Genomic DNA, 271,587 nt, shown 5'->3' on the forward strand with positions numbered 1-271,587 from the left:
CCTCGTGGCATGAAATTGAAATTATCAGACCTTAGGCTGGTGAAGTGGGAGCTGGGTGCATGACAAGTCCCGGCCTCATGTGGCTAGAGTGTGATGACGAAGGCATTGACGCCATTGACTGGCCCTCCCGTTCCCCTGACCTTAATCCAATTGAACACCTATAGGATGTTATGTATTGGTGTATCCGACGCCGGCAAGTATCGCCAAAGACCGTGCAGGAACTCACTGATGCCCTGATCCAGGTCTGGGAGGAGATCCCCCATTACACAATCCGCCAACTCATCAGGAGCAGACCTAGACGTTCTCTGGAGTGCATACAGGAACGAGGAGGCCATACACAATACTGAGTTACAATATGAGATGTTGTGAGGAAATTCACGCTGGTTGGATCAGCCTGTGACTTTAATTCTTCGGTGTTGTTTTGAATCCAGGTCTCAATGGGTTGAAGATCTCTGTTTCCATTGACCGTCTTTTGTGTCATTTTGCTCTCATCAAATTATGCAATGTACATCAGTACAGATTTTCAACTTGAATAATTCGCTCATCAAGATCTGATGTGTGATTTAAGTATTCCCCAATATTTTAGGGCGGCTGTGGCTGAGGGGTCGTCCTCAAACCTAAAGGTCGGCAGTTCGATCCCCAGTCTGACCCATCTGCAAGCCGAAGTGTCCTTGGGCAAGATGCTGAACCCTGAACTGCCCCCCATAAAATCACAAAGTGCTGCAAATAGATGCACTGTATGTGTGTGTGAATGGGTGACTGTAAAACTGTACTGTAAAGCGCTTTGAGTGGTCATCAAGACTAGAAAAGCGCTATACAAAACCAAAACCATTTACCATTTTTGGGATAGTGTAGGTTGGATAGGGGAAGCCAACAGCACGCAATTAACCATAACTATCTTGTCAATATAATTATCAACCTTTTTCTATGATAACTCGTTTCCTCCCCATTTACTCTAATGGATATAAAAAGCCTGGGGTGTCTCCTTGGAGTATCCTGACATTTCATGATTGCTCCAATTCTGACAACGATAAAGGAACACTATTATCCACTACATGGCTAATGTTAATGGAAGTGAAATTAGAAACAAAAAAGTGACTTGTTGTGACCCAGCACCATCTGCTGGTACCAAGGACAAGGTTATCACACTGATGGTTTAATTTTATCATTAATGATCAAATGATGATGTATAGTAACTGGACCGTTTACAATCATTTACGATTGATTCAATCCGACAAAGGGCCATCTTTTTTTTAGACAATCTGGTTTAAGGTTTTTATCAGCAGTAATGAGTGAGTTATTTTTCCAATTCAGACACAAACTGTAGAAAATGGCAAGCAGAGCAATAACAAACCACATTTTTCGGTTTTTAATGTAAATCTAAAAAACAGCTTCTCCGGAAAAATACCATACTTCTTCTACCACATGAGGTTTTAATCATGTTCACTACATATAAGTTACGAACCACAAATATAATAACATGACATTGTTTTAAAGCTTTGCCTACAATTTGTCATCATTGCAATTTAAATTGGGGAAAAGCATCTGAACTTAACAGAATTTTCTCTAAATTCACATTACTCTCATCATCAGTCAGCACGAGTTTTACACAAACTACCAGTGGCAGGACCAAGGAATGTAACAGGACTGGGAAATGTTGGGTTTCTCTATAACTTTTAATGTCTTGACCTTATTGTGGCCCTGAAATTGAACTGAATACCTTTTATGTTTGTTCATTCATCTTTTGCCATGGATTTTGCTGTGTGAAACATTTGTAATATTGTTTAGATAAGGTCTATACAAATAAAGCTATTATATTATTATTCAGTCACTGACACTCGATAATACCAGAGCTTAAGAAAAGGAACACATTTCATTTCCTATTAATTAAAGTCTCAGTGTGTCCTTAGATGCTGGCGAGACACAGTGAAGCGTTGGTGCCACCAAATCCAAATGAGTTTGTAAGCGCAACCCGTCGGCCCTGAGTCCGCCATGACTGCGCTGTGCAGGGAACATAATTCAGGTCAAACTCTGGCTCAGTGCGATCCAGGTTGAGTGTCGGGGGCAGGACCCCATGGTAGCAGGCCAGAGCGGTGAAGGCTGCCTCCACGGCTCCTGCAGCCCCAAGCAGATGTCCAGTAGCCCCTTTGGTGGAGGAGACGGCCAGGCTCTCGACACTTTGCTGGAAGAGCCTTTTGAGGGCTGCATTTTCAGCCGCGTCACCCAAGGGCGTGGACGTGGCATGAGCATTTACGTATGTCACATCTGCCGGGGAGACGCCAGCATCTCTGAGTGCTGCAGACATGCACCTATGGAGACAGTGGTCAGACAGTTAGGAGAACAATTCTATACTTTTTTTTATACTATATTTATCAGTAATAAAAGCAAAATAACTTCTCCAAAAAAGCCTATTAGGATCAATCAATCAGAGGGGTTGCACGGCCAGATGTCTTCATCTTTATTTGGAGGAGAAAATAAAATCCTAAGCACAGTTCCTACTACAGGCGATGTCCTCAAAACTACAGTTCATCAAAGTTGAGGTGGGAAGTCAGTCTGTGAACTGTGATGGATGCTCACAAACGACAGGGAACTACTACGGAATTTTTTTACTATTCCTCTTTTTGTTCCTTTTCCTCAGCAAATGAAGACACACTGTGTTTCGCTTACCATTCTGTTAATCGTCTCATGACCCCTCAGATTTACCCCTCTTGTTAGGGGGGTGCTGACCCCCACTTTAGAACAACTTAACTTTTGTGTGATAATTAAGTAGTTTTTTCTCAATATTTAGAATAACCCTAAAATCAGTCACCTGAATGCCCCATCCCCATCTGCAGTGGGTGCAGTGATGTGGCTGGCGTCCCCTGAGAGTCCATAGCCCAGGACCTCTGCGTAGATCCTGGCTCCCCTCTTCATTGCATGGTCCAGCTCCTCCAGCAGGAGCACAGCAGCTCCTTCACCCATCACAAAGCCCTCTCTCTCTGGGTGGAAGGGTCTCGATGCCAGCACAGGGTTGTCATTCCATTTGGTGGCGAGGGCACGTGCCCTAGCGAACCCAGCTATTGACAAAGGCCCTATGCAGGATTCTGTTCCTCCTGTAACCATAGCATCCGCATCCCCATGTGCAATGAACCTGGCGGCATCACCTATGGCATGTGCACCTGTGGCGCATGCTGTGGACACAGCATGATTGGGACCCTTTAATCGGTGTTTGATACTTATGTGCCCAGCAGCCATGTTGACAAGGATGCGGGGCACAAAGAAGGGGCTCACTCTGTTGTAGCCCTTTTCCTGGAAGGCAGCAGAGGTGCGAGCAATCTCCTCCAGTGCCACCATGCCCATTCCGACAGCCACCCCAGTGCTGAGCTGTTCCTCTGGGGACTTGGGGTACCAGCCAGAGTCCTCCAGAGCGAGCTGAGCAGCCCCCAGGGCCATCACAGTAGCTGGTGACATGCTGTTGATCTCCCCACGAGAGGCAAACCTTTCCATGTTAAACTGACCCTCTTCAGTCCCTCTGGTAACCAGAGCGGCCACTTTACAGGGAACTGTCTTGTACTCCTCAGAGTCCAGAGCAACAATCCCACTGTGGCCTTTAATCAGATGGTCCCAGGGCAGAGCAGTCCCTGTGCCCAGGGGACACACCAACCCTACACCGGTGATCACAACCCTCCTCCTCGGCTGTCCCGAGCTGTGTCGTCTGGACAGTTGGTTGGGAAAAACAGAGGAGCTCTTGTGAAGAAGTGCCCTCATGTAGTGTGCTCTCAGCTGTAGTACGGTCCAGCAGGACAGAGTCAGAGCGGACATGTTGTTATCTCTGTCAGGACAGTTAGTCTTTGGATCTGCCTATAATCTGAGAGAAACACATTTACAAAACTAAAGCTGAAATTTGTGAGTCAACACAACTCACGTCTGTTGGTGACCCGCTTCATCCACTGTGGAAATATTCATATAACAGGACAACCAGGACAGCCTTAAATTTGCCTGTGACTTTGAATCGTCGGCAACTCTCTTTAACTTGTACTTTTTTATAAATATAAATTAAAATAAGATACAAAAGGATTAAATTGAACTCAACTATAGATATAAATGATATAACACACAGTAACAAACAATAGTTTCAGAGCTACAGACATTCAGGCGCTGATGGGGCAGCTTCACGCAGGACCCAAAAAACATCAAGTTAGCAGCAGTGTTAGCATTAGCTGTCACTCTCAAAACTGGAAGGACAGGTGTTTTAAAGAGGAAAAAGCAGCATGGGTGTGTCACCAGCAGTCACCACATTGTGTGACAATTCGGACGAGGTCTTCCTAGACGTGGCCAAGTTGTTACTCACATATGCGGACAACATTCTAAGGTAAAGTTGTGAACTTGCCAGCGGGTCAGTGTAGACGTGTTATGCTAAGCTGAGGTTGTGATAGAGGGGCTCTGTACATTTCACACATATTAGATGGCAGATAACGTCATGCCCTGACAGTCATTCTAAATGCCGTGTAAGGCCAGGTGTACGTGAGCCCTGCTGCCTGCTGTTGTTCCTGCTGTTCCACCAAACTCTATGAAACAAATGAGCACTTGCACTTTGTCCCTTTGCTTTGACTCTGCCAATGGATAGACGCCCTTACTCGTCATCCCTCCTCACATAACTTTATATTTTCTGGTTAATTCAGCAGAGGGATAACTCACGATAAGGGCTATTTAAGATGGGTAACATCTCAATAATCATTACCCTAAAACCTATGTTGATATAAAAGTAAATGTCTTAAGTTAAAATTGTCGCGCTTCCTTTTTTTGAGTAGAGTCTATGTTTTCAGCAAAATGTGATATTTTGTGCAGTGGTAATTAAAGCAAATAAGTGAAGCAGGATATTGCTGACAATATCAGACCCACGTTTTAATGTAAACACTCGTAGCTATAACGTATGCATGTATTGTCTATAAAGGATTGAATCACTTGCTGGTTTGTAAATATGCATTTCTCTAAAGCCAAAGAGGAACAAAAGGTGTTTCCTGAAAAGCCTTGAAAACAAATGATGCCACCTCCCCACAGGCATCCAAATGAGGAAAAGTACAGGTCGATCCGCATAGGAAATCCTACATTCTCCACCAAGCTGCTGCCCGTCAAAGGAGCTGTGGAATGTCTCTTTGAGATGGGATTTGAGGAGGTAAGAACCTGCCTGCTTGCTACTACAGAAGTTAAATTACAGATCTCCTGTTATATTGCTTTGATTCCTAGGGATCTAAATGATCACCCATGGCATAACGCTGAATAACTTAGACCCTGTTCAGACCTGGGATTGCACCCATCCTGACTGAACCACTGACAAGTGGTCAGTGCTAAGTACAAATATGAACACAACTTGATGTGTTCAAAGATCCAATTACTCAAATCACTGCTGGACTTGTTCTGGGACACATGTGGCCACATTCTTTTCGCTGTGTGAATGCAAATGCACCCTGGACCACATATGAAGGTCCGCCTACTCAGCTGGCATCCTCTGATCCGCTGCAGTTTCATAAGGGACCAAATGTATTTTTATGTTTCTCTGTTGCATTCAGTGGTTACCACTACAATATCAGAATCAGAATCAGAAGTATTTTATTGCCAAGTAGGTTTACACCTACAAGGAATTTGCTCTGGTAATTGGTGCTTACAATTAACATAGAAACATAAAAACGCAATAAATACAACATACATAGGAAAGCAATGAAAAATAGAAAACCAGTATATATTTACTCACTGTTTACTTCTTATTTACTCACTTTTTTCCAATATCTATACAAAGTAACATTTATTTCGACATAAACATTTCTGAATAAAAATATATAAAAGATAAAAGATGTAAAAAGTGATATGCAAAATGCAAAACAGTAAACAGTGTCCGATTGCAATATGCAATGTAATGCAGTATAGTATAATATGATGTAATGTGTTAATTTAACACATCCTAAAGGTGTGGGGGCGGAATAAAAGTCTGAGTCAGGTGGGGGTCCCGGGCCTTGTTTATGAGGCCAACTGCAGCCGGGAAGAAGCTGGTCTTGTGGCGGGAGGTTTTGGTCCTGATGGCCCGCAGCCTCCTGCCCGAGGGAAGAACCTCAAATAGTTTGTGACCCGGGTGGGAGGGATCCGCCACAATCTTACCTGCCCGCCTCAGGGTCCTAGAGGCAAACAGGTCCTGAAGAGATGGCAGATTGCAGCCGATCACCTTCTCAGCAGAACGGATGATCCGCTGCAGCCTCCTTTTGTCGTTGGCAGTGGCAGCAGCGAACCAGATGGAGATGGAGGAGGTGAGGATGGACTCGATGATGCAGGTGTAGAAGTGCACCATCATTGTCTTTGGCAGGTTGAATTTCTTCAGCTGCCGCAGGAAGTACATCCTCTGCTGACCTCTTTTGGTGAGGTCAGCATTTGAGGTCCTGGGAGATGATGGTGCCCAGGAAGCGGAAGGACTCCGCAGTGACGACTGGGGCGTCTCTCAGGGTGATGGGGGTGGGTGCGGCTGGGTTCCTTATGAAATCCACAACCATGTCCACTGTTTTCAGAGCGTTGAGCTCCAGGTTGTTCCGGTCACACCAGGTCACCAGATGGTCAATCTCCCACCTGTACGCGGACTCATCCCCATCAGAGATGAGCCCAATGAGGGTGGTGTCATCCGCGAACTTAAGGAGTTTGACGGACTGGTGACTGGAGGTGCAGCTGTTGGTGTACAGGGAGAAGAGAAGAGGGGAAAGAACACAGCCTTGAGGGGAACCGGTGCTGATGGATCTGAGTTCAGAGAGATGCTTCCCCAGCCTCACGCGTTGCCTCCTGTCAGACAGGAAGTCTGTGATCCACCTGCAGGTGGAGTCAGGCACACTCAGCTGGGAGAGCTTCTCCTGTAGCAGTGTTGAAGGCAGAGCTGAAGTCCACAAACAGGATCCTGGCGTAGGTTCCTGAGGAGTCCAGGTGCTGGAGGATGAAGTGGAGGGCCAGGTTGACTGCATCGTCTACAGACCTGTTGGCTCTGTAGGCAAACTGCAGGGGGTCCAGGAGAGGGTCAGTGATGGCTTTGAGGTGACAAAGCACGAGGCGCTCAAATGCCTTCATCACCACAGAGGTCAGGGCCACGGGTCTGTAATCGTTGAGTCCAGCGATCTTGTTTTTTTGGGGACAGGGATGATGGTGGAGGTCTTGAAGCAGGCTGGTACGTGACATGTCTCCAGTGAGGTGTTAAAAATGTCAGTAAACACCGGAGACAGCTGATCAGCACAGTGCTTCAGGATTGATGGAGAGACAGAGTGACCAGCACATAATGATTGATAATTTTGTTAAATTGATAAAAATCTTTCTTAAAAGCTTAGCTGCACGAGATTCAGTCAGCCACTCATGACCCATTTCTGTCTCAACCTCTCTCCCACTCACTTGCATGTGCAGACACATGCCGTCAAAAACACTTTGACACATCCGTATTCTCAGACTGGGTTTTCTTGGCAAGCATAAATGACGGTCGTGATTATTTGCATATAGAGTGGGGAGGTGAGATCCATTCACAAGTACTCCCAGGAGACACATTAAGGACACATTTTAATTCCAAGTGTGAATAGGACCGTTCTAAGGACGGATGTTATTAACAGGTCTGGACAGCGCCTAATACACCCACTTGCACCTCTTTTTAGGCAGAGACCCACCTGGTGTTACCCAAGTCTGCATCAGTGGAACAGCTGAAGCTCATCAGGGAATCCATAGCAGCAGAGAGGGATCGGAGGCTACAAGGAGGACAGCCTGTCCAACCAAGAGTTCAGGTTACTGCAGCCTCACTACCAGAGAGCCTCGCTCCTGCTCCTGCTGCTCCTGCTGCTCCTGCTCCTGCTGCTCCTGCTCCTGCTGCTGTCAGTCAGCCAATTCCACCACCTCCATCACAGCCATCATCCCTGGTAAAGATGTTACTTTAAAAAGCGGAGGCTGTGACTGCATATATTTGTAGCTTTCAGCTGTAGTATCATCACAACAGAGGCTAAACATACCTTAACTCTCATAGATCCATTTTTGATAAGAAATGAGAATAAACAAGTCTACGATGGACATTTTTGTTAGAAGCTCCACTGAATGCCATGCAAGAAAAATACGGTGAAATTACCTTACAGCATGTCAAACCACTGATCCGTGTGCATTGGTGAATGGATCAGTCAATGAAAAATATTTAATTGTCTGGTATTTGGATAAATCACTATTGTTACATGAATGTGTTATAGAGAGCAGCTAAAAAAACTTACTGTATAAATGTGAAAATCATGATAGAGTATATTTCAGTTTACCAGTCATTCATTTTGTAGCTCTTTTTAACAAAGTATATAGTAACTAGGATATTTGACATTCATATGCCATAAATCTTATTACTTATTATATTCCATTATTAAATTACTGCTTTAATTCTTTGTGCTTTGTTGCTTTTCCGTCTTAATTATAAATATTTTTTACTTAATAATATTGGAAGGGCCTTTTTTTTTTAAAATAACTTTCATGCAGTACCTTACATCTCTCAAGAACAACTACTGTAAATATTCATGCAAGTCCCTCAGTGATTTAGATTTTTCATCTTGGTTGGTGAATGATGATTCCTTGTCTTGTGTCAGGAAAACAGTATGAGCTTCTTCGTGACTCTCCAGTCAAACTTCCAGCATGTGATGATGTATGAAAACCCTGAGCTGCAGCAGAAAGCCTTGAGTCACATCCCTCACCAGCAGCTGTCCTCTGCTGCTCAACACAAGCTGAAGGAGGCTAAAGCTGCTGACCCAGGTAAAGTCCCTTCATTCAGTTATTTAGAGCAATCAGTTGTACTCTACATCTTTATTTTACTGTTAACACATTGAGACGAAAGAGGCAAATTAAATGCTTTCCTGTTTGTAGATTGTAAACTTGGAATAGAAGACTTCCTGGTGCTGGAGCTACTTAGGTGGTTCAAGCAGGATTTCTTCTCCTGGGTGAACAGTTTACCCTGCAGCCGCTGTGGGGGTCCCACAGAGAACGCCAGCTCCCTCAGTCCCAGCTCTGATGATGTGCGCTGGGGAGCTCAGCGAGTGGAGAACCATTACTGTCAGCTCTGTAGGTTCTCCACAAGATTCCCAAGGTAAAAGTATGCGCGCTTGCTTGTCTTTTTGTATGTTATTTCGTATGCCGCTGGTGTTTAGGTTGCCTTTCTAAGGTTATATTTAAGATTCAAATTAATATAAGTCTGCAGAATGACTTTTGGTACGGTTACGATTTATTTTACAATTCCTTTTGTATTATTCACTGTCAATACATTTTGAAATGGAAACACTGTAGACATGTTTCCTGTAAACAGGAATAGAGTATGAATGGATTTGAACACAAAGCAGAATATAATGGATTGCTTGCACTTTTTCTCTACCAGGTACAACAATCCCGAGAAGCTGCTGGAAACCAGGAGGGGGCGCTGTGGGGAGTGGGCGAACTGTTTCACCCTGTGCTGCAGAGCCATTGGCTTGGAAGCCAGGTATATCTGGGATAGCACAGGTATGTACATGATTGACTGATGTGCCTCTTGTATCGCTTCTTAAATTAAACCCAAAGTTAATTTATAAAGAGAAATTCGTCACCCTCACAGAATTTGTTGATTAAGAGTCCTCCCTGCAACATCTTTACTCTTTACATATTTTATGAAGCACAAAGATGAGTGTGTGTTGTTAGTACTGTACTTGAAACTATCCCAAAAACTGAACCAGTATCAAATATTTTGCCATTTGACTCATTTGGAACATGTCATTGCATTTTTAACATCGCAGAATGTCAAACTTGGCTTTTGAAAGCTATTAAATTCCCACTTAGTTTGATATCAGAACTGTTTATGTAGCATGTAAATTAACTAAAGGTTCTGTGTTATTTCAGACCACGTGTGGACAGAGATTTACTCGCTTTCTCAGCGTCGTTGGCTGCACTGTGACTCGTGTGAGAATGTCTGTGACAAGCCTCTTCTTTATGAGGTTGGCTGGGGGAAGAAACTAGCCTATGTCCTGGCTTTCTCTAAGGACCAGGTCAGAGAAATTGATGCATACTGCTATTACTCCATTATTACAACACCATCGGGCTTGCCCTGACTGGAACTCAATATATATATTGATTAAACCTCCTTATTTACTTCCTCTCAGCCTTCTTCGCTGCCTTTATTGGTGCATTGCTTAACATGTTGATCTGGTTTGTAGATCAGTGTGTGACAGCATTGGCAGGAATGTGTAATTGTGTCTGCATGTGCATCTTCATGCATGTGCACAAGTGTAAATGGAACAAGGAAGAACACTTAAAAACATTATAAAATGGTCACTGGGTTAGATGGCAGATGTTTTGAGTATAGAATAACTATTTATGTATGGAGATACAATACTGTGAATATGTTGATAGTAATCACTAAATATTACATGTGTGTGTTTGCAATATAGGTGGTGGATGTGACGTGGAGATATTCCTGCAAACATCCAGAGGTTTTGTCTAGAAGGACCCGTGTTCAAGAGGCCTGGCTGCTTCACACCATTAATGGGCTCAACGACTCAGTAAGTCATAACCAGCTTGATCATGTACATAATACTATCCTTTGGTGAGTCTACTGTAAGCCACCTTCCGTCTGCTAGAGGCAACAGGGCGTGAGTCCAGGCAGGAAGAAGGACCTGACGGAGAGGCTGCTTGTTGAGCTGGTGGAGTTTATTTCCCCAAAGAAGCCGAAACCAGGAGAGCTGGGGGGACGCAACTCAGGCTCTATGGCCTGGAGGACGGCAAGGGGGGAGACTAGAGCAGCTGAGTCTTCAACACAGGTTTAGTATATCGTGCAAATTATGTTGCTATGGATCTTATACATCTCAGATGTATGTATCAATATCAATAGACCTCCTCCCAACTGTAATTTAAACATGCCATATATACAAAAAATACAATTGATTGAATCATTATTGGATCACAATATTTTTTCACAATATATATTTGGTTTGAGTGGGGATTTTAGGAGTTTCAACTCAAACTAAACACAAAACCGAATAATATTGAATCAAAATTCTTTATGAAACACTACATACAAGCAGATTGTGTTCGACACCACCCAGTCACATGTAGTGTTCTATTTAATAGTGTAATGTGTCCAAGGTTGATGATTGAATTGCTTGATGACAGTCAGTGCAGCTGCGTGTGTTTTTCTCAGGCTGAAGGTTACGTGTTTACTCCTACTGAGAAAGAGAAGAGTGACCGGTTACTGCACGTGTGCTACAGTGCCACCAAAGACCAGTACTGTCGACTGTCCAACAGCTCTGAGGTGGTTCAGGGTTGGGATCAGTGCGTGTGGAGGAAGGAGTCGGTCTTCAGAATGTTGGAAAAGGACTGGCAGATGGTAAGAGCATTAACAAAGCAATAGTTTTCATTTCAGATAATATTTATTTCCAATATTCTATGATTGTTTATAATAAATGTGTTCCTTATTATTTCAAGGTGTATCCATTTGAAAACAGTGCTGGCTTCAAATGTAGCCACTTTGAATGCAAATTGTGTTTGAATTAAATATTTTGAATATTAGGAAAAATGTCAGTCACAGTTTCTTCTTTTTCTACAGTGAAAAAATATAGTATAATTGTTAAAGTTAAAGATCAATTCAATTTTGAAGTGTTAATATTTGTTTGTTTATTTTGTGTTAAAAGAGATATTTCTACATTAAGTACACATAGTCACAAGACAAGACCTGAAAGCTGTAACTCAGCTCATCAAGGCTAATCTATTACTGTTTAAGAATACTCTGCTATTTAAGAATCACCTCAGCAAAACAATGGATCTCATTCCAACCCAAATGGTATCATCTGGGTCAGCATCATGGAGCACAGCCTTTATCAGCTTGTCAAACACAAAGTTGGCCATAACAAAAAAAAACATAAAATTCGGCCACAAATAATGATTATTGTTTTTTATGGATTCATCTACCTTTTATAGGTAGTGAAATGTGAAAAGTGGAAGACAACTTTTCCCAGAGCCTAAATGAATCGATAAGCTTGTTTTATCATTGCTCAAGTCCAAAACCAAAATGATACTAAAGTTACTTCTATATAATAAAATATATTAAAGAGCAGCAGCTCAAAAGGTTGAATTAAAAAATGTTGGATTTTGCTTGAAAACGACCATCAAAATAGTTGCAGATTATTGTTCTTGTGAAGCAGTGATCAACAAGTTGATTAATAGTTCTTTATACCCCCCACCACACTCACTCACACACACACACGCACACACACACACACACACACACACACACACACACACACACACACACACACACACACACAGTGACACAGTAAATAAAATAAACTATACAAAACAGCAATTTAGTCTGATTAACAGGAAAGTTAAAGCGAATGCCTCTGGCTGCTGTTGTTTTAAAACATAAATAGTAGTGCTGTCAGTTAAACGCGTTATTAACGGCGTTAAGGCATACCCATTTTAACACCGTTAATTTTTTTATCACGAGATTAACGCAGAGCTGCCAACTCTCACACGTGTGTGTGTGTGTGTGTGTCCGCCCAGATAGCGCACCGGTCCGGCGGCTCCGCCCACCGCCATCGTGCACTCGCTCAGAGAGACACAGTGAGATGAGAGCTCGTTCACGTGAAGTCGGTCACGCTCAGTGACTGACTGCCTCTTAACTATGGAAACAGTGAAAACACAGAGTTTCTCTGGTCTCAACTGATCAGAGATCAGCGCCTCAGCGTCTTGATCAGAGCAGAAGCTGCAGTTGGTTTCTACCGATCTTCAGTATCTGTGTTCGCCTCCAGTCTGACCTGCTCTCGCTTTTTGTTTTAATATTTCGCCAACTAAAATATATATTTTAAGCTATTAGGCTGCAGCTATATGTTTTTATTTATTTAAAAATAGGGTACTTCTTATTTCATACATTTTCCACAAATATGGGGAGGACTCTAATAGCCCTACAAAGTTCTGTGTTTAATTTATTTCAAAGTAGGCCGACACTTGCCTGTGTATTTTGTTTGTTTGTTATTTTGTTGCTTGTCTGTTTGAGTAGCTGGCTGAAAGCAAAGAAGTAGTAGGCTTACCTTTTATTGGTAACCTAACTGTTACGGTTCATTGTTTCTGAAATAAGAGGCCTGAATGCTATGTTCACAGCAAACTTGAAAAAAAGAAAATATTAAGCCATGGTTTACCTGAAATGTGCACTTTATAATTTTATTTTGCATCGCCCTGTTTGGCAATGTTGTTTTTCAATAAAATAAAACATTTGCATAAAGCAAGCCAATTCACTTTTCCATGTTCATAAGAGCATTATGAACAATGAAGGGATATTTAGAATAGATAAAAATTTGCGATTAATCGCGATTAAATATTTTAATCGTTTGAAAGCACTAATGAATATATATTATTTTGACTATGATTAAGATTACGAACAAATTTTAAATAAGATAAGCATACTACTGTAAACTTCTAAGGGAATACTGAGGATGAGAATAAACTGTGTACTGATGTATCTTCATGCAGCTCTATGTAACCAAGTTGTATTTCTTTGTTAAGGTGTACATCTCTCGAACAGAGGGCTCCTCTACAGGACGAATGAGCTGGAAGTTTGATTTTGCTGCAGTGGGGATGAAGATGAAGTCTGTCTCGATCAGGACCAGTAGCCAGACCTTCCACACGGGGAAAGTCAGCTGGTCCTTGCAGGCAGGCCTAGCTACTACAGAATTCTGCGGAGGTACAGTCATGCAGTAAATCCTCTGATATCAAAGTTTAGTTTATTGTCACATGCACCAATGACAGCGTCATCGGAGCAGTGGAATTCTTGTGACATGGCAGGCAACATCTACGCAGTAGACGACTTTACAAAAATGAAAAATAACATACTATATAACATATAACATATAACATCGTAACATATAAGTGCTCACAATGTGCTTGTATGACAACATCACCTCCTCTTGATTTCCTCTCCTGTGTTTGAACCGTCAGATGGGAAAATGCAGTCGTTCCCCAGTTTGTCCGGCTCGTCGGACATCGTGGTCGTAGCAGAACTCAGCGGGGGAGAAGGGGAGGCATCGTGGCAGCACTCTCAGCTGTTCAGAGAGAGCCTGAAGGAGACAGAGGAGTCTTCGTTTGAAATCCTCATCCACCTAGAAGATGCCTAACGGTTGCTACACTCAACAAAACTTGATCCATAATACTTTTTAACTTTTTTCTGCTCTAATGTGTTCAGTGGTAACCGATTGAATTTTGTTGTTGAATCAGTACAATAGGTGTCAGTGTATAGGGTGATGAAATATGCACAATCTAATGATTGAAAGCAACAGCTTGTTCTATCACAGATAGTGCACATTTTAATCTTTGATAGGCCAAAACTCTATAGCATGCACTCTGTAGAATGTTTGCACAATTAGGTCTGGACCATCTCTGTAGTTTGCTTTTCACAAACAAGAACACAGCAGCACACAGGACATTGACACCGGCACTGTCCCCTATAACCAAAAGTGCTCTTGATATCTTCGTTGGTGTCTTCTACATGTATGGCACCTCTTTTTCATCCTGAGACTATGTGTATGCTTTGTTTTCAATTCAGAGTCTTTTGCATGTTAGAAACGTCATCAACCCACACACTCACTTGTGTTGAATCCTGCGGAACATCTCTTGCTGTGTTCACACATTGCCTCATTTAGACTGGGTTTTTACTTGTCAGGGAAACAAATCTGGGGAAAGTCTAGATACTCATACTTGCACATTTGCGTTCTCACCCTCAGCCTCTCCGGAGAATGTTCTGAGATTCTTCTGAGTTCAGTGCGTGTCTGAAAGCAGCTAATGAGACATGGAGTCTGAGATAGACCTGTAAGCCATTGAGTTTTTGTAACCTATACTTCTTTGTAATGTGGGGACAGATGTCACACAGCAAACCATGTGTGAAAACCCTCATCAGCTCAGGTATCTCCAGTTCCATGTATTGTTAAGTGTGTTGCTTTTGACACAATATGTGTGTTACTGTCTTTACAGTGGGCTCACGCTCCACAGTTACAATCATGTAAGTCAAACCAAGTCAGATATACGTGTATAGCACGTTAACCACATCAGGAGTTGGGAAGGGGGAAGGAAGAACAGCACCCGTATGGATAATTGTGTGTGTAATGATAAATGAATCAGTTTAATTTTAGCATTAGTGTTATGGAAATACTCTGTGTGATTCTGCTGGTATAATAAAGATATTTTTTTAAGTCTGGTGTTTAAATCCACTATAAGCTGTGACACGGTTTACTTCGCATCACACTGTCTGGGCTTCTTTGGGGTTTTGCCGCCACCTTGCGTTGAGAATAAAGAGACGGTGTCTTTAAAGGTCCACTTCTCCCATTGGCCGAAGTACCGGCGTCTTTGAAAAGCAGCCGCCTGATTGGTCTGTTTATCCTCGATACGATTCGCTGTCTGTCTTGTGGATGGCGGATCTAGCTGCTAGCTGACAGTCGTTTTCATATCTAAATGAAAACTATTTAAGTCGGACGTTTCCGCAGCATTTCAGTGAAACTCCTGTTCAATTCCGTGGAGCGCTCCCGGTGAATCGCGAGCCCGCCCATGCGCGCTTTCTGTACAGTATTTATTTAGCAGCTGCCAGCCGCGTTAGCATCTTTGTTGAAGTTCGGGCCTGCTGTGCCACCGCTCGTCGATTTTAACAATAGCCGCGACACTCTCCCGTCCTCTGCTTGTTCTGAGACATTCGAAAGGACTATCCTCGCCGCAGACCAGGGGAGAACATGGGAGACGAGCAGCTTCGTGCAGCTTCCAGCCACTGAGACGTTTGTTATGCGGATGGACTTTTAACTTCGGGGGAATTGAGAACACAGTGCGAGCAGCATCACTACAGACAAGAGGACCACAAAGGAAGATGTCCAACGGCGCAGCAGGAAGCGGGGCTATGGCTTGGCTGGTGAGTTGGTGTGATGCACAACTTCCTAACTCACTTATATAGGGTGTATAACACAAGGAGTAGGTATACAGTACATGTACACAAGTGCTGTGTTCATGTCAGCGCGGTGCCGCGGGTAGCTACAAGCTGGGAGCTAGCATTTAAATCCCCCGTGTGTCCGGTCCAGTGAAGAGGAGACAGCTGCGGTCTCCATTGATATTCATGCCGGGATACAAAGGGCCACAGACGAACAGCTGATCGGTGCAGTGTCCTCAAGTTTCTACAACACACTTCAACTCAGCTGCCGCTTCACGGAGCCATAGTTTACATTTTCAAAATAAAGTTTGTTTTGAAGAAAAATGTAGCGTCTAGTACAGACTTACCGTGATCTGTGGTAATTAAACACTCGTAGACGGAAGAACCCTGCGTTACTACTTATAATGTTAGGGACACTGTTTACGGTAGTACACGCATAATGTATGGAGCAACACACCTCTATGAAGCTTCTGTGTATTTATTGTTTCCCGTTGACTCCTATACGCATCACGTCGGCCGTCAGGAGCGCAGAGTTAGTTTGTAAATTACTCTGATTCACGTCAACCACAAATATACTACGGAGATGATTAATCTCAGTCAAACTGTGCCCCTCTTATGTAGACTGGCTGTGAATACCATCTGTCTGTTAGTAATTACTCAGTATTAGCTCATACATATCATTAACAGCACTCTTTTTAATATGGAAAGTAAGAGTATGGACATATGATGAGTGATTGTTTATATATTATTTAGATTATCTGCTGTAAAGTGTGGCAAATGAATTTGTACAGCACATGTAAACTTTAAGGCAAAGTCCTTTATATAAGATATAGAAGGCATCATGAGGAAATGTGTAAGCATTAGGCAATTTAAAAAGAAAGCATCCTGAAATAAGGCGAACTTGGAAGGGAAATGAGCACATTAAATAAGAAATTCAAAGGCAGACGTTACAGTGCAGTGTAATTGAATAGCAATTACTTGATTTATTAAAAGGCTGTGGCAAACAGTGAAGTCCTCAGCATTGATTTAAAGGAACAGAGAGTTGCAGACCTACAGCTCTCTAGGAGTTTGTTCCTCAGATGTAGAGTATAAAAACTGAACGTTGCCTCTCCATGTATGGTTTTTAATTGTGGGCACAGAAAGCAGACCTCAGAGATCTGAGGCCTATTAACACAACCAATGTAGACAAGTGGAAATATAAAAAGACATGGATACGTTTTCCAAGTTATTTAATCCTCTACATATTCTCATTTTGATAAGAGGCAGACTTTGTAATTGTGTAAACATGGCTATTGAAGTTCATATTTGAGTCTGTGACGATATCAAGATTTCTGTCTTGGTTTTTAATTCTACGGACTGAAGCTGAGCACTGATTTTAAATTGTCCTGTCATGTCTCAAAAAACAATGATCTCAGTTTTATCATTGTTTAACTGAAGAAACATCTTAACACGTTTCAGGATTGTAGTTGTGAGACTGTCACAGGTTTTATTTTGGATTGTTTAGTAGAGGAAAACAACCCTCAAGCTCACATGTGGTTCTCGTATATCTTGTCGGAAGGACTTTTATTACATTCTAGAAATTGCACTTGCCTGATATTGTTCAAAGAGCCGCATCATGCATGAAGATAAACTGTTTAATGCACATGGTCTGCAGGTTTTTTCTGCTATTTGCGTAAATCCTTAAAAACCTCTTGCAATTAAATCCTTCTTCTTGTCATCAATAATTTAAAACAAATTTGGAAATCTTGCTTCTAAAATTCACCAGGACTCGGAAGATATTTAATTTGCTAAAATATAACTGAGGTTAGAGGGAGAGTGCCAGAGCACTTCACTATGAAACTGATAATCCTCCACCGTCCATATACATTCTAGTGTCCAGTACTCTGCTTCTTCTATCTGTCACCAGTGTCACTGTGAAGCCAATGGGAGGACAAGGCCTCCTCCCTGTGGTGGTAAACACTGATAATCTGGTGTCAACAGCACAGTGTTTTCTCACAGGGCTCGGAGCTTAACCAGAGTCATGCATCCATTAATAACTAAAACAACTCTGTTAAACAGGAGGCAGCGAACGGCAGAGGGGATGCCAGCAAGATGGAAGGGACCAAGAAAGATAAGGCGGCCTCCAAGTTGTCTGTGGAGCGAGTGTATCAGAAGAAGACCCAGCTGGAGCACATTCTTCTCCGTCCAGACACATATATCGGCTCCGTGGAGCCCACCACACAGGTGAGTCCCGAGCGAACTGCTGTCCACTGTAGACATTCTGACATTCAGGCTGCGGTTCAGCCGTGGAAGCAGGACTGCTCTTTTAGAGATTTGAGGTCTTGCGGATTATTTTTTCACAGTGCAGTTCACTGCAGAATAGACTGAAAAATTATCTTTCAGCGCTGTTTCAATGTTTATTTTTTGAATTTATTAAGAATTTATATATTTACAATATTTGCATTTCCTGTAGCCTACCTGTTTCAAAATAAAAGAACTTCAGCGTTGCTGTGGACTGAATTCATTAATTTGTTTTTAAGGTTTTTATTGTGAAGAGAATGGAAAATGCATGGCTTCATACTGGATAGTATGGTATTTATTTGAGTACCTAGGACTAGTTGGACTACAAGGAAAAAAAGCAGTTATACCAGAAAGGGTGTAGTTATAGTAAAAATTAGCAGAAAGGACTTCAGATGATGGGCAGTAGTCACAACAGGAAAGCAGCTAAAGTATCATTGAACAGAAAAAGAAAATGTGACTTTTTAACAAATTTGATTAAAGGGCCCCTGGCTCCAATGCATGGACTGCAGTGTAAATGATGAATATTAGTAGCGTGTTTTATTACAAAAACTTATCATTTTGGATGCAGCCGGAGTCTCACAGTCTGTCTGTGGCAACATTGCACAACTAAACATCTTAAGGTTGGACCGAGCAATCAGCTGGGAGAATTTTCAGGTGCATGACAAACTAATGCTCTTGATATTCCTCCTGATGGTTCACCGTGGACCACAGCTTTCTTTAGCCAGTTGGCCAAGATACACCAGAAGCATATATTGTCATGTGGGATTAGCTGCTATCTGACCTGCGAAGTGTGGCATTACACCAGCAGAGCCAGTAGAGAAACAAGGCAGACAAAATATTCCCTCATCCATATGTGTTGTGTTTCTGCACATAACCATTCCTGAGATGCCACAGTTCTCCGTAACCAAGGAGATGCCTCATTATCACATAGATCTTTTGGAAGTCACAAGTATTGTAAAGACATTTGAATATTGGATTAACACATAAGAGATGTGTGCTCTCTCCTCGCTGAGGAGGAGCAAACCAGCCAGTGAAGCAGCATGTTGCAGTCAAAAACTTTTCTCTAATGTAATATTTCCAGCATTCTCTAATTTCACATGCTGGACATTGTAGGTCAAAATGTAATGTGTAGGGTTCCTACGGTCATGGAAAACCTGGAAAAGTCATGGAATTTTAAAATGTGTTTCTCCAGGCCAGGAAAAGTCATGTAAAAAAATAAAATCCCAAAAGTTTTGGAAAAGTCATGGAAATTTGTTATATTCATATTTTCATGTCGTTCATTTACGCTGAGTTTTAAATAATTCATATACTTTTAAAGAAATACAGTCAAAATAGAAGCAGGCATACTTGGGTATACTGTATGCCTCGGAATTCTCATTGTTAGTTTAACTACATTTTGTCACTTTTTCGCTTATTCACAGAGATTTCACAAAATGTTCGGTCATGGAAATTTGGTGTACTGTAAAGTTATTGAAAAGTCATGGAAATCCATTGGTCAAAATGTGTATGAACCCTGAATGTCCTTGGGTGCGGTAACAACAGCTTTGTTTAAATTCAGTTGAAAAAAGTAGTCAATTAAGTTTTGACAGAAAATAATTGGTTGCAGGTTTTAGGACAGCAACTAACAGTTCATTTCCTTATTGAGTAATATGACAATTGATTTTTCCTGAGTGTAGGTTGAGGAGGTGTCCAGCCATTAATTCTGAATAAAAAATATGCTTACACTTGATCTCTTATCCTGTTTTTATTTTCTACCTTTCAGCAAATGTGGGTTTTTGATGAAGATATCGGCATGAACCAGAGGGAAATCACCTACGTTCCCGGGCTGTACAAAATCTTTGATGAAATTCTTGGTAAGCGAACGCTTACTGCTCATCATCCTCTGACACTATCATCTACACAGTTAATATAATGGTTCATTTGTCATTTGAGATTGTCCCCCTCTAACTGGAATATTGAAGTCCATAAAAATGTCAACATCGCTCACAGTGTGGTGTTAGCTGCGCTCAGTAGCACTGATCTAGGACTGTACAGAGAGATTAGTTTCCCTGTGTGAGCGTGTCTATGTGTGCTCTGTTTGCAGCATGAATAGAGATCTCTGTGGAAAAAGTCTCATTTATTTTTACTGTGGAAATGCAAGCATGCACAGTCAGCTTTTACTGGATGAATAAAGGCTAATAAAGCCGTTGTACAATCTGTATTACATATTCCTTTTAATGACTCAGTAAAATGTAGGCGTAATGCTGCACTGCTGATGTGCCCCGGTTCTTGCCATGTGCGAGTATTGTCAAGGATCTGCATACTCGGCCCTCTCAGCCTGTGTTTGACACGTTCCATTGTCTGAAAATGATCACTGTCCAAGTAATGACACGAGAGACTTGGAGCCAGAGTAGTTACTTTCATGGCAGAATCCCTCTCAGCTAATATAAAAGGTACACTGACCTTAAGCCTGTGTGAAATTACAATTTCTTTCTTTGTTTGGTTTACTAAACTTATCTAAGTTGGGCCGTACGTACATGATTTATGATCAGTTGTCGTAATGTCCACATTGTAGTTACTCTTATCAATATGTTTATTATTTCTCACATTTTCAGAGCGAGGCATCAATCTGCTGTTAAGTCTGTTTAATTTAATGGTGTTCTACTGAAAAAAAGGCCCATCACAACAACCCAGATCCCTCTGTGATATTTTCAGATATAGTTCCTTGTCTGCCATCCGTTCTAGACCCAAACAGAGTCAGTTTACTGTATGACGCTTACATTTGATATAATGGAACACCTTCTTGGGTTCCACTCACTTATTTTACCTGATGGGGGATGGAACTGTTTGCAGACAGAATTATTTGCAGGGCAGGGAAACGCGGACAGATGCGACCAGATTTTTAAATGTGAATAAATGTCTATTGAATTATAATCAAATCAAATGTGACGTGTGAAATGAGATCCACTTCTTATTCCAAGTGATGAGCCAGAACATTTTTGTGGCCATTTTCGGAAGGTCAGCATCAAAGAAATAATTGGAATAGGTGTTAATTGTTTATTCTGCTCCTTAGATGAACTCTCTCAGATTTGGTCATATGGTGTTACTGTCAGTGGCAGTGTCTGATATCACCCTGCAAATGAAAAAGCGCTTCCAGACACCAGTCTGTGCATTTTCTTTGCGCCGGCCCGGTAGTTGAATTATTAAAGACGTACAACAACGTTGGTCGGTGGAAAATCCCATAATACATTTTAAATGTTTATATTATGCTTAATATTTATACTCGTAGGTAAAAAACACGTTGATTGACCATGTATGAATGTAGAAATAAACTTAATTGCTGCAATTAAGTTTATTTGTGAATACTTGTGAATGTTAAAATCTTTTTCTGTTTTCTTCCCCTTGCCAGTGAATGCATCAGACAACAAACAAAGGGACAAGAACATGACATCCATTAAGATCACCGTCGACCCGTGAGTGCACTGCTTCATGATAAAATTATCAGACTCTATATGTTCTTCTGTCAGAATGAAGTACTATCAGCTCCAGGCCTCCAGGGTTTGGTGAAAACATGCAGTAGATGGAGGGGGTTTGAGTCATGGATGCAGGCAGTATACAGTATAATGAGCCTGTTCTGAATCGCACTGAGCGTTTGTTTTATATGCGGTTCACCTCCAGCCTGTCAAATGTTTCCACATCTGACTGCTTAAACAGCAGCATGTCCTTCAGCTGAGCCGCCGCTCTCTCTAATGTCCCCCCGCTGTATAAACGATACCATTAGCCCTCTGGTCTCTGCTGCTAATGTGGTTTTATAGAGAAGTTAATGCTCCTCTCCACTGGGCGAGCTTATAAACCACTCAAATATCTTGGTTTTTTAGTAACCGCAAACCAAACCTTACCTGGGAGGGAGTGCAATGATAGATATTGAATATATTTGTTAAAGAGCAACATTATCCCCTTTTTACTTCTGTTGATAAACCTCCTGATTAATCTCTTTTTAATTTCAGGTTTTAATGCCACCACCACTTTGTCCCCATCGCGATACAGCTAAATGAATATCCTAATTTAAGTCTTTACCATCACATACTGCAGGATTCCAGCCTCACTTTATCATCCATTACATTCAGTCTGCTAAATAATAGAATGGATGACACTTCACTGGGTGCTTCCAGATTTGCAGATAAATACAGAGCTAAAATTTCCTGTGTGAGTAAAACATTCATGCACAAGAAAGGATATAGTGTTTATGACTTTTCTTCACTCTAACACTAGGTCTTCACTGCTGTTACTCTTTCTTTTAGTCATGCATTCTTATTTCAATCTTCATTCATTTTTCTTTGGTGAATGGCAGCGTGGGAGCTGTGTCGATGACGGATTTCTTTCATTAACCGCCCACATATTAAACTCAGCATGAACGTACTTCTTATTTTACTGAAATTATCAGCGAATGTAACTGAAGACTCTTGGGATTTCCATTTTAAGGTTTGTCAGCTCACAGTTGGGTTCAGATGAGTTTGATGTGTCCTTTATTTATGTGTTCTCATATAAGGTTAAATGTTTCACCTATCTGAAGCTGTTTTAAAACCGTAACTGGAGTCTACTTGTCATTTCAAGTCCAGGTCTGACAAGTGCTAGGCTTCTGCCCCGTAACATTCAGTGTGCTTTGCTCCTCTGTGACACACGCCAACTCTCACTGCTCCTCTCAATACTACTTAGTCACTCTCACACACCTTCACCGCAAGTGACATTACTTGCTCTAATCTTCTCCACAGTCTCCCCTGGCATATATAACACCGCTCGCTGCATGCTGTCGCTTGCTATTGTTCTTTCTCACACACAAACACACTGACCATCTGTCACAGTCAGACTCTCTATCGGCAGCACTAAACGAAATCTAGCCGGCGCCAGTGTCCAGTTAAACAAAGTATTTCCGTCTTCGCCAGGCAGTTACAATTCAACATAAACTCAGTAGATCTTGCTCTCACCGTGAGTGTTGACGCGTTCAGTATACAGTCAGACAGACCTCTGCTTAACACTGTCTCCACTCTGTAACAGCGTTTGTAAGTGATCAGGACTAAGAATCTGACATGATATTTGGCCAAACGATTGAGGTCTAATAGCAGGTCTTAAATATGAATGTACAGTATTTTAGATTTGATCACCTCTGTAACTTATCTATTTCCCTGTGCCCTGCCTCCACCAGTGAGTCCAACACCATCTCCATATGGAACAATGGAAAAGGAATTCCTGTGGTGGAGCATAAGGATGAGAAGATGTATGTTCCAGCTCTCATTTTTGGCCACCTCCTCACCTCCAGCAACTATGATGATAACGAGAAAAAGGTCACAGGTGAGAGGAGCCCTCTTGAAATATTGTATTAGTGGTCGTTAAAGTCAGTTCAGAGAGGTGAACTTTAACCTCTGTGATGCTAACTGTTTATCTGCCTCCAGGTGGGAGAAATGGTTACGGTGCTAAACTCTGCAACATCTTCAGTACCAAGTTCACGGTGGAAACGGCCTGCAAGGAATACAGACATAGCTTCAAACAGGTGAGGGGGACTCTACACTTCTCTTTATTTAGAGTTGAGGGAAACTGAGGTGACTTGAGCTCAGTCTGTCACTGTGGTAATTCTGTGAAGCTAACCTACTCACTGGCAGTTTTTCTGCAACAAACCCAGAGTTTGTCTCCTGCTGAGCCTGAAGATCCTGTCTGATACAGAACTTCTCTCCCCCATTCTTCATTCAAGTAGTCCAGATCAAAGTGGGCCTTTTTGCCTTCTATATTTTTGACTTAGTAACAGGAAACGGGATGAGAGAGAAGGGGAGAAAAAGTATACCATCCTTTTTCTGAAGGTACCCCGAACAGGAACTTAGATTTAACTGTAGGGACTTGGATCTTAATTAGGGGAAAACATTTCTACCCCCCAAAAAGTCTCTGCTCTTGGGGTAGTTCTTCCCTGAAGTACAGACATCCTTGGGGGGGAGCTTTCAGAGGTGAAGCTAAGATTTTACATTCTCACAGTTCTCCAGCCTGTACAGCCCCTTTTAATTTCTGCCTATGATCTGCTTAATTTTTATAACACTGGCTTGTTGTCACCATCAGTTGTTCTTACATCATTATACTCATTTTTGCACATATGTGAACAATACTCTGCAGGAACCTTTTGTTTCTTCGAAAACAGTTCCTATACCCTTTTGTTGAAATTCAGCTTATGAAAGTAAATCATTCGGCTTTTGAGTGGGCCCTCGTCTGGAAGAGTTGACATTGTTAAGAGGTTAAGATTCAGACTGGATAAGAATTTGATACCATGACCTTGTATTTACTAACATCACTTCCTCTGATCTATGATCAATCAGTCGTTGGAAAGACACATGGCCTCATGTTGCCATGATGAATGACAATATTGTAGCCCCAATGTTGACCAAAAGAGATCAGCTGTTCTGCAGCTGAACTCATCTCCGGGTTCAGCAACTATGTTACACAAGGGCCCTGGATCAATCGGTCATTAGCAGTATTGCTATGAATTAAGATTAAATCTATTGTTTTATTTTACAGATTCTGTTTGTATCCGTTATAAATGTTCAGCTTTTTCTCTTTTCAAATATTAAATACCTGGCGTTAATATTGCTGTATCAATATCATTTTTGTGGTTTGTCCACTTCAAAATTTTCTCTGTATTAGCGTTGGCTTGTTTTTTTATTGGTAATTTTAGCAGGTGTCCTGTACTGTCTTTCCCCATTATTTTAATTACACGAATAATGAATGAAAGCATTACTGTTTTATAGGGTTTTGACATCTGGTCATATCTGAGGTAAGGTTGTGTGTAATACCATCGTTTCGAGCTTCAGCCCCTGTGGGTTATTTGAGCAGAGCTGGGAAGACACAGGGTGTTTGTCTGTCACCGATGTTTGGTGTGAATGCACTGGACATAGTAAGGGTGTTCTGAGTTCACAAGGGTCCTGCACAAAATCTAAGAATTATGAACTCAAGTGGAAGCAAAACATTTTCAGTCAAGAGTTTGTGTGCGATAACCTGTGTTTGGTTTTCCTCAGACGTGGCAGAACAACATGACCAAGACTTCTGACCCCAAGGTCAAGTTCTTTGATGGGGAGGATTTCACCAGCGTCACATTTCAGCCAGACCTGTCCAAGTTCAAGATGGAGAAGCTGGACAAGGATATTGTAGCACTTCTTACCCGCAGAGCTTATGATATAGCAGGCTCCTGCAAAGGAGTCAAAGTTACACTGAATGGCAAAAAGTTACCCGTAAGTGTCAATCTCATTATACACTTCTTCCCTGCTAGACTGCTTAGCTTTAATGTTAATGTTGAGGTTTAAAAAAAAATGTCTTAACTGTGACAGACAGGAATGTGGCAGATGATTAATGATGAAGAAAGATGTTTATATTTTTGTTATTTTCTTGTGTCTTCCAGCTATGTGACATTGTGTCATAGACCATACTCTTTTTTTTTCTGTTTTCTGTAATTAATGACTCTTGACGGTTGGTAGTGAAGGATGTTTAATTCAAATATCTTCCCTGCTGCTGTTGTTATTATTGTTGTTGTTGTTGTTGTCTACCTTAACATTAATGAGGTCATAACAAATAGCAGTCCTCCTAACAGTTGTCAAATGGTCTTATTCAGCTTACTTGTGTAACTCACTTAACCTGAACCTGTCCTGCATCCAAAGATCACTGGGTTCCGTAGCTATGTGGATCTGTATGTGAAGGACAAAATGGATGAGACGGGCGTGCCCCTGAAGGTGGTCAATGAAACTGTGAATGATCGCTGGGAGGTTTGCCTCACCATGAGTGAAAAAGGATTTCAGCAAATCAGCTTTGTGAACAGCATTGCCACGACCAAGGTATGAAGCAGTGAACTAGCAGAGAGTAAAAAGTGGTTGAAGTGGAATGAGTAGAAAAAAAAAGAAAGAAATGTTTTTAACATGAGTATATGTCTTTTTCAGGGTGGCAGACACATCGACTATGTGGTGGACCAGATTGTGGCCAAACTTATAGAAGTGGTGAAGAAGAAGAATAAGGCAGGAGTGTCTGTGAAACCCTTCCAGGTAGCTCAACTGATTATTTGCGCAACATTTCTTATCAAAGTAAATGAGGCGGTGGACTAGTGGCAGAAACTTGGACTATGGTCAGAAAAGGTCTCTGGTTCGACTCCACGGAGAAACAACAAAAGACAAACCTGGATTGATCTGTCCAAAAATCCAAGAGGATTCTCCCTACCCTGTCTAGTGCCCCTGAGCAAGGCACCTTACTCCTCTAACATCTGCTCCCTGTGCGCCGTACATGGCTGCTCACTGCTCTGTGTGTCCTGCACCAGATGGGTTGAAAGCAGAGGTTAAATTTCCCTACATTGCATGAGTGTGCCTGTGCATGTCTGTGCATGTGTTTGGGACAAATAAATGTATCTTGTAGTTGTGTGCTGATGAACCTTTTTCTCGTCTGTGCCTCAGGTGAAGAACCATGTCTGGGTGTTTGTGAACGCTCTGATTGAGAATCCCTCCTTTGACTCCCAGACCAAGGAGAACATGACACTCCAAACCAAAAGTTTTGGGTCCAAGTGTCCTCTGTCAGATAAGTTTGTCCGCGCTGTAAGAACACTTCCCTCATTTAAACTTCTAAATCTGTTTTGAGCTGCTCTTGTAACGTAGTTGGGCATCCGTCACTCAAAAGTGTCTTTTGTCACCCACAGGCCACCAACTGTGGGATTGTGGAGAGTATTCTCAACTGGGTGAAGTTCAAAGCTCAGACACAGCTAAATAAAAAGTGCTCATCAGTGAAGTACAGCAAGATCAAAGGCATCCCCAAGCTTGACGACGCCAACGACGCTGGTGTGTAAACATTAATTGACATATGAAAGGAATATTCTATTAGCATTTTTGGATGAATCCCATCCTTTGAATTGATATACAGATTATTCAGTGCTAAAGACTGCTCTATTTCATATTTGTGTCCTAGGTGGCAAACACTCCGGTGAGTGCACACTCATCCTCACTGAGGGAGACTCAGCTAAGTCTCTGGCTGTCTCTGGACTGGGAGTCATTGGCCGTGACCGCTATGGAGTGTTTCCACTAAGAGGAAAGATCCTAAACGTGCGAGAGGCAACACACAAGCAGGTGGGATACTGGACAATTTTCATAACCACTTGGTGAACAAAAATAACAGTCAGTCAATGAATTAACTCAATCATTAGTGGGGAAACAGCTGTAGAGGTGAGTTATGGGCTGTGTGGTTTCTAACCCTAACCCTAACCCGTACACCTGGCAGCAAGGGTCTGAGGAAAGACACTGACATTTCATTATGGGAAGAGTGAGATCCAGGATTTTTGGAGCTTGTTTTTTAAGTCCTTCAGCTTTGTGGTAGTGTGATATAATATTGCTTGAGTACACTTTCAGTAGAAAATACAAGGTTTATGGTGTAATGGATCAGACCTCACCCGTTGACTTCATCTAGATCAATACACCACACAGTCTTTAGCCAAAATATTACACTTGTTGTCAACATAGTGGTGGATGTGACCTTGCAATGTTGGTTTAAGGGATGTCACGAGAACTGATACTTGGGTACCTAGTCGATACCAAAATTGCCACAGTGCTCTCTTTTTACAATACTGGCGCTACCGAACAATACAAACCCGGTGCTGCAGGATGGTTGCCGGCTCACATTGCATGTTCGGTGTCCTTGTACCGTGCCGTATAACCCTCCCTCCTTACTCCCCCGCTGACCTGCGCTCAATTTGCTCGTTGACTGGGGACAACGTCACTGGTCAGAGGTTCTTGGGACCTGAGCTGCACTTGGGGTTTACGTACTTCTCCCACATTCCCAGTGCCGAATTATCCTTGGGCAAGATACGGCACGGTACAAGAACACCGAACATGCAATGTGAGCCGGCAACCATCCTGTCACTCGAGTACATAGTGTTTGTGTGTGTCAGTACATTGCATGTGCAGCCTCTGCTGTTATCTTACATTCTTTGAGCTTTGCTTGATACCTGAAATCTCATTATTTACCTACGTACCACTTTTTCTGTTTATAATCTTAAGTCTTTTCTTTTTAGTTACTTCTTGAAGGCTACATAGACGCTGTTTTTGTTTTATGTTCAAACATGTCTTATAAAGGAGTGTGTGTGGTGTTTATCGTTTGTTTGTGTAGCACAAGACACATTGTGCAGTTAAGAAAGTAGAACTATAAAGAGGCTTATTTCTAAATGATCTAAAGCATAACTCAAAATTAAAAGTAGGAGCTTTTGGAATAACTTCTTCAGTCCCCAGACCTGAACATCACTAAAAATCTTAGATAGATCTTAAACACACAAAGATTCTTCACTGCTACAAAAAATGATTAACGGCTGTGATATCTTTCTGACAGAAAGTTACTAAGCACTGAATTAGTGAAGTGCTGAAACTTCTGTATATGCAGCAATAACCATTTATTATTTATCCTACTTTTAAAGTCTATGAAATAAACATCTGATGAAAAGCTAAGGGCTTTTGCTGCAGGGGTTGTGTATATACGTTCACTTCAAAAACTAGTGGGGAATCTTTGCATGCCTTTGCAGCTTTATGATCCAGCAAATTGTTTTGGTTTTGTCAAATCTATGAGCTCAAAGCAACTTTTCTTTTACATAATTAAGTGATTAAATATTATCATTAGAAATCTTTCCTTTTGAAGCTCTATTATGACCCATCAACCTTTTTGACAACAGATCATGGAAAATGCTGAGATAAATAACATCATCAAAATCGTTGGCCTTCAATACAAGAAGAGTTACGAGGACCCAGAGTCACTGAGGACCCTACGCTACGGCAGGATCATGATCATGACTGATCAGGTAATCTGCTTCATGCACAGTCCCTCAGATTTAATACAACTTAAAGCCCATCCTCCTGTTGTATGCTTCTAACACCTATACGCTTGTCCTAGGATCAAGATGGGTCCCATATCAAAGGTCTGCTCATCAACTTCTTCCATCACAACTGGCCCTCGCTGCTGAAACACACCTTCCTGGAGGAGTTTATCACACCCATCGTCAAAGTAAGAGACACATAAAGCATTTTCAGTACAGATGGTAGCTACAGTACAGAATAGACTAGTGATTTTCACTAGACACAGATCATTCGGTTCATCTTTAATGCACAGCAACCTGCACCTTTAGCATGTGACGGAAGGGATATTGTTTGCCTGGACTGCTCTTTTTATATGATTCTGTGTGATTAACTATTTGCACAACATATAGATATGCATTGTAAATCTGTAGCTCAGCCATTTTTATTTGTTGTCTGCAGGTGACCAAGAACAAGCAGGAACAGTGCTTCTACAGTATTCCAGAGTTTGATGAGTGGAAGAAACAGACAGAGAACTTTAAAACCTGGCATATAAAGTACTACAAAGGTTTGATACTCATGTCTTTAAACATATCATTGTAAACTTTGTAAATTAACAGATTTATTACAAAAAAAATTATTTTCTGTGGTTGTGTGAAAAACTATTCAATTTAACCATGTTACATTTATCTTCCAGGTTTGGGAACAAGTACAAGTAAAGAGGCAAAGGAATACTTTTCTGAAATGGAGAAAAACCGCATCACATTCAGATACACTGGTGTAGAGGACGATGCTGCCATCACTCTGGTGAGTTTAACAACACAACTCCATAATGGTCTGCAGGAAAACTAAATTCTGAAAAACAATATCCAGTGTAAAACAGAATGAAATATCACCATTAATTAAAACATAAACACTTACAATTTTATAAAACTGAAGGAAATCCTCTGAGATTATCAGCCATGCTTTCAAATGTTATGGCTTTTGAATGTTTGTTGATCTTTAAAGGATAACAGTTAGTCCTCCATTGAAAATTGGAATATATTTTGAATGTATGTATTCTCAATAACAATTATTTAAATTTCATTGACACCTTTTTTTGGAAAGCAATAATATTGAATGCAGGGATAATTTTAAGATGTTGTATTGTATCGCTGCAAATAAGCATTTATCACACTTGTAATGTAGTTGACAAAGTCAAGATAAACCTGCAATATCATCTTTGTTTAGTAATTCAAGGATGACCCTCATAATTGTCATTGTTTTGTTTCAGGCTTTCAGTAAGAAGAAGACAGATGACAGGAAGGAGTGGCTGACTAACTTCATGGAAGACAGACGACAGAGGAGGCTGCACGGCCTACCAGAGGTTTGATGCTTTTCTTACAGGCATGATGAAAGGAACAAACATCGTCTTTGATTGAAGATGTTTTAGTTTAATATCTGTGCTGCTTCCTCTGTGGGGATTATTTTGGATCATTTAGATCCTCACATCCATTTGAAGCAGTGTTCTCAATCTGTAAAATATAATGTAAAATCACACTGGTATCACATTATACCACAGATTTAAGTACATTTATTGATGTTTATTTAATTTATTTTCAGCAATACCTATATGGAACTCAGGCCAGACACCTCTCCTACAATGACTTCATCAACAAAGAGTTGATTTTGTTCTCCAACTCTGACAATGAGAGATCAATCCCATCTTTGGTTGATGGTTTGTATATTTACTCCATTTTCTCAGTTTGTGTTCTGACTTTAGAAAAGAGCTGTTGTGTAGTGTACAGATTGTTTTCATTCAGCCATTCTGGTACAGTCTCCCTTTGACGGTGTTTGTGGCATTTTTCTAGGCTTGAAGCCAGGTCAGAGAAAAGTGCTGTTCACCTGCATGAAGAGGAACGACAAGAGGGAAGTGAAGGTAGCACAGCTGGCTGGTTCAGTGGCAGAGATGTCAGCCTACCATCATGGAGAGGTACGGTCAAATCACTGTCTTTCAGACATATGGCATATTTACTGAATTATAACAATGGGATAGGTGAGTAGTTTTTAGGCTAGCTTGAGATTTCTATTGAATGTTCAATCCTAAATATCCAAAGTCCCCACTTGGTTTAAATACTGCGTACTAGGTCTTAAATAGGTTCAGGAAGACTATTTCTGTCACGCTTTAAGATTAGTTTTATTAAGATAAATGTCTTTGTTTGTCTGTTTTCTGTTCACTATTACTGATCACCCACTTTATTTTGTCTGTGTAGCAAGCTCTCATGATGACCATTGTGAACTTGGCCCAGAACTTTGTGGGCAGCAACAACGTGAACATCCTGCAGCCTCTCGGTCAGTTTGGTACTCGCATCAATGGAGGCAAAGATGCTGCCAGCCCTCGTTACATTTTTACAATGCTCAGGTAAAGCGATGATGAATAGACTGGTTAGATTTTTTTAATTTATGTCAAGTGGCTTAGCTGATACTTGTTACCTAGCGTTTCAGGATTTCCAAATGTCCCGAAAAACCTAGACAAATGGACAATCCCTTTGGAGGTGGCCAGTCTCCTCATGTTGTCATGTCATTTTCCACAGTCCTCTTGCCAAGCTGTTGTACCCTGGAGTGGACTCCAACCTGCTCAAGTTCCTGTACGATGACAACCAGAAGGTGGAGCCCGAGTGGTACATTCCCATTATTCCATTGGTGCTGGTGAATGGTGCTGAGGGCATCGGGACAGGCTGGGCGTGTAAGATCCCAAACTATGACGTCCGAGAGATCGTCAACAACATCAACCGCATGCTCAACCACCAGGATCCTCTGCCAATGGTAAACTGTTATTACACTCCTGATTGAGTTGGTGTTTACACCACAAGCAACTTGGTGGATGACTTTGTCTGAGTTTTCTGGTTCTGACATTGAGTAGGCGTAGGTGATATGATGATGCACTGTTTAAAAGTTACAATATAAATGTGTCAGATGTCAGAGATTTGTCCCTAACTTAAATGCTGTGGTAGTTTCCCTTTTATTGTATCTGTACATTTTATCCAGACTACCCATCCCTCATCATGCCTTTTAGAGACATTGGAAGTGTTAAATAGCCTTTTTAATTCACTTATGGAAAGGAAAGACTTGTTTATATCCAATGTGGCATCACATTTCATAAAACCAGAAAAACCAAAAAGTATGAGAGCCTAAAATGAAATAAAAAAATTTGTGGCATTTGTTTAAATATTTTTGTCTCCTTGTTTGTCCTCATTTAGCTTCCCAGCTACAAAAACTTCAAAGGGGTGATCCATGAGCTGGGTCAGAACCAGTACCTGGTTAGTGGAGAGGTGTCGGTCATAGATAAAAACACCATTGAGATCATAGAGCTTCCTGTCAGGACATGGACACAGGTACACTTCAGCTCCATTACTTGCGCCTCCTGTAATCCATGATATTGCACCTTTTCTTTTCAAGTAGTCTTTAATTTAACTTCTTCTACAGGAGAAAATTAAATGTGTTATGATCTAAAACGGTTACTATGATATTAAAACCTTTGTGTTCATATATTTGCCTTAGTGTAAATAATTTTGTTTGCGCTTGTGTGCAGGCCTATAAGGAGTCTGTGCTGGAGCCCATGCTGCAGGGCACTGACAAAACACCAGCTCTCATCAACGATTATAAGGAGTACCACACAGACACCACAGTCAAGTTTGTGGTCCGCATGTCTGAGGAGAAACTGGCCCAGGCTGAGGCGGCTGGTCTTCACAAAGTCTTCAAGCTGCAGTCCAGCCTCACCTGCAACTCCATGGTAAAGTGTTTACCAACCATTTCCTGCTGGGTCTACTTCTTTTCTGAGATACCTGAACTGATTTTTAAAAATGACTTTATCCTCAGGTTCTGTTCGACCACATGGGATGTATGAAGAGGTACGATTCAGTCCAAGACATCCTCAAAGAGTTCTTTGATCTCCGCCTGAACTACTACAAACTGAGGAAAGACTGGTTACTGGGCAACCTGGGAGCCGAGGCCTCCAAGTTGTCCAACCAGGCTCGCTTTGTCCTGGAGAAAATTGAAGGGAAAGTTTCAATCGGTAAAAAACACTTCCTATCAGCTGTTAATAGAATAGTGTTTGTTTGATTGTGTTACCAGTTTTTTTTACCCTCAATTTGAATGCTTACAGAAAACAAATCGAAGCGTGAACTGATTCGCATGCTGGTCCAGAAAGGTTATGAATCTGATCCAGTAGCAGCCTGGGGCAAAGCTCAGGAGAAGGTACTGTTGAAATACCTCACACTTGCATCTACATACAGTTATCATATTCACTTAATAAGGATCACTATAGGTAGTGTAAATAGTTATAAATTGCAATGAAAAAGATGACACCTAATAGTTACCTTTGCAACAATTTCTTACACGTGGAAGGTTCTCTCACATGAAACAAAGTGCCATAAATGACAGTATGTCAGTAAATTAACAGGGTAGTGGAGTAAGCAGCAGGGTATAATGTTTGTGTTCTTCTCTGTCAGGCTCAGGAAGAAGATTACCGTGACGGTAATGATAGCGACAGCTCAGTGGACTCTGGCTCCTCGTCGGGACCAAACTACAACTACATCCTTAACATGCCTCTTTGGTGCCTGACTAAAGAGAAGGTGGAGGAGCTGCTCAAACAGAGGGACCAGAAGGTATGACTCCTTTGTTATATTTCATGTTTGCTTTCATTTTTATCTCACAAGACACCCACATCTTAGACACTTGATGATTGTAATTATAGAGTGAATGTTTGTATTTATTTGTTTATCAGTGGATCGCCAAATAGTAATCAGCCCCCAGCTCAATAGGTGTTAAGTGTTTTGTTCAGTGGGTTTGATGTCGATGAACAAAGAGAATGTGTTTGTTGATGTGCAGAGAGGAGAACTCAGCGATATCCAGAAGAAATCCTCTGATGATTTGTGGAAGGAGGACTTGGCAGTCTTCATAGAGGAACTGGATGTAAGTTTGTTTTTGCCTCTTATTGTCGTCTCAGCAAACATTTCCACTTCACTCTGCTGTTAGAAGTCAATGGTTGTAAAGTTGTTAATTCAGATTTTAAGATGGTCATAAAACTAACCGAAAGTCAATATCATGTACATTTTCACGGCAAACGATCCATCAGTAAAACATAATTTTATACTCTAGCAGTTTTTTTTTTAATTTCACCCTTTTATAACAGGCGTTGATGAATAAGCAATACAATTCTCCCTCTATCACCTTCAGAGCTCACTGATCAACGAATCTGTAAAAAATTAAAGAAGACATTTAGAGAAAGAAGTGGTTTTGTTACCGTTGGACAGAGCCATGCTAGTTGTGGCTAATGTGACCGGCTTGTGGTTGTAGCGTCCTATTTAACTGATGAGATGTCAGTGTTTTCATTGAACTTCCCACCAGAAGCAAATAATGAAATTCCCCCAAATGTAAAAAAGTTTTGTTTTACCCTGCTGTCAATCCAACATACTCAAAGCAAATTCAAAATTCAACGTCCACTAGGGTCTGCTATGGACCTTGTGATATAAATGTCATCCACCAATGTTCACTAGGGTATGCATGAAGCCTGCTGCAGTCATCCGCATGCAGCCAAAAAATGTTGACCTTGCTAACTGGTGGCACAATTTTGTACATGGGATTTTCACAAATATTGGTTGCAGTTCTTTAAAAATACATGTCAATCAATGCGAAGGGTTTATGTTTCAAGTGCATCTCCTTAATCACAAATCGTATATCTCAGGAGAGACCTGGCTGAAACCCGTAATATAAATACTAAAGTCAACCTGTCTCATTATACGTCGACTGCACATGCTACAGTTACAAGTATATTCACCTACTGGAATAGAACATGGGTTTGGGTACACAACGCCAGACCACTACAGACCTTCATTTTAGTATGAACAGTGAGGCATTTTCGTTTGTCTATAACAAGTATGCAACTCCAAGGGGACACGGAATGCGTAAAGTATGGCCAACCCTACTGAACCAGTGTTTCACACTGTTTTTAAAAGGCTTCCAGCAGTTCAGAGGAATAAATTCCTCTCAGGTTATGTTGTTAAGATATATTTTAAAAGTCTTCTTCTAAATATTGCTTTGTGATATCTTTCAGAAAGTGGAGGCTCAAGAGCGAGAGGACCAGAATTTAGGAAAGGCCGTCAAACTGGTGAAGGGTAAAGTTGGCAAACCTAAAGCGAAGAAGCTGAACCTGGAGGAGACCATGCCGTCACCGTATGGCCGCAGAGTGGCGCCTCCGACCACACCACTCAAATCTGACGCTGCCAAGAAATTGACCAAAAAGAAGAAGGTAACATCTGCTCATGTAATTCACAACTGAAGAGAGTAATGTCAGGATGTTTTTTTACAAGTTGTTTTTCTGTCTCAGGGTGACGCAGATCTGACGATGAAGTCGGAGTTTGATGATGAGGGTTTGGCTGCAGAGGGAGCAACGGGAGCAACAGGAGCAATGGGAGCAACAGGAGCAACGGGAGCAACGGGAGTTAATTCTGGTCCCAAACCAAAGGCTCCACGTGTCAAGAAAGAGAAAAAAGAGCCTGGTCAGCACCTTCCTCATCTGTTACATCTAACATGTTGACATTATTCTCTTTTTGCTCGACCTGAATTTATCTTGTTTGTTTCCATCCAAATATGTTTATTTAAAAGGCAAAATATGGAAATGGATACATTTTTCTCACTTACAATGTTCTTGAGGTGAAACTTACTCAAGGTTGAGAACTTTAACTTTCACCTTTACACAGGGGCCCTCATTACAAGTCACGCCACTTCTCATACAAACGTTGGGATATATAAAAACTAAATTGATGGGAAAATGTGTGTATTTCCATCCAAACTCTGACCCATGCATACGGATGTTTTGGAGACGGGAAAGGGGCGATGCAAACTTGAGGTGGTGAACTGAAGCCAGATTATTGATCCCCTTCGTCATTTACATTACGAAGGGGCTTACGACCAACAGCTTTAGTAATTATGTTCAGATTCCATTAAACAGCGGAGTTACAGAGCCGAGTCATTAATACGTTTTAATAATATCTTCTAACACTGCATGTGTTAAATCGCTGAAGTGAACTGGACTGTGCCATCAGGCACACTGGAGATCATTTCCAAGAAATTATAAATAATATCCCAGAGTGGAGGTTAGGATCCACTGATGTGAGGTAATCGGTCCGATGCTCTGAATAAATAAATATTGCCGTGACACTGGTGCTTGATTCTGCGTGATGAATGCACGCGAATGGAAGAATGAGGAGGAAACAAGGATTCAGCGATGTCTGATGAGGCCCCAGATCAGTACATGAAGTAACTTAGTGTTTGTTTGACTCGCTCCAGAGTTTAGGAGGCTGCATTTAAACATGTTGTGCTCCGTACAACACGAGATGTGACGCTCAGAGTCAGGACTCAGTGTTAAAGTGACCGAGAATCCCCATTCATGATCCGACTCCAATCGATTAATAACTAAATAAATGATCGTAAGTTTGTCACCTAAATCATAACCATTCCAATGAAAAACAAAACAAAAGAATGTGAACCAGTTCATTTTCATCTCTTTCAACTTTTTACTAGGTCTTTGTAAGTCTGAACTGGCTCAACACTGGTTATACGTTGTTTTGGATTTGTTGTATCAGTAGATAAATAATGAATCAGTGTAGACTGATATTTGTGAACCACAACTTTCCAGACATGATTCAGCGTTGGCTCTTTGTCTGTCTGCTTTGAGAATAGTTTGTGCCCAAAGCCTCTTTGATGCTTTGCAGTGCAATGAGAGAACTAATCCAATATTGAGCAGGGAGCGCCTCAGTGACAAAACTGACAGTTAACAGTCTGGTTCTGTTGTGCACCCTGTTGCAGCAGCTCCTAGGGCAAGAAAACCGCCAACACCCAAAGGAACCCCCGCCAAGAAGGTGAAGAAGAGAAACCCCTGGTCTGAGGATGAGTCCAACTCTGAAAGTGACCTGGAGAACAGCGAGCCGCTCATCCCCAGAGAGACCAAGTCCTTCAGGGCATCAGGTAAGATGGGGCCCTCAGGAGCACCAACTATCGTTAAATCTGGTGCTGAACTGTGACAGTTATTTGATATTAACAGAACGTTTATCAGAAACTATATTGATAATCAAATCACCAAAGGATTCTTCTGAGTTTTTCTGCCTGAGGGAATTTGATCTTTTCCTGGTTACATTCAGAAAGTTAACTAAGCGTGTTGGGTGTTTGGGCTGTTGGTCTAAGTCGATATATCCTGAGACAAATCTTTGGACTCCGGCAAACATGTTTTTCTGCTGTTTCTAAAAACACACACTTGTCTCTCTTGCGAGGAGACTCATTGACATAATGTATTCCCTAACCCCTTACCCTAACCTTAACCATCACAACTAAATGCCTAAGCCTAACATTAACCTTAAGCTAATTGGTTAAAACCAAGTCTTAACCCTGATTCAGCCCTTTGAATTGGTCCGCATAACTATACAAAGACATGCTCATGCACAAACACACACACACACACACACACACACACACACACACACACACACACACACTCACTACACCACCAAATGTGGATGAATCCATGACTGAAAATAATCCCCAACAAATGCAGTGTTCCTCCCTGTTAGAATACGAAGTCAGTCAGCTCTGGTTACCTCAGGCTGATTATCCTCTGCCGGCTTCAAGTGTCTGAGTGTCGTCTGATGCAACCCAGCTGAAACAGAGCTAATGCTTGTACGAGGCAGTGGAACCCGCTGCAGTAACACTGTGGTGTGACGCACTCTCTGCTGTTTGTCTTTCAGCCTCCAAGCCAAAATACACATTTGACTTCTCGGAGGAGGAAGAGGCCGAGGACGAGGAGACGAGAGACGACAATGTGGCTTCTTCTCCGGTGAGGTCGTTTAAAGATACCTTCCCTTCGTCTGACACCAAGGGACGCTTCGACGACAATGAGGAAGAGGAGGATGAGGATGAAGACTCGTACCCTCCTCCCGTAAAAAAGCCCACGTAAGAACAAAACCATGGTTCAGGCGCTTATTCAAATATGAGGGCAAAATAATTTACAAGTGAGCCGGGACTGGAGACATTGTGTTGACATGGAGACTGGCAGTTGGATTGCACTGTCACATGTTAAACCTTTCGTGGTGCTTCACTAATCTCTATGACGCTGGTTACATCCAGCCTGACATCTTTGTTGTATGTCGGCCTCCCTCTCTCCCCTCACATCCTGTCCCCTCCCCACTGTCTGCTCATCATTAAGGCTGCTTTTGGTTTGTTTGTTTTTGAAGGTCTGCGCCTGTATCTAAAGAGAAGGAGACAACCAGCATCTTCTCCTCCAAGTCGACCTCTGAAAAAAGCAATGACAGTGGTGAGTAGAGGCTCCGTTTCTGTGTGCAGTCGTACTCACCTTCTGTGGAAAATGCAGAGTGAATCCAATCATTTCAAACCGTTTCGTTATTAGGAAGAACAGGATAATAAACTAATCTTCAACTTATTTTGGCTTTAAATTAATGTTAATTCATTTTTAATTCATTTTTCAAATCAACTTTTTTTTATACAGACATTTAAACAGTGTGGACCTTTTTTTGGTACTTAAGCTTGGCACTGTCTGAGGGACTCGCTAGAAACTGACTTGAAAACACGCAAGCCTAGCTACATCAATGTTACAAACAACCCATAATGCAATACTAGAAATTAAGTTACACTGGTTTTGAAAAATGGCTCAATGTGGCTTCTATGCCGCCACTCTACTATAAAGGCCCTGGTTGATGAAGTTCTGCTGGGATGTCCTTTTTCTGGCAGGTTCTTTGATCTCTACAGAACAAACTCTGACACGTTTACCGTCAGTTTCTTGGTCTCTTTGACACCAAGGTCCTTCTTTTTCCTGCTTAGTGAGTTTGACTGGACAGTTAACTCTCTGGAGAATGCAGAATCACAGACACAGGAGTAATATCACATTATAAACATTCCCTTAGCAGAAAAATAGCCAGTTGTTAGTGGATGTTACTTTGTTTTTTGACCAGTGGGAAAGAGACCTATGTGGGTTAAAGACAAGTTAATTTTCTGGTAGCACTTACAGGATTAGATATTAGAAACATATTTCAATATGACACAAACGTAAAAATGTTCAATTCCGTTTGAAATAAAAACATTTTTATGCAGTGACATATTCTAACTTGTAGTAAAGTGTTAAATTAAAACAGTGGCTGCATCTTCTGGCACTGAACCATTCAGCCATTTAAGAAACCTGTTACGCAATAAGTTGTGAGTGTTTCAGGACAACAGCAGCATCTGTAATGAAGCCACAGTTACGTAAATGTTATGTAATAATTCCAAGTCAAAGCAGATGTCAGGGGAAGCATCATGTTTACATCAAGCCTACAGAGCATAACTGGCCATGATAAGAAAGTGTCATTAATGAATGGCTTCATTACGTTGTCTTGTGTCTGCGATTTGTAGATCGGTCCAAGTCAGACAGTGAAGATGACAACGGCCCTGTGTTCTCAACCTACTCCAGCAGCTCTGCCTTTGACAAACTACTGCCGTCAAAGAAAGGTAATGTTGACTGACGTCCAGCAGAGGGAGCTCTAATGCAGCATCACAGCTGCTGCACAGTGACACCAGAAAGAGATTACTGACATATGCCCTATGCGACAAATTATGATCTGTGAATATGGGTTATACAAATAAAATTTGATTGAATTTGATTGATTGATTGACAATGTTCATCAGTTCACTCGTAGTGGAAATAGAAAATCCATTTTTATGTACATAGTGATATTAATATAACAAACAAAACAGAAATGGAGAAGAAACAATCCGCCAGCATATAGGTTCTTAGTGAAGGGGTCAAGGCCTGTGTCAATCAATCAATCAACCAATCAATCAATCAATCAAATTTTATTTGTATAGCCCATATTCACAAATCACAATTCGTCTGATAGGGCTTTAACATGGTGTGACATCCTCTGTCCTTAACACTCAACAAGAGTAAGGAAAAACTACTAAAAACCCTTTTAACAGGGTAAAAATACGTTGAAACCTCAGAGAGACACATGTGAGGGATCCCTCTCCCAGGACGGACAGAAGTGCAATAGATGCCAGGTGTAGGAAAACATCATCAAGATAAAGGTTTTAGCAGCATTGATGAGGGTAAACATTTTGAAGGATAACTTCAATAGTATATATCAAGTAGTCCTGCTGCAATCATAGTCTATGGTCAGAATCCAGAAAAATGATGATCCACCATCAAGATCGGATGCCACTATAGTCCACAGTCATTTTCCACTGCCGCCAGTTAGGATCCTTGCAATGATTTAATGAGCAGCTTGTTATTTGTGATCTACAGCAACTAAGAAACCTTCCGATGCAGCTCCCAAACCTAAGAAGACACCAGCACCAAAAGCAAAGAAGCCAGATAAATCCATATGGGACTCTGACTCGGACACCGGGTCCAAAAAGCCATCACCAGCTCTCAAAGGTACACTGAATATTCGACCAGTATCACAGTAAAGAGATGTTTATCCTTGTGAGTTTTTGGTCACGTTTTGTCCTGGTTGGTTGACTCTTTGCAGGTAAAGGTCGAGGGAGGAAGAGGAAGGGCTCTGCCGCTGAAGACGATTACAGTCCAATGAAGAAAATGAACGCACCTGCCAGCAGAGTGAGTCTCTCCCTGTGTTCTTTTAAATACTATGGTTCCTGTGTATCCATGTGTACAGGAAACAATGACATTAGACGGCTCACTTCATGCATGTCCACTGTTTTTTTTTTTGTTTTTTTTACATTGTCGGCTATTTATCAGTTTTACGTTTGATAAACACTGCTAGGTATAATTACAAGTTAACAGTTGAATTCAGTGTAACTGCTCCACATAAGCGACGTTCTCAGACGTTTGCCTCACTGAACATTAGACCACAATGTTCCTCTCTGGTATGCGATGGATTGTTTATATAGACTTTTTTGTGCATCAGTTGGACTGGATTGCATGTTTAAGGATTTGAGGTCATTTTTGTGTTCTCAGTTGGACAGAGATTTATATTTTTTTTGACCAGAGGGGGAAATATCTGTACAACAATAATCTGCATTAGTGTAGACAAGGCCTAAGACCATTGGTTCACCTTGGAAAACTGCAGCTAATCTGAAAAAGCAGTATAAGGCTTTCTGAGATTTACATCTATTGAATCAATAATTATATGATTAACACACACACAAGCTAAATAACCAATCTGATCAATCTTGTAAATGAAATGCAGTTTATATTTTCAATGGTAAATCTAATAACTCCTCAGTCTTCGCAGAAACCCCAGAAACCTCCATCTGATGATGAGGAGGACGAGGACGACAACGACAACAGCCTGAGTGCGATGAGTGCGAAATCCCGTGATCGGCCGGGTCGGGCCAAGAAAGAAGTGAAGTACTTTCACGAGTCGGACATCGAGGAAGATGACGACGACGACAACATGTTCGATTAAAGCAAACTTCAGTTACGTTCAAAACCCACTCCTCCTTCTGTGCTACCACAGACTTTTGTACATTTCCTGTTTCATTTTATTTACATTAATGGTGATGTTTAATGATTTTTATTGTGTCTGTGTTTTACACTTTTTATTATACATATACAGGTTTCTTTTTTATGCTCATTGAAATGTTCTGTATTTGTCCCAAGTGGCTTTTAGATGTGTAGGACGCTGTGCTTCAGCACATTTTAATTGTTAAAATACTATGTAACTTTTTGAACATGAAGTTGAAATTAAACAATGAAATGTCATGTTTGTTCTGGCTTGATTCTTTTATTCATCACCTGTTGCAAATAGAAAAGCTCACTTTCATTCTAACATACACGTTGTGCTTGTTGCTCAAGTGATTAAGTGGGGAAAACACTGCTGCTAGGCGATGCTAACATGGATGCTAATATTAACATTACAAATATGTGTCTGGAAAACCAGCTAGAAGGTGGATAAAATCATGCCAGAGAGAAATAATGGTAGAGGTAAAAGATGAGGCCATTAGGAATATCAAAAATGTTCAACTGTATATAATTCAGAAGGGAAACTACACAACTAAAAATACAACATATAAACCTCTCATTGAAGCGGCTTTTGAAGATAATAACCCAAATTCATGATAGATTGAGTTACCATGGAAACTCATGTTTCCAGCACATTTCCAACTTTGGTTATACAAGGTCTCTTTATTTTTTGAAGGAAAAAGGCAACTGTCTGTGATAGCTTTGGTCTTTAATATATTACTTCTCCATTCTGGGCTGCTAAACAAATTAAAATGCCCTCTGTGTATTGTGAAAGTTTTGAAAGTTTGAAACTTAAACCTCCTGAAATCATCACATTTTGTTGCTGCAATGATTGAATGAAGCAGCAGACATGTTATTGTATCTCTGGATCGGCTGATATTGCCTATGATTGGCTGTTTGTCAGCCCACCTCTCACCCATGCTCATGGTGGGAAACACAGAGTTAATTTATTGAACTAGGGAAGCTCCAAACCTCAAACTGCCCAAGTGAACCAAATATGAACGTATGTATTGTGTAACTGGTGAAATCTAACACACATATTTATAGAAGTGAGGGGATGAAGTGAACCTGTGTTATTGTCAGCGAGGTGTCAAGACATTTACAGGCTACATCAATTCAACTTAAAGCAGCATTTTATTCACTCAATACTTTTGAAAAACATCTTATGTGGTGCAAGTCAAGTTTTATTCTAAGACATCCAATTTCTGATCTATTTAAGCTGTCGAATGTCTGAAACGAAAAAAGGCCGCAGTGACCAAATACAACTACAGAGTTTGTCAAGAACATAAGGTAATGAGGGTTGTCCACTCGTGTTAAAACTCGTGCTGAAGTGTCCTTAGGCAAAGTCTTTTAATGTTCAAATCCAAACCATTTTCCCTCTCATTACGCTGAACATGACAACAAATCGTGTGTTTATACTCGCGTTCAATCATTAGAACTTTCACTTTCCACTCACAATTCTTACGTCTTCCAATCAGCTGACCGTAATCCAATCAGAACTTGCCATTGTCTCAATCAGACAATCACGCCGTCGCCGCCAAATTTATATCTGTTCTCCTCTCTGTTGCTTCCAGCCGTCACTCCCTGCGACCCTCCTCCTCCCGCACAACCTGCAGTCTCCAATTCCAACGTCCTGACTGAGTCCACTCATCAGCCCATCCATTCTACACATCCTTTAACCCCCATCTGTGTCTAGACCCCTGAAATAAATCTCAGATTCAAGGGAACAAAGTAACAAGCTATGCTGACCTACAATCAGATTATACATTTCTCAAGGTTAACATGTAAGTAAACGCTGATATTACATATCCACCAAACACAGAAAAAGCTTATTAGTCCTGTTGCTGTGTAGCTTGTTAACTGTTCTGCTTGCTGATGCAGGTCTATGTGGGGTTTCACAACCTTTTCACTGTATATAGCAGCTCAATTGCTATCCTTGAGAACAAGGCTGTTGGTCCTTAAACATGCTCCACAGAGCTGTAGCAAATTAATAAAGCATATCCATGATCCAATAGCAAATGGATGCCTTTGATTTGCACTTTTAATGGGTTTATTGTGCCACTAAGACCAAGCTCTGGTGTGGATGAATAGCAACAGCTAATTAGTTCATCTGTATAAACCATTCTATTTTGTAGCATCGCACAATGTATTCATTCAGCTGCAGGAGCTACTGCGTATTCCAATGAACACTAGACATTCACTGTTTGTCAGGATTCATAACCTGCATGCTTTAAAGAACACACACATGTATTTTTAAAATAAATATATTTTATTACTTTGCCAGGACAGTTCATGGTAAAGTTAAACAGTATATGAACATAAAAAGCATATGTTAATGTACAAACAGAGACAATATTTTAAATGGAGAAACAGATCGGAGCGCAAACCTCAGAGCAGCTACTGAGGTCAAGTTCACCCTGTGGAGCCGGCAGCAGGGGCTGATGGGATCGATCCTCATCCGTCCCTGCCCCTGCCCCCCTCTCGCGCTCAGTGGGATGTGATCATTATGTCTCATATTAACACGACTATACAACACTGCATATGACTGGTGGGGAGGTCCTCTGTAACAGATGGAAAAAAGGCGACGATGGACAGTTTATGATGTCGACCAAATACACCTTCGAGATGGACAACAACAGAGCTACTGTTAATGACTGATACTGGTTCACAGTCTAGTGTTCTGGCTCCTGGTTTTGTCTAGGGTTGGACTGGTATGTGAGACTGAGATACAGGGTCTTTGTAACACAACTGCCATGTGTTTGTGTTAATGTAAAACTGGTCGGACCAGTGGGAAAAACTTCACAACAGCCTTCTGCCTGTAATTTGACTCAAATGTTGAGGATATCGGATACTTGGCGACGTCAAGTCACAACAAACTGCCGGCTCAATGGTTGCAAAGCATTTACTTGTTACATTGAAACAAAATATGAAATATAATTCAGTCAGTGACACAAAAAATCGCTCACTGAGGTTTGGTATTACTACAAGGCTGACAATAGGGCAGCCATCTTGAAATGATGTGGGAAAGCTGCAAAGACAGAAAAACTGGAAGTTGTCCTGGTTTTCCAAGGTCCCACCTTCCTCATACTGTAGCATACAAGGGAGCAAAGTATCTGTAATTTGCAGGTATTCAAAACCTCCTATTTAAAGGGACAAGTCAACCTTCAGCTCAAGAGGACATCTAGCTGTTGTCAAACATGAACTCCAGGTAAAAGGTGGAGAATTTTGGATTTCCCCCAGAGTTTGCCTTTTCTGCAGAGATGCGTTTACAACAAGAGGTCAGTAGAAACCACGGAACGTCTCACTTGGACATTTGCGTTCACACATGCACCTCCTTCGGAGAAAATACGGAGGAGCTGTGGAGTCCAGTGCATGTCTGAAAGCAGCTGTAGAGGGACATTCATTTGGAGTCATGTTTCTGTTTCTCTCTTCTTCCTGTTGTGTTGTCAGATTGGTGCCTGATGCAAGGTGGGGGATGTCCAGTTAGCGGAAGTTCCACCTGCAGATGCAAGTGAGGACATTGACAGCAGTGAGACTGAAGGTCAACTGTTAAGTTGCAAGACAATAAACCAAAGCAAAGTGTTTAGAGAGGCTGTGAAGCTTCATAGAACTGTAGAGTCGGGTGATTATTCGTATTGGGGTTTTCAGAAAAAGTGACACCTTTGACACACTACACACATTACACCATGAGAATGTTCTATCATAGTATAAAGATATGTAGTAGTGCAGCGTTGATATATTCCTGGTGGAGGGCAGTTGTTTGCTGTGTGACACTCTGAAGGGTGATTTAGGCTGATTTAGTCAAATCCTGTTGGTTTTTCAAAGCACTTATTCACATACCCCGTCAAGCCCTAGTTCATTTGTTGACCTGTCAACCAAATAGCTGTCGACTGATTGGGTTTGATTGATTGACGACAGCTGATTGGCTTCCTGGCAGAGGGTGGGGAGTGGAGCAGCTCTGTTGTTAGACATGGAACAGGAACAGAGCATATCAATGACATCAGGTGCTGAGGTGACTTGGTTGTCCATTTCCTCCACTCACGGGTTTCTCTCTCTTATTTGTCGCAAATTGTACACGTGTGTGTTGTGGCGACCGGATGCCCAGGTCAGCCCACCAAGTTCCAGTTACTCCTCCTTTTGAATTGTTTTACATTATTCAGATGCGATTCCAGGATCCCAAGGACAAATGAAGGAGCGTCTTTTCCACAGAGCTGCCAAATGAAATGCAAAGCACACACCATTTATGTAACATCTCTGCAGTGAGCTAGATAGTAAAGTATTACAGTTACGTCGGTACAACATTCAACAGAAACAAACAAGATGTAATTCAGCATTGTGAAGTTGTTTCCTAAGGGAACAGATAACGGCTCCTGCTGTGTCCGGGTGCCCGAGGGCACGCCAGACGCGCCAGGAGTGGATGTGGACATTCTTCGGCTGTGAAGGTTTTCCAGCTTCGTAAAAGGAAAACAATTTTAAATAAAATAAGAACACCTTGACGCCCTACCTACATCTCTCACCAGGAGAGGAAGACAGAAAATCAAGGGAGAACATTTCCTATGTCACATTGAGATAGAAGTAATTATTCCTTAACACTGCATATCATTCATCTGACAGACTCCATGACATAATTCACATTCAAACACGCGAAAACAAAACAAAACCAAACCTAAAACAGCTCTGGTTTCCCTTATGATATGTATTTCTGGGCAGGGATGGAACGCAGATGGGTTTTTGTTGTGCGCTGTTGAGACCCAGAACTCCTCACTGCCCCGGGGTCTCACTTTTCAGAATGACTCATCTACAACAGTTCCGTGAGGTGCTTATCTCAGCAAATATTCATCCCAGCAAATATTTTGAGACTTCTAGGACATTAGGTATGGGAGTATGTTTGTGCCAACGTAAAATTTGCTTTTGACCCAGATTTTGAATTTGCATTTGTATTTAAGGAGCCGACTGTCATCAAACTTAATAATTCATCTCATCAAGTCCTACAAAGCTCAGTCATAAAAAACCTTTAAACATCACAGTGTCACACTGACACATATCATAGGTGTCCAGAATCAGTTTGTCATGTACTTTCACTTTGCCTCACTGACACTGTAAATGTCACACAACTGTAAATTTTGCTTTAACGCAAAGCATTGCACTAAGGGACAGTTGGCAAAATTTCTTGGACGTGCCATGGAGACACGTTGAGATTTTGGAAGGTTCTATATATAGAGCACGAATTTGACACTGAGAATTTGGGAACTCCAGTAAAATGGCAAAACATAATTATAGTGATGTATGGAAGTGAATTTAGGCTCAGCTCACCGGATGAAGACCCTGCGATATGGTTGAACGCTCCAGAGGAGGTGAGTATATTTTTTTCTTTACTTAATAAATTCTGATTTCACAACCTCTAAACTGTTGTTTCCGAGGTCGAACATATATGCTAGACTAACAAATTCCCAACTTCCTAACGAATAAGTGCATTTAGCAAAAAGGTGTAACTACTCCTTTTAGACTTGGACGTGGATGAGAAGTCTAACAAGCGGAAACCATGTCTCTAGTTAAATGACAACAAAGTAAATTCTACATGTGGACGAGGGAAGGTGTTATGTGGCCGAAAGCTCAAGAACAAGTGAACTTCTTTTGTAAATCAATAATTTCAGATTCAAATTGTGACGAATCCACATCGGTAAATTGATCCTAAAATCAAATGTAAATGACCATAGACTCAACACATTCATCTTTCCAAAAAAGCTGATGAATATAATTTGACCAACCAACCAAAACCAATATCTTGGATTGGTGGATGTCAGCTTATTTGCATTGTTCCACTGGATTTTGATCTGAAATTTGGTGACAAGTGTTAAATTCAATGGAGACTCGAAAGTTGGTATGAAGCCTTAAACGAGAAAATACAAAAAAATTTTGAGCCAAAATGAATACGTGCTGGCACAAATTCCTGCTTATTACCTTCACTTATGAACCAAAAAACTGTCCTACTTACTGCATCATTTCTGGAAGAAGAAACACACATTTTCTGAAATCCTAAGCTGTTTCAATATCCGTGTTCTCCTTACTTTTATGTTTGATAGGTGGTTGAACTTTGGCCCTCTGCTGTGGGGGCGGGGCCGTTAGCTGTCATACTGCTACGTTTCGAACATGTTTAAGTGCTACAGTTAGTTTGTCCCCAGTGCTGTTCATGAACAACCACACGGTATCAGCCTGAATGGAGTCGTGATCCGACCTGCAGGGACAGCAGCGTAGTGAGGGATCTGGGTATTAGTGGCTATAATGGAGTTCAGTTCCCATTGTTCGGTGGGATGTGCGACCTCAGCTGTGAAGAAAAGCGGCTCTCTAGGATCATCTTTTAATTTCAGCGGGACTGCCTCATCTGATACACCACGCCGCCTACTTCCCGCCAATGAGATTAAGTACTCAGTTGGATCTAATGTCCGAAGAGAAGATTTACTCGACTGCATTTCTCAGGGCTGTGGAGGGTCATTTGGGATCTCCTCTTGCATCATTAAATGTTGCTTACACTGTCAAGTCTGAAGTCTAAGGCGGATGAGTGGAGTGGATTTGGGTATTCCACCGCACCATGTGCTTTCTAAATTATTGTACAATCTTCCTCGACCCACGCAGCTCAGCAATCAGAATTGCATTGCCCATGTGTTTCACTGGTTCAAACAAGACACTTCTGAAAGGATAGAGAAGGAAACGTAAGTTGAGGAGCTCTGCTCATAAGGCCATAACAGAGCCCATTAGTGTCTGCAGAGCCTGGTTGGTAGTTCATGCTGTTGGTGGTGGATACACACTCATGAGGTTGACATTCAAGCCGAGGCTTTGATGACCCGACAACTTCTATTTGTGCAACTGTTACATTTTTAACGGTATCCCATTCTACTTGCATCTTGATAGAGAGATATGAGACATCCTTGAAACCAGACCAGAGATGAATTTCTTCTCTGTTTGCTAGCAGGAGCACAACGTGCCTGCAGAAGAGAGAATGTGGATATGTGATGTTTATTCCAATCATCATCCGTCATCATCATCACTCCCTTTTTTGAGATATTTTCTGCAATCGTATGTGCTGGAGGAAATTGGATTTATAAATAGCATGTAGCATAATGTGAAGCCAGACATCTTCCTCATACATTCAGTCATCACTGTGGGGCCATCTTGTTTTCAACTTGTGAAACCCCTGAACCGACCGTGGTTAAAGTGGAGTCATGGTCCACTAGAAGTATAGGGTGTCCTGTGAGATCACAGCCTGTTGCAGAACAATCTCTGGTATCTATCAACAACCTAATTTGTCCAATTTGTTTTGACAGCGAGGTAAACTGATTTACGGAGGAGATACAGCCACCAGATGAGTTAATTTCATAGACAGGCTGATTCTAAATCTAATCTGGTGCATCGGGTCTCTGCGGTTCATGCCGAGACTGGAAAGTTAAACAGACGTGGTCAATCTGATGAGTGTGTGTCAAAGGCTTTTGCTGTTGTGCTTCCCTCCGTCGAGAAAACAGATGATCAGACTCGGCTGTCGATATGGAGAGAAGCTTCGCATTCTGGCGGTGAGGATGTAAACTCGTTCATGTAGAGACGTGAGCGAGTAAAGTGTTTTAAAAGACAAAAACTGTTTTAAATATAGCAACATATATAAAATATTAGACTTCCATAATGTCAATATGCAATAACATTCTAGATAACGTTTTGAAGGACTTACAATTTGTCCCTCTTCAAACCTTGATGTATCGCCTCAAAGATAATATTTAAGACAATGAAAAAAGCACCACAAAATTCATCATAGAAACAGAGATCTAACCATACGATGGTATGTACAATGTACGTATGCCAACAACATGAGAGAGGGAAAGAGATGAGGACAGAGTAGGAAAGAGAAAGAGAGAGAGGAGTAAAACCACTTATCCAACTCCTGTCATGCAGATAAGGAGTTACACGGGAGACCTGAGGAGTATCATCTCTGGCGGTTTGTGAGGGCCACGTCCTTCTTGTCACAGTCCCAGAGACGCCATTACAAATGAGAGCTCAGTTCAGCATTATACACAAACCGAAATCCTTTGAGGCCTCCGTGTTGACGTTTTCTTTTTAAGGAGGGAGTTTTAGAGGAATGGGAGAAGAAGGATACAAAGATAACATAATACCAAGCGTCAGAGAGTCAGGGCAGAGAGGTTGGGCATGGGGGGGGGTCTACTCCTTGCCGGCTGTTCTTTTTTTGTGTGCAAAGAAATGTCAGAGCAAGTCTCAGAGGCACCCATGGGTGCACCCTCCTAGGGCTCTTCGCTAGGAGGTGTGGCTGCAGCCTCCTCTGTGTCCAAGGAATCCGGTGACTCCTGGGCAGGGGTGTCCTCCTTGGGACTGTCCTTGCCGCCGGGGCTGGCCCCTTCCCCTTCCCTTTCACCTTCACCTTCACCTTCACCTTCCGCGGCCTCGGCTGAAGTGCTGTTGCTGTTACTCTGGCTGTCTTGGCCCTCCGAGTTCTCCAGCATCTCCTGGATTAGTGGCGGCATGGAACCTGGGATCTCCATCTTCAGAGAGATGACGCGTTCTGCTCCTGCAAGACAAAATGAGGGAGGTAAACAAAATTGGGGGATGAAAGTTATTTCTTGATTTTGGAAACAGTTGTTAGAGAAGTATCTGAATTCAACGTCCTCTGACTGGCTCTGTCTGAGCCTGTGAACAATTTATCTAACTCAACCACCCCTGAAAACCACCAGACAAGTTGAAAGCTCCAAAACGATGCCCTGAGTGGACATTGAGTGAAGATATTTTTTTTAATTAGCAGATTCAAAAGCAAAATGAAGCAGTTTCAAAAGGATTTCTTTGTCAGACATCCTCAGTGAATTAATTTAATAAAAAACTGTTTACTAAAACTATTAATTTGCATTGTGCACTATATAAGCTACTTTTTAACCCAGAAAATACAGAGAAGAGAAAATATCAAACCAAAAAGTGAAACTAAGAAAAAGTAAAGGATTAGGACACAAATGAAACCGATACAAACAGTGAAAGCATTAGTAAGACAATAAGCTGGGAGAGGAATCAGATAAACCAAGGAAACAACAAGAAGCCAAGTTTAAACAAAGGGTTTAAAGGGAAGATAACGAGCAGAGATAAAGAGTAGGAAACTCTACAATAATGATTCCAAAGCCGAGGGACTTAGGTCTGTGGAAGGTTGATAGAAGCGTTTGAGGCTGCCACAAAGCTTAAAGAGGGTTTAAGGCTCAGCACTGTGAGTCAGTCCAAATCATACATGGAACAGATCAAAGATGTTTTCAATCTGTGGTGTTTTACAGGCAGCCAGTGTCGAGAAGGTGCTGCCTCCTTGTGTTCCTTGTCAGCGTTCCTGCTAAGTTTTGCAACTGAATATTGACGATAACGATCACAAAGTGCCACTGATGGTAACGCACCAAAGCACTCAGCACATACTTTGCTCATTTGATGTAAAAATGAACATCGTACCGTCTTGTTTGTCCCCCCCCCCATTATATAAAACCTGGCTTATAATACCTTACTCAGCAGCCATTTCCCCAAGTTTGAAGATAACTGGGTGGTCTCCCCTTTTCCCCTAAGTTGTCAAGACGGAAACTATCCAGTGTGAGAAATGTCCAACTTTGAATGCCGACTTTTTGAACATTTTGAGTTCACCATCCTGGTCCTCGTATACCAGTGCAAGTTGAAAGAACTCATAGTTGAATGAACAAGTTCACAGTCGTCTTATGTGTTTTTAACCTCTTGAAACCCACTGGGTCTCCGGGGGAACATTACAGACACTGAAAAGATAAAATAATGTAGATTATTACTCCAATGTCTCTGTGTCACTTTAAAAGAACTACTCCAAGGTTGATTCTCTCCTTCTCTCAGTTTACTGACGGTCCCGAGTAAAACCTTTCCCGGCCCGCGTCAGAGAACATTTGCATAAAGTTGAACCTTTTTCAATTTCTCTGTGTCACATTGCAGCAAGACACCAGCTTATTTGATAATTCTGCTCACAACGATAGCAGCCTGTCAGCCTCTAGTGTTTGAGTGCTTACGCCTCAATGCAGGAATATCAGTCTCTGACATGCAGGCAGACGTGGATGCCTCCTGCTATTTGTAACTGCAGTGAGCTGATACGTGTGGTGCAAGCGTAAGGGGACATCTCCCTCCCACCTTTAGCACTGATGCTGCGCAGGTCGGTGATCTTCATCAGGGTTTTGGGGAACATGTGGGGTTTGCTGGGACGGCGCTTCCTCACGTAGATCTTCAGAGCCTCCAGCAGTGGCTCCTGGAGCTGGTCCACCTTGGAGGGCTCCTCCAGGTCCTGACGATCTGACACGCACACACAGACACGCACACAAAATCCAGTCAGACTTGAGGCTCAGCTATGACAAATCCATGTCTTTGCCTTATCTGATGTAGACAAGCTAGAGGCTAATACATGTTTCACAGCATGAAGCCTGGTTTGATTAAGAAGGAAGAGTTTATCTCATTATGTCAGCTCATTTGCTGCAGAGGAGAATTTGCAGCGATGGTTACAATTAGATAACTTGAGCAGAACGCTCATTAAAATCCTTAATTCCGACTGGTTGTGCTCAGCTCTGATAACTGTGCGGTTTTAGAGGCAGAGCTGCTCGGCAGATTTGGTGTTGAAAGCCGTGCATCTATCCAGAGACCACTTCCCTGCACATAGTGATATTAGAATGACTCAGTCGTCAAATGCACCAGAGGCCTCTGCTCTGTGAACAGGGACAATGGCTCAAATCCCCCATTCAAAAAACATTAAGGACTTTTTAGCTGGTAGCTCCCTTTGGTTTTTATTTGGCTTTATTGTGCATCACATGTAGCCACTGGCAATGTTGAGAAGACTTAGCGTCGGTTTATTTTCATCACAGAAAAATATTCTCCATTTGGAATATCCAGCAGATTTCACAACCCTGAGTGTTTACATTTACACATTTTATTAAACTATGGCGGGTATCTGATTTCCCCTTTGACATTTTAAAGGAAAATAATTCTGTATCACAACCTGGGTTTCATCTTTGTTAACTGGGAGTTGGTTAAGATAATACTGTTCTCACTAAAGTAATTGTTAAAATCCCATTGGGCCAAGTCATGGTGCTGTTTTGCATTCAGAGATCTCAAAGAGTTTAAACATGATCACAACCAAAATGGCTGATGATCAGAGCTACACAAACAAAACTCAAGATGTAATAACGGCCTTCTTTTAAGTTTGTTTGAATCATCTGATTCCAGGCTGCATGATGCCATCAGGGGGAAATACTCTAACAATTCAGCTCTCATTTTAGATTTCAAAAGATTGGTTCACATTTTCCAGTAAATCTTAAAAAATTACACACATGCAAAGTACATTTTCTAACTGTTCCCTCCTGTTCTTTTTTGCTGTAATCACTTCCTTAATCAGTTCCAATGAAAGTGATGGAGATGCTCAATATGCTGTCACCTTCACCTGAGGCTGTTAAAGCAGCAGGACAGGAGGATGGAGTGATGGAGCTGGGGTTCACTTGTTAATATCTGTCTCACTTTATTTAGCGTGAACGTCTTTTCTGATTGTCCCGCCAACACAGCTCCACAGGGAGGCACTTTGGGGATTTGAAAAATCCCCAAAGTTGAAAAACAGGTGAACCCATCCTTTAAAACAAAACTCTGTTGGTTTGAACAGAACTTGGAATGACTGACCTGCCGATCCTTTAGTGAGAAGAAAGAGTTGTAATCGTTTAAAGTCACTTAGTAAAATATACTACAGGACGTTTGCAGTTTCCAGTACTCATTTACATTTTAAAATTTTTTGATTTTTAAACTACTTTCTGTTTCTTGTGAATCTAAAATGTCCGGTTGTTGGACCATTGCTCATCAAGACAACTGAATATGTAAACTTGGTAAATGAAAAATCCTGATAGAAAACTATATAGATTCAACCATCAATTGAGATTTCATCTGAATGTCAGCTCTGACAAAAAGTCACATTGAAGATTACAATTCAATCCACCTTTAGGCCTTAGGGTGGCAGTGTGTGCATTGAAATCAGAAGCTGCTGGGCCTGCAGACAAGGAGCATGATTACAGATGCAATCAGAGGTGTCTCGCGCTTTCCTCGGATTATGCAAGAGCCTGAAATATTTTCTGAGGCTCTGGGGATTGAGCATATAAATATATATTGTTGAATGAAAACCCAGCGGCGAAGGAGCCGGAGCGCTGATGAAAATGACGGGTAGAGGGGAGCGTGATAATTAGAGGAGACGCTGTGTGACTTTCAGTGGACATACAGGAAAACTTTGTGCATGTATGTGTGTGTGTTTGAATATGCATGTGTGTGCGTTACAGAGTTGTGTGTTAATGTGCGTGTAGCCACATGAGGGCATTAGTTATGCCTGACGTGTATATGGTCGTGGATAACAAGCAGCCTCTTCTCTCTTGGGGGGGGCAGTTCAAACATTCCACTCAGCGAACGGATTCTGCTGTGACATACCTGCCCGTCATCTCTCTCCTCTCCCTGCTCTCTCTCCAGTCACAACAGCGCTGCCTCACTGACAGCAACCTGTGGGTGACCTGGTTTCAGACTCAGGTGGAGGCTGATTCACTTTCCCCTCCAACTGAGTGATTCCTTTACCAGCGAACCTACCGAAGTTCTTCTGAACTGGGTCACTGTCACAGTGTGTTTTGGGTGATGTTTAGTCAAATATTCTATATCCTATATAGTAGACAAAGGGTATTGCAGTGCATCATGAAAGTGTTGTACAACAGATGGTCACTAACCAGTATATACCATCATGCATTGCACTCACGCCATTAACGGGAAGAAAACTGGCAGAGGGACGAGGAAGAAAGGGCAGCAAGTCTCAGCCTTCTCTCTCTCTCTCTTTCTCTGGAGATTCTTCTCCTCACTCTCATCAAAAACATCACAAGTATCGCAAGGATAAAGACGGACAGGTTCACAGAACGATTTGAGCAATGCATCCCAGCAAAAACCGCGGCAAACAAGTTTATTTCTAAATTAAAACATGGACTTTAATACATGCTTTTTTCCTACCTGTATCGATGGTAAGTGTAAAATGCACATTTGAAATGTATTATTGTAATTCTCCACCGGCCGACATCGTTGTTATTGTTCTGTCATAATCCTTAAGTCTGACATAATTACCGGGGCAGAAGAAATGTACTGGGTAGTGTCTGAAGTGCCCTTTTTTCTTTTGCAAATTAGGTCACTATCATCCTTTACATAGAAGTCACTATATGGTGAAGTAGGGTTTAGTGAATGAGTGGGTGAGATTAGACACAGCCCTTGTAAGTATCATTCATTTACACCACCACATTTATAAACATGGGGCGCAGGATGAAAAATACAGAGTTTCCCACTGAGTTGAAATGTTCGAGTTATGATTTAACACTGTCAAAGTATAAAGACATACTTTTGCTGTTGGACTGCTCACAGTTTAACAGCAACATGTGACAGGAAGTTACTGTTTGCTACGTGTGCAGTTTGTGTATTTTATGTCATGAACATATGACACATTGTATCCAACATGTGATGATGGGTTGCATTCACATTTGTGTCTCTACCATACCCCCCCGCCTTCTATTCTTATCTTGTCCTTCTTCCCCACTTCCCCCCCACCACTCCTCCCCATTCTGCCCCGGTTTGCCCACCTCCAGAGATGAGACAGATGGCGCTGAGGAGGCCTGTCTCCGTGTCGTCCATCTCGATGGGCAGCAGCTGGTTGGCAAAAGTGAACACCAATTCAGTGAGAGGGCCGAAGCCAGCGTTGTGCATCTGCGTCCGGTTGAGGGTCAGCCCATCCGAGAAGGTCATGGTGTCCTTTTCGGGGGTGTACCTCGTACAGATGCGCAGGATCTGACAGGGGGGGAAGGAAGAGAGAGAGGCTCGGTCAGCAGGGACTTAGTGGACAGGAAACCTTCTGTGACTACAAATTGGAGGGTTCATCCATAGAGGGGAAGCTGCAGACAGTTTGCTTTGGACGTCTTGAAGCTGAGTTTGAACATCGACTGAGCATTTATTCACTTTCATTATTTTTAATGAAAAACCCTTGGTTTGGTGGAGTCAAATTAAAAGTATAAGACTTGATCCAGCTATAATCCATACGACAAAGCAGGAAATAAGGAGGATTTACCTGCACCACTTTCTGATTCCTTTCTGCTCAACCTGGCAATTCAAATGGGTTCTTATTAATGGTTGTATAACTGGTTTCTAAAGAATTCCAGTACGTTTTAATAAAAAACAAATAAAGGTATTACATACATTTATAATGTCTTTAGTACAGATGTCTTTTTACACTGGGACTGATTTGCTAGAACAGACTTACTTCTTTTTTCTTTACATATAGTAGTGTTGATATATTGTGGCGACTTCACTATACCTCAAATATCAAAGCTGTAAACTGATCACCCAGGACTTTAGAGCAGGTACTGTTTTTTAATCAAACCATGAAACCGAATAAACCAACTGAAGCTAAAAATCTGTTTGAAATCATATCAGTGAAGGTTCAGAATGAGGCCAGAGAGACACACTGATCAGTCACAACATGCCTTACTTTGTGGTGCTCACAGCATAAATTCAATATTAAGTCCCAAACCTAAATGAGCATCATATCAGATACCCACATTATTACTGGACCTTCATGATGGGAAGCCATACTTACAATTTCACAGAGGACTTTTGTGAAGGACTGAAAGTGAATAAACTTTCATATTATGGTTGCAAAATCATCCACACTTCAATGGAACAGGAAATAAAACACGATAAAATATTGTCACATGTAGCTTAAAAAAAAACTAGATTGACTAATTAAATTAAGATACATTACATCTTGTTTTATTGGCTCAGTGTGAAAAGATTTGCATCACCTTTAACCTTGTTACTGATAAAAAACACAAACACACACACACACACACTCACACAATCCTGCAGAGAGGAGAGACGTTCCTTACGTAGATTATGATGTGTGAGTGATTTGAAATGAGCAGAGTCACTTGTTGACCTGCGGGGCAGCCTGGATACTGTAAAGGTTATAATCTTAGTGTTTTATCAAACAAGCCTTAGTGCATTCATATGGAGAGCATCAAAATAATCAAAATATGATCATGTTGATTTTAATATTTTATTTATTTATTTGTGTGTGTGGGATCTCACAGTCATTCTACCAGACTGTGAGAAGGTTGATACTGTTACATGTGAGTATGTGTGAATCTGTGAGAAGTCTCAACCAAGTTTCCCAGGAAGAGCAACAGAGAGAAGAGTCACGGCCAAAACAATGACCTTCCACACACTCAAAGAAAATAACCTTTGGGTCTCCCTGCTACACTGCACTGCGTGTGCGTGTGTTTGTGTGTGTGTGTGTGTGTTGTGTGAGAACACCTAATGAAGCCACTGACAGTGGATGTGAAGCCTACAGGAACCTTTGAAGCTATTTGAGTGGGATGCTTCTGACAGTGAGTGGCAGGCGTGTCTGCAACATGAAACAGAATAAAACATGGCTACTGGCAGTACTCACACCAGCTGGCCAGGTCTGTGCTCAGACACACACAGACACACACACAGCGTTTGATCTTTACTATGACACTCCCTCAACAAGGCCTGGTGCACAATACCTACGCCCTTCACCACAGAAATGTGCTGGTGAAGGGATGCTGATGGCCAGAGTCACCACAGCCTTCAACTTCTCACCTCTGTTTCCCCGGGAGTTCACTGCTGCTCCACTGCTCAGCCACATCTGATTAGTCGGACTATATCAATGAAAACTCATTTGTTACTGTGGCACTGCCACAGAAACTGAACTTGATAGAAACATACTCAGAGTGAATAACAAACTATTTCTGGTTATCGTCAGCATTCATTAATCCAGGATATGTGTGCATGTTGTTTAGCTACTTTGCATTTACACCTCACATTAATCTGCTTCTTCATGCATTAATCATAGATTGTACATGCCCCCACCGAAATGCAGATCATCCTTTCTATCACTACCTCTGTTACTGTTCATGTCTTTTGAAGACTAATACATAAGGCTGCTGAGAGAACTCTTTTATAATCATTTATGATATGTAATCAATGGGTTTATGGATAATTAATAAGTAATTTATGCAGGTTTGTTTATGTATGTAAGAGATATATGCTCAATGACCATATAACCATTATAATACTGGGTGGTTCTTCCCACTGTTCTTCAACAGTTCTTCATGACATTGATTGAACAATATGTTGGAAACCTATCTCTGAGATTCTGCTACATGTTGACATGACTCCATGATTTCTGCAGATTTTTCAGCTACACATTCACGTTCAACCAAAAAAACAAAGGTTCTACTGGGTTCACATCCGGCGACAGTAGAGTTAAATGGTGAATGGTCTATATATAGCATTTCTCTAGTCTTGAGGACCACTCCAAGTGCTTCAAAGTACCGTTTTTTTGCCATCCACCAATTCACACACACATTCATACAGTGCATCTATGGGCAGTACTTTTTTCTATGAGAACGGCACAGCCGACACAGGCATTTTGGGGTTCAGCATCTTGCCCAATGACACTTCAGAATGCAGAATGAGGAAGACTGGGATCAAACCGCTATCTATCTGGTTAGTGGATGACCCGTTCTACCCCTGATCCACAGCCAACCCCAACGGTCCCTGAAGTTCATTGAACCCACTGCCATATTCAGGAAACTAGTTTGATACTTTTACTTTATCCTACTGGAAGTAACCTTTAGACCAGGGGTTCTCAAACTTTTGCAAGCTGAGCCCCCCCAAAGCTGGTTAGGGGTAGTTGGGGCTCCCCCGCCCACAAGACACACTGAGGACGTAACTCAGTCGTGCCAGTGATGGTCAGGAACGAAACAGTATTTGATTTGTTTGTGTCAGTCCAGCCCCTAGCATTTCGCCACTGAGGGAGCTTTCACTAACCAGTGAAAGGTCGTCGGTCGTTTTTTTTGTTTTTGTCTGTGACATTACGCCCCCCCTGGAGGGGGGCGCAATGTCACAGACACTCACTCCCCCCACTCCCTCCACTTTGAGAACCACTGCTTTAGACGATGGTAAACTGTGGCCAAACGGGACAAACATGGTCTGCAGCAATACTCAGACAGTGACATTCTCATGAAGACTCATTGGTATTTACTGACCCAAAGTTTGTCAAGAAAACTGTCCCACCGTCACACCACCACCAGCAGTCAGATGATACAGGTTGGTTCCATGGATTCATGCTCTTGACACCAGATTCTGCAGCCTCAGCAGAAATCCATGTTCATCAGACCTGGCTACGTTTTTTCAGTGTTCACCTGTCCAGTGCTGGTGAGTCTGTGTCCCTGCAGCCTCTCTACTGCTCTCTCTAGTAAAAAGGGGTTATCTGAGTTACCATGGCCTCTCGGTCAGATCCAACCGGTCTGGCCTCTCTCATTAACAAGATGTTTCTGTCTATAGAACCAGACTGAATGTCAGCAGATCAGCAGTTTCAGAAACAGTTAGAGAGAGAGAGAGAGAGGGAGAGAGAGAGAGAGGGAGAGAGAGAGAGAGAGAGAGACCTCAAATGACTGTGTATGAATCTTTCTTACTGGTGATGAGCTCGTTTTTACTGCACCAGAGGTGTTGCGATAACCATGTAGTCAAGATAACATGAAATATTTATATAATGTTAATAATACACATATAACATACAATCTCAACCTCAGACCGATCTGCACACCTTTTAAGTCAGTAGTTACTACTGATGTACATTTAATATCAATCATAAGTCATCAATAAGAACAATTGGCATTAGGTTGTGGGACATCCATGTGGTTATGGTTCCTGTCTTGTAACTAGCTATTAAGTTCTATTAGACCCAAGTTTAATTAAAAATAAAGCTTTACTTCAATCTGTATTTATCCTTTTAAGATTATAATATAGCAGGAATAATTATAACGTGGCAATGATTGAAAAAAAGAATGAAACTATCCCTAATTATATCAGCCTAAATGTACTCACCCATAAACACACGCACGCACACACGCATGCATGCCAAGCATTCAGGAGAGGGACAGACGAGGAAGAGAGACAGACATTTTGCCTTTTTCCATCTCATTACTGTGGCTACATTACAGTACATTGCTCCACTTCACAAGCCCTAAATAACAAACATTTACCCGCTGGCAGGCAGCAGACTCTGCAGACATCTCTGCGTCTGTGCTCCATAAAGAGCACACAGCATCATTAACAAATGCAGTGCGAGGAGAGACTGCCCCACATTCAAAAACACAGGCAACCGTCCTAAAAAAAGATTAGGGGCTGAGAAATGTGTCTGCATGTCTAATCTAACCTCTACTACAGACTGCTACTCCTCATGATGAACTGAATTGACTGGCATGATCAATTTATCTGAACTTCCTGACTCCCATTGGCCAGCTGAGGAGGTCATCCAATAAGATCTTAGGATTGGTCTAATGGGAGCCGGGCTTAAAGCCACTGGAGATCTGAGGCTCACCACAGACTCTAAACACGTTAATAGATTCCAACACACCGAGGAACAGGAAAGGGGATAGGAGGATAAATATTACAATATACCAAGGCAGACGACTCCCTCTTCAGTAAAGAGGTGTGTTTATATAACTGTGTTATATCACTGCTGGGAGCAGTTCTAGAGAGGTTTTTAGCTCATTACTGAATATTTTAAGAGTTTACTCTCGTACTGAAGAAACATCTAAACTGTGCTTCTTGCAGCAACTCCATTAAAGAGAAACTAGTTCAGTATAATTACTGATATAGAGTAAAAGGTAGAAAAGTGACAGTGTCTGGAACCCTGTGTACACTGCAAAAAATAAAAGGCTAGAAACAACTCGCTGCAGTAGATTCTGTAATGTTGAGGAGAACCCAGTCTTTGATCTATGAAGAAAATCACCTAGAGTTGTGTTGACTAGTAGTTTATTCCTTATGTTGATCTGAAAATTGACACTCGCCATAAACAATTACCAATTATAATTTCAATGTAAATTGTCAATAGACTACAATGATACACCACAGTCCTATTGACCATCAAAGTGCTTTACAGTACAAATCACATTCACCATATTCACACACATTCGCAAAGATCTTTCAGAGTATATGCTGCGGTTTTTCATTCATGTGGAAACTTGAGGACTTGAGTTTGTTTCTCTAAAATAGATTGACACCCACCAAAATGTCCAGGCAGGCAGCTTTCAGGAGCGTGATCTGGTCTGCGATGGTCAGCCCCGTGAAGCCAGGCACTCGTTTGGCAAATTCCACGATCTTGATAATGCACTTGGTGGCCAGCTCGCTGAATTTGTCCCATAGGCCCAGGTCCAGCCTCACACGGTGGTCTGCACTCGAGTTCTGTGAGGCACACACAGACACACACACACACACACAAACAGAGAACAAGCCGTCAGGCAAAGAGGCAGCTACTTTCGTCATTGCACAGACTGTTGCTAATGATCTCCTCAGTGCACCCTCTTCACTCTGCTCCATATGTGTCAGTTACCTACAGTAAATAGGCTCCATAAGACCAGAGCTCACAAAAACACTGGCAGGATTGTTGTTGTGAATACGTCGAGCTGAGCCGAGCCGGGTGGCCGGGCCCTGCAATAATGAGCATAACAGTGCCAGTGGGATGCTTATGCAATGATGGGATGCAGAAACAGAGCTGTGACAGGTAGCACAGGGCGGTTTGAAGCCAGAGCTGCCATTAATACAACTACACCGTCCAGAGCCTACACTGGAGGGAAGCAGCACGGGTGAAAGCCAGGGAACAATAAAGACATAGCTGTTTGCAATATATGGCAAGAAGAAAAAGTGGAAATAAATGTGCTGTAAGAGACCAGAGAGGAAAGAAAGAGAAGGAATAACAGTTGACAGGGAGGGAAGTGAAGAGTGGGTGAGCTGAGCAGTGTGACAGAGCAGAAGAGAAGCCGTGGAATGAAGTCTGAAAATATGTTTCCTATCTGCTATTTATGGCCATTGATTAAAACAACAAATGGCTTCAGCTACCTCTTATAGAAAAACTCACTGTGCAACTTTATACACTGTCAATTTATTATAACTTGGGTCCTACTTTTGTAACTTATGTCATTATTTCTTTCAATAGGGGAAATAATATATATACACAACCAGTTAGATGGGATGTAAACGGCTCAATTCAATTGAAAAAGTGAGAGCTCCTGATCTGCTGGTAATAACCCTTAAATGTGCACAACTGTGTTCAACATGACAAGAAGTCCATCTATAAGCTCTGATGGCTGTTAACAATCGATGTGGTTATCACTGTTGCCTCACACCACTAAGGTTCTTAGTACTGCCAAGTTCTGTCTGGGGTTTGAACGCTCTTCTCATCAATTAATCAATCAATCAAATTTGATTTGTATAGCCCATATTCACAAATCACAATTTGTCTCATAGGGCTTTAACAAGGTGTGACATCCTCTGCCCTTAACCATCAACAAGAGTAGGGATGTCCCGATACAACTTTTTCACTAGCGATACGATACCGATATTGTAGCCTTGAGTATTGGCTGATACCGATATCAATACGATACGATATAGGCACAAATCATACATATATTTATTCCTTATTTTGTTGTGTGGAATGTTAGAAAAGGCTTGATAAAGTGATGTTACTGTTACTGATGTTGTAGTGATATAACAGAAAACAATAGTCAGCAACAGTAGGTATAGGAAAAACTGACCCATTTATTATTAACCAATTGGTTACATAAATTTTAACCTTCAACATAAGAGTATTACCTCAACAAATCCAATGAAAACAAAATGTTATATTTAAAGTGCAAAATAACCACTGGTTACCAACATCATTATACAATTGAATAGAATAAATTAAATTTTAAAGTGCAAACAATTCAAGTTCACTTCAGTTATTTTTCTACTGTCAGCATATGTTGGAAACAACTGTGGGCAGGGACAAAAACAACAAAAACTATAGGAATAATGTAGCGAGGTTCGAGGTGCTCCATTAAGCGTTTAAACCCGACATTACTCACCACCGACAGGGGCTGGTCATCAAGCACAATAAACTGGGCTATCTTTTCTGTTATGGCCATTGCCTTTTTGCTGTCCCGTGGTAGTTTGTCATAGCCTGGATGCCAGACGAATTTAGCCCCGCCCACAACAGATTTGGTCGGGCAGTTCGGTCTGGGGTCGCTCCATTGGGAAAAAATTATGGCCGGACTGGGCCAATCAGATTGTCAGGGCGGGCTTTATACGATGATTGACAGATGATCAACGGTAACGTAATCAACCACGTCATCAAGTGCCCTTTGGTTGAATTCGTTTTCAACAAACATGCCTGCCGCTGGCGAGCTGAGATGTGTAGATGCTGCCATTGAGTCTGTTTTAGAAGACATCGACAGCGCATTCATTTTGAAAGAGGAACACAGAACGTGGAGGCGACGCCAGAGCACCGCGCTAATCCCTATCGCCCCGGCGCTTGGCTGTTCACACCGGACACTGAAGCGACGCTGAACCGCCGGGCAGCGCTAATAATATCACCCGTTGATCCAGTAGATCGCTGCACGGCTTTGTGCCGGTCACACCGGAGGCTGAAGCACCGCGCTGCGCCAAGGCTGCCTCGCTGTTAAAGTTTTAACATGGGAGTGGATGGGAGCCAGCTGTTATTTAAGGCTTGGCGCTGCGCTGAAGCGTCCGGTGTGAACCCGGCGTTAGTAAATAACTCACAAGGCGTTGCTTAGCATACGTCACATACTACGTTGCTCTGATTGGTTGTAGGTCTATCCAATTGAGCGAAGAGGAATTTTACTTCCTGGTCAGTTGAAACACGCCCCATAATTTTTTCCCAATGGAGCGACTCCAGACCGAACTGCCCGACCAAAATGTTGTGGGCGGGGCTAAGTTCGTCTGGCATCCAGGCTAAGTTTGTCACGTCTTGCAAAGCTTTCGGCCAGCGTGGGTTGCTGAAGCGAGCCAGAGGCTTGTTGCTTCGCCTTGCTGCTCTCGCGAAAATCCTCATGTTCTTTTTTGTGGTGTTTTTTCAAATGTGCGATGAGGTTGCTTGTATTGAACCTTCCCGGTTCTGTCCCTCCACGGGACACTTGCGCCTGACAAATGTTGCATTTAGCTGCAACGTCTTTGTCCGAGTTTACGGTAAAATACTTCCACACAGCCGACATCACTACACCTTGCTGCAGGCACACACGTTGGCGTTGTTGTGATCACGTGGGCTGTGCATGCTGGATCAGAGACGCTCTTCTTCCGCGGCCGGCACCAACGTTAATTAAGGGGCATTACCACCTACTGTGTTGGAGTGTGATCAAACCAGAGTCACCTATTATAGAAGTCCTGGAGCGGTAAATGGACAGCTTATATCGGAGCGCTTATATCGGAGTTTTTAGATTCAGTCCGATAAAATCCGATATTCACTTTTTTGGCTGATATCGGACTGATTTCCGATATCAATATCGGATCGGGACATCCCTAAACAAGAGTAAGGAAAAACTACTAAAAAAAAAACTTTTACCAGGGACAAAAGAAGGTAGAAACCTCAATTCTCTTGCGGGGCCTTGTATTGGTGTCCTGCCACAGTCTAAACACATGCAGATTAGGTTTAGGTGAATTGAAGACTCTGTAGGTGTGAATGTGATTGGTTGTTTTTCTCTGTATGTTGGTCTTATGATATGCTGGCAACATACCCCTCCTCTCGCCCAATGTTAGCTTGGAATGACTCCCTAATCCTTACCAGAAAATCTGTATTGATATTGGTTGAATGGATTATGATAGAGTTCTGCTATCCTAACCTGAACCCAGGGGGTCCTGATATAGGCACTTGGGTCGTGTTTGTCTATGTTCATCTGTGGCAAGTTAAAAGTAATCCACTTTAAGTTAAAATAACAGTAACTTCGTCATAAATAATGATGCTAAAACCTGGGCCTAAAAAGTACATTTCTTGGTAGATTGCTGGAGTGTGATGAAAAAGTAATGTGAAACTGTTAAAAGAACCAGTAACCATAGTGTATATGGTTAAAATAAGTTAATTTACAGAGTTTGTGCATGTTTACCATCGGGATCCAACTTATGTTATATTCACAAAATAACAGAATTAATCATTAAATCAAAATGTGCACTTATTTTGAAGTTACCATTTTTTAAACACTAGCTAAACCTTGCGTGGTTACTTCTGTCTTTCAGATATGTTGAAAGATTCTGTAATGTACACAATACGTTGTTTCTGTCATGAAAATAATGTGTTGTCAGATGCCGCAATGTGTATGTTGCTATATTCTTGTACTGCATAAGAAATTCATGCGAGTAATTCATGCAAGTTAAGCAACCATCTCTGGGGCCTAACACATGCATGTAGAGTAATAAAATGAGGGATGCCCATTTAGCTGCTTCAGGTCAGAGCTCTGGTATTGTGTCACGTACTGAGACACTAGAACAAAGCCATCAAAAGGTCACAAGTAAAATCAATCTGCAAAAGATTAATTCTCTAACTAGTAACTAGTGTGAATATTATGAGTCACGTGCCTCAAACTAAACAGCTGGTGGTGCTAATTTTCCACTCGGGCACCGTTTATTAAAAGATGATGTAATTAAAAGAGCACCATCTCAGCCAGTGGAAAAAGGAATGGAAATACATGTATAAGACATTTCTGATTGTCTCATGTTTTAATGTGAGGAAGGTTACGATCTGTGTTGTAGTCGTACAATCTGAGTGTTCGTCTTTATATCTTTCAACGTGCATGGCACCAGCACAGACTGAAATGCAGAGAACAACTGGAAGTCTGTTGCGTAGCCTCGGTCTATCGAGGCCTTCGTTCATACAGATGTTGCCTTCGCAAGTCACGATCATCACTATCGCTCAGTCTGGATCCGCAGAACATTTACTTTCACGGACACACCAGCTGTTTCACCTAAGCGTATCAAGGTTTCAAGACAATATTTCCATGTAATGTATGGTTTTTTTTACTCATTTTAAACACTGAAAATGCTAATTAAAAAGGTGGATGGAAATGCACTTAACCCTGCAATTCTGATGGATCAAAATCTAAAGATTGTTTTACCCCGATAAAGACACAGTTTTGAGTGAATTCCTTGCTGTACTTAAAATCATAAAACAACGGAGAAATTGGACTTAATTCCAAAGATAACACTGTCAGCATCTCCCCTCACTTGTAAGCAAACTACGAGACTACAACATCTCTTATATCCCAGAGCAATGCTCCCCATTATTTTTCAGCTTCATCTTTATCACCAGTGTTTCTGAGACATGGGAGCATCCAAAGTGGAAACATCCAACGGGGAGATTCTGTAATGGTTTGGTTATTGTTTACTGTGGATTAGGGCTGCAACAAACAGTTCTAAAAAGGGAGGGGAAAGAAAATGGCCATGGGAGCAGGGGATAATGTGACAGATTCAGACGGAGGAGAGCAGCTGCTGGGGAATGGCTTGGGTGTAGCAGAGGAGAGCTGTGGTGCGCTGGCTGATGGTGGGGATGGAGCATCTGATGACCGTTCTGTTTTGTGATGGTTAACATGGAATAGCCCATCTGTTCTCCATGGGTGAGTCTCCACATGTAGCAAGGACACACGGCACACACTCACAGAGAGGGGGACACGCACCAACACTTCACACAATGAGGAGGGACGATCTTTACACAATGTACTGGATATATGTTAGACAAGGGACGTCTGTACTACGCAGCACGTTCAACATATCTTTCCGTTATCTGGCCTCACTGAGTGTTACAGCCACGGTCTCGCTAAGCGGTCACGTACCAGCGGTTATCAACATTATTAGTCTACCAAGCACGTTCACAGGTAATAAAGGTAAAAGTGCAGGAACGACAGCTGACGAATAATTGTAATATAATATAAAGTCACTGCCTTATCCGCTTTGCAAGAGTAGATCTGACTATTATAACATTTGTGTATTTGATCAAACTACATGTGTTTGTATATGAGAGTTTTACACTCATTCTTACAGCTGCAGCCCTGGCAGGGTCAAGCAAACATAATTCAGAGTGGTGTGTAGGCTCACTTTACAAAACAGTCCAAGCCTTTAGCACTTCATTGAGTCTGTATTTTGGGACAATGTCAATATACAAGAGGAGAATGGCTTTGACATTGCTGCAGCCAGGGACAAAAACAGATAAAGAAGACAGGAGGGGGCCCTCCTACACAGGAGAACAGTCCTGCTGAGGAGCTGACCCTCTTTAAATATGAGGATCATTCAGAAAAAAACCAGATGCCATTTTCCAAAGGAATTGATTGGTTAGTGCCGCTTAACCTCCCCCCCCCCCCCCCCCATTTTTCTGTAGCCATCGTAAACTAAGGAGATCACTGCTGTCGACTCAAAAAGCCTTTGTTACATGTCAATGCGCCATTTACTGTTAATGTGTTAAGGGAATTATAGAAGTGGATGACTCAATGTTCCTCTTGTTTTTCTCTGACTTAGTCCTTATGCCGAATGTTTTTGGTAAGAACCAGCTTTTTGGGGAAGAGTTTGAACTTATAAAAACAATACAGAAATCCATAAAAAGTTCTCTTGTCAGAATCAGAAAAGGTTTGTGCCACGACCAGGCCCCGCATATACATATAATGAGCAGGGATTGTTCACTTTGCGATTCACAGGCCTCAGGAGGGACAGAAACAAAGCCCTGAGAAGCTGTAATGACTGCTGCATTGGCTTTTTACTTCCAGATAATGAATACAACCGCAAAAATACTTTTTTACAGAGTGCTTTGTGCCTCCAAACAAACTCCTTGGACACTTTGGCTGTTTACTCAGCATAAACAACTGTACTGAAAGCAAATCATTCTCAATTCCAAACTCGGCTCAGGAGAGACTGCTCAGTGTGGGCAAAGCGAATACATGCTCGCTCTGTGTGTTTAAGCCAGTCCTACTGATTCGATCTGCCCAAAGTATTCGCTTTATCGTTGACTATTAATTGGGTAAAATCTTCCTGTTTCTGTCTTTGTCATTTTAAAGTCAGAAACTGTATGAACAGATTAATAATGAATGAAACTGTCAGAAAAGGGAGTCAAAGAAAATGATGCATTATATAGCAGAACCAAAACCCAGACAGAGAGAATGTTAAAGTCAAGTTTCATGGGGTGTTATGTAATCAATCCATTTATGTCAAAAATGCTCTCAGTGTGTTTTCTTCTTGGCTGGGAAGAAAAGTCTGTGGAACAGCATTCAGAACCAACAACTCTACACTGGAACCAAGAAAAATAACACATTCGCTTCCAGGGGTCTGAGGGCTTTTGATGAAGCACTTCAATGAGTTTTTTCAATTCAACATTTGTCTGTTTAAATTTGGTAATTGAAAACCACCAAAGATCCCGGAAAATAGGAAGGTGAGGCAGGTTTTATAGCCCCACTCCCCTGAAGCAACCGAAAAAAGAGAAGAACCACAATGCATTCAGTGTGTTGGCAAACCTCAACATCAGTGGACCGCCCTGTTCAGACCTGCGATGACATGCATCATGGGTGAGGAGTTCACAAGAGTATAGATGTGAATGAACCCAAGTGAATTGAGGATTCAGTCAGACCGATTTGCTCAGATCACATCCGGACGTGTTCTGTGCTGCATGGAAGGTGTGGTGGGATGTGATGGAGGACCAGACGTCCTCTGTATGAGAGGAAGTCATTCATACTCATTTAGTTGTTTCTCAAACCACATAAAATGGCTTTGTCCATGACGTCTGTAATTTCCGAAAAGCCCATACAGACATCCATCTTTCTCACTGTCCGTGGTTTGCATATTTGCAGAACCGTGCATCTAACCTGCGTTACTCTTGGCATTTGTTTTGTTAAGGGCCAACTGAAGTGCAGTGTCAGTTTTGGTGTGACCTGGACAAGTGGTTCATTCAAAAACAATAATTTTTGAATAAATAGTCGACCAGTGCTCTGTAGCAGCGGAGGCTAGGACTCTGACACTGTAGATCATGACAACAGCATGTTCACAACATTGGGTGCATTCATGAAATTAACAATGGATTCTCCGGTTCTGGACTCTGCATGCTGAGTGAAGCTTCACTAAACCTTGAATAGAAACGTGAACAGCTCTTAGTGGACTGGTATAGTCCTGCAGCCAGTCTTTACTTGCTTTGTCTTAATTACAGCAGATCACCTTTAGTTTCAGAAGGAAAGCTGCGGCCAGTATTAGTGCAGGCAAAGCAAACAGCCCATTCCAAACAGGCAGGTATACAATGTCCTAGGTCGAATCCCTTTGCCTGCAAATACACCCAATTTCGACTTCTTTTAACTTCACACAGTCTATGCACTTGGTATATTGTTCCCTCTCTCCTTCTCCAACAGCATTTGGTATTTTAGAATAAAAATGCTGTAAGCTTTTATTTGCACATAAATAGCAGTCACAAGTGGTCACTGGAGACATCTATGGAGACACAATCCGATACCAAGTGTGAAGCGACGAAGTTAGAGCTGTCCACAGATCGCATCGCTTGAGATGTTAAAGCCAGGTGTGAACAGGGCTTCAGCCCGGCCCCGGGGACTGTTTCAGCGCGAGAGGCCACAAACACTGCAGCCCCCCGACCACATCACTGAAGTGACTGTGAAGACAGCTAGAGCACCCCCCCCCCTACTCTTCACAACACATCAATCCCCCTGAGGTTGTTACTGTGAGGCAGTTAGCACCGCGGCGGCTGGACACGAGCAAACAATCTATTGTGTGGCCACCCAAGAGAGAGAGAGAGAGTGGGAGATAAAGGGAGACAGAGAACAGCAGAGAGACAGATCATTAAATATGATCTGGGGTTAAGTGAGAAACACATTTGCTCTGTGTTTAAATCACAGATAACGAGCTGCAGTCGACACAACAGCACTATGGATGCACATTCCACTGATTGACGTCTGATTTGGGGGACGGAGGAAGCCTTGTGTGTGTGTGAGAGAGAGAGAGAGAGAGAGAGAGAGAGAGAGAGAGAGAGAGAGAGAGAGAGAGAGAGAGAGAGAGAAGAGAGTGCATGTTTGCACAAAGCACATATGTTGGGGGGGGTTGGAGGTGACCGATATTAAAGCAACTTATCATGCTCTCTTCCCTCTGGCTGGAGAGAGAAAGAAAGAGAGGGGACTAAAAAGGGGAGCTGAGGGAGGGTGAGATAATTCGTGGTTGGATTTTCTTTTTCCAACAGTCCCCCCCTCCCCCCTTTCAATTCCAGCCAATTACACCAGTCCCATAATTCAATACAGCGAAACAAGGAAGTTGCCCGGGAATTCTAATTTAATTTAAGGTCATTTATTCAAACAAATCATAGAAGTTGCAGCATTAGAGGATAAGCGGGCTGTGAGGAAATGAGCGTTGTGCTGTACGTCAGCAGACTTGTGTGTACAGATGCAGAAAGGGAAAAGGCAGTAAAAGCAGCCAGCACCTGTGACGGATGGAGACGGCGGTCAAACTGTAAAGGGGCTAATATCTCCCGACTGGGCTGTGTACCGTGCAGCAGCAGTGGAGGCCGCCTGGAGCCCTCTCGGGCCCCGCAGAGCGCTAATGTTTTATTTTGTCTTTGAAAGTGCCAGGCTCGTTTGTCATCGCCATCACTGTCAATGAAGCATTATTCATTGTCGAGCTAAGCCCTCTCACTTGCGCGGCTATCTCCACTAACCCGGCAATGAACTCCTAAATCACTGCAGACTAGGATTTGAATATTTCACCACAATAATTGGAGCTTTAACCTAATCTAGGGGCGCAGGAGCTTCTCTTCTGTTTCCAATGAGGAGGACTCAAAAGGCGCATCAGGATCCAATCACTAATAATAAGGAACTTCTCACAGTCTGAGCAAGCATAATTATCACTGATCCAGATTAAAGCTTTATCTGGGGCCGACTGCCGCTCCAACAAACAGCAAACACTGGTTACTATCGTAAACCAAGGAGCAATATTCTGCTATCCTGTCCTACCATTTTCAGCTTCGCATTTTGCTTCAATACCGACTGATTATTTAGTAAAATCAGGAAGTGTCTTTTGGGAGATTGAATGGGATGAGGGTGGAGAAGAGAGGGGTTACAGCGATTAGCAGCTTTGTGTTATAGAATGAAAAGGGGGAAAGCAGAGCTGTGGAGGTGGAAGGCGACTGTACACTGGAGCGACAGTGGCGCCAGCTGCTTGCCGCCCAATTGCTCTGTTTTCCCATGTCTCGCCCATCTCCGCTCTGAGGTTCATTGTCAGAGATAATCTTCATCACGGCGCAGAGGGACACTTTACTGAACATTATATCTGCTGAGTACATTTGTTTATCCTGGTATAAACAGTATTTTAAATGATTGACATGTGTCATGAGATTTCCACCACATCATTAAGCATACACTCCCTCCTGCGCTCCATCTCTCCACACAAAAGAGTGTTTGTGGAGCGCCTTGTCAATCACGGCTCACTCCCGCCGAATGTAATCTATATGTAAGTCAACTTAAAAACAAATACATTAGACGCTGTCAGCTCCCTGCACAATGCCGCCATTCCTAGGTGTCAATCAACGTGCATCCAGCTCAACATGATTTAGAGCTGTCAGCCGTCCCGCAGCTTCAACTGTTTGCTTGACGGAGCATCTCCAAACTCAACCGCATAACATCTGACCTTTGCACCGTTTGTAATCATTTTCATACAAGGTCGGGCGTTTTGAGACAGGACAGCGATGGGTGAGGTTTCTCTAAGCATCCCCTCACTATGTGGTCTTTTAGGGGCATGTCAGTTCAGCACAGGGCCCTGGTGTTTGAGGGTTCTCCATCCGCACAGATCTCTGAGCCTGTGACTTCTGCTGGAAGATGTCAGGGGTAACAAAGCCTGCGAAAAAACCCTGACAAGCGCTCTCGACACCCAGCTCAGCCGGCGCCTGAATGTGTCGCTTGATTTACAAAAGCAGATAATGATGCAAGGTGGATTATCCATATTTATTCTACTTTTCAGACATGTCAGGAGCTAGAGGCTCGAGTCGGCGTCTGCAGCAACCAGATGGGGAGCTGTCTGGCTCACAAGCACATCCCTGATGAGGGTTTGATGTTGGAAACTGCATCGTCTTCCCTCCATAAGAACTCGTTTCTTATTTTTAATTTCCCTTCGCACTCTTGCAACATTTTGAACTGGGGTAAACAAATTCCTACTACCATCTCAGATTTGTCTCAACAGAGGGGTGATGTGTTGGTTGCATCGTGCCATTACGATCCATGACTTTCACTGTCTTTCTATCAGGCTTAATGTCAAATCAATAAGTATTGAGAGGAGAAGAAAGAGGAAGTGCTGGCGAGGATTTGCCTGGACAGTCAGTGGTGTACGTGTGAGCTCGGGAGGTGCATTCAATTTGGATTTAGAGGACAGTACAGGGGATTGATTATCACTATGAGCTCTGCACTCTGGGCTAGTTTGCTAGATCAGATCAAAGATGCGAACGCTGTCCCCCGGCCGGTGCAGAGTCACAGGTTTAGAGAAACACTGTAGCTTTGTTATCTTTATGATTCAAATAAATGACCCACTGTGTAGATGTATACTTTCAGAAAGATGTGTTCCAGGCACTGCAGGACAGTAAACTCACCGTGGTGTATTTGCCAAGCTGGCAGAGGGAGGGGAAGGTTTCTTGATGGGCCTTGCGAATCTTTTCAATGATGTTCTCCAGCTCTGCTGTCAGCTCGTAGCTCTCTGCCAGCTCCGGCTTTGGGCTCTCTTTCTTCTTCTTATTCCGGTCATTTCGAACAGCTGAAGGAGAACAAAGGATTAGGATTAGGCGTTGACAATGAAGCCTATAAATGGATGACTTGATCATCGCGGCAAATGTGGACGTTGGTGGATGGAAATGAAATCAAAGACATTTGAAGAAGGAACAACAGAAGTTTGTTGCTTGTAAGCACATTTTCTTTTTTTGCTGGTGACTTTTCAAGAGATGCAGCAAGTTGTCAAGTTATATAAACCGAGACCTTACATAAGGACAGAAAGTTTGGAGCTGCAGACTCTTCTGTCGGCTGATACCGGTTTCTGTCAGTATACTGCCACTGGCAAAGTCTCAAATAAGGAGAAAACAAAAGTGGCTGTAAAAAGTCAAGTGCTTAACAAATGGGCCGTGCGATTCGTGAGGGCATTTTCAATTAATTTCCCATTTCTATTAGTTTCCTCTTACTAATGGTTTGTGTGCTTTTTTTAGGTGGCTCATCTGAGGTTGGCCCGAGGTGTAGATGGACATGGACATGGATGACTTTCTTCAATTGGATTGTTGTGAATGTGAATGGGAATTATTCACATTAATTTAATCTGGGAAATATCAAACTACAATAATTAGGGGTGCAAAGCTATTAAGTACATTTGCCGAAGCACTGTATATTATATGCATCATTTCTGAGCGACTGAAAAAACGACATGTTGTGTTTCTCAGGCCAGCTCCCAGTTCAAATCTCCAGAAAATTTCAGAATGAGCCGATGTGAGAAAAACGCAGAAGATCCTCCGCAGCGAGCAAGTGGGTGTGTTGATGACGCTTCAAAACACTTAGCATGCGCAAAAAAACAAACAAAAAGAATACAAATATCTCTGGATGAAAAAGTGGATCTATACACCAAGACACTGAAAAAGATGACAAGAGAGCTTTTGGTGATACGGGCAATGTGCTGAAAACCAATATCTGTGATCTCCCCACTGAGTCTGCCTGGTGAACCACCCCTCACCTGGGGTTCATGTCTGTAAACGGCTTTATAGAGACAAACATCATCGAATGCATTTTATTTCGATAATTGATTATTTGTTAAGGGCAAATAATCAGATACTCCCATGGCTATTAATGCAAAACTTGCAAGACTGAAGCATTTTAGGATTAATTCTTGTCTCTAAACAGCCTTCTACAAATGTAACTTTCATTGAAGCTTTTTTTTGCCAGTGCTCGTAACCGTCAAGCAGCTTTAACTGATACTTTACAATAACAATGTATATGATGTCAAGTTGAAAACAACGTGACAATGTAAAAGGGTAGTGATGAACCCACAGAGGAATGTCAGCTTAATCCCCAGTACGAAACAGGCATGAGCCACAACAAAGCCCAGGCTGCTGTGTGTAAACTGCACCCTGAGAGACTGGAGTCCACAGGGTCCTTTGCTTCATTGGGTGCATATCTTTGAAGTCTGACCTAAACAAACTAAGCAGGTTTATCACTTAACGCAAAGTGTGATCATCCATACATCACAGGTCTCTGATAGAGAGAGTGCTGGGCCCCGTTGTCAGCGCTGAGACCCCCAAGGGACCTTCCGTGACAAAACAACAGTCACATCCTCTGCCCTAGTTTGTAATAAAACCTCTCTATATTACCACATTAAAGCCACGGTTGGAAACCTTTAAAGCAGATCTACAAATAGAGAAAAAAAAAAATATATATATATCCCTGTGAGGGATTTTGCAAACAGTACCCTACTTAAACAACAGAGAACATGGTGAAGCTTATGAAACCTTTCCTCTCTTCAGCTCTCACAACCACGTTCATATTCAGAAATCCAGAAAGGTTGTGTATCAGAGGTGTGCACCACAGGCTTCACTGGGACCCGGTGACAAGAGCGTTCTCACACAAACTGTGACATATAAAGGGCGTAGGGAACACACACAGTCAGGAATGTTTGTGGCACTGAACGCTCTGAATAATATAAAACAACATGTGAAGTTCAATGAAGCGGGACTAACGCTATAGTTTGGTGTAAGTTGCTTGGGAGCCTGAAGGCCACAGGGCTGAAATCGCACAGAGATGGTTCAATGGGGAGAGTGGCTCTGCATGGGGTCCAATCTCGTTACAGAATATAGAAGGTTGACGTGACTTTGTAGAGCCTTGAATGTGAGGAGAAGGATGGTGTAGTCAGGGCTTCAGGGCTGCAGTGAGACAGGGATGATGAGAGAAAACGGCAGAAGATACAGTCCAGGTCTAGGTTCTGACTTGTTTAACCCCAACATTGCACAAAACAGAACCATTCATACAAACTCTGGACTTTCTCCGAACAACGCAGCAGGATCTTCTTCAGTCAGACGCTTTCACAACAGCACAGAGGTCATGTGAGGAGTTGTGCAGCAGGAAGCGACAGGACGTCACATATTAATTATGCTGCAAAAATCATGTGTTTCTGTTTACAGCACAACAACACTGGTGTCGGCCCTTATCACCGAAAACTCTCTTGACATCTGCATCAGTGTCTTCTACATTTATGATCCCGAGATATTTGTACTGTTTTTGTTCCCCCATTTGTCATGTATTAAAAAACGTCATCAACCCACACATACACTCACTCACTGTGAATCCTGCGGTGGATCTCCTGCTGTTCTCTAACGTGGGCTCACTCTGACATTCTCTCACAAACAGCCCCTCCAGACAATGTCAGCAGATTCAGTGCATGTCTGAAAGCAGCTTAGGACACTTTCACAGGTTGGCAGTCTCACAGGAACATTGCAACTTCTACTAAAGGCATATCAACAACATAGATTATATGAAGAACAAATGTAGACAACAAACTGTAAAAACCAACTAGATCGATGTGATGCAACCCAACAATTTTTACTTTTGCTTTACTTTTGTTTCTCAGATTGACAATTTTGGTAGTTTGCTAAGATATTATAATTCTAATTGTAGGCTATTTTTACTGAAGCTAAGGTTTTCAGTACTTTTCCTATACTCCTGTTGGTGGTGGAGATGGGCTCGGAGTTTCTGACCATCACATCTGTGTGTATCATTTGCATGTTATCCCTGTGTTTGTGTGGGTTCTGTTTGTGGGCTCCGCCCTAAAGACATGCAGACTGGGGACTTTGAATTGACTGTAGGTGTGACTGCTGCTGGCCTCATTTATAAGGACCGGGTCCCTATCACTAGACTGATCCCCGCCAGTGACTGAGACACCTCAACTTCCCGTGTCAAATACCGGACTATCTCTACGTACTTCAAATTGTAAATATCTTATCTTAACATCCAAATTGCACAATCCTTGAGTTGAAATCATATTGCACAATGCCTTCCCTAGTGTTTTTATTTTTAAGTTTTAAGATTTTTATATTTTTACTAGACACCAGAGCAAATTCTTTGTATGTGTAAACCTACTCATCAAATAAAGCCAGATTGTGAATGTGAGAGTGAATGTATGTCAGCCCTGTGATGGACTGGCGGCCTGATGAGGGCGTACCACTCCTCTCAAACAAGGTCAGCTGGGATTGGCTCCAGCCCCCCCTGTGACCCTCATAAATTAAGCTGCATAGCCAATAGATGGTATGGGTGGACGTATTCACTGATTATGAGTTTCTTCACTGAGCTTTCTTGCACCTTTCTCTGAACTATATCAGTCTTGCCATGTGACTCTGGCTCAGATAAATACCTCTCAAATGTTGGTATGTCTTTAACTTGATGAGCTGCAACTGTAGCACACTGCTTACAATGCTTACACCCAAGCACAGCCTTTCCAACCACCATCAGCTGTAAACATATAGACCAATGTGCTATCTCCATAATCAGGCATTAACCCAACACATGGGTTAGAGTCCAACGTAAACATCTCATCTTTTTTATCAGCAGTGGTTGACACCCTTAATCTGTTTGACCCGATGTATGTAAACTGACACATGCTGGTAGCCTACTTTCTTTTCTTTTTTATTGCTCCATGTATAGTCCCAGAAAGAAAACAGTGGCGCTCAGGGACATGGGACGTTGTGCACATCTGTTTCTTTTTGACACATTTCACCCACATCTCACAGGCTCCCCTGGCTCCACACTGTATGAGCGTCTCAGTGCATGGTCAATACGAGTCGGACTGAATGCTATGATCAGCCTTCTGATTCGTTCTGACCACTCCGATGAGAGGCGGGAGTTAATGTGCTGACATTAATCACTCCATACATTTTTACCTATATCTTTGACCTATATGTCCGATCACTGAAGTAGCCTATGCACTGTATGTATTTAAGAGAATTTCCACTACATCAACTGTGATTATACAGTTAGTAAAGCAAGCTTTGACAGTGACAATGTTAATTACTTCACTGACTACAATGTGATCCGGGAGAACACTAACACTGACTAATTGTAACAGAATCAAATTAAATAAAGTCCCTGGCCACAGACTGGATCAGTTTTAAGATGGTTACAAATTTCGATTGTATTTTCTGCCTCATACCTGTATGTTAATCCTCCGACATGTCAATGAAACCAGTAATGAGAGAACTGATGCTAACCCTGTCATTAGGGTTTACAGAGTCAGCGTGAGGACAGCGGAAGGGACGTGACTTAGTGAGTCCTGAGCCTTGTTCTGTCTCTGGCTCCACAGGGAAGAGCTGACCACAGAAGCAGTCACAGGTCCCGTTCTGAGTCACGAGGACCAATAAACCTGCTTCACGTGTACATGAACAGAACATGTAAGGGCCCAATATTGCTCTTTTATTAGAAATCAGGTGTGGGCCAGCGTTGTGATTAAAAAAAAAATGAGAAAGTGACAGAACGATGAGAGGATATTTAAGTTTTAACAAAATGGACACATGGGAAAATTACACGGGTGCATGTGAAATGTATGTAAATGTACATAAACTAGATCATAACCACAAAGTCCCAGTGCGCTCATCAGTTGTGATGTTAATGGGAAACCACATGGTCATTTGCACTAGACTGAACAATCAAATCTACACATATCATGTAATTGACTTAATTAGCTCCATGTGAAACGTAGAAAACCACGTATGTCTATAGAATCCCACGTCAAATATAAATCTCACATGTAAAGTAACATGTGAGATTGTTTGAACAATGTGAAATATTAATTAAAATCAATAACTCACAGTAAATTAATATATATTAGTCACGTGTGGCAGTTTTTGTGTACAGAGGTCATTTAGAGGTAAAACAATAAAATCCATCCAACCCTGTCTGTAACCTTCTGTAAGCAACTGTCCCACATTCACATGATTGCTCCACTCGGTGGACAAAAGAAAGTCAGGTGGGCTTGAACTGTTCTCTATAGCTCTCTTTAAAATACTGTTATATACCAGTTTGTGTCTCAGTTTGGCCTTCCAGTGTGGCCGTTCAGAAACAACAATCAGGACATGGTTGGAACGAGTTCTTTTTATAGCAGCTTTACTCATCCAACCTCACCAAAAACATATATCCCAGGTGTGTGATGGAGAATAAGTCATGCAGCCATGATCTCGCAGCATTAATGCAGCCTTTTTGATGCTTGTGATGTTTCGAAAGAAAACAAGAAGAAGCCAGGTTGTTTCTGTCAGAGTCTGTCAATGGTAGGTGCCTTTTCAAAGAGAGACAAACAGTCGTTGGGGTGTGAGGGTGAAATGAGGCGCTCTGTGAACACATGCACACATGATACAAAAACACTTTGCTGCGTGGCAGGGGGGATGGTCCAGAGTAATGGTATAGAACGGGGGATGGTCCACAATCTGTTCAAATGTGTGTGTGTATCATTTGTCACAGTGCAGTGACAATCTGTGTCTGGAGAGGGGGTTGTGGTGCTCACAAAGGCTGGAGATGTTATTTAGGGAGACAGCGCCGGGGCAAGTGCAGCCCCCCCATCCCACTCCGACCAAACACAAACACTCACCCAAGGCCGTCCATTACAATTGCACTTGGAGCAAATCACTGTTAGACGATGCATCAAAATGATGCATCAGAAAAGAAGCCATTAAAATATATGGCTTTTTAATAAGCAAATTAAAGGGGTTGTCATCATAAATTAGTGCCTGTGATCTCCACTGGCCTCTGTGGATCTATCTGTATCTCTGAGAGCCGTTTTATGTAAAATCTTAAAAATTCGTGGCAGATAAATGGACAAAGAGGCCTGGGTAAAAAAAACACAAGAGGCCGCATTAGTGTGGGCGTGTTGTTCTCTCATCTCATCGTCATCCGCTTATCCGGGGTCGGGTCGCGGGGGGAGCAGCTCAAGCAGGGGGCCCCAGACTTCCCTTTCCCGGGCCACATTGACCAGCTCTGACGGGGGGATCCCGAGGCGTTCCCAGGCCAGTGTTGAGATATAATCTCTCCACCTAGTCCTGGGTCTTCCCCGAGGTCTCCTCCCCACTGGACGTGCCTGAAACACCTCCCAAGGGAGGCGCCCAGTGGGCATCCTTACCAGATGCCCGAACCACCTCAGCTGACTCCTTTCTAAGTAAAGGAGCAGCGGCTCTAATCCGAGTCCCTCACGGATGACTGAGCTTCTCACCCTATCCCTAAGGGAGACGCCAGCCACCCTTCTGAGAAAACTCATCTCGGCCGCTTGTACCCGCGATCTCGTCCTTTCGGTCATCACCCAGCCCTCATGACCATAGGTGAGGATAGGAACGAAGATCGACCGGTAGATCGAGAGCTTTGCCTTGCGGCTCAGCTCTCTTTTCGTTACAACGGTGCGGTAAAGCGAACACAATACCGCCCCCGCTGCTCCGATTCTCCGGCCAATCTCACGCTCCATAGTACCCTCACTTGCGAACAAGACCCCGAGGTACTTGAACTCCTTCACTTGGGCTAAGGACTCATTTCCTACCCGGAGTAAGCAATCCATCGGTTTCCTGCTAAGAGTCATGGCCTCAGATTTAGCGGTGCTGATCCTCATCCCAGCCGCTTCACACTCGGCCGCCAGCCGATCCAGTGAGTGCTGAAGGTCACAAGCCGATGATCCAATGAGGACCACATCATCCGCAAAAAGCAGTGACGAGATCCTCAGACCACCGAACTGCAACCCCTCCCCACCACGACTACGCCTCGATATCCTGTCCATGTATATCACAAACAGGATTGGTGACAAGGCGCAGCCCTGGCGGAGACCAGCTCCCACTGAGAACGAAACTGACTGGCTGCCGAGGACCCGAACACAGCTCTCGCTTTGGGAGTACAGAGATTGGATGGCCCTGAGGAGAGACCCCCTTACCCCATACTCCCGCAGCACCTCCCACAGTTTCTCCCGGGGGACCCGGTCATACGCCTTCTCCAAATCCACAAAACACAAGTGGACCGGTTGGGCATACTCCCAGGCCCCCTCCAGGATCCTTGCGAGAGTGAAGAGCTGGTCCGTAGTTCCACGTCCGGGGCGAAAACCGCATTGTTCCTCTTCAATCTGAGGTTCGACGATCGGCCGAACCCTCCTTTCCAGCACCTTGGAGTAGACTTTACCAGGGAGGCTGAGGAGTGTGATACCCCGATAATTGGTACACACTCTCTGGTCCCCCTTTTTGAACAGGGGAACCACCACCCCGGTTTGCCACTCCTTTGGCACTGTACCCGACTCCCACGCGATGTTGAATAGGCGTGTCAACCATGACAGCCCCTGAACACCCAGAGCCTTTAGCATTTCTGGCTGGATCTCATCAATCCCTGGGGCTTTGCCACTGCGGAGATGTTTGACTACCTCAGTGACCTCCACCAGGGAAATTGACGACGAAACACCATCAACCTCGAGCTCTGCCTCCAACATAGAGGGCGTGTTATTCGGATTCAGGAGTTCCTCAAAGTGTTCCTTCCAACGTCCGACGACCTCCTCAGTTGAGGTCAACAGAGTCCCATCCTTACTGTACACAGCTTGGATGGTTCCCCGTTTCCCCCTCCTGAGGTGCCGGATAGTCTTCCAGAAACACTTTGGTGCCGACCGAAAGTCCTTCTCCATGACCTCTCCGAACTTCTCCCACACCCGCTGCTTAGCCTCCGACACGGCAGCAGCTGCAGCCCTTCGGGCCTGTCGGTACCCTGCAACCGAGTCAGGAGTCCTCCACGATATCATATCCCGGAAGGCCTCCTTCTTCAATCGGACGGCTTCCCTGACCACCGGTGTCCACCACGGTGTCCGAGGGTTACCGCCCCTTGAGGAACCTAAGACCCTGAGGCCACAGCTAGCCGCCGCAGCTTCAGCAATGGAGGCTTTGAACACTGCCCACTCCGGCTCAATGTCCCCAACCTCCACAGGAATGCCAGAAAAACTCCGCCGGAGGTGTGAGTTGAAGATACCTAGGACGGGGGCCTCCTCCAGACGTTCCCAGTTCACCCGCACTACTCGTTTGGGCTTACCAGGTCTATCCGGAAATTTCCCCCATTCCCTGATCCAACTCACAACCAGATGGTGGTCGGTTGACAGTTCCGCCCCTCTCTTTACCCGAGTGTCCAAAACATGTGGCCTCAGATCAGATGACACGATCACAAAATCGATCATTGATCTTCGGCCTAGGGTACTCTGGTACCAGGTACACTTATGAGCACCCTTATGTTCGAACATGGTGTTTGTTATGGATAATCCATGACTAGCACAGAAGTCCAATAACAAACGACCGCTCGGGTTCAGATCAGGGAGGCCGTTCCTCCCCACCACGCCTCTCCAGGTATCTCCATCGTTGCCCACGTGGGCGTTGAAGTCACCCAGCAGAACTACGGAGTCCCCTACTGGAGCCCCATGCAGGACTCCATTCAGGGTCTCCAAGAAGGCCGAGTACTCTGAGCTGCTGTTTGGTGCATACGCACAAACAACAGTCAGAGTTTTCCCCCCTACAACCCTTAGGCGCAGGGAGGCGACCCTCTCGTCTACCGGGGTAAACTCCAACACCGCGGCGCTCAGCCGGGGATTTATGAGTATCCCCACACCCGCCCGGCGCCTCACGCCCTTGGCAACTCCGGAGAAGAATAGAGTCCAACCCTTATCCAGGAGTACGGTACCAGAGCCGAGACTGTGCGTGGAGGTAAGCCCCACCAGATCTAACTGGTAGCGCTCCACCTCCCTCACAAGCTCCGGCTCCTTTCCCCACAGCGAGGTGACGTTCCACGTCCCCAGAGCCAGCTTCTGCCGCCCGGGTCTGGTCCGTCGAGACCCCTGACCTTCGCTGCCACCCATGTGGCTGCGCACCCGACCCCAACGGGTCTTCCCACAGGTGGTGGGCCCATGAGATGAAGAGAGGGGGGGTGCCACGTAGTTTCTTCGGGCTGTGCCCGACCGGGCTCCGTGGCAAACCCGGCCACCAGGCGCTCGCCATCGAGCCCTCCGTCTGGGCCTAGCTCCAGACGGGGGCCCCGGGCTTCCTCCGGGCCGGGTCACATCTCCTCTTCCGTCGATATTCATTGAGGCTTTTTGAACCATTCTTAGTCTGGCCCCTCACCTGAGACCACTCTGCCATGAGAGACCCTACCAGGAGCACAAGGCTCCAGACAACACAGCCCTCAGGTTCACAGGGACACGCAAACCTCTCCACCACGATAAGGTGACGGTTCCGAGTAGATTTAGGAAGATGAAATACAATCCTCCACAGCAGCTTCTAATTACTTTATTCATAACTACTGCACTTAGACAGAGTTTTATAACTGGAAACCTAAGTGTGTGTGTTATAATCTACATGACCGATGAGAGCTGTGCATTCTCGGCTTGTGTAGCATTCTATTGCAGAAAACGTCTGAGAACGCCTTGTTCATCTGGGTTTTAAAGCAGGGACATACGTTTGAAGATCCCAGTGATCCTAAATGATTATGTTTAACAAAACTAAATGTAATATTGTCTAATAGTGTCATGTAATTACTTGCAGCAAAGGCTTCCAATCCAAGAACAGATACAGTATTTACAGATAAACACTGAGACTTTGGTGGAATTTGACATGAACAAATTTGCGCACTGCTGGACAAACTGAACTGATTTCCATCCAATAACAAAATGTGAAAAATGTGCTTTGAGCATTTAGGTGTGCTTGCCTCCAAACAGAGGCTGTGATGAAAACACCATCACCACTCTTTCAGGCTTTGAGGGAGCACTGTAAAAGTCGAGTGGTCCTGAAGTGCCCAGGGATGAAGTGAATGGGAATAAGACACGCTGGTATATAATACACTCCTCACAGCGATGCCCACTGTCTCACTCCAAGACGCTCATCTCCCTCTTCCCTTAGTTAAAGAGCAATGTCCCACCCTCTGTCTTTTGTCTGCTTTATTGTTTTTCTCCACAGCTGCTTCTAGCCCCTTGGTGAAGCCTGGCATTTTTTTCCCTCTGCTGTGCTGCTTAAGCTGGATGTTGTGTGGTTCGGGGGCAGCGCGCATGGATGATGGCCGTTGTTGAGAAGCCACCAGCCAGCCATCTGCGTGCTGCCAAGCTCTGCATGTTGTCTCTACAAGCAAACAGATGCAGCGGTAAACAAACACCATCTATCTGGAGACCACGTGGTCCAGCCCGGGCCACTTGCCACAGCACTTAATATGGCAGCTCCCTAACACCAACCAGGTGGCTGTCGAGGAACGATGATAAGTCTCTGCTGCCGCCAGAGCTCTGAGTCTAAGCAAACGGCTGTAATGGGACAGGATAAGAGAAAGGAGAAGGGTCTGTCAGATGGGAAAACTACATTGTGAAATTATGACCTTGGAAGAGGAGGGGGGATGGGTGTTGTAGAAATTATAATCTCATGATGGTCTCACTGCTGGTTTAGAGGTCTATTTTCCAAACTGACACACCTAAAATGCCTATTTGGTATTAAACCCAGACCAAAATGTAAATCATAAATAAATAAATATTAGGTAACGTACTCTGTACTCTCTATACGCATATCACATGACTGCTTACATACACTGGGCGTATACGCATGCCGGGGTACACAGGTAGCATTTGCTTGTTAGTTGCAGAAAGAGCTAGGCTGCAAACAAGATTGCGCGAATGAGAGCTTATCTCCTGCACATGTAAGGTGTATACTTAGTGAAATGCAGATTCAACTGCACCACAGCTGTGAGCGAAGACAGGGTCAGCAGAGCTTGTAATTGATCATACATGTTGTGTTCTGCACTGTTGCAGAGGCTAAAAAACGCCATGTGATGGGAACCTTGAGAATCAGTGATTGTTACGTTGTGACTGAAAAGACCCGTTCAGCAAGCCGCTGTGAGTGTCCACATCATAGTTTCCAAACATCTCAGTTTCTGCCCGTCCAGACTACAACAAACGAAAATGAGGCCCACAGCGTCAGACCTCTCTGTTTCAGCGGTTCAGTGTGGATGCCACCCGTATCTATGGCAGAGTCAAACAAACGTAGCCTTAGTCTCATTAATGTGCATCAGGCACAGAACCATACACTAGCTGATGCAAGCTGATGAACATGTCATCAGGTTTGAGCATGAACCAAAGTCCTGGATAAAGTGAATTGCTGGTGGCACCAGGTGATCTTCACAGTCAGTACAAAACCTCAAGCAGCTGACTAGTGGATACAAACACTGAAGAAGTGACCTGCTTTACAGACTTCTGACCGATCAGAAACCTTGGTAAGGAACAAAATGCTGCTGCAATGAATTTGTATGACCCACTCATGAAAATCAGAGGGGTTACTTTTCTGCTTCCTAGAGTGGTCATCAAGACTAGAAAAGCGCTATATAAATACAAATCCATTTACCATTTAGAGTTATAATTTACCGTGAAAAACAACTTCCTTACACCCCCCAATAAAGACCACACAATGCTGTCTACACCTCCTTACTGGTTTCCCATTGCCTGTTCCTGTACCTGCCCAGCTATACGCCTTCATTGTCATCATGTGTATGGTTACAGTCCCTCCACTGCACCTGTGTGCCTGCTTGTGGGTCCATCTGGGTCACTCACACTGCTCAGACCGTGAAATTGTCTGGTGCACCTGCTGCGTCGACTTGCAGCACTTCCATCTGTCCCTTTGCCTTGTCTATCAGCTTCAACATTTCAAAGAGTTCAGATGCTCTAGGGCTTGTCCCAACAAAGAGTGGTGCCACAGTTGTGTCTGTATCCTTTGGCAAAACTGCCCCAATGATCAGTATCTTCAGGGTTGAAAGAAACACATCAGTACATCCAGAATATGTTTCTATCTAGAGCTCCTTTCTGTTAAACTTCGGTTCCATCACAATGCACAGTGCATCTGTCAAAAAGTCCTCTGCAGACTCAACTGATAAATAATGAATCACAACAGTATCTCATGACATCATGAGACTCATGATTGCTGATATAACACAAAGACACAAGTCATGTAATGATGCACTCTATCAATTTCCTGCAAGTGCAGCACACACACATACACACACACACACACACCCACACACACACACGCACAGAATGTCCACCATTGTCTTCCACTTCAGTGGCACTTTTTCAGCTGCAGTTTTCAGCAGAGGCACATGATTGCACGAGTCCAAAGTGGATGTTTCCACATTATCTGCTGACTCAGGGCTCAGACTGGACTGTGGACGCCCTACTTTCATCATGGGATAACTACACAACACCTTTAGAACATCTAAGCCAGAACTGAATTTAGGTACTCTATTCTTAGCTAATTAATTGACTGTTAGAAACCATTAATGCTGATCAGTATAATCAATGATCTCTGGGCTTATTTGTTCTTTGTCCTATTTAGGCAACCACAGTCCAGACTCATTTGAGGTTTTTGGAAAGTGGAACAAGGTGCCAAAAGGTGTCAGAACATAAGTGTCCCTCTCTATGTTTAAGGACTTCTTGAAGACTCATCCCTCCTGTCACTTTTAATATCAGAACATGCCAAACAATGCACTTTCTGTGACTTTCAGTGGACCAAGACACTTGGACCATACATCAAGGTATTTGAGATATAATGAGGCTTTGGTGCCCTTTTACTACTTTAGACCTGTGGCTGGTATGTTCTGTTACATCAGCTGGAATCTCAGGGGCTAAATCATCCACTCAAAAGGCAAGTTTTGGCTCACCTTAAATATTTCAAGCATCGGTGTCCTATCTACTTGTATAGTGTTGAATTGCAGCGTTTGAGAGTTAGCTTATCAGGCAGCTGAGGCTGAACCTACAGCTACTCACTTACATAGAATATAGAACTCAAACCATCCCAAACTTTGTAGTATAAAGTTACCCAGCCATGTGTGGACCAAACCCTGATATTGTTCCTTATGTCTTTCTGATGCAAATATAGACGGCTCCTCCACTTTTAAAGCTTTTCTCAAAGACCATGGTCTTTCTGACCCATCAAATCATAATGAATGTGAGAAGATGCATAAAAAGGAAACATCAGAAAAAATAAAGACATTCATTACACAGTTCTAGATCTAGAGCTGCATCCAATTTAGATAGCTAACTGTGTCCAACAGCTCTCAGTTTTCTTTACCAATGTATCTCTATTTAGGATATATGCCTCAATGGTTGAATTATAATGTGTATCTATGTACTGGAAAGCTACATCCACCCATCTCTCCATTCAATATCTATCCTTTTTATCCAGAGGGAGCGGGGCCAATCCCAGCAGACATTGGGTGAGACAGTCCATCACAGGGCCAAGACACAGAGTATCAATCTTCACACAGTTCATAGAAGTAGACTTGAACGGCCCTTGAGCATTTTTAACTGTCTCCAATTAACCTAAGCTGCATGTCTTCTTATCAGAGCACATGGAGAGAGAACATTTGATTAACCGCCAGGCTGGAACCTAGAACCATTTTTCTGTGAGGCCACAGTGACGTAAAGATTTTTTGGGGAGTTTTTGGAAGGAAAGATATTTTATTCTATTATTTCATATTTTAATTGTAAATATTGCAGAAAACCTTTCTGCCTTTCCCTGCTGAGGTCACTAAGGAGGCTACTGTACTGCAGCCTAGTCTAAAAGTCACTGGAATTTGGACACAGTATCAGAGAAAGATATTGTTTGAAATTTGCAGCCCAATTTCAAACAATCATTTGATAAATCCTCATGAGTCAGACTAGTTTGAATAATAAGGGCTTAAAATGTTTTGAAAACATTTACATTAAGAAATGTTTTGCATCTTTCTCCCAGATGACAAATAAATGATGTGCACAGAGGACACATTTTTATAATGTTTATAAGTCAGACATTTTTTGCAACTTCTTAAAATGTCCCTCATAACATACAGACACATTTCTGTCATTAAACCCTACCCCAAAAGGATCAAAGGTCAGTTCCATTTCCTTCTATCTCAAACATAAGCTGCTCCCCCATGTCAGTTGGTAGAGCTGCAACAACAGGAGCAATTAGACTATTAGAGTCTAATTCTTTAGATTACATTTGGGATCTGTCCTTAGCAAGGTATATTCTTCTATTCATGAGGGAGCTGGGTCCTAAAGAGAGACGCAGCCTTACGAGTACTCTTGAGCAAGGCACTTAACCTCCTGAGGTGCTCCATTGGATGAATACACTCCATGTATTCACTGCTCATGGATGGTGAAATGCGGAGGTCAAATTTCCTGTGTGTGTTTAAAAACATACCTGCCACATAACCCACTTCAAATTGGTAGATGTTCATAACTGGAATTTTGGTATTCTTGTCTTGATCTGCCCCATGTGTGACTCAGGGGTAGAGCGGTCGTCCTCCAACCAGAAGGTTGGCTGTTCAGACCCTTTCTTCCTCATTCCAAATTGTCCTTATACTGAACCTTGCTCCTCCTTGCTCCTTCTCATTTAGAAAGGTGCTGCACATAGATACACTGTATGACAGAAAGTCCTGAGCCTCTCACTCAGACATTCGTGGTTGAGAATGTCCAGAGATTATCTGGAGCTCAGTGTATGTCTGAAAGCAGCTCAAGTCTCTGTGTTCCCTATGCTCCTTGTTGGTTTGTCTGATCTGTTCCCCTGGTGTTCCCTCCCGCTTCTGTTTGTTGCCCGTGTTCCAATGGTTTTGCCTCTTGGATTTTCAGAGTTTGGATTTCCTGTCTGGCTGAAACTGCTTGTAAGCCTGTTTCTGTTATAAAGCACATTCACTGCACCTATCTTGCTTCCACATGTGTCTGCATTTGGCTTCAGGATTACTTGAACTGTAACATTTCTGAAATCTTACAGTGTCCCATGGAGCCTATCCGTCTGACTGCTGCATTTGGAATCATCCTCCCACCAGAGGAATTGATTCTGCCAAAGCCAAAACAAGGTTATTGCCTTCACCTCCACACCAGCTCCATGAGCACTACTATTCAAATGGAAAGATGCTGCCCCGCTCTCACATTCCCACTGAGCTTGGGATGTTATGCTGTGATGAAACTGGGCCATTCCTCAAAAGGAAGTGTAAAGGACTCTTCTATCCTTCTTGATAAACATGAGACTTTTAATCTCCACGTACAAAGTGGTTAACTGCGATTGTGCGGCAGGTTTATGTTGTATGCATGTGATTATCTTTTTCAGTGTCTCGTGTTGGCTTTAAAAATGTAAGTTGTGTAAAATGTTTATTTGTACATTTGTGGACAGAGGCACAGATAATATTGGCTTATAAGTAAACTGGTACTTCTGAAACTGGCACTTCCGAAATTAAATTGTAATATGTAGTGAGTTACAATTTTATAATCTGTAACAATAGTACTTTATTTAGACAATTCATTGTCAACTAACTCTTCAGTTGCTAAGCATTTTTGACATTTAACTTGACCAACTCTTCAGGTGATCTCATAACCCAACACCATGCCTTTATGACAACACAATAGCTTAAATATCAGCAATATTTTTCAAAAAGATGTGAGACAAAATCATAAACTCATACATTCTGAAAAATGAGCACAGCATAGGCCTACAGTCAGTTTGGACCTAGTGGAGTAGGCATTTAGATCAGGAGGCTAATGATGCCTATGTCTCGCCTCCATCCATGAAGAAGATAGGGAATGGTCCCTTTTTTCATCTGTGGCCCTGTGGGGGGGTTTAGCCCAAGGATATCAAGACATCATCTTTTCCATGACTCCTCTGCTGAGGTGTGAAACAGCATAAGAGACAGGAGCAGGGAGCTAATGGAGCATGAACTGGACCTGAGCCATAAATGCTGATGCAATCAAAGAATGCCAATAACCTGTGAAATGCAAACTCTGACAATGGAGTGAAGGGAAAAATGGGGGACTCGACAGCAGGGTTTTAAGACTCAGGTTGTCGGTTCTTTGTTTGCCTGCGTAAGATTGGATGAGGTATGGGTCTGATCAACTGCGCTATAATAACAAAACCTTCTTGCAGCAGCACTGGCACAGAAGACTTTATCTTCACTGTTATGACACTGATTACAACTATTGTGTGTCTGTACAGGACATTTAATATATCCAGGTAGAACCCCTCTGGATTTACATTTAAAGATTAAAATCTGAGGACATCAGACTAGTCATGACTCGAAATTAATAAACGTTTGTTGTTTCTGCAGGACCAAGGTTAAAAGCGCCGATGTTTTTACCGAACAGTCATTTTTTTCATCACTTTCCTTAACATTGCAAAAGTTTTTGTTTAATTTCTCAGACAATTAAAATTGGCAAACACATTCATCTGAGGTCGTAAAAATTGCTAACTTGAATCTGAAAAGCTTCAATCCTCTGAAACAGCAGAAAGTAAGGAACACCAACATTTTGGGGGGCAACTGTGGCTTATTAGGGCGAGCGAGTTGTTCACTCATTGCTAGGTAGGCTGTTCGTCGCCCGTCTCCTTCTATTGGCCACTGGTGGCTCAGAGTGTATGATTGCGCGATAGAGAATAAGTGCTGTATGAAAGAGTCAGTGAGTAAAGGGCCACATGAAAGCCGTACATTTACCATTTCAACCCATGACAAAGTTTAAATTGAGCCCATATCAGTACATTGAGTAAAGTGGGTTTGTGACTCACACTCTTTGGACATTCCCACGGCAAAGCACTTCTGCAGGCGGCAGTACTGACAGCGGTTCCTCGTCACCTTGTTGATAATGCAGTTCTTCTCCCGGTGACATGTGTACACCATGTTCTTCTGGATGCTGCGGCGGAAAAACCCCTGAGGAGACAGACACAAGACAGAAATCAGGAGGTGTTCATGAAAAGAACTCTCTCACGACGTTAACCTCATTCTTTGCTCCTAATCTTCTGCAGCCACCTATTTTCTTGATCAACGAGTCAGCACCAGTGAAACGTCAGTCTGATGAGAATTGCCATTAAGGCTGAGAGAGAAGCGAGGCAGTGCGTCCCTGCTGGGAGCTGTGTGGAGCTTCAAATGCTGGATTTAAGCTCAGACATAGAGTGGGAACAGAGAGTGAAGAAGCTCAGGCTTTCAAACAGCGAGGCTGCTGTGCCGTATGGAAGAATAACTGAGGAGTTTTGGTGCAGCTGAGTTTGCAGTACTACATCTGAACCAGACAAGGTGACATTGAGCTTCTATGGAAGACCAAAGCACTCTATCTTTCAAAGGAATGCTTTCATTGTGATTCACTGGTACAACAGCATCGTTATTGGGCTAATTCAATATTTAGCACTAAAAAGATGTAAGTAACTGAGTAGTGAAAACAATGGAAGAGCTCTGCATTAAGATTAGGGGTTATTCATAAGGCCTTGAACTCACATGGAACTCAGGAGATGAAGTCTAAATTCTAAGAATGACAATTAAAGTAAAACATTCTCGGAATAACAACCAAATTTCGACAGAGGCTAATGCACTTCAAATAGAAGATCAAATGTCTTTTGAACGGAGCTTTTAAAAGTTCTCTGTCCCTTGACTGGTTACGTTTTGGCATATGATGCACAGAGGGAGATGTTGAATCTCCATGAGAATGAAGGTAATTACATTGGCTTATTAATTTCCATGAGACTGGCCGTGGTTGTAGTTTCGCCTGTGAGATGATGAATGTGACGTAACGATCAATAGGCATTCTTAAAACCAAGTCTCACCCCCCTAAAAGTACATTTGAATGTGTGTTAAAAAATGGATTTTGGGGCAAAAACTTTTAATCAATCAATCAGTCATACTATGGATGTATAATTAACTCTCCTATTCAGGTCCTTATAAAACCCTGACCAAAGAGTTCCCAACAGTTCCAGCTTCTGAAACCCCTTGATTGAAGCCTCAATAGCAAAATGATGTGTCATTTATAATTGTCATTACAATTTGTATTAAAAGCGTTCTATGTCCAGCTCTAGGCAGGCAGGGTTTCCGCTATTTGTATTTTGCAGCAGCGCCCCACATTGGTATTCTTAGCTTGACCTGCGCTCACTTTATACTTTAACATAAACAACACGAATCAGAAGTTATTAGGACCTGGACAGTACTGAAGTATACTCTGTGTTTGTTTGATTCGCTTTATGAGAAATTAATTCAAACACATTGAAAAAAAGTCCAATATTTTGCACACACGCAGTTCAACGGCCACAAACAACGGATGAGAGGTGTCACACACAGCCAGGACTGTACTTCAGAGTAACACTGGAGCACCGATTGCTACTGGGTATTTCGCCTTTGATGGCGTCCATTTAAAACACAAGGTCTGTACCTTAGGCACACATCTTCAGTTTCCTGTCTGTACCTGTTCTGCTTGTGTGATGCCAGAAATGACCCTTCTTAACCATTAAAGCCCTCTTCATCTAAAACCACATTCAGCCATGTGGTGTGACATTCCAAGGCCTCTGGGCTGCCTGCTTGAAGGAGAGTGATAATGACAACAGTGTGGATCCTCCTTGAATATCTTGGTGCACAGAAACAGAGGCAGAGAGCTCATCTGCCTCTGTCGCTGAGTGACAGAAAGCAGAGGAGCATCTATAGGAAGCTGGAGTCTTCACAGACCCCCCCCCCCCCCCCCCTTGATATTAATTTTCCATAGCTCTAGGGCCTTTTGCAATGATCGTCCATCATCCAGTCCCTTTTGCACCGGGTGGGGGAGGTGGGGGTTAAAATTCCATTTACCATAGCTGCCTGTGACGGATGGGACCTTGCCTTTTCATCAGTGAAGCTGGATGCACGATGGGTAACAGATTAGATCACAGGAGTGAAACGACTGACTCTGTAGCCCATCTCGCCTCAGCCTCGATCATCCGTCAAATGCTGCGCTGCCCCTTTGGTAGCACCGGATACTAACTAAAAGCAGCCAATCGTGCCTCAGCCTTGATGACACGTGACCAACGCGAGGTCACCTCCCCTCAGTTGGCATTATTCATTTTCTTAATAGAGGCCTTTATCCTGGCTGATGTAAGCCAAGTGAGTTGGTAGACATTACCTGTGAGGCCTGATGGATGACCATGGACGCGGCTTGCATCACCAATAGCTGCCATATAACTGTGTTCAGGTTGGGTGCAGAACCCAAGGCTACTCCAGTACTTATGCCATTCAAAGCTGAGAGCATGCAGGTCACTTAGCCTTGGAAAATCTCATTGTGTGTGTGATAAGTGCTGTACTGTATGTGCTTGGGCTTTCATAGTTGTCCTTTGTGTGTCACGCACTTGCTGCAGACTGTTTCCCAAGATGTGTTTGAGTTTTATCTCTACTATGGGGATGGTTTGTTGACAGTTAAAGGGATGCATTCCTCCTCTTCCTCTCCATATATAGTAGATTAAATATACTTACTGATGGGGAAAAGGAAACATGATTTTCTGATAATAGAGAGTTATAGATTCCTGGCAGCTAGATCAGAGACGTTATACGAGAGAAACAAACCACCACCGTATCATAAGAGTTTGCAACACTAAAGAAAGAAAACAAATCAACCAGTCACATTGTTGCACTGATGCAAGTATAACTTCAGTTTCTTCACTTCAACATCAGTGTAACTTATATATAAATTGACAACAGACCTTCATTTTGGGGCAAAGTTAAAGTAGAGTAATTACTGGACTTACAATAATGATATGAACTTTATGAGCGCGTGTGTAAATGTTGTTCAAAGTGACAAGAAAATAATTTTATCCAAGTTCAGAAAAAAAACAACTGAACATCCATAATTTGCCGGTGCTGACAAAGAATAAATAAAAGTCTTTGGTATAGAAAGTAATTTAAATTAACTTTGAGATGAACCTTAAAGTCACTAGATAATAGCAGGCTAGCTTTCTTCACAGTGCAACCCTAGAGGACACAATTGCGTCCAATTGTGATGGTGTATAAACAGCTTCAGCGACTAAGTGGTCGACAAGACAAGATGCTAAAAATAATAAATGTCTCTATAACAGACTGTGGAACTTATTTTCCAGTTAGCTTCCCAGCTGGTTAATTATTAACTGGCAGATAGAAATCCAGTCAACGTGATGGGGCTACCATGACAGACTATCCAAAGATGTTGACACATTTTCTACCATATTACAGTTAGCATATTACTTCGTTGGTCACCAGCTATAGTAGGATAGCAGTAGGGTAGTAGGGTAGTCACTATTTATGCTTCCAGCATCACATTTAGATTAACATAGCAGTGCCCCTTTTTTGGTCTGACCGCATTTTATTCCTGTTGCAAATGGCTACTTCAGATCCTCTCTGAGAGTTAGCCCCACCGCTGCCACTTTGTTACAGTACAATCTGAAACAAGTAATGTCATCAAAAATCGAATAATTAATAAAGAGATGGCATAATGGGGCAGTGTGTATGAAGCGGAGCAGACTTCCTCTTTTTTTTCTCCATTCAACCCTTTAGTACTTGTGCTTATAACCATATGGCTAAATTCCAGGTGTTGGTTTGTGTGGCCTATCATTGAGGTAGTTAGTGCTGAGCTAGCCTGTAAATATCATCCTGACAGATGTGTTTTCCAGGATAAACAGAGCGTTGTGGGGTAAAGAAGTTGCAGCGTCTTCAGTGGAGCGGAAAGCAGATAGCAAGGGTCAAGGGGGATCTGGAGGCTTGAGGACTTGCCTCTTGTACCACTTCATGATGATATGTGTGAGTCTTCAGTGGCGCTAATCCTTCAGACAGCACACAGGGTGATGTTTGTTGACTCGAAGCATGTGGGAATAACTGCTTGGGCAATCAAGATGTTAAATGTCTGCATGGAAATTGAGCAGGTTTTGAGGGTATGGTCACAGTCTGAGTTTATTCTCTGTGCATAACTGAGCACAGGGTAGTTCCTGCTGCTTTGTGGTCTGCCTCTTCCCTGCATCTGAATGAAGCTTCTCAGATTTTAAGCAACCGCTGCTGTCAGCAACAGCTTCTAGTTCACCCTTGAGGTGGTGGTTTTAGTGTCTGTGACGTCAATACGTCAATAGTACTGATGTGAGCTGTCACAGTCTCTGTGTATTCCTCCAGATTGATGCGATCCTCTTGGCAGCTTGCTCTTTTATTGCTTTTGAAGCACTGATTCAGGATGGAGATGGACACCTCTGGACATAAAGGCTTACAGATTGGTCTGCACATTTCCGGTGGTGGTCTCTTTACTGGGATTAGCATGACATATGTGATCTAAATGGCTAGGCTAGGAATGGGGGGATAGAATGCATCGCATGCATTTTGGTTTTTGTGTATACAAGGTTCAGTGTATTTTCTCTTCTTGGTGCAAACCGGACAGGGTTGTGGAATTGTAGAATAGTATCAGTCGTGAACATCCTCAAGTAATATTATGGCCAGCACATTACGGCCATACACTCAACAAGAGAATAGCATTGTATGAATGTGAACACATTATTCATGCTCTACAAATCTTACCGGACAGTCACGAAGCCTTGTCATCTGTGCGACTCACTTGTGTGCATGTCCACAGTGTCCCTATAGAGTGATGTTTCAAGGAAATTTAATCCAAGCTGTTCTTAATTTCATGCTTGGTAGTCCGTCTAAGCTGTAAAATTCAACTCATTGTCTTGTGAGCAGACATTAGCCAACAGCATCGATGGGGCAGCAAGTGGAGTGGGGTAAGCCTTTAGCCGAGCTCGGATTCCAACACTTCGTCCACTTTCCTCCGTCACAACATTTAGTGCTTTTACTCAGTGAGAGGTTGCTGTGTGTGCAAGTGCTGCCATGTCATGACTTTTTTTTCTTCTTGTAAGTACATGTGGTGAGTCAGTTATATAAACATTGTTTTGTACTGTGCAACTTGAAAAAATGTAAAAAAAATATCTTATCCAATTGCTTGTCTGAATATTACCCCATAGTAAGTGTTGCCTGTATAGCTTCAGGACATACATATAGCAAATGCTGGCCAGTTTGACAAATTATCATTACTTTTTGTCTGTTAGAAATGAGAAATTAGCAAAAGGGGAACTGAAAATTATTTCAGTGCTTCATACATGATATGTTGTGGTAAAAGACAGCGACTCAAGATAACTGTTTCCAAGCAAGAAATCAGCACCAGCACTTCAGCTGATGATTTATGTAGACAGTGTGGAGATAAAGAAACACTGTTGCTCTTGTGTTGCACAATATTGATGGTCCTTGTATTATGTAACCTCAGCAGTAAAATGTTAGATCACATTATTTAATTTGAGCTTTTTTTTATTTTTAGCTTAGGGTTTATTATTTATTTTTATTTTTAGCCTTACAATAGAAAAGGCTTTGTGGATAAAGACCAACATGCTTGACTCAAGTAGCATTAACTCTGCAGCACCACAGCTTCCACAGAGGGGGACTGTAGCACTACACAGTGGATGTGATTGCATTGAACAGACCTTTTTCTAAAATGAGATATAATCTAATAAAGTCATGGAGTTAACATTAATTAGGCAAGACAAAATATAATGAATCAGTAGTTTAAATCTGTTGTATTTGTGCAGCTCTGCTGTGGTCAGCGTGTTTGACTGTTTGCTGTCAATAATGCCAGTTACATGACTAATCAGGGCATGTGCTGGTTGTTTTCTATTTATCATGGCTCATGGATTAGTAATTATGGATTTGATGTCAGATCAGCTACTGGAGTGCACACAAGTTATATTTGCGGTGCAGTCCCTTTGGCGGCTTCTCTCCGTCCAGTCTGATAGGTGAATATTGTTCATAAGGTCTTGCTTGTCCTAATCGCAAAGCTTTGAGAAACAGGTTCCTACGCTAGATTTTGTATTAGAATAAATTAAAGAACATTATCCCTTAGCAATGTATTCACTGAATAAAGGATTATGGGACCAAAGCTTAAATTTCTTTTTGTTATTATACTGGCCACATTTGATATTAGAGGTGGTGATAGCTTGATACAGTCTGGCTGTGGACCCTCCCAAGGATCGGGCATGTTTTTTATTTTTTGTGACTAGTGAATTGCCTCCAAAGCCAGAGGTCTGATCTGACCATCAACTCAATGGTGCAATAAGCTATAAGTCTGTCTTTTTGATGGTCGTTCCAACAGTTACAGTCACAGTGTTATTCAAACCTGAGCTGTATTTGTATCAATGTGTATCTCCAGTGGTGTCTGAGCAGCAAAAGTGAACAGAAGCTGCAACTCGGAACAATTAATCTCTTCAAACCTCCAGGGAAACACCATCAGTGTCTGAGATGACACTGAAAATCATCACATCTGCTCTTTGAGCCTTGCTTTCTTTTCTCCTTTTCTGCCCTTTTTCTTGTTCTCATCAGTATTTTTTGTGTCTCCTCTGTCCTACGCATCCTTTGATTCCGTTCTGTCACCACAGGACACCAGTGTTGTCTTGATACTGTAGACTGCTGACATTTTCCACGACGTGCCCTGCAGGGTGAACTCATTTGAAGTTTATAAATGTGCGACCAAAGGACACCCTTGAGCTGAGTGTTGTACAAAGGTGTTTACCTAGGAAGTGTAAAGTGGCAGAAGTGCTGCTGCTGGGCTCAATAAATTATAGGATCAGAGGTTTCAGCTGCAGGGACAAGTTGAGAATGTATCACACCTCGTACACAAGGATGCAGAGGAGGGCAGAGCTGCTAAACTCAGTTTGCCCCCATACAGGATCTGTCTACAGATATATATATATATAGATGACAGGCAGGAAGTGGTTGAATAGGTCACAAATATATATTAATTTCCACTTAAAATTATGCTGACAAAACACTTTTTTGTTTGTGTTTTTATCCCCAGCCGCTCTCAAACATTTTGGAGATAATAAATAATTATGAACAATGACATTTCACAAATTAAATGATGATCAAAAAGATATATTTTAATTAGTTTTGTACAGAGGGCCCTATCAATTCTTTGTGGAAAGGTACATTTTGTGTATGTTAAAACCTATAGCCGTCTTGATTACAAAACTCTCTTTTTGCTCTTCTGTAGATACGGCCATATTGAGATGTAATGTCAGTGCATCAGGGGACACAAGCTCAGCCACCTGGGAGATAAGGCCACTTCCCCCGGACTGATAAACTGCACCTTAACCAAGATCATTATCCAACATCTTGTTATCTTAATGGGCCAGGGATAGGGTGTCAGAGTGACGGCCTCACCATCTTAGGCCTTCTCATTTACAGATTAAAAAACGAAAGTTGCGCCTATCAATTATTAAGCTACAAGTCAACCCCTTGTCCACCTGGCCTCCTTCTCTCTCTCTCTCGCTCTCGCTCTCTCCCGCCGCTCCTGCCATCCACTGGCTGCAGCTCTTTGGACTCAGCTGCAGCGTTTTGTGTTGCCCGAGGACTGGGTAGAGCCGCGGGGAGAGAGGCAGCGCGGCGGATTAGCTTTCACCCTTAATCGTGTCGACATCTTATCACTGCCGTGGAAAGTGGAGAGGACACTGGAGACCCTGAGGGGTTCCAGAAAAATGAGGAGAAGAGGTAGAGTGGAAAGTAGGAAGGTAGGGGGGTGGAGAGGGTGGAGAGTGGTAATTATCCAGTTCATCCAGTCCAGGCTATTACTTACACCAGCAGTTTACTGGAAAGACATTAGAGTTCAGGGAGCGAACAGCCTTGTCAGAACGACTATGGGAAAAAATACAAGTTGGAAAAGAAGGACAAGAATAAGAGCAGGTTTCCTAAAATTCTTGTTCCATTTTAGGAAATGAATCAGGAACTTTAACCGACTGCAATCATGTGAAAGTCCATTATTCCACTCCAGTTTTCTGTTTTTTCATTTCAAAATAAGGGTTTGAACTAATGGTCGGATTAGAGGCTTTCTCAACCAAATGCAAATAGTTTGATACTGTACTCCATGTACACACATTTCTCCAAGTGAACACATCAATTGGGCCAAGTGGGTTTTGTAGAAGCTTATAATGGACATTTTGGAAAAGACAAAATGGGGACAGCAGCGGTGTTGTGCTTCAGCCTGCTGTATCAACCGAAACAGCAGAACAACAGGACAAGAAAGGAGCCGGACTGCACAAAGAGTCACATTGTTAACGTGGCAAATGTGAAACCTCAACTGATAAGGCACAAACAGTTACAACATGGAAATCAAGACGCAGCTCTCTCAGACCCCCCCGCTCTTCTCTAATGTTTCTCCTTCTCTCTCCAACCAGCCCCCGATACTCAATCAGTGCCTATCTGTCCATCTGAACATCTGAAGTGCACAGATGGACCAGGAGATACAGTGGAGACTGAAAGGTAAGATAAGGGGAAGTAGAAAGGGGAGGGCAAAAAAAGAGGTCATGGAGAGGAGGAGGAAGAAAATAGCTGGTAAGAGGCCCGAACAGAGGAGCTGTGTGACTCACCCAAGCAGCTCTGAATAGCTGCAGAGACACAAAACTGGAGACCAAACGGGAGGCATGAAAAGATAACAGAGGAGAGAATGAGGAGGTTTCAGATCACCCAGTCTTCCCCAGACGCCCCACTGTGGCCCTATTCTTCAGGTTGCCGCTCGCCATTCAGCGCTCATCTTTCTGCCCCAGACCTGCCAGGGGCCCCCGCAGCACTCAGAAGCCATGTTTGAGCTCTCTCTCTCTCTCTCTCTCTCTCTCTCTCTCTCTCTCTCTCTCTCTCTCGGTGGGAGGCCTCCGTCCTGCTCACTTGCACATTAACACACACCCCACACAGGCAGACCTGTTGCTGACCTGTCCCATCCAGCACAGGCAAGGCAAACACTAGAAACACTACTGTGTCGCTTTATTGTGTGTCAGTAGATGTGGATCTTTTTCTACGGTTTCAACTTATTCAGCTGTTTAGGATACGGTTGGGCCTAATATCTGGAAATTCTGAAAGGTTAGTCACCCAGCCCTTATCTCCTTTAGTTATAGGGTTACAATTCATTATCAACAAATTCAGAGCTTTGAGTTCTAATTAGGCACAAATTAGAATTAGACAAAAAGTAGTTTTTCACAAAGCTCTTGCTCTTTAGTTGCTAACTAGCTGTTTGGTCCTGAGTAGGTAGTCTGCTGAGAATGTATCAGTGCTGTTGCCGGAGACGATGCACACAAGTGTGGTGTAGCTGAACCACAGCAACAAAGCTGCACGCCAGAAAACTACCAGTGAGCTGAAAGCTGTCTAAATGACTTTGTAATATTTCCAAGGGTTCATCACTGTGAGAAACCCTTTTCATTTCACAGCATGTAGATTTGTTCAAATGAAAAAAATATTGATTAGTGCAACATTAAAGTTCTGGGCACAGTGATATTGTGACCAGTGCCAGTTCATTTCATTTCAGCTTACGGACATTTCCAGATGGTCACTACCAGACTGCAAACTATCTTGACAGGGCTCAGCTTTGAAAACAGAGAGCTGGACAGAACAAGATGGCAGAAGCTTCGATGCTACTTATTCAGCACTATAAGACCCCGGCTCTGCTGAATTTACAAACTCATCCACAAAGGGGCTGCAGTCCATTGCAAAACCATATGTAGCAAATACTCCATGTTCACCACACAACAATGGAAATACTCACTACAGTCATCCTGATCAAACTCAGGGCACCTCTGAATCTCGTTCATAATTCAAAATATGTTCAGAAAATACAAATGAATAAGTTTGCATATTTAGAATAATGTTGATATAACGACCAAGGTAACTGAACAAAAGTAAAATTTGCATAATATGCAACAATTCAAACTGAAAATCAACCCCAAATGTGTAATGTGAATGGCCCCCTTATGAGTTTGGATCTAAAATTAGTTCCTAAACTGATGAGTCACCTGTGAGTAACTTTTACATGAACTGATTTAACCAATGATCAGTCATTGATTTTACATAAGCCAGGTAATGATAGCCAATTGAAATCCAGGTGTTTCAAAAATGTGAAAATTGTATGTGAACTTAATGGGGACACGACTAATTTCGCTATTGAATTTAAGCTTTGCAGTGCTACCAATAGCAGCATTCTTTCCTTGCACATTAGTGTTCGACTTTCATGCTAGTTTAAATCATCCGCGCGACACAGGGGAGAGGGCAGGCCAGGCCACAGCCCCACCTAGTTGTGCACTTCCTAAAGTTAAAGTGTCAGTGTGTAGGATTTAGTGACTTCTAGTGGTGAAGTTGCATTTTGCAGCTGAATACCCCTCACCTCACCCTCCCCTTCCAAATATGAAGGAGAACCTTTGGTAGCATTCAGTTATCATAAAAACGCAGTTTGGATGACTGTAAAAAACATGGCTCCCTCGTAAAGAGGACCTGCTCCCGATGTTATTATAAAGTATTTAAATAACAAGGGTCGATTCTAGGGTAAAGAAAAACAATTCTTACATGAAAACACACCAGTGAAAAAATCACAAGGGTTAATTTATATTCAATTTCTGCCTATAGTTCCCTTTCATCTAAATCTTACTCACTGGACCTTATAAGATAAAAGCTGGGTGGAGCTGGGGCTGGAGTATTTAACAGGCGTGTGTTACAGTTAAAGCTGTATGACAATCTCCAACCTGAGGGCTAAGAGGAATGGTGTAGCTTAAAATAAATCAAATAACAAAAACAATTCTAAACATGTAAGGAGAAGGGCTGACACAGCACTGCCATATACAGTAGAAAAATTGTGAAAGAGGGAAGGATGAGGTTGTGTTAGTACACCAGTGAAATCTAGGTCAGAGTGGGAGTCAGTCAGACAGCACTATGCTGCATCAGGCTGATTGATTTAACTCTGAATACACGTTAACAGAGCTAGTTTTCTATCTCAACACGACGCAACCACATGTTGTTGATAGTCATATGGTTTTCACATCTCATTGACCTTAAGATTTGTTTGGAAAAGCATTTGGTGTTAAGGTAGCTGATAAAGCAATGATAATTTAAACAATACAATATATCCTGATCAATGCTGTGACTATGATTTTCCCCATTATTGATAAAAAATGGTGTCCATCTTTTTCACATTTTTGCCAAATCAACAAGGAACTTAATATCCAAAGCGTCTCTCTAATGACAAACTTGCACATCAACCCGAAGCACTAAATGTGCATCATTCATATTTAGGATACCTGTTTGAGCAGGTAACTGCTAATTCCTGTGACAAATAGCAGAACGGATTTATTCCTTTAGCAAGTATCTCTCCACTGCACCACATGGGAGTACACTTAAGACTGTTCCTCCTATTTCTGTTGTCAACCAAAGAAGATCTTGATTAACAAAAATTGCGACTAATTGTCAACCAGTCGATTGGTTGCAGGTAAGAAAAATCGATTGGTCATTAATATTAACACAAATTTAATAATATTATATTGAAACCTACCAATGCCTTTCAACAGGAAGAAACCACCAACAGTTGACCAGTTGTAGCCACACCAACTCATTTGGAGTCCACTCAAAGTAAACACTAACCAATCTTAAAATAATTTTGACCTAGACCAGTCTCAATTAGCTCAGGTGAGTTCAAGCTTATTTCTTAAACACCCTGTCGCCAATGGAAGTCTGTTGGTGCAGCACTTTACTCCTTCTAAACAGAAAACCAGCAATTGTCCAACAACTGACAATTTGAACGAGAGTATAACAGCTAACCTGTCGCCCGGGAAATGATGGTCCATGGACTGCATTTATTTAGCACTTTCCTAGTCTTACTGACCACTCAAAGCATTTTTTGCAATACAAATCACATGAACCCATTTATGCATTCATACAGCACTTTTATACGCAGCACTTTTTATCACGAATCATTCACACACAGGGACAAAGTGTCTTGCCCAAGGACGACTCAGCCTGAGGATTGGAGGAGCCATGAATCGACCTCCTAAGCCACCACCTCCACTTCATAGTCCTACCTACTTAACACATAAACAACCTGAGCTCTGCCCACACACACAGTCACACTCCAGGTGATACATAACTAGGGTTGCAAAGGGGCGGACAATTTCCGGAAAATTTCCGGAAAATATCCGGAAACTTGCCATGGGAATATTGAGCTCGAGATTTGGGGAATTTTGAAAAAAAATAATATTCGCAAGTTAAACGCTGCGCAATAAAAACATCATTCAAAACTCTATTCTAAAGATATATGGAATGCAGCACATGCTGCACGTTGAATTTCAAACCTGCACTGTGCATTTCACATGCACAGATAATTCCCAGCATCCTGCACACTACAGCAGAGCTATTGAGGCCTGCTGTAGTGTGCAGGACTAGTCAGGTAAGTTTCGATGATATTACTGGGGAAAATATATTAACATGCTGATTGAGGATTGTTCATCTGTCCATCTAGCCCAGGGGTGGGCAATTCATTTTCTCGAGGAGCCACATGAGAAACATGGACAGTTGTGGAGGGCCGGACCAATCAGCTGAACTCAATTCTACTCATAATAATTTGATAAGCTTCTACAGCTAAGAGTAAATGTTATGGTTAGGCAATGAAAAAGTGAGGCAGGCAAAGTAATAACGGCAACATTATATCACACTTTAATCAACATTTACAAGAACAGTTGTGAACAAAATATGCAATTTTTTTGCAGTATTCCAAAGATCAGCTTTAAATTAACTGTATACAAAGTGCTATTACTATTTGCATATAGTCTTATCACCCCATTTGCTGGTTGTTGTTTTTTTTCTTGTTAAGTGAGAGATATCTAGTCTGTTTTGGGCTTGAACAAGTGCACTGAAGTCAGGTTGAATATCTGAGGTGGATATGCAAAGGACAGCTGACAGGTGATCATCAGTGAGAGAGGATCTGTATCTGGATTTGTTAAACTTCATCACAGAAAATGTTTGTTCATAAATGTAAGTAGATCCAAAGAGAACCTACCTCTTCTGAGCATGCCTCCTGAACTCTTGGATGTCCTTGTCTTTTTTTTCACAAAACTCTCCAATCTCTGCTCTCAGGTCCCATACAGTTTTAAGCACTTTGCCCAGACTGAGTCATCTGACAGCTGTGTGGTAGCCTATGTCCCCATGTTCAGTCTCATGCTCCTCAAAAAGTGCAACAAACTGTCTGAGATTCAATGCTCTTGCCCTGATAAAGTTAACTAATTTAGTTACAACATCAGTAACATGATTCATTTTGAGCACTGACTTGCACAACACCTCCTGATGCATAATACACAGGGTTCATACACATTTTGACCAATGGATTTCCATGACATAACCCTAACCATGACTTTTCCATGACTTTCAATAACTTTAAACAAACTTTCCATGACCAAACATTTTGTGATCTCAGTGTATACACATGCAAAAGAGACTAAATTTAGTATTTAAGCTAACAATGAGAATTTCAAAGCATACAGTAAACCTTGAATTACACAAATGAAAGAGACAATAGTTTGATTGACGTCTGTTGTAACATATGGCATGTACTTTTCCATTTGTAGCCAAGCATGGTTAAATCTACACTTCCCTGGCGTAGTGCATTATCTCACCTGCTTCCCCACCGAACATTTAAATTAGTACGATATAGTACGCCTGTTTATATTTTGAGCGTATCTCTTTTAAAAGCATATGAATTAATTAAAACTCAGCGTAAATTAACGACATGAAAATATGAATATAACAAATTTCCATGACTTCTCCAAAACTTTTGAGATTACATTTTTTTCAAGCACTTTTCCAGGACTGGAAACAAACATTTAACAATTCCATGACTATTCCAGGTTTTTCTAGCCTGGATGCCAGACGAACTTAGCCCCGCCCACAACAATTTGGTTGGGCAGTTCGGTCTGGAGTCGCTCCATTGGGAAAAAATGATGGCCCGACCGGGCCAATCAGATTGTCAGGGCGGGCTTTATACGATGATTGACAGATGATCAACGGTAACGTAATCAACCACGTCATCACAGTGCCCTCGGGTTGAATTCGTTTTCAACAAACATGCCTGCCGCTGGCGAGCTGAGATGTGTAGATGCTGCCATTGAGTCTGTTTTAGAAGACATCGACAGCGCATTCCATTTGAAAGAGGAACACAGAACGTGGAGGCGACGCCAGAGCACCGCGCTAATCCCTATCGCCCCGGCGCTTGGCTGTTCACAACGGACACTGAAGCGACGCTGAACCGCCGGGCAGCGCTAATAATATCACCCGTTGATCCAGTAGATCGCTGCACGGCTTTGTGCCGGTCACACCGGAGGCTGAAGCACCGCGCTGCGCCAAGGCTGCCTCGCGGTGCTTCAGCCTCCGGTGTGACCGGCACAAAGTTTTAACATGGGAGTGGATGGGAGCCAGCTGTTATTTAAGGCTTGGCGCTGCGCTGAAGCGTCCGGTGTGAACCCAGTAAATAACTCACAATGCGTTGCTTAGCATACGTCACATACTACGTTGCTCTGATTGGTTGTAGGTCTATCCAATTGAGCGAAGAGGAATTTTACTTCCTGGTCAGTTGAAACACGCCCCATAATTTTTTCCCAATGGAGCGACTCCAGACCGAACTGCCCGACCAAAATGTTGTGGGCGGGGCTAAGTTCGTCTGGCATCCAGGCTAAGGTTTTTCATGACCGTGGGTTAATTTCCCTCACTTTATCTTGCATCCGCTTCAAAAGTCCGACATTTTTTCTTGTCAGATTTGGACAGCCATCGGTTGTAACACCTGCCAGTTTGTCCCATTTGAGTCCCAGCTTGTCCCAGCATGCAGTTACCTCCGTGAACAAATCACTCCCAGTCGTCGTCCCTTTTATTGACCGCATTGCTGCCAGCTCTTCAGTAATCGCAATGTCTTTCGTCATCCAACATACAAAGATGAGTAACTGGGCTGTGTCGCGGACATCACAGCCCTCATCCAGAGCCAAGGAGAAAAAGTCAAAATCGACCACTTTCTTCCGCAGCTGATGCTCGAGATTTCCCGCGATGTCCTCGATCCTTCTCGTTACGTTTCGTCCGTAAAAGTCTCTCCGTGCTTTGTCTCGTAGTGGCGGTTCAAATTGCAATCCTTAAAAAACAGCGATCTTTTCTCGGCAAACTAAGAACACGGCTTTCCCTTTGACTTCAGTAAATAAATACTTAGCAGTCCATGTCTCGTTCGATATTTCTTGTCTTAACGTGGGCTGACATTTTTGCGGACTAATAGCTAACTCACATCTCTTCTTAACTCCGTTCGCCATCACATCATCCGATCGCGGGCATTCAGGATGTACGTCAGGTAAATGTTTAAAAAAGGCACCTTCAAAATAAAAGAAATGTTGTTGTATTCTTTGCATGATGCTCACTTATTTACGTGTGATTCCTAATATTCCGTTGACCTCACGCGGGCCGGTCACAGACAGCCAAAGGGGGCCGTACAATACCCAGGTCTGATCTAGCCTATTCATTTATCCATCAATTGTAAATATTTTTAAAGACGATTCCAATTGTTTGGCCAACTATTTATATCTCTGGCATTGCATTAGTGTTTTTTTACAAAGTTTGTACTCATCTTCTTCTACAGAACACTTCCAAGTGCACTATTTCATGTGTGGAGACATTTCACCCCAGCCAATGTAGAAGGAAAGGCTGTGTGCATTTGCAAATACTGTGCAAAGACCTATGTTGAGAATGACACAAAGATGCAGGAGCGTATAGTCAAGTGCCCAAAGTTTCCTCAGGGCTCAAATCAGCCTATGACAAAACAAAATGTCTATATTTATGTCTGTGTATGACAAGGTAATTTCAGTTAGTATAAATTACCCACACAATTTCCAGTTTTTTTCCCGTTAATTCCCGTTAATTTATAAAGTTGCTCTTCTAGTCTTGATTACCACTCACAGCACTTTACAGTAAAGTTTGCCATTCTCCCATTCACACACACATACAGTGCATCTATGAACAGCACTTTTGGTTTTTCCCAAGGACGCTATGGCATGCAGATGGGGAAGACTGGGATCGAACTGCCGACCTTCTGGTTGAAGGACGACCGCTCTACCCCTCAGCCACTGCCGCATATATAACATGCACAAAATTCAAGACTTTGAACTGGCCCTTTACTAATGACTGTAAAAAGACACAAAGCAGTTTCAGCAGTTGAGCAGCAAATTGCACTGCAGGGACAGTACAAGGATGCGGTGGCATAACAATCATATCTATTTCATGTCATACTTCTGCAGTGTTGACCCTCTCTGTCAGATTTTTCTCTCTCTATTAGTGCCTTGCACTTCTTTTATGTTGTACAACGTTGACAAATCACATTATGAGAGTGAGTGTTAGCACCGAGGGGAGCTGTATAGATTATGGTGACAGGCAGAACGCACTCAGAGAATGGCCTCGGCAGATCCATGTCCTTTTTTCCCTCTCTATTTCTCTAGTCAGCTCAACTGGGCTCTTCATCATCGGCGTCCTGCAACAGCAGTGGACAGCAGGGAGTAAATAAAGATATGAAAAGCACCCGGGGGGAGAAGGATTATGAGATGTGAGGAGGGTGCTGCAGGCCGGAGCACTGCTATGGATGAAGGTAGGAGCAGGGTGGAAGGCACTGCATGTAGGTCTTTTAAAGGTAATAAATGTGATATTCGTCGCAATTAGATGTCACAGTAGCATCCTGGAACAAAGCAAATATTAAATCGGCCAAACCTTCCTTTCCCCTTTGTCCTCTCAGATAGGTGTTGCTAAACAGTCAATGGGTGCTGAGAAGTGGCCCCTTTACCACACACACAGCTGAATCATTTTAGACTGTGGACAGGATAGCCAACAAAAAGACAGTCCAGCTAAATGTGCAGAAAAGGATCCATTGTCTCCTACCTTTGGGTTGGTGCATATGTTAGTTTTTTCCAACTACACAATGCAGCAATTAGGGACGGGAATCGGCAGGGACCTCCCGATACGATACTATCACGATACTTACAGTGCCTTGCATAAGTATTCACCCCCCTTGGACTTTTTCCCATTATGTACTGTTACTAACTGGAATTCAAATAGACTTAAATAAACTTTTTTCCCGTTTGATCAACAAAACATGCATAGTACTTTGGAGGTGCAAAATAAATTTTATTGTGACACAAACAATAATGAGAACAAAAAAGTTGACATCTGTTGGGTGCATAAGTATTCACCCCCCTGTGTCAATACTTGGTAGAACCCCCTTTCGCTGCAATTACAGCTGCAAGTCTTTTGGGGTATGTCTCTACCAGCTTTGCACATCTAGAGATGGAAAGGTTTGTCCATTCTTCTTGGCAAAAAAGATGAAGCTCAGTCAGATTGGATGGAGACCGTCTGTGAACCGCAATCTTCAAGTCTTGCCATAGATTCTCTATTGGATTGAGGTCTGGGCTTTGACTGGGCCATTTTAAGACATTAACATTCTTTAATCCAAACCATTCCTTTGTAGCTCTGGCTGTATGTTTAGGGTCATTGTCCTGCTGGAAGATGAACCTCCGCCCCAGTCTCAAGTCTTTTGCAGACTGCATCAGATTTTCTTCAAGGATTTCCCTGTATTTGGCTCCATCCATCTTTCCCTCTATTCTGACCAGTTTCCCTGTACCTGCTGAAGAGAAGCATCCCCACAGCATGATGCTACCACCACCATGTTTCACTGTTGGGATGGTGTGCTCAGGGTGATGGGCAGTGTTGGGTTTTCGCCACACATAGCCTTTTGCATTGAGGCCAAAAAGTTCAATTTTGGTCTCATCTGACCAGAGCACCTTCTTCCACATGTTTGCTGTGTCTCCCACATGGCTTCTGGCAAACTCCAAACGGGATTTTTTATGGATCCCTTTCAACAATGGCTTTCTTCTTGCCACTCTTCCATAAAGGCCAGATTTGTGGAGTAGACGACTAATAGTTGTCCTGTGGACAGATGCTCCCACCTCAGCTGTGGATCTCTACAACTCCTCCAGAGTAACCATGGGCCTCCTGGTTGCTTCTCTGATTCATTTTCTCCTTGTCCGACTCTTCAGTTTGGGTGGACGGCCTCCTCTTGGTAGGTTTGCGGTTGTGCCATATTCTTTCCATTTTCTTATGATGGATTTTATGGTGCTCAGAGAGATGTTCAAAGCTCTGGATATTTTTTTATAACCTAACCCTGCTTCATATTTCTCCACAACTTTATCCCTGACCTGTTTGGTGAGCTCCTTGGTCTTCATGATGCTGTTTGTTCAGTAATGATCTCCAACAAACTCTGAGTCCGTCACAGAACAGGTGTATTTATACTGAGATTAAATTGCAGACAGGTGGACCCTATTTACTAATTATGTGACTTGCAAATGTGACTTGTGAATGCAATTGGTCGCACCAGATCTTTGTTAGGGGTTTCACAGTAAAGGGGGTGAATACATATGCACTCAACACTTTTCAGATTTTTATTTGTAAATAATTGTGAAATCCATGTAATATTTCCCCCCACTTCCAAATGATGCACTATTTTGTGTTGGTCCATTACATAAACTCACGATGAAATAAATTTTAATCTGTGGTTATACCATGACAAAATGTAGAAAAGTCCAAAGGGGGTGAATACTTATGCAAGGCACTGTAGGTGGCGATACGATGTGTATTGTGATTCTGTGGGTATTGCGATTCTGTAAGTATTGCAATTCGATATTACGATTTCTTACGATTTCTTTAGTTTTTTTGTTTTTTTTGAAATACTGGACCATGGAAAACAGTTCAAATACAACACAGTTAAATTCACTAAATTCACTAAATTCACTATATTTGAAGTTTTATTTCAAATATTACTGCCGGGCAGCCAATAGAGAATATAAATAAAAATGTGCCCTATTATTGTATAGTCCCTATCAACTGAAAAAAACCGGACAGATTAAGAAATGTATACCACTAAAGGCCGACGCATGCTTCTGCAACTTCGTCTGCGGCCTTTCACGCCGCTTGTTGTCATTCATGCTTTTCCAAGCATTGCGCGTGTTACAAAGCAATTCCCCACCAGAACACTAGGCGGAGTAACGTGTTTTGTCAAAGACGACCTTAGAGACGCCTTCTTTCTTCTTCGTCGATGTTTATTTACATAGCCACTGCAGCTTTTCTGGCGGACAAATCTGCCAGTCAGTGACATGTTATACAAGTGGTCATACTTTCGGATCTCTTCTGCCAAACGCTCTTCTATTTGGTCCATATTCGTTCTTCTAAATCTTCCGTTGTTTCTGCTGGTATTATGTGGCATGAAACCGGAAATGCGACTCCGGAATGGATGTAGTTAGCAGACCAATCACATCCCTTGCGGGCTGCGTGAGGCTCATGTAGCTTTGCCATATAGTTAGAAAAATTGGGCGACGCACGTAAGCACGTAAGAAGAGATACTTAAGCACGTAAGGGGACCGGAAGGGCTCTTGCGCTTGCGGGGCCCGTGAAAACGCAGAAGCATGCGCCGGCCTTAACGCTAGCGGAGCGCCGGAGCCTCAAGGAACAATATCAACTGTGGTAAAATTGGCATACGATTTGGGAGGCAGCATTGTGATTTAAAATCTTCATTCACAAGAATCGCGATTCCTAACTGAATCGATTTCCCCCCCCATCCCTAGCAGCAATGGGGAAATACTCAGAGTTGGAGATCTCTTATGTTATTAGTGGAGAGGGATCCCTCACATGTGGCTCTCTCTGAGGTTTTGAAACCATCTTGCTTTATCAATCTGGGGAGGAAGGGACTGGCTACTAAAACCAAGTTCTGTTCAAAGTATTACTCATCAAACCTTCATATTATTTGAATCCATCGCAGGGTCATTTGTGTCGAAATTATTGTGTTGATGAATCCCAAAATCTCCGTACTCACAAAAGCAGAAAAATGCATATTTTATCTTGTTACCATATTTAAACTCCTGCATAATTCATTGTTACACAAAGGAGGTTTTATTTTTACTCCTGTTTATGTGTTTATCTGTTAGTCAGCAGGATATCTGATGGTACAGCGGCTTCCATGCTGTGAGTGGTGCTTCCAACAGAGAGTAAACCTACATCACTGTATTAACTCCACACTTTTATTCACACAAAAACAAAAGGGAAATGTTATTAAAAAACAAGTTAAGTTAGAAGTTTAAAGTTTTAAAAATGGTGAGTCTTCTACCTGCACCTACAAACCCCAGCACCTGCGACCACCATATTACCCAAAATGTTCCTTAAACTTATTCCTTACAGGATAGTTTTTTTTTCATTCCCTGCTGCTGCATTAACCACATTTTAAGGCTTCTTCCCCGACACATAATCAGATCTGCTTGAAGTGGTCTGCTAGGATAGGTTGGCACTCGCTGTAAGGGTGAACAATGGTTCTAGTAAAGAAACAAGTTGAAAACTATAACAAAAGAATAATCATCCTGATTTTAGAGGCTATCTTTAAATCTGATTTATGTGGTTGTTAGACCTGACATGATCCCAACATTAAAAGATAATTTTAACATATTCTGTCTTATTCTCTGCTGTTGTACCATCCATATTAACATCGCATCCATTGAGTATTATGGGATTTTCTGCAGGTTTGGAAAAAACACTTATTTAGTGTTTCACAGCTTTGACTCAGGTACAGCATGTGTTTCTGAGTGCTTTAAAAATGTCTACATAAATATGTGAGTCACTAAGAAACCGTGACTACCTATTCACAGCGTTATATCCACTTCAACAGACTTTGACTGAGGCAGCTTTTGTGATCAGCCGTATCTGAAACAGGATGTTGTGAGCTATGATTGTCATCTGATAAAAACACATCGTGCAGTGGATTACATTATTGTAAATAGCAGCAAATACACAGCAGTTATTTAGCACTTTTATACAAAGTGCTGGATTTATACGTAAACCTCGTTAAATACTCACAAGTTGTTTTTCTGTGTGGAAGGTGGAACCTGCTTTAATTTTCTACATACATTATTTAAATGCAAGGCATCTGGTTGGTCGTGTGAATAATGAATTAAGTCTTTCTGAAATCTCTAAATTCTGCCTCGGTGAGAAACTGAGATTTGTAGCTGAATGCAGGTGAATTTATTCCTTTATCCAGTCTCTGCATGTGGGCGTGAGGTGGAAAAGGGAGAGAGCAGCGAGGGCTGGGGGTTCAGAGAGAGGAGTGTTTCTTTGCCACTGTGTGGATTCTGAATTGTGTTTTATTCACAGAGGTTACGGTCTCCCGCTTGTCAAACCAGTTCCATCAAACTAATCCCACTGTGTCAACATCTCAGGATCCAACACGTAACAGGGGGCGAGGGAGGAGGGCTCACAGGCTCAAAGTTTTGTCTTCATCCCCAAAGGCCTGTCAGCGCCGACGACACGCGTACAGATTCAAGCCGTCTTTCTTTCTGGACATTTCAGGGCTTATGCAAAACAAAGCTATGATGTAATTTTGTAAATTGTTCTGCATCAATGCTAAAAAAGGGAAACTAAGCCACTGAAAAAAAAAAACCTCTCTGGATACTAGTCATACAGACACAGCAGTTCTCGTTTTGTTTGTCCAGGTTTAGGGATATTTGTTTGTGTCTCCACCTTGATACAGACATTGATCCTGTAGGGCTGCTGCACTGACCAATTACACTCTGAATTAGCGTTTGTCAGACATGGAATACATAATATTGCTTCATATGTAAAAGTGATTGCATATTTTTCATTCTGACATGTGCTCATCTTTATTCATACCTGCCATGACCCCTAAGGACAAGGCCACAATGCCTACACAGTATTTGGCACATGATGTGTGAAAAGATATGTCACACACTACTGCAAGCTTTTCTCATCACTTTGAGAATTCAGATTTTGCACAGAGAATTACTGGACTTTGGGCTGGGAACTAATTCATATCTGCTTACTTCTGAATGAAAAGTATTCCGCTGGAGATCATTCATTCATCCATACAGTCATCGATAAAAGTCACACATCTAAAAAAATGCTTTCCAGATTATTGAATAGCTGTAAAGAGCCACGTGTGTATTTTTGAATTGTGTAAAATAGTTGTAAATGAATAAAAACAAATCTTTGCAAATCAATTCAGAATCAGAGACTGAAATCTCTCAATATTATGGAGACTCTTAATTCAGTACTATTTAGAACACCTTTTAGAAGCCGTTACAGCTTCAAGTCTTCTAGTAAAATCTGTGCAGAGTTTTCACACCTGATTTTAGGAAGTTTATTTCATTCTTCCTGGCAGATCCTCAAAAGATCCGTCACACGGGACAGGAAGTGTCCGTGAAGTGACATTTGCAGCCCTCTCCACAGATGTTGTTCGGGGTTTAAGTCACTGCTTTGGCTGAGCCACTCAAGGACAGTCAGAGACTTGTCCTGAAGCCTCTCCAGCCTTGTCTTGGCTCTATGCTCCGGGTCATAGTCGTGCTAAAAAGAGAACCATCAACCCAGAGTCAGGCTGAATAAACGTGGAGCTGAATTTATCCTTGCCCCTAATTCTGATCAGTCCTTCTGTCCCTGCTGCTGAGAAGCATCACACCTCAATGCTGCCCAAAGAGTTCACTGTTTGTCACATCACACCAGATGATCTTATTCCTTCCAGAACTCACTGGGTTCTTAGTCTCCTCCCTCACCATGGCCCACTTAAATCATAGAAATGGTTTATACCTTTGTTCTGATCTTTGCCTCGAAACAACGACTTAATGGTTTAGTTTTTGTCTTGACAAAAAGTGAATAAAGTTTATCTTCTCAGGCGAGTTTTTTCCTAAACTGTTCAATCAATTCAGTATCCATAATCTATAGAGAATTTAGAATTGGGCAAAATGGCAATTACACAATAATAAAGAGAAGGAAACACCCTTTGGATCCTTCGTTGCTCAGGGACGGAGGGAAGCATTTTTTGGCCGCATTCAGCCTTTGAAATTGGACAGTAGTCATGCTGCTATCCAATTGCTTGAGACAGTGCTTCACTACTTCTACATCCTGGATTATCATGAAACCCTCACTGGCTGAATCCTCACTGGATAACATTCACACCTCCATTTGAAGAAATCACATTTTTTTCAAAGGCACCTAAATGTTACAGCATGTCACATAGGCTGCAACTCTGTGGTTTTATTTTGTCAAGAAACACTTAATCAGCACAAGCACAATTCTCTAATGAGTTCAGCTAACTGTGGGTCAAAGCTGAATGTTACACTATTGATCTACAGGTTAAATGATTTGACTTTTACTATCATGGTCAATCTGGGCGAATTCAATGCTATTATTTCAATACACTTCCGCTCGGATCTGTGGCTCTGAATGGCTTCTTCTCGATAGTAACAGCCCCAGAGGCTCATGGGTTTTATGGTAGTTACACACACTCGCCAAGCCAAGATTAAGAACCATAAATTCTCAGAAACTAAACTAAATAATTCAAACTGGCGCCTGTACCCCACATCTTTATGGGGGAGACCTTTTTTCCATTTGAGATAAAACAGTTAAATAGGGGGAAATGGCAGGAAACTCCTTGTGAGTCTCAGATACAGTATGAGACATGTAAACAAATGTAAAACTGCCAGCACATATGTTTAACAAGATGTATGTCCAAAAGGGGCTTTCAAATATTCAAAAGGCCTTGCTGTATTTTCATCAGAACAACTTCCAAGTGAAGAAATAGTCCCTGTGAAATCTGTTGAAAGAGTGTGTTCTGTGGAGACAGGGATACTTGGAGAAGTTGAACTGGAAAATATTGAATTTTAGGTTTTTGTAATCTGGCTGAACTCACCCTTTAAATTTCCTCTCCTCTGAGAACTGTGGTGTATTTGATTAGCAGAGACACATTTAAGTGATGCCAAAATGCGAGGCTTTACAAGCGGACAGAAATCTGAGAGCCAGCACTTCCTCATGCTTGGAAAGCTAAATTCAACGGGATGGAGTCTAGAAGACTACTTATATTCAGCCGTTTCCCCCTCATGTGTTAGTTACAGCAAAGAAACCAGACATCAGCACAGCAACATGCATTTATATCAGCTTCCTTCTGGCATCTTTAAAGTGGTCCCACAGCACCTGTGACATTTGGAGGGGTTTTCAGAAGGACGCTGTCAAACACGTCAGACAGGCAGGAAGTGCAGGGGTGACTGGACGTGAAGGCTGCCTTGACTTTGGAGGAATTCTTGACTTTGGGTCAACGCGGATAAAAACTGTCATCTGTTGCATATGCATGTACTTCTGGACGCCCATATGCCTGCACCATGTTTTAACAATTCAAATCAGCCCTGTCCACACAGGGAGTCTGCTGCTGGATCACACAGCTACTCAGGCATTAATGCGATCAAACTCTGATCAGAGCACAACTTACACCTTGAAATGCTGCTTACTGCCATTCATAGGTTTACTCTCATGCTGGTCCAGCTTCTTAAATATTAAGAATTAACTTCACAAACTGAAAATAATTTATTAGATTACAACTATATATTTATTGATGAGCTATTGGAAGACTAGAATGACTTTCTTGTGGCTGTATGATCCTGTCAAATAATTAAGTTGCAGGAAACATTTTTTCAATGGTGTTGAATAATGTCAAGAAGAGTGTTGTTTTGAGTGAAGTCAACGTTAAATTGACCTTAAACCTTTTGGATATAAAATACAAACACTTGATTGTTTTATTTTACCTCAATTAGAGACTTCTTCTTTTTTTTATATCCTAGTTGGCATGTTTGTTTTGTCTGATCCAAACCCCAGAGATCACAGTAAACACAGTAAATCATAGGATATTAGCTTGCAAGGAGCTGTGTTGTTTAATTCCTTTTCCTGCTTGAGAAAGGACTTTAGTGATTAAAGAATTGATGTGACAGTGAAGCAACAGGGACCATATCGAGAAACTGACACCGCGGCAGAATTAATTTGAATATTTGCACCTGTTCTACTCACACGTCCAAAAATCATATGTGAAAAAGCCCTGGCTTTCACTCCCTGGGGGTTTTACATTCTGCTAACGGTTCCTCCTCTCTGCTCTCCTCAATCCTCCGGCCTGCAACCCGGGAATTGATTGAGGTCCTGCACCATCAAGAATGTCCAATCGCTTAAAAAAGGGGTAAGTGATCCTGGAAAGAGACTGTTGAAATATGATATGTGTTGATACTCAACAGACAAAAAAATTAAACTTCCTTAGACCAGTCAATCGACAATGTATCAAGCATTTCTGCTTTGGTTATTCTGTAAAAGAAAACTTTCATATCTGTGCAAATCGTAAAATAAACACAATGTGTCTGTGAAAGGCTCCTACTAGCTGATTTTTATTGACCAATTGTAAAACATGATGTCCTGCAGCAGCTGTATGATGAAAAAAATGTGGCAAATAAATTAAAAAAAAAACACAACATCCAAACAAAGTACTAAAGTAAGAATTAGCCAGAGTCAGATGTTAACATAGATTTGCAGAACTGCATAGACAGAAGAAAGAACTAAAATTTAAGTATATTTGTAAAATGTATTTTCTAACTCATGGCTTCTCTTCTATTATTGTTACAGTTTGATTAATTAATGAAAACATATTTACTGGTATTGATCTCCATTACTGCCATTTCTGGGGGAGGGAACTGTGGCATTGGACTTAAAAGAAACATGTTGCCATTTATTTGAAGTTCAAAGCCTATGAAAAACAACACATGTAGGGACACTCACAGAGCTGGGACTGGCCGTCTGTGCAACGTGAAACGTATAATACTGCAGGATAAGTGCACGCATGTGACCACCCCATGCAGACACACACTTACACACTCTCACTCCCTTTCTGTCTTTGAGTCTATTTGTGGCTCTAATTGGCTCATTCACTGGGCAGTAAAAGGCTAAAAGCTACAGCTGTAGTGTATGCTTGACTGCATCTATCCAATAGATGGGGCTTTCCCCGGCACACTACGCACAACAATGCATGCACCATGGAGACGGAATACAATACAGAGAGAGGAGAGAGTAGAAAATATATTTTACAAACACACACACACACACACACACAAACATATATAATATATATGTCTGTTTTAGATTTTATATATATTATATAATCTGCTGCTTAAGTCAGGGCCATAGAAACTCATATTGTTCATAATCTCAGCAGCACTTAGACTTTAAATTTCACTTCATTCACCACCTGTCATTAGGGAATCATAATCTGTGCTCCATGTGCTCAGACCCACAGTCATGTGATGATGATGTTTCACTCATTTGTATAAACTAAGCTGCTGGGGACACACTGCACTGTTTATTTTTAGCATTACAGATAAATTCCAGTGTTTTAATATTAAGAGGGCTTAATCACACTACAGAGCAGAGATGTCAGAGGTCAAAACAGGCCTTTATGATGAGGCTTATATTGGCACATAAACCGCATGGGAGACCCCAGACAACTTAGTTTGACCCAGAGACTGTGGTGAGTGAACTGATCACCACCTCCCTCTGGGGCCAAAAACTCCAAAGGATTCCTGGCATACCACTGCTGCAATTACAGAGGTGGGGAGGAGAGAGGACATCACACTGCAGCGTGGCTACATGGAAAAAAAAAATATGCATAGCCCAGAAATAATTATACAGGATGTCTGTGAGGTTTACTGTACATGTGGTATTCTCCCAAAAATGTAATCCATTACTACTCCCACTGACGACATAGATCCAATATTTACTGTTTAGTGCTCAGCACAGTTTTACATATAAAGTGCTCCAATGCAATGCTCTAGTAATGCTTTCAAATCCATACTCAGCAGCCTATTCTCTGATGGGCCTACTCAATATTGTTTATATATACAGTATGTGCATACGGGGCGTGAGCGGTTGCCTAGCAACAGCTGCTGGAAGAGCTCAAGGAAAGACAGAAGACTGAAGAAATGCTGGCAGGGCAGATGTTGGGAGGAATTTCTAAAAGTAGAGCATTTGGGGATGGCAGACTGAGACTGAGCAGAGACGCTGTCATGTCACAACACGTTTTCTCAGTTTGACTTTACTCATAATCCTACAGGTCTTCTGTGGCTGACCACACACAAGTGAGGTATATGGAATTTAGTCTGTGGTTCATATTTAATGGTTAACCAAAAAGACTTGCATGTGCAACAGTACAACTCATTTTTGTAACACAATATGTTTTGCTTGTCTCTGAAATCACGTTTGACTTTTTTCTGTATTGAGCCAACCTTTCCCAAACATTAACAAAAAGCTGTGAGAGTCTGAACCCAACCATAAACCAGTTTATTAGTGATGTGGAGTTACTACACGTATGTTTTCTGTCATTTTGCAGATGCATTCAGTATTGATGAATTTATGACTTGCCAAAAATATAAATTAATAATGTGTTTTTGTATATCCAGTACACATAAACCTGAAGTATGTAAAACAGTTTTGCAGAATGACATTTTAAAATTGAGCAATGGTTCTTTGTTTGGTCCAATTTAAAGTTTTGTCACCATCAGCAGATCCAGTTCTCTCAATATACTGTATAGCTATTTTTGACATATATTATAAATTCATCCACAACCCTTTTTAGGCATCGGTTAAGCATAAAACTTAATTGTTGATTTTAAAAATAGTAAGAAAGGAACTAAAGGTCCACTTCCTTTCTTTTTCATATAATGAAATGTCATATCTACAATAATCGAACATCACAAATGAGTCTTTATTGGTCACCAGTTCAGCTAACTGGCATGTCTTTTGAGTAGAGACCATGCATGAATGGGAAGAACATGGAAACCCAACAGAGAAAGGCCATTTAAGATTTTCTGCAGTGGGGAACCTGTGCGGACTACTGAGCCAGATTTCAAAAGACAAGACCAAAATAGGGGCAATGATGCCTTTCGAAAGCAGCTCCTGAGTCCTGGGACATGAAGTGAATATATGTGTTTTTATACTCATCTTCAATGGTCTTCAGACTATATTTACAAAAGTCTACAAACATACATTTTTAGTCAAGGGGTTAATAATTGTCTTCCACTCTTTCAAAAATAAAAAATAAACTTTATATAATGTTCAGAAGGGGTCAAATATTAATGATCAGATCAGTTTCAGATTACCAGCACAGCAAACAATCCCCAATTTTAATGAAAAAAAATGACCAAGAAACTAGAGCTCTCCATTTTACTTACCGCTTTCTCAAGAGGCAGTTGTGTGAACAAACACTTAAGTGTTCAATAAACAACAATCGGAAAGAGCATCACAGAGACAACAAAGCATGCCATTTCATCTGAAGAGGTATGGGAGTACTACCTTGCAGCCCTCGCAAGCGCTGACTCCATAGTGGTATCCAGAGGACTTGTCCTGGCAGACGAAGCAAGGCTTGTAGACTCTGGGAGGGGGCAGCGGAGATGGTGGGCTGGGGACGAGCTCCTCAGAACTGGTGCTCTGTGTTTCAATGGCTGCAAGAAATGCAAGCAGGAAGAGGAAGATGAAGAGGCTTGGTTTCAAATGAGTGAATGTTTCATTTAGACATCAGGAACTTGAGAAAAGACAAAGCAAACATGACATTAAAAAACTGCCTCGCCACAAAAAGAGAATTGGTTTCTCAAAATGTTGTAGGCCTGAATACTCTGACTCAGTGACTTTCTGGTTTGAGGCATTTGGTTGACTGTGTTGTGAGCAACGAACAAACAACAACATTTTCCTACTACACTCCCGACGGAGTTCACATCATCATTCTGAAGCGGGACGAATCATCCATGCTTCCACCAGCCATTCTGTGGATGATGACAATCTGTGGTTTGGTAAGTCAGTTGGTCAAATCAACACTTTTGATTTGGAAAACTCTAAGCAACTAGGCTGCCTATCCAGGGTTTAATTGACACAGATAATGGATGTATGGATAGATGGGAATATAAGCAAATAATGTATGGATTGCTTTGATATTTGAAAATGTGATGTCTTAAAGTAAATATTTGACTTTGTAATACTTTAGTTTATGACTAAATACACACATATATATATGTATATATATTTAAGATGCTGAGTATGGTACACATAATATTTGTCATCGACGAACTATCGATTTCCATGATTGGCTCTCCAGCGAACGCTTTGGCAAAGACATGGAAGAAGAGGGGAAAGCCATGCAGACAATAATATATTTTATTTGGTTAAAACCAGTTATTTGGTTATAACCAGTCTCATCTAAAAGAAGTTGAGGAATAAATTAAACAGTAGTATTTGTGGAAGGTGTACTAGTAATTTTTGGTTTTCAGACAACAAAGTTCTAAGAATACTTCGACATTCATGCTAGCAAGTCGTAGATCAGAACAGGTTGAAACTGTGCCAGACTTTAAAGCTATGCTGAGCCGCAGGTGCTGCCCTCATGAACACAACACAATTTACATAGAGAATGGAGAGCAGTCTTTGCTAATTGGATTCCATTCTTCCGTACTTCATCACAGTAAACTCAATTACTGATGGTGGGGGGCAAGCTCTTATAATTACTGGACCCTCGTCCTTCTATGGAATTACCTGCAGGTGTAATCTAATAATCGGCCTCATTTTCCCTGTGTGACTTTTTGCACATGTTGAATTTGCAGCTTTACATTCGGTTACTTCAGTGACTCGAGGGAAGATTTAACAAGTCTACGGTCCACACATCACCGTAGACTTGAGGATAAATGTTACCTCTGTAAACAGGGATGAGAAAGCGAGACGACCAGCAAGGTTAATTAAAATGAGATGATTTGTCGATTCTCGCTCTTATCTGAGTTTGTGGAGAGGTTTGGGCGCCAAGGAGAAGTCACCGTGATTGGTTATGAAACAGTGACAGCATCAAACACTTAAAAGTTCTGCAAAATCTTTAAGCAGACTTGCATAAACTTGACATAATGGTGCTGTGTTAAGATTTAGAAAAGTTTGCTGGTCGGAATTTCAAGTGGCGTTCATCGTAAGAGAAGGAGAAGTCAGCCATGTTATTTCCTCCACAACTGCAGTGTGAGCTGGTTTCGGAGAGAGGAGAGAGAGATAGACATTTGTCATCTCATTGCTCCAAATGCACCAAATGCTTCCCCTCTGTTGTTGGCAGAGTGAAGTAAGAAGCAGCTTGCATGTAAAGCAGATGTATGGAGAGACACCATATTGGTGAAAAGCCAGGGGTCTCTGATCTAAGCCAAAACCCTTGAATAGGAAAAGAGAAGGGGTGCATCTATGTACAAATATAACTAGGCCTTATGTAAAAAGTTCTAAATATTATAATTTAATCCAAACACATCAAGGGAACACCTCCTAACGTGCCTCAAAATGTTTTTTTACCAACTGAAATTTAAATACTCACTTAGTCTGTCAGGAAACAAACTTTAATGTGTATATTTATTTCCATTTCCCAAAACAGAATAAAACTTTATGACATATTTGTGGAGACAACTAACACTGATTTATTAAAGGGGACATATTATGAAAATTCCACTTTTGTAGTGCTTCTACACGTTCATTTGGGTATCTGGCATGTCTACCGTCCCAAAAACTCTGAAAAAAAACAACTCCCGCGATTTGTTGTGGTTCCTCTATGTCAGAAACGATACGCTAGATGGCGTTGAGAGGGATTACGACCCAAAAATATAAATCATATCAACTGTGGTAAAATGGGCATACGATGAGTCCTTTAAAGTTTAAATATGTTTTTATATGAACACACAGCATTGACTTAGAACAGTTGCCATTATGGCGTTACTACTGTCAGACTGCCCTTAGTGATTACGTGAATGCAGAAGGTTACAAGTCACAAGTGCCTATTTCAGGTCAAGTCCATTGGTAATGGTAATAGAGTGTCCACCTACGTAAGTCCTGATCTTAGTTCATAAGGTAGGTCGACTGTATAACCTGAGCTAAGGTCAGTCCTTTGTAGGACAAGTCTCTCTTCATATTTCCTGTTTCTTTAACAGGGTTGTCAGTCTGGTCGTCAGACTGTGGGTTATTTTCGTAATTGTCCAAAGCATCAGGAACAGGCACTTATTGACGATACCCCAAGTGTGAAAAGGTTGTAAGTTCACCTGTTCACAGTATCCCATTCAGTCAGCCATTGGTCGACATTCCTTTGCAGATGACTGACACAAAATGGCCCTCTAAAGAGGGTTATTTAGTTTAGTGTAGAGTTTAATTAAACTCAAAATTCTAAAGTAAAGCTTGAGACTTAACTCTTAACCAGATCATCAATCTCAAAGCTCCGAATCATAAAAGGCTGAGGCCTGTGCTTTCGTAAAAGTAGATCTGGGTGACAGACCTTCCCTGTGTCGTGCACTTATCATCAACACAGACACATATCGTGTCCTGTTCACTTGCTCTGTTGCATTTGTTTGTGGGTGGTGAGACTGAAATAACACGCACTAACAACTCACTCAGCAAATATCTCACTGACAAACCCGCTGTCTGCAGCCAGAATAGTGGCTTCTCTCAGTGCACATACAACGATCCACTTGGAGAAATATTTGACCAAGATTAGTAAGTGGCCAAATAAAATCCTCTCCTGTGTTCTGTATCCCCATGGCTGTTAAGGCAAGATAGTAATATTTAGACTTTACAGAGAATTATTGTCCATCCGTTCAATTTGTTCCTGCTTTGGCACTGATCTCTCTAACTTGCTAAATTCACTCAGCATATGTTAATCAGGTGCAAGGACGCAGCAAATGATGCCTCTCAGGACAAATTCTTTGTTTTCAGTTGGAAAAAACACTCTCTGAAAATCTGGCAGATCTGTGTTCAACGTGTGAACTGAGTGCTTTAAACCATTTGCTACGCTCTTTATTTAAGGAAATGAATGGCAGTTCATTAAGCATCTGAGGACTCCAGTATAGCATGATGCAATGCAGCCGTGATCACCCTTGGTGTGTTGCTAAGTTTGGGTAAACAAGGATGCAGGAAAGAGCCGGAGTGTCAGGCTTGAGCTCTACTGTAAGTTTTTGTACGTAGAGAAGGGGGATCCACCTTGGTCACAGCAGTTGCATATGAGGTTTATGGGAGCAAACTGTTGTTTGTTGGATCCCAGTGTCTGAATTTGCTACAGTTGGGTTCAGGTCATGTATACTATCCTGCAGTCATGCAACATCTGACTTTAGCTCCTGCACTTTCAAGGTCTAAAGTTTCCCATTAAGAAATTTGACATAATTTCTGATGATATCTCCATCAAAGTAGTTGTGAATAAGACTCCTAACCCTAGCTCAACAAAAGAGAAGGAAGCCCCACATTGTGGTGCTATTTAGCATTGCAGGAGAACCGTATAAACTACACAGGCATCGTCAACACTGTGATTGACTGGCAACATTTCCATGGGTGTACTATGACTCTCGCCCAGTATCAGCAGGCTCCATTTCTGCCACAGCCGTCAAGGATAAGCAGGTACAGCTAATGGATAGATGGATGTGACATATACTGAGAACTTACTGTTAAGTTTAATTTGCAATAGCATTCAATTGCCATTCTGATAAAGACATACAAAGAAAAAAAAGTATCCTATTGTAAAACAGATCACAGGTTAAGAGATAATTATTCTCGTCCTTGTCTCTTCTTTTTATGTTTAACTATATAAACCTCTGGTCGCCCTGGCCGATTGTCATATCACACAAAGCGAACTCCTCTTCCTTTGTAGGTACCTCAGCTTTAGAGCACCCTGCCTGACAGTTTTGACCATTTCTCCTTTGTGTAACCTTTGCTTTATTCATTTTTTATTATTATCATAATCTTGTCTTCCCACCCCCCACATTTTATTCACATTGCTGTGTTTAACTGCAGCAAGCTTCCATTGTCTCATTTCACAATCACTCAGTTCACTGTGGTTATGGTCGCTTGAAAAGAATAAACATGGCTCCTTTTCCTCACAAGCTCCATTCATCCACTTCTCCCTTTTCCACAAAGAAAAGCAATATCATATAACCTCCCACATCAAACATATAATAAGTGAAACAAGGGACGTTAGATGAAGATGAGGCTGTATGACTACTGGAGCACAAAAACTGTATATTTGCTTTCCCCATGTTATGTAGGACACTGAAGCATATATCTACATGAAAAATGATTTTGCAACTGATATGCCTCTGTAGTATTTGTTATACACTGAGGAGGGGCAGAGCCAACAATTCAACCCTGTGCTTTTTTGAAACTCATGGCTGCATCTGGAAGGCAAACAGATGGGACACATAAACATAGACGTATTATACCTCGGAGTGTGTGTGTGTTTGGGAGGGGGGTCTTCACGGAGTACCTGTATAGTGGTGTATGGGCCCTGTCAGGTGCAGAGGAGCCTTTTTCCATTTTCTGCATGATTACACTTTGAGTCGACTTCGCTGCATGTTAACATACACAGAAAGCTCCATTATAGGAATAAAGGCTGGTGACAGACAAGCGCGCATGGCGGGTCCTGGCTTAAGAGCAGGCAGAGAAAAATGTGTGGCTGCCATGGAGGCTGAACCCTTAGCCTCTGGCTGAACCTGGCAGAAGGGTCAAACAGGAAAGCACACTCCCTGCTGGAGGCTGCAGGCTGAATGAGGGGAAAGTCTAAAGAAAACAGCGCCACTGATTGGTCTGTCCACTGGGACCGAGCCCACTGACAACAGCACTGATACGCAACAGCTACTGATACTGTCTTTTGTCAAGTATCAGTCAGTGAGAGGGATGAGCTCAGAGAAACACAGCTGATGAAGGTGCACACTGACTGATAAACTTTACCATATAAGTTTAATTTGTAATGACTGAAAATATGACATGATAATATCATGTCTCTGCATGGGACTGGTGTGATTGTTTTTTTTAATTTAATTTATCAATGACTTTATGTGAACATGGAGAACCTGTTTCCACTGTCTCCTAATGTACAGGATTGAAGCCAAAATATCCTGGATATGGGAGAGGCCATCTTGTTCCGGTGTTTTCATTTGCAGCCAGTCTTTGCAATGGCTATCAGGGGTGGAGCAAAGTCCCCACCAGCCCATCCATGAGGCCGATTGAGAGTCAGTCACAGCTATCAATCATGACACTTTACTCCATTTATTTTTATAACATCAAATAACTTAATAAAAACAAAGCTACTGGAATGATCACTCGAACACACATCAGTATGACAACAACTATACCTAAAATGACAGAAACCGGCTTAGAAAATGGACTTGACTTTTTAGTTTAGTTTATGTCTTATCCACGAACAGCGGGGAGGCATGATTTATGGCCTACACTCCAGCAAGCCTGACCAAGTTTGAAAATAATTTAGATCTGGGTCTCAATTTTGTTCTTTTGTTAGTAGACATGATAAGTAATAATAATGAAAGTTGGTATACCTGAGAGATAGAACGAACACAGATAAGGTTAATATAGTTGGTCAAAGAACTTATTAGTTCTAGGTGACCTTTTCATCTTCCGGTTTCAGTTTTTCCACTGAGTTACTGATTTGGCACAAACTGTTGCAGGGACATCACACTGTCACTGGTGAGATGAGCTTCACTGTCACACAAACTGGCTTCCTGCATCCATGGAAACAATGAACTCTACGAGGCTAATTATACAAAATGTTAAGGAGGACTACAGAGTTATTTCTAGAATAAAAAAGTCAGAGAGAAATATGCAGATTTACATTAACTATTTTTTTTTTTATCTTAACCTGCGCCTCTGTAACCTTAGTAACAATGTGATTGAGTTCAGACATGATCTTGGTTGCAGATTTGCAGATTATACTGAACAGGTTTGCAAAACATATTACATTACACATCGAAATAAAAAATACTGATTTAAACTGCATTTAAATGACGTACAAATAATAAATCCTTTAAAGATTTAGTTCATACAAATTCAGGACGAAAAATTCTCACTTTCAATTTTCAGAACCTCCTGTCTATGAAAGAAACCGTGCCCCTGGAGACTGTCCACAGTGAGGTCTGTGGATCATCCTGCGAGCATCGCCTCTGGAAAGAGATGTCGCTGGAGGCGATCTCAAAACCTGCAGAGAAATTCAAAATCACCCCCACTAAAGGTGTGAAGGAGATTTCTCTTTTAGCCTTTCTTTGGAATTTGAATGAAGCTTTGGGACATTGACGCTTGATTATTTTCATGTTGTTTGACATCATCTGTTCATAGTGACACTCCAAAAAATGAAGGCACCACCCAAGCACTAACACTGTTCAAGCTCAAAAATAATGTAGAAATAATCGGCAGAGCTGCAGCATTGTCTAAATATAAGAACATCCACATATCCAGTTTCCCCATTCTGTAAACCAGTGACATGTACGATGACATTGTCCACCCGACCACACGGCAGATGGTAAAGAACCTGAAGGGAAGTCTGTCGCAGCACACGGGCGATTCAACTCGATACCACAAAGGAAATTAGGACAGAACTGTTCCTGCTGCAAATAATGGAGGGAAAGGTGCACTTTAAATCTAAATGCTTAATTTAAATTTAAATTTAAAAAAATCAATTCAACACTAGAGCCATAAATCGCAGTGATTGAATTAAACCTGACAAATTATAGAAAAAGGAAGGAGGGGAGAAAGAGAACAAAACCAGGAGGGGTAGAAGAGAAAGGGAAGCATTTCCTGAAGCTCTTTGGGGTATTTGTGTATTTGGTTTGTGTTAAGGAGAAAGCTGTGGTGATTTAGGTGTGGAGCGCTGGGCATAGCCTAAGAGGATTAGAGGAATAGGAATAGCAGTCAGTGAATTCAGTCCTCCTCCTCCTCCTCTTCCTCCTTTTCCTTCTCCTCCTCCTCCTCTCCTTCTCCCTCCACTCAGCTGACGGTCCATCCAGTCTGGAAGTGTTTTTCCTCCAGGTTTTTCTCTGCAGGAGTGCCGAGCGCATAGCTCGCATACAGCAGGCCCAGTCAGAGGAAATAGTCTAAGTTCACTCAAAGTACACCAAATTAGAAGCAGCTTTGCACTGGCCTCCAATGTGTTTTATGGAGAGGAATATTTAGAGGAGCTCTAAACACTCAAGGGAAAAGAAAACAATAACCAGCAGTCATTTGACCTTGTGTCTTCTGGGGAAAAAGAGAATGGTGGGACGACTGCTTTTCATCAGGGCTTCAAAATCTATTCTACACTTCTACACAAACTTAACTTTACTTCTGGATATTATGTGCTGGTAAATTATTATTATACGAGTTGTGTTTGGGTTTAGACTCTCCCGGGAAGTCGTTTGACCAAAACCCACCACTGAGCCGTCCTTTTCACCCCCTCTGTGACCTCACAGTAACCCCTGGGAGGGACTGCGGTGCTGAGGTCAAACGGCATGTTGAAGGGTAGCTCTCTCCGACTTTACACACTCGAACACAACAGGTGCAAGCCACTTCAAAGCTTTCATCAAAACCGGCCGAGGAGCTAAGACGGCCATAAAAGCAGGCGATGGAAAGAAAGCTCAGGGAAGGGAGGCAGGAAAAGGAATGAGGCTGTTCAAATGCAAGAGGCTTCCTTTTTGATCCTCAGGAATTCGTGGCCTTAAAAGCACAGAGCAGGTATGACTTTATTCTCCCCCTGCCAGCAATTTGAGATGTAACTGGGTTCTGATGCTGGCTCTGTTAGAAAACAGTCAAAAGAAAAGTGCTGGGTGCTCCGGGATGGGTGTGGCCTCATAACGTTTCAGCTGAGGTACTCATAGGACACATGTAATAGTTCACATAGAAGTGTGAGTTATTTTCAGGTTAAAAACAAAAAAAGAAGTCTCATGACAGCAGGTCATGTTCTTCGATATAAGTCACTAACTACAAACTCCCACTCCCACTCCCACCCGACCCAGCAGGACACAAATAAACCATAAATATAATTTTAAATAATCTGCAGAAACCCACATTTCTCAAGTGAAATTGCATACAATTCAAAGGAGCTAATGCCTCATTAATCTCTCCTGTACACAAGGTCCCCACAGAGAGAGAAATCCTGGACAGTATTTCAAACACTTCCTCAGGCTCTAAAATAAATATCAGGGCAAAAAGCACACAAACGCTGTACAGCACTTGTTTGATATTTGCTTTTGTGGGCGCATGTGTTTAGACTGAACTTGTGAATTCTGCTGATACTCCTGCCGGTGTTCAAAAGGGATTGCTTACTTTCACACCGGCAGAAAAACGAGCCTGAAAAGACAAATGCTAACCCTAGCCATCATAAGAAGGTAAAAAGTCTAAACTGCAGCTAGAACAAAAAAATAACATTTGACGTGGACCTGCAGTAAGAATGTAAACCTGTGGAGTTTAGACTAGGTTATTTCTAGACGTTCCATGCAGTTAGGATCTAAACTCCTGACAGCCATAACCTTTACAAATAGACAAATGTAAGTGTTTTAGTTTCAAGAGGATTTAGAGAAATATGTCCAGGCTTTTAGTTGTGTAGTTGTGACTATAATATTTTTATTTAATTGTTTTAACTAGTCTTAAAATCAGACCAAGTGGATTACATGATCCAGCTCTCTTTTTCAGTCAAGCACTGTCAACTGTTGGTATAACTGTGAAGACTGTTACTGTACATTAATAAGATCCTCAAAGCTGCTTATGCTATATCAGGATGTCTGATGATTTATTTAATGATTAATACATTTCTTTACTGTTCTACTTCTTACTTATTAAATTGAATCCAGTGCTGTTCACTCATATTTTACAATTCGTTGTAATTTTATATTCACTTATTTTTTATTCCATTATACATATGTACAATTTTCATCTTGTATATTTATTATGTTTAAACTAGTTACATGTATCGTTTCACATTTCCTTTCTTTGTTTTATTAACCTTTTTGCCTATATATTAAATGAAGCACTGTGAATTGCCTTTGTTTTTTAATGGTGCTACCACTACTATAAAAATGTAACATTTTGTGTGTATGCCTCTGAAACGGCATGTAAAGTAAAATTCTCAATGGAACCAGTTCAAAAACATAGTTATTGGTTTCTAAAGGCTACAACTATGACATGAGAAAGTCTCACCTGTATGAATAAAACATGGAAACGTGCTTTTTTTTTTCTGCCGCCGAGGTCAAACAGAAGCCTACAGCGGGTTAGTCTGCCGTGGCCTTTTTTATATATATCAAAAGGCCAGTATCACTGCTGCTACACAGTATCACTGTCACCCTGGTTGGACCCTAACACCATCCTATAATCATGACAATTAAACATGCCTGGCACCAGCGAGCTCTCCTTTCATTTCACTGTTGTTCAGGGCTTTTTATTTCCCCCCATCCGCCTTTCATTTTACATGCCCACTAAATTAGCTTGGTGTTCAAGCTGTGCTAATGGCCTTTCATGTCCATATCAGAGGCGCTTAAGCCTTGAAGACAAAAAGGCCCCAATTATCCCATAACACACATTGACTGTCCAATACATATCACAGTGGTAAATCATCACATTGCATTTTTTTAAATAGTTACAATAGCAACAGTGTTTGAAGACAATCACCTTTCCACTTATTCATGTGAAATTACTTTGATGCTTTTAATGTGAAATGAATTTATATTTACACGGCGTGCGCATCATACAGTTTGCAGCGATTCCTCGGCTGCAAAGCCTACTTTATCTGTGTAAAGGAGGTCCTTGATCATTCTTAATTAACATCTAAACTGGAAGAGGAAGTGCATTAATGGCCGGCTCTTTGTCGGTGCGGCTAATTAACACCCAGGAGGTTTCCATTATCCTGAATAAATTAATTAATAAACCAACATTTCAATGACCCTGGGAGAAGCTTTCTCAAATCAAAGTCTAATTTAAACAGTGCCTTATTCAAACAGGAAAAGGGCAGGGGTGTCCTGTCCGACTGCGCTAAAGGCCAACATGCAGCTTTACGGGGCGAGGACGAGCTCGTCGTGAGAAAAAAAGAAAATCAACAAAATCTCCTTCTGATCCATGTAGTGCTTCATGGCTCCGTCTTAAGAGGCCTGTTAGAGCAGATGTGTTGAAGGGCACTGATTGTCTAATTAGATGGCAAATCCAACGCACCTCAGTGCACCGCTTCTTTCATTTCATGGGTCATGGAAAACGACTTTATGTTTGGTCGACCCAGTGTAAACCAATCATTATGTTAAATGCCATTAGAGAAAATATAATATTCAAATGAATTCAAATAATCAAAATCTAAGTGAAATGAGTTAATGAATATGAATTCAATCGAACAGACTCTGCAGGTTCTTCGCAGTGACAATGGCACCAGGTGCAGCAGGGCCGTAACTGTACTGAGAAGAACATTTTTGGGGACTTCATCTCATGACATTTTAAAGTTTTATTTAAAGTTACATTTAAAGTTACATTCTGACCCTTATGTCAGAAGGTGCAGTATTTTCACAGTCACTTGGTTTTATTTTTTCTATTTTTAGTCCAATATACGTAAACAATTCAGTATTTTTCCACCAGATTTGTATTCATGAACAATAAAATGATGACCCTCAATTCGGGGGTTGGGTTGCAGGGTTTTATTTGACCTCAGTTAAATGAACGGCCGCTTAAAGGAACAGACCTTCCGGCTCATTTGAACCTGATGAGTCCGAATGGACTTTTTCGGGAAATTTAGTCTTTGACATAATATAACATTACAAATTACAACTGAATAAAATGTACCATATTCTTTTAATTTCATGATAATAAGCCCTATATGCATTATCCCTAAGTGCTAAGTATTCTCAGTCTGCACTATATGGCAAAATAGCCAGTCAGCGGATATTGAGAGTTTGTATGAAGAACATTTTAATGGAAGTTTCTACTTGGTTCTAAAAAAAAAAGCTTTTAGGTCAGAAGTAATTTTATTTAATGACAAGAGAAACAAAAGGAAATGTCTGAGGCCGGAAATGAAATAAACATTTGTACTGCATTCAAAGAAGCATTTGGACCTTCTGCAAACAATTGAAAAATTACAGGTTATATTCATAAAAACTACAGAATAAATGAATAGCAAATATCCTTATGACGGGATTTCTTTTTATTGTCCGCTAAAGCTTTTCTGAGGATATTGGACAAACTTGAAGTTGTTTTTCCGGCCCAGTCAAATAGTCTGAAAACGTGTGGAAACATCTAACAAACAGGATGCTAATGTAGAATATATATAAAATGTTAATAAAATGAAAGTTTCTTCTGTGATGTTGAAATATCAGCTACTTTAGATTGAAGATTATAAACAATTTCAGATATTTTTATCAACTGCACGGTTTTCAGTTTCAAAGCACAACAATATCATTAACCCAAAATTAACTGACAATTTTAATTATCAGTTCATTATAAATAAGCTGCTATTTTTGTATCATAAACAAAATATACCTCTATATAGGCTTTGGACTGTTTGCAGTTATTTCTCATCATTTTAGAGAGAAAACTACACAGAAAAAGAAATCTACAAAATCACTTGTCTAGGAAAGTGACAGATGATCAAACCCCTAAACTTGCGGCAGCAGAATCACAAAGTTAGAGGTGGCGGCAGTTCACTTTTCACGTTGTCCCTGCACTGATGAGAGCCACTTTTCTTTTTTGACCGGGCGCCCTTGAGCAAACACTTCCTGAAGAATGACAGCTGGAGGCCGGTCGTTATCAGATGGGGATGAATCACGGAGCAGCAGCAGCAGGCTGACAGTGAAAAAACAAACTGTGACAAGTGTCATGAGCTCATGCTGAGTGGGTGAAGATGATGGAGATCTGGGGATGATGATACATCATTTATAATAAATTTAAGGTTAACATCAATGTCCCCATTAGTCTGGTTTTCTAGTGCACTTTGTTTGATGAATCTTAATGTTGCATCACATCAGATGTTGGCCTCCAAACCATACTGTATCTCCTGCTATTATTAGAATTATGATCATTTTATCCTCTTGGTGTATGAAGACAGATTATTATGACGTGTCACCTTAATGGCACTTTTTCTAATTCATATTTCTGTTTGTTTTTTTGCCCCAACAAGGTGGAGATTCAGGTGCAGCATCCACTTCCCCTACTCGACTAAAACTTTAGCAGCCATGCACCTCTGTCAGCCAAACCTCAAAACGCAAGAATGTGGACACGTTCCGAGCAGAAGCCCGCTAATCCCGCTGACAGGCTCCGCATGGTCGTTTATCTCAATCAGTGTCAGAGAGCGCAGGTCGCGGCTCGTCCACCCCCTCGCACGCCCCTCAACAGCCCCTCGCCCTGTCATGTTCCGCCGGGCCGGAGGTGTGGTGGACGCCGTCTGTGTTTACTCTGCGCATTCCTCCAGCCTCCTGCATGCGCACCGAGCGGCACTGGGCTCCTCTGACGGGTCCGGGCTGGTTCCGCCGATTTGTCAATGATCTAATGGAGCGTTCATTGGAAAGTCCGGGATATGGTTGAGCAGGGATTTCTACTTAGTCTGACATCAAAAAGTAAACTTCTATTTTTAAGTCAAACACCCGAAATGCACACCTCAGCTGAAATGTGATGCTTTCCCTGCTTCCAAGAGTTCTCCTTAAACTTTGAAACCCCCCTGGCTCATTTGGAATGAGCCAAAGTCCTGTTCAACTTCATCATCATCATTGTCACATAAGGGCCAACTTATATTAGAGTAGTGTGGACGATGGACTCAGCTCGTACTGACCCACCATCCTCAGCATCAGCCCTAACAGTGAGGCACATGCAGCAGCAGAAAACAACAACAACAACAACAACAGCAGCAGCAGCAGCGGATGAGGAGAATTGGACCTACAGTGTGCGCTCCGGCGGTGGTGCCACTCTCGGTGCGCCAGTCCGCTGATGCAGGCTTTCAGAGCCTTCTCCTGCAGCATGCAGGAGGACGGGCTGGGCGAGTAGAAATCCAACATCTGCCCGGGACTCACGGCCAGCACGTCCATGCAGTCGAACATGTTGGCGGCGCGTCGCTCAGCTCGTCTTGTGCGTCAAGGAATTGGGGGAGAGAAAAAAAATCACCGGCATAAGCGCACACAACTCCATCAAACTCCGCTACTTCAGCCCCCCTCCTCCTCCTCCTCTTCCTCCTCTTCGTCTTGTTCTCCTTGGCACAGCAGATTCCTCTCCTCTTCTTCTCATTCGTCCCGCACCGGAATCATGAATTATTTCGGAGCTCAAATCTTCCACCGCTTCCTCTTAAATGTTCGTTTTCTTTAAACAGAAATCCTCCGCGGCACCGGGTCCGCTCAGCGCGCCGCAACGGACGTCAGAAAGCGACTCTTCCATTATGATCATAATAATCATAATAATAACAACAACATGCCGGCGTGTTGTCACAAAAGTCGCCCCGGTGTTGTCTGCCTGGCACGGGGGAAGGCGGCAGTAACACACCGCCTCCGCTGGACGGTCTCTCTTTGAGAATATGGAAAACACAACGCGGACGCGTTTTTAAAAGCACATGTTCTTCTCCCCCGATGACGAATGGCTTATATCCGTCCCCCAGCTCCGCTCATTTCCAACTAGTTTTGCCACGAAGAATGAAAGAGTGAATAGCCTAATATATGCGACTGAACTTTGTATGAACCCTTCCGAGGCTGCTGACCTTCAAATGACCCAGGCAGGCTGACATCACTGCAGCTCCCCGGCGCGGAACAAGGCGGAGAGAAGAAGCGCAGGGGAAAATCACAAAGATTTTTTTTTCTTTCTTTTTTGTGTGTTGGGGAAAAATTAAATACACGAAGGCCACCCCCCTAAAAAAAATAATAATCCACTAGTACACGAGCTGAAGAAGTGTTTCCACTGCTCTCAGTGTCTGATTTGTCTTTACGCACAGTGAAAGGGTGATTCCCCTGCGCCTGCAGAGATGAATGGTCATAAACAGCAGCAATACTACTGATTTATGTATTTATGAAAGAGCAATATTTTACGGAAAGCAGGCCACAAAAGTGAAAAGAACAAAAAGAAAGGAGAGAATGTATCCAGTCTCTTTTATCCTGTTTATCTTGACAAACTGCAGCAGCGACTAAAGGTCTGTCTGTCTCTGGTTAGTGTCATCAATCATCTGCTCAATGTGGAAACATTAGTTCTGGTTGTTATGGAAAATTAATTTGTAGGTTTCTGTAGGATCCATTTATCCACAACCTCCATCTATTTACCAAAATGAGAACATGTATATTGATTAAAACATATTTATTTAGCTTGTGTTCCTGCTAGTTGTCTATTCATTTTAAAAATAGGAATATATACAAGCTCAGTCCCACCTCACCAAACAACAAGCTGCTTATATTACATTCAGGCTTTATGATATGAAATTATTACGGATTACAAAGCAAATCTATGTAGGTATTTCCTGAGTGAAGTGCATGTGGTTGGAGTTGATGCTTATGGGCTTGATAATACAAATAAAAGCTTACAGTCTGAGTTCCAATTGAATTCAGCTTAAACACACTTCTCCATCCAGCTGCATTGTAACTCACAAGGTGATTAAAATTAGATTATTGTTAGTGTGCAGTAGTGTGAACATGAAATCTGAATGCTGGTTAGACACTTACTTTTTTATTTTAAGCAAAAGAAAGTATCACAAATGATTGATGGCTGGCGTGTTATTATTTGATCAATCATGAAGAGACATTTCACAGATGTTTCAGTTTTTGGGATATTTCTGGAGCTTCCTGTTTGGTTTAATTTCTTCAATAAAAATGAATGAATACAAATAATCAGAAGATTAGGATTTGTAAGTGTTTTTCTTTTATGACCTATTAGCATTGTGTAGGCCTGTCACACCTTTCCAAACAAATGACACCTGAGGCCCAAATCATGTCACCTTGTCATGTACATGTAAAAAGTTGTATTATTTAATTACAATTTTAATGTATGAAGACAACATTCTAAAAACACATTGAGACTTTTTCCCATGAGACCTGAATGACTGTATTCATATATTATATTAAAACACCATGTTAACGTGTTGTGTAACTCATATGAATCGGGCCTCCAGTGAATGGTAGTGTTAATGGAATTAGTTTGTGCAGTTTCAGGTGAGTCACCTATTATTCTGCCTTATTGCAGAATAATAAAAAGAAGAATCAAAAGAGGGAAAGTACAAAAATAACAATATAAAGTAATTACTACTCTGAAATAATCTATGATTATCATGGTTTATTTATTTGTTGTAATTTCTCATTTCTCCGCAACTATACATGCCAGTAAATTATATTTAGAGGTCCAATAAAAGTAATAAAAGTAAATTATAGGAAGTACATTTACCCATGTTCTACACTCTAGTTTTGAAAAACTTTCCGTTTGCTGTAATAATTCTATTTTGGGCAACTTTACAAATCTTACACTTTACACCAGCAAAGCATTTTAGAGAGAAATGTACTTTTTATAACACCACCGTCCTTATTCTATTCTATTATTATGACTTGGCAATATTTGAAAGCTCTTGTGTGTAAAATGTTATACATGAGAGGTATATTGTGCCAGAATAAAAACTCTATAAGCTGTTTAAATCAATTATCTATTGATCATATATATTTTAATGCTGCTTACACATGAATGTCACACTAATAATAATCAAACAGTCCAATATAATACTCTGAAAGGGGCTGCACTGTTTTATGCATCTTAACGTACATTTTTGCTACCGTTACTTTTTTTTATGTAATCTCAAGACTCTATTTTTATATGCAGTTATAGCATCTCATGTGCATAATGTAAAAGGCTCCCCTGTTGCAGAAGAAAAGACATGATGGGAAATGTCCCAACTGCATGTGATGTTGGTACAACATGCTAATGTACAACAGCAGGAAATACAAATGCCTTATTATTTAAGGGCTGAGAGTCAGTTGAATCATATACTCATATACTAGCTCATCTCTAATTCCTTTTAGCAAAATGGATGATGCTGTATCACACGACCCACCCTGATGCATTACAATCACACTTGCCCTTTAGTAGCAAAGATGAGCTCCTTTGAATATAACGATCGAAAAATTATATGAATTGTATCAAAGTGTCATTAAATGCCCAGCTGCTCCATTAAATGTTCAACCATAATGTGCACATTATGCTTATTATATCATGTTCTGATTGTACTAACCATCAGGCGCTCACAGCGGCTGCTTCTGCGATTCCACTTAATGACTTATCAGGAGCAGCACAGGTTAAATGTCATAATTCCTTTTGGTTCAGTGTTTATTTATTATTTACCACTTGACAGTAAAAATACCTGTGCTCACTGGAGCAGAAAATTATTTTAAAACAGAGCTGCGGGCCCTGACGAGTCTTCTCATCCAAACATCTTGCTTGGCTGCAATTTTTCAACACATTCATCAAGGTTGAAAAATACTTTTACCAAAACTTACATTTACATTTTTTTCCAATCTGCTCCCCTGTCACCGTTCCCTGTGGTCCGAACCAGAGAACATGATTGTGCTGCACTTCTTCACAGAGAACAAAGTTTGTTCGAGTGGTAACCGTTTCTGTCCGCCGACATGGGACACGTTTGAACAACAGCAAGACGATTTCAAACGCTAGGCTTTCTAGTTTTCTGCAGACATGACAAAGTCAGCACAGCAACTGTAGGGCATGATACAGAGAGAAACATGTTTCCAGCCACTACTATGAGTGTGAATCAGACATGCTTGCAAAGGTCTCTCTTCTCCTATTATCATAATGACGTTTTCCTTCTGACATTAAGACCTTTCCAGCTACCAGCTCCTACTCACCCTGGGTTCACACTTTTACTGTTCACGTTCTGCTTTTTGCAGATTTCCGCAAAATTTCAAACAACCCTGCTGTCATTGGTACTATCAAGATTTGGCATTTCACGTGATCCATGCACTCATTTGAAACAATCACCTTCTTTTTCCTCCCTGCTCTGACCCTGCGAGCTGTAGGTCAGCCTCACTACACCCAATCACCTATTTGAGAATGAGGGATCCTCATCCTTTACATCTCAGTCACTTAAATGTAAAATGCCTTAATAAGCCATCTTCTTAATTCTCTTTCCAAATAAAGCGTTTGTTTTCCCAACTGCCCTCCTGAACTGGAAATTGACCAGTTTCTCTCCCTCGACTTTGATCAGACGCATTCGGTATCTGTTGTCTACGGCGAAATCGAATCCTAAACCCCGCCTCCACAGTATCTCTCCGAGACACCTGGGATCACGACTTGTGTGTTGACACCTCCGAGAAGCAGTGGAGCGACATTCTCGCTCTGTTGCACTCTTCATCTATATGTGCCAGACATATACGCAACTATTGACCCTTAGCCCCAGACTGCTTTGTTTGGCTTCCCTCCAACTTGGAATACAACGTGTACAATACAGCGTGTCATTGCCCATATATACCACCCTGTTGGCTAGACACCACCACCAACACACAACAGGTGGATACAAAAAAGTCACTGCATTTTCTATGCCTTGTCCATTTCATCAACAATATGAATAGGGTTTTGATAATTTACTGACCCTCTCATTCTACCATAATACAAATTTGATTTCTTCTATTTATACATGAACGTTTTCACAGCTTTTCAAACTTGGATGTGAAGAATTGTTCTTACTAAAACAAAGAGTAAGGTTCAGGTATTTACTTCTCTCCAGTGACAGCAGTCTGTGATGATTTTATAGAAGTGTTCAGTATAGAGGCAGACTCCCTCTCTATGTTTAAAAATTGGCTTAAAACCTTCCTTTTGGATGAAGCTTATAGTTAGAGCTGGTTCGAGTCTGTCTTCATCCTGCCCCTAGTTCTGCTGCTACAGGTCTAGAACGTCAGGAGACACATGACACATGGAGCCTCTCTTCCTCTTCTCCCTCGTCAACACATTAATGTCTCATCAATACATGTGACTGACTTGACTTCTTCCCCGGAGTCCTTGTGCTGCTGCGGCCCCATCATGGTTCGTGATTGAGGATCTTAGATCGTGATCACGGACCATAGATCGTGACGGTGGATCATGGTCGTGGTGGCAGCTGATCGTGGATCGTAATGGTGGCTAGTAGTACTTGATGTTGGATCCTGATCATGTATAGTGGTGATGGATCCTGATCATAGCGGTGGCTGATCAAGGACTATTAGTACAACAAGACTGCATAATATACAATATGTCTACTCACGTATTCTACCATTACTCCCAATAACTCCTCCGTTTCAATTGTCATTGCTTCTCCCTTCATCCTGGGATGGGGATCCCTCACATGTGGCTCTCTGAGGTTTCCATATTTGTCCTTAGTCTTGATGAAGGTTCAGGCCACAGTATGTCACACAAAGCCCTATGAGACCAACTGTGATATGTGAATATGAGCTATACAAATAAAATATGATTGATTGATTGAGTATATGTTATGTCATTTTAGTGAGTATACATTTGTCTGAGACGTGTAGAACATAGGATTATGCAAGCCGTTTGACACTTTATATTATGGCCTGAGTATAATACTCATTTAATTGTTTGAGCACTGTACCAGTACCAAACTTATTGGTACATTACATATTGGTACATTACATATTGATAAATTATTATTTAATTTATTGATAAATTAAGTGATAAATTAAGTGAAAAAGACACAAAGTTAGGCAAATAACATCTGAGAAAGAATAAATTATTGTTTCTAAATTGCTTAAAGACATATCTTTTGTTTGGAAGGAGTGACACAAGACCCACAGCTGTCTGCAGGATGAAATGATGCCCCTTGTTGTTGCTGTATGACTGATAACTGTAAAATGACAACCGCATGATTTTATTTTAGTAGTGTTCGTACACCAAACCTTACTCTGCTGTAAATCGTGTTTGTCTCATGTCGCCGGTGGTCCAATCCTACGACAGACATTGAAAATAGTTTTTAGCATTTGCTGCTGTAGGTCATGAAGAGGGAGCAACGTTAAAATTAAACTGTTATATAACCAGTTATAACTCCTTGTTGTACATTTAAATATCTCTCAGATAAATGTACTGAAGCCCTGTCAGTATAAGCACCAGGGTTACCCATGCTTTGGTCTATGAAAGGAGGCAGCATTTAAGTGCTTTATTTCATTCCATGCCATGAGGAGTGAGAGACACACAAATAACATGAAGGCTCTATTTGAACAATGTGAGCTGTTGGTGCAAGTGCATTTAGGTTGCTTTCAAATCCACTTTCGTTTGTTTAAAAGTGGATAAAAAGGTCAGGGCATCAGACGCATGGTTCAAATAAAGTTGTCTGTAGTCTCTCAGTTAATCATAGTCATCACATGCAATACATTTATCAGAGTGGCATCTTCCATTCTCTGGAAGTTAGTGACAGAAAGTGTCTGTGCATAACAAGCAGAATATACAGACAGTAATATCTTAATAATGGGTCCTCAAAATAATGGTGAAATAAAAGGCCACTGACTTCAAACATTGTCATTTCATTCGGTGTTAGGCTTGTTCAGTAGATTAGTGCTTTGTGTAGCATAAAATGAAATTACAGTTGCTCAAAGAACTATGTAAAAAGGCCACTAGGCTATGGCCTGACTTTTTCGTGACATCACCTTGTTTTTTAAATGACATTCCAAAGTTGTGGAAAAGACTGCCGCTAGATATCAGAGAAGCTAGTTCAGAAAACATCTTTATAAGAAAACTTAAAACATGTCTGTTTATATCAGCCTTTAACTAGAACTTGCACTTGCCTGCACTCCCGAGCTTATACAATTTGTAACACTCTTTCTTTTCTCTTTTTATGCATTTTTTTTAGTTAGTGTTGTTTCTTTTTCTTTTTTCTTTCCCTTTCTTTTTAATTTTAACATATTCTTATGTTCCTTAAAGGGGATTAGGGTTATGGTGTGTACAGATTCAATTGGTTGTTGTGATGATGACCTGGTATGAAAGACAAAACTTTCAGCTTGGAGACATTTAACAGATCCAGTATTTTCAGGGCCTAACCCAGATAAAGGACGGAAAGTTAATATCTTGACCTCTGCTGTTTCAATTTTTACCATTTTAATCTGTCTCTAGGAAATTCCTCCATTTCATGGAAGTTAAATACTTAATTGCTCTGCCTCATTTTCTTTATCTTTAAAAGACCGTTAAGGGGATTTGGTTCAAAATGCTTGTAAAAATGAATATTTCCCCCCCTTTTTGGGCATTATGATTTTTACTTAAACGGAAACTGTTGGAAAGTATTGGCTAGTGATAAGCAAGGTTATTACCCTGCGCACGGGCAAAGCAATACGTCGGATAATATTTTCACCAGTGTGTGTGTGTGTGTGTATGCAAAGCAACTAAACATTGCATGGATGAATTTTCCCCAGACTTGGTGTGAATATTACTTGGCAAAGTATCTCCAGATGAATACATTTGTGAGCTGGTCAGTGAAAGGTCAAGGTCAACACAAATAAAGTCTGAAAAACAAGATTTCTCAACAAGCTATTTAAGCAATCTAAAGCTTATGTTGATCAGAATTTATGATATGATATCATTAATATACACAAAATCATGATAAAGTCCAAAATAATTCAGAAAGTTATGTCACGCATAATTCTATTTTTGACCTGAAGCTTATATTGATCAAAAACCACAAATTATTTGTCAATCACTTTACAGCAATAACGTCACCATGACATCACTATAAAGTAAACAAAATACCTCATATAGTATTACAATACATTCACTTTTACAACCAAAGAGATAAGGGATACAATTTACTTCTTATCTAGATCAACCATTCATCATATAGTATAAATGTCATAATAAAATGGCCCTATTAGAATGTAAAAGAGTTATGTATTTCATGCATTTCATTATAGTTTATAATGATTAAGATTAAGATTAAGATGCATTTATTTGTCCCAAACACTTGCACAGACATGCACAGGCACACTCATGCAGGTAGGGAAATTTAACCTCTGCTTTTGACCCATCTGGTGCAGAACACACAGAGCTGTGAGCGACCATGTACGGCGCCCGGGGAGCAGATGTTGGGGGAGTAAGGTGCCTTGCTCAGGGGCACTAGACAGGGTAGGGAGAATCCTCTTGGATTTTTGGACAGATCAATCCAGGTTTGTCTTTTTGTTGTTTCTCCGTGGAGTCGAACCAGAGACGAACCAGAGACCTTTTCTGCCCATAGTCCAAGTTTCTGCCACTAGTCCACCGCCTCTCCCATGATACGCCTATACTCCTTGTGATGCTGTCATGTCATTTAAAGAGGGTTCCAATATTTACAGCTTACATACAACTTCAAATCCACATAAGAATCCTACTCAGTGTAATCATGTCAGAGGAAACTGTTAGTGTAAAGTTAGTGTCATATGCACCGTGGCCTACATGCAGTACTAGCCCCAGACAGTTTGCAGAAAACCACAGGTACAGTAACACTTGTGATAGCGTTTGATGGAGTAAAAGAAGCTGGTTTGAGAGGCAGAGCTGGCCTGAGCGCTGCACAGCACATTGATCCCCACAGGGCTCATGAATATTGCAGAGAGCCTACAGCAGAGCTGAAACAGGAACCCCTGGACCCCCCCTCCCCTACACACACCAGCTGACCCCCTGCAGTTCAGCCGGTGTAACAGTAACCCATGGATACACACACACATCCACAGAACCCCGGTCAGCACAGGTAATGAATACACCTGAAAATCCACCTGTAATTAGAAGGTGATAATGAACCCATCCATCAAGATAAGCCACTTTCTGGCATCGGCGGTCCGCAGCTCTTGGCCACCACTGCCAAAAACCAGCAGGCTGTGACAATACACAGCGTAGCTGATCATTTAATAAGGCCGGGTAACGCCTGACCGCTTTGAGGATGACACACATGCAGCGGCTGCCGTTTTCACCGAGTTTTAACACAACCTGTAGGTGGATGAGTTCACCACCTAAACTGCAGCTTCAAGTGCATGTTAGATTCCCATTTCTTTTCCACCTTAAACCTGCATTTCATAGCATATTTATGAGCAGAGCTGAATTTGGTGCTCCCAATTCATCTGTGGGTCAAACCCCATAACACCTATATTTAGTTACACTTGCACTTAGCCTATTGGTAATTTAATTGGAGCTGCATGGCAGAAGCAAAAATATTTTCCACTCAGGTAAAGTATCATGCCAAAGCGTGTGTCGGAATTATGGCTGTGTGTCGCAATACGATACGCAGAGTGAAACTGAAGATTAGTATTCATTTCAGTATGCTCATTAGAATAAATTCTTCATATTTAAACAGAGAGGGAGCATTTATGGATTAAATACCATCCTATTTGGGACATCTTTTATCTTATTAAAAAATACATGCACACAGTTACATAAGCTTTAAAAATGCCTATATTCTATTTTTGTTGAGGATATGCAGGGAAGTGAGCAGGCTGAGGATCAGAAGCTTATACCTCCCAGGTCGTATTTAAAGCGTTGATTCATAATTTTCCCCACAGTACAGCTAAACCTAACAATCCATCATTTTAGGAAGGTTTTTATTATACCAAGAAAACTGGAAAATAGCATTTTACAAAGTGAATGGAGCATTTGCAATAAGTAAACATTCCATATTAACTCCTAAAACTGTCAAAAACTGTGAAGAAAAAAGCCTTTTATATAGAGCCATATTATTCTAGTTCCATTATTGAAAGAGCTTTTCTTCTTCTGTGTTGACAGACTGAACAAAGCTAAGAAGCAGCAAATGTAAAGATGTGTGGATGACACAGGAATGATTTATTCTAAAATAATTTAAAAAAGCCAACCTAAAAAAATGTCACCATCATCCTTTCAATACATTCTGTTTTTCACAAAATGAACTTTAGTTGTTCCAGCAGGACTAGATACCATCACTTTCAAAAACAACAGCCCCCCCAAAGTTTGTGAAATGAGCACATGCAGTGCTTTTTTTGAAATATCTTGTTGCCTGAACAAAAAGTGAGAAAATGTCAAATTTCCCATCAGGAAAAGATAGTGTGGAGGATACACAAAAGCAGGAAGTGGTTTGACATTGGGATACTGAGGAAAGTAAAACATGGAGGTCAAATGAAGTGCATGTGGGAGGATTTAGCTTAAACACTAATGAACTGAGTTCAGTTCCCGAATCAGAATGATGTTTGTTACAGCAGTGAGTCGAACTGTCAGTGAAACTCATTAAAAAACTGCAACAGTAACTACATGGTTTGTGTTTACATCATTTAACATGTTTCAGTGTCTGAGATGTCGCTGTGAACTCATTCCTCTGGTTGTGTGACTGTGATTGGTTTAACTTCATCAGAACTCAAAAGGAAGTCAACTCCAGTCCTGCTGTCGCTGGCTCCATGTGACCTCATGGCCCTGATAAGGACTGTGTCCCTTTCTTCATTGCTCAGAAAACGTCACTGACAATTAAACACATATATATAAAAAAGCACAAACACTCTTTTCTTTCAAATGATCTCTTATGGACAATCTCACCCCAACCTGCTCTACACCAACATTGAGCACGGCATTGAGGGGGAACTATGGTTCAAGAGATAGACGGGTTATCCGCTAAACAAAAGGTTCTACCGCACCCTCCCCCTTTGTCCGTGCTGTAGTTTCCTTGGGCAACATACTGAAGCCCAAATTGCCACTTACAGCTGTGTCGGCAGGGTGCGAATGATGATGAATGGTAAAAACTGCAGTTAAAGCACTGTGAGTGGTCATCAAGACTAGAAAAGTGCTATATAAATGGAGACAAATTACCATTTATCAAAAGGCAGCAAGGTAGATAAACTTGTGACTCTACTTCACTGCTCTTTTTACAGATCATCATGAATTAAAAAAATGTGTGGAAATATATACAAGAACATGTGTGCATAATTCCTGCGCCTCACAAAAGCATATTCAAATGCACACACAAAAACCCAAAGTGTCCAGTGCAGACAAATGTCTAAAATTGTGTTCTTTTATATTTATTTAGCAATTATTAAATGGGAAATTTCATAAAAAGTATTATTATGAATAGATTGGAGTAAATTATATAATTAGAAGATGAATTAGTGTAGTTGAATTAGTAGTATGCTATTTTGTGTTGTCTTTGGTGCTTTAGGCCAATATTGTGTGTTTAAATACAAGTAAATGGAGCAGGGTCCAGAATAAATACATGATATTAAGTGTGAAGATGCTACAAATACTGATCACCAATAAATTACAAACATTCATGGCCCCCAGAGAATGAGTGCTAATTATAAATAAATTAACTTTCTGGCACAGTCGGATCCAAATGCACAAGCAGTTATGGCAAATGAAAGATTACGGTTAGACAATATAAACACTTGGCACTGAACTTAAATAATGTTTTGCAGTATTGTTCAACAAGAGCATAATTTCTTCAAATAGTGGTAGATAGACAGTAGTTACTTTTCTTTAATGCTCCTTGGTAGAACCGTTAATAAGCACGAGAATCCATGAATCTTCTGAGTACATTCATGCTCCTCTGAGGATGCGCCCTTTCCATTTTGAACATATAATCCCTCTATATCAAACATAGAGTAAATTATTCACGACATATTCTAATATTCTACAATTTACTGATTACATGGGAATAACTTAAAATAATATCATTATTAGTAGCTTGTTCACTCTACATGTTTGATTTCGTTCTGCTTGGTTTACTGAACATTGTAGCAAAACTGGAGGATACAATTGAAGCTTTAAACCTTTCAATATCATTTCCCTATAAATAATGTTCCTCCAAAATCCTTTGAGTTCTTGGTTCTAGATTTAATCAAGAACTATTCAACTTTAAATTCTGTGTCTGCTGGACTGGAACTATATGAACAATGATAATAAATAAGATGTTTTTCTACTGGATTGCTTGATTACAGATTTTCATGATTATTCAGTTAGAACATTAGGATGTGTTTATAAAGGGATTATAATGTCTGCTAAATTAAGTAAACAGCACAAAAGGTTTCTGGTGGCTGTCTTATAAAAGAAAGCAGTTCTTATTATATTAAAAAGAGGTAACCCCATGTGATGTTTAAATATTTCAGCAGTACGAAGAGCGAATAACAGACAACAGAAACAAATTGTCCGGAATAACAAGAACACCTGTTTACTCAACCTAAAGACAAATGTGAAGATGAATATTATATAACATCCTCCGTTTTGAATGATTTCACTGGGTAGTGGTCTGGAACAAAAAGTTGCATGTTGAGGTTCACCAGAGTTGAACTTTAAGTTGCTGATGTACACTCCGGCCCTATGGGTGAATTCACTGATTGGAACAATTTAATTGAAATTAGTAGGTTTTACTACAGCATTTAATAGTAAATAACAGGGGTTACACCAGGTCTTTATACAAACCACAATTCCTTTATGTAATGTTATATTGAATTGGATTAGATTCATTCATTCAGTCATTACACACACTCAGTAAGTCCCGGGTAGGTTTAATGTACAATTTGGATAGGGACTGCAATAAATAGTATATACAATTAGAATGACTCACCTGAAGTCGTACACGTAAGTCAAAATATTGGTTACGCTCCACAGCAGAAGTAAAAACTGACTGCAGACATAATGCAGATATTTGATCTGCACATATACAAACAAAAGCCGAACCATGTGCATGAATATATGAATTTCTCTGCTGAGTGGGAGACATGATCAACAGATTTAATAAACCACCTCTGCCCCTCAGCTGCACATTAGAGGCAGAAGTGTGCTAAGTTAAAGTTCTAAGCACAAGCCCCCCCATGGTCATGACAGGGCATTTCAAGTCAAGTGCACATTATTGTCTGCTCTGTACAAGACAATATCTAATAAACATTGACTGTGCGGGCTGACTGTGATTGGTTAAAGATGTGTACCACTGGCCAGAGGTATAGAGGAGAGACCCATTACAAACTAGAAGGCAATAAAGTGAGCTCATTTACTCCTAACAGCCTAACTACCTTCAGCAATGGGTCCCCTGCTGGAAATTTGGGTCGATGGAGAAGCAGTAATTACACTTCTGTCTAAGTGTCTTAATGTGACTGCCTCCATTGTTTACTTCTCTGTCTCCAACAAAACACTGGCTGATGGATAATTTTCATTTCCAATCAAACCTGTGGGTGTACGTGTGTATCTGTGTGTCGCCGCAAGCATGTGCTTGAATGTGTGGGTGTATTTCTTCTACATATTGTGAGATAATGCAATATCCTGTGATTGTCAGTGTAACACAACTCAGTGCCAAAAGCTTTATTTAGGAAAATTGTTGATGTGGGAATTTGTTTAGCTTTGTATGTATTTTATGTGTTGGGCTAAAAACGACTTTCATTCACTTCTTACATGTTCATAATCTCTACCCTAAATTTCTCCTACATTTGCTCATATTTTACGAACATAACATAACATGTCAGGAGCTTGAACTTGCTTAAGGACAGCAAATTAGCATGTATAAATATATAAATGCCAAAATAATACCAAATAAGGCTACACTTCCTGCCCCATGTCAGAAGTGTTCATTCATGAAAGATAAAAAGATGAAGTTCATGCGATCAGAGACCAATTTCAGTGCTCCAGTGTAGAAAGTCTGGACTTTTTTAGCAGGATCAGAAATGGAACTAAGAATCTGATTAAAGCAGCATTACACATGCTGTTAATGCTGAGTCATGGGTCCAATGTCACTGTAAAAAGAAAATCAAACTAAGTAAAAACAGGTCTCAGCACAGCGAGTGGATTGATGGCTGTTACAGGAGGAGGTGAAGGTAAAGTCTCCATCACTGATACGAATGAAAAACCCATGCAATTAGAGGTGACGTTACACTGACATGTTTTCTGCTGGTTGTTGATCAGAAAATGGAACCTTCAACCACTGTATAATTACACAATATGCAGCATTTCTAACAATTATTTGACATGTCATCTCTGCTGTGTATAGCTACCACCAGCTGGGTCAAGGCACATCCACCTGTCCTTCACATCACCAACTGTGCGATCTGCCATGACACGTATGCATGTGATGCTCGGTGTATGTGCTGTGTGCAGGTTGAAAAGGTGCCGTGGGGCTCGGAGTTTAACCATAACATCAGGCACATGCAGAAAAGGTGAATTTTCTGCAAATTATCTGAAAATATTTTACATGGCGACAATTAAGTCCTGCAAAAATGAAGTCTATGAACAAAGCCCAATGCTTATTGCACTATTTGATGCTCACAGAAGAATGCGCTCCCCCGGACATGATGACATTTCGCAGGTACATTAATAATAATATAATTATAATTCAAATTGCAGAATTGAAAACAATATCTTGTCCATTAGTGGAAAAACTGGGTTTGAATGACAGCCGACTGAGTTCTCCTGACTCCTAAGACAGGTCTGGACCACTCTTAAACTCTGTACCTTTAAGAAAACTCAAAATACAAGAAAATTGGGACTTACCCCAGATGCATTGAGGACACATTCAAGACATACTTTTATTATGAGTGGGTGATTTAGTTTTCATTGGACACACTAGGATCCATACGCATTGATTTTGTCTTATTTTTAAAGTCTATAGGTTTGCTTTTTGCAGAAATTGAATCAAATATTTATGATAGTTTTTTATATGTATACTCATATTTGTTATGGTGAGGTGTACTGTCTTTGATCTCACAGAGTTACTGCAAAGCAGAGCCAAATCCCTCGTATACACAACCATACTTTGCCAATAAAGCTTATTCTGGTTCTTGAGTGTGCTGACCTTTGTAGGAATGAAGAGTACTGGATAATTTAAAAGAAATAAGCTATCATATTAGTGCACTATTTATCCACTCCTGGCCATTATCCAGGTCTGTGTTGTGGTGGCTAAGCAAGTCCGGACATTCTTATTCCTATAACCTCCAGCTCTTTCTGGGGAATCCCCAGACATTCCCAGGCCAGATGTATAGAGCTATGTAATTGCTCCAGCCTGATTTGCTCCCTGTGATGAGATGAGAGACTGAGACCTCAACAGGGAGGCATCATTTCCATATTCTCAAAGCATCTTATCTGGCACATATCAACAAGAATGAACAGTGGTTATACTTTTAGTTCCTTCTGGATTTCTGAATATTACCAGGACAGCTGGTACACCCCTCCCATTACTGCTGACCAGACGATACTAAAGTCACTCCAAACCCACAGTGATCATGGCTTAAGATGTACTTTAGACTTATTTGCTGCCTCTCATCATCTACTTTTGTATGTTTTGCTGCAGTATAAGCTGCCCCAATTTCACTGGTCACTACCAAGCTTTTTGCACCGCTTATTTGCATTTCACCATGCCACCTTCTGGTGTCAATAGTCTATCTGGTCTGTGCAAATAAGAATCTTGAGAAATTGTATATAGCTATGGTATGTGTAGCTCAGAAAACTAGAGGTACAATGGAGTAGGGTTACTGTTCTTTCTTAGTAGAAAAAAGGAAGGCAGTGGAGGTTGAGGTATCTTAATCAAATTGATAATTGTCCCCTGTGGAAAAGATACTGGGCCAAATCCAGTTATTCTGATCTGAGGAAAGGACATATGGGCTATCAGTCTGTAGCAAGTGGGATAAATCATCGGATAAGCAGCAAAAAAATTAGGAAATGGTATGTAGTAAAACAAAGTGCGGATGCAAATCAGTCAAAATAGTAGCTTCTGAATAAATTGTTGGAAACCTTCAAGTTCCAGAACTGGTATGCCTTTTATTTAGGTCTGTTTAGCCTCAAAAGGAATTACAATTTTGAAACATTGGGATTTTCTCCTTCTCAGAAAGACCTTTATGATAAAATGGAAATGGTAACATTTGATTAACTGGATTGGCAAGCTCTATTAACTTACTGCTTCCATCTCAGCATTCTTCACCAGCTAAAATGTATTTTATGACAGTCAGCATTTTGCAGTTGGAATGACGGTAGGGATTAGCCATATCTACTATTTAGTTTTGGCCTTTACTGTCTTTGCGGGTAGGCCACATCCTCCGAAGAATGCAGCACCTGAATGAAGACACATCTTGTGACTCCACCTTTACAAGTGAGCATAATTGCTTCTCCCCCATCTCTATGACAGCAGTTTCAAGTGTGATTGGTCAGAACAGTAGCATATGTTTCATATATGTTTCATATGCTAACCAGTAGACATTCTAACAAACTGAAAAGTACTGTTGTTTTCGTAATGATTTTGAACATTTTGATAATAAAAAACATAATCAACTTAAAATCTATATTTAACTTAGAGTATCAATAGTCTAAGTAAAGTTAGACCACTGTGATCACACTGACTGCTTAACTGACAGAGGAATTATCTTTCTCCTCACTTCCTGCTGCTAAACCATCACCTCAGCCCTCACCTGACCTGCCTCTATAGAGTTCCCCTTCCTGGCCATGATGAGCTGTTTTAGTGGCAGAAGCCTGGTGTTTGCTGTGAGGGGACCTTCCCATCAGTCCAATGGGCTTCTTTGTGGCTCGTGGAGGGATTACTGTGCATTCAGGAGGCTTCACATGGTGAGCCACAGCCCCTCTGATCAGAGAGGCACTCGCCTATCCCCCCGCCTCACCCCTCGGGGCCCTTGATTTCACAAGGATTAGCACACAAAGTCACCTAATCTCTCCCTCCACTCTCTTTCTATTGATGGCCATCTCAAACGTGAACGATCACACACTGCCACACTCAGACAGTCAGTGAAGTGCCAGGACAATAAAATCAAATTTCTTGGATCAAATCAACCAAAAAAGTAATATTTTCGCACCACAGCTATTAAGTTGTGTGATCAAGATATCTTGGCACTTCCGAAATGAAAAAAAAAAAAACAATCACCTCACACATTGAAAACAGTTTCTGGTTTTCAGATTAGTTTCATGTTGGAACTAACCCAAACAAAAGCTAGGCAACTATAGCGACTAGCTGTGTGCAGCTTACAGGAGTCGTATTGTCTCAGTGAGGTTGCCAAGTTCGGGACCATTATGTCTCAACAGAAACAAACACCTGTGCTCACTTTGCAACATACACTACTAAACTTTTATATATGCAGTGAATTAGGGGATGATAATCATCAAGTCATGATTTACCTTGTTTGATTGGTTTACTCTTTTAGCTACTTTGCTTTATTTGTTTACATATGGTGGTTGAATTTAACCAACATATCCATGCTGTATTTAGTCTTATATCATATTGCATAGGATTACTGAAGTTGAAAAGCTGAATGGTGAAGTTGCAATTATGCCTAGATACTGCTCCTGTGATGTCATACAGTTGTCCATAAGCCAAATTCGACTCGAAATGAGCATATTCACATCATGTTTTTGGCCTAAATGTCCACTATTGTCCTCTTAGCCCTGAGACACGTTCACGTTTGTGCTCCACATCGTACGAGCTCTCGCCTCAATGCTCTCACCTAAGGGGCGCAAGACGAGATCAACCGCGATAGCTGCAGTGTGTACGAACAAACTTGAAAATGATGATGACAACAGAGTTTTTTAAGTTTGAAGAATCATTCACCAGTTATTTAAATTGTATTCGATTTTGCTGCAACACTACACTACAACACAACTGTTTTGTGGACTCAAACATTTCAACCCTACCCTCCAACCGCAGAGTGGTGAGTGGATAAAGGGTGCATTTTCAGTTTTTTGGCGAAACTATCAATTTAAAACCAAAACTTCTAATTTTTAAATGTCTTTTCTGTAAATTGAATTGTTTCTCTGGACAGAGATGTAGCTTGCTTTATCCTATTGCCTCCAGTCTTTATTCTAGAGTAGGATGTGTGCTCCATCTCTGCAAGTGTGTTTCCCAAAATGTTGAATTATATCTCTTTGAGTTTGCGTAAAGAAATCACTTTTCTTTGAGGATCAAAGTAAATCTAGTGCTCTCTTAAATGTAACTTATTTTTTTTTTTATCATCAATGCCCCTTTTTGCACAGTGGTTAATAATAAAATGAATTATGGCTGGATTCCATTTGGCTGTTTCTGTTTAAGGGTCCTGATATTGTTCATGCTGTCAAACTGTGACACTCTCATGGCTTCCTGGGACACTCAAATAGAACACAGCCATTGCTAATGCTGTTAGTAACACTTTTGCTTTTCCTTCTATGTGAAAGTAAATGAAATGACTGCTGGAGAAAAGATCTAGTACACAAACATATTGAACAACAGAAAATCTACTGGCTGAACTTACCTGTGAGCAAGATGTACTAAAGCTTTTCCTTTTCAGTCCAATTCTGTCTTGTTGATTTTAAACTGTTTGTTGATTTCATTGATTTCTTTTATTTGGTTGTGGATGGCTTGACTAAGATAATTACTTTGAATGTAAGTCTCTTTAATAAATGTTCATATAAAACAAATGGTCTATAGCTTTACGAAATACATGCCAGTAAATTTGGGAAAATATTTCATAACATGCAATGTTAAATGGAAAATAATTAATAATGTAAGTGTAGCAAATTCTACCTTGTGTATAATTCATTACAATTACTGGTGCAAATTCTGAATGCTGCACAGCAGTCAAAAAATGAATTTGCCAATGAATCTATGTATATCAGACATGAAATCTGCTGACGTATGTGCATAGGCTGTCACTGCATGGCATGTTAGGAAAATCTGAACAGTTAGGTGGAGAAATATAGGAGACTCTTAATTGCTGAATTTATGAACAAAAGCCTTGTTCTTTTTTCGAATCCTCTCTCTGAAAACAGTAAATAACTTCTGTCCCCAATAAGTGTTGAGAATACTGCAGGCTGGTACCAAATGGCAGAACACAGACGCCTAATTCAATCAGAAAGCCCTAGGGCGGCCAAGCATGGCTAACTACATCATGGTTAAGCATCTTGATTTTGTCAGAATTATAGAAAATGACAAGTGAACTTGGCATGAACCGCAGAGTCAGGGTGGAATCCTCGTATTGGCATTTCATAATCTAAGCAGGGCGGTGCCAGAAAATCAATACTTTTCAGCCTCCCTTTCTGCTGTTTTCTCCCCCATGGGTCTGAGGGAGATGTCTCTGAAACATCACGAAAGAGTACACAATAAGAAAATGCACAATGTACAGTCATGAGTACTTATACTACTGTAGAGACCCAATGCTTCCACAGTTTATTGATCTTCGATCACATGTGGGCTTTATGTGAATTCGTCTGCTCATCTGTTAAAATCACTGTGGTGGTCAAACATAACAGATTCAGGGGTGGGGTCGGTGATGATGTTGATGTGTGGGGTTTGGTTCATGGAGCTGGGTGAGGTGAAATATAGATGGTAGGTTCTGTTGATTAATACATGTCACATAGTCTTACCACTGGTTCCATGGCTCTGAAGGAGCTGAGTCAATTAAAGCTAAGCATTAGAGATTAATAGATACAGAACTTCCTTCTCCAGAAAATCTTACTGTTGCCTGGTTGTTGCACGATGTAAGTGCACCATGATGTGATTTTTTTTAACTTAATTAATGGCAATAGAAATAAATAATGGAAAAGGGATTTTGCATCAATCAATGTCATGATTTTTCTCTATCTCATGTTGTAAATTGTCCAATCAAATCCCTATAAGACATTGCAAGAATTAAAAATAAATAATACATGGAGAATAATGAGCTCCGTTAATCCAATGTCACCCATATAATGTGCAGAATAACAAGTCCTATCAAAACAGGCTGATGTGTAGAGTGTGTTTATTTGGAAGCAATCTGTTGTTGTTTCCACATGATCTAATCAAAGTAAACACAGGCATTTTTAATGGCACTCTGCTCCAGCATGGCATTCCTGAAATCAGAAAATGCTGATTTATCAATAAGCAAAAGTGTGTGAACCCTTTGGAATTACCTGGTTTATCTGTCCATAAAATGTAATGTGATCTTCATCAAAGTCACAAGTAAAGAGTAACAGAATGAGCTTAAGCTAATAACAGACAAATTATTCTAATCTTTCAAATTTGTATTGAATTTATTACAAATTCACAGGGCTCATGGAAAAAGTAAATGAACCCTCAGATCCAACAATTGGGATTTCGGATTATTCCTTATACAGAGCTGATTCAACTCAGCCATTTTTTGAGACTCCCTGGAGTGAACGGTTTTCTATCATTCTACATCTCGGTTGGGTTTAAGTGTGGGCTGCAACCGGACCACATAGATTTACTTTTGAAGTCAATGCCCTAATCAGGGTAAGCTACTTTGAAATACATATTCATTTGAATGTGTCAAGATGTCTGGGTCCGGAGGCAGCAAAGCCTCAAATCATGACGACCCCTCCACCCTACTTCCCCATCTTAGCACTGTCTGTGCTTCCCACACAATTTAACCTTAGTTTTATCAGTCAACAACATATTTTTCCGGGAGCATAGAGGAGTGTCATGCTGTTTTTTGGCAAACTTCCGATATAAAGTGCTGTTTACTTGGTAGAGCAGCAGCATCATCAGGACAACATGCTCATGAACAGAGCTGAGCCCAGTTCATTTCTTTGGTTACTCTGTGATTGTTATTGTCATCCAGGTTGATGGACATAACTAGAGAGTCCTCGTTTATGTGTCTGTGGAATGATAAATAACAAAAGTAGCTGAATTGTTAGGGAATAGTCATTTAACATAAATGACAAAGGGATGCTAGATCCTATTATCAGAAAGATTAAACATCACGTCTACACCAAAATTGCTTCAACAGTCTATTCTTTTACATGTTTCATGTTTTGCAAAAACAACAGGACACATTGCCATAATACCACAAATATCTCTATTTAGCTTTAAAACTCAACATTGAGTCTAATGGGTACTGTCCTGTTTGGTGTGAACGCAGCATAAATGATAAAGTTTGTATTTAGATAGTGCTTTTCTAGTCCTGTTGACCACTCAAAGTGCTTCAAAGTACAGTTCTACATTCAACCATTCATACCGTACATCTATGTGCAGCACTCTCTGTATGAGAGAGGGCAATTTAGGGTTCAGTATATTGCCAAAGGACACTTGGGACATTACATCCCCAAACAGATCCAAAGCATAAAAAGCTCAAAACTTTTTTACATTATAGCATTTTGTCCTGAAGAAGAAAACTTGGAGTAAGTAAACATGTGGGGTTCAAACTTCTAGAAAGAGAGAACATGCTCCATAGATTCCAATTGATGCATTCGATTTAATTTCTGGTCCTCCTGATGGTGCCAAAGGAAAATAGTTTGCAAGATGAACAATCTTACATCAGTATCTTTATTGGCACGCGTCTGGATTTAATTTCTCCTCTTATAACCCTCTTTACCCTCTTAGAACCTTGTGCTTGATCTATAAATTTCCAAAACACACAGATTTACAGCTTAAAATGTGTTTGTGCAATAAAAACAGGCTTTGTTTATATTGCCCTGCCTCTGTGGTACATGCAACAGTTTCCCCTTCCTGATACACACAGAGGGCTATGGAGACAAAGCAAAACATAGATTGAGGAAAGTACAGGAAAAATAGAAAAACTCAAGGGGACTCCTTTCAGTGCAAAACAAACTTACTTTTCATCAGGTACTATTACATGTCCCATTCACATTTATTGGATTGCGTCCATGCAGCATAACCAAGGTGCTGACAGGGGCTGATTACTCCAATAAGTCTTTCGGCCCTAGAGGAGGGGTCACCCAGAGGACAGGCCTGCAGAAGGGCCTTCCTGAGGGCCGACAGTGACCTGGACAAGAGCCTTGCCCAAAGTTTGCCTAATATCCCCTTACCCCAACCTCGACGCTGAACCTTTCCTTGTGCTCTACTCATTCTTCTCCCGTCTGGCTCGCTGTATGCCAAAATCCTGCTTTCCAAAAGTTTTCCCTTTTCCTCTTGTTTCAGCTTCCAAATCCTATAATCAGTGTAACATTTTGTGTAGAGTTTTCTCAAACAATTTATTGTCGAATGCCCGTTATATATTCGACCAGTGGTTCCCAACCAGGGTGGTCTGGACTCCCATTTGGTGCCAATAATGAATCTGAGCTGTCACAAAATACTAAAGGGAGAGAAGGAAATTATCATTTTTGACCTTAACAACAGGATTTGACAAAATTATCTTAACTCGTGTCATAAGTATGGAACTTTCACGACAGTTTTCCTGTGATCAAAAACTAAGAAAATAATCTCCTTTCCAGACCACTTATACTTGATTTTCATGGAAAATAGTCATGAGTTCAATGAAATAATTAATAAGGAGTTAGTTAAAGACAAACAAGGTGTGAAGAGAGAATCCGAATTCACCTATTCGTGGCTTGTTTTTAAACAAACTTTATTCATAACATAAGGAAGATAAGTACAGAGACAATCTCATTGCTGTGGGCCTACAGTTCAAATAAGGTTTCCTGTCCAAAACAGAAACACAGTTCACATGAGTCACTTGTTCAAATAAAGCAATAATTGGATGTTTCAAGAGTGTTTCTGTTCTTCTTGTTTTGGAAAAATATATTTTGGTAAAGACGGATTTACAAATGATTTGCTCGACCTTGTTGATTGATTTATCACTAAGATTCTTTTTGGGAATTTTTTTCATTTAATATGTCTACTTTCTTTTGTCCAGTTGATCTAAAAAAATAGCACAAACTAAGTTAATATGGTTCTACTCTTATAGATTTTGAAGGGAGACATATCTTTCTCTTAAAGTAATAGTCTTCTTCAGTTACAGCAGTATATACAGTGCCTTGCATAAGTATTCACCCCCCTTGGACTTTTTCCCATTATGTACTGTTACTAACTGGAATTCAAATAGACTTAAATAAACTTTTTCCCGTTTGATCAACAAAACATGCATAGTACTTTGGAGGTGCAAAATAAATTTTATTGTGACACAAACAATAATGAGAACAAAAAAGTTGACATCTGTTGGGTGCATAAGTATTCACCCCCCTGTGTCAATACTTGGTAGAACCCCCTTTCGCTGCAATTACAGCTGCAAGTCTTTTGGGGTATGTCTCTACCAGCTATGCACATCTAGAGATGGAAAGGTTTGTCCATTCTTCTTGGCAAAAAAGATGAAGCTCAGTCAGATTGGATGGAGACCGTCTGTGAACCGCAATCTTCAAGTCTTGCCATAGATTCTCTATTGGATTGAGGTCTGGGCTTTGACTGGGCCATTTTAAGACATTAACATTCTTTAATCCAAACCATTCCTTTGTAGCTCTGGCTGTATGTTTAGGGTCATTGTCCTGCTGGAAGATGAACCTCCGCCCTAGTCTCAAGTCTTTTGCAGACTGGATCAGATTTTCTTCAAGGATTTCGCTGTATTTGGCTCCATCCATCTTTCCCTCTATTCTGACCAGTTTCCCTGTACCTGCTGAAGAGAAGCATCCCCACAGCATGATGCTACCACCACCATGTTTCACTGTTGGGATGGTGTGCTCAGGGTGATGGGCAGTGTTGGGTTTTCGCCACACATAGCCTTTTGCATTGAGGCCAAAAAGTTCAATTTTGGTCTCATCTGACCAGAGCACCTTCTTCCACATGTTTGCTGTGTCTCCCACATGGCTTCTGGCAAACTCCGAATGGGATTTTTTATGGATCCCTTTCAACAATGGCTTTCTTCTTGCCACTCTTCCATAAAGGCCAGATTTGTGGAGTAGACGACTAATAGTTGTCCTGTGGACAGATTCTCCCACCTCAGCTGTGGATCTCTGCAACTCCTCCAGAGTAACCATGGGCCTCCTGGTTGCTTCTCTGATTAATTTTCTCCTTGTCCGACTCTTCAGTTTGGGTGGACGGCCTCCTCTTGGTAGGTTTGCGGTTGTGCCATATTCTTTCCATTTTCTTATGATGGATTTTATGGTGCTCAGAGAGATGTTCAAAGCTCTGGATATATTTTTATAACCTAACCCTGCTTCATATTTCTCCACAACTTTATCCCTGACCTGTTTGGTGAGCTCCTTGGTCTTCATGATGCTGTTTGTTCAGTAATGATCTCCAACAAACTCTGAGTCCGTCACAGAACAGGTGTATTTATACTGAGATTAAATTGCAGACAGGTGGACCCTATTTACTAATTATGTGACTTGCAAATGTGACTTGTGAATGCAATTGGTCGCACCAGATCTTTGTTAGGGGTTTCACAGTAAAGGGGGTGAATACATATGCACTCAACACTTTTCAGATTTTTATTTGTAAATAATTGTGAAATCCATGTAATATTTCCCCCCACTTCCAAATGATGCACTATTTTGTGTTGGTCCATTACATAAACTCACGATGAAATAAATTTTAATCTGTGGTTATACCATGACAAAATGTAGAAAAGTCCAAAGGGGGTGAATACTTATGCAAGGCACTGTAGTTTTCTCTCATAGCTGCTTTACAAATTTGTATACTACTTGTTAAGTAGAGATGACGAGGAGGATTAAGTAAAACAACATATTTTGTTATAATGATGATATTCTAAACAAGAAATTAAATATGCTTGTTCGTCAATATTACTCCTGACTGGAGAGATTTAAAGAGAAGAAATCTATATTTATAGCTCCGCCAATCATGCAAGGATTTTCACAAGGGTCATAGTGTGTCACTAGCATACAATAGGTGCTCTGATATGTGAATGAAAAATTATATCTTTGTGAGTCAATTGTTGCTGATGTAAGAAATTGTGCGACGCCAAAACCTCCTTTCCTGTCATAAAGGATAGTTCAGTATTTCCACTGCCAAAGAAGATAAGCTCGCACTGAACAATTGAAGGTCCCTTTTTTAGCATTTAGAAAACTCTTTCAAATTGAACCGCTCACAGATCCACACTGAAACCAAAATGTGTGACGAGGGCCCACAAATGTATATTTCCTCATCTTATAGGGCGAACTGTATAACACTGACTACAATAATTATGACCCATGAGTCGTTTATATATATCCTCCAGTTGGGGTGTTTTTCAGTGGATAAAACTGCATACGTGTCAAGAGAGAAGCCGAGAGAATGCAATGCTGTTGCGAGTGAAATCATAAATCTGTCACAGAGCTGTTTGTTCTTGTCAGTCTTTTGTCTTCCTTGGCTGTTTTCTGCCTCAGATACATACATCCAGCGGTTGTTAATCAGTCGCCGGAGCTCTACAGTGCTGCTGCCACTGTTCTCCAGAACCCAGGAGTATGTGGCTTAGCGCCTTTCAAAGCGTGCCTGCCTTTCAAACAGACACAACTAACCCAGCTCCCTCTCTGAGAGAACAGCCTCCACACATAAACAACCTTTTGTTCGCGTTCTCAATCGGGGGGAAAAAAAGGCTCCACAGTGACAAACTCACTCAACTAGAGGGATCTGTTGGGTTGTGCATGCTGGTGGAGGCCAGGAACCTCCAGCCAAGTAGCAAATGGAGAGACAGCAGCAAGTAGCTTCTTTGGGATGGCCCTCCAGTCCTGATAATCTCTTCAGCCTACCGTTACACCAACAAGCATTCATTCTGTGTCAGTATGTTCGCAGAACACGCTCAGCCTATTGTGATTGATGAGCTAAGAGCTAAGTTGTGACCAGGGGCTAAATATAGCGCTGTGGCTATACAAAGGCTCAACTGAGACAGACAAAGTGCAAACACAACGGATTGATGGGTATTCCACAGTATGACGAATGACAGCAGAGATCGAAAGGCTTAGAGAATCTGTGGGAACTGGACCTTTTCACACTCCCAAATGTGACCTGGCCATATGATATGTATTTAATGGTTTGTTGAAGACAGTGAATCCACATTAAAGGATATCTCCAGTTTATCCATTTTGCACAGTGCCAAAAGAATAGCAACCCTTTTCTTAACAAAGCACAAGTAAAAGAGTGTTGAGGTTTCCTTGAAACCTATCCAACCAGAATCTAGCCCTAACCATATTCTAACTATGGTTAACTCAGCCAACTCCCATGGAATCGATGATTAGTCAAGTGTAAAACATACACAGCACTGCTATCATTACATCAAGGCTCTGACCTCGACCAATAATTTACCCCTCTGGATGTAGACTCAGATCCTACAGGTTGATGGAGGAATGGAGATGGGGCTTGTACCAAGTCAAGTCAAGTCAATTGTAGAGATTAAAAACAATAGGAGTTGACCAAAGCACTATAAAGAAAAACTAAATCATTTAACTAATTAAGATAATTTAAAATGAGGTAAATGCATGCATGAACCGGACAAGAAAATATAATTTCATCATGATTTAAAATTTAGATTTTTAGCCGGGACTTAAACGTGGAGATGGATGTGACAGACAGTGAGGGGCAAACTAATCCACATTCTGGAGCAGCAACTGAAAAGGCTTAATCACCTTTGGAGTAGGTAGAAGTAACTGAGGATATGAGGAGTTCAGGTGTAGAAGAGAGACGGAGGGGATAGTAAAGTAGGCTGGAGCCAATCCCTAAAAAGATAAGAGCATCAGTTGTCTATTTGGTAAACAGTAAAGAGAGGCAAGGAAAAACGAGGTATGGTTTCATGTGTGACAAAAGTCTGTTTGTTTACCCCTGACACTCCAAAAGCTTTTTGTGGACTCAAACAAGTCACCCACTCTTCCAACGGCATAGTTGTATATATACTGAGTGGATTTTTATTTTTCAGCGAACTATCCCTTTAAGATGGGGATCTGAAATGATTTGGGTTAGACCACTCGACCACAGCCTCTCTGGTTTAGGCCTGATGCCCAGGGTGAGTGTAGTGACCAAACACAGTGAGGGGATGGACGATTGGCCTGCCTGATTTTCTGCAATTATAACCCTGGAAGATGGTCAGGTTGTCTGTGAAGCTGGCAACATGAGAATAATTTGAGTAGGTATTGTTTAGGCTTTCAAAAAATGAGATTGGCAGAAGCTAATATTTACATTCTGGCTGAAGGCTTTATAGACTGCAGCAGCAGTGAGGCAAGTTAGTGATAGCGTAGCTTTCAAGCAACTAGTGTACATAACACAGCAAAACTAACTAACTAACAACAAACATTTTCAGCCAAATTATCTGAAACCTTCAATTTGAAGTAAAATGGAAATTGTGCACAGCATTGGCACCAATCACCCATTGCACTGGACAGCTGTATGAGTGCATGACTTATGAGTAACTCAATACATCAAAGTTGAACTAAGTGGGGATTTGAGGAGTTTACAGCCATGTTGACAAGTTCCTAGATCTCTTGAATTAACTTAACAATGTCTTCAATGTTATTATTACTAATGAGAATGTCAACAATAGCTATGAAAGTAAGATCAAAATTATGATAAAAACATGCATATACAATTGACGGAGTTCCTCAAGGTTCTGTCCTTGGATTGATACTTTTAGCTTTTTGTATGCTCTTAGGCCGCATCATCTGGAAAGCCCCTAGCTGGTCCAAAATGCTGCAGCACAAGTTTTCGTTTTACTCTTGGCTTCTCTGCTTTGGCTCCCTTTAAAACCCACAACAGAATTCAAGATCCTGCTCTTCACATTTAAAGTCCTTAACAATCAAGCCCCTTCAAATATCAAAAAGCTGTAAGGTCCCAATAGATCACTTCGTTCCCAAAACAAAGGCTCACTTGTGTTTCCTAGAGTCTGTAAAAGTAGGATGTGAGGCAGAGCCTTCAGCCACCAGACTCCTCTCCTATGGAACCAGTTTGCACTCTGAGTTCGGGAGACAGACACCATCTCTACATTCAAGATGAGACTTAAAACATTCACCTTTGATAAAGTCTATAGTTAGGGCTGGATCAGGTGAGTCCTGAACCATCCCTTAGTTATGCTGTTATAGGCTCAGACTGGCGGGGGAACTCCCATCTTGCACTGAGCACTTCTCTATTTCCTCTATCTAAAGTGCTGTGAGATAGTTTATGTTATGATTGGGCGCTATACAAACATTTGAAAATGTATGAATGTAAATTATGCTTTCAATTTATTCACTTGCTGTTATGTTACAGAATGTCAGCTACAGCATGAGCAGCAAATCAAGAGCATGTACACATATCACTGATACCCACATGTTTTCCGTTTTTGTGTATATTTCAGAAGTAGGCTGCATGTTGAGGAGTATCTGTAGCCCATTTAGCAGAGTAAAGCGCACTGGCTCTCTATGAATGAGAGCGAACAACCATCCAACTTATCTCTGAGTGCAGACTTGGGCTCTCTGCCTTATGATTGCAGGTTCATATACACCCCTCAGAGTCACACATTAAATAGCTTCTTTGTGGGAAGCTTAAGAATACCACTCATTTCCAGCTGCCTTTTCTCCATTTCAAATCAAATGAAGGGAAACACACTGTGAACACTGCACCATGGTCCCGTGTTGCTGTGACTCTCAGGCTCGATTTACATTGCCACTTATGAGTCCCATAAAGACCACAGTTGCAGCAGCAGGATACACGTCCTGTGATGATTTATCTAAATCTAAAGCCTCAACCATATTTCAAAGTGTTTGCATCCTCTGCAGGGCACAAACCTGAGTGCAGTAAAGCTTCCTATAGACGTGCACCAAATATAGCACAGGAAAGTTCACATTGGCCTGTGTTTGACTCCAGGATCTCCAGCTCCACCCTGTTCTCCCTGCCCCCACATCCCTTCCTGTGATGAAATCTACTCCTCATGGCAATGGAGACCCCTCCTCCACTCCCTTACCACCCACCACCACCAAAAAAGAAGCGATCTTTGAAGCGAACCGCATCTCTGCCGGCTCTGTCGAACAATGAGATGCTCTCATGCTGCTTTGTGCTGCAGGCCTCTCATTGCAAACAGAGCTCTGAGAACTGCTTTTTTCATTGTCTTATCTTCAAGGGGTAATAAATAAGAGGCTGGACGGCAAGACAAGCTGCTACAAGGCGGGGAGAAGAATACCGCTGTTAAAAAGGCCGGCTTTCAATCCAAGTATATTCAAAGAATAGTTTGAGTTTTGTATGGACGCATGTTGTGCCTATTAAGGAACATACAAAAGGAGCCATTTTCTTGATGGATGGCTACCATGGACTATACACTGTGACCGCAAGCAGGGGGGTCCATATGTTAACATGTGCATTGGGATTTGTACCTCTGACAAAATGTTGAGGAGTGTTCCATTTTGATAAGAGAAATTTAATATGAGTTTAGACTCATTCCAAGCAACAATGTCTTCCCTATCGAGCAGGTTCTCATGGTTCAGAGAGACAAACACAGAGCAGAAAACCTCCAGTGTGCCCACAGGTGCAAGGCACAGAAATCATATCAATAAACTGAAGTAAGCTCTGTAATCAACACAGCTCAGATCACAGGTTGCTTATTGCTTTGGGGAGTAAATACCACAAGATGCGTTTCCAAATTGAAGCTTTTCCCAATTAGTTTTGCTACGTTTTTAAAATGTTCCCTCGCAGACTGTTATCATTCATTCATGTATCAACATCATTTGGCTTCTCGCCAGCGAGGAGATGAGGGCTGAGGTCTCACTACAGCTCGAGAATGAAGGGGCTTGATGGCGGGCTTGAAGTTTAGAGTCGAGGCAGACTGAGCCTCTCATTAAACAGATCCAGATGTGTGCCAGATGTCGGGGAGTCTCTCCCATATAATAAACCCCTCACCATAAAAAAGACCCCATGGCCGGTGTGATCACAGTGGGTAACCACTGTTGCTTGCAGCAGTCCGGGCAACTTTCCAAAGCCCAGAAAAATTGTGTATCATGTTGTAAACACAGTTTTAGTGAACGTATGGAATGTATGGCTGCATATATGCATAATGCATAGTATTTTCAGGAAGCTACATGGGGAAGATGGGGGTGGGTGGTGCAGAGACTCCTGGCTATGTGAACTATGGTTGAACTGTAGGAGGGAGTGCACTGTAAGGTTGGAAACAGTGGGGGTAAAAAAAAAACTCCCAGCCCCTTTTTCAATCAGTCATACAGCCAGACACTGGTCTCGTTTTCAGACATTCCTCTTTGCATTGTCGATGACCTATAATCTTTTTTCTCACTTTTTTTTGTTTCGCACGCCTTGTCCTCATCACATTCAGCCGTCGGTGAATGAAGACACGCCGCCCCCTTCAAACGGCAGATATTGTATTCGGAAAAGTCCCTGATGAAACAGACGTGTTGTTAAACCTTTAGGTAACACAATGAGATGTAGCCCTCGCTCTCCTTCGCCCGTCTTGGCGGAGAGGCTGGTGAGTTAGCTCCATTCATTTGCCAGCCACTTGAGTGCACATTGATTTTCAATCCAGAGGGTGAGCACATGGTGTAATGAGAGAAGTTTGCATTATTCATACTTTGCCAGGGCTTGAAACCGCATGTGACCTAAATACCTGGTGATGGATTCTAAAATAACAACAGGGAAACACTGACAGACAGTCAGGCAGACAGTGACTTGAAATGAGCAAGGCAGACAAAAGATAGGGGGAAGGAAAGAGGAGGGGATAACTCTGGTGAGGGGGGGGGGGGCTGTAGGTGTGTGAGTGTGCATTTGCCAAGTTTGAGAGCAAACTGACAGCTATGTCTCTTAATCTTGGGTGCTGTGCAGACATGTTGTGTCAGGCTTATTCCTAGAAAAACTGTGTATGTCTGTGCATTCCCCAGAACATTATATCTCTCAAGCCCGACTGACTGACTGACTGATTGACTAACTGACTCCACAGACGGATTGTGTTTCGAATACAACTTGAGAAAGCTTCCTCCTTCTGCAACTGCATTATGAATTCTGTCTGACTCTGCTCCCTCAGCTTATGCATCACACTTTAAGTGTGTCTGCTGCTGGAAAGGTCTTATGTAAGATGTGGTGTTACAGGAAAAAAGGTGACCTGACAGTGATCATCTTAAAGGAGACAAGAATTTTTGGGGAAAAAAATAAATATTTTTGCCATGAAGCAATCGGTGGAAGAGTTACATGGATGGACGGGTCAGTGGTCCTAAATTTCCACCAGTAATATATATATATATATAATATAATGTGGAAAGTATTCAGTATATTCAGTCTTGAGATACACCAGTATCACCAGTACAATACTTTTTTTTACTTTTTATAAAAAGTGTTCAAGTGCAAACAAAAAAGGTTGTAGAATTCCCTACTACTGATAATACTGTCCATGTACATTTCCACAACATATGTACTCGATATACTATTGAACTATATTGATTCAAGTTGCTGATGGTATTGATCTGTATTAATTGGAGATGTTTCACCTAAGAATTTGTCCCAAAAAATTGCACCTGTTTGGATTTGCTTATTAACCTTTATCAATAGAATGCAATAGCCTCCTTCCTTTGCATTTTTTTTTAAACATGAAACGATATCTAGCTGTTCAAAGGAGACAGTCCCTTCCTTTCCTGGTTGGCTTTGAAAGTGGAACATCTGCAGGACGTGTTGAGTTTCACTCAGACATTGAACAATAAATGACAACGCAAAGCATTGGTTGCATCAATCTACTAATTCCAGTTATCTCTGTATGTCTGTGTGTATGTGTTGCACATATCTCAGAGCCGTTCATCTAATCAGCTTCACTCTGTGTATTGCTAAGGGTCCAAAGAAGTTCACTTTTTAAATTTGTTGTGTTTTTTTGACATGTGATACATTCAATAATAATACATTTTTAATAAACAGGCCACCAGGGCTCTGCAACAGCGACGGCTGGGGCTGTGAACATAAGTGATTTAGTCAATTGTGAAAAAGGTTCAGGGTTCTGCAGACCGAGTCCAGTAGCAGATCTGTAGTTGCCGCGGCTCAATTACCGCTTGTATAATAATCACTTGAATTGTTTCAGAAAGGAAGCTGCGACCAGTGTTACCACAGGCCGAGCAAACAGACTGTTCTGAACAGGTATGTTTAGAACGGCCAGATAAACTAGTTTAATCAATTAATAAAACAGCATTTCTGTTAAAAATATCTCTGGAACTGTATTATTTGTCCATTAAATCATAAGAAAGAAAGAAAGAAAAAGAGTTACAGTTTATATTATCTCAGAAAAGTCTGCGTCCGCTTAATGAAAAAGAGCAAGATACCAGCCGAGGTACTGTAAGCGATGTTTTTATTTTCCAATTTTGATTATTTAGATGAACTGATACTTTATTTCATCTTTATCACCTTTGAACAACCTGTTTTCTATTCAGCTTCCATTAGCACAGTACAACTCACTATGTACAAATTTACCTTGAACACATTAAACCAGCAGAACTTTTGAGAGTAATGATACAAACACTGTCAAACTGTGGTTATGATGCCTCAAGGTAAACTCACTTTCATTTTTTTTACATGGAATCCTTCCTCTGGAATGATGGTTTCTTCTTTATCTGCAGCATCGTGCATTTTTCTCTGACGCCTCCTTGATTTGTGCTCCATACTCCTAGTTACTGTATCTCACTAAATCTTTGTCTCCTCTTCAGCTCTGGCAAAGTCATCTTTAGAGGATGACATGAAATGCATTGCTACCGGTTGGTCAGCGTGGTAATATCTCCAGAGACATGCATAACTGTGAAATTCAGAGATTTATCTAATAGGCTTGATATGGGGGGCTTGAATGTAAAGTAAATTTAATTTATATTGCGCTCTATAGCTTTCACACTTAACCTCAAATAGCTGCCTGCTTATCAGAGCTGACGGGACCCTCTCTTCTCGAGGCCTGTTGTTACCACGTGGCAGCATCAGGGAGGAGAGAGAGGGAGACGTGGTTCCTGGGGCAGGAGCGCGTCAACGTTCACCTGTCAGTTGAAGCCTTTGATAATCTGTCGGGGGGGTGAGCAGGTGGGACACTGACAGGTTGAGAGAACAGGTAGCATCCCCCTCGGCCAGATGGGAGGAGAGCACCGAGAGGGGATACGACAGATGGGGAGAGGATGGAAGCGTGTGAATGACGGGATCTATTAACCAGCACGCTCATATGCTACATGTGTGATGTTTTTTTTAGTGCTTCAGAATGAGCTAATGAGGTCTGTGTATGTGTGTGATTTTGTTTTGCTGACAAATACTATTCTTTAAATTGGTGTTCTAAACTGATAAATGTCAGCCTTCTGTTCCTTTACTCTTTTCCCGTTCAGGACCGTACTTGGCACAAGATGCTAACATCTAAGCATCTTGACTTGGCTTGATTAGACATAACCTGAACTCTTACCATCAGGTATCATTCAACTCCAGTGGGGGGATGTAACAAAGTACATCTACTGTCTTTCATTGTTTTGCTCTGCTTTAGGAACAGCCCTTTGCAACTTTGTTTTGAAAAGTGCTGTATAATAAAAATTGTATTATGATTATTATTATTATTTACTTTGTTACTATTCCTACTCATGTATCAGTACTTTAGTAAAAATATATTTTAATTATCAATTTCTCCATATAATCTCCTCTGAGCCACGTTCGTGTGCGTATGCGCACACCTGAAACCCGGCACCTGCACACACAAGGTCTCAAACTAAGGCACGTCTGAAGAAGTGGTCAACATTTACTTGGTTGCGACACTGTTTACTCCTGAGATTCAAAAAGTGTTTTGTGGAATCAAAAACTCCAACCGCTCCCCATCAGCAAAGTGGTGAATAGCAATTTTCTGTTAACAATCCCTTTATGAATATAACTTTTTTACAAACTTGGTGTAGATTTTATTATTGACACACAATAAACATCAAACTTTTTAAACGGACCCTTTTGGGTCCTTGCAGGAACTGATTTGGCTTCACCTGCATCAATCGATAGTTTTGATATATTTTCATGTTGGTGTTTGGTTGACGGGTCAACACGACCCCTTGTTTGGGTTTGTTCATCTTTCTGTGGGTACTCGATAGAATGACACATTGCTACAAATAGATTTTTAGAATGTATATATGGTGGTGGTGGATACTGATGATCTTGACAGGAGCCACAGGGTCAGACTGTTTCAGACCAAAAATTGGAAATGACGTTTGGACATTGGTTGGTTGGTCAAACAACAATGACATTACACAATCTCCATGTTAAAACAACCCAACTATAGCCTAAATATAAAACTATAGGGGTACCCTGAGAGCGATTACCTCCACCAAAGAACTATTTCGCCACATAAAAGGAAATTCTGGATCTGCTCCTTCATCAGATATGCTCAAAAAGCTACAAAGTTCTTTTTTGGCCTATACCCCAACCATCCATATAGGGGCATAGGGGAACGATACTGAACCCAGATAGCCCTTGACAGGGGGTAGCTGGTAAAAGTAAATGTTTTGTATTTTATAAAGCATTTTTCTCGGCACAGACATTCATACAGTGTATGTGCAACACTTTCTTTATCAGTCATACATTGAGGGCACAGCCGTCTTGTTGTTGGCAATTTGGGGCTCAGTATCTGGCCCAAGGACACTTTGGCACATGAAATGGAGGAGTGCTACATAAATGAACAGAAACAAATAGAAGCCTGGAAAACCATATAGATACTGTCAAAATTCAAGAACACAGCAGAATCATGAGATGTCGGACACTTATGTTCAAATATGTGATCTGCAGTAAAGATGAAAACATCTGGCCTGGACCTTTAAAGGGACATTTCAATGGGAATATCAGATGTAATCATTCATTACCTTTTCCATTTTTTGTCATGAGAAATTTTAAAACGTTAATTTCAGTCCAAACAGACTAACATGAGCCTCAAACCTTCAAACAATAAGTGTGTATAAAAGACGTTGGTGGGGTGAATTTAAAATTCAGATTAGATAATTCATATAAAATTGTATTAATGTGTTCTTGATTATAATATTTCCTTTTTATCTTTCTCATAAATATTGTGAATATGCTTTATTTCTTTGTCTCTCGTGTACACACACCCACACACACACACTCACACACCTCAGTAATATTGACTGGGCCAGTGCTGTTCCCAGGAGGTGTGTGTGATGTTTGCAGTGAGAGTTCACTCTTCTTTGTGGATCTCCCAGCGGAGGCAGGAGGCGGACGAACCAGACCGCTGACCCTACAACGGCAAGCGTTTGAGTGTGTCCCCGGGGGGACGCTGCGATGGCACCCACAGCATTTGTGTGAATAACAGCAGTGCCCGGTACCTCCACTGTTTGTTTCATCTGTTTTCTTTATCTTGATGTCCCGAGTTCAGATGTGTGCCAACATGTTTGTATCAGACAGGCTCAGAATTATTCTTTTGTCTCTAATGTTGTAAATAATACACTCTCTGCTTTAGTCTATTTCACACAACAAAGAATGATCAAGGAGAACACAGTGTCTTTTCTCTTTTTTAACTACCTTGTGTTTTTGTTGTTATTCAGTATATGAATGCTGCTGCATATTTCATATCTGTTCTTCCTCCTGCCCCCGTCAGAGGGACGAGATCACATTAATGTACTGTCGTTCTCTTCATCTTGCTCTCAGCTGCAGGAGCTGACTTTGTGCTCTGCTCTTCTTAAAAATGAAACAGTTTTTGATGCTTCATTATTACAAGTATACGCTTGCAATGTAAAGAGGCAACATTCTCACTTTGAAGTCATTGGAGTAACTCTGTGATTACCAGCATCGAGGATGGGGCGCCACGAGGGCATGAAAAGTGAATCACAGGCCACAAGATGATGCCAAACAAACAGAGGTTTAATGTTGTTACTTTTCTCATGAAATATTTTTTTTTTCAGGATAATTGCATGAGGTCTGCCCACATATAGTGAATTTCTGATCTGTACATATTGCTAAGATCTGCTTCTGTAAGGCCCTTTCATATGTATTGTTGCTTGGATCACATATAGTTTTGAGATTCTAGGGGTTGGACTTGAAATGTCCTTTCCTTTTGAATTTTACTTTGAAGTTCCTTGCATTGTGTGTCTCTTACCTGCTTTACTTCCTGAGAAGTTTATTTTTCAACTTTTGTAGTTGTCTGGCACACCCTGAGGTGTTTCACCTATGCCCAATTATCTCTACCCTCCTAGTATATTTATGGTGCATTGTGGTGATGGAATGATCTGAAAAACGTGTCCCCATCTGAAAAATAGGGTTAAAGGTTAGGGTTAGGGTTAGAGCTAGGGCTAGGGTATACCATCTTAAGTCGCTACTACTCCAAAAGTCGGTAAAACAAATTGTCACTTGCAAACTGTATGTCCATCACTCACAAGCTCCAAATACCGCTCAATAAAGATTTTTCTATGATTAACATGCACATCTTAAATTATTCATATGGCTGTTACACCTGATCCTTTTCCTTTGGTCCTTGTTTATCATGTAAATATTGGAAAGAGGTGTAAAAATGCTGTTTGAATGCTCTCAACGCAAATACTGGAGAAACACTTTTTCCTTCCACACTGCACAGTTAGCTGTTTGGTTAGAATGACAAATAAAGTTCTTGAATTGATTTGAGTTGAAATATAATACTCTTTGTTTACAGCGACCTTGTTTTTTGAAAAACGGAACAACGACAACAACTCGGTAACTGTAATTTTACGAGGAGCATGTGAATGCACAGTTAGTCTCTGTGCTCCCAGTCTTCCTTGTCAGTCCAGCTGTGTTGTTCCTGACTTGAGACAGTAAAAGACAATAAGTATATATGACCAAATACTCTTTTCTGCACAACCTGTCCTGTGTCTGCAGTTTGGGTCCTAGACAGCATTTTAAAGTTCAATTCCTTTCTTACCTATAAAAAAAACGATGTGCCCAGATCGACCGGAGAGCACGAGTGGCCCATTCGTTTCAGTGTATACTGTAAATACTGGAGTGGGTGGAGTTAACGTGTGCTCCACTTTCTTACATTGGCTGTCCGTCAGTGAAACCTCCACAATTCCTTGGGCGGTCTCATATTAAAATGAAGGGTCACCCATAATATTTTATTCAATTAACATGCAAGGCAACAATGTGCTCTACTGAGTGGCTAATATTTAAATTACAGAATATTGTGACAACTTTGAATTTTGCTCCCTTGCTTGAAATATGTAGTTCTATAGCCATTTATAAAACTAGTTCAATTGACAATAGCTAAATAGAATCAATTGAAATAAATAAGCAAATAGAGACAATCATTTCTATTTACAGAGGGCAGGCACAGCAATGTGATTTTATATATTACATTAATGTAATGTATAATTATAAATATACATTAAATCTGTATATAATATGTATTCGATAACAGATATAATCAAATAATAAAGTGCTGAAGTTTGTGCTAGCAATGTATTTAAAAACCAGCATCTTATCAAAATATGGAAATGGTAATTTAAAAACAAATCCCTGTCTCCAATTGAATCCTGTTTCAAATGAAAGCCTGGGACCGATTAAGATCCTGAAGCAATTTAGGTAATTATAAATGGGGTTGTATAACACTTGTTGTTCTGAGCTGAGTTTCCAGTTTGATTTGGAAAATCAACTTCACATTTGAGAGAGACGCACATTATCATCAGAAATAATAATTAAAAAAAGAGAAATAGAAAATCAGTATTGAAGCTGCCTGACTCTTGTTGTGTGTATTTGCACTTCAGAGTTTGGCAGCACACTGAGCTCCTCGCTGGGAGAAGAACTCCCCCAGGGTGAACCTGTTTGCCGTTACGTTTTCTTTTTTTCATGTCAGAACAGATTTTTAGATAGTGAAGAGGAGGACGGAAAACCGAGGGAGTAAATATGTGGAGCTGGTGTTGAGAACAGCAGAGCTCTGGCAACGGCAGCACAAACCAGAGTGTGTCAAAGTATTGCGACAGCAGCGATCCACCTCCAGGGAGGAAATAATCCAGGGGAAAGTGTCTGGATTACTAAGTGTTGCCTAAGATCTCCATCACCTTCTGTTTTATTGACTTAATCTGCTGAAAAAGAGGCCAATTGCTTAATTTGTCAATCTGCAGTGAGGAGAGTGATCACTATTTACAAGGGATTTTTGTAACATTTATAAAGTGCTTCTCCATATTGTTTTAGAGTCAACACTATTGCCAAAGAAAAATGCGTAATATGTTGAAAAAAATGTAACAATCAGAGCTGTTTAGGTTAATGGAGGCATACTACAGGTATTTCATACACTTACACTCGCTAATCAGCAGAGAATGAGGTATCCTGACCTCTACTCCCTATGGCTCAAGCTTCGAACATGATGAAACATACATTTCCCATAATGCAATTGTTTCTCCCAGCTCCTTAGTGCTCTATGTACTGCCTGCTAGTAACAAAGGCTTTCTAGTATGAATTTGCAGACCTCAAGCCCAAGCCAGGATGGACGTGATGACATATGACCTATAAACTGAACTTGAAGTGTGAAACTGCTGGAGTCCCCTTTAAAAGAGCAATACGCTGATTTAGAAACAGTTAACAACCAGCATCAGGTGATGCATCTACACTTCTTCCCACTGTACAGATATAAAGATTCAAAATATCTTTGATACAGGTGCTGCCATCTTGTGCTGGTGGAGTCATTAGGAGCCAGAGTCTGCACAGCAATGATCCAGGAGTGGAGCAGGAGTATCAAGCTCACACACCACCAGTCGGCCAATTGTGAGTCAGTTTGATCTGTCAAGTCGTACATTAGTTTGATAAAAACTGCAGAGCTAATATGACAGAAACAACTTTTTTTTTTGTCAGCTGACAGGTCATCCATCTTTATATGCAGTGATTGGCTAAGACTTAAAAAGATTAAATTCACTGCAGCAGAAGCAGAATTATTGTATTTCATTTATTCGACATCAGTGTAAGTATCCTTCTTTCTTTATAAAACCTGGCAGCTACATTAGTTCACAATGCAAATCCACCTCTGCCAGTTGAGACCATAATCTTATGAATTCTTCCAGGAGTGGCTGACAAAGCTTCCTGCCTGAAGAGGATATGAGGGGCGAGCTTCAAATGGTTGCTTAGCTCACCTATTTGTAAATACATGTTAAATGTGTGGACATATACTAATCTCTGACATTTCTTCGGCCGCCTTGTGTGCAATGTCGACAACAGAAATTCCACTGCACTGTACTTGCAGGGATTTCCATTGCTTTCTTACACTGTAATCTGTAGAACAATAGAGTCACCATCACACAGTCGCTGCAATCAGATGATTATATTTGTTTTTCAGCAACTGACAAAACTGACAAGTGCGTGAAAAATCACACTTTTTGGAACCATCCTGCAAACTGGTTCAGTTCAACCTATCATTGATCCAGTGGAGCAGACTGACAGCGCAGACAGACATACACACACACACAAACAAAGTCACACACTGATAGACATAGCAGGGCTTTTCCTCACATTGCTTCATTGTCTGAACTGACAAACAGTGAATTGTTAAGTGTTGTAAAATGACTTATAGTGTAGTCTCAGTTTCAGTCTTTGAATGGAATTATATTTTAAATATGTTGACGCATCTCTCTCTTTTCATCCAGACGCTCTACATTGTGCTTTCATTATGACGTGTGTTCTCTCAGTGTCTTCATACAGGCTAAAAGAAAAGCATAGGTTTACTGAAAAGGCTGGTTTCACTTCCACTCAAATGCAACGTTCAAGTTTTGAAATGCCAAAGTCGCCTTCTACGCTGAACATTAAAACAGTTCTTGATATGAACAAAGTTAGGTTAAATGATCTGTTGTTTAAGTTACGATTATTCATCCCTGTGAAAGTAGTGGTGGCAGCGACTTCTAGACGCTGATGTGTGTAAAACCATAATAGGCGGAGGGACAGCTAGTACTCACCAACAGGCGAAGGTGTACTGCCGCTGCTTGATGGCTGCTGGATCTGCAGCCTCTGAGGTGATGGCAGCGGCAGCTGTGGCAGGGAGCTGATGACGGTAGGGAACAGGAAAGGATACAGCCCGGGTGTGTAGCGCCTCATCTGGACCAGCGGAGGACTGCTGCGGGGCTGGGCGCGGCTGGCGGTCTTCATCACTTGGATGGGCAGAGGGTGCACTGAGCACTGAGCGAGCTGATGCGCGGTGAGGCTGGGAGGCCATCGGGTGACCCCCTGGCTGCAGTTAGTGCGTCTGGAGCTGGTACGGTGCCACCTCAGCACTCCAGAGATGCATGGTGGTGGAGTTTGGTGTCACTCAGGTCAACTCAGAGGCTTGTTCCAATAGCACTGTAAAACAGAAAGGCATTCGCTATGAGTTAGTTGGTACAAAGCTGATTCCCTCATAACATCAGGTAGAGGAGACAGATACACCTTTACTGTCCAATTGGAAGATTTGTCAGTGTATGTCAGTGTATGAATATATATATACATATATATATATACATACACTGACAAACAGATCGAGATCTGTGCAGCAGTAGAATGGCAGAAGGGACAAAAGCAAGCTCTCCTCCATTTAAAGTTTAGGATCTCCAACCAGATGGCAATAATGCAAAGTGTGGATTCAGAGGCCGATATACAATATAATGAACAATATAATAATTTGATATTTTAAGTGCAAGGTCATCAATGGCTCTGTCATTCATGATATCTTGATGGGTTTGTTTTGATGGGGTTGGTTATCATTAGGAAGAAAAAGACAGAACTTAACAACAGTACATTTTAAGGTAAAGCAGCAACAACACAAAGTGTCTGCATGATGGTCTCTGATTGGTTTCTTTATGTGATGTGAAGTGATGGGTTCAAGGTCAACAATGAATCAATGGTCAACAATGATGTACTTGAAACTGCCAACCTGTTGGACTGTGTTGCTGTGGATGTATTTTGGGTTCAGTCCAGTGTGGGTGTGTTTGTCACTGTCAGTGCCAGTAAAAAAATGATGATGTCACTCTGCCTATTATAAAAGCCTGTTGTTGTTGCTAAGGAAGTTGTGAACCCAGAGAATGAGGGGTGGAGGGATGATGACGTGGTGGAGTTTCCTGATCATCTGCTAGTGTTGTGTTAGACGCAGAGATAAAATCTCAAGAGAAGCTGGCTGTTCATTCTGAATGATGTATGTATGTATGTTGGAAGATGCATTTCCATAGCAATTGCATAGGTGGTGTGGTCTGTTTTTGAAGGATCATGTCATGATTTATATCTAGTCGGTGTTAAATTAAGGCTTGTTGGTTTTCATACTTCTAAATTCACAATCCAGCTGGTGCTTTAGTTTGAATTTGGCGTTGATAATATAGAATGAAAGTTGATAGCTATTATGAAAGCCAAGTCCTGGTGCTCTGCATTTCATTCAGGCTTTTCCTTATTGCAGGCGATCAAGGATTAGAAATGTAGGCATTTTTAAACAATGCTTGCCGGTATGTTGGTGTCTATCCAAAATTTATCATAACCAGAAATAACAGAAACCATCTAATTTGCATAGCCTTGAAAAATAAAATGCTATGATATTTTGATATGAGATAATTCAGAGCAGAAATTAAACTCACAAGCCAACTATGAGACTGCTTATTTTTTATAGGTTAATTAGTCGTTGTAACAGTTACCAAACTGGTTATATATTTGGCCACTATGTCCATCTAACAGGAAAGCTATTTGTGGACAACAAATGTGTAAAATGTATCTTCAACTTATAAGTATTTCTCTCTTTAGCCATGTTAGCAAAATGAATACTATTACAGAAGGGAATAAAGGCAACATGTGGACAAAAATATTCATATCTAAAGTATAATGCAGGCTTTGATAATATGAAGTCAATAAATTGGGGTGAGAGTTGCAAGTAGTCTGTCGCTCATTCCTACTTGTTTTGTCATCGCTGGTCAAGCTGACCAAACAACCCTCAGGCAATCAGAAATGTCCCAGTGCTCCCAATGGGCAGTCTGCCACAAGCCAGAATTTAAGCCCTATTCAGACCTGGTAATAACATCCTGAGTGAGTGACATGATCAAGTGGACAGCTGTAAGCTTGTCCATACCTGGCAGTAAAATGACCTGAATGTGTCTCCTGTGACCACTTGTGATACGATCTTACTTCCAGAGCTCTATATGCAAATAATCATTAACGTCATTTGTGTTCGGGAGGACCAAATTAGGTTGTTCACAGATGTGTCCGGTGAAATTGTTTGTGTGTGTGTTGCTGTGTGTGTGTCAGCGAGTGAAAGATAGAGACCGACCAGAATCAGGAGTGGCTAAATAAATCAATAAGCTCTTGACTCATTTGAAAAAAATGTGGTGACACTGAAGCCTATAAACAATTTTGATTTATTGGGAAACTGTTGCGGTCAGGGACATCAGCTGAGTCGGCGGCCCTTCACATGTGACCCAGGGAAACATTTGTGTTCATACAGCAAAAGGAATGTGGCCTCGTGTCCCTGACCACCTCCAAATGTTGTGTGAGTGATCTGATCTCAGGAAACATAAAGGAAGCATTTGGGCGTGGTCAGAACTGTACTTAGTGCTGACCACTGGACCACTCAGGATGGATGTTAATACCAGGTCTAAACGGGTCTTTGTGGTATTGGAGATGTTTGCTCAACATCTACAAACTCGCTGAGTTAAGAAATAATTATTTCATCACATGATGTCATAAAAGATTTGTTCTTCATCATGAATACAATTTTACAGAGAATTTATAAGAAATGTTCCCTTTATTTTTCATACACTTGTTTGGTTGGTTGTAAGCACATATATACATAAAAACAACAGGTTCTTCACCTTGTTGCAGATATATACCCTTGTTGAAAACAACCTTCAATTTCAAATGTTCCACTTCCAAGTATGTATTATTTTTACATAACAATTGCGAAGAATTGAGACATTGTCCAAGTTATCCCTTGCAGAGGGTTTATCCTCATATATCAGCTGCATCCCTTGACGCCTAGACCTCCCCCTGAGCCTCCTAAAGCCAAGTCGCTGCCATCTGACTTTGGATGTAGATGAAGACAAGCGGGGCGGAGCTGAGATGTGATCATTTCCCTATGCAGAATGCTGAGTTATGAACTGCTAGAGTATAATGGTGCTCATAATGCTCGAAGGGGCCATTAAAATGATCTGTAACCACAGTAATTAACGACTACCAGATAGTGTCTTATCTCTGAGGGCAGAGGAGAGGAGAGAGAAAGCAGCAGGACAGGGATATGTGGTATTAACATTTGCTCTGTATCTGGATTTGTCATGAAGGATGAATCTGTTCATAGCATAAACCGAGACTGGAATGCAAAGGTGATCAGAAACTGTAAAAAATGGGTTGCTGCAATCAAAACTAAAGTTGGACTCATGCAAACTGGCCTCTGCAGTCATGTGCTGAGTAAACCCACCATTCACCCCAACCACTTTCTTACAAATGTGCGACTGCCAATAAATAAATGTGTATCCATCATCATTCATCAGCTAATACCAAGGACATCTATCTGTCCGTCTGTATGTGGAAACCATATCTCATGAACCGTTGACCTGGAATTGGTATGGTAAATTTCTCCAAGAAAGTGCAGTCTGGTTCGATTTGGACATGGGATACATCCAATAACATATCTTCTTCTATGTCCTCTGATAAACCACAGCAGGGGACGGACAACTGGGTCAAACCACCAAGCTTTGGTTTGAAGATTGTGTCAATTGCTTTACAGACATCTGAAATACACTACATTCAATGAATGAACATATAACAGTGCTGCTCTATATTGAGCTGAATCAGAGTTACTGTTTATTTAAGTTGTGAACTTGGATCTGAGGATTGTATTGATTGCTTAGCAGAGATCTTAAATAGTAGACTTGTATGAACAAATTAAAAAGCCACACATGAACAGTAATAAAGCAAATTCTGTTTCTTTTTACGAAAACGTTGATTTTGTAAATCTTTGTTGCAGATAAACCAGGAAGGATGAGCATAACGTTTTTCTAACTTGCCTCTGCAGCATACACTGTTCATAAAAAGCTCTGCACACAACGTCCAGCAAACAAACAATAAAAAAGTGACAGTATATTGTAGGGCTGGTTGAGGAGGACTCACTTATCACAAGGAATAATTCTGAAGAAGGCTCCAAGGCATTAGAACAGGACAATCTAATAACCCATTCCGAACAGGTTTGTATAAACAGACGCTGCACTAGTATATATTCATTTAAATATATTTAAATGATAATCGTTACATATTTTAAGGAAGAAATATCATCATCCTGGATAAAATCATCCTGGTTATCATGGAAACATTACAGGTAATATGCTGCTGCACTAATAAGAGTGAATGATAATTGTATTACCACAGTTTCAAAATATCATCAATGCAGATGGAAACATGTTCCCAGTGGACCGGAGAGTTTTCAGTGCAGGTGGATCAGGTGCAACATTTGGAAATGAGGCGGCTGTGGCGTAAAAGGAACGTGATTTCATCCCTGTTCCACATGCTGAAGTGTCTTTGGGCAAGATACTGAGCCCCAAATTGTCCCAGGGAATTCTGTGTTAATAATAATAATAAAGCGCTGAAGTTAGAAGCGATGTATGAATGTGTGACTGGGAGAATGGGACTTTTAATGTAAAGCACTTTGAGTGGTCATTAGATCAGAAAAGTACCAGAAAAATGCAGCCCAATTACAAAGGCCTGATTTTTTGTAATCAGGTCATCCTTGAGTAATAGTGAATGTTTGTGCCAGATAAAATGTAATACTCTGAGGGTGTTCTGATATGTCACATGCACATGTATGGATGTAATCAGTTACATATATGAAGAAATTCCTTCAAGGCATGAAAGAATGGGATAGATGGACGGATGGACATACAACCTGAAAACATGATGCCTCCAATAACTAGCTGTCTATAATGATCCTTTTAAAGACATTTTCTCTGTAAATTAAGAGGCCTCTATCATATGATTAATATTAAGGGGTCTGAGCATACGTATAGAAATGGTTGAGATAGAATTCCAATCATCTTATAAAACAAACGTTGCATGTGATCGTTGATTAGAGCCTCATGTAGTCAGATGTGAGGGATACAGTAAACAGAAAGATCAATGGAAAGATTTATATGTCATTCTGAGTAAAAGCATCAATTAAGACCACTAACAGAAATGCACTCAGAAAACAGTCTGTAATGTGCTTCTTAAAGTCTGTATTTGTAGTCATGGCAATGCGTTGCAGCTCTCAACAAGCAAACAGCCTCTCCAGTCCAAGAACACACTGTCCTATTGTAATGAAATTATTCCTAATCACTGCAGAAAGTAGTGGGTACCTTTTTGCACAGAAGAGCCACTCAAGCCTTGCCCTCTGGTCCTGACTTGTTTATCAGTTTGACATATTATGTCTCCGGCAGAATCAATTATTTACCAAAAAAAATCAAAACTTTCCAATTAACATCGAGTCAGTAAAATTATCTGAGTCTTGCTAATGCTTTCAAATAGGCCAGATCTGCTCGGAGTCTCGACTTAATAAGAAGACATTGTAACTTTCTAACAACAGTTAATTATGTTGATGATTTCACATGTCAAAGATAATGGAGTTGGAAGGAGAAGGGGAAGAGGGCTATGTACAGAGGACACAGGTAGATTTTCGCAGAATGAGATGTTTATACTGTCACATAACTTCTGAAAGTGTGCTGTTTTTCATGCAGCCGTTGCTGCGGATGCATCTTTGGTATTACAGCTTCTAAACAATCTCCTTAAGAAAACTTTCTTCCTGCGAGAAACAAGGGGCAATGCAAGAATAATTCATGAGGCTTAATTTAGAAATCTGGCTCATGCTGCCGTAGCGGAGTACAGAGCTGATAAGAGCCACAGCCACTGAACACGAGCCGAATAAAAATAGGAGACATTAAAAACAACCAGTTTGTGCATGTAGTAACGACATTTTGATTAGGGCCACTCATATGTACTGCCACACAGTCCACACAGTGAGGAGCGCTCAATAAATTGTGTTTACTTTTTTTAATTCAGTCTTGGCTTGAATCCTCTGTGTAGCAGTGGATCTCATATAACTATATGAGCAACATTAGACATTTGATCGGATCAGACTGATCAGAGGACACCGCATCAAATGTAAACATGCTGTATTTAAAGCTGCACCTGCAGTGGCATATGGAGATGTATTACACCAATTCACAACACACTCACTTATACAGGAATATCAGCTTCACTTCAATGGAACAAATACTGTACCCTCATTATACATAATTTTTTCTTTATACAACTATACTACACTAGTTATATAATTCAACTGTACTCGACTTTACTTTTTAATTTTAGAGAGATGTTCGTAGTTAAGTAAATCTTATTTTGAGAATGATTGTGGAAGAGAAAACCCAGTATTGTTACACAGTTCTCAATGTGTATTATTTTATTAATTTATATTAATTAAAAAATATATATGTATATCAATTCTTTAGATATGACACCAGTACAAATTTACTGTTGTGATTAATGTCTTTTTTGTTGAATACTTGCAATTTATCCTGAATAATTTTTTCTCTCTGCATGTTAACTGTGTGTTTGGATTCTGTTCAGACCTTTAAGATCAACTTCACAGCAGCGGAGAAGCTTGTTTTTTATATTGTTGCGGTGATGTACTGGGTGCAGGGTGTGTTAGTGCTCGGTGACATCCCTGTTGGCTGTGGCTTAGGTTGTAACTTTAGTAGACGTTAGTCCGTACTGAGAACACGGCACGTCAGAAGAAATAAAGTGTAACTGCTGGTCTCGAACAGTAGCGTTCTAAGGAGGAATGTGCACGGACACAATCTCTTCCTTGCATCCCTCCACGCTCCAGTGTTTCTTCAGTATTGTTTGTTGTGTTTAGCCTGTGGTAGCTATCAAGCTGCTAGCTCAGAAACATGTCTGCTTGGTGTCGCCTTCGGTTTGGAGGGGTGGTGGTAGTGGAGGTGACGGGGAGCGGGGCTGGTGGGTTCGGAGGCTGGCCTGGTACCGGGTGGGTGGGGCTGAGAGACAAGTGCGATCTTGTATGACTCATACGAGGGAGGAAGTAAGAAACGAGACGTTTCAATAACATATTTCTACGAATGGACTGAGTTAAAAATTCTGCGGAGTGACTGTTTCATACTTTGAGGGTCCCTACTGACCTCCTTCAAGTAACTACGGAGAGTAAAAGCCCAGAAAATGTATTTTACACAATATAGGCCCTTTAAATTAGTTGTTATATGAATGAGTGGACCTAGCCCAAAGTTTCTCCACCACAAGGAAAAACTAATCTGAGATCTTAACAAAAAATTATTTATATTACAAGAAAATAGTCATATGTTTATGAGAGCTTTATTCTCATAGATTTACCACTTTTATGATACTACGACATTATTCTAGAAATCTCAGAATTTTCTAAGACTAGGCACAAATAAAGACGAAGGGACACAAATCAGCTACAAACAGATGCATAAGAAGTACAAAGCCCCTGCTCATACATGCTTGCAAACCCCCCTTTTTTTTTATTTTAGTTGCTTTGTTTACTTGCCATAAACACAAAGCCCAACCTTGTCTGGCAATATCGTTGTCTTATACATTTGTATTTTCTACCTCATAAACACTACATTTGATTTCTCCATGATAAAACATGTTTTAAATCATGTCATACTTCAGTGGAGGTTTTGACTGGACTAGTCAAGGGAAACCAGGTCAGGATTTTCCCTGCTGGTTCTGCGCTGGACTAGAAACAATGGTTGCACATTGGCAAACCAGAGGCAGGTACACTTTCAGTGCTTCAGCCTTCACAAATTCTCTACTTTACATCTACGGTTGTATATTCTATGTCAATCTCTGTTTTTCTCTCTGTCTTTTCGTTCCTCTCTTCCCAATCGGTTCAGCAGCTTGCTGCTCCTTCTGATAGATGAAGGCTCCTCTCGTGTCGACCCCTGGCATCTGGATCACAGCCATAATGACTGGGCCAACTGGTGCTAACATGCCTCGGAGAAAGGTCAATAGACCCGAAGGGCAATACAAGTATCGACAGAGTCATCCATCAGAGGCTGCAGCGGCTTGACAAGGGCATGACAACAATTGATTCTACATCTGTCAAACCGGGATCAATTACAAAAAAAATTTCAGGTGAAAAATGGAAATCAAAATGTGCAGCCTGTGCGCTCGTAAGGGACAAGATCTATGTCAGACTCTCACCTAATCAGACAAACTGCATATACACATCACCTTCATTATTCATACAGGAGCCGTGAAGAGTTCCCCTTTTTTTCTCGATGTGCATTATTCATCATGATACATGAAGGGACCTTCTCAGTGTTATAGACGTGGGGGTTTTGGCTGTTTCATGTTGAGCATGGAGCTGATCCTGCTGGGAGTCTTGGGACCCATTGAGTATCAGTTGTTCCAGAGACACCAGAGTACAACTTGATTTATTAATTCACATGCACCCACTGTCACAGACAAAGACATGCAAACATGAATTACACACACACCCACACACACTATTGGAAATCACGGATATTGAATTCTTTAGCTCATACTGTGAGTCTTTTTTCACAGTTCTTCATTGTACAGTGATCAGCAACAGAACAACATAGCAGAGCAATAATCATAATTAAGTGGAGTTCAAAATTTAAAATAGGCACTCAGGTGGGGGTGACTGCTGCTTGATAGGGTTAGTGGGTCGTCCACTGACCCGAAGGTTGATGGTTGATCCCCAGCTCCTCTGATTCACATGCCTGAGCAGGACCCCTAAATCGCACCTGACGGCTTTACTGGCAATGTGTGAATGATGTGTGATAAACGAAGAAGCGCTCTATGTCAGTGTGTGTGAATGGGTGAATGTTACTTAGAGGGTTGGGTGTTGTATACATGCGCTAAATGAACTCCAATATAAAAATCTTGTGTAGCACCTGGAGGAATCAGAAGTCACAGTTTTTTTTAAAACAGTGGTCAAACTCAAGTTTTGTTGCCCTAAATATAGGTCAAGCCCCTAAAGGTCATAAAAAATGCACGCAAAAACATAATTCTGTTAATATGAGCCTTGCCTCTGCTGCTCTGGAGAACGTAAATCAGAGCTGTGTGGAAATCAAAAAAATGTCATTGATACATTTATGAACCCAACACGGCACCATAGAATTAATTGATGCAAATAATATGCATAAGCTTGTGGCTTTGACATTTTTTTTTTACGAAACTAAAATGTGTTTTCTAAGATACTGGGACATCTTTTGTACTGATAATTCGGTCTGGAGACGGTCGAGCCAATTCAAGCCTCAGAGGTTCTACAAGTTTAGTCACACGACAATTTCCTGTGGGAAAAATGAATGGGACATTTACTTCTTGGATCCAGCGGTGCCTGAAACAGCTCCTTCCATTTCACAACTTGATATTCCACAGAAGACATGCTAGTTTCAAAGGCTTAGTAGCAAGATCCTCGATGAGTGCTGCAAAAAATTTGGGGATGAAACATATTTACATTGTGTACTACTCAAAACAAAGACAAAACATTTTAATTGAAGTTTAAAAATGCAATGACACAATCATTACAGTACTAGGGAGTAAGTTTTAACAAAATCACAAAGCCAAGTTTAAAAAAATTAATTTTCCAGTGGTAGCTTCATTTAAAAAAAATTCTGAGGATTTGAGATCTCACAGGAAATGTATTTATTTATTCCTGGCTTTAAACAGACTAGTGCAGCGTCTATTATAAACCTGCCTATTTTTGGAATAGGCTGTTTACTATTATCTACTCGGAGGTAGTCATTAGTGAGTCCTATACTGAAACTGTTCTACAATATCCTCACTTTTTTATGAACATCTGGGAAGCAGAGTGAAGTCAGAACACTTTATGTTCATCCTACCTGGTTTATGTGCAATGAAGATTTTATAGACAATACATGATGTTAGAAAATTGGTAGGACATTGGTCACTCAGAGCGATTCAGCAAAGTACTGTAGCTCCCCTGCTAATTGCTGATATGCTTTAGCCGCAAGCATCCTTCAGTTAGCAAGCCTGCAGCTATCTTGCTAACCAGACGGAAATTTGTTTCAAGACATGTATTTTTAACATGGAGTCCTGTCTCATAACTTAGTTAAACATGTCTCTCCAGTGTTGAACTTAATTTATGTTTATCAAGCAACTAAATATTCAACGTACATTTTGTATCTAAAGCTTTAAAGTTTTGGAGGGAACTTATTATGAAATTCCACTTTTGTAGTGCTTCTACACGTCAATTTGGGTATCTGGCATGTCTACCGTCCCAAAAACTGGAAAAAAACAACTCCCGCGATTTGTTGTGGTTCCTCTATGTCTGAAACGATATGCCAGAGTGCGTCGAATGGGATTACGACTGAAATAAACGTCATAGTCACACCATGCCCATGTAGGGAGTCTCGCCAGCTAACGCTAGCCGGGCTCCCCTAGCTCCCTAGGGGCTCCCCTCAGCTAGGGGAGCCGGCTCCCCGGCTAGCGTTAGCTCACGACCTAACTGGGCCGGTGGAGCCCGGCTAGCGCTAGCTCGCTGCTGCTATCCGTCAGCAAATAAGTGGCCGCATAAACAATGGACCCCCGGGACACCTCTAAACGTTGACTCAACAGTTCGGAAGGATGCTGCTGCTGCGCCAGCTCAGGCTCCCACTGCTCCCACTGCCGGGCTGCGCTGGGGAGCTGGGGCTCTCGCAGCCAGGCTCACCGGGGGTGAGGGGGGCGGGGCACTCAAAACAGGTCAATCTGAGGAACGCTGTTTTAGACAGGGTAAAAAGGTGCTGTTTAAAATGATCCTTGTGGTATTTTGACCAAAATATGTTACAGACATTTCATTAAGACCCCAAGGAGCCATATCAACTGTGTTAAAATGGGCATTATATGTCCCCTTTAAATGATCAAGATTAACACATCGTAAAAATTACAGGAACAAACATTTAACAGAAACAAACAGCTTGAAGTTGCTGGAAAAGCCACAATAATTATATGGAAAGCATCCGACAGTTAACTGGGCTGAAACACAAAAACACTGGTAAGGTTATTGAAATGATGAAGATGGACACATTTTGCAGTGAGCTCACATCGCCAAACACAGATACCTGACAGGCTCAGAGAGGTGTCCAAACTGAGTGTGTTCCTCTGGGTGTTATTATCTCTACACAGAGACACATTGGGGAAAGAAGTCTGAAGCTGCTCTAAATCATGCTAAGTGTGACTAACCAACCATAGTCGCTGTGTCCTCAGGACACACGTATGCGTGTGTGGCTGTGATGATAACTTCAGTGGGATATGGGCCTATATACCATTACAAGCAGCTGTGGACTCTTGTGACTTGTGTGATGTGTGGATCTACTCAAGTGTTTACAGTGTGAATGATGTGTCACAAGGACCTTACGCTATGACCACGGACATGGATGCTGTGATTTTAAACCGCATTGTGACTAAGTACAAGCAGACTGTAAACCCTGCACTTGTGGTTGTTCATACAATATTGTTACAAGTGTACAAGTACATCAACATCAATCTATAGAGCTCAACAGTGTGGTTCCAGAAGCGAAAATCCCATTCATTTTCTGAATAGAGATTTTGATATATGAGCCATCGTATTGTAGATATCCAAGGTGGATTCATCATGAGATTGTGAACCAAGGTTAAATGCTCTTGTAGAAGACAGTGGCCTAGGGGATAGAGCGAGTGTTCTGCAACAAGAAGGTTGCCGTTTCGAATCCCACTCTATCCCATCTGCATGCCTAAGTGTCCTTGGCAAGATACTGAACCCCTAAAATGGCCCCTCATAAATGCTGAGTGTTCTAAAAATGTAAGTCGCTTTGGACAAAAGCGTCAGCTAAATGACATGTAATGTTGTAGAAGTCCATATGAAATTACCTTGGAAATCTAAAAAAACGACAATGATTGGCTAAGATTGAATCATTTAACGATACTACACAACGTTATATATGCTTTACTGTACACTATATGAAATGCTATGCACATATAAGATAAACGCTTCAAAATATTATTATACTATAATAAAAACAACGTTAAATTAAAGACAATGGTTTTTGGAATGCATAGTTCTTTTACTCTTAAAATAATAAGGTAAAAACCTTGTATCTTTGCCTTTTTTCTCCATTTTTCAATATTTGTTTTGCTCTGGATTATATGTTTTATGGTCATGATTCATCTCGTGGCTGGTCGGCCTGGTTCCAGGCGTAAAAGTATTTTTATAAGGATTTTCTGAAACGTAATGGCGGACAGTTTGATGTCCACAAGCATGAATCAAAATACATTTACTACAAGCGCTGTCTTTATGAAACAATAAAACCAAATGCACTTTTAACAGGATGGAATATTTTGAATTGGGTAGCCTACTCCTTAGCTAAATTGTGCTAGATTATTTCAAATTAATTTCGCCTGAGTGCAACAAAGGTTCCCTATCTATACAAATGTATTAGTCATACAGTGATCATTCGCTTACTTGAACCAAGTCATTTGTTACCCAAACCTTACAGAAATTTAACACATCAGAAAACACTCAAACTTTATTTAACAGTGGTTTTAACAGGAAGGCTGGAAAACATGTGTCCTTCCGATAACAGAATTGATGCTGGCATTCTTTCTGAATAGTAAGGATTGGAGGATGAGTATTACACTGAGGGGGTATTCAGACCGAACACAGATTTTGTTCAGGCATTATTAATGTAAATTTAAATCTTATAGAATATTTTTTATTTTATAAATCACCAACAGCTAATGTATGATCTTTATTGCTGAAGCTAGTTACACACACACTGATACGGTTTGCTACTGCTTTTGTCCAGTTCCTCTCATTTCTTTCTGCTTTTCTACGTTCCCACTCAAGTTGAAACATTTTCCACGTTGACAGTCACATTTCTGCCTCAGTTTGCTCAGCCTGGAACACATTAGGGTAATTTGGTGCCTTTCATTTCTAATATTCTTAAATTCAACTTGCAAAACAGCAAAAAGCATTTTATACAAACCAAATGATTCCTTAACAACATTTTGAATCTCACCCATTATCGTGGCTTCTCAAAAACAAAAAAAAGAATAACGTACTGAGGAGCATTCCAATTGCAGCCCCTCAAGTAAACATACCAAACTAAATCGTATAATAAATGTGGTAAAGTCACTTAAATTAATGTTTATTAGATTTACAGGAACATAATACTGAGTCAGGTCTACTTTGTCAGACAAATCAGACATGAATACACAAGGTTATGGGTTTTAATCTGGTGAAAGAAGGACTCTGCTCTAGTTCACCAAGTGTGGATTACAGCTTTATAGAAGTCCCTTCTACCCGGCCTGTCAGCCTTATCTCTGCCTGGCTTTGGCACAAAATGAAAGCTGTATTCAGGAGGACACTTTAACTCCTAATCATGACAGATTTTCCAGCTTTAGCCCAAAAGAAAACATGCTTAGTTTAATTCAGTATGTGATTTTATCGTCAGTGTCAACATGGCTAGAAAAGTGTTCCCCCTTTTCTTCACTCAAAAGCAGCTGACAGGCAAAGAGTGCTTCCATTGGTTCTCTGACGTCTGATATGCTGAGCGTTATATTTCTCATTTCACCAGGGCCAATGGACAGGGTCATTACATAATGGTGTAATTAGTGGGGTTTGGTACAAAAACAGGCTCAGGAAGCACAGCGCCTGATAGGGTCCCAATAAAGACGGGACGCGCAACATGTTAACATAAGCCCCCTTATAGAATTGAAGAGAAATTCTTAAAGACAAACCATCACTGCTAAATCCTCCACTGTTTACATAAACCCGCAGCCACCCCGAGCTGACTGTCCCCTTGCCGAGCCTGGCGCCAAGCCAGGCCCGGTACGGTTTCATCTCTCACTGGGGCTCCAGAGGACAGAGCACTTTTCTCCTCTTGCCTCACACTCACGAAATTACCAACTCAGCTTTTTATCTCAGCTTTGTGCATTTGCAAGCAGCGCAAATGTATGCTCAAGTAAGAAGAGCCGCGTTCACACCCTGAGGCTGGCGAACAGCTCGGCACATCACCTTGCTTGTACAAGTGGTGCTGGCAACAGTCGCCCGGCTCTGTCTCTTGCTTCCTGTTCCCGCTCAGTATCCTGTTGTCTGCTTTGCATGGAATAGCCTTGTCCTCAATAGCGCTGTTGTCCTGATTAAGCTCTATCCGTCCAATTAGCTCTGCCTGCTCAGGAGCTCCAGCAGAACTTTCTCAAGTCTGAGAAAACTGTTTAAGTTACACTTTGCTTGAGCAGCATGGTGATGCATTACAAGCAGATTATAGATACCGCTGAGTCGCCGGGAGGCAGCTAGGGTGGACGGCGTGCGCACACCAGAGACGAGAGTCTACATCCACAGTCACAAGCATTTTGGTTAAGGTTTGAGGAAAATGTGCTTTTGGTTAAAGGAAAACATGTGTGAAGTCACTAGAAGCCAGTGTTCTCCAGTCTTTTGACAGAACTTTGTATTAGTAGTAGTTACATTTTAGTCTACTTTTCATTTCAGTCTAATTATGACTTGAATATGGTCTGTATTTAAGAAAAAATGTCCATGTCTTGTGACTTTATCGTATAATTTTGCCATTCACACATTCACACATTCATACATTGGATCTATGTGCTGCCCCCATTGCCAGCACAGCTGTCAGGGGCCATTTGGGGTGAAGCATCTTGCCCAAGGACATTTCAGCACGTGAAAAGGAACCAGAGATCGACCCAAAGAATTTCTGCTTTCTGCTTTACCTCCTGAGCCACAGCCGCCCTATGTATTCTATGGTTACAGATGTCAACATCTTTGTGTACATAGTGAGTGGTGTCTCCCTGTAGTAACGACTGACTCACCTCATTAGTCAATCCAGTATTTCCAACCTCTAATCTAATCTGGTAGAGTTCCTGCTAATTTAGCATCACTGCGGCTTCCTGTGGTGTGAGTCATTCAGAAGATGAATTCACTCTCCTGTTCACTGAAATACTAAATGTCAATGGAGAACAAGTCCTCTGACAACATCAGAACTGTTTATTTCTTTAGCTAAGAGTTGGAGGACTATTTAGATTGATGGGCAGACAAAGGCATAACTTTGCAAGGTGTTTCTGTAAAGGAACTGCAAAATATCAAGCAGCCAAATCAACTTCTGAACAGCAGATAAATGTGAGCTACAGTGTGTGATTCCACAGATTTGTGAAGTTTGTGGAATATTCTTCCATCTTTAAGTTTATTACAGTTAAAATAATTCATGGTGCTCAACAGCAATGGAAATGTATTTGTCAAATATAATGAAATGTGTTCCATCGGATGAATATATACGCTTCATTTGTAAAGTGGGTCTCTTACTGTTTTTCTCTGGAACATGTGATATGTAGCTGTTACATCCCCACCAACACTAACCCTCAGCATAAGAGTTTTTTTCGAGAGTTAGGGAGCTAGTTTAGATCCTAAATCCTAGTTTGGGGGAGTTAGGAATTGTATCTGTCCCTGAGATTGTTGAATTACATTTCAACCAGCAATAGAACTTTAAAATCTATTTATCTGTGGCAGCAGAGGTCATGATAAGCTTAGGATGTTAAACTGTGTTTCTAGAAAGATAAGACAGAGAACTAGACGGAAATACAGTGATCCAGCCTGAGGGAGATTAAGGCATCAATGAGTTCATCTAAATATTGTCTGGACATCCTTCCTATATATTTTTGCATTATAAATTGATTTGATTTAGTTAAACACATCACCCACCCCTCCATCTCCATAGTGGTGAGTAGATAATGAGTGAATGTTTGGGTGAACTATCTCTTTAAGTGGTTTTTATCCTTTCATTTCTGATCTTACCTGTTTCCACATCAACAAGCTACAAAACACAATTTTTTTTCAAGTGAAGCAAAAAGTGTTCCAGATATAAACCAAAAGGCCTGACATGACAACTGGATGATGGAGTGGAGAAGAGTTGCTGTGTGGGAGCAGAGGCCTAACACAAACAACTAGGGAGGAAATGTCTAATGGAATAATAATAGTGCTTCGTCATGTTTCAGCTCCGGAGCGAGGCTCTATTTGCCTTTCCATCTGAACAGTTTCTTCTCTCGCTGAGCGACTGAAAATGGTTGTGGGTGGGAGGGGTGATATGGTGCCTCTGGAAACTTTGCGGAGTATAAAGTTTGTGTTTCAAAACAGAAAACGTCATGGTTCTTAGGAAAATGGAACCGAGAGCCAGACTCTGTAAGCAGATTTTTAAGTCAACAGTCTTTACTTAGAAAAAAAAAAAAAAGGATGACAAAATTTAAATGGGTTTAGGACTGAAGCAAAATCCAAAAAAAAACAAAGGCAAGGTCAAAATCATGATCAGGAGCCGGAGATGCAGGTAAAGAACAGGCTGGGAAATTAAGTTACACTGCAACATGTAAGTCAGACACAACAACAGGAAGAGACTGTTACATAAAAACCAGAGCTGAACTGAAGGAATGAGGGACTGATTATATCACTGGTTTAAGGAGCTTGATATGTTAAATGAAAATCCGTTTTGAGTTTATTTTGAAAAGAAAAAAGATGCACTTTGTAAGTCACAGCTGATTTAGCTGATCTGAGGTGACCTAACTCCTCATTTGTAAGGCTCCACTACTCACAGGTCTAACAATTTGACCTCTGTTGTTTTAACTGTAAATCCCCCTGAAGGTGCTGAGAGCAAATTCTCACTAGGCAAGAAAGACCCAGGTGCTGCATTCACAAACACTGTGAGAATATTCAACAGAAAGAAGTCCAGGCTTAGAGATGATTTATAAAACGACTCACAGCAGAGCAAGGAATGGATCGACTCCTCGTAGGGAGATGTTGTTGACCCTAGTTTTACTGATAATGCAATCTTTTAAAAGGTGTGACTGGTTGATAAAACACACACACACAAGCAAAGAAATATTTTAGTGATTATGGGCATAGAATCCACATCGAAATCTATAGTCCTATTTTAGTCTCTATTAAACGGCAGAATAGAAGGGCAATATGAAGAAAAACAAGGCTGACATTTTGAGAATATTATCATCATATTATGAGGAAAAAGTCCAAATATTACTAGATTTATTTATTTTTGGGGGGGAGGCAACAAGGAGAATATATGATCGTCTGCACTCCTAACCTGTTCCTCGAAGTCTGTGGTTCTTTATTCAGAAAAGACAAGGTTTCTTACACATTCTTTAGTCCTGACACATAGACATGATACTGTGGTACTGATGCAACTAAATATTAAGAATTTTGGTATTTGTTAAAATTATGCCAAAGATTAACTTAAAATGATGCAACACATTTCTCATTTATTCTTTTAATTTTGGGACTTTATCCTCTTGTAAAATTAGGACTATATTCTTGAAATCGCCCTTCTTTTTTCATTTAAGTGGCCCAAAGACTCCATTATACTATCCCAAAAGACCTGGTATGAATAAACGTTTTTATGTTAATAACAATTCATAAAAATTGTATCAATAGATTATAATGAAATATAAAAGTAGGCCATGCAATATTTGAAAACACAGTCCTACTTGAGCAGAAGCCCTCTTCAGAAACGCATGTTAGTAAAAATGGCAGAGAAGTCAGAGGAACACGTCACCACAAGCTCAGCGTCTTCAGCCAGCTTCTGTGTTTTGAAAAGGTATAATGATAATAGGCTCTCAAATGCTTATTTTCATGCAGTTAAATGAATATCCGGTCGACTCACTGTCAAATTGAGACAACACAATCCTACACAAACAGTGCAGTAACTCAAGAGATGATAGATGATACAACTACAGTATAAAAATATTGATTATAGACACTTTCAGTGCCGTATTCAAGTTTAAAGTGCAGACCTCAACACTGTGAATGAAGATATTCATCATGAAAGATATATTTTAAATTTATCTTTGAGATATTACTGCAGGGTTTAGGATTTCAAAGCAAAGAATGGAGAAAAAAGTACAGTTGAATCTACAGGGTGATATGAAATATTTCATCATCAGCTCTTGCCTCAGGAGCAAATGTCAATAATTGTATCTGATTGAGTTATATATTATACATGCATCACTGTAGATGTTGGCTATTCCTGTAGTCAAGTGTAGAACATCTTAAATTCTGTATGTGCATCCAAGTCAAGTCAAGGTCGACTTCAAAGCCCCAGAACTTGGTAGATCTCTCATAACTGACTAAGTGTTGTGACATGAAAGAAGCTGAAAATAACGCGACTCTCAGTTACTTCCAGGCTGTACTTGAAGGTCTCACACACAATGACACCTCAGATGAGTGAAAGGAAAAAAAGGGGTTTAATGGAATCCAACGCTCAATTACCATAGAGCTGCTCATGTAATGAAACAAAGTGACCTCTGACAGTTTAACGGTTGAATTAATGTCAGAGACGCTCAGATCACTGCGGCTCAAAGTCACACACTGAAGACGCGAGTGCTTTTGTCACACAAATCATGTACAGTACGTGTTGCTCAGACATTTCAATATCTGCAGGGATCCAGTGACCAGAGAACTCATTAACTCATCTTTTTCTTCCTTTACAAATGGAGTTTGTTGACTCATTTCCATGCATCATTTATGATGGGAAAACCTCCCGCAAAGCCTCAGTAAATCCCATCATTCTGTCAGCGAGCGACTCGACAGCACACTTCATCTGGTGATCTTCTCGGCCATCATTACAGGCCAAACAAACAAACGCCACAGTGTAATGGATCAGTTATGCAGCGAGAACTGGGCCAAGGGGGGGCGGGCGGGTGGGCGCGGGGGGGGGGGGGACGTTAGTGGGGGAAAGAGGCTTTGAAGGTTTTAGAGCAGTGGACAAATTAGAACCGAAGACATTTCCATTCCATCCGACTCTATTAGGAGACAAAAGGAGCGCTAAGTGATGCAGATTCATTTGGTGCATGCAGAAGGAATAGATGATGATCAAAGATGGAGATACATCCCCACTGCGGATCCAGCGAAAGGCTGGAGGTTGCTCAACTGTCATGACTCTCTCTCTCTTTCTCCCCGTCCTTCCATCACCGCCACTATTTTATGTGTTCTATTTTTCTTTCTTTTTTTGATCCCCTGATGCCAGCACCACACAATGCATGCTGGAGCCCTGAGGAATAGTGCATCAGCTCAGAGCCAAGTTAAAGAAACAAAAAAAACAACCCACAACAAGCAGGCAGAGGAGATTAACATATAACACAGCACAGAGAGGAGCTCTATTCATCAGACATAGAGTTTGTTGCACCAAAGGAGCAGACAAGCACACTAAACAATCAGGAGCACATGGTGCATACTGTATAAAGTACTTCATATACCCTGTGAGTACAGTGGAACACAGATACAGCAGCAGAGTTTGCAGGAGACTGATGTAAGATGCTGTTCTGAGCTTGGTTCTTGGAGACTGCTGCTTTCGAGTTTCTCCTCTCTCCGTACCAACGCCGTGAATCCGACCCGGTCCCAAACCTCTCCTGCTGGCTGTTGGCTTTAAATGCAACATCAGAAAAATGTTGATCTAGAAAACATACACGGACAATTGTGGTCTATTAGGATCAGTTGCCTAAAATGATGAAGAAACATATATGGTGCCATAAGTGATTTATAAAGCATCAGTTGGAAATGAAATGAGACAAAATAATGCCAACACTTTCCCCCATTATTAAATAAATTCTTTACTCCTGATTATATATTCATTTCAAAAACTCATCTACGTCCATCAGACCTGTGATCACTAAACTGGACTAAATTGAATCATACTTTTTGGCTCTGTGCTCTGTACATAGGATTGTTACACTACTTCTTTTGTAATTTTGTACTCTTTATCATACTTTGTCTTTATACTGTGTCTTTTGTATTCAAGTGTATTGTACTTTTAGACGTATCTTATGGCTGCTATGACAAATAAATGTCCCTGTATGGATTGTCATCCATCTATTAAACTAAATTATACTAAAATCAATTCAAATCTATTTGTATAAGGTCAAATCACAGCACAGTTTATCTCAAGGGTTTTTAAGGTCAAGACCGTACAAAATTATAAAGAAACCCAACAGTTCCCAAAATGGTTAAGCAGTTGGCAACTGTGGAGAGAGTAAAAAAACAGGAGGCGACCTCTAGAACCAGACTCAGTGTGGGCGACCCTGAGGTGGATAGTTCTAGAACAGCAGAGACTGGTGGGTTGCACTCTTGTCAGCTAATAACATTTTGTTGACACAGTATCAACAAAACAAGACAGTTGAAGACTGAATAAACAAGCCTGGTCTTATTAATGTGGATTTCATCTGAGGCTGCAGAAGGTAAAGTCACAATCTGAAGTCAACCGCAGGAATCCATGAACCAACAAACCATCTATCATGATTTGAATGTCACAGACAATCGGAGTAATTTACAATTTTACGATCAATGCTAGGAATAAACATACTATGAATAAAATCACAACAGTAACACAGGTTCCACATCAACTATGCATCCTGCTCCATCTGTAGATGAAGATTATGTGAGATGGTTAAAATTCCTCAAAAAGCTTGTAAGCAAGTTTGAGTTATACTTGTTTCCTTCATGCCAGCTGCTTGCTTAAGACAAGTCTGTTAACCTGAGCGACCACATACGGCTGTTTGTCTTTTCTCTCTGATGCCAAACAAATAATTTCTCCTGCAATATTGCTGCAAGCTGACCTGCCCATCATCATGGTCACAATAATAAAACCCTGGAGCATGCCATTGTCCTGGACCCGCGTCGTCATGATGACAAAAATGACCACACAGTAATGGTTTGGTTGTTTTTAGGAACAACAACTATTTTCTTAGGTTTAGTGAGGAACCAGGGGCCGGGTAAAAATGAGTACTCCATTCTGGTGTGTTGTCATTGAAACAATAATAGTGTCAGGTGGATGAACAGAGGTTTTAGACGACCTGCAGCAACCACAGGTTATACAATTATGATTATAATACAAGTCTTATTATTCACAACTATAGTGTAGAAATGGGAAACAAACAGTGATCTCCCATATCAGTGTTGTTTCATCAACGCATCCTTGAATCCCAACCTCCTCCCTCGCCCCCCCCCCGCCTTCTCACTCTTAATATGATGTCACCTAGATTTCTCCAGTCCTTCCATCATTACTACTATGGCAACCGGTGGTCTCCTGCAACAAATCTTGAATATGGCTTGAAATAAGCTGCTTGCACCATAGACTGTGTATAAAGATGGTTAATGTGTCTCATTTTCCTACCACTATGTGATCACTCTCATCATGGCATATTCTAGCACCAGAGCAGTTGCAGTAGTGATCGGGGAAGGAGCGGCAGCAGCCAGGTCCCGCAAAGACACTCACTTGCTAACGTTTTTATAACAAATAATTATTTAAAACCAAACTTTCCTAAATATCACTTGAACTAACCTTTGAGAAGATTTCATCTGACAATATTTTGACTTTTTAATACGGCCCAAGTCAATTAACGTGGATGTCAGGGATTATTATTAGAATAAATTTACGTTGTACTAACAAGTGTGCTTTTGTGGCCATGCAATAATAAAACAGTGTGACCCTTGTACTAACATTTTATTTTATTTGTATTTGCCCTTTTCATTCAATAAATGTGAGGCAATCTTAGAGATCAGTATTGTTAGATGTGTTTTAATGAACTGGTATCCCTTCATTCCCTGTCTAATCCCCCTCAGCGAGCTAATGGGCTGCACTGCTGTTCTTTATGACAATCAACCTCCACGACTGTGTGTTTCACCTTTCTACAAATGAGTGTGCTTAGGATGTGTATATAGTAATTATTAGAGACTCTGAGCCCCTTAATACCTGGATAAACCCCAGATACTCAGATTGACTAAGCTACGACACCAACTAATACATTATTGAATCGTTTATCCCTCCTCTCTCTTTCTCATTAGCACAGAGCAGTGTACAGAAAGTGAAGCATCTCACCGACACACAGTGGGAAGAAGCTCCACTACTGGGCTATCATCATCTGTCACTGTGGGTCCAGCACCACCACAGGGATACATCTTTCTCATGGATTCCTTACGTCAAGACTGACACATAATTCTGTCACATGGTGTGTCACATCATGATCTGTCCCGACAAATATATCTTGGGGTCAAGGTCAAAATAACTCTATTGGCGGATCACTATGTAATACTTTGCTGAGTGTGTGTCATATAGTGTTTTATCTCTTGTCGGACAGTGTTTCACCAAAAGAGTGGTGCACCTGGGTTTTGGATTCTATGAAACCAAAACGTTGACAACACTCGACGGTAACATCCATCGTCCAGTTGATAATCTTCGACAATTGTGCTTCTTTGTCTCGGTTGTTATAGTTCTGTATGACATGTCTTACAGCTCGGGATCGAAAGACGTTACCGGGACAAACTTCTCCTCCATTTTCTTGGTTGCCAGTGTGACAAGTCCAGCCCCATCCTACTGATGAAAATGGCCTGCCTGGAATAAAAAGCTACAGAAACGACACCAGTGGCTTCCTGAAAAGTCCAGAGATATTCAACTTGAAGGGCTTGGAGCAGCCAGAGGAAAAAACGCAAAGCAATCGGAAAGAAGGCACAGAGGCAGCGCTGTTTCACATATGCTGTCTCCTAATTGAGGCAGAGTGAAAAAATATGCTGGCGCATTATGGACACACACCCTTAAAGCTGGAGCTGCTTTTTGACAGAAGTGGGTGGCAGTGGTGTCTAAAAGACCTATTGTGCAGCAGGGAGGGAAAACAAAAGATGGTTGTCGCAGGTTTTTTATCTTTTTTAACCATGACCATGATCCTTAACCCAAGTCGTTTTGCACAGGAGAACCACAAAATAATGTTGCACTGGCACAGGAAGAACTAAACAACATAATGGATTATCATTCAAAAAAATGTTTGTCCAAGCAGCAGCCACGTGCATCTCTGCCACTTGAGCACAGTGACTCATAATCCATGTTGTCTTTCATTTAGCGGGGAGAGCATTTGGCATATTGCGATATGGAAATAAGAGGAGCTGATCAAAGCTCTCCTCCCCTGGATGAGCTCTACATCTGTCTCTCCGAGGACTCCCAGCCTGCCAAGAGCTGCAGCTCCCTAATACAGACGTTTCAGCACTCATGCCCAGCCACCCGCCATCATTAAAATTTCATACTGACACACGGCTTACAGATTCCTTCGAGCCCTACAGGCTCAACTGTATCCTCCTGACTTACTCCTGACGCTCCCTCCTTCTCCCCTCCGCGCTCCGGCCAGCTGATTGGACAGGTCTGAGGAGAGATACAGATCAGTGGATGACTGATTTATTACGGCAGTATCGAGAGGGAGGGTGACGGCGGAGTTTCAAATTCAGATATTCATGAGCTGATCTCAGCTCATCACATGCCTGCGAGAATCTGAAAGAACGATAAGAGGCAGCACAGAGATCCTGCAGGACGGTGGTCATATTTTCTGAATGGGAATGAGCAGAAAGCTGCATTTCAAGAATATCAAACATTGATCTGTCATCAGCATTTTAAACTTTAGGCTTAAGAATAATTATGAGGGATAAACTGATGATTAAATCTTCCACTAATTAATCAGTATCGTATTTATATCCGTGGCGATTTCTCAATACGATATCCATTGATTCAGGATATACTGGCACCATCTTTCTTTTTAGTAATGATTTACATCCCATCTTTCATGTTTCAGACAAACATACATATCTAAACTATAGAATTTAGTCTTTTTTCTGTTATACAGAGCATTTACTGTTCATTTTAGCTCTCATTCATTAATTCATTCTCTGTTCTGGACAGCAGAAAAATAATGAAAACAAATATTGAATTTCAGACGGTTTGAATTCCGAAGAAATGGTTTCAATATCAGAAATCTCTTTTTTGCGGAAGGTGAAGCTGGTGTCACAACCAACTCTATGGGAAACATGTGAGATTAAATTATGAAACAAAGTAGGAACAACTACTGTCAAATTGAATCCAGGTGTATTTCTTTAATGCTTTTCCCACTCTCCTTTGAACAAAGCAGAATTAAAGGGTTTTATCAATTCCCAAAGAAACTTAAAACACTTTTCCCTTAAGGGCCTTGTGGCTGTGTGAATTATAATTGTCCTCTCTCATCGGAGGTGGGAGAAGTTGTGACATTATAAAATATCCAAACCTCTTATAGAAGATTTAAAGGCCTGACCAACCCATACTCGCATGCTGGATTAGAAAACGTTCTAATCTGTTGTTGTGGCAAATTATTTTTGCCAACCACAGGAAAGTTTTCATCAGGCATTTCAGACCACAACACTTCTTGCAGGAATGAGTAATTAGAGACACAATATTACGACTTTTCAGTGAAAGAATCAGCCTTCACATCCCATCTTTCAACAAAGCTAAGTCATCTCAGCTCGTGACATCTAGTTCAGTGAGGTTTCACTGAAGCACTGAAAACCCTCATCATCCACAGCCGCACAATCTCCTCTGCCTTCACAAATGTTCTACCGCAGCTACAATCCATACTAGGTGCTGAAGAGGCACGTCGCTGCTCTGTGCCCAAGCTGATTGTTTTTGGGGCCAACCAGGATCCAACTGATCCATTTTCCTCTGACACAAGACTACTCCTTCTGTCATTCAGCTGCGGTGTCAGGACGGAGGGGACAGTAAATGATTCTGGCGGCCCAAGGGTAAATTTGTGTCCAGGGCCAAAATTCTGTCCCAATCAGACCCCATTTAATCAACCTGACTTGTTACAATTGATTGTGTCCATTTTAGCAGATAGCAGTGGAAAAAAATAACAGGATGTAAGAAAAGGTACGTTAAATAAGCAAAGCTCTGTCTCCTCTCCCTCTTTCTCCTCTCATGCTTCAAACTTCACGCTGTAAATTTGATGCGCCTCTGTTCTGTGCAGGAGACACGTAACTAATCAGCTTGACATGTAAAAACGCAGCGGTGTCAGGGGGAGGATGGTAAATCTACTGGAGGATGGATGAGAACTCCTCAACAACACAATGCCTCAGAAAAATTCTCATGTTAAAATATTTACCGTGCTGCAATCAATGATAGCAAATAAAAAGCTCTGTGTAAATGTTGGGCTGTGGATGGGGATGGGGGATGTTTCTACCATGAAACCTAAGTATGATGGGTAGTTTATGGCTGAGTCAGTGCTGTACATTAAGCATTGCAGAAAAAACGCCACATACAGTGCCTTGCATAAGTATTCACCCCCCTTGGACTTTTTCCCATTATGTACTGTTACTAACTGGAATTCAAATAGACTTAAATAAACTTTTTCCCGTTTGATCAACAAAACATGCATAGTACTTTGGAGGTGCAAAATAAATTTTATTGTGACACAAACAATAATGAGAACAAAAAAGTTGACATCTGTTGGGTGCATAAGTATTCACCCCCCTGTGTCAATACTTGGTAGAACCCCCTTTCGCTGCAATTACAGCTGCAAGTCTTTTGGGGTATGTCTCTACCAGCTTTGCACATCTAGAGATGGAAAGGTTTGTCCATTCTTCTTGGCAAAAAAGATGAAGCTCAGTCAGATTGGATGGAGACCGTCTGTGAACCGCAATCTTCAAGTCTTGCCATAGATTCTCTATTGGATTGAGGTCTGGGCTTTGACTGGGCCATTTTAAGACATTAACATTCTTTAATCCAAACCATTCCTTTGTAGCTCTGGCTGTATGTTTAGGGTCATTGTCCTGCTGGAAGATGAACCTCCGCCCCAGTCTCAAGTCTTTTGCAGACTGCATCAGATTTTCTTCAAGGATTTCCCTGTATTTGGCTCCATCCATCTTTCCCTCTATTCTGACCAGTTTCCCTGTACCTGCTGAAGAGAAGCATCCCCACAGCATGATGCTACCACCACCATGTTTCACTGTTTGGATGGTGTGCTCAGGGTGATGGGCAGTGTTGGGTTTTCGCCACACATAGCGTTTTGCATTGAGGCCAAAAAGTTCAATTTTGGTCTCATCTGACCAGAGCACCTTCTTCCACATGTTTGCTGTGTCTCCCACATGGCTTCTGGCAAACTCCAAACGGGATTTTGTATGGATCCCTTTCAACAATGGCTTTCTTCTTGCCACTCTTCCATAAAGGCCAGATTTGTGGAGTAGACGACTAATAGTTGTCCTGTGGACAGATTCTCCCACCTCAGCTGTGGATCTCTGCAACTCCTCCAGAGTAACCATGGGCCTCCTGGTTGCTTCTCTGATTACTTTTCTCCTTGTCCGACTCTTCAGTTTGGGTGGACGGTCTCCTCTTGGTAGGTTTGCGGTTGTGCCATATTCTTTCCATTTTCTAAAGATGGATTTTATGGTGCTCAGAGAGATGTTCAAAGCTCTGGATATTTTTTTATAACCTAACCCTGCTTCATATTTCTCCACAACTTTATCCCTGACCTGTTTGGTGAGCTCCTTGGTCTTCATGATGCTGTTTGTTCAGTAATGATCTCCAACAAACTCTGAGTCCGTCACAGAACGTTGACGCGCGTCAACGTTCTGTGACGGATGTAATATTTCCCCCCACTTCCAAATGATGCACTATTTTGTGTTGGTCCATTACATAAACTCACGATGAAATACATTTTAATCTGTGGTTATACCATGACAAAATGTAGAAAAGTCCAAAGGGGGTGAATACTTATGCAAGGCACTGTACCTTTCTCATGTTAAACATATGAACCTGCATTATACGAGATGTGTAATGCTGTTTAGGGCGTTGGTGATGACGATATGATATCTTGGTAGATTTCTGACATACTTTCCCCAGTAATAGTTTGTATTACACCTAGTAAAGATACTTCAGTATTAAATTTACTCATAAATATTTATTAGCTGATTGTTTTAGTTTTAGGTAAGTGTTTTTTTAAATATTTTTCTTCAAGAAATAAAAATCATAAGTATGTATGAACACATAATTAGATACATATGTATTCATAGAAATGTACAAGAGTATATATAATATATATGTATACATTTATACCTGCATACTCTTTATATTTATAATATATTAAATTCTATTGTAAATGTATACCCTTATGTATACCATATTTATACAGTATATATGTATATATTTTGATCCTATTGCATTTTTAATTACCGTGTCTACCTGACTTGTGCTGATAGATTTTACATTTAAAATGTAAAATAAATTATGTTTCAACTTTTTTGTTATTTCGAGTATCCATGAACAGTAAAACTGAAAATACTTATAATATGAGTTTTTTTTTTAATAAATTATGTCAGTATATGTCCAACAAAAGCTTTTGTAAATAATAAAATGTAGAGACAGTATAATTTAAAAATGAATTCACTGGACTTCGACTCTTTCATTAAAATGTTGTTCACAGCCCTGACCGCGGCCACACACACACACACAACTTAGAAAACAAATGAGAGGGCGGCTCTCTGCAGTGGATGGGCGTGCAGGAAACACACACCTCTTCCTCACGTTTCAGATGTGCAGACTGCTTTAGAGCCAAAAAATGCCAAGAACAAAAACTCACGAAAGGCAAGTGAGTTTGTTGAGACATCATCAATAGTACAGCATAGCAGCACCATTTAACACAATGTAGATCAGACTGGGCACTGATTCTCATTATGAGCTGTGTCAAGGCTCGGGGAGGAATCAATACAGGCATGAATTGGTCAAAGAGGAAAAATGCTGAAGATAAGTCTTGAATGTTGGAGCTACTGTACATTGGGGGGGGGTGGTAAGATGGAATATTGTTGATGCCTCCCTGCACTCGGTGCTGTGCATACTCAGCAGCAGACATGCTTTGGCTGTGTAACTTGAGTGTAACTGCAACAGGATATGAAAATAAGGACAAACACCGATGCTGCTCTATTGTGCAATCCTTCATTAAAAAGCAATAACAACTTGATGTGTTAATGATTTCCCCTCCTGTTAATAAATGTTTCCTTGTCCACCAAGGTCTTTCTGGAATAACATCCAAACAATGGCAGGCATTGTCGTGCAGGGCGGAGGCACGCGATTGTGTACGTCGCGTTGATGTTTTTAAAGAGTTTCTGGGAGCACATGACTGATTTGTGGGATCCGACTGGAAAGGCAAACAAAAAACAAAGATGTGAACTTCCTCTGCTGAAACCGCCGTCTGCTAAGTCATGGGATCCCGTGGCCTCGAACACTGAGCCACTGTTTCCAGGTCAGCCTTGTCAAGTCCAGGCTGCCCAGACACTTGAATTCATATTAATGCCGTGATTGAGTGATGAAGATTAAAAAAAAGACAGACAACAAGCGTATCCTTGTGAATCCATCCATGTTTAATATCCATTGTCTCCTAAACAGTGATAACTTGCCCAACTTTGATTTATCATGATGTGACAGGTTGTGAGCAAATGCCCCCTTGGTCATTTTTCATTGTACTGGGAAATAGCCATATTGTGTTTTTTCTGATTTCACATAATGGAACTAAGGTTTCGCATTAAGGTATAATTTGTTTTCTCTGGTGGTGTCACGGTACCAGTACTGTGTGTTTAACCTGAATGTCCACTGTGGTCCACAAGAGAATGTGGCTCAAGGGGAGGATATCAGATATCAGACTTGAGAAAAAGATGAGTTTTATTTATCCACTGGACAACGAATGAGGTTTCTTGCGCAGTAATATGTTGTGTGGCTGTGACACTAATCCTGTGTCCTACGCTCTGGATAATTGAACTCCTCAGGTGAAGATTCAAGGTTCCCCTCCATACTGTTTGACCCGCAGTACAGTCAGCCATTCATTGTCGCTAAGTAGGGCCCCATATTGAGCAAGGCTATTTCTATAGCATTGTCGGGTTATCCCCTCCAATGTATTTGGTTGCCATTTGATGACTGACCTTGTTTCCCCCTCATTGCAGATCAAGTGCCAGACTGCTGCTTTGCCTATGACAATGCTTAGTGGCCACTGGATTCTGCTGAGATGGTTTTAGACTGACGTCTAATGCATCACATTCCTGATGGGCTGCCAGACTTTCTATGATTGTATTGAATGTTCTTTTTATATTTTATTGTGAGCCTGAACCATGAGGCAGTAGGACCAACACTTTTCCTGAAGGGTGGTGGTTGGCTTATTGTTTGTGCAGTGATATTGAGCACAGTTTGCTTACCTGGTGTCTACTTGGGGTTTGTGATAGAATATCCCCGTGGTAAGCACGCTGCCTACATAATTTCCCCAAGCTATGTTAATGCATGTGTTGTTTCTCAGGAGCTCAGTTAGCTTTTTTATAAATATTAGGAAATATAAGTTATTGGCCTTAACTTATAATCGTCTTTTCTTTTTCTTCTTCAGGTCTTCCATTCCTGTAATCCCATTATCAAATAAAGATGTAATTGTGAACTGAATACACGTCTCCCTCTCTTCTTGAACCCCCAAAATGTGATCATGTCCATGCACACTGAGGTCATCGGGGGCGATCATGACCCATAGGCTGCTTTAATGACATATTTGTCTGTCTAGACACTGTGCTGGGTCATTTTTACATTTTTCATTTTGTATTCATGCTGAAATATTTATTTGGATACAAGCTCTCTTCATAGACATTTTTCTGTCATGACTATTCAAGGAATCATTGTCCTTTCTATTCAAGGAAAGGATGTTTTGATTATCTGTAGACAAAGTATAATTTTTTACATAAAACTCTTTATACAGTTATTTTTCTCTGCATGTCTTTTTAGCGACCTGGACCTTTTTTAAGGCTTATTTTCTGCTCAAGCTATCGATGTTCATGTTACTGCAAACACACACACAAACACACACACACAGGCCTAATCAGAGCCCTGAACAGGCTTTAACTTTAACATTAAATAAAATCAAAGACTTATTATTCAGGCCTTTTTATTAATAAGCAATTTGTTATTAAATTACTATTATTTAATATAATGAAATAGACTACTTTGGTAGACTCAAATTATTAAAGGCATTTTCAATACTCTGACTTTATTGACCCCTCTTTATAATGAACAACAAACACATGGTATTGGTCGGCTAGTGCTCTCGCTTAGTTAAAACTTTTACTTGTCAAATCCTGAGAAAGATCCTTGCAAGAGTCAAAAAACCCAAACCTCCTTGCCACCTCTTACCTGCTGCACCAACCTGCTCATCGCCTTCTTAATCCCAGCATCTACAGCTGTGTAAAATACAGACTTTGAAGTGTTCCCCCACATTCAATAGGCTTTCATCCTCACATAACTCATCAAAATGTAATTTGGTATGCGGAGAGCTCTACAATGGAATAGAAGGAGTGATACACCGTGACTGACCAATATTTTGTGCAGTTTCTGTAAAGCTGTAAGACATTTCCTGCAAGTGAAGAAAGGCCCTCGTGTGCACTGGCCAGATGTTTTGCTTGCCTGTAAAATGTCGATATTGTGGTTTTGGAGAATCTGTGAGTTGAAAGTTTCCAGAGTATTTTTGAATATCAGCCATATTTTTGTTAGCGCTTATTTCATTACAACAGGGAAAACTGAGCTAGCACTCGCGCATCTTGCAAAACTATGTAAATGTGGTCACTTTGAGATGTGACGCAATAAGTAACTATCTTGTCATCCTTCCATTCAGTTGAAGTACTGCATCATAGTATTCTTCTACCTTTGTCACATTTTGGCATCTCCTAGGACCAAAACAACCTGATGTTTCACTCCTAACAGAGCATTTTCATCTCTCGGCATTGTAACAGTTGTATCATCAATTTTTTTCCATTAAAATTTTTGTATGCCATAACAGAGATCCTTGTGTTTTGGAAATTTGGGCTTAAAGAATTCATTAAAATTTCACCACCAATTAACCTCTGTCATACTCTTTCTTCTATCTTCTCCTGGTCCACTGAGCCACATGTACAAGTCTCATCAACACCTCTGACTAAAGATTGACGTCAGTCCTATATTCAGACAGAATTTGCATATTAATGGTAAGTTTTTGCTGCCAAGAATCACAAATTAAACAATGTGCAATGTAGGAATGGGCATGTTTGTGTACATTAACCAATTTGTATAGTCATTTATACATCATGTTCCCATGGTCAACGAAAAAAGTGTTAGTGCCTTTATTTTTGACACACTGTAATACAATTCAGCCTTTGCTATCCCTATGATGCAGACCTTTAAATCAGCATGGCCTCTTCTGTTTTCACCTCGTCATCCGTCATACCTACAGGGATTTTTCTCTGTCACTGGAGTTACACATGTTAGCTTTAAGGCTAACCGACTCTGAATCTGAGGCTGCCTCCCCGTTGTTGTTGTTCAAAGGTATTGCTGGCTCACTGGCCGGGGGTGGGGGGGACCTAGAGATGTGCAGCACGATCAGGGCTCTCCCTCTACTGTGGTGACTGTGGTGATGGGGCCTATTATGTCAATTGGGCCTTAAGTCTGTGAAATAGCATAAAATAAAATACATTGACTGCAGGGACCCCAGCCTTGTAGGGGTGGCAGATGTATACTTCATGGCCCATACGCAGCCCAATAAATATGATTAGGTACTCAGATATTGACAATGCTCAATATACAGATTGTGAGTGGCAGAGTTTGGGAGTAGCCGACAAGTCAAGGGAAGATCCGGCTCTTGATGGCAGGATAATCCTTCTCATCTCTGATAGAGCCGGGCAGCCCCAGGGCCTCGATACAGTCCAAGAGCTCTCATTAAAACAGCAGAGTCCAGACGGGCCCTAGCACATCATGTCCTTCTGAACCTCCAGCCACAGAGCACAGGACACAGTGGGGATAAAGCATAGTTCTCAGACCGGCTTCGTGATGCTGAATCAACATAAATGTGGTCCCTTGTTTGATTAAGATGTGTTTATTACCCCTCTGTATTTCGTTATTTAAATTAAAAGAGGTCATATCTCAAGTTACCGCGGGAAAAACCTCATGACTCTTTGTTTAATTCCTTAACTAAGCAAGGCTTTCACTAAGACAAGTCTGTTTCAAACTAATTTGAACAATTAATTAATAATGATTGCATAATTATGAATAATAATCTGCTAGAATAACCTGATAAAGTGGAATGATTCTCTCTTTCTAATGTTTTGCTGCAATATGCCATTTGTGCCTGCAGAGAACCAAATGAGCCACATGGCCTGTCTGTGACAGGGCACATATCTCTAAATCTAAATGATTTTTCTAGGCGAGCAGTGGATTTTCATCACCCAGTCAAACATGGAAGGCATCTCTGTCTCCAAGTTCTCCTTCAGTGCAGCAGCTGCTGAGCTTAGATCCCACTAGAATATTATGAAACTGACCTAATTTCCCAAGCTCGCTGCAGGCTGCGATACAGCTCCTTTGTACTCTTCATTTTAGCCTAAATAATTGATTCAACCTTCCTTTGCCTGTAATCTTTCCCATAAAATGCCAGCCATTGATAGAGTCATAGCTTGTGCCATTATAAATTAAAATGGATAAATATGTAATAGCTCTTGTCTCAATCGCAAACTCAATTTCATCTCTGCAAAAACATTATTTTTCATTAGCCACTTTTTGGACATATTTTAGCAGCAGCACTCCTTCAATCTATTAGTGGTCAAAGCACTCTACCAAGTCATTTTTGAGAGGAGTGAGACTCCAACTTGCAGAATGATTCATAAAGACTGCTTCACTGACACACTACCAGACATGTGCACATATACCAGGAGGACTTGCATGGATCATTGTACATAATGCAACTGTGTAATTGGAAGAATGCCAGCCCCAAACAGGCTAGAGCCACTCCTCTCAAACAATGCCACAAATACAAACATCCTCCAGTGCTGATACACACAACGCCCGAGGACTCTTCTACAGTCTGTTTGACACCTCTAGTCAAGTACTTCTCGGCAGCCCAGGGTCTGATAAAACATTCAGAGCAGGATCCTGGCGCCTGGTGCTCCTGCTGCTGTGGCTGCTCCTGTGATAAGGGCCCTCCTTCTCTAATTAAAGCCCAGTAAGCCCATGCTGTAGAGCTGCCTGCAGTGAGAAACCCACAGAAAGTGCTGGGGATGGCTTTTTGAGGAAATCTCTGAAATATTAAGACGCCGCTGACAAACTGGGGCTCAGGTGAGCATTCTGCTGTCAGCCTCTCAGCTTCGCTTCCTTCACAGCTCATTGAGACGGCTTACCAGTGGAGAGAGGCTGGAGGGTACTCCACTGGGTTTGACCAGTCAAGGGTTTGAAGAGTCATACTGATATTTTTGGGAAAAAATAACCACCCAGATATCTCAAAGGATTTGTTTTATCTTTCTTACTGTCTACAAATACAGCAAAGCATTAGAGCTCATTCATACAGTATTTACCATGGATGTCCATGTCCAGAGTTCTGTTCAAAATGTCCATCAGTGTGCTGTGCTGTTCAGGGTAAAGTACATTCAAAATGCACAAAATATTGAGGCAAATTGCAAGATGTAATTTTAAGTGTTTGACCCATATAGTGATACAAATGAATGATTACTTAATGAACCAGTTGAGCAGTTTGCAGCTAACTGACAGACATTCCCATCAGGAGCTGGTGGAGACCAAAACAGAGCAACAGCTACGGATGTTTGTATACACAATCAACTTTGTTTCTGAGACAAAGATTGACACATTGTCGATGTAAATGTATGTGCACATGCACCTTACTTAAAGCACATGAAACAGCGATATAGATCATCTGTACAAGCAGCTCATTACAATCCAGAGTGACATGTTATTGCTAGCTGGCCTCTAGCAGCCGTAGTAATTATGGCGAGAGCAACGGAGGTTAGGTTATGTAGTATCAGGCTCAACAAATTCCATGTTAGGAGGAGGGATGGGTCGACAAAACACAGGACCACAGTTTGTTTCCTGTTTTAAACATTTACATTCATCACCATCTCTTTTAACCATGACCATTTCATAAACTTAACCACACTTTATCTATTATTGCAACCATGATGATGTAGGTTCAGTACGCCTGCCCCAAAGGGACGGTATTTCAGGAGATGCTCCCATGAGTCATATCACTGGGTAGTGACAAATAATTCAGGTTGGAGGACTTGTTCTGAGGAATCAAACAAGCAGCTTCCACTTAAAAAAGCAGTGAATAAAAGTCCATATTCTGTTTCACTCTGTGGGCAAAACATGCTAAGATATTCCACAAAGTAAAATCTGTCTTTGACAATAGGAGGGAGAAAAAAACACCTGTTAAAAATGATAACTGCACCGAGAGGCTCACAGATGCAGAATAATTGGGTCTCATATTCTGTAATGAAATCCTTCATTCGATCACAGCTAGACAAATGGACTGTGGGGGTATTGACACATTGAAATAACCTTTCATTTCATTAGGGGAGGGAAAGCAATGGGAGCCATAATGCCAGGACCATTTTCCACAGTTATTCTGCCGGCAGAGTAATCGTGCCATTAACAATTCATTACCATTTTATGAAATCAGAACAACAGCGCTGAGAGCAGCTAATATTCCTCACAGCCCATATTTATACACAAAATGTACAACTCATTTGGTGCATAACTGCATGGCCTAATCTATGGCACTGATAACTGAAGTCATTAACCAGGCTACTGATGACGCTGTTCGTCATTAGTGTTAGATTTAAGGTGTCAGGGAGTCAACGCATTAGCTGAATTATGTAGGTGAGCGTGGACGGAGGAGGGATGTGATCGTTCCGCACACAGGACTGATGTGAGTGGGTGTGGCAGCATGGGAGAGACGAGCCAACACAAATCCTCTTTTTAATACTAATGTTCTGCATCTCAAATGGGCTGCTATTAATAAGCATATAAAGCAAAAATGCTTTTATTTCTACCAATTTATGAACCCTTCAGCCAATTCATAGAGATATCTGCTATTAATATTGTAATCGTTTCTTCTTTAAAATCACAGAAATCTATTTAAATCCACTAGGACGACACTAAGAAAATATTTGTTTTTCTTTATTGTATTATCTGACAACAGAAAAACATCTCTTCATAACAATTCAGTGTTGGGATGACAGTTTACATTCAGTTTATATTCTTTACATGGATGCAGAATTGCATGAAGGCAACTCAAATTTGGAGTAGACCGAGTGTGGCACAGGACAGGAGGACTGAACGAGGATGTTAGGCAACTTCTGTCACATGGACCTGGTTTGGGTTTAAAAATTCTAACATGTTCCCGCAACAGTCATAAAACACCACTAACCTCTTTTACCAGCTATGTAACAATCATGTTAACTAGCGTTAGTATAGAGATAGTCTGCAGATGATACAAATAAAAAGTACACTTGAGTGCTCATGAAGATGGTAGGAATGGCTTCTGTTACAACTTAGCATCTGCAAAGACATGGCCCTAATCTAAACAGTCAAGAAAAGGTAGGAGTATCGACTGCAGAGAAAAAAATACGCATCATTATCTGGATATGAAATGGCCTCAATTAGAGATATTTGTCATATTACACATCCCTACCTCTAATGGCATCTAGCCCTGCTCACATTAAATCTTTCCCTGGGATTTCTGCCTCCACCTCAGTACAATGGAAGACAAAGTGGGTTTTGTGCTGCAAAACAATGAAATTCAGTATGGATATTTAAGAGCAACTCTGATACTCCATAGACTTCATTGTGTATTATTTTGATGGGTACTTCTTTCATCCAAATATGTTTCTTCACTGAAAACTACTAACTTGTGAGTGAGAATGAAAGAGGTTTTATAATTCTCCATTATTTAGAATGTTAAAATGTATTATGTATTTGATAGAGAGGATGGAGAAGGAATATTAAACAAATGTCCCTGATTCAACACAAATCAGGATGACTGTTATCCAGTGCGGTGAACCATGGGTCAAGTATCATGGGTGGAGTTCCCCAAAAAAACAATGTCATTACAATAAAAATTAATTTAGTGATTTTGTATTGAGATTAAGCTAAGGAAGGACTCCCAGGAACTTCTGTGACCGAATACCACCAGAGATTTCTGTAAAAGTTGGAAGTTTTAGACAGTGGCCATCAGTTCCTCCTTCATGCCAATTCACCTGTCCTGGTACCGATCTAACAATTCGGCTACTGCAATATATAAATACCCCCTTTAAACTACAGTTTTTCTCAGATCATTTAGGTCTCCAACATGGTGCTAACATTGGCCAAATTCAGGTTCCACTTTGTTCTCCAATCCTCATCTGACCCTTCGTTTGCCTCAGGTCATTCCCTGCTGCTTCCAGTTGGTCTGCTTCTACCTTGAAACTCTTCCATCCGTTTTTTAAGCCAATATTCTCCATCAACAGCTCCAACATCTTTCCTCGCTAGGATCCCAAAAATCTCCAACCAATTTAAAGAAAAAGGGCTTTCAAATTAAGAAGATTATATCTTTTTTTTTCATTGTTCCACATCTTGACATTCAATGGCATATGTTTAAATGAAGTTTATAAAAACAATTGACCGAAAGATGTTGTCAGGGTTTAAAAAAGCAGTTCAATTAAAATAATGCTCACAAGAAACACAAAGCAAATTTTTTTGAGACGACGTGCAAAGTCAATGCAGAGATGCGACCAGAGCAAGGATCTTTGATTTATTCGCTTCGCCCTCTAAACCTGCTGAAGTTAAGATGATTGAACTCAAGCAAGAAATTTGTGTCACGGATATGGTGAGGACCCAAAAGCAGCACAGGCAGACGATATACCAGTCGGTAATGACCTTTATTGTTCACTGCAGTCTTGAACAGTTCAAACAGTGGCAGGGTAAAAAGTCTTTGCTCACAGTGATCATCTGCGAGATCTGAGCAGGAGCGAGCCTGGTGTCGCTGACTGAAGGTAAAGTCAACAGCTGATGGGTTACCTAACTGGCAGACAGGTCCAGTGGTGAGCTGTGTAGCCACAGAGCCGAGCAGGAGCATAACCAGGAGGGAATAGGCGAAACTCGTGGTCGAAGACAGAAGGCTGAGGTAATATCCAGGGCAGAGACGAGGCAGGCAGGTCGGGGATCGACAACAGGTGATCAGTCCGGGGAAAACACGCTGGAAGTCAGGCATAACACAAGAACAATCTGGCACTGAAGCAGAGACAGGAGCAGGCTTAAATGCAGCCAGGGCTGACACAGGTGTGGAGAGTTGGCCTGATGAGGAGGTGTGGCTGACTGGCAGAGTGGAGCAGAGACAGGTGAGTGGAAAAATACCAGCAGACAGGAGATGAGCAGACTGTGACACACACAATGTCACGAAAGCCAATAAGCTTTGAGAAACTTAATCAGAACCTAGCAAACTAGCACAGAAAGTCATCAAACTGGCCCCTGGTCAGCCTCAGGTAGCGCTGGAAACAGCAGTCATCCATCTCAGCTCCTGGAGGAAACGGTCAAGTTTCCCGAGCTGTGCTCTCCCACACACGATGCTGCTGTGTTCTCCTCAGGAATCTCCAAGCACTTCAGCCAGTAATCATTTTCTCTTTATTGGAGGAGAACAGGCAAACATTCGTGGACTGTGTTTACTCGTGTTGCTCGTTCGAATATCGTGGACAAACAGATGATCCTCGCCTTGCCCAGCGTTTTATGTGAACGCAGCATTATATCAATGCTGCAATTACTAGCATGGCTAAAGACTTATCTTTGGTAACCAAGCATGCTTTCCTTTTATGTTGTGTCTTCAAAATATTGCAGACAGGAAAATTAGGTAGAGAAAAAATACAGCAGTTAGAAAAGCAGCACATTTATAAAACTGGAGAAGAATGTATGCATCCACACTAGCTACTCTGTCTAGTTATAGGCACGGTGGTGCTTGCAGCCAAACGCTAACATGCTGGAACACAAACACACACACACACACACACACACACTCACACACATGGTCCTGAATAGAAGAACCAGGCCTTTTCATGATATTATCATATGCTCTGAGATTATCTGTCAAGCTGCAGGTATTAAGTGTTATGCAACTGTTTGTTTGAAACCCTAGGTAATCAGCTTCTTCTCCAGCTTGTAGGTGTCACATGCTTTATGCAGGCAAGCCAAAGATATTGGGAATTAATCAGAACCATCAATTGACTCTGTAACTCAATAGCATGTGTATACCTAGTTGTTTAGTTCCGTGAGATTTGACAAGCACAAATCAGCATTAGATTACTTTGATCATTTTTATTTATTTATCTGACATGATCTCCATCATGGCCAAAACATTGATAGAATTCCTTTTTTTTGGCAATTTATCTTGAAAGTAATAGCACAATGTCCGTTTTGTTGCTGCAATGCTTTATAGTGACCTTTAATTTAGAAAGGTTGTGGGCCCGAAGACATCCTTAACAGACATCTAAAATAGTCGACACACAGTGTATGAAAGAGCAGCAATTCAGTAAATCATTCACACTCATATATGAGCCACACAGGTGAACAGTAATAAATAAATTCAGTTTATGTTAGTAAAAAACATTTGGACGATAAAACCTTTATTGCAGACAAGCCAGGTAGGATGGAAATAAAGTTTTCCAACTTCACCCGCAACAAACAGTGTTAATAAAGTGCTCTGCATTACGTCAAACATACAAAATAAAAGTGACAGTATATTCTCGAAATGTTAAGGGAAGACAAATAATGTTGTGCTCTAGAGCATAACCACAGGCCAAGCAAACAGGCAGGTTTATAACGGGCACTGTATTAGTTAGTTAAATCCTACTTTTGGTCCTTTGCTTCAAATATGTCTATATAGTATGTGATCTGATATACCCAGAAAACTTTGTTGGCTCAACTCCGATGTTGCGGGGTTGCACACTCGGGTTAACTTCAGCTGAGCATCTGTTCAAGGTGGGAAAACTTCTAGCCAGTACAAGTCCATGTGATTGACCAGAGTCCTGAATACAAGAAGTGCTGCATTTAGGCCACTCAGCATGAAAAATAGATAAACCTAGCTAGTTTTGTTAGTTTTCTGTATTGATTATAAGTTCAAATGTATATTTTTACATCTGAACTAGCTGCTCTAAGCCTGACAAAATATTATGTGATGAGACTTAACTTATCAAAATGAAACAGTCATGCTGCTTCAGGGTGTTTTCGGATGTTTTCGCCTTCTTAACATTCTGTCACTCCCATTTCACTAAGGTCTGTCTAAGATAATTTGATGGCAAATTGAAAGTGAATATTTCCACAGAGCTTTGTGAGACTTTTAAATCACAAACTCTTCCACAAATCTCTTTGTTTATAGTGTTGCTGTTTTTTTTTCAGCTGTATTTTTCTTTTTTAAAGAACTGTGTCCTTGATGTGTCAAGTGAAAAATGTGCCTGGGCGAAGACGCTCATAAATACTGTGAATACATATTTAAGAACACCTCAGAGGGATTGGAGAAAAGGAGCCCAGGTTGTGGAACAGCAGGATGTTTATCTGAACTTCTATTTACCTCTTGTTGAACATCATCTCCCTTATTTACTTTTTTATTCTGCCTCACATCTCTAAAACAAATGCCGATTTCTCTATGTACTCCAGTTAAGTACGGCACACAGATTTATCATTTTGGCACGGTGATATTAATGTATCCTTTAAAAGTGCAACATACATAGATGCTTATTTTCCCTGCTTGAATAATCTCTCATCCCTTCCTTTTCTCTGTGGTTCTATCTCCCCTGACCGGTGTTTCACTCCTGTGGAAGATTAACAGTAACTGACTCTATATGCAGTCTTTCAAACTTTATTAACCATATACAGACAAGATACTATTTAAATGGCTTCTAAGAATACACGCTTTACTCTGGCTGGAGGATAATGGATATTGTATAGATATATGTATGAGATTGAAGTATTAATATATATATATATATGTGTGTGTGTGTGTGTGTGTGTGTGTGTGTTTATTTGTGTGTGTGTGTGTGCACCTACTAAATATACCTAACATGTCTTGTTCACTTTTTTACATTGTCCTCTTTTCTATTTCCTTTAGTCATTGACAAAACTTTGATTCCTCTTCCTGACGCTTGAAATAATTCCATAAATGAATATACTGACTGTATCTATTTTTTCTTTCTAAGCTATGCAAGAGACTTTCTTTTAGCATTGGTTAAGCGTTGTGTTTTGAGCTGGTTATAAGAGTTATGTTTATTAAGAATGTACTTTTGTCTATATAGGTATAAGCTGCACTCTCTGACTTATATAAATCTTAGTTTACTCTCACTCAAACTTTTTCACAATGAAATTATGCTATTTTTCTGTAGGGGTATCAGCAGCTATAATTTTTTTAATCATTTACATACCAAATGAAAGCGTGAACATGCTGTGAAAATAAATCTTTGGCTGACATTTGTTATAAAAAATAGGACATTTATCAATTACGGAGCAATTATTGCTTGGCAAGAGCAATCCCTCCTCCCTTTATTGATTTAGTTTGAAAGGTTCCTTCACATTGACAAATCCAGGCAGGCGGAGCTATGCTCCAGCCACTTCTGAGGTGTCATCCATCTCCCACCACGGGTCTCTCAGTGAGCCTCATGCCTTAATGCTCATTTAAATGGGACAGAAATCATCTCTCAAGACAAATAGCCCAGCACCAGGCCGTCTGCAACAGCATGGAACCGGAGCAAGAACATCACAGAACAAATTTCATGAGAAGCTGTGCAGCTGTGTGGAAGCTGATGTGCAGACCGGCTCAGATTTGCTTGATTAACTTATTGATTTATACAAAACCAACATGAAATTGCACTCAACACGGTGTATATACAACTCAAACTCACCTGAGTAGGATGGATGCAATTTACATGTTGTCATGTGATGAAGCCTTTATGAAAAATTAATATGACCGACCATTAGTGTTTATCTGAAACTAGGGCTGGACAACATATCACTTATATTGAATCATAGTTCCAAAGAAGGTGATTTTCATATAGATAGCTATTTTTAGCTTACATAACTATGTTGACATGCTGATAGGCGCAGTTACTACCATTGTTTTTCATCAGGAAATTCAACTCAGAGAATATGAACATGTTGCAATGTGATTTAGTTTTTCATTTTGGCGAAAAATGTGTGAAGCATATACGAAAAAAAATGTATTCTGTCGTTTCGTCAGATCATTATAAATATAATTCTTTACTCCCAATCCTTTCACCCAATCTTTTTATAACTTGGAAAATACAATATTTGGACTAGACCAGGAAACCCCAGTAGCACCTGTTTTTAGATATCCACTACACTTAGCTGCCAAATCACAGTGAGTTGGCTAATTCAAAAGATTCTTCAATGTTTAATTTAAAACCAAATTAGGTAACAAATGTTAATAAGGCTTTTTTAGCTAAATGTCACAGAGGACCACTGCTACGTTGCCTCCTGTTTATCTGTCCCTGTCTGATCTTTATATTGGTGTTTCTGGGTTGTGTATTTGAGACCTCTCAATTTTGAGCTGTGAAACATTCAGCCATTTCTAACTAAGCCAAAGACCATGCAGCTCTATGGCTCTGGCTAGCTCAGGTGCTTAATCACACTAGCACCACACAAATGAGCGGATGTGTCAGTTCACCAAGATCTACACACGGCTACATCAGAGCCCATGATGTGCCGAAGTCTGTACGACTCCTGGCAGATCAGCGCTATCTTCTGAACACACATTGTTATTGCTTCATTTTGATTGCCATAGCCATAACAATGAACGGGTGTCAGTGAGGTGCTAAAACCAGCTGCAGCAGTTGTTGTAAGGGTCAATCATTCATTCTAAATAAGATGTTCGGCTTGTTTTAAGGCACCAAACGACATATGAAGTCACCCTCAGAGGACACATCGCCACAACTGCTGCCATTGCTTTAAACAATGAGTAGAGCTTGCAACATCTAATGCAGTGCGCTCCAGAGGATTTGGATTCTGCATTGCTCTTTTATTAGACATGATAAAGGCATTGAGACTTTATCATTCTATTTGCATAATGTACCGTTCTAATGATTTGTGCGAGGGCCCCTCACACCCCTGGGGTGTATGCTAAAGGTATGTAGCAGGTATGGGCTCAACTGTAGTCTGAAGTTTGCAGATTAAATCTATCCTTTCATTTCTTTAAACTTCAGCAACAACACAAAGAAAGGCAGAAAACTATTCTAAACTTCCCTGTTCACTCGGTTATTATTAATTCTTTTTTTAAATTTTTGCATAATGCTGCAACATAATACGTGAAGGAAAGGTTGAGTTCTTTCAGAGTGCACAGTTGAAAATGAGAAGTACAAACTTTCCCATCTCCTTTTTTATGTGTTCCTCAACCTGGTAGTGCTCTAGGTTGCCGCTGACTTAAAGCCTTGAGCAACAAAACTTAAAAACTCCAAATAATATTCATGGCACAAGGTCCAATGCTCAATAAGATGGTTTAGAAAATGCATTACAATTTAAAATAAACTGCAATGCTTTACATTTTGAGAAACAGCTGTATTTAGATGTATAAGGGCTTTGGGACAGGAGCTCAAATCCTTTCTCCTTCATCATCTGGTTAGTTTCAATATAAAATAATTGTGGTCCTGTGTACTGTTACAAAATTGTAATATGTTGTGCCTTCACTGACCAAAGTCGAGTAACAGTACAGTTTTCCTTTTAGCTACCACTGTGAAAAAGCATCACCCTGGCTTCTCTGTGTGCAGGCTCATCTCTTCAAACCTGCAGAGGAAAGGTGGATCAAAGAGTACAGAGCAAAGCATGCTGGGTAAAGAGCCTGGGAGCGCACACCAGCTATGACAAATGCAGCTTTGGTGGATACAAATTGAATTATTCAGACTTAGAGGCTTTGGGCTGGATGGGGAAAAAAGATCATTGGTTTGTGTTCCTTTGTCCATCCTTCATAGTGATCCCTGGTAGCCTTCATGGCTGCCTTCACAACGACAACAGCAAAGGCAAAACAGAGGTCACCATCTGTCATCGGCCACATCATGCGATTAATCAGCATTTTTGTTTGTGTGCGTACGTGTGCGTGAGTATGAGTGTGAGAGAATGCTATAGAGTGATTAAGGTGGGAGGGTGGGGTTTATTTCAATCCTGACTTGATCTATGCATCACATTATATTTGTCTGACCCAGCACGAGTAGTAGAAAAACAAATGACGAAGAAATCAACAGCAAGGTCGAAAGAGCTCACTCACCTACTACACACAAAGATGTGGACATACCCCACACAAACACTGCAAAATGTGTCCAGTCTGCCCCTCTGAATTTTTCATTTTTTGGTGAACCATCACTTTAATACAGCAAAATACTCCAGCTATAAATTCCAATTGTCTCCCCACCTAGACTGGTGTGTTTGGTATGCAGTCACACAAACAGTCAAGAAGAGAGCATCACTCTTCTGTCAAATGTATCCGATGTGTGGCCATGTTGCATCATTCAGTTTGCTTTGGTCCTCCTTTTACGCAGAACTGTTTTCAAACATTTACTGCACGTCCTGGTGCCAAACCCCTTTTACTTGAAATACAGCTAAACATACTTTCTCCTGTTTAAGCATTTTGTTGTCGTGTCAACTCAAGTTTGAGGTAGCTGCTAGCTAACTGTTGGCTAATGCTGTGTGCAGCCAGAGCCATGTAGAAAGTGTTGCCACCAAAGTTAAATGTAGTGTTTACTAGGCAGGTGCGCAGATGTGTAAGGATGTCTCACACGAGATCACGCCATTATTTCAGATATTACACTGATGCCACACGAATGGCCGATTGCCAGGTGTATAGTTATGGCTAATAAAGTGCTCATGTATGATTGTGTAAGTAATATGATGATTTTTTAATGTTCACCTTTTTTCCCATTCTGTTAACTAAAGCCTAATGCCTTAATTGCCGTAGTTCTTACTGCAAAGCTTTAGCATAAAGCTGTTATCTTTTTCTTCCATAGAAATTCAAGCAATTGAAGTCGACATGCTGCAGCATTTTCTAGGACATTGCAGTGTGTCCTTGTAACAGGCTTTCACCTGCAACAATACTTAACTCAACAACTTTATCTCGACATTTCTGTAAGTCGTAGAAGAGCAAAGCTGTGTTTGACATGAAGATCATTCCTTTCATATTAAACTTTTCTCTCTTATTTGATCCTTATCCCGTGTTTCTTCAACCTTCGCTGTGCAGTGCTCTGCAGAAGAAAGTTTGACATTGTACAGATCTATTACATGTCAAGCATCCTAATATTATCAGATTTATGTTGACATAATGATGTTCTGCTAGTGTACCTGTCTTTATTTGTTATTCTTCAACATCCTACTGAAATCCACATAAAGCCTTTTCCATATCACTAGTTACATATGTTTCTTTGTCTGCTCTTATTTTTGTTCTGTTTTTCCTCAGCTGCATCCTGTTACAACACAATTAAAACAACCTCAGTTCCTCTAAGGATCAACAACATTTTCTCAAATCATCAGTCACATCATACCATAGCCCACCCCGCACCCCCCGCCCCCAGGACAGGTTAGCGTCTGCTGTCAAAAGCTCCTCTCTAAAGCACACAGCAGATCATAGTGCCTTTGGTGCACATGAGTACCACATTTCTCCAGGGCCAAATATGAAAGTAGCCATTTGTATTCTGTTGGCCGCCCAGTCGGCGATGCACTCTTTTTATTCTTTGTTTCTCTGGATGCCTCAGAGGAGTCCATCTCACTAAAGAGGTGGAAATCAAACCACCATTTGAGCGGCTCCTCGTATCCCGGCATCATTTGCTAGATTGCTTCGGCATTGTGAAGTCCAAAAGCTTTAGTATGGATTTTGCAAGTAAGAAGTCGGCGCTGCCTCTGTGAGATCAAAGCAGTCGAGAGCACATGATCTGTGCAGTGTTTAAGACAGCTCTGAGGGCCTGCACGACGTGACTGGACTGCCTAGACCAGGTCAGAGGCATCAGAGGAGGCGATGTAGTCCATCAGCCCTGACGTGAGATGGATGAAGAGTTAAGAGATGGAATCTGTGTAAGTGTTGAACAGGTGAAGGTGTTTTGATTGTGGTTGGGGAATTGTGAGGGCACACCTGTGTATTTCATATGAGAATTTAGATTACAGGAGGAACACATATGATGTGAAGTGTACCTTTATATTAATAAAGACTGTGCATACGGTAATTTGGGTTAAGAGTAATGCAAACATATAAGTCCTAATGACCACCATTCATTTTCATCATTATTAACCAGTCTATATCATACTTTTATGTATGAGACAACACAGTATGGTGGCCGGCACGTCGGAAAACAAATCAGGGGCCACACAACAAAAAATTCTGAATATAACTACAAAAGCCACAACACAACCACGAAAGCCACACAACAGAAACACAGTGTTCAACAACGGATGTTGACAATGAAACAAGAAGAGTTACAAAAGTCAAGTGGGCCGCAATTTGAGAAAACCCAAGTCAGTCGCCACTCAAAATGTGAGACCCCTCTTTTGGAGGTGATAGAGGTGCTTGGAGCACCCACAAAGTAAAAACATATGTATTTTTCCTTTATCTTTTTTATGAAATAGAAGTATGCAAAGGTTTTTACTTAATCATTTTTGCGTGCTCCAAGCACCTGTACTGTAACACCTATAAAAGGACAGTCATCAACATTTAATCGGCAACTGGCTTGACCGCAATAACTGTGTTCATTTCAGTATCAACATTCATTGTTGCTCGTTTCCGTTGTGTGGCCATTGCGGTTGTATTAAGGCTTTTGTAGTTGTGTTGTTACTTTTGCATTTCGTGTTGTTGCGATGCAATGGGTTTTCCGTTAGTGCGCTTGTGTGAGACGTCTCGGCTGTATCATGAGTGAATAATCAGTCATCAGCATGGATGAGTATTTCCACCTTATAACTGCAGTGAGCCAACATCTTCAAAATGTATTCACACAGATTTCATAGATCACAGATCTAAGCCTGTTGTGGGGTGGAGATTTCTATATCTTTTATTCAGCTTTGGATCACCACCAATAAAGCATCTAAGCAACACAATAATAAACTTTTTGACAAAGTACTGTCGTCAAGATGACGGCTCATTTGATCTATTACTTTTAGATTTATGATGTCATAAAGAGCGATACATAAAATGCATAACTTTCCTGATACATCCACTTGTGACCCTGTAAGAATTACTCCTACATCACCACTTGCTATTGTTTAGTATATAGCAGCAATGAGAGCAATGCACTCAGTTCTTCCACTACTGGGTAGAGGCTACTACTGATTAAAAATGTCCTTCATCTTACTGCTGGATTTATAATCAGTGATTGGAAGTTTTGGCCGCTGGATCAGGACAGGTTTATACTTGGTTACTTACAACTCACAGGCTTCACTTTTTTATTAATCTACAAGTGAGTTGAAGTGGTATTCAGTCAGTTGCTATTATTAATTCTAATATCAAATCAACAACAACAATATGATAGTAGCAGCTTGTCGCTTTTACTTTGATCATCAGCAGGGAAGCACAGAGAAGGCCTAAGCCCTTTTGGTCGTCTCCTCTGTGTTAGCTCAGAAGACACCACTTCAGAGTCTGGGGCAGAGGAAAAATTAAGTTAACTGGTTTATTCATGAAAACAGAGAGCAGCTCAGGCAAAGGTTCCACTGAACAGTTTAACCTGAATAAGATTTGAAGCAGAACACAGACGACAGTACCGCATGTAAATAAGACTGACTGCCAAAATGTACTGAGCTGTAGAAAAGCACCATCAGATTATTTCCTGTATCTACATCAAGACCATATAAAGGGTTTTCTATCCAACAGAATAAAATAAGATAATATAATATGTTCCATGTCACAACAATGTACTCCAATTCACTCAACCGCAATTACTACCATCAGCAACCATTACTGGTGAGTATTTTTTACTCTGGGTTGTGGAATAAATAGTCATTCTTTATCATGTTTTTACAGTAACTGCATCATTTATGTTTCATTTTAGGAAAATGTTGCCTAAAGAGGACTTATTTGTCATGTTCAGATATGTATGTTATAGTGCCGCGCTGATAGCTCAATGCCCTCACACATGATTAGTAATTTTAAAAAAATAGAGATGGAATGTAGGGAATGTCTCCCCTTGGGCCAGAAATGTGTATTTACAGTGACTGAAATGGAAGAGCCCAATTAATATTCCACTTCCCTCTTTGTTTTCCCCTCTATTGAATATCAAACTAAATTTCAACCTACACTGTATCAATGCTGAAATATTCCTCACGTTGTTGGTACAGATTGACTCAAAATGTGTACCTCTTAAGCAGATTTAAATTAAAGTTGTTTGAGGAGAATTGATATATTCTCTAGGTCAAAAAAGGATTAGTTTGACTTTGTTGAAAATGTTTTAAATATTTCAAACTGAACATAACGCAAATTATAGAAATGTTTCATTCTGTTGGTTTATCCACTGGCTATAATGTGAGTCAGGATGTGCTGAGGCTAGTTTAGCATAAATACTGGAGGCAGAGGGAAACAGCTATGTCACTGTAATAGAATCACATCTCAAACTGATTCTCTCTTTTCTGTGTTCCAGTAATTTCGCTAAAAGTAACCGTTGCTCATTTTTTATTGGTCTCATCTTCACCCTTTTAGGTCACCACTGATTGATCTAAACAAAAAAGCGAATGTTGCTTTCGCTGTCTTAGTCCTGTGTCAAATGTCCATTAATTTTCTATAATATTAAGTCAACCCTATCATATTTTAGTTGGCTAAATGTGTGGCCAGTCTCCTTTTTTTTCATAACCTTTTGGCATTCTCTCCCTAGCTTAATTTCTTCTCATATTTGGTAAAAAAAAAATCGAGTTGAACCAAAGTTCACAACAACAAAATGTTTGAGGACGTTGACTCCACTTTTTGATGTCTCATAAAGAAAGACGTTACTTTATCATTACTTCGTTTATGCAAGTGAAACATTGATTCATAATTTAGCTAGCTACTGCTATTGCTATGCACCTGGCTATAGGAGCCATTGCGCTCAAACCTGCATAGTTGCATGAGATCACAATCGGACCATGTTTCCACCAGGATGTTTTCCAAAAAACTATTCAACTAATTCACTACTCAAAACAAATGTTGCAGGAGCAGTCAATATGTTGGTCAAAGTGGAGTAAATTGTTGATGACAACAAAGAATAAATCATTGCTCTGGTTCTCAGGCAGTCAGACTGCTTCGTCAGCTGTCAGAGGTTTCTGAGGCTCCACAGACCAAACTGACAGCCCGGAGGATGCTCTGACCCACTCCACAACAAGATAAGGGAGGGAAGATGAGCAGGGAGGAGAGGTGAGCGGAGAACAGGCTGGAGCACAGAGTCATGTCCTTGCTTTGAACCAGCCCTCATTTGTGCTAACTTCCCAAAACCAACCTCTGGAATGCCATGCATAAGTGGCATAAATAACCCTGAGTGACAGCTAAATACCAGGGCGACGCTTGTTGATACAGTCCTCCCTCTGCTTGTCTTCATTGAGGAGGAATTTCAGGAACATTTTGAATGGCTCTGGCTCCACAAGCAGAGAGTCTGAATAGGATTTTCACACCCCTCTTCCCCACTCACCCCTTCTTATCATTGTCGTCTTTGAGAATCGGGGGTAGAGGGAGGAGGGGCAGGGCGGCGGGATGCCAGGGACACCCCCCTCGCCAGACACAGTGGATGGGTACAAACACTTGGCTGAGTGTGGCAGCGGATTTGCCAAAAGCCACTCTGGCAACCATCGACTCTGAAGGTTCAGTGAGAGGTGAATCATCACTCACCAGCAGTAAACACAGAAACACACTGCATGCTGTACTGTACACGCTGCTGCAAGCTGCAAATACCATCAGCTGCAAATTACAAATCAAATTCATATAAATTTGCTTAAGTACTGGCTAATGGTTATATTGTGTGTTGCCTTTCTTGTAGCTTACAACTGAAGTTTTAGCCATGCCAATAGCATTGGTAAATTAATGGCAATGTTGGTTGATCATTTCTAGACTCTAGTCCAGACTTCAGTATTCGTACTAAACTACCAAATGGATTTGGTAGAGATAATAACTAGATGATAAAGAACTATCTTCAGTGACAAGAAGAACAAAGAGCCCTACATAGCCCTGATCACATCACTGTGTCCTACTGGGATCACAGAAAGAGACAAAGGGAACTGGGACAGCTTATATTCTGTAGAACTGTGTAGAACTGCAGTGGTTCTCTCAGATGCTTTGAGCAACCTACCTCCCAAGGACCTGAATAACTGTGCACATGTGTACCCAGGAGAACTGGTGCTGTTATAAAGGTGAAGGTGGTCACAGCCTTCTCCATTGTCTTTCGTTTGCCATGTGACTTTCTAAGAATGGAGATTATTCAGACGTTTCTGTAAACAACTATGGAACTTCAGACATTCGAGTGACCTTGAAGATCGACCCCAACACAGAGATATCGACATAGTAGAATAAATATATATATAAATTGTTGAGTTGCAGTTCAGACTATGTCTTTAGACAGATGTGAAACCTTTGTTCTTCAGTCTCAGTAGTCAATAGTCCATTTGAAATCAAATAATGTATATTACATTAAACATCCAGTTCTTAGCTTAAAGAACTATGTTAGAGATATCAAATAAATTGCAAGGGTACACAAGTAATTTGTCACTTGTCACCATGTATATACATGGTTCAAGGTTGATTGAGAGCTCATAATTGACATTTAGACTGAGTTGTCAATATGAGGTCTAAATCAGTGATCATGCATGTGAAGAAGATGGTGACACTCCTAAGCAAGAAATCTGCAGCTGAGTGCTTTCTAAAAAAAAGCATGTGTACACAGGGAAAGTGGTAAACAACCTGTTAGAGTAGCCTCTTGTGAAGGACCAAAAGAATTCTGCATCACAAATCAAGAGAACAGTTGATGACCAGAACCGCAGATCATCACAAGATGCAAACAATTGGTAAACCTCAGAAAAACAAAGAGTAGACTGAAACTCACAAAATAATGCTAAGACCTTTCAGACATGAAGAGGTGTAACATCCTCCGCTGGATGAGTCATGAATCTGAGACTGACTGAGCAGTGTTCTACTTACTGAAGATCAGACTACTTGATGCAATATAGGTCATAAATCCTGCCTCCTCTGTGTTAGTGTAGGGGACTTGGACTTAACTAAAAAGTGAAAGTAAACTTTGAATTGATATCCATGTCAAAGAGGGTTTCTGTCATTTTAGCGGTTGCTGCTTTGAAGATGGGATGAAACGCCATGATTGACAGCTGAGTCTGACTCGACATTGGTCGATCAGGACCTCGATACCCTGGCTCCATCCCCCCATTGCTATTCAGCACAGAATCTGACTCATGATATGCAAGATGGCAGCGTTCATATAAGGTGTTTTTTGGCATTATCCACTCCAGGGTGTAGACCCGCTCAAAGTAAAGCTATGAACATGTACATTTCCAAATACAGTATAACTACACATACATTTAAATAATACAAACTTTTATACATGCATATTACGTTAAAATGGACAGCGTTTCTGTCAATGAATATTGACAAAAACCTTATTTAGGCATAATGTCTTTTACATTTGGATTTTAGTGAGGTAGATTGTGATCAATTGTTAATAGAAACTATTAGATACTATTAGAGTCTTTCCCTGTCAGGTGTCTTTGATATCCAGAATCACAGGTTGCTCTTGGACCAGATCAAACTCAGCAGAATTGATTTGGACTAAGACATAATTAGTGTCTTGGCTCTGCTCTCTGCAGAGAAGTGAAAGCAGCATGAGTGTGTTCATCTGTTGTTAACCAGACTCAATGAAGTGTACTTCATTAAGGCCGCCCTCCTTTTGCATATTAAAAAGCACCTAAGTCTGGGGAGTGTATCTGAACACCATTTTTCCAATGCTGTTGCATTAATTACTTTCAGAGGAACTCAGAATTGAAAGAAATGAACTCATTTTAGAAGTAAGGGATGAGGCAGAGGCAAACAATAGAGTGCGAGAGCAAGTAGAGGGTGAGAAAGGAGGCAAAGGAGGGAGGGAAGGAGAAGTGATGGAGAAAAATGTAGGTTTGTCTCTTGTTACAGTCACTGTTAGAACTGTACTGCAATGCACTTCTCAACTATTATGTCAAATATAAATCCACATTTCAGAAAGTTTGACAGCAACTGTGCCGCAGTGGAAGGAGAAGCTCCACCTGTTCTCTTCCGACGACAGCAGGAGAAAGTTCGACACTGAGCTGCATAAACTAACTTGCAGGAAGTTTGCAACCGATCCTCTCGTAGGTAAACTTTAAGTCTGCAGCACTGAGCACCGTCTAATGTGCCGATTGAGTTGATAATAATAAGGCACCGAGTTTCAACACAGTCTGCAGTTGGGTCTGGCACTGTGTTCGGTGTTCGCTTCCTCTGAAGGTGAGTTCAGACGGAAAACATGGCAAATTTTAGACACAGCCTGACAGTGCACAAAGTCAGAGTGGAGACAAAGATGTGTGCAATTCTCTATTGATGCACACAGAGGTGGAGAATGCACCTGCACCCGATGACAATGCTTCAGATTGACAAAATAATTTGCTGATGACTAATAAGACTTCGGGTTTGCATTCTCTTTGAACATAAAAGGGCGTACGGATGAGAGGGACCAACTTTATTACAACTATAAGTTTACAATAATTACAGGGATAGTAATCCTCAAAAAACATGAACTTCATCATTAATTTAATGCACCACCTGGCAAGTACACAGAGGAACCGGCTTCTACCCAATATGTGACAATCCCTGTCACATTTGTGACAGCTCAACACTCATTCTAAGTCAGCACTGCCAGATGCCCCCCGAAAAAAATTCTAATCATACAAAGATGCCAGAGTGATTGAATTTCAAAGGGAACTGCTGCACATTCAAAATCCCATGGAGGTGCTGCGGAGGGAATACCTTACATGAAAATAGTTTTTGTACCATAAACAACACTGAACCAAACCTGAGGGTAACCAAACAAAGGGTTGTGAGACAGCCACGGTGAGACAAGCTTCCTGTGCTGCATTTCTGACATGTTAGGTGTACGATGAATATTCAGGCTGGTTCCAGATCAGCTCCTGAATTACCACCCAAACATTTTTTCAATGCTGTTTGACACTCCTCTACTGATGAAGGATTCAGGGGTTGCTGGAATTATTGACACCAGGAAAAGGTCTTTTACGAATACAGTTATTATCCTACACCTGGCATCGCAATTCAACTCAAACTTTTAAAAACTGATTTAGGAGGGAGGAGTGACAAAGAAGAGGAGAAACTGGACTCTGAGCAGATTGTGGAGAGCTTCATGACACACAAAACTCCCAAAACGCTCTTCGGATAGGTCACAGCTTAGTGGTTGATGGTCTGTCGCTGAAGAGAGAGTTAACAATATATGTTGTTGATATGGTACATCTCAGCCTGGCTTTGTGAAGCTTTATTCTCTCATAGTGTAAACAATAAAGAGAAATATATTTATTTATTATACATTCAACTGAAATTCCGGGGGGGGGGGGGGGGGGGGGTTCTGATTAAAGCCGACAATACTGCAGAATATACTAAGCAGTGTTTTCTGTCATATTTTCCAAGAGTTGAAAGACTTCCTGTCACTTCTGTTCCTGCTTCACACCTTCATCACCTGTACCTGGTGCCAGCCAGTTACTGTCACTGTTTATTCCCACCAGTAAATACTCTTCTCAATTCCATTGTTGTTCTTCATTGTGTTGTGTCTCCTGTCTTTTCCCTGCCTCAGACCCTGTTATGGGAACTCGAGATCATCTGTTGTCTCGTTTACCTAAAGCTGCTCTCCTGCATGTTCTATACATCACTATCACACTAGTCATGTTGGTGCCCTAAGTAAGTATTTAAATGCCATACTTGAACTACATTTAGCTTCTAATACGTTATGTACTTTTATTGAAGTAGTATTTACGTTTACTTAACTATCAAGTGTTAACTAAGTGATCTGACTACTTCTTCCACCTCTGCTGGCTTTCTGTTCAAGTTCACATCTTTCTGCTATCATCAAATCATTATCTAGCATTAGTCTAATTGGATGAAAGGTCTTCTCACAAAATTACATTTCAATGGTAACATAAGATGACAAACCTTTCTTTTATGTCCTTGTGCACCCAAAGACTCACCTTTTTACGAGGACATACATTGAGTTAATAATAATTTAAGCATCCCTGCAGCTGATCCATGCGTCAATTGTATGTCCTGGTACCCACAATTCCTCACTTCGAGTGAGCAGTTCGCACAGTAACGGTGATGAGCAGTAGTATTTATTCAGACAGTTTCAGTGGACTTTCTCCACCTGGCCCCCTAGAATAGAGTCAGCAGAACGTCAGGAGACAATAAGAGGAGATCCCACGCAGGATTCACCGCAAGAGAGTGGGAGGGTTCACCATGTTTATAACATGAGACAGAGGCAAAAATGATAACAAATATCTGCATGAATAAGTGGTGGCATGTTTGGACATGGGTGTGGTTTCTCCCTGCAGGTCCCGGGAACACCTGCAGCTCATCTCCATGAACAATCTCAAGAACTATCAGAATCCTGGTCATAGCTGCTCTCAATGCTGCATTGGACTTCGCTTAGTGTGTCATCATCTGCCCTCAACCATCACAAGAGTAAGGAAAAACTACAAAAGCCTTTTTGACAGAGAAAAATGTAGAAACCTCAGGAAGAGGGATCCCTCTTCCAGGACGGACAGAAGTGCAATGGATGCCACGATTAATAGGTTTATTGTCAGGCAGCAGGCACGTGCACAGATAGACCCCTAGTGGTGCTCAAGCACTGGCCCTTTTGCCCTGGATGAGAAAAGTGCCCCTTCTGCTGGAGCCCAATTTTTTCTTCATTCATCAATATTTAAGAATTAAAATGACTCTCTCTGTCATCAATTCCCCCCAAATGTGTTTTGATATATGACGGGCATGTATATGAGTTCTTCTGAGAATTTGGCCCCGACATGCTCCGCGGCGCTCACAAGCCCCCCCGCGCCCCTCCCTCCTCCTCCTCCTCCTCCAGCTGAGCGCCAAATGGCTGCAGCCACTTCTTCTCTGACCCGCAGCATCAGACAAACAGGTAATGACGGTGTTTGTGCAATCCCCCGATGTTGTTTGGTGATAAATGAACCACAACATTAGCGCCGCTGAAAACATTACGTCGCAACTGGTCCGACGTTTCCTAAAAGATAAACAAACAAAAAACTCACGAAATCCGTGATTTCAAAGCTTATCCAGCTTTCTACTGACGTTTGTCATGTTTAATGAAGAGAAAGAGGGAGAGAGATACAGACAGACAGACAGACAGACAGACATAGAATTTAAGGGCAGTTTTACTGTTCTACAAATTAGACATGTTTTGTTTAATTTAAAATCGTAGTTATTGAAATGAAAGGTAGGTCTTAAGTTGAGCTACATGACAGTCTGGTGAGGTATATTGTGGTATATTATAAGTGTAATGCTAAATATGCTTCAAAGCTGTCAGAAAACATAAAAAATGGGTGTGTACTGTGTTGTCAGCTTTATAGAGATTATGTAAGTCACTCTTGATTATTATGCACAACATTGATTTATCCCATTTACAAAATTTGAAGCATAATGCCAGGTAAAGAGAGACTCCAAAAGCAGAAGGACAGGGAACTGCAGCAAGCAGCTCAGGGTAGCAGCTCTATTTTATCTTGGATCAGGCCATCAACTAGTAAAACAGATGAGGGAGAATCAGTAACCCTACCTGGTCCAGAGCAGCCATTATTTATTTATTCAGTATTATTATTTTTAATTTCATGAATAATTTTGGCGATGGGTGCCCTTTTTTTGGTTTGAGCACCTGCCCCCATAAATGTCTGTGCACGTGTCTGTCAGGCAGTCTTGTAGATTTTTTTGTCCGCGAACAGCTGTGACCATGATCGGGTGCCGCCATAATCCATGATCCATTGTCATGATCCACTGACACTATTGGGATCATCATCATGGTACATGATCGCTGCCAACACAATGTGGGATTTAAACAGTACATACGATCAGTTGAGGTTGGGGCCTGGAAGAGGTGATGAGTATTCTTCTCAAGACTGGAGGAGATTGGGGTGGAGGAGGGGTCATGCGAGTCACTGAATGACAGCTGAAGAGAGGAGAAGGGATTTTTAAAGTTTGACAGCTGCTGAATGACTGGCTGAATGAAGAGACCGCGCCAGATCTGATTGGATATTTAGGAACGCTCACAATCAGCTGATGCAGGTTAAGTCTTCCTGACTGAACTTAGGCTAAGCTTAATTTTTGGTCCCTGTACTTGAGAAGGCTAACTCTCCATGTCTCTGCCTGTTCCAGGGTCCTACCTGCCTGATTCCTGCCTGGAAGTCATCTGCCTGTTGGGATCAGTAACCCTGTTCTCTGCCACTGCCATCGATCACTGTGTGAGTGCCCACGGGGCTCCACACACAGCTTTGTAACCTGCCACGCCAGACACGACATCTACACCAGAGACATTCTGCGACATTACCTGTGAAATATTACTACTTTCATTAAAGACTGTTATTTTACTTTGAGCTCTTGTCTGTGTTTCGCTTTTGGGTCCAGTTCTTGCCTAGATCTTTGCAGCGGCACAATAAACGTCCGTCCTGTGCCTGCTGCACCACGCCTCACCTGAACACTCTGGTGGGATTTTGATGTTTTGAACGTATCTGAGTGGAGAAGCTCCTGCTGCGCTGTGCATGTACGAAAGGCAAACTCTTGAGAAAATCCAACTCAATTCTTAGGACGTCCTCCAGAGTTCATGTCTAAAATATGCTCATGTTTATTGCCATCATTTATACAGTTGAAGTTGTTGATAATGTTGTTAATGTAACTATGATTCATAAAATCATGCCCATGGAAATTCTGCATCATCTGATATTGTCTCTGCACCAGCAGGGGGTCGCTGTAATCACAAGTGATAGACTGGATTCATAGACTGGTTTATACTGTAACAAAAAGAGTGGCAGTTCAAATTATTCAATTAGTGCTGAATATATATTTTATTCGTTTGATTTTTATAATATCTAACATAGATTTAAATATGACATGATAGTTGCTTTTGATAAAAATAATATTTTATGTCAACCTCCAATAACAATAACTCCTATCATTCTGACATTTTTTTATTAACCAACAACATTTATCATTATGTGACTTGCCTTGTACTGAGGGACAAGAAAATGAGATGGTGTAAAAATGAACACTGTGTTTGCATGAACTCTCTTTATATATACAAATATATACCCACACACACATAAAGCTTGGATTGCCCCAAATGAGCAGGACAAAGTGCGCAAGTGATTTACCTCAGCAGCCAGCCTGCGACAGACACATTACAGAGTGCCATGAAGCCAAAGTATTAGGTAACCATGAGGATTATTCCGATGAGAATTAGTCATTTGCATTGCAAATTAAAACTGTATTTAACGCGGAGTAACATGCCCTTCAAATAACTTCTGCTGCAGAGAAATCCCACTTCTCCTCCCTGTTAAAAAAGTTGTAAGGAGGGAAGTGCTGCAGATGAGAGAGCCGGAGCCTCCACACTGAACATCACCATCACACTGGATTACCGTCGGCTCGGCCTCCTCTCTTACATCGACAGCAGGCTGTGTAATAATCATTTCATGGGCAGTTTTCTGATGGAATTTAACATGTGATTAACTCATTAAAACCACTGTGTTACTCCCATAGGTTGAATAGCTTAAAGAATCAATAAGCCCCCGTGTTGTTCATTGATAAAGAGTCTTGGAGACACGCTTCGATGCATTTGTCTGTGTTTTTTTGTGTGTTTTTTTTAACACTGTCTGAGCTCTTAAATGTTGGATGTTGAAGATGATGTGGGAAGAAGAAAATATCTTAGTGAAAGTCAGAGGCGGTGATATGAGTTCATTCCAAGTTTACAGCTTAGAGTTTAACTGATCGTATATGCTATCAGATCAGAGCTTAACTCTGAGTCTCTAAAGTGCTGTTTATACATTACAAATTTGCAACACCAAATATATTATGCTGTCTTGATTTTTCCCATTCGCAGCTTATTTGGTATTGTATTCTATTCATGAAGAAAATCATCTTTAGTTTTAACAATATAATATTGGAATGTCTATGCGTGATCTGCAGAGCTGCAAAATATTCCTATTAAATATACATGAGTTTATTTTTATATAATATCCTCTTGAGAAATCTCAACTTTACGGAATGATGGAAACGATCAGGCATCACAGAATAATGGTTGTGGTTCAGTAAAATCAAACAGCAAAGTTAAAGTAAAAAAAAGAAAACTGGTTATTTTTTTTAAACCAATAAGAAAACAACCCTCATAAATAAAAAGTAAAAACATTTAAGAGAGATTTGTTATCACAGTGTTTTTAGCAATCATTCCTCAAATAAGAATATTTGTAGGATTATATTTGTATTTAGTGGTTATGTCCTACAGTACAGGAGACACTGAAACGAGGGCCGAAATATTTTAGTTAAGAATAAGTAATTTACAATAGAAACATGTATTAAATAAAATAAAATTATTATTGCTTTCAAGTTTAAAGATAGCTCAATTATCTGTGAAACCTCCTCACTGTGCTTGCACAATGCAAAAACATGGACTTGGACTTGTTATATTGCTATTTTTGAAAATTATACAGCAATAATAACTAATACTGTAACAAATAAGTGTACTGGTAAAACCTGCTGTATCACACACATATGAAAGAAATTTCTATAACCTATATATATATAAACCTTAAATATATCATGCCCTTTATTATAAGCCATAGTAAACATATGATCACCTCATTTAGGGAAATAATTAAACACAATTAAATCAGTCACATCGAAGGAACCGTCTTTTCTTTCCTCTCTGGGTTTGTACGCTCCACCCATTCATCTCCTACTGTTATCAGTGACAGCTTCTTATCTGACTAATGAAGCATACATAACACCCTGATGCAATTTTTACATAAGGTTCACGGTAACAAATCAGTATGCCAGTTATGTTCAGTCTTCTACTGAACAAGATATCTTTCATTCATTATTGATGTTTTGTGAGGGGAGCTTTCCCCTGAAGGCACACTAGGATTCCCATAGCCCCGGCCGGCATCAAAGGCTGCTCTATAATCTCGTCTTCTCTTCTCTGCACCCCTCCACTCCCTGACTCTCCACATTACATGGTCCATCTTACTCATTAACTGCTTCCCCTCGCCGTATGTGTCTAATTATGATATCACTTGTAGTAGATGATATGATAGCGGGATAAACAGTGCAGTAGCTGCTATTTGTGATATCCCTATTGAGAGCTACATTTTCATGTATGAAAGCATTGATTGTGCGTGGAGGACGTGCGCTGTATTGCTTTGATTGTTTTATCTCTGGAGGGCAATGTGGCCGCCAGTGTTTGGAGTTTGACTTTATAGACTTGTGCACAACAGTCTAAGGTATACCTCTGCACCAATGTGCTGCTTTAGCCAAACAGGATGTCAGTTGTGTTGCAAATTATTTATAAACTTTGAAGATGTGGAGCACCTCCTTTGAATGTAGCTGAGGTTCAACAGCGTCTTAATGAATGACAACCCCTCTGATTCTAACTAATGTTTCAATGCAACATTTAAAAATAACTCAGTTTAAACATTAGTAAATATCAATTATTTAATTTGTATCTGTAATCATATTCTGATAGAGGGCAGCCACACAGCTGTTTTTAGTTCATGAGATGAGTATGGCTTCATATATATATACACAGGATTACAGTAATTAAGTCTTAAACTGAGTATTAAGTTTGCAGGCTGATGGGGAATTTGGTACTCACAGTGTCCTACCAAAAAAACATAATTTTAACTGTAGTCACTGACAGTTTTATATCTCTAATCGTGAAACACCAATGCAGTTACACTCAATGTTAAGCAGTGCACAGCGCCACACAATTCCCAGTCTTGCACATCAGTGGTCAGCAATAGAACTGCAATGACAGATGCTAAAGTTAGCTCACAAGCGCTGCTGGCTAGTTTAATGGACACTAACGTTCTTCTGGTAGTACGCTACCAGAGTAGTCAGCTCTGGTTCTTCTGGTAGTTATCCCTACGGCCCACTGTGGTAAATCAGAACATTCTTGTGTGGTCATCAGGTTTATGTAAAGGATAAGTGAGCAGTTGAATTTTGCACTACATAAGAGTCATGTGATGTTCAAGTCAATGATGCTTAATTGGCTGATATGCTTATAACGTTGAACCACAAACAAACTATAAATAAAACAGACTAATAATACCATAATAATAGTAACAACAACAGCAATGGTAATAACAATGATAATCTGAATTGAATAGCATATTAACAGCAAAAGAACATTCACGTTAGTGTGTGTGTGTGTGTGTGTGTGTGTGTGTGTGTGTATGTGTGTGTGTGCATGTGTATGTGTGTGTATGTGTGTGTGTGTGTGTGTGTGTGTGTGTGTGTGTGTGTTAAATGTTTGTGTAAACTAAATTTATTTTTAAAACATTTCTTCTAATCTCCTCATATTTTGAGCACTCTGTCAGGAAGTTTTCCCATATTATTATTTTGATATATTAAGCTTAATAAGAGATTTAAATAAATTCTCTTCTCTCTTATAGACATTGTTTAGATATTTTTCAGGTCTTTAAAAGCATTAACTATGACTTTAAACTTTTTGCAAGAGCCCCTTATAAAACTTCAACACTTGCAATTCTAAATATTGTAACTTAAGCTGCTTTCAGACCTGCACTGAACTGTGGATCTCCTGACAGGCTCTGGAGGAGCAGTATGTGAGAAGGCAAATGTCTGAGTGAGAGGATCTTCCATAGTTTCTATATGTCAAAAAAAAGAAGAATACAAATATCTCAGAAGGAAAAAGCAGTGATACGTAGAAGGCAGCGATGAAGATGTCAAAAGGGGCCGAAGCCGGTGTTGATGCGCTGGAAACATCCACTCATGAACCCTGCAGAAGAATTGAAATGTTACCTCCCGCCTCCTGCATGCTGCACCACCTCTCAGCTGCTCTGGAGATTTCTGCACGGTTGTAAAAGTGTCGGACCGAAGAAGCTCCTGCTGCATTTTTTATGTATGAAAGGCAAACTCTGGAAAAAGTCTGGACCCCATCCTTGTAGACATTCTCCGGAGTGCATGTCTGACACCGGCCGTACTAACATTAATGGTGGTGGTTCAGGAGGTAAGAGGGTCGTCCACGAAACAGAAGATCAATGGTTTGATCCTCGGCACCTCCAGTCTGCATTCCAAAGCGTTATTGGGTAAGACACTGGACCTATATCTATGTAGGGAGCAGGTCCTCTTGTTCCACCATGCAGCTCCTATCAGCCCCTGGCTTTAGAGAGGACCTGTTGATTAGATTCTCATTCACGTTTGGAAAGGCAGCGTGAGGTGGGGGGTATTTTACCAGATGCCACTAAATCCTACACACTGAACCTTTAATTAATTTGAAAACCTTTTTGCCAACGATCCAAATACTTAGTCATGATCCACTTTCTGAATTATTGCACTACCAATTCACTCAGTTGCAATTTCCCTCAACTTTGCCATTCACATTTGCTTGTGCAATCAATCTGTCCCTGTAATTTTTAGATTTCAATATTTTATGTGCAGTCCTAACCTCTTAACACTGTATTTATTGTTGCGCTTTATGATTGCGTTTCCTTATTATTATATTGTGAGTTAATTTATGAATTTATACTGATACAACATTTGTGGGACTATCTGCACTTCAATGCATTTACCAGAAAAAATCACCAAACTCTTCGTTGAACCAAGCGCTGACACCACCAGACTCATCTAAGGCTGTTTTACAATGCTGGGCTCTCCGCTCAGGAATAAAAACACCACTAACATCCACCACTAATATGGTTCTGCCAGAGTTTGGGTATCCACTCCCCAGGGCAAGGCACAGACATCTGCAGGCTTTCTGTCTGGGAGGGAGAGGAAATGTCTCTGACTCATTCCTCTGTAAATAACAGCCTTCAGCGTATATTCATCATTAGAGCCAATTGCAGTCAATCTCTTTTTGACATAATATTTGGCTTCCTGACACCTCTGCACCTCCCCTTCATATTGAGATGTTAAGTACTCTGCGGTATTTATTAAGCAGCGAGTGGAGGCTCTGAGCGCAGGCAGGCTGGTGCTGCCTCCTCAGCATACACGCACGCACATACACACACACACATACACACACACAGACACACAGTTAGCCTCAGTGCACATCCTTGGAGCTGATGTAGCTGCTTCAGGAATAGAAGGTGAGAATGTGTCAGTTCAAAGTTTGTGCTCATCAAATTGGACTGTAAATATTAGTCAGTTATGCGATCCACTGCTAATAGGATACCGGTTACACAGTGTGTTGCTACACAAATCTCTAAAGTGGGTTTATCATTTTTCAACAATTCCTTCTGAATTTTAAATCGTCGGCATCCTGAAGGTCCTTCAGTCATTAAACTTTAATGTGGAAGATTTACATTACTTCAGTTAAACAGGCAACAACCTATATCAATAGGTGCATTTCCCTTTCAATGCCTGCATTTATCTGGCTTTTATATTAACTGAATGAAGTGTTTTTAATTTCAACATTTAATATTGAGACATTTGACAAAATAATTCTTCCAAGCAGAGTGTGGCTGCTCTGGGTTTCAATTTGACTGCATTTAATTAAAGAGTTTTAATAGCTGCATCCTTCAGAGTCACACAGCCAATGTCTCTCGTTAGTCTACATGGTTTTTTTTAACAAAAGATTACACAGTTCAAGAGGAAACAGCTTTTGAGAGACGTGACAAAGTCATGTCGAGTATCTCTGACTCAGAGCTGTACAGTCCAGAATCAAGTCCTTAGAAAGTAAGTAGGTACGGTCTGGTACTGTACCACTAAAGGATTCAGCTGGCTGTCGAAACATATACAACAACCCAATTTCCTACAAGAAAACACACACCATTGTGTCATTTGAACCAGAAACAGACAAATGAAAAATCCTGTTACCAAAAATTATTTTGTTTTGGTTGGCTGACTTATTGTTTTCTTATTCAGATACCTTCCAACATTTAAATAAATAATTTCTAATTCCTCACTCAACCGTACAGGTGTTTGAATGTGTCTGTTCAGTGATAAATGAAGCTGGGGAGGAGAAGATGAAACACTGGATGTTGGTGTTAACCAGCCAAATCTTTTATCAGCCCTTTCCCAAGACGTACAAATCTGAAATCCAGTCCAATAATTGTGTGTGTAGAGTTTTAAACAGGTCATTATGCAACACTGTGTTAATTTAGTATCACAACTGCAATTGCTCTGAATCTGATCACATCGTTTTCATGATGCTGTCCACTTTTGGCTGAGTATGTAGAGCAGGATGTGTCTGATGTATCAGTCCTCCTGCTGGTCTGCACTGAGAAGCCCCTCCCTCCAGCCCGACCCCTGTGCAGCTGCTGGTTTATTGATCCCATGTACAGGAAATCCCATCTCAGGAAAATTAAGTTGTGATTCACTGCACACTTCTTATGACATGTTTTCACAACAGTTAATCCCGGAATTGGGAATCTTCTTTAATTGTCAAATCAAAATACATTATTTTTCCCAGGTTGTCAAATACTGACATTTGTCAAACCCACTGAGAAGGTAGAAGGTAACCCATGGTGTCTGTATGCTTATGAAGGGTTTTCAATTGAAACAGCTGAAGACTAATTCATTGCTTTTAATAATTACATTTAATAAATTACAATAACGGCAGTATGGAGGATTACATACCGACTAAATCCACAAATAACTGTTGTCTGTTTGTTTAATGCATATTTAACAAATCGTTAATCTAATCAACTTCACACTTGGCATTTGTGTTGAGTTTGAATGCAATTTGGACATGCAATATGTTCAATATTAATAAAAATGCAATAAACAATCAACCGGCACTTCTGAAGTAACTGCACGAGGCAAGTTTTGATTCTTTGCAAAAAAGTGGCCTTGGTGTCCGTTGCCATGTTAACATGATGTGTTGCAGTATCCAGAGCTTTTATGAAAAACTGACTGAAATGATTAAAACTGGGAACCATCATATAAACCTATCGTATAGTTGATAAAAGAGAATGCGGTCATTTGTTCTGAAGAAATTTTGGGCATATGATATGAAAAGGAAACCATTAACGTGGAACTTACAGAGGAGAATAAGACAAAGTATGTCAAGAGGTTCTCTGGTGAACGTATTTTCACCATGTTTTTAGCCCGATTGTCCTCTGATATTCTACTCGGAGGCATGTGTCCTCAGGCACACGGAACACCACACACACTCTCGCCCACGCGTGGGCTGCACATTCGTGTGGCTACATCCGCTAGCTACGCCACTTCATCTGGACTTTTAGGCTTAAAACACAGTGTAAAGGCCCCCTTTTTCGAGTCGGATAGGAATGTCGGGGGTTGCGGAAACTTTGATGACACCACAGGAGCAGTATGGAGGCATGGTGAGGGGTTTTCCTGTTGTTTTATTACGTCTGAAAAATAGGTCACTTTGGCTGAAACACTGTTTACCCCTGAGACTCGAAAAGTGTGTTGTGAACTCAAACACATCACCCACCCCTCCATCGGCATAGTGGTGAGTAGATGATGAGTGATTCTTTTTTATTTTCAGGTGAACCATCCCTTTTAGGTCAATGAGATAGAGTATCAGCAGAAAAGACCTTGAGTCAATTTGCATTAGCTTTTTTTCCAGCTGCAATCCATGAGCAACAGTGTGGTGAGCTTCACAAATAGCGTCTCATCTAACACTGACCAATGGCCTGACCATGAAACTAACTTTGATGGAGGCAGAGACGAGTGATGGACGCGGAGGGGAGCACAGTGCTGGACAACATCAGACGGAGCGGTGCGTCTGTCACTCTCAGTGTCCGGCTGCCAGCACTGACAGCAGCGCCTCAGGAGACACACTCCGCATTGCAGAAAGATTTCATAACTGAGCTTGGACCAACTTTTACTTTCTCTGAATAAGTAGAAATCTGATGCCTCACGTCCCTGATGATCAACAGAGACATTCAAACATGAGCTGTCGTTTTTTTATTTCTTTGCTAAAGCACCAGACTCCCATATGGACAACGATGTGGAGCGTGTGCAGAACTGAAACAACATGTGCAGGGTAGTATGATATATTCTCTGTTTGGAGGTAAGTTGTAAAACATTAAATACATCAGTAATAATGTTTTTTTTTTTTAAAACAAGAAATATACATAAGACAAGGTTTGAACCAATGATTCCCCAAATTTACAACAAACCATATGAAACTTGAACTGAATTATACAGCAAACGTAATTGTAGATTAAAAAAACATGGATTATAGTTATATATATATATATAACAGTATTGGACATAATGTGATTTGTTTTTACTCATATTGTTTTTATCAGATGAGAACAATAAATTGTTATTATTTAGTTTATAAATTTATATTTCATATAATTTACTGTATATATGTAGCGAAGGCTATATAATACATTCGGTTACATCTCATTTAGCTGACCAAAGCGATTTACAATAAGTGCATTCAACCATGAGGGAACAAACCCAGAACAACAAGAATCAAGTAAGTGTTGGGTACATGCATCTACATACATGTATTGTTGACAATTGATATACATTTATTTATGCTTTAAATTTGTTCATACTTACATTATATGCTTATATTTATGTTGTGTATAGGACACACTACGTGAATACCTGTTTTTACTGTGCTACAACATGAATTTCAGTTGCACACAACTTATTTTTTGTATACCCCTACATTTGCATAAATATCTGCTCAACTGATTTAATAGTCTAATGTATGCAATGTGCACAACACATTTTCATAATTTGTCTCTATTTCATTTAATCTATGAATCTCTTCATCACCTTTCCTTTGTTTTCTTCCCTCTATACCGGTCCCTTGTGCTGCTGTAACATCAGAATCTACCTCTCATTGAAATTAGTGTATCTTACTTTATATTATTTAATACACACATTTATTTGGAAGACTTACCATGTGAGACAAAAAGGGTAGCAGATGCAGGACCGGATGATATTGTAATTAAGGGGTGGCACTTTCTACTCTCTACTTGTAGCGACCCCTTGTACATGGCAACTGAGAGGAACTTCTGGAGCTTTCAATCGTATGCAATGGTCATCTGTGTTAACTTAAAAGTTTGGTCCACCTTCACATGGTAATTGAAACATGAGTGGTGATTGTTTTGTCATATTTGCAATTAATCGAATTACATACAACCACCTGACCCACAGAGAAGCCCAGTGACCCTTGGACTGGTGCGTGCTCTGCCCATAGAATATATTCACCGACATGACAAAAGAGCCCTGATCAGAGCAGTGTAACCCTGGTTTGCCCTCTGATGTATGGCACGCCACACATACCCAGCAGCCCCAGACTTACACGGATGGAGACGGGGAGGCACCAGCAGTCTGACCACAATGTTCCACTGGTGCTGTGACACGTCTCCTCCTATCCCTGAGAACATTTTGCCACCTGCTGACTGTTAGTGGTAATCACCTGACTGATCGCAGCTCTCATGCCCATACATGCAGTGGTGAGAGTATGTGTGGATTTGACATGAATAAAGTGGCATTTGTCAAATCTATGAAGACAAATGTGAGGACAAATATCCTACATATATACTGTGGAGTTTTAAAAAGAGAAAAACCTTGGAAAGCAGGGCCCACGCCTTGTCCGGTTAATGTAAACCCTGAGAAAATGAAAATGTATATTGCAAAATTGAAGAGCTTTGATTTGGGCACAAGGCTCCACATGAAAGCAGTGGAGAAACACTCGAACTGCTGATGGAATTAAGCACATTATTAATGTAGGCTTACTTCAGGCTATTGCATCTCTGAGGTTCAGCCTTTGATATCAGCCCAAGTCATTAATATTGCATAGTGTAGCTGAAGTCTTAATCAGCCCATCCACCACTGTGTAGCACTACTTTTTCCCATCCGGGACGAGGATGTCTCTTAGAAACAAGTAGTAGACTAAATCAAACTGATCATTTAGGCACAACCTGCCGTTGACTTTGAAATTCCCAATGACGGCATGTCACTCTGCCGCGGCTCCGTTTTACCCCGTGATGGCATTTTCACAGGGGACCACGCTGCAGCGTTCATACAAGTGGGTTAATCAAAAGATTCATAAGTCAATCAGAGAACATTAACATACTGGAGAGCGGCTTGGGTGCACAGAGTTCAGCGCGAGAAACATCAAAGGCTTCCAAGAGCAGGCATGAAAGGCATGGGAAATGAGCTGTGTGCGGGGAGAGGAGAGAGGAGAGGAGCTGGCAGCGCCTGCAGGAGGAGAGGAGCCGCTCACTGGCTGTCAGGTACTGAGAGCCTCCAATGAAGCCCTCATACCCCCACACCCCTGCAGGAGGAGGTGGAGAACAAACAACAATGTCTTGTTGGTTTAACTATTCACTCTGTTTTGTTTATTGTTGGTTCTTTTTTGGGGGTTTCTCAGAAAAATAAGAAAAGTGTTACGAATGGGTGAAGCTTTTAGAACTAGTGTGGCTTGTGATGCTGGATATGAATAAATGCAATATTCTGCACAGGCTCCTTACTTCAACATCAATAAAGAGTTAACACGGAAACCTGCACTATGCAAAGAGTGAATGCTGCAGTTTTTTTGAATTCCCATGTTGAAAAGTGATGAAAGGAGATGCATGCTGGATGATGTTTGCACCTTTATGCACAAATGACTAATGTTCCACATGCACCCCGCACACCAACCCCTCCTCTCCACCTGCTGAAGAAATGCACGCTGGTCAGCTCTGATGTGCAACAGGTGCCACCACTGCCACCACCAACATATCCATCTCTTTCCTCCTCTCCTTCCTCATCGTCCACACTGTCTCCGCAAACGCACCATAATCGCTTTTGATGACGACACCCACAGGATCAGCAGTGCCTAATAATAATAATGATAATATGAAAGGTATGCTGGGCTGTCCTTGGTCCATGGCTGTGCCACTACCACACGCACCAAAACAAACCCGCGACGCGCCTGGATGACAGCAGCCCGCGCGCATCCCCCCCCCACCCTGACCCACTTCCACCTGCAGCCGGGTCTGGATCTCCGCAGCCTCACACCTCTGCTCCAGCCAAGGTCACACAACTTTTCTCACACCTCCAACACTTCACATGCACACCGGAGCCAACAAAGAGTCTCCGTCCGGAGCTGGAACCACAATTTGGCATCAGTCGGGACTTTTACTCACCCGCATCCCGCAGCTGCTCCTGCTGCCATCTTCATTTCAAATCCTTCAGTTTACGCCCTTCGAACCTCAGCGGCCGTACCTTTGCCCGAATGCAAAGAGGGAGAAAGCGAGAGAAAGAGTGGGGGTGGGAGGTGGGAGCGTGGCAGTATTTCCTCCCGGGGTGAGGTGAGGTCCTTTTTGGCACCGGGTACCCGACCTGACCGCGCGCAGCCGCTGCTCACAGAGGGGGCGCGCTGCTGTAACACGAGGTCTAACCTAGCAGCGTGGTGGGAGCGCTCGTTCAACTGACACTGTTAACCACACGACACCAGCATTTAGGTGGCGCCAACACACACTCACACACACTCACACACACACAGGCACACACAGTTCATACTCACTGATACCGCTGGATGAAGAGGCAGCATCAGAGCATGTGCATTCCTGTGCAACCGTTTCTGTTCTTTTCTCCATTTCTGGAATAAAAAGGTGTCCCTTGTTTGGACTCGTCAAGGAGTTCTTTGAATTGAGTTATTACATTTACTCACAATTTCAGAGCTGAGTGGAGCATCACTTGTTAAACTAGGTGTTTACCTTGAGATGTTCCACGTGGAGGGAAAATGCAGTGGCTGCTGGTTGTAGCCTTGTTTCTCAATCAATCGCATTTTATCTGTGTAGCCCAAATTCACAAATCACAATTTACCTCACAGGGATCAACAGGGTGCGACACCCTCTGCCTCTAACACTCAAATAAAACATTGAGGAAAAGCTGACAAAAAACGTTTTAATCACGGAAAAAAACATGCGATGTACAGAAGTGCAATAGCTGCCACGAGCAGAGCACATCAACAAAATAACATGATTTACCAGATTCATGAGAAAAAAGACAATGTTTAAGATGAATGGAGAGGTGTTTCAATGTTTCAATTAGTTCAAGTCTAACATATGAAGGGAGCAGCAATGACATTTGTAATAATAGTGTTACACTGTAAAACCTAACAGTACATCTTACTAAATGAAGTAAGTTACAATAACTTAATTCTCAGAAAAAGTTGAGGCCACTAATTATCAATAATTTAATACAACTCAAACGTTAATTATTGAAGTAATAACTTAGTTATTTTGAGTGCACTTTAATTCGTAGATCATTTTGAGTACTGGTGACATAAATCAATTTGTTTCTTTGACTCGTTTTCTATAAGTTGATGTTATACTATATTACAGCGGGCAGCTGTGGCTGAGAGGTAGAGTGGTCGTCCTCCAACCTGAAGGTCGGCAGTTCGATCCCCAGTCTGACCCATCTGCATGCCGTAGTGTCCTTGGGCAAGATGCTGAGCCCCGAATGGCCCCCCATAGAACAACATAGTGCTGCGAATACATGCACTGTATGAATGGGTGAATGTCAAACTGTACTGTAAAGCGCTTTGAGTGGTCATCAAGTCTAGAAAAGTGCTATATAAATACAAAACCCAAACCATTTACCATACTATTACAAAAAAGGCAATTCCCAGGGGCTGCTATTTTCCTGTGTCTTGGGATTTTAAATTGTATTTGTTTATAAATCATCATATTTTGGATAAGTATGCATCCAGATCATCTTCAGTAATCGTCCAAAGTGGAACCTAAGTGAGGATGTTAATTACATTACGTACAAGCTGCCAATAATGGTAGTCTATGTAAGTAGGCATTTTGTATATCTAAGCAATCTATGCTGGTTTCACTTTGAGTAAAATCACATGAATCCTCTTGAGTCATCTTTCCGTTTTATTCCTTCTGTGCGAGAGGAGCAGCACTAATCTCGAGATCTGATTCCAAACTTTGATTACATTAGCTGCTTACTCTAAAAAACACTTCTTTCTTTGAAATCAGGTGGACAACACATGTTGCAACATCTCCAGAATCTATATGGCAGAAAAATCTGCACGATGAGGAGTTTTAGATCTCTGGCATCACCGATCGAGGCAGATGGCCACTCACTCTGAGTCTGGTTCTGCTCGAGGTTTCTTCCAGTTAATGAGGGAGCTTTTTCTCTCCACAGTCGATAGTGCAGAAATGTCTGCTAATTTTTGGAAGGGTTGGGTTTCTCTCACTTGTAAGGTCTTGACCTTATATGTAAAGTACCCCTGAGATAATGTATTTTATGACTTGGTGCTATACAAATAAAATTGAATTGAACTGAATTGAATTAGGGTTGAAGCATTCCGGGGTAATTTTGAAGTCCTGCCTGTGTTTCTTTTTGGACACATGAACCTTAATTCATTTAGAATTCATTTCAATTTGTTTGGTATTAGACAAACACTAAGAAAGGTATACAGTGTTAGGAATGTCATTATGCAGTTATTTAACAGGGTTATTTTCCTGCACCTTGAATCTACCTCTGTGTGTGAAAGGTGCTTTATAAATACAATTGCCTTGCCTTGCCTCTACTGAAGTATTGGGGACTTTTTGTTTGTCAGCTATGTGCAGTTTGATTATACAATATTCAATATCAAGCTTAAAATCCTCACATTGTTCATCTGCCACTAACAGTTTTTGTGTGTCAAACTGTCCATCACCCAAATGTCTGACCCCCCTACACAGTCTTTGGCTCTCAGTGACAAGCCCAGTGCAGGCATCCCAAGTTTATAGTTTCATGTTTTTTAAAAGAGGCTCCTTCGGGAACCAGGTGTTTTTTTGTTATTATTTAGTTATTACTCATCAACAGGATGAAATATTCCATTTGTTTAAGGACTACTTTCAACAGCGAATGAATCCACATTTGGTGCTGAAGTGAGTATTTGGGGCGGCACGATGTGTGGATGTGGGACTGAGACAAAATAAACTACAGCGCTTGTGTGTGTGTGTGTGGGGGGGGGTGTGTGTGTGTGTGTGTGTGTGTGTGTGTGTGCGCGTGCGCGTGCGTGTGCGTGTGTTCACAGTGATGTACAAACATCACCCCGAGCACTACTGTGGTTCACTGATGTGTTTTTAACAACAGCGGCTCAGAGGAATAAGACACCTACTGTACATCAGGCTTCAGGATATAGGATGTCTGATAGCCCTGCCACCATGTAGAGGTAATATTTCAGGAGATGCAGGAGATGGGGCCAGATTACCTATACGATCGCTTGGAGGACTTGCTGCAAACATTCATCGTTATTTTGGGTTATCCTACGACGTGTGCTGACAGGAGGAGAGGATTGTCATCATATTTGGCATGCAGTGACCCAGTTACTGAAACATCACAGAGGCTCATTTCAGCACCAACAGAATGCAACTGCTTAGATTTGCTTATTTGGTGTTATATTTATTCATCTCTTACATATCTGCTGTATATATATTTATAAGCCTAAATAATTATATATTGTTCATATCAGTTTTCACCTTAACTGCTCATTATCTGTAATTAGTTTTATCAGCTGCATATATTTTGTCATGCGCTACAGTATTTATTAATCTGCTGCGACCTGGTCCTGTATTAATATTCCTATTTACTTTAACTGTACATCATTTTACATCTGTATTACTTACCTCAATGTATACCTATCACTTTGATCATTCAGTATTTATATACGTTCTTAAAATCAGTTTTCACAGCCGTTATTCTGTTCACCATCCTTTTACATTCATATACATCACATTACCTTACATTTCATTTAGCTGACGCTTTTATCCAAAGTGACTTACAAGAAATGCATTCAACCATGAGGGTACAAACCCAGAGCAACAAGAGTAGAATTTTCTTCAAGAAAGCCAAACTACAAAGTGCACTAGGAAAGTTCCATTTAAGTGCTACAATTTTGTTGGGTTAAAACGGTTTTATACACTACTCTTGCTCTTTAATATAATTGTACTTAACTGTTTTTTAACTGTCTACTGACATTGCACGGATGTCACCATTGTTTCTTTCTTGTTATGACATGCTCTCTGAGCCTTTGAATTGCCGTCAGGGGACAAATAAAGTTGTTTTGAATTTGTAATGGAATTAGAGTTAGAATTAAAATTTGAGTTTGAGTTTGCGTTTGAGTTTGCATTTGAATTTGAATTTGAATTTGAATTTGCTGATACCTGAAGTAAATGTGGGACCTGCATTAGAAATGTAATGCATTTCCATTTTTGAAAAGCTGTGATCAGTAAGAGAAAATGCTGCCTTACCCTTTCCAGCATTAGCACATGACAACAATGAGACACAACAAGGTGAGGGTAGAAAGTGCTGCAGAGCCAAGGTGGGGGGATGGTGGTGGTGGTGGTGGTGGTGGGGGGGGGGGGGGGGGGTGTTGAGAGCGGCACCTTCTATCCAGTGATCCAATCCAAAAATATCGACAAGCGTAGCTTTAAGTAATCCACTCAAAGCTGCGCTAGACGTTGTCAGCTGATTAACGATAAAAGCTCCCGTATTGGGAAGATGCTGCAGCCTCCATATTGTTGTCATTACCTGGATATCTGTGGAGCTTCACTCTGCCTCTTTTACCTGCCCACTTACTAAATGTTCCATCAACAGTATTTACTGTGGACTGGCTGGAGTGCTCAGTCAACACAGTAATGATATAAAATAAGTTTACCATTAGCTTTACAAAATCAGCTGCTTATACCATATGATCAGACGAATAGATGGGTTGGTGCCATACAAACAAAACTGAATTGAAACATTGTAGGAATACACTGCCCAAGACATATCACACAAGCACCTTCATTGAAAACATGAATGCAAAAGCCACAAAGAAGCTGCAAAGGCAGTAACTCAACTACACAAGCCACACATCGGGTATACAACCCCATCGGAAGAAGCGACAAAGAATGTTGACAGCGAAATTTGACCAAAGTTACTTACAACACGTGATTCTAGTGAACCTGGCTGGCAGGTTTCACCAACGACAGCTCACTTGACCACAGAAAGAAAATTGACCGCAGTAAGAAACGCTGCTTGTTTTATTGTCAACCTCTACTGTCAATCACATACACTGGGTTCTGTTATTTGGCTTTAGCAGTTGTGTCAGTCTTCCCATTAATATGAATGGTGTGTTATGGAAAAAGCACTTGTGTGTAGGAGTGTTATATGAATGTGTACATGAATGAGTGAGTCCGACTTGAACTGTAAAGATCTTAAAGTGGTCAATAGCAGATAAAGATATATAGTTGTGTCTCTTTGCCTGCACCGGGCCTCATGCTCCTAGTCTTCACTCTCCACACGAGGCACCTCGTAAACCTCAAACTATTTGTCATTGACTTCGTAATGTACTCAACCACCCCCCCCCCCCCCCCTCTCTCCGGCCCATTCAGTGGCAAAAGATGATGTTGTTATCAGCGCTAAGGGCTGAGTGTGCATTCCTCTTCCTGAAGATATTATCTGTGCCCTCCACTGCAGACAGCCAGAGAAAGCAGAGAGCGATGGCGGCAGAGCGGTGGGAAACTCCTCTTTTTGACACCATATCAACCCGACGCTCCTTATCTCATCCCGTTTGCTGCTGAGCCAGACGATTACCAGCGTGGCTTTATTCACATAACCCCGACACTCAATTAGTCTCCCACACCCACTCGCTCTGTTAGCGCTCAGTGCCGGGGATCCACAGCGGCAGAGACAAGAGCGAGAGATTGCAGATGGGTTGACCCACATCAACAGATCGAAGCTCGCCGTGTTTTAAGGAAAATCCAGCCCAGACCTCACGTCTTAAACCAGGATTTTCCCGTAAAGTGTGAAAGGAAAGAAAAGGTTCGAATGAATACTCTTTGCTTTTGTTATGGCTGTGCAGATGGACACTTCTTCAAACTATTTGGTACAACACAACTTGAAGTGTGCTGTACATTTTTGGAAAATGATATTCAAGATATAACTGTGGATAAACACATGTCATAATTAAACCTTCTGTTTTGCATCATTGCCACAGACAAGCAAGGGTTTTCCAAGTGACAGGTGTAACCTCAGGGAAGCAGTCTAAATGAGAAAAGGAAAAAACCTCAGGGGTTTCTATATTTGGTTTAACAGTGGCAAATATTCGAGCTGAAGTATAATCTGTAGTTCATCATCAGTTGTTGTAAAATGTAAAAGAATGATAGGCACAAAAGCCACAAACAAATGGCTTTGGTAAAATTCTAGATAATGTCAACTTTGGGGATAACTGCTGTTAGCACGCTTAGCACATTAGCTCCTACAGGTTATGATAAAAAATCTTACTATGCTGCTGTATTTATTCAAGAGGTTCACTATCACCTCATAGGGTACAAAGTGGAATTAAAAGACAATTAAAAGAACAGGACTCCGTTTTAGGCATGCTGCCTTCAGTAGATATCTCTTGTACATAATACATAAACGCACATTCTGTTGATAATCTCAGTTAATTTTTAATTTTTAAATACAAATACTTTTTGCACCTTTAATTGATCATTTTCCTTTCACAGATTCATTTCTGTGTCAAAAGAGCATTATACATTTAAATATTTATTATAATAAACAGTTCTCTTTTAAATTGAATAGTTGAAACCGTCAATACTGTGATTTAAATGATTTGCTTGTGAACTGAATGCATGTCCACCATAAATATAGTTGTCAATGAGCAGTCGAAATACATTTACCACACGTGTATGGTTTTACTGTGAAATGAGATTTTGGCTCAAGTAAAGTGGTTGAGATAATGCCGATACGCTGTTGACTGGTTGCCTGATCATCCATCCGGTTTGTACTCCTTGTGATTAATGTGGCTAAATATATCAATCTGAACAGCTCCTGTTGGGATGATGCAATCGTTACCTCTAAAAACCTAATTACATCTGCCACAGAAGGCCTCCGTTCAACCTCCTCTGATAAAGAATTAAGATCTCAATCTTCGTGGCAGGTCATTGCCAATCTCAGGCTCCATTCAGCTTGTACTGTGAGAAATGTCCTCACGCCGTTCTTTCTCCTGGCGTAGAGAGACTCGGCTGTTTTTAATGTGAAGCGTGCGACAGGAACTCTTGTCATTTGTCAATCTATTGACTCACGCTCAAAGTGGAGAAGACAACTTCGGTGTGTTTACCAGGAGCTGCGGGGAAAAAAAATGTCTTCCTTCACTGCTGCTCTCCTCCAATCACCAACGTAATAACACACTAGTCTATTTGCAGGGGAGGATTTTCCACTGCTCGGCTTTTGATCCGTGTCCATACCTGCAGACCCCCCACAAACACCCCTCCTTGTTACATTTACTCCGACCTGTCACTGTTGACTTGTCTGTTTTGAATTCTTCACACCAAATTCTTTCTTCCCACAGGACTGGATTTTTTTTTAAAGAATGTGAAATCAGCAGGCGAGGTGTAATGCCTGTCATATTTCAATGTGATGGGCATCGTTGGCACAGTGTACGCCTCTCAGAGAATTTTTGATTTGGAAATTTGTACCTGCAAACACAACCAATGTCAAATTTTGGACTTGAACTTGAGTTGACTTCAAATTTCCTTGAATTTTTGAGTTTTCCTTATCTTCTCGTTTTTGCAGTGTATCAATTCCATTTCTACTGATCGATCCCCCTAAATACTACCTGACCTTTAACTGTGACTAAATATACAGACTGATTTGTTTCAGATCAGAGACACTTTTCCAACCCTGAGTGGTGAGAGCATGTCTCTTCAAAGTTCAAGAATTCATGAACCATACGAGCCTTGCAGCAAACGATGACACAGGGCAGGCTGCAGGATGTTCACCAGGGAGTGCTGAAGTTTGTCTCTCTGTTGTTGGGGTAGTGTCGTGTTGTTTACCAGAGCTCTCTGATGGAAAACAGCTGTGTACTGGACATCTACGGATGAAATGAAATTGATTCTCTCATCTCAGAGTGGATTTGATGGAAAACAAGGTTATTATCCAAAAATCCTTTGAGGGGTCCACATAATGGCTCAACTCACCTTGTTATGCCACTGCTGTTTACGTCATTACAGTAGATAATTCTGATTACATCATAACCAATTTGCAGAGAAAGGCACCACTCACCCAGTGTGCATGTCTGTGTGACCTGTATTGAAAGGAACATGATTCAGATGGAGGCCACCGTCTTCTTTTTGTATCCGCTCTGAATGATGCTCGGGGACCGGATGCGTCTTCCTTATTGAGACGGTACAGAGGGACTTGGATGCTATTAACATGTTTACCTCACGTACACTTCACACAGATCGATGCCCGCTTTGTCCCGCTGCTCAGAGGGCTCTTACTCGCGACTGATTGATGGAGGGAGAGGGGCTGCAGGCCTCTGCCGCCGGGCAAGAATAATTATTGGGCTGATGAGAGAGGATCAGCCGTCGCTCGTCCTGGCTCGCTGGACTTCTGTGAATTAGAGGAAGGTGCTGATCATGAAATGTGTCTCGCTCACACTGAACCATGCAACTGGCAGGTCCTGAGGGAAAATGGCTTCTTGTTTTACTTTGATTACTTTCATTTCAAATTCTGTTTTTCAAAGGACTCGTCAAAGAGATCACATCTGGTCACATTCGCACAGTGCTGTATGATCACTGATAAAGAGGCGGACATGCATGTGTTGGTGGGCATCCCACAGTAGCTATGGTCAACTGGAGGCTCGAAGTTGCCCATAGGTTAGATCAGGGGTGTCCAAACTACGGCCCGCGGGCCATCTGCGGCCCGCCATCCATTTGAAATTGGCTCGCCTCATAAAAAAAAAATTTAAAAAAAAGAAAGAAAAAGAAAAAAAAGAAAAAAAAATATATTTTTGAATATATTGTACTTTCTTGATTCTTGTTGTTCTGGGTTTGTACTCAAATGCACTTATTGTAAGTTGCTTTGGATAAAAGCGTCAGCTAAATGAAAGGTAATGTGATGGACTATGGCCCACTGTATTGCAGCTGTCCCCCCGTCAACAGTCCGCTCCAGGGCAGGGGGGCGTGGCGCCATGAGTGGCCCGGACCTTCGTATTTCTTTTTATATGTGGCCCTCGGAATAAAAAGTTTGGACACCCCTGGGTTAGATGTAACCTGTGTGGGCGTATCCCGTCCCCCGCTCTTTGCCCAATCACAGCTGGGGTTGGCTCCAGCCCCCCTGTAACCCACTGTCATGATTCTGCCCTCTGGTGAACTTTTGTAACCTATTGACAGACTCTTCTGATGGCCTTTAACATTGTGGACATTTACCTCCTGTGTGTTTGGATTTGTGGTGTGTGTGTTTGGTTGTTTCCACGTTGAGTTCTCCGCTTCCTGTTTTATTTTGAAGCTTCTCTTTTTATAAATATATGGCTTTAATTTCTGTCTTTTTACTGTTTCCAGCCCTAGTGACCGTCTGCTACTGTCCTAATGTGTTTCACCTGAGTTCAGTTCTCCCAGCCTCTCGCTGTTCCTCCATTCATTTTTTTCTTAGGACAGGATGCGTTCTATGCAGCCTACGTCAGCTGCGTCCTTTGTCGGAAGCATAGTGCACATCCTCTGTGTCCTTCATATTGCATCACAAGCTTGTCCTGCCTTTACAGCCGTGGCCTAGCAACAGAGCTAAGGACTTGAAAGTTCCTTAGTTGAGTAAAAACGCTGAAAAGATGTTTTTTTTTTACGTGTGCACCATTAGCTGTCGGATGAGTTGAAGCAGATACCTAGATGTAAAATGAATTCTTCTTGAAGTGTTTTCTCCTTGCTTGCTGCCGCTATTACTGATTTTTAAAAGAGTTGATCACAGAAGCACCATGAATCCTGGGTTAAACTGGAGCCTCTGTTGGTGTTGAGACCCTGCCATCATCTCCACCTGTGTTCAGTTCTTCTTGCCTCTCTTCTGTATATAGTCTCTGTGTTTCCATTCGTCAGGTTGCCTGTTCGAGTCGGACTTCACTTTTCATGTATGTATCTAAATGTATCTAAATCTTGCTAGAGACCATGGGCCTCATTTGATTCATTTTCTTCTCATCAAATTCACATTCATTAGCCAAAGCTTCAGTGCCTGCATTTGGGTCCTCTTAGCAAATGGATGATAATGGTGATTATATGGTTTAGAAAACCTGTCAGCCGACAGAAGATCCAGCATCATTGTAAATCCTAAAAACTCATCTCAGACTAATTAAATGTGTCATTCCCGGGTCTGCTGTTCACTCACTCAGCTCCTGTTCTTTCTTGATCATGCAGCCGTAATCACAGCAGATATGAGGGGAGGGGGCCGTGGTGAAATTTGTGGTTGTGATGGATTGTGCCATGGTTTCATCAAAGTCTGGCTGGTGTAATTTGATCTTCCAGATTCCCTGGATGAGACTGCTTGTGTATGTGTGTGTTTGTGCGCGCGTGTGTGTGTGTGTGTGTGTGTGTGTGTGTGTGTGTGTGTGTTTGTGCGTGTGTGTGTGTGTGTGTGTGTGTGTCTGTGTGTGTGTGTGTGGTGGGGGGGTTAAGCTGGCTCAGGGCACAGAGAGCGCTGCTCGAATGTGTCATCAGATGTATCATCGCAGGAACAAAATAACTTATCACTAAAAGATGAAAACACTGACAGTGGAGCCTCATCCTAACACCCTGAATCCATCATTCAGTCTCAGCGTCAGACAACACATGAGCTCATCCATCTTTTTCCATTCCTGAGCACCTTCTGGATTCTCCTGAGCTCCTCGCACGTTCCAGAGCAGCACCTGCTCCTTCCTTAAATTATATTGTTGGAGCTTTTTTTGCTGAGGACGACACTTCTCATTTCAGATGGATGGCGGTGCATGTTTGCCCTGTGGTATGATTTCTTATCTCTGTCAGCAGGCAGTGCAGTAAACTCACCAAGCTTCGGAAGACTATCTATTTGAGTTTGCAGCAAGGCTCAGGGGACCATTGAAGGGGTCAATCAGAGGGCAGCGCAGGAAACAATAACACGTAGCAGATAATGACACGATACAATACAGTCGCCTGAAAATGGCTGCTTTAATCATCAAGGATATCATATGTTGGGGGAATACTCTGACAGCGATACGAAAAACAAGCACCCCCCCTAGTGGAGGAACACGCTTAGGCTGCATGATTAAAAGGATCTCATGGTCCTGCTGAGCATGACTGAGGTCTAGTAGGGCAACTACATATATTTGTATACATATATTCAGATCTCTTCGATAAGCGAATATTACAGTGTAAAAAAAATCCATTACAAATAAAGGTCCAGCATCAAAATTGCACTCAAGTACACACATGATCCCTTTTGCTATGTCTGTTATTGCTATTAAATCCTTTCTACTTAAGTACTTTCTACCTTTGTCAAGAACGGTTCAATGCAACATATGATTGAAAAATATAATAAGCTGGCATATTATTATTATTATTATTATTATTATTATTATTATTAAATGCTGTTGGCTATATAATTTTGTATAGTGTATGATCAAAAAAAGTGTAATTATTAAAAATTACCCGCAAATTTATAAATGCACTTTATTTATATAACACTTTCCTTATAATAGATATAAAGAGCTAACCGAAAAAATTAAGTAAAAGCTATCATCAGTTGACAAAGGTGAATATAATTGAGTTACGCTCAAGAATAGAAAGTGAAACACTACGAAGGCTTTTCAAAAAATAATTCTAAAAGATTTATGATGTTATTTTTATTATAAATTCTGTCCACTAAAGTTGAAAAAAAAATTTTGACAGATAAATAAAAAATAAGTTCCATATCTAAAATCCAAATGCGACAAAACTCAGTCCACCCTTCCCTATTTGTATGTCATTCTTAGACCCACCTTTAGTTTTGATGACAGATACAGTCCCCCTGAGCAGAGATGGTTAAAATCTGTGGAGAGATGTTCTGCCACTCATCACTGATGGTTCTTTTAGGCTGCTCTTTGCCGGAGGGGGTTTTGTTACATTATTTTTTATTTTAAAACACTCCAAAGGTGAATATAAGGGAACGTTCTTATCTCAGGTAAAAAGATTAAAAAAAAAATTCTACTTAACAAAGTCTGTGTTTGGCATCAGTGTCATGTTGGAAACCTCCCTCTTTAAAAAGCGTCCTGCGACTGAGTCAGCTTTTCTTTCTGTATCTGTATTTATCCATATGGTGCCATTTTTAAATGTTGTCATCCACGCATTTCACTTGTGGAGTAAAATCACATCACACCCCCACCTCCATGTTTCACATTCGGCCCGATACAGTCCCTGTGTTAATCCTGGCCTGGTCCACCTCAAACGTGCTGGACTCCATCTGATCCCAAGTTTTTTCTTTTGGTTTAATTCGACCAAAGAATGTGCTGCCAACATTCATCAGGCCTCATTTCATGTTCTTTGGCAGAGTTCAGTCCTGCAGTTTTCTGCTGTTGGATGAGTAATGGTTCTCTTCCTGGACCCAAACCATTGGGTTTGACGTCATGCAATATCAGATCAGTCAGTGAAACACCAGATTCCACAGACATCCTTCAGCTCCATGAAGTCTCACAAACTGGTTTCTTGTTCCGACATGTTCCCACGACGTGGAGCCATGTTGCATTAGACATAACCAGGACAGATACAGAAACTTGTGGTTACTTACAGGTCTTCATGAATTCTTTAACTGTCCAGTGGTGGTGAGTCTGTGGCACTGCAGCCTCACATTTCTGTTTCTGGGTGACAGAATTGGTCTTAATGCAGAGCCACCTCAAGAAAAACTTGTATAAACTATCGACTGATGAAGACATCTGCCCAGTTCTCCACTGGTTTAGCACATCTGCCCAGTTCTTCACTGGCTCTCTTTGCACTATACAGCTCACCAATGGTGATAATCTCTTATCTAGGACACCAAACAGGTTTATAATTACAAGGCTGTGGTCATATGCAAACAAATCCATTTCATCCTCTTTAGTGTCAGAACTAGCAGAGGGATTGATATTGTTGAACCTCTTTGCCTTTGTCACTGTTTCCCCAAAGGAGAAAACAGAATAACATACAAAAAAGCTGCACATTTTACTGTAGAATTCTCCAAATTGTAGTTTATATATAAATTCTCTGCACATTGATTGTTGGTCCCATCAACTCACAATTTGCACTTTAAGGTGGTATTGTGCAGGTAAGTGGCCGCACAGAAGTGTAATAGCACAACGGTCCAAAATCCTTTACAAATGCTTATGCTCTTGTCCTATCAGCTACTTTGTCTGTTTATTAAGTTTGATGCACTGTGAGTCTTGTCAGGGCAGGATTTTTTTTAAACTTGAAGAATAACGACAATCCCAAATTGTCTCAAACCACTGAATTGACATTATTGCAAATACAGTGAAAGATTGATATTTGGAAATTGGAAAAAAAAAAATATATATATATTGCTTCAGAATGTTGACTATAATACATAATGAAAATGAAAACAAACACCTTATTTTCTCTAGAGGCAAGATATGACCATGGAAATAATTCATAATACTGGGAGTTGTTCAAAAAAGAAACGTTCATAAACTCAAATATTTCTTAAGGATCAGGTGACGTTGGCAGAAGTGCAGTTCCAATAAATGGCCAGTTGATGGCAGCAGCAGACTGTGATTTTCAGGTTACATAATTTGGCAAATTACCAAAACTTTCCCTGCCGATCAGATAAAACCCTTAAACCGCCACAGATCTACAACAAATATGTGATTTAGTCCAATTGGGTCCATGTGAAGGCTCTCGCTGAGGAAACAGAGCGCACCAAAGGGCTCATATTAAAGTCCCATTTATCAGTATGGTTGGAGAACTGCCAGGATGAGGTGAAGTATTTGGCTTTGGCAGCTGGGGGAGGCTGCACAATGACACACGCACACTCAAACGCACGCACAAACACACACACGTACACGCAAACACACACACACACACACACACACACACAGAGAGAGAGACTGAGGTTACCATGTGTTTAAACTGTCTAACCAGCTGTTGGGATTATACACTTGGAGAGCTGAGCGGTGGGAGTCCAGAGAAATCTCCGTCTGCGTCAAGCAGCACAGACCTCCCCCTCTCTGACACTGATTCTGTGCCCTGAAGTGAACCTGGCCACATTCACTGAGTGTTATTCAACTGCTATTTAATGTTAATGTATATGATAATAGCCTGTCTTGTGTGTCAGGGTGTGTTTAAGGCCTGTTCTGTTCTTATCACAGCTCTAAAGGAGTCTGGAGACGGTCCAAGTTTCAGAATTTTCCAAACTGTGTCACCTGAACACTGAAAAATATGTATGAGTCACAAATATTTTCTCTGAAGACAATAATAAATGTTAACCTTTATCATTCTTTAGCGCAATGGTTCAAAAGATAGAAGTCAATTATTTTTATTCTTTTGTTAGAACAACAGGAAAAACAACATTGAGAACCACATGTACAGTACATTACATTAAGATTAAACAACATGTGGGAGTGTATGAAGTACATATTTTACTTAATTCATCATTTTATTTCATCATCATAGGGTCTTCTCAGGATTACAGGAGGGGCCTGTGTAGTAGTCTCTATTTATTTACAATTACACACAGTCTAAATGTGTTTTGGACATCAGATTCTAACATTTTTTTTTCTTCCACAGAGCGATATGTAATCTCTGTGAAGGATTTTTTTATTGTATAACTTTGCATGTGACTGACTGAGAAATAACTGCAGGATCCCTTCACATTCAGTCCCACTCTGCAGAGGTGAGTGAGACCCAGAAATCCTGATCACATCAGAGCCTAGACTGGATGTTGAGGGGGAGAGTCCTTGGGCAGAACCCCAAATATACCGTGAATAATGTCTGACAGACAAAGTGCTTAACATAGATCCACTCTATGTATGTGTGTAAATGTGAGAATGGTAAAAATGTACTGTAAAGCACTTTGAGTGATCAACAAGACTAAAAAAGTGCATTATAAATATGGACCATTTACATGACATTTTACCTCAGAATGATGGTTAAAATAGTCAGTGGAAGATTTCGAGAAAACTGATGTCAAATCTGCACAATGTTAGAAAGTCTCTCTGGTCAAAGTTTCTCATAAGATATCACCTTGTGATACCATCACCTCAAAGAGGTAGGACAGGATGTGCCATCATATCCGCATTTTAGCCCCAGATAATTGAAAGTGTGGCAATAAGAGCAAAGTAATACAGTTACACATCAGGGATTCTCAGAGCCCCTCTAAATGGAAGCATGGTAAAAAACATATATACTTGACTCCGGGCCGCTGGTCTTTGTAAAGTTCATATGCTTTCTGTGTTCTGGGAACTGTTGGGTGTCTCTGTTATTTTCAAGGTCTCAACCTTACGATGTAAGGTGTGTTGAGATAATTAATGTTGTGATTTGTTGCGATGCAAATAAAATCGAATTGAATTGAATGGAATAATATGATCCAATAAGATATTGGATACACACATTTAGGTACAAAGGAAAAAGATGAAATCATTCATTGAAGAATGGTCATCTTCAATACTCCAGCTCTGCCCCTTTAGGACTTTCTAAAATCATCTTTACCAGAATGTTATCAAGATTCTGCTTTCAAATCAAATATTCTATTCATCGAGTTTGGTGGTGGGGATCAGTAATATGTGTATTGTGATTTGAAAGTATGAGATTTTAAACATTAATGTAACAGCCTACAACTAATTTCTATGTAAAGAAATGGTGCATTAATGAACCTGCGGTCAAAAGATAGTGTTCTACACATGCCTCCTAATTCACAAGAGCAGTTCCCATTATCTCTAAACTGCACCAAGTCATTCTTGTTTTCAATCAAAATCTGACACTAACACCTTGAACCAATCAAGGTTCAAGGTGTAAAATGTTCCCTCTCCCACCTGTCAACTTTTTTGGTGAATGTTGTATATACTTGTAATTAGGCTTTACCCCCACTACTTAGGGCACGCCTGGTCGATTGGTACCATCTGCAGGTTTGTATGACCTTGGGAAGGTTTTCCACGTCCCTTGATTAGGGTAAGGATTGGGGTTGGGGTTGGGTTGGGTTTAGGGTCAGGATTTGGTCTAGAATTGGTGTCAGGGATATGCCAGAGTCCCTGGTCAGGGTGGTGGGTGTGTTATAGTATTGGTGGAGGGGTTAGGGTTAGGGGTAGGGGTAGGGGTCAGGGTCAGGGTTAGCTGTCAGTTTAGTACCATGATCGATGAGTGACCCACCTGCACTCCTACACTACCTCAGCTCTGAATATCCAATCATGTCTCTTCATCCCTCATCACCACCACCATTGTCTACTTTCTATCTCCTGTATCGCTTCTATAACCTTTAATATATAATGTATTGGACACAGCCAGCAAAATATAATCTTCATACAACAATAATTAGTCTAGGATCATAACCACTAATTAAAACACTTGTGGTATCTGTATTTACACACGTGGTTCAGTGGGTCTCAGGCTAAAATAAACAATGTAGAAAAGGAACAGGAACAGCTTTGTCTGGTGGAGCCCAACAGATGAGAAGGAAAGGAAATTATACCAGTATTTTTAACAAGTATGCATCTGGAAATAATATCAAACAGATTCGGCTATTACACTGGAGGGGGATGGAGATAGAAACCTTGAAGTCTTATTATTCAATAAAAGCCTTGGGGTACAGGTCTTTCTGGATGTTTCTCTAAAACTTTGTGATCGTTATTAAAGCAGACTTAAATGCCTGTGGTTGGAACCAATGATATGATATTGATATTTTTGGTGGTATCGTGTACTTTTCTATAAAATCATTATATAAAGTGTGAAAGAATCACAGGTCAATAATTTGTGTTCTTTACCTTAGAGACAGAGTTTCTTGCTTTCTGTTGCTCTTTTATTGTGTTCAAAGGGAAATTATTGCTGTTCAACTTCATATTCAGAATGAAAAAAGGTTTCCTTTGATAACGTTTTATGATCCCTCATAAAACCACTGTGTTAAAGTGCCACTACCATCCCTTAAGACTGTGATATTTTCCTTCTCAGTCTATATAATGCAGACTCCTCCTTTGCCAAAAGTAATTCCTATTCCAATAAATAATTTGTGTTTGCCTGAATTTGGTTAATGAATAACTTTAGAGCACAGGTCAGATGCAAACCTGCACACACACATTCATATAGTGCTATGACATGCTGCACCTCCTCTATCACACACTGCTGTAAGAGTCATTTGAGGTTCAGTATCTTACCCAAGGTCACTTTGGCATAAGGATAGGAGGAGTCAGGGATCGATCCGTTGACGATTTGTTTAGTGGACAACGCGCTCTTCCTCCTGAGCCACATTATACTTATATGATTGATTACCAGACCAAAACTGTACAGTGATTACCACCGAAGAAAGCTTTGCACTATGGATTTAATCAAACCAAGTTAGAGTACACAATAACAAAAAATTATGAGCACCAAATAACACAATTGTTTGATAAATTATTAATAAATGTTAATGTCCAGACCTCTTTTATGATCTAAGTGTCTGTAAGAAGTGAATTAACATCACATTAACCCTGTCAGGACTTCACTTGAGGTCAACATTGGTTATCCTGAGTCCAGGGAGTTATTTTTGAACTTTTCTTTCCCAGCGATCACAACATGCTGGGCTGGGTGAAATATTCCACCCCTTGGCTTTTTTTCTTTGTCAGATCTTTAATTATTTCATTGATAGATCTTGAGGTTGCCCTCCACATGAGAACAATTTCTCTCTTTCTCCCTGTGGACTTGACCTTCTTCATCTAGAATCTTAAAAGGTTCAAGAGTAAATTCTCTGCTGCAAACCTGGGGTGAATGGTTAATTCTCACTCAGTCTCAGTATATAATGAAAAATATTGTTCAGTTGGAGATTAACATCATCTGTATCCTCTCTCAGGCCTGTCACTCAGATTTGAATTCCTCTACTGTGTGACTCAAGGTCATCAGTGTATTTTCCCTCTCCAAATCATTCTCCATTAAGCTTACACATTTTCAACACATTGAAATCCTTGGATAAGCTTCAAATGGCCGAGTTGATCTCTTTGACGTTAGCATTCACAGATTCCTGATTTCTCTGGAATGCAGTGATTTAGCCCACGATGGAGCCCCGTCTGTGTCGATGTCGTGCCACACGCATGACACACGGAGCTTCTCTTTCCAGTTTCTCCTTCCTCTTCTCAATCGTTATCACATCACAGTAATTCATATCTCATCAATACAAGTTACTGACTTGACCCCTTCCCCGGAGTCCCTTTGCCTTATGGCTTGCAGATCCAGGGACGCAGCTGTGGCCAGATCATGGATTACGATCTGTGTATCGCGTATCAGAGATCGTAATGGTGGATCCAGTATGGCGGATTCTGTATCGTGCTGGCTGACAGTGATAATAATGGCGGATCCTTTAATTAATGGCACCTGATAATGGTGATGGACCACGATCGAGGTGGCAGCTGAAGATGGGAGATGCTTGATACATAGTATGTCTCCTCAGATACTTGACCATTACTGACAATAATCCATCAATTCATTGACCTTCAGTTATGCTTCAAAATGTTTACCCTTATCAATGTGCTAAAACCTTTATCCTGATGATGTTCTCCTTTACACTTGACATCTTATGTACTTCTGTCCGTCCTGTGAGAGGGATCCCTTACATGTGCCTCTCTGAGGTTTCTATGTTCTTTGTACCCTGTTAAAAGTTTTTTTTAGCAGTTTTTCCTTACTCTTGTTGAAGGTTAAGGACAGAGGATGTCACACCATATTAAAGCCCTACAAGTTTAACAGTAAAATGCTACGTACAAATTCATGAAGTTAGAGTAGATTTTATGGCCCAGTTCTTTAACTGATTCTATATTCATTACCCTTAATATATAGGAGTACTTTTATTGCAGGATTTTTACATGTAATGGTTGTGCATCATTACTTTTTTGTGTTAACTTGAGCATAAGATCTGAGTATTGTTTCCGGTGCTACATACGGTGTGCCACAATGAAAGACAACAAACTCTGCATCTGATCTGGGATGCCCTCTGGTGTCCTTACAAAAAACAACATCAGCTTTTTGCCTTCTCTCAACTAGTTTGAGAACTTCTACGGTTTGTTTTGAGGTCCTGAACTGCAGCAGCCAAGACTTTCTTTTTCACACAGTTGTTAACCCAATGGAGTCCTGTCAGTAAAAACTTGGAACAATCTGACTGCAGGTTGGTAGTGTTATTCCACCCATCTGAATAGACAGATAAATCCTGAAGGGAGGGACAGAGATAGATGGGGAATGGGGAAGGTCCCGGTCTAGAGTCAAAGCTGGGACACTGGAAATCATGTCTTCATCCATCAGGGCACCCTGAAATGATGGTTCATCATCTGATTTTGCTTTAGTGTTGCCAGGGCTAAAAGCTTACAGCATATTTTTTCAAAAGATAATGTGTAATAAAATCTCCACATGGTATCTCACATATCTGTGAAAAGGATACATTTTTGTACAGTGGGATGAAGTGGAGATGTGGCAACTGTGGAAAGTGATGAACTAGCCTCAGTCACACAGTTTAATACATGACCTTGAGTGTGAAAGATAATTTTCTTGGAGCATTAGTCCTCAAGACATCGTATCTCCGCGATATTCAGGTTTAGCAACTGAACTATACCAGGAGCTTAGAGTTTGACTGTTTGTGTGTGTGTGTGTGTGTGTGTGTGTGCGTGTGTGTTGAACTGATCTGATCTGATCTGATCTGGAGGGCTCGGTGTTGATGTTGATCATAAAGCTACTTGACAGCTCCCAGAACAAAATGCCCCAGTTGCCAGAGGGAGTGGCCACTCAACTGCACACAGATAGTTTGTTTTGTGTAGGTGGGGAAGATCAGAGATAGAGCAGGTTCACAAGGTCACCTGCCAACGCATCAGTGTTTGCTTTTTTGCATCGCTGGATGGCACCTCAGACAAACCACAAATAACAAGAAAACTCTTTGAAGCATGAGCCAGGGGAGTACAGAGCAGATTGATGCAATATTCCTTCAAGTACTTTTATTTTTTATCATGAATTACTTAAATCCTCCAAAGGCATGCCCATATGTGAATGGGATGAAATATCAAGTTAGACATGACAACAGATCCCTTTGAGGGAGAGACGGAGCAATCGTTGAAATAAATAAGTGAGGAGTATCAGTTACAGGGATACAGCAACAAAACAGCTATAAGAGGATCTCCTCAGATTACCTCAATACTGTTTGTCACGTTTTACTTGTTTTGTTGAGTGTTGTCAGGACGGCACCTCAAAGGCTCTAAAAATGTGAAAAATATTAGTGCAAAGTTTCAAGCTTCCTCTGCATCTAAATCATTTCAGATTTTTAAGTTTTCTTAACTTAAAAACTGTATCCTCCTACAAACTGCAATAGAAATACTTTGCAACAGCTTTACTTTGTGTAAAAAATATATCATCAATATCTCAACTGTCCCACAATAGATACTAAAATGTTTTTTTCTTATTTGAATTTGAATTTACTCAGGTACATTCAAAGTTTTCAGATAAATCATATTTGAAAACAATTTTTATTGTTAAACTTTTAATCTGTGGGTATGCATAGGGCACTGTGAATCTGAATCACAAATCTGTGTTGAAGATGGAACTCTTTTAAATGTAAGTTCACCTTGTCACTAAGGCAACAACCAGAGAGAGGAGATCATTTTACTGTTAAACAACTCGAGAACTGCTGATGTAAATCGGTAGCTTCAGAGCATCACCACTGCACACGTTTTTTAACTTTGATTTTTATGGCAGTACATCTGAATAAGGTGCAATATGACTGCACCCTACATTCCTTCCAACCAGTCATGTGGGTTGGGGGGGGGGGTTTGTCTGCGCTTACGGAAATCAACCACCAGTTCTTATGTTTCCCCCGCATTGATCTGGAGGCAGTTCCGCTGGCACCTGTCCAAAAAGTCTGCCTAGGCAGGATATGAAACAGGTTGTGATCAGATCTCCCAAGGGGGGAGGGGTGTTGAGTTACAGTATAGGCCTCCTTGGCGTTGGCATAGAAAAGGTCCAGTGTTTTATTATCTCGGGTGTGGCATGTGATGTACTGGGTCAAGGTGGGCAGAGTGGAGGATTAAGAGGCATGATTAAAGTCCCCAGAGATGAGGAGGAGAGCCTGTGGGTGTTGTGTCTGCAGCCTGTTCACCACAGAGTGCAGGACATCACAGGCTGCATCAGCGTTAGCAGAGGGGGGGGAAATACGCAGCAATAGATAGTGGGGTCTCATTCTAATAGCTATCACCTCAATTTCCCGATAGCAGTGATGTTCTGTGATAATGATGTGACCAGACTTACACCATCTATCATTCACAAACACTGCCAGACCTTTTCCTTTCCTCTTACCGCTTTCCACTGTCCTGTCCACCCGTATCTGATGTAATTGTTGCGTTATTTTGAAACACTTACAGTAAGGGACATATAGATACAGATTGAAACTCAGGATGAAAAGATAATTTTCTATGTATATTCTGCTGTGTACCACAATGTTTATCTGTCTATGTCACAAATAAGCACTCCAGCGTTTCACTTTCTGAATCCATTAATTTATTCTAAGACCGGAAGATGCACGTCTTCATACCGTGGTTGCCTGGTGTTAAGTTTAGCTTCGCCACCAGGAGCAGTCAGGGAAGTCCTCTGGGCTGTCCGGCTCACTCCTGTTTACACTGCTAACACATGACAGCTCTATATTATCTAGCTCCAGCTTCTTTCCCCATGCTGTGAGGATAATCAACAGCTTGCACATGATCTGTAACACCCAGGCTAACTCAACCCTCCCCACGCACAGTAACATTGGCCTCCACCCACTGTTGTAATGACAGCACATGTCATTATAACTCTATGTCCCTTACAATTGGCTAACGGTCATTTATTTACAGTAACATTGACATCAAACATACTGTTTCTTTAAAACTGAGCCAGCTGCTAGTGAGCCAAACTGAGTGTTCACTCTTACCCATAGAATGTGTGCTGTTGTGTCTGTGTGTAATATCCAATTTTAGATTTTCAATTCAGTGCACAATTTTGTTTCATTACTACTTAAGCACATGTGCTTAATCCAGCTGAACTGTGTAAATTAGGAAGAACATTCATTTCCGTATATGTATGGCATGCATGTGTGAGGAAATGACAGTTAAACTGAACTATGTACTAGATTAAAACATGACTCTGGACCAATACTTTGAGAATGATGCACTTTCGGACTACAGAACTCAGACCCTTTCCACTACAATATGATTTGACCACTGCAGTGCAACAAAACTTAGAAAACCTTGGAACAACTGTTGGAGCTTTAAAGAACATTCAAACCTTTGTATAGTGCAATTCACAGCTTTTGTGTAAAAAGGATTCCCTTTATTCGAGGATAAAGACAAAGATATGATACATTTAAAAATATTAATTCATTTTAATGGTGTTACTAGTATACTATTGTCTGTGCGGAGTCAAGAAACAGTCTTTGCCTAAATTTCAACACTTGGTTTCTGCTTTAGGCTACCAACACATTAGTATGCATATGTTTTCCATCTGTACGATGATCATAGAAACAAATGGTTGTGAGGCACATCTGCTCTGTAGACATCCAATGATTTCAAATCATTTTATTTGAATTTTCCAATGACATGACATACAATGGTCATAAAAAGCGATACAGCAAGAGTGTACAGTAGTATGTCAGTAGTAACCTTGACCCATGCCCCCAACAACCCATCCAAAACCCACCCAGGACAAACAACACTCCAATAGACGTCCACAAACACACACGCACACATACAGAACAACAGCTGCCAAGCAGCTAAATATATATTAAAAATAGGGCTGTGAAATGATTCAAATTTTTAATCAAATTAATCACAGGTTTCTATGGATTAATCATGATTAATCACATTACCGATTTTCTCGGAATATTTTTGTGAAAACAAGATTTATGACATTTAACTTTTCTTTTGTGCTGCAACTCAGCAGTTCTTCAGCAGTTATCATTGCTTTTCCATATGGAACATTAATATAATCTTCATCCTAAACAATATTCGGGCTCCTTAGCCATTGTGTGGTTGAATAAAACTTTTTTTTTTTTTAAATCAAACAGAAATTATTTGAGCTTCTTAGCCATAGGATGGTTGACATTTTTTATATTTTTTGTCACACAACCATTAACCACACCATGATACAATCTAATGCCTCTAAAGGCCCTCTTAGCTACTCGTTCTCTAGCCAGTTGGTGAGGCAAACTAACTTGTTCAAATTCTCTGACAGTAAAGCTGACCGCTTCTTTTGCACAATGTGTCCGGCGAGTGAGTCTAGTTTGGCGCATTCCACTTGAACGCCCCTCGCCGACCAACACATGCTTCGCGTTGCGGTGGTTAGGCGGGTATTGCTACGGTGAAACGATAACTTCTCGCAGAGTGTGCATATCACCTTGGTTTTACTGAATGTTCGATCTTTGTTTTTTTGGAACACGATCTTCCCGTCCAGAAGGTCCTCAGGTTCATCAGAATTATCCATTGTTGTTTGTTTGTTTGAATGGCAGCTGCCGTCTGACTGCATTACGCCGGGTTCACACCGGACGCGGTAGCGACGCCGAAGCGCCGCGCATTACTTATAATATCACATACTTCTGCTGTTATCAGCCTGCAGTAAAAACGGCATTTAATCATTTTTTTCAAGCATATACTTACTTGTTGCTCCAACATTAAGCAACAGCATCCCAACATGTGTCTTTTTTGGTGTTGTCTTTATACAACATATGCTGAGAATCAACAACTCAAGTTACTTCTCCACTTCAATGATTAATTTAATGTCATCCATGTTGAAGAACTTCTCTGCTGTTAGCTCCGGTAAATGTCGGGTGTCGAGGGTAAATTACGTATTCTCCACTCAAGCCTATGTGGAGAATACGTAGCCCCCCCCCCCCCTCTCTTTTTATCTTTATGACTGCTTGTGTGGCTGTAGTGGATGGGCAGAGGGGGACATTAAATAATGTGCTTGGTAAAAGTGGTAAAATTAAAACTCCAAGACAACAGAACGTGAATACAAAGTATGGGATGCATATTTGATCATTTATATCATATAAAATATGTCATCTATATCGTTTAAAATCATTTTTCAGTGCGTTTCCTGTCGAGATACGCTCGCGTCAAGCGGAAAAAATGGACTCGACGCCGAAACGATGGCTTCACGGCGCTAGGCAGCCGCGGCACAACGCTACGCTTCAGCCTCCGGTGTGTTCAGCGCTGCGGTTTAACATGGGAGTGGATGGGAGCCAGAGGATTGGCGCTGCGCTTACGCCTCGCTTCGGCGTCGCTTCCGCGTCCAGTGTGAACCCGGCGTTAGAGCGGCGACTAGTGCAGAGGCGGCGGAATTGGAAGGTCCTTCTGCGCATGCGTTAAATGCGTTAAAAAAAAAAAAAAAATTAATCCTGTAATTTAATCATAACGCGTTAACGCGTTATTTTTCACAGCTCTAATTAAAAATAAACAAGATAAAAGTAATAATGTATATCAACACACACACAAAAATATGTGTGTGTATATATATATATACAGGAGTGTGGGTGTAGTAAGACTGAGTGGGAGCCTAGGCTTCCTTCCAAGTCTGGAGACAGATTAAGGGCGTTAAAAAAATCAAGGAAAGGGCTCCATGTATCTTGGATTACCTTGGTAGATACTGAAAGTTAAAATCTAAGTTTTTCTACCTTTAAATTAAAGAAAACTTACTAGATCCAGCGGTCATGGGTTGGGGGTTGGGTGAGCTTCCAATTGAGTAGAATCAGTCGCGGGCCAGCAGGGTCCTAAGACCAAGGCTCGTCCAGATGGTCCGACCGTAGGCTCTGCTCATTGTGTCGAAAATGCTCTCCCAAAAGGTCGTCAGTTTGGGGCAAGACCAGAAGATATGAGCATGATAAGCAGGGGATTGTTTTCATCTGTTGCAAGGTTCGCTAATAGTGGGGTAAATTCTAGATGATTTTGCATTTGGCTAATGGACTCTGTGGAGAACTTTGCATTGGATTAGGTTATGGCGGGCACAAATGGAGGACGAGTGGACCAGTCTTATAGCCGAATCCCACTGCTGGTCGGTGAACTTCATGTTCAAGTGATCTTGTCATATGGATCTCGTTAACACTAGACATAGACGTTATATAGTACAGAGATGCATTTCTTTTTAATTCGGGTCTATTACTAAGAGGATTGTCTGTCAAGGTTTCAGGGGGGGGGGGGGGCGCTTTGGGAAATGGGTGAATTGCTTCTTTACAAAGTTTCTAATCTGGAAAAAACGATATAGATCATTGACGATGATAATACCGTTATTTCGCCAGGTTTTGAATGCTGAGTCTGTATTAGAGGGTTTGAAGACATGGTTTTTAAGCAATGGGGTCAAGATAGATGGGCCTTGAAAACCAAAGTTTTTCCTAAGTTGGACCCATATTTTCAACAAAATAGACACGATATGGTTAGCTATCGCAGGAGCTTGAGGAAGGGGAAGTTGGGAGTATAAGGAGAGGGCTGAGACTGCACCCAGGCGGGCAGGGTGTCACAGTCACCATCCATCCAGTATTGGACTTTTTGCACATTAGTTGCCCAGTAGTATCGTCTCAAGTTAGGAAGTGTCAGGCCTCCGTCACTCTTGGGAGATTGTAATATTGTCTTGCGAATTCGAGCCAGATTGTTTCCCCATAAGAACTTGGAAGTTATCTTGTCTAATTTGTCAAAGAACAATTTAGTTATAAAAATAGGAACGTGCTGAAAAAGATGCAGAAATTTAGGGAGGACGACCATCTTGATCAAATTTATCCGGCCTACAAGAGATAATGGCAAAATGGACCAGCGGTCGAAATCCTTCTCAGTCTTTTCCTTTAGTGATAAAAAGTTTGCACGGAACAAGTCCGGCATAGATGTTGTGATAAAAACACCCAGATAACGTAGTCCATTGTCAGACCACTTGAATGGCGCTATAGAGCGTGGTCGTCTTTTGGTAATTAAGTTTATAGCCAGAGTATGTGCCAAACTGTTCCAAAGTGTTGAGAATCACAGGGAGAGACCAATTAGGTTTTTAATATGTTATTCATATAGTCTTTCTAGTTCTTTAAATTGCAAACACCCACCAACTGTGCCGTCTGTCCTGAGCCAAAAGTAAATCTTTATCAGAGAGATCAGGGACTTTGTGTGTGTATTTATTTAGTCACTGATAAACCCAATCTGTTCATCTCTTACACTTTCTATTGTTCTCTGTCTTTTTTTGACTGCTGCAGTGACCCACTTTTAACACCTGAATTATTTAGGTTTCATTTGGCACAATGGAATATTAACTGATCTAATATCACTAAAGCTGTGGCTCTAATGTTTGTTCCTTATGACAATTACCGTAAATATGGAAGATATTGTGCAGAAAGATGATTGCACTGCAGATTGGCTTAAAGTATTCTAAAACCCATTCATTACAGCCGGGATTTGAACTAATAGAATATGATAATATTATATTACTGAAATATCTGAGCTCCTTTACCCTCAGAGCTTTCAACCACATTTTACAGTTGTCAGTCTTAAACTGTCCGAAGAGATCACTTGACATTTATTTGGTAATGTGATAAGAAGTTGGTGTTTCCAAGGGGCCAACCATAGTCGGATCATAGGTTTCAGATATGAATGGCCTCCTTGTTAAAAAGTGATGGTCAGTGGAAGAGATAAAGGGGCTAATACGAAACAGTTAGCTGAAAGTCACGCTTACTGGAATGCTAACAAAGTCAAAATGTATTTGTAGGCTACAGCACATTTAAAACAGCCACAGCCGATAGGTAAACAACTAAATAAATAGAAACAACAAAAGTAATAAAACATTAAACATCATAAATATTTCAGCATTAAATTATTGTCAGTGAGAAGAAGGGAGTATTAAGCAATGATCCTACTGTTTCTGGGGTCTGATGCTGCTGTGATATAAATAATTAATAAAAGATAAAGCAAAGACAAAACTAGTTGAATGGAAATAGTTATTGTGATATAGTGGTGACACATGTTATATTACTTTTAAATAATACCCTTATCCATTTAACTTAATACCTCTATCTATTCTTTAAACTTGGATACTGTGGCACATTTCTGATGGCTCACAGTTTTTCTACATCCTATGTTTGTAGCTAAACTGCATCATGAATCCTTGTGTTATGACATTATAACATTGTTTGGTTGCAGTCCCAAGAGACCCTACCTGGGATTGTTGATCATGTTTATTCCAAACATGTAAATTAAGAAGGAATCCAGAATGTCTTCTTTCAAATTTCGGTGTCAGGTTGACCTGGAGCAGACACAGTCGAATGTGACAGTCACGGCTGTTCTCCTGGAACGGGATCTCAGGTGACATTAATGTTGTTACTTGCAGAGCAGTCTGCTATCGACAGGGGAGAGGATGGAGAAAGACAAGTAGCACAGTTTTAAAAGATATGTGTAAGGTTTTCTTTTCCCACCAACTGTATCAGTGAAGTCATCCAGGAGAGACAAACCTGGCCAGTGGCCCCAGTCTGACTCTATTTGTATCTTGAGACTAATTCACTGAGCCTTACAACTCTTGGTATATTTTCAACAGCTGGCTTACACCCCAACTTGCATATCATTTCTTCAGGCATCAACTGTCTCTGCACAAATGTTGTAACTATGTATTTAGCTTTTTAAAACCGTCTTTGTAGATCAACTTTTCACTGCATGAGGACAAGATGTGCAGCCCGATACAGGGGCTATATGCAGTCTGTGTAGAAATTATGAATATTTCTGAATAGAGCCACTGGTTTTGTCCTTCCTCATCAAAAACAGCTCCTCTTCCAAAGTCTTGTTCTGGAACATCATCAGCTATCAGCAAAAATTCAGCTCCCACTCACTTAATTTATGGGGAGTCAGTTCATAGGCCACCTGATGAGACTCCCACTTATTGTTATTCTCCCCCTGATTTCTCTGACAAAACTAAAATTGCACTCATCTATATCTATGAAAAATGTCTTATGTTGCAATTTTATAGAAAGTTAAAGGGCCCATATTGTGTAAAATAAATGTTCTGGTCTTTTACTATCCGTAATTACCTGAAGGGGGTCAGTAGGGACCTTCCAAGTGGGAAAACAGTCACTCCGCAGACTTTTTGATAATACCTAGAAATACGTTATGAAAAGTCTTGTTTCGTACTTCCTCTCTGTATGACGTCATTCGGGATCGCACCCGTCTCTCAGCCCCACCCACACAGCCGTTACCAGTCCAGCCTCCGAACCCGACACCCCACGCTCCCTAATATAGATATTACTCCGTATTGAAACTCTGTTGTGAAACTCCTTACTGTAACTCGGGACTCCTACATTGGCTGACTGTCCTGCTAAAACTTGAATAAACATGAGAACGGTGTATGTTACCGATTCTTGTTGTTCTGGGTTTGTACCCTCATGGTTGAATGCACTTTAGTGTAAGTCGCTTTGGATAAAAGCGTCAGCTAAATGAAATGTAATGTAATGTTGTAACCGACTGTCAATATGTGGCTGGTCTTCTATAGCTGCAAACATAACAATGTGACTTTCAGCTGTGTTTACCAGAGGGATCGTCAACGCGCCAGAATGAGACCAGTGATAGGCCTGGTTGTGTGTCACTCAAAGTGCAGTCAGCCAATCAGAGGAGGGGCTCACGAGGCAGGCGAAAACAGCCTGATCTGTCTGCAGCTCCAGAGAGAGGCAGAAGTGAGACATGGAAATACTTTAACGATCTGCCACTTCAGTTTATGTTTAAGCTTAATTGTAAAAGTTTTTTCTGTTGTAGTAAATCTCTGTTGTGTGTGTTCTAATTGTTTTCATGTTTGCACACTCTGTTTCTGTTTCCTGTTTTATTTTGTAGACTCTGTTCCTAGTGTGTTGTTTCAGTCTTCACTTCCTGTCTTTGATTATCAGCCCAGTCCTCATGGGTTACACCTGTGTTCAATTGCCCCTGCCTTCCCTGTGTGTATTTAAGCCCCTGTCCTTCCCTTTGTCTTCTGTCGGATTGTCTGTTTTCCTGCTGTGTTTCTTGGTGCTGTCCTTTCCTGTGTTCCTGATCTCCTGAGCCTCGTGTAAGCTTCCTTGTGTTTTGGTCCTCCTGTTCTTGTCTTTCAAGTTTGTCAATTCCTTTAGTGTTTATGTTTTGTGTTTGTCTAGTTAAAGCCTCTTTTTATATTAAATAATCTTTTTATTAACTACCTCTGCTCCCGGGTCCATCTAATTCCACCAGTCCTGATAAATACATGTCGTCAAGTTTTTCGACTTTAAACCACTGATATATCATCTTAGGTGCTTTGCAACTTTAAAATAAATAAACCTCTTCACAACTAGTTTCTCAGCCTTCACCAACAAGGCAGGGCCAATCTTCACTGCACATCAATACACACTGAAATCAATAAGTATTGCACAGTAGGGGAATCATCACATTCCAGTAGTTTATGCACATACTTATTATCTCTGCCAAGAAGCTTATATGTATCGTTGACAGTCTGTCTGCCCGTCTGTCAGTCCCCACAATTACTCAAAAGCTACTCAACCCCTTTCTATCAAACTTTGTGGAGGGATGGTACATGACCCAAATAAATATACAGAGGAATGGATGGATTCATGAATAGTTGACAAGGCAATATAGAGTATTAGCCTTGGCCGAGGTATGTACGTTCCAAGAGCCCTTCTAGACGATACTGCAACAATCAACCACTCCACATCTCAAAGACACTTTAAAATACAATGCTCTAAAAACATTTTTTTCCAATGGCCTGTGTCGCAAAATTATGTTTTTTGCTGCATTGAGCAGGTAAAAATAACCAATTATGACCAAACTTGTCAGAGACATGAAAACTCGATCATACCTCAGTGTGATAAGAACCGCCTGAAATGACAAGACACCATCTTTGAGAAAAACATTTTTGAGATGTTCTTAAATAAATTAATGTTTGTTATTTGTGTTAAAAAATAAGCAATGCATGTTACAGCCTAAGTAGTTAGTACCAGCTACTGTTTTAGTTGTTTTTCTGACCTCCTGTCATATACATCTTTAGCTGTATTTTCTCCATTAACTCCTTAGATATAAAATTAAAATCTATAAATAACTGCTTTCAGTTGTTAGAAACTGTTTCTTTCGACAGATATGAGGTTGACCCAAACAGCAAATGTGCGGTGAAACCAAAACAAGCCAAATGAGACTTAGAACCTACAGTTTGTTGAGAGTTATCGTTGTGGATTTATCACCTCTTGGTAACATACAAATGCAAATTATGCAATATGAACTAATTTGCCCTGTTACAATTATGTGACCTGGGAAGTACGGCGCTCACTGAGATGAGTAGCACAACGTTCTTCTCAGGGGCGAGCACAATTCATACAAACAGGTTCTGCATTTTTCCTGCGTACCACAACAGGTCATGTGGTTTACATTTGCAGCTTTTGTTTGGCATGCCACAGCGGTATCCTGCTGCTGCGATTGTCTTGTCAGGCTCCACACTCTATAATAAAGTGTATGTGTGTTCGCCTTGAATTGTCAGGTGGCACAAATTCATCTTAAAACAAAATATTCACCCCAACATGAACAGTATCTATATGGAATTTCCTATGTTATTTGGACTGCACCCTGTATTTACCATATTGTTGTGTGGTTGTGTTGCTCTTATTCCATAAGTCTTTCACAGGCAACGTGACATTATGTCGAGATACTTTCAACTTTAGCTGTGATGGTGTTTGACAGCAGAAAATATGTGTCATGTGCTAAAAAACTAAAACAGTTAACTGAAAGCTTTGGTGTCAGTCCCTTAGAATCAAATATTTAGTTCTGCAGTGACAAGAAGGAAAACATGGTAGAAGAGGCAGGTCCCTGAGAACATTCACCTGCTAACAGTTACCTCAATAGCTAATGTAACAAATTTAAACACAAAGACGTGCCACACATTGTGTTGCAGTCTTTTCACTCTTTTTACTGCTGTTCATAACCCACACACATCTTTATTTAAAAAAAAAAATTCCTGCACATTCTCTACAGGCTGTTGAACAAGTGGACAAAGTTGAAGTCTACATAAAGATTATAAAAGTCTCTCCAGAAATGGTCTGAATTTAATAAACCGAGATAGTGTACAAATGTGAGATCACAGCCTCCTGCTTTCATTTGCATTTAACCAAAGTACAGATTTTGATTGCTGTCTTATATCTGTTGGAGCTGAAACTCTTTTAGAGTAGTAGATTATGTACAGAAGGCCTCTCTTTAATGTTTTTACTGGGTGTGTCAAGAACACCCACTCCTGTACTAAAGCAGCCAGACTACAGCCCTTTTATACACTTGGAGATTGTCCAAGTTAAACATACAGTACGTAAAAGCAAAGGTGATATAAGGTAAGCGAACAAGCACACAGCAAGTGATCAGTGCCATCTAAGGTACTGTATGCATGACAGCGATGGTCACAAATCGCTGCCAGAAGACTTTGAAACCTTCCATTAATAATCTACTTGCAAGCTGTGACTCTGCAACAAGTTTAGAGCCAGTTTATCGGAAACTGTAGAAGGACATTCCAGAAGAAAATGTCTAACTACATACTGATGTAATTACGAGGCAATATTTATTACATTATATTGAAGTTAAAAAATGATGTTCAAGTTGGACAAAAGTTAAGAGCAAATAGTTATGGTCAGAGAGGGTCAAAGTTACCAAGCTATTTATGAGAACTGCAGTTTTTCTATTTTCCAACTTGCCAAGTAGTTTGGTGACCAACATAAAATACTTTTGTCATTTAAGATTTGGTGAACATGAAAACATGCAAATGCATACGTGAACCCTGTAGAAATAGTTTACCAATTTAAAGTGGAAGTCACAGTTACATCACCAGAAAAAAACAGAAACAAATACTAATTTAAATTTGTATGCCTATGCCCAAGACACCCTTTGAAGCTAAACACAGGTGTTAATAGTTGCAGGGCAATGAACAGTTAAGACTTATGAAAGCTTCAGTCATAAATCAAAGTTGTAGTTATAGTAATAATAAATTGGTCAGCAGCCAGAGAGCTGGCATCGTCAGTGGGCTATTGCCTAAGGCCAACCACCACTCACAATATTAGCAACATCAGCATGTAAGCAGAAGTATTATGTAAAATAGAAATTGCTCATGCTAAATTTAGCTTTAACATCACTCAGTATTCTTGTAATGATTTAGAAAATGCATGAGACATACATCCTATAATATATCTTTTTTAAGGCATTGACATTACACTATCAATCAATCAATCAAATTTTATTTGTATAGCCCATATTCACAAATTACAATTCATCTCATAGGGCTTTAAGAGGGTGTGGCATCCTCTGTCCTTAACCCTCAGCAAGAGTAAGGAAAATCTACTAAAAACCCTTTTAACAGGGTAAAAATATGTAGAAACCTCAGAGAGAGCCACATGTGAGGGATCCCTCTCCCAGGACGGACAGAAGTGCAATAGATGCCACGTGCAGGAGAACATCATCAATAATCAAAGTCTCTAGCAGCATGTGATGAGGGTAGACATCCCGAAGGACAACCCCAACATGACATGCCAAGCAGTCCCGCTGCAAGCACAGTCCATGGTCAGCAACCATCTAGACCACGATCCACCATCCAGACCAGACGCCACTCCAGTCCTCAGTCACCGCCCACCGCCGACCACCAGGACCCATCACAAGCAACCACCGCGGTCCTGGTCCACCGCCCTATGATTGCGCAAAGAATTAGCTAGGATTTAGGATCACGTAATGTGCCTTTACAATGTAATGACTGAAGATATCTTGAAGTCCAGACTTCCTTCATTGTTCCCATATTCATTTATACAACCTGTCTCCTACTGTATACATTTTAACATTATTCACCGCTGCAAGACATCGCAGAAGCACCAGCATCTCAGACCAAAAGGAATGTTTCATCAGCCACAACTCCTCCCTTCATGATCTTAGCAAAGTAGTGCCTACACGTCGGTCTATGGGTGTTGCAAAGCCGGATGAAGCCGGCAGCTAAACCACCACAGCCACACCCTATTAAGTCAATCTATGGACTAGAAAACCAACAAAAGGTAAAACCATCTAGCTAGCTGTCAGGCAAACTGGTGAAATATATATCATTAAAGTGTGGGTGCTCCTGTTAGTGTTCGGCTTGTCGATTGATACATTTGTGTTTTTAAAACAAATTTCAGGGCTTTGCTAAGTCTTAAATTTGTAGCCATGCCATGAAGTGCTGTGCATAGCCTACATCTTATCAAAAAATGCTGGAAATACCTGTCTCAAGATGTTATTGGCATCACACCTGCCGTGTGTATTGTAACTGTCCCAAGGTAGTACAGTGTCAAATTTGGTGTGATTGGGACATGTGATACTTTGAATGAACAGGAAGGCTGCGCTCTGAAGGAACGATGACTGGAACGAATCAACGTCAGTGACATTGTCGAGCAACAGCGCACTCACGACAAAGACAACAGGAACTGACTATCCAGTTCTGTGTACCGCGTACTGAGTCAAGCTTCACCGAACTTTGAATAAACAGATGAACAGCTCTTAGTGCAGTGGCGGTGGAGCAGCTTCAGGAATCTGTAGACTGAGTCCTGCAGCCAGTCTTAACTTGTCGCTCAATTACTGTTTGTCACTTTTACAGTTTCAGAAAGAAAGCTGCAACTAGCATCAACACAGAGCAAGCCCATTCCAAAGAGGCAGGATTACAAGGGGCACTGCACTCTTGCTATTTTGAAAATAAAGTTTTGGAAATTGCTGTGGTGTTTTTGGTTTAACGGGACAGGGGGGACAGGTGTGTTTACAGTACAAGAAGACGGACGGAAATTAGCACATACTCCCAGGTGGAGTGTTTACATCATGGCATATTGTAACTGGATCTATCTCACTTTATAAATGAAGGGGGGACCAACAGTTTATCAGGGAGGGACTCACATGCACTAACATGAACAGTCCCAGGCCCGCTACCAAAACAAGAAAAGAGATTAGACTACAACACATTGGAGAAGTGTGACTTCACTCTCTGCTCAGGATGCCAACACTCTGCCACATCTTTATATAGAAAATAGTTGTTTGTTTCTTTATTAATGTATACAATACTATATATATATATAGCCTTTAAAATAATAAGGACATGCTTCCAGATGGTACACTTGGATGACACCTGCCACCACTAAAACTCTCACTCTCTGCCACCTCCTTTGTATTATGCAGTACTTTTCTATTCTTGATGACCACTCAAAGCAACATTACAGTTCGACATTTACCCATTCACACACACTTCAGACCTTCTGGTTGGAGGACGACGCTCTAACCCTCAGCCACTCCTGTTACTCTGTCCATAAAACACATCATCATTATTTACAAACATAATACATAATATTTAGACATATATACATACATACATACATATGTGGTTACATCTATACATACTGATGATTTATTTGTTGATTAGTACAAAATACAAAATGTAAATGTCTCTGCTTATTAACATCATTGTCTCTTAGCAGGTAAGAGACAAGGAAATAATGAAAAATTGTGCAGACATATACAGTACAAGTAACAAATACACAAATAGAGCAAAGACCAAACACATGAAATGTAAGCCCAATTAAAGTGATTACAGCTTCCCACTGGTTTAAAGGGTTTATCTTATATATATATATATATA

General features: G+C 41.1%; 4 protein-coding genes across 7 annotated transcripts; 2 read left to right on the plus strand and 2 right to left on the minus strand.

The window, feature by feature from the left end:
- Nucleotides 1-1,263: 1,263 nt before the first annotated feature.
- oxsm (3-oxoacyl-ACP synthase, mitochondrial) lies at nt 1,264-3,937 on the minus strand. The gene is made up of 2 exons (XM_053446893.1): nt 2,810-3,937; nt 1,264-2,309 (listed from the first exon to the last, which is right to left on the minus strand). The coding sequence occupies exons 1-2, from the start codon at nt 3,799-3,801 to the stop codon at nt 1,907-1,909; spliced, it is 1,395 nt and encodes a 464-aa protein (XP_053302868.1). The 5' UTR covers nt 3,802-3,937; the 3' UTR covers nt 1,264-1,906.
- Nucleotides 3,938-4,161: 224 nt separating this feature from the next.
- Nucleotides 4,162-15,212, plus strand: ngly1 (N-glycanase 1). 2 transcript variants are annotated; one of them, XM_053447178.1, is made up of 12 exons: nt 4,162-4,351; nt 5,041-5,155; nt 7,647-7,904; nt 8,604-8,766; nt 8,878-9,097; nt 9,383-9,504; nt 9,877-10,022; nt 10,425-10,535; nt 10,614-10,793; nt 11,174-11,359; nt 13,534-13,711; nt 13,966-15,212. In XM_053447178.1, exons 1-12 carry the CDS (start codon nt 4,251-4,253, stop codon nt 14,139-14,141), a joined length of 1,956 nt encoding a protein of 651 aa, XP_053303153.1. In that variant the 5' UTR covers nt 4,162-4,250; the 3' UTR covers nt 14,142-15,212. The 2 variants fall into 2 exon arrangements, with proteins under 2 accessions (XP_053303153.1, XP_053303154.1); XM_053447179.1 differs by having other exon boundaries at nt 7,647-7,772.
- Nucleotides 15,213-15,404: 192 nt separating this feature from the next.
- On the plus strand, nt 15,405-41,777 carry top2b (DNA topoisomerase II beta). Of its 3 annotated transcripts, none has more exons than XM_053447076.1 (36): nt 15,405-15,916; nt 17,990-18,154; nt 19,974-20,064; nt 21,600-21,663; nt 23,394-23,539; nt 23,641-23,738; nt 25,243-25,455; nt 25,879-26,052; nt 26,155-26,256; nt 26,659-26,796; nt 26,898-27,036; nt 27,164-27,321; nt 28,911-29,036; nt 29,129-29,239; nt 29,491-29,596; nt 29,726-29,835; nt 30,302-30,394; nt 30,631-30,745; nt 30,879-31,000; nt 31,281-31,429; nt 31,602-31,833; nt 32,268-32,402; nt 32,600-32,800; nt 32,887-33,082; nt 33,173-33,264; nt 33,519-33,674; nt 33,898-33,981; nt 35,123-35,317; nt 35,396-35,567; nt 36,877-37,035; nt 37,809-38,013; nt 38,295-38,374; nt 39,466-39,561; nt 40,355-40,486; nt 40,581-40,666; nt 41,295-41,777. In XM_053447076.1, the coding sequence occupies exons 1-36, from the start codon at nt 15,875-15,877 to the stop codon at nt 41,475-41,477; spliced, it is 4,866 nt and encodes a 1,621-aa protein (XP_053303051.1). In that variant the 5' UTR covers nt 15,405-15,874; the 3' UTR covers nt 41,478-41,777. The 3 variants fall into 3 exon arrangements, with proteins under 3 accessions (XP_053303051.1, XP_053303053.1, XP_053303052.1); XM_053447078.1 differs by having other exon boundaries at nt 41,304-41,777; XM_053447077.1 differs by having other exon boundaries at nt 36,880-37,035.
- A 2,006-nt stretch (nt 41,778-43,783) lies between these two features.
- LOC128462003 (retinoic acid receptor beta) lies at nt 43,784-170,374 on the minus strand. Its single transcript, XM_053447222.1, has 8 exons — nt 170,185-170,374; nt 117,325-117,473; nt 89,034-89,175; nt 72,066-72,226; nt 60,704-60,880; nt 55,192-55,396; nt 51,698-51,856; nt 43,784-50,099 (listed from the first exon to the last, which is right to left on the minus strand). The coding sequence occupies exons 1-8, from the start codon at nt 170,372-170,374 to the stop codon at nt 49,816-49,818; spliced, it is 1,467 nt and encodes a 488-aa protein (XP_053303197.1). The 3' UTR covers nt 43,784-49,815.
- Between the last annotated feature and the right edge of the window lie 101,213 nt (nt 170,375-271,587).

The sequence above is a fragment of the Pleuronectes platessa genome, chromosome 18, assembly GCF_947347685.1.
Source record: "Pleuronectes platessa chromosome 18, fPlePla1.1, whole genome shotgun sequence".
NCBI lineage: Eukaryota > Metazoa > Chordata > Actinopteri > Pleuronectiformes > Pleuronectidae > Pleuronectes > Pleuronectes platessa.

What these genes read in the sequence shown, in the direction of transcription:
- top2b (XM_053447076.1), top strand. Translation starts at nt 15,875, where the DNA reads ATGTCCAACGGCGCAGCAGGAAGCGGGGCTATGGCTTGGCTG. An exon ending in CCGTGGAGCCCACCACACAG is followed by an intron (nt 18,155 to 19,973) that starts GTGAGTCCCGAG and finishes TCTACCTTTCAG; the next exon opens with CAAATGTGGGTTTTTGATGA. An exon ending in GCATATAAAGTACTACAAAG is followed by an intron (nt 29,597 to 29,725) that starts GTTTGATACTCA and finishes TTTATCTTCCAG; the next exon opens with GTTTGGGAACAAGTACAAGT.
- oxsm (XM_053446893.1), bottom strand. Translation starts at nt 3,801, where the DNA reads ATGTCCGCTCTGACTCTGTCCTGCTGGACCGTACTACAGCTGAGAGCA. An exon ending in GATGGGGATGGGGCATTCAG is followed by an intron (nt 2,310 to 2,809) that starts GTGACTGATTTT and finishes CTGTCTCCATAG; the next exon opens with GTGCATGTCTGCAGCACTCA.
- LOC128462003 (XM_053447222.1), bottom strand. Translation starts at nt 170,374, where the DNA reads ATGAAGACCGCCAGCCGCGCCCAGCCCCGCAGCAGTCCTCCGCTGGTC. An exon ending in GCGCTTGCGAGGGCTGCAAG is followed by an intron (nt 89,176 to 117,324) that starts GTAGTACTCCCA and finishes CTGTCTCCTCAG; the next exon opens with GGGTTTTTCCGCCGCAGCAT. An exon ending in AGCTTGGCAAATACACCACG is followed by an intron (nt 60,881 to 72,065) that starts GTGAGTTTACTG and finishes TGTGCCTCACAG; the next exon opens with AACTCGAGTGCAGACCACCG.
- ngly1 (XM_053447178.1), top strand. Translation starts at nt 4,251, where the DNA reads ATGGGTGTGTCACCAGCAGTCACCACATTGTGTGACAATTCGGACGAG. An exon ending in TGGCTTTCTCTAAGGACCAG is followed by an intron (nt 10,023 to 10,424) that starts GTCAGAGAAATT and finishes TTTGCAATATAG; the next exon opens with GTGGTGGATGTGACGTGGAG. An exon ending in TACTACAGAATTCTGCGGAG is followed by an intron (nt 13,712 to 13,965) that starts GTACAGTCATGC and finishes TTGAACCGTCAG; the next exon opens with ATGGGAAAATGCAGTCGTTC.